The sequence below is a fragment of the Poeciliopsis prolifica genome, unplaced genomic scaffold (assembly GCF_027474105.1).
Source record: "Poeciliopsis prolifica strain line A6 unplaced genomic scaffold, Auburn_PproV2 SCAFFOLD034, whole genome shotgun sequence".
In the NCBI taxonomy this organism is placed as follows: domain Eukaryota; kingdom Metazoa; phylum Chordata; class Actinopteri; order Cyprinodontiformes; family Poeciliidae; genus Poeciliopsis; species Poeciliopsis prolifica.
The window spans coordinates 4,941,089-5,229,446 of record NW_026562409.1 but is presented as its reverse complement, the minus strand read 5'-3'; the positions used below and the strand labels follow the sequence as shown (position 1 = coordinate 5,229,446).

Sequence of the window (288,358 nt, the reverse complement as noted above, 5' to 3'; positions counted from 1 at the left end):
GAACAGCAAACAGCAACTGTCTTTATGTACACTTTTTATTATCAGCGCTTGACAGCTGGCACAGTCAGGTGGAACAAAAAGAACCAGACTATTTCTTGGTCTCCTCCTCCTTGGATAGGCTCTTAATGAACTCCTCCTTCTTGGCCTGGAGGCGCTCCTCTCTGCGCTTACGAGCCTCCTTCGTCTTGGTACGACGAGCCTCGGCCTGATCGCTACGCAAAGATCAGAACCACCATCATTTCACTGCTTTGTAAACAATTTCTTTGAATTAAGTGTTTAAAAATACCACAAACTAGTTAGATGACAATATTGCTCTATGTAAATCCTGTCTGCACAGGGATACTTACGCCAGGAGCTTCTTGCGGGCCTTGTCAGCCTTCAGCTTGTGGATGTGCTCCATTAGGATACGCTTATTCTTGAAAACGTTACCCTTTGCCCTCAGATAGAGGCTGTGGTACCTGAAGGAAATGTAAAAAGGGCAAAAAAAAAGAATCAGGATATAGAAGCTCATATCATAACATTCCAGTTAGCTTGAGACAACAAGGAAAAATGGTGGAAACCTACATGTGTCTGTCGATTTTTTTGGCCTCCCTGTAGCGACGCAGCAGACGACGCAGGATCCTCATGCGACGCATCCAGCAAAGCTTCTCCGGCATACGGGCGTTGGCTGTACCCTTTCTCTTACCTGATTATGAAAATTAATCACAAAAATTTAGTTTTTTTGTTTTGTTGCCATTTTCTTAAAAAAACAAAAGAAGCCTCAACATACCGGTTCCCATGTGCCTTCCCTTGCGGCGTGCCAGCGTGTTCTTGCGGCACCGGGCCCTGGAATGGACCGTCACAGGTTTCCTGATGATAAGACCATCTTTGACCAGTTTACGGATCTGCTGGCCTGAAAAATAAACAAACAAAACATTTAACAAAAGAAAGAAAACTGGGAAACTACAAATGCAAATTAGGATTATATCAGATTAAAAGATCACTCACGACTATCCCCCTTCGAAAACTTATAGCCAATGCTACAAAATGTCAAGTAACATTATTTTTTTAAAATGGCTTTCTCACTTTCATTTATTATTAATTAATTATTTATTTAGTATAAATGCTGCCTCATTCCTTCTGATTTTATTTGAAGGAATAGTTTTTTTGAAGCTGCTGCTGGATGCTTCAGAAAGATGAACATGGTGAAACAAGCACATAACATTTCAACACCATACTTCCAGCATTCTGAGGCTCCTTTAGCCCCCTCTAGTGGCCACCACTTTGAAAAACACTGAACAGAGGTTAAAGTTTGTGAATTACCTCAGTTTTTGTATCTCAATATCAAAGACAGTACAACATCCCCCTACATTAAATAAATGCAAGAAAACATTTGAACTCAATCAGAGCTGAATTGATTTCTTGGATAATTTGTGTTACTTCCGCTAACCCCTGTTATGTTGACATGTGTATAGTAGGTGCTATTTTTAGCTATGAAAGGAGAGAGAACCAAATCAAATCACCCAGAGAATGACAGTCAAAAGTATGGAGACAATTTAAATTAAACAGGAGAAACATTGTGAGGAAATAGCTTTCAGCAAAAGCGTGTGTTTGATATTGCAGAACCCTAACAGAAAACATCCTGCGCATACATCAAACTTGTCTGCACTGTCCGATGGAAATGATTCATGTTCGCTTTTCACAATAGATTAACCTAAATGTGTGATAATCTATCGTGTTGCAGATTTTAAAAATGGTATCTTCTGGTTGCATGTAACAACTGATTGTAGAGGCTACCTGGCAGGACATTAAGTAACAGTCTAAAGTTTTGACAAAAAAAAAATAACGATGCAGCTCTTTCTATAAGCGCAATAAAGATAAAAGCACAGCAAAAGAAGAGATTAAACTTTTATTTGTTGCTATGATTCTGTCTTAAATGAGATAAGACAGAATCTAATCTTATGAGAGAATATTTAAATTATTTATAATAGTTGGAATTAATCAGTCTGTCACATCAAAATTGAAACTGAAATGGAGGTTTGCATTTCAAGTAATAAAGGGTTATTTAAAAAGACCAGTTAAATGGGTTGTTTACTTGAATACTGTTTTGTACATTTGTAAGTAGTTTTTTTTAGAATGTGACTCTTTATGTAGGATTACTCAATCACCAGAATATTCTATCGAATATTGGATTACTACAATCATTATTGGATGCAGCTGCTTTTCACTCCAGCAGCTTAACTGAGAATCCTTATGTAATTGTTCCCTAGAGCAACTTTTTTCACAATATTGCAGTTTGAAGAATCTCCACGGCTAATGTAAAAATAAAAACTCATTTCTTTCATTCCTGTAAAGATAAACCAGGGTCTATCACTGATAATTTGGTCAAACAAAACTCAAAGATTTTTAACCAAGTTAATGATTTGTTAATGTTTAACTATCTCCATGTTAAAGACAATCTGATTTGATACATGCCCGGACAAGTTCAGGCAATAATAAAACACAGAAAGTACCATTATTTAATTTCTGGACATAACTTTCTGGTTTTATTTTACAATAATTCAAGCAGAATGATTCCTTTTCAAACTTAATGATTCAGGATTTACAGCAACAAATCAACCTTGATTGTTGATTGATTGATTGTAAGAAGAAAGAAGCACAAAACATTGATGACAATTTCATGATATTTTTGAGAAACTTTGGATTTGGACAATACTTGAATCCCAGTTTTTAGAAGCCTAACTCTTCTTATTTTTAAATCGGCATCCATAATTCTGGCATCACATTTTTTCCTGAACTAAACGACGTTTTTTAACATGAAAGCTTAACAAGTAGCTCATAGACTCCTGCTGGAAAGCTTTGCAGACAGATATATTGCCAAAGATTGTGAGTTTAAGAATGGAGCAGTACACGCATTTTGAGCCATTTGCAACCAAGAGATAAGAGGGTTAATGCAACTGCAAACGTGTTTCTTAAGAATCAAGACAGAAAGGCAAATTAAAAAAATTAATTACGGGAGTTGGCGTTAGCGATCTCATTTGTCTCGTTGGGGTCGAGCCACACTTTCTTCTTTCCGCAGCGGAGGACGCTGGAGGCCAGCCTCTTCTGGAGCCTGAGCATGCTGTAACAACAAAACACGGGTTCGGAAGATTATGACATTTATCCATGTGTATTTATCCATCTATTCAACAATACCACCAGATGCTAACCACACAGCTAACTGCTAACTACCCGGTGGCTAGCAGGCTGCCAACATGGCCTCCCTGTCGCTACATCGTGTTGCATAAAAAGGCGTAAATGTGTCAAATGTAAGCCTGGAATAATGACTGAAACAGAAATATGTGTCAAGAACAAACTTGGATTTATTATTTTTTCAAACACGATATTCTTTTGTGTATTTAAACAGTTAAATTGTGACTTTTATCATGCTATCAGCTGCGCTCCTACCTCATGGCTGCTACTTCAGTAGAAAAAGGAAGGCTTGAGAGGCAGACCGGAAGATACCATTTTTAGAGGAGCGTCCATTTGTTATCATGAAGCAACTTCGTTTTAATCAAAGTGAAACTTAGCTGTTATTACTACACAAAATTCAAAGCTTATAAATTATATATCTAAAGATCAACTACGTGTAAATATGACTAACATAAAGCTACGTTAAAAACTGTGCTTAACTGGCGACCCCCGTGCCTGTCTCTTCAAAAATATTAGTACGAGCCGATGCGTTCGCAATGCATTATGGGTCAATCTGTACCACATATCTGTATGAACACGAGAGGGCGCCATTGAAACAAGAATCAACAAGTATCTATAAGTCCTATTTTTGAGATCATAGAAAACAGAACAGACTAAATGCTAATAGTATGTGGTAAACATTACAATTCAATTTGTATTCTTACTTTTTAACCATTAAATGACTAAAAAAAGCATAAAACTCTCTAATGTTTCTGTGTGTTCAGATGTGAGTGATTATTTTAACAATGTAACTTTTGGCTTATTATTTCATATTGGCTTTAAAAATGATAATGTATTGAGCATGAGTTTGTTAAATTTACTCTTTCATTCTTATAATAAAATGAATAAATAAGCAAATTGCATTACAGTGAACAGTTAACATCCATGACCACATTTAAGTCTAAAATATGCAGAAAATATTAATTATTCAGAGCATTTCAAGAGAGCAAAAAAAAAAAAAAGAAGAAGAAGAAAAATCTTTTATTTTTTAAGTGTCATCCATTAAGAGGAGGAAGTGAGAACAGTGTGTTGGTGTAGCGGGTGGTACTTAGAAAGACTCTTGTAAAAATAGCCAACTGGTACAGTACAATTTGACTAGCGATCGTTCTGTCCTCGACCTTCTGGAGCACCATCCCGTCACCACATGGAGGCTGCAGGCTTACAGCGTGGGTGCATAAGGACCTCTCTGTGACGTCTTCACCTCATGTAACTCAGAGAGCAGCGAATAAAACTTTACAGAGGATTCATCAGCAATGTCCAATGCAGCAGAAAAATAAATCCAAGAAGCTTATTTAGATGTTTTAATATGTGATGATGACCTGCTTTCTGTTCAGAAGAAAGCTCTTTTATGAGTTGTGATATTTGGAAGCATCTGAAGATACTTCCTTGATTGAGATTGGTTGTGGTGCATCCGATTTTAAAGTCAGTTGTTGAAAAGTTACATTTCAAGGTCACATTTAGTTCCCAGTAATGATGTGGAAATCAGGTAACTGATTCACAGTTTTGCAATATTTATTTTATCAACAAGAAGGAATTTTATTTCTCTGAATTTTTATAATACAACCAAAATTAGAGCAAAAAATCAGCTTCTATTTTATTTCTACTAACAGAAACTGATCAATTTAATGCTTGATAACCAGAAATGTAATTTGATCCCACTTTAATTGTAAATGATAAAATTCAGTTCAGAAATATAATGAGATCTAAATCTAGTTTTGGGCAGAGTATCCAAAGGTTTTACTCAAGTAAGTAAAGCAGTACTTCAAGTAAAAGTAATAAGTGGCCATACAAGAATAAAAAAAGTCTCTGTTAAAAAAACTAAGTGAGTAACTACTGACCAGAACATCAATCATTTAATAGTTAAAAATACATAATTAGATGGATCAAAAATGATGGTATTTTAAGACATGCAATAATTTATATAAATAATATAATTGCAAAATAAAAGCAGGGCAAAAAAAGAAAAGTTTTCCAAATCAGTTTCTTTCAATATAAAACATATGTCTGGTGAATTTTTGGTTAAAACATGTTTGTTCTTAATTTAATGAAGTTACTCCAGAATCCAGACATTTTACTCAAGAGTAGTAATACCAAGGAGTATTTTCCTTATAGGTGACCTTTTGTGCTTCCTTGTATTTGCACATACAGCAGTAAAACCCGCTGATCAGACATGCTGGAACTCAGCTTGAGTTGGGGTTTCTGGGTAACAGCGCAATGTGACTCAACAATCAGGAGGTTTTTGAAACGCTCCAGTCACAAAAAATATTAACTTATTGCTAAAACAAACACTGTGGGTTTTTTTTTTTTCAAAGTCCTTAGGCTGCTTTTAGAAGAAGTCAAACCCAAATATCAATTTTGCATAATACATTCACTTCAAAAGAAACATGTATTGTCCACAAAGTTTTAGTAAGATATAGATAGCATGATTTAAAGATTTGCTAACTATACACTCAGTTTGTTCCAAATATATGAAAATAACCTGCAATCTGGAGCAGCTCAACAGCAAAACTCTAAATTGTGGATTATTATAATTCACAGAACCTTCCAGGAAGAATATCAACAAACTAGAAATGTCATTTTGAACTTTGTTTCTCTTTCCCCAGCAGCCAAGACAGCAAAGTCACAGGAAGATATCTACCTCCAAAGCCACTTTAAAAGGATTTGTTGATTCTTTTAAAAAGAGGAAAATTGGTTTTAAGCTTCCTCCCACCACCTCACCGGACACACAATCTGCAGAAACAGAAGATATAAGGTTGTGGGTGTTTGGTCCATCAGCTCTGATACCGACTGCATGATGGAAAAGTGTCTCTATCGCACACATTTTTATCTTAATACCGTTATGTGGGCAGAGTATTACTCTCCAGAGACAGTCTCATTTATAAGTATTCATCATTATTAGAGTATGCAGCCCATTGATTACTGTTTAACAGCTTTGTGGTTTTACTATTAAATTTCTATGAGTTTTTCCTCAATTTCAAAATGCATATACTTCACAGAGTGGCTTTTATTAATGTAATATTGAGAAAAATGAACTTTTCTTACCTTTCCACCTTGATATAACATTATTCTCTCATCAAAAACACACATGGAGTCTTGCATTGATTCTTTCATGCAAAATCCTTGAATCTCCATGGCAACCATTCAGCTGTGCAAAATTTCTGTGGTGGACCTCCACAGCATTTTCCAACTCAGCTCCTTCAGACTAGCCAGCAGCAATTAGCAAACACCAGGTAGAACTTCACATCTCATTATACGAGCTACTGAATGTTGCTAAAGGGTTAATACAAGCGCACTTTTAAACGTGACTTCCTAAAAATCAGCGGTTTTTAAAGAGACAGAGGCCCAATTTCAAGGCATTAAATTACAAAGTTAAATTCCTTTAAAATCATATTTGACATATTTAGCAATATGTCAAATATTACTGCAATATAAAGTTATAGTAACTTTATAATAATTGCTGTAATAATTGGTAATAATTGGTATTATGCGCTTGGGAAATAAATAATACTACCAATCCTTTAAATAAAGTAAAACTGAAAAAAAAGAATAAATACAGAGACATTTTGGAAATAAAAATTGTTGACAGATAGAAATCAAAAATGAATTTTATAAAATACTTCCTGGTGTTTCTTTGTCATGTGAGGTCATCAGGTCATCCGTGTCCCTGGAGAGAACAATGCGCTCAGTGTAAAACCACATGTTTGTTTCTTCAGATTGTGATGGCTTCCTGCTCTACTTCATAAACTAAAGCAGAAGACGAACATTTTCTGCATCATTACAGCCCTGTGTGGCCTGGCCTTCATTACACGGAGCTCTGCTGCTCGCTCATCACTCACTCAGTGAAGGTGGAGTCATTTCATCGGGGCGTGGACCACAGCCTCCAGCTGGATGGAGTCTGTTGATCTCTCACAAGCAGCACAAACCATGTAAAAGCGGACAAAAACACAGAAACACGCCGGTAGCTGGAGCATGCGTCCTTCAAAATAAAAGCCTAAGGGCTTACCATAATAATGTGGCCAGAAATAAAAACATTACAAGAGCAGCAGGAAATATTTCATTATCTAGCTTTATTTGTGTAGCACAGCCTGTTGCTACAGGAGGTTAGACAAGTTTTAAGTTCCCAGAAAGAAATGATTCTGAAATCTTCATGGCAACCAGTTTAGCTGTTTGATTCAATATTGAATAATTCGTCTTCCAAAAAATATTTTCAGATTGTATTATTCATCTGAAAAATCTGATAGCTATATTACAAACTTATATAGTCTGTAATATAACAAACCATATTATTCTAATGTAGTTTGTTCAACACATCCATGTCAAATGTATACAAAATATGGAAAATTACTTCTTTATTTTTCTACATATATATTATAAATGGATCTGGAATTCATTATAAATGTTATTTTAAACATAGAAACTGTGGTTTTTTTCATTGTTCTCTTTGTAAGGAGTGAATAGTGAGCAGAACAACAAACCTTACAGAATAAGAGTTTTATTTTATTTATTTATTATTATGAATAAATTAAAAAAATACTTCTCCAGATAACATTCGATTTTTTTGTTTTTTTCTAGAATTCTACCGAGATTAAACTAAAAATTTGAGGTTTTTTAAGAAAAAAAGCAAATATTCAAACATAGAAATTTTATTGTTTTTTGTAGATGTTTTATGAAATTAATTTCAAATTTTTCGATTTTTCTTTTCTAAATTCTCGACTTTTTAAACTCAGAAATGTTCACGTTTTTTTTTTCCTAAAAAAATTCTGAGAATGATCCAAAATGTCTGAGTTTTGTTTTTACCACTATTTTTTTTCAATACGTGCACCCAATTATTGTTAATCACTTAATAATAATTAGTATTATTATTACTACAAGTGGACTGATAAAAAAAAAAAAAGAAAAAAAAATGAAATTAAAAAAAAAAAAAGTTTCTCCAACCGGATGCGTCCGTGCGTCATTCCGCACACTTGACGGCCGTGTCGGCGCTCAGTGCGCCAGTGTGTAACGCTGAAGGCTGGAGGGAGGCAAGCAGCTGTTGCCATTATTTTAACCAGCCAGCTCAGATCCATCTCCGAGTTCTCCCCTCCCCTGGACAGAAAGAAAGATGACTCCGTCCACAGCATCATAAACAAACGACAACTGAAAGAGATTCTTTAAAAAGTGAAATCAAATGGTACAGAAAAGTAGTAGTATGTCCAGGACGCCTTCGACCCCAAACCAGGAGATCCCCATGGGCATGATCGACCACCATCCGCACACGCAGGTAAGACAACAGAATGAGAGGGAGGGGGGAAAAAAAGCTAATAATTATGATTTTTTTTTCCTTTTGGAGTGAGCTGCCTTTTAGATGCGCAAAGCTGTTTCACTTCTGGAGATTAACAGGTTGTTCGGCGCTCTCCGGTCGCTTGAATCGCCTCTGCGCTCATTAAGCATCAATTGAATCAAAAATTACTGAGGAACAGGAACACCCGGGTGGTTTTGTAGAGGGTGGCAGCTCTTTCGAGTTTTCTCTGTTTTGTTTTTTGAAATGATCTTGGAGATGTAAGACCGTGTTGTTGCGCTTGAGGCTGATTCTGAGGAAAACCACACCTTTGTTTAATTAATCTGTTATACCCCAAACAAACTGCTGATCCGATCAAATGGAAAAACACATGTTGGCACGGGGAGCAAAATGTTCAGCTAAACCTGTTAGATCATAATTTAGGGAGATTAAATCCAGTGTTATTAGAATAAAAACTTGATCCAGTTTCCTTTCAAGGTGTCAGTTTTTAAAGATTGTGTGTAACGTGGGCATGTTTAGTCATAAGTCTTTAAATTGATGAAAAAATGAGAATATCTAGAACAAACACACCCACGCTGAGCTCAGTCATTGTCTCTCTAGAGAAGAGAGAGAGAGTAGAAAAAAAATCACCTCATCAGAGACAACCAGCGCTTCAAACCATGCCAGATCCTGCTCTCTCCACTTTACTCCCACTCTTACCAGCTCCCTCTCATCTCTCTCATCCCCCTCAGCTCCTTCCAGTTCTTCCCTACGAGTGTCCCACTATCACCATCACATCACCATCTCACCTCATCATGTCTGTTTTTAGAAATCTGATCTCTATCTGTGGAGTGAGACTGTGGCGAGAAACAGATGGACAGCCTTCTTGTCCAGGCAGCAGGGTGTTTGGTCTTATTTTGTCCTTTTATTGTGTTTTAAGTATGCTCCTCCTATCAATCAAACGGAAAGCGCATGTTGCCGTGCAGACGAGAAGCTCTAATATCCTGAATTTTTTCAGTACTTCTGGAGAGATGGACTGTGGGCAGAGAACTCATCCGAATTCAGAGCAGAAGGGTTTCTTAGATTAAAGATTGTGCCTGCAGATCTGCAGTTGTAGATCTGAGCAGAATATTGGATTAGGAATTCTGTATAAAAGAGAACAAGCTGGAGAATGTAACTTTTATTGAACAAATTAGTTTTTTAAGTATTTGTTAAAACTCACCATGTTGTGATAGTAAAATATGAGACACATAATACTCTGAACTACTAACGCCGTCTGCAGAAACAGAGGCAGGAGGCAGGTCTAGAGCTGTCAATCAACTTCATAAACATGCTGCAAAATGTCATATTAGTGGAGAAATAACTTACCATGACACGAAACTTGTTTCATTAAATGTGCTATTGGTGAAGAAACAACTTACAGTGACAGAAAAACTGTTTATCTGCCATCATTAGAGGCTATTCTAACTTGTCTGAGCAACTGGGGTATGAGCAGTGTGCACACAGGCTTGATTGACAGCTCCAAGACCCGTCACCTGGTTCTGATTGGTTATTTCTAATTAGCACTGGAAGCTCTTGGGAAAAGGGAGATGTGCTTGATTTTTTTCTCATACCATACCGTCACAACATAGTGACAGTTTCAAGAAATATGTAAATATATATATATATCATTTTATTTATTTTTAAAAAATAAAAGTTACGTACTTCAGCTTTTAGAGGTTTTCCAGTTAATAGGGGTGCAGTTTTCTTCCTGATCGTCAATTAGAGATCTTTAAAAACCCTGACCTGCTAATTGTGATTTGGTCTTTTTTTTTTTTTTGTCTAAAAATGTTGTTAAATTTAGCAAGAATGTCGCTGATTTGACAACAGTGGGATTGTTAAATGCAAACATACAAACATGACCCGATGGCGAGTCTGTCAGTAAAACTTCTCTCCCAGCAGAGCAATAGAGGACACTAGTTGATTTTTAGACCTTTGCCGAGGTAGATAAGATTGATAAATACGATTGGTTTCACATCTGAATATCGGCTGATTTCCCAGAATTAAGAAAATCGGGTTGGGTTTGTCGCTGCACCCCAAACCACCTGCCAGCCGGTCCGTCTCTCACACCCTGCTTAATCACACTCCTAATCTGGGAGGATGTTTACCAACAGGAAGCCTCCCCTCCCTACTTCCTGTGGCATTTCTCTGCCCTTTCCTGACATGAACACAGCTACGTTCAGCTGCAGTGGCTTTTCACAGATCGTCTGCGCTCCATATTGAGCATCTAACAAAGCATGAGTTAGCTTCTCCCTTCTCTCATCTGCTGTGATATTGCTTCATCTAACATCTTAATTGCTAATATATTTGGTGGCAATGCATCATTTCTTGCTCGACAGGCGTTCAGACACTAATAGGTTGTTGCAACCAAATGTACTTGATGCAATCAAAATCTCATTTTGGGAACGCTAATGACATCTTTTTTTACTGTGGAAATTAAAAATTTTGGTGAAATGTTCAAAACTGAGGTGCATTTATTGCTCTTTCTAAGCAAGCAGTCGCGAAAACTGAACTGAAGATCAGTTATTTATTTATTCAGCGCCTGAGTCAACCAGCAGTTTCAATTAGATCTTAAAGGACAATAATAATTTGGAACAAACTGCAAGGTTTGTCATTTATTTACATCTGTTTTTACTTTAATAATCTGACCATTATAATGCACTCAATCTAAACCTCATTGAGATATTTTGACAAAACTGCGAGATACATGTACACAAATACTTTCCATCCAATTTCAAAAACATTTAGTTTTTTTCTGAACAATATGCAGAAATAAAATTTTAGAGATCTATAAAGCTGGTAGAGACACTCGCTTTTCAGCTGTGATTAGAAGAAACGGTCATTCAACTGTGATTTGAATATAAATGCAAAACATTTTAGTTTCTAAGAAAGCATTGCATGCAATATTGTATTAAATCTAAATCAAATATGTTGGAAATTTTTGATTTTTATTTTGTAAAATGTGGAAAAAGGTCATAACATGCATAAAATGTGAAGGAAAAGGTAATTTTCTGTCACTTATATTCTTTTAAGATCTATTGCATGATTAATTAAATCATAATTCATTAAGATTACAAATAAATATTGTATAGCAGCAATACACAACACTGGCTAATGAACAGATATAAATAGGAAAATCCAAGACAAACCACAAACTTTAACCTAAATATTTGATTATAAAAGGAAAACAAGAATCCTTTTGTATAAATTACTTATTTAATTTACACCTGAAGACTTGTTTTCACTTATCATTTACACTAAAAGTGCAGGAAAGGGTTTCAGTTGGAGAAAATTATTTGAAATCGGCACTTTGAAACATCTACATGCAAAAAAAATCTCTAAAAGTATGAATGAAGGGCAAAACTGAAACTGCTGGAGATACAGGCATCAGCAAAAATAAATAAAAAAATAAATAAATAATGATAATATATAAATAATAAATAAAATAAATAAATAATATTTGAGTTAATTTAGAAAAGAGTGAAGCGCAGGAAACATGAGCCTCAAAGTGCTGATATGGGGAAACATTTGGCTGTTGTCTTTTTGTGAACGCATAAAAGAAGCTTTCACTGCCCAGGATTAAATGACTCCACTGCAGTTATTTAAACAGCTCCAGTAATTGGTACTGATGGAAATGTGACATTCACCCCCCACCCCCACTTCTTTCTTTTTCCCCTAACAAGCTGAACATCTAAAATGGAGGCAACGAAGCTTATGGTCTTCTTCTGTTGCGTTTGTGTCTAATGGAGCGACACTTCATCAACGCTGAACTTGCTCTGACGTTTTAGAGACTGCAGGAGTTAAACCTTCTTAATGTTTTTAAAAAGAAATCAAAACATTCATCTAGAATCCAATATTTTCTGTCTGTGTTTTTACATGTCAAAGTTGCAAAAATGACAAAGAAGTGAAATGACCTCCATTTATAATTTCATCTAAAATAATATCTTGATTCAAATGTCTTTGATAGGCTTGTTAAAGATACCAAAAATGCTCGTTGTTTGATGTTCTGATGTAAAACAGTCATTCAGGAGAATTACAGGAGCAAACATGTCAGCCATCACAAGCTAATATTATCTGTTTAATTATTAACATCTTAAGGATAGTTAGCGGACGGCAAAAGATGGGTAACAAAACATTAAGAAAACAATTGCAGCCTTGATTTTAATGAACTTTGGGTTCAGACTGAAATTGACATAACAGTAGCTGTAAAAATGTCACTTTTATAGAGAATAGAAGCTTTTTTTAGTCTTTAAAAGAAGACCGAATTGAGTAGATTGACAATTAAGATGTTAAAAATGTAACTTCTTGAGTCAGTCCTGTTTACGTTGTATAAAATTTACTTTTTCTACACTTTAAAAATATGTTTTCCAATTAAGTCCAAAGGTGAACAAACATGCTTACATACATTTTATTTTTTATTTATGTAATGTACAGTTTAAAATCATCTTGCCACATGTTGACATAAATAACAGTTTTGAATGAAAAGAAGAAGTTGGAAGAATAAAGTCTTGTATGTTTTACCTCTTCTCTCAAAAATCAATTTGATATAAGCAATTTAGCATCAATCAACTATCTGTATACATCTTTAACAGAAAACAGGCAATAAAAATATTTTGTGTATATTAACTTTGTAAAGATACAACACTATTCTGAATCAATATCCTTCATTATACCTTGATTGAATATGTTTTATTATTTTCTTTAAAAGTAAAAATTGAGGTACTCTCTTATAAAAATGAAGGGAAAACAGGGCAGAACTTTTTCAAATGAAAAACCAGAACAGGGAAGACGATAGATCAAGTAAAACAAGAGTATATGACAATTTCCCTCATGTAAAATTGCAGCGTTTTGAAATGTGGTGATTGCATCTTGCTTTATAAATCTACACACTGTATTGATAGGTGGTTAAGACAAAGCTGAAAATCAACATTATTGACTTGTGTTTGTCTTTCTCATTTTTTGCAAAAGTTGGAGAACAGGATTTGTGAAGATTCTGTGTAGGTGGAGTCTGACATCATGCTCTATTTTTGCTCTTGAACAAAACAAAGTACAGTTGCTCATGCATTTTGATGATGTGTCTTATATTGTCTGTTTTAAATTTACCAGAAAATATTCACAACCCTTTCATCTTTTTTCATGTCTGAAAGCTGTAATTAAATCAAAAGTGTGCATACTTATGCAACCAGGTCTTTGCACAATCATTGAATTTCTCAATGTATTCCTCTATTATACTCGTTTTTCCTGTCAATAATATTCAAGAATATTCCACAAAAGCTTGGCACTTTAACAAGAGTGTCCACTTTATATATCCACTTAGAAAGAAAAAGCAAACTCCTGCTATAAACCAGCAGATTTGATTGAATTATTGATTATGTTGGTCATTTTTAACCTTTCCATACTGAAGTAAAAATAAAAACACTGACAATAAACCCACGTTAATGCAAATCATAATCCAGAAAATATTTACAGCATTTCACTGACCCATTATCAGAATGTCAAACTAGGTTATTAAGTTTTTTGCTCATTTATTGGAATTAGACAAATCACATTTTCTCAAGTATTCACAGCGTTTGCTTTGGCAGCAATTTAAAAAAATATATTTTTTATATTACTTAACAAAAATGTCCAAACTTAGCTTTTTGAGAAAAGAAAAGCAACAATCAAATTGGTTTTGGAATAAGTTTGCAATGTTATAAAATGTGGCAAAAGTGCTGGAGTTACAGAGAAACTCCTTAGAAGCAGCTTTCGATTCCTCTTTTCTACATCAAATAAACATAACTTGTAGTTCAGCAGGAGGCTTGAGATAAATTCAGTTAATGTGTTTCCCTCATATCTGCTCCCTCCTGACCGAGTGTGTTTGCTTTAAGGCGTTGTGACGGCCTCCTTTATGCACATTGGACACTGTGTGACTGTGATGACAAAAACACCGGCGCAGGTCGCTTATTACAGGTTCCTTGTTAATCTGTCTGTGTAATCTGCAAGTCAAGCACAGGGGACTTTTGAGGCAGTTGCTCATTGCGTGTAGGAGATTTGAAAGGATGACTGGGTTACTGTAAGAAAGTGTGTGCATTCAGTTGTGCATGAATATAATTGCCTCTCAGGGTGTGAGTAATGAACCAAACGAGGCTTACGTTAAGAATTTGCCTGCGGAAAAAATATGCGAGGTCCCGGTTATGAACAGTTTCTGTTAAAATGCACTATAGGCTGGTTATTTTAATGCACTGCGTTTGTGCATGACTCATTTTAGGTGCAGGAGATTTGTGTAAACAAGATAAAATGTACTCCTGTCATGCTGTGTTGTGTGTAATACACCTTATGGCTCAGAGCTGGAAAAGCAGGGGGCATCCGGATTAGAACTGGAGACCTCTTGATCTGCAGTCAAATGCTCTACCACTGAGCTATACCCCCGTGAAACATGAACACACCGGGGAGGAAACAAAGCCATACCTGAATGAAGTGCGCATGCTGTTGCTGTATTGATCCATTGTGTTTGTTCTTCACCAGCTGTCCTCTTTTCACGCTTAAATAGGCGGCCCCCTAATTGTCAACAAATATGATTAGACTGTATTGTGTAGCCATGACAATGCGAGCTGGGAAGGCTCCTAATGCAATGTGTGGCCTCAGCCTAACCCAGAAAGGCCATCTGCCAGAGGTCTACCAATCAGATTACAGCATCGAATCACATGAAAAATAGCGAGTAATAGATGGCGGTCGTGAAGGCTGTGGGCACATTTTCTTTGGTTGACTTCCTCTGTGGTCTGGGACTCTTGCCGCTTTATCTCTTGGCTCCATCTTGACTGCCTGATCGTTTTCAGAGGATTTCACAAATGGTCTTCCAAATGTTAATGGCCATCAAGCTCCCCGGAAACGAGGGTTTCTCAGAAATGTGTCGGGTTAATTATGAGACTGATGAATGACTCAACTTTTTTTTTTTTTTCCCTCAATCTTTTCAGGGAAAGTATGCCAAGAGGAAGAGCCGATTTAAGCGCTCAGATGGGAGCACATCTTCTGACACCACCTCGAACAGCTTTGTCCGACAGGTAACATTTCACTCATAATCTCCTTACTCTCTGCACTACTCCTTAATTACGAAGCCTTAAATTTAATTATTTAAAGTATAGCTTTAACTTTTTGGCATCTAATGCCAAAACGCCAGCGATTTAACTTAAATATGGGTTTTAAGAGTTCTTTAACAGATTTTTAAAGTATTTTGGTGCTGTTCTGAAAATTATAAACAAACAAAAGTATCTTAAAGTCTATTCTCTGAACGACAGAAAGCATAAGGAGTTTAAAACTGGGCTGATGTGCTGATTGTTTTGTCCCTACATGGTTAAATATAACCAAAACAAACACTGGAAATAGAAAAGACAAAAGAGAAATCCATTTTTGTGTACATTTGTAAAGAAGGAAGTTGTATTTTGTATCTTCTTCTGAGGCTTTCCTGTCATTTCCTGCAGTAATTCTTGATGCAGCGCCACCACAGGCGAGGAGGGGAACAGGATTTTTTTTTTTTTTTATGATTTGGGTAGTTTGACACAATAGAAAACTGCAGCTGCTGAAAATGTAACAAATGTTGCAGTTTTTGTTCCATATCTATGGAAGCATCAGGTTTTTAATCATAATTTGTACCTGAAACTAAACATGATGGCAGTCACATTTCTCCTGGCAAGTCATGGCAGGAGAAAAAAATGGTTGGCAGGTTAACCAGATAAACAAAACAAAAAACAGTAAACCGTATCCTAATTTTCTGAGGTTGATCATATTTTTCAACATTTTCTGTTTGTCTATGTTGGCAACAAGAACAGTATTATTTTGCATTATTTTGAATATTTTATCAGATGGGGATGCTCTGGTCTTAATCTTAGTAAGATTGGTTGTTTTAGCATGAATTAAATCAAATTAAAAGCAAACATTTTCTGTCTTTTTCAAAAGGCTGCATCCTAAAATCGTTTTAAAATCTAAAACGATGTCTAAACCATCTAAACTGGCAAACTAAATTGAATCATCTCAAGGGCCACAAATGGCCTCTGGGCTGCTCTTTGAACATATCTGACTTAGATATTAAATATTAAATCTTGGATTTAATCCAAAATGAACCCTTCTGCTTGATCCAGACCCAGCATGCAGGTGTTTTGGTTCTGCTATCAATGCATTCTGTGTGAACAGTAATATATTTCCACCACAGGAAGGCTGGAGTAAGGCATCGCACTCTCATCATGACCTGTGCAGCCTTCTGTGTCTGGACATGACATTTCTGAAAGCCATGTGGTGACATGGCTAAACGAGCCACTCTTTTTCAGTCTGACCTCTTCATTTCAGAGAGGAACTGATGTGCTCGGCGCTGTATGACATTTAACTGTTTGGTTCTGGCACTGCTTTAAAAAAAAAAAAAAAATCCCATCACTGTCGGTGCACACAGGGAGCTGAAGTCTCCTGTGGTTTCTAAAGGTTAGCAGCATTCTCGCCCGCACACGCTGCCCTTCCCACTGCCACGTCCTTCATTAACTCAGAGCAGAGAAGACGACACCCGGCAGTAAGATAGTATTTATTACTATGATTAAACATGCTGCAGATGATGTGTGTAATCAGCACATCCTCTATCTCTCATGTTGCTGCATTGCATTTTGCGCTTTGATTTTCAAAATCTATGGCACATTTTTTATTTTTTTTTAACACACATTCAGTTGGCTCAAAATTGCCAGACAAAAACAAAACAAAACAAAAAAAAATAAATAAATAAAAGCAACACCCTTTCAGGCAACATATAGGATTTTGTAAATATGGCCTCACATAACCACTGAGAGCACAGCCCCGTATAGGCTTTACAGTCTCGCACACGCCCACGCCAGCACACGCTCGCTCGGTCGCGAGCACACAAACGCATCGGAGCCACAATCAACCGATGGCAGAGCCTGTGGTACACTCGGCCTGGTTTCTATGGCAACCGGGTTGCTGAATCTTCCCCTGCGTGCGAGCAACGGTGGGATGTGGAGACGAAGCAACGGTGGGATGTGGAGACGAAGCAACGGTGGGATGTGGAGACGAAGCAACGGTGGGATGTGGAGACGAAGCAACGGTGGGATGTGGAGACGAAGCAACGGTGGGATGTGGAGACGAAGCAACGGTGGGATATGGAGACGAAGCAACGGTGGGATGTGGAGACGAAGCAGAGGATGTTTCGACAGGTTCGCGTTCGCACGCACGTGTGTGTGTGTGTGTCTCGCTCATGCCCAGCTGTCAGAGGTGCTTTGGTCCATGGTGATGCGCCTCGGCCTTTCATCTCGAAACTTTGGCGGTTTCATCCTTCTGGCCATCATCTTCATCCTTCTTCTGGCTCCTGAGTGCCAGGCGAGGGCGCGGCCCGCACGCTCACACGTCTCCTAAGTTTTGGGCGACAAGTTGAACAAAAACACAAAAACACCAGGCAAACGGCTGCCTGCAGCATGAGGTTGGACGGTTGCTTCCTGTTGCTCTGAATGAGACCGAGGAGGGTGTCAATGAAAAAATTAATGATAATTTAATGTTTCTCTTTACATCAAATCATAAAAAAACACTCAGAGATTCATTAAATGGCCATAAAATCTAAAGGTTTCAGGACAATTTATTATTAATTGAAATGCAGACGTGGAGAAAACATCTCCTAGACATTTCAAAACATTATATTCAGATCTACAGGCTTTGAATTTTTTTATTTCTTTATTTTTTTGTACAAACGAAAAGGTGGAAGAGGTTAGGCATTGAGAAACCTCCCTTGGTGGGTCAAAGGTCGCCCTCTTGTGGACAGAGTCAAACCTTGCTTTGTCCTGAGGAACACAAGTTTCAAAAATGGTAAAAAAAAATAAATAATAATTTTATGCATCATTTGATACATTTTGAATGAAATATATATAAATTAAATGAAAATATAAATGCATACTTTTTTTTTTTTTTTGCTAAAGTCCATTAGCAAATTGTTTTGGCTGACCAAAAGACACATTTAAATAATTACAAATGTTTACATTGTTTTATAATTGTTAGAGTTTTTTATTTGAATAAACATGTTTTTAGCTACTTATTTAATTGGATTGTGGTACTCGATAAAATAAATGAGAAATTAATAAAAAATGAATAAGATAAGATATGCATTCATGATCTGGATTTGGCTGAGAATTAAATTGAGTTCAGCATGCCTGATGTAGGGTGAGTCACTGTAAACTGGTAAACTGAGCTTCATGTCTGCAGTTCCCTGAATCCCCCGGATGATTTCGCTCTATCCAAAAGATACACAAAGGGACAAACTACAAAGTGAGAAGTTGGGGAGAATGACCTTGTAGCAAAAGTTCAAAGGAAGAAAAAGTGGAAGTGGGGGGATGGCGGTGCAAAATCCTTGCCACTGCCCGGTTTTCTCTCTGTTTCTCTCTCTCTCTCTCTCTGGTCAGCTGGGCCTCTGAATGGCTGACGACTGCATACCAAACTTCCTTCTGGGTCTCAGCGTGTTCACGTCCATGTTTCTGTCCTGCCAGGGCTAAATATATTTACCCAGATTGCAAATGTAGCACAAGTCCTGCAACCCGACCCCCCCTGGTGCCCCTATAGCCAGCTTCGACACTGTACGCGCTCCTCGGGGGGTTGTGGAGGTGGGCGTGTGCGCGTCCGCGTGCGGCCGGAGGTTGAGAGTGCGCTCTCTTAGTTTCAAACACTTTTCTGGCAGTCTACTTTATCACACACCACCACACACTCATGTACTTGCTAAATTGACATACAGACGTCTCTCTCACACACACACGCACACACACACACTCGAATAGAGTGGACTCTGGCGTTGTCCCCTTGGTTTGCCGGGGTGCAGCGAGCGTGGCAAACGAGGCATGGAGCGGACCGAGAGGATTCCAAGGCCCGTAATGGTAAGAAGTAAAGTTTGGCTACATCTGACTGAAATGGAAGGACAGAGTTTTAAAACTTCAGATATATTTCCGTTGACAGATTAAGTGGATCTTTCTGTGCCATCCTGGTTTGTATTTTTCTTTGCTTCCCATGTTCTGACTGTACCAGCAGTTTCCATTTTGGGCCGTGTTACAGCTGCTCAAAAGGCGCTGTGTTTTTAATTAGACCTCCTGTCCCAGTGGCTGCGTCGGTGCACCAGTCTTCCCAGCACCATCACCATTTCAGGGGGGCTTTTCCATGTTCCTCCACAGGCGCAGGCTCAGTCTATCCAGCTGTACAACCTCAATGTAAACTTGTAGCTAACTGGGTTTTCATATGTCTTGAAATTAGAAATTGCAAATATCTGCATTTATGTTTACAATCTCATAATATGTTGCATGTTCCAAGCAATATATTTAAAAAGATTGAGCTCTTAAAGTGGCGAGCTCAGACTTCCAGCTCTCTCTCTGACTGCCATAAACCCCAAAATAGTCACATCTGACAAGCTGGTTCCCAGAAAGAGTTGCCATATTTGTTTGTTTGACAAAATCACTTAAAGATTCTCTACGTTGTTTTGACTGAAGAGATCGGAGCAGAAATCGAGTAATTAAGTTGATTAGCCATAATATTATGACCAACTGCTTGATATTGACTGGGTTACTTACCAAGTTGACAGTGGCGGCTTCTACATTGACTAAGAGGTTTTCTTCAGTGGAAACACTTTTTTCACATCACACAAGGCATGTGTCCAACAACCGGATGTTACTACTGGTGGAAATGACAAAGAAGACGACAGGAAGTGGTAGGATGATGACGATGGTGCGACATCACAAAGTTACTTACTTTGTGAACAGTTTTAATTGTGTTTATTATTTAATAGAAAGACTGCAATTCCAAAATTGTGTTTTTTTCCACATTAGCAGAAAAAGTTTGTGCCGATTGGAGTGGAAACATGGTTACTGGAAGTTGTTTTTATTTTCAATAATTGTTTTTTCTTTCAAGAGTAACTTGCTTGTTTATCATATCCATTAATTGCTTCATATGGGTTGGATTTGGGGAATTTATTTGAGCGGTCCAGTTTAGGTCACGTTTGTCTTACTTCGTTCGTAATAATTTACGGAGTACAACTTAATCAGTAAATTTTAAATTGTATATTTGTTCTTTGACTAACAACACATCAAATACTTTTAGCTTTTTCAAATGCATCAAAACTGAAGTCATACTCTTTTCTTTGGTTTGTGAATACCTCAACAAACTCAATACTGTCTTTTTCTGTCTGATTCAAAGTGGATATTACTGTTAAACTTTTTTTGTCTTTTGTGTTTTAAAAATCCTAAACAAAAGCACATCTTATGACATTATTGCATCACTCGTTTATTATTTATTGTTCACTTTATCTCCCAGGCCCCAAAAAACCTTACCTTGTCCTAAGTAGCTGGAATTGTTCTCGTGTTTCATCCTGAACCAATGTGTCCTCCGCATATTCAACACGCATATTCAAAGATCCAGCTGGAATAACAGCAAAATGCCGTCTGCTTCGATCGAGTAGCCTGGGCTCCCACATGTCAGAACGCCACAAACGCTGATGCATTGTGTTTTCTGACACCTTTCTATCAAAAACAAATTTATCTGCCATTTCAGCTGTTAGGTTTTTGCATCGGTTTGTCCACAGATTGGTTGTTTTCCCTCAATTGCATTTTTCATTTTTGTTTTTTCTTTCTGATCCTCAAGTCAGTGAGCATCCCTCAAGTTAGACGTTTTTGCTTTATACAAAATGGTTCAGAGTTAGCTAATATATCAACCATTGTTATGGAACAAGATGAAATATTTGTTTTCTTTTGATTAACATCACTTGAAGTTTGAAAGTGAAAAAATTGACATCAATATTGAGATCAATTTGTAAAAAAATGTTTTTTATCTTTTGGATTTTTCCCTCTTTTTTTTACCCATTTTTGTCACACTTAAAGGTTTCATACTTTTGATAGTTTCAGACATTTTTCCAGACCTGAGTAAATGCAAAATGCAGTCTTGCTAAATTAAAACAAACTTACCAAACCAAACTGGTTTGCATTTGAAAATGTAATTTTCTCTAAAATTGTGCCACTCCTGATGGTGGCACAATGGCAACTTTAAATGAAACCTTCACTTTGTATTTCAGTCAATCTGAAGACAAGACTTTGACTAGACCATCCAAAAAATATTTTGATTAGCTATTTTTTTTAGACATTCAGAGTGGACTTTGAATTGTGAATTTAAACTTAAGACCAGATTGGTGTTTGGATTAGTTCAACCATTAACTCTGATTTCAACTGTCAATAATGAGACCTGGATTGATTTAGAGTTTGTTCTGGGTTTTTGTGACGACCTGGATCAGTTATTGATGTTGTCTTGGAGTAATTTTGGTTGGCCGCCTTTTCATATTCCCTTTATTTGTGGATCATAACTCCTGCTGAGGCTCTCTGGCATCTCAAAGATTTAAAAATGAGTGAACGACGTCAATGAATTTGTGTTTCATCAGCTCTTGAATCAGTTGTTGCTTTTGAGGTTGGTGGACAGTTGTTTTATTGAGTTAAAACAAACTTTTTCTTGTTAACCATAGAAATAAAAATCTATGAGGGGTAAATGCTTTTTCACTGCATTGCAAATGTGGTTGAAAGATGGCAAGAGTTGAATGCATATACAGCTCTGGAAAAAATTAAGAGTCCACTGCACTGAACCCCATTGAAAACCTGTTTTTTTCCACCAAATATTGATTTCTGATCTCTTTCTGAGTTAAAACATTAGTATTGTTGTTTCTAAATGAATATGAACTTGTTTTCTTTGTATTATTTGAGAAAATGAGAACATTTCTCATTTTTTGCAAATAAATACAAAATTTTAGCTTTGAATTTCAGAGAAATGTCAGTAGTTCATGGAACAAAAGAACAATGTTCATTTTATTCACACATGTACAGATAAAAAGTAAAATCAGAGAAATTGATTGTTTTAAGTGGTCTCTTAATTTTTTCCAGAGCTGTATATTTTTCGGATATAGCTGTGTAGTTTCCCTTCTTTGGCAGGAGACGTTGTCTTCCTCAGAGATAAACCAGAAAGGATATTTAATGTTCTCACTTTTCCTCTTTCTTTATTCATTCTCACATCATCCAGTGTGATCAGTGTGAAGATATTTTTATCTGTTTAATTATCAGGGTACAGGGTTTGCAGTACGTGTTAGCTCTCCGATGGTAATCACCTCTTAGTCATACTCTGTGGATTCTTGCAACACCTGCTGCGATGTTCCTGTTTCTTCGTAACAGATTAAAATCTTTAAACTCTGCGCTTTTTTCTGGCATCATAACAGAACAGTACAGTTAAGATTAGTTACTGTGTGTGTGTTTTTTTTAAGACAATAAGACAAAGGAATGAATGATTACTAAACTATCACACCATTAATGCCAAGTCAATATTTGTATAGTCTTTCAGAAACAAATCTGCTTCTTCGATTTCGCTGCTGCTTTTCAGGACTTGTCATTTTTCTTAGTCGCTCATCTTCTCCCATCGTAGCTGCTCTCCTTTTCCGAACTGGATCTATTTAGTGGTCTTATTTTCAGCAACGAAACATGTTTAGCAGCTTGATGACTCAACAAATGAGAAAAGTTTGCAGCAGATAATTGAATAGTCTCAGGAAAACACCAAAGTTACGAGAAATGTCACGGACAAATTAAGGCATGTTTTAAATCAGAAGATTTCAGACTTCTGTATGTTTGAAGCTTTGTGTCCCAACAAGCTGCTCCCACACTTATTCAAATAACTGCAAACACAAAATATGTATGTATACAAGTTGAGTTTAGTGTTTAGGATTTTCTTCTACAAGTTCCTTATAATAGTTTGTTGCAATTCTTCATTTCTCCTTTGCTAGTTTTCTTATAGGACCTTCAAAGTTTTGACATGGTCATCAATTAATTTAGTTCTATTCTTAGGATCATTGTCCATTTGAAATACTTTGGATTTAGCAAGTTTTATTCCTGATATTTTAGGATATTGCCTGAATATTTTCATATCATATTCATTCATGATTATAGCCTATTTTTTTTATAAAGTTCACCTGTCTCTCCTGCAACAAAACAAATCAACAAATAGTCCTCTGGCTTCTTTTGAGCTGAGTGGCTGTCATTACTTGTTTCACTTTAGATAAAGTAAATCTCTAACCACCTTCAGCCAGAATCTTCACAAGATGTTTTTTTTTTTTTGCATTTCATTCATACTTTTTCGACCAAAACATGTTGTGGGAGTCAGAACTTGTTTTCCTCTTGAATGCTATGATGACTAGACATTGCAATAGGCTTTAAACAACTATATACTTTCTCATCCTGATATCTTAGGGCATTTTAATGTTAGATTGCAAGATTTGTTACATTTTTAGCTGGTTCGGTTCATTTTCACAGTGCACTGTGTTAAACAAACTAAACTCTTCAAAAAACCTCTGGTGGCGCTACAACAAGAACCACTGAAGGAAACTACATAAAAATCCCTGAAGAAGACATGAGCACAACTTTCTTCTTCACAAAATGTAAACATGACTGGAATAGTATGCATTTTTTGTAGGATTTCTATTTTATCCTGAGCCATTTCTCTCGTTAGCATTAAACTCCTGTTTGTTTTGGTTATATTTATCCAGAATGCCCTGCAGTGTAGTCCGCTTCCTGCTCAAAAAGTCCACTTGCATTCACAATCTGAACAACACCAGAGTTGACTTCAACCAAAACCGACCAGAGTTTGTGTTTTTGGTCCGAATATGCATTCACAACTCCTCAAAGAAACCAAACTTTCTAGCAAGTTATTTCTACAATCTACAGTCTATTAAAAGAGTGCTGCGCAGATTTATTCAATCCCTGCTGTGGCAGGAGTGAAATCATCGTGATAACCTGCTATTGGCTGGAAAATGCAACGTCTCCCCTTTCAGAACTCGTTGAAATTTTGCAGATAGCGCAAAATGTGGCGGAATTACGATACTGCAAATTTGGCTGGATCTTCAGCGCTACGTTCAGTCTGTAGGGGTCGAAAAAGCAACTTTAAAATTTCCTAAATAATTTAGGTAATCCTAACTGACTGATTTATTATGCAAGAAGTGAAATGTTTTTCTTTCTAACTTTAACAAAAATTGTCCGCTTCTCTATTTCTACAGCACCACAGTAAAATCTATGAGAAGTATTTGTGGGCATTTAGTGATATTTTCATTTCAGTGGTATTTTCATTATGCCTCTGGTTTCACTAATTAACCAGTGTACTGCTAATGAATGTATGGTACTATAACATTGGTTCAAAGCTGAAATGTCTGGAACATCTTGGCTTTCTATTCACCTTTTTTATTTATTTACAATCGATTCCTACATGTAGGCGCTCACTTCTCATCGCTCGTGTAGCCCTGACTCGCCCTGGTTACTATGACACTACTGAGGTCCCTGCCGTGGCTCGGCCAATAGAAAGGCAGCTCTGCCATCAGGTGGCCTGTATCTATTTTGAACAGGAGCTGTCTGTGAAGTGAAGCAAGCAGCTAAATTAGAGACACAACCTAATGACATCGGAAAAGGAGGAGTGGGTGATAAGGGGGGTTGGAAATGAAGAGTGCTCTCTCTCCTTTTTGATTTTGTGTGATGTTAATAAAATAAACAGATGACTCAGACATTCATCCACATATAAAAGTCGTAGCTTATTGCACTCTCTCTCTCCTGCCTTTACTGCATCACCGACCAGGCGGGGCAGGCAGGTTAGACGATGCTCTTGCCTCTTTTTTCCTTTAAAATGTTCCAGCGGGAATCTCATCAGGTTTTTCTTAGTCACTGCTTTGTGTTTGGATGCACCTGAACGCCTCATGGGATGACTCAGACCCGCTAAGTGGGGGTACTGCTGTGACTGTCCTCATTAGATGCCGCTCGGAACTCACAGTGCCACCGCCGCACCACTTTGACCATTTCGATAAATGGAACAGGAAGTGGCGAGCAGCCGCCCAGCGCCCTGGTAACAGGGAGTGCCCACTCTCATTGTGCTGTTGCCAAGTCACAGAGCGCCTCAGTGAAACAGGTGGCAGAGTGAGAATCAACATTAGTGTTTGTCATTTCACTTCAAATCCTGCAGATACGCATGGACAGCCATCAGAAGCAAAGGCAAGGTTAATCACACATAAAAAGATGTGCAAACATTGACTCATAGCAAAGATGTTGCACCCATAACTGTTATTTTTCCAGACATTTGACCAAATATTTGTACTGTTTTCTAGCTTTTATATAGTTGGAAAAACAATTCTCTTTAAGTCTTCTCTAAAAAATAGCACTAAAACATCCTATTGTTTCTCAAATATTCAATTTGGGAAGATTAAAAGTGCAGTATTTAACTTTTATAAAAAAAACTACTATAATAATATGGCAGATAATCTGACTATTTGTAACTTGTAGGCTTGTCAGAATGACAGATTTTGCTGCACAAATAATTGTCTCAGAGGTTATTGCAATAAAAGATAATATTGTTATTTTGAGACCATTTTCAAGTAATATAATAGTAATGGCATAATAACGCAAGAACACATTCTCGAAGATCAATAAACTTTAAATTCTAGCTATTATTTAACACTGGAAGACATTTTAAATGTCCTTCAAAAAAAGGGCAAGTTGAGACAAATGCAACACACCAAAAAGTTTTGTCATCTCAGAAAGAGAGCAATAAAAGAAAAACAAGAAATTATCCAAACAACAAAGGAATGAATGATTGAAGCCATTCTAATTTATCATGCAATTAATAGATTTTTTTGCTTATTGTGACCGGCCTAATGACTTAATCTTTGTGTATCAGTTGGAGGAGACCAAGATTGAGTTTTCAGCAAAAAAAAAAGCTTAGAGTGAGTTTTGTACAATCCCAATTCTCACTGTTGAGTACGTTGGAGGACTAGTGAGGCTGCGGGCTTGTAACTTTATTGTTAAAGTGCATGAACTCCTTGAAACATCAGGAGTTTTTAAATAAAAATTATGGCTAGTTTCAGTAAACTACTGGATAATAATCCTGAACATATGATCATAGAAAACAAGTTTCTTTCTTCTGTAGCCATCATGGACTTAGTGATGTAAAAACACACTCTTTTGTCAGGGTTTCAGTCCAAACATTGCTTCAGTCTGGAAAACACATTTTTTTTAAATTCTATTATTTTTACTGTTGTTACCCAAATAATAGGTAAATATCTTCCTGCTTTTTCATTGCCAGTCTTGGAGAAATATAAGATATCAAACTTGTTTATTTGATTTTACTGTAAATTTAGTGTTTATCAGTTGATGCCACTTTCAAATAGTAGTGTGAGTGTGAATGCTTCAATGCATAACAGATTTCCATAATAAGTTCCACTATTCTAGAATTTGTTGATTTTTTTCTCCAGAGTTCAGGTTAAAGAAAAGCATTTTATTCTAATCAGGACCTGATAATTTTGTTTCTCTTGATATGAAAATATCCAAGGTGTATTTCTGCCCATATGCACCTCCTGATCAAGAAGCCTGCAAAAATCCCATTTTCACTTCAATCATGTAAGATTTTTATTTTCATGACAAATGTTGTTTTGTAATATTTTAAAATAACAAAAAACAGATTGGATTTGTTCTGAATCAAACTCCTGAAGAATTTCTAGCGGCAGCCGATTGCTGGACCTGACGGGTGTGATGTGTGACTAGACTTGATTTTTAATTTTTTTAATCAACGTTGCACATGGCGTATGTCATCCATGTGCATTCTCAGAACTATTTTAAAGGCTGGTACAGTGAGTCACTTCTTCTGCTTGGTACAGTCAGCTGTCCTGCATTTTTGTCACTACCTCCTACAAAGCGGCAAGCAGCCTGTCAGCTAAAAAAAAAAAAATACACAAAAAGAAAAAAGAAAAGTGAGACGGTTATATAAATTGAACACTCAAACTCTTCAAAAGCTGAGGAGTGTGTTGGGACCAGGCAGCGTTTTATCCTGGCATGCTTGTCTGGATCAGGGTCAGCAGGGGAGAGTCAAGTTACAGCGCATGAGTGGTAGATGTGATGGAAACTTTAGCCACTTCATGAGAATTTTATATCCTCGCTGCTATCATCGAGTCCTCAGTCCATGTATTGTCCGTACTTGAGGCACCCACACATTGAATCCCTCGTGCATTTGGAGGAAGGTCTGAGACCTTGTGTACTCTGTCACTCACTTGTTATGCATCATTTCCACCTCTGATTGTTTAGAGTCAGCTTACAAGCAATATGAAGGAGTTCTTTTTGTTGCTGTATGTTCACCTGAGGTCGACGTTACTGCTCAGGACGAGAAGGTCCTCAGAGCATCCTGCATTTAATGGCACTTCTGGTAAAAAAAAAAAAACTTTAAATCTGCAATGTTTCACTCTAAACCTGTTTGAAAAATTTAATATTTCGTTGAGGTTTAATTATTGGAGGAAAAAAATGGTTATTTTAATACCATAGCAACTGTTTTTATATGATAGTAATCATAGTAATTGTTTTGAGAAAATCACTAGTGGTACAGTTAGAAGTACCCAGGTGTGTGCGATCAAGCCCGAAACCTGGGAGTAGTGATGGACTCGGACCTGAACCTTGCGAGCCACATAAAGACGATTACAAAGTCGGCCTTCTATCACCTGAAGAACATCTCCAGGATTAGAGGACTAATGTCTCAGCCAGATCTAGAGAAACTCATTCATGCGTTTATCTTTAGTCGCATTGATTATTGTAACAGCGTCTTCACAGGCCTGTCCAATAAATCAATCAAACAGCTGCAGTTGATCCAGAACGCTGCTGCTCCTGTTCTCACTAAAACCAGGAAGATAGAGACATAACACCAGTTTTAAAGTCCCTCCACTGGCTCCCTGTAGCTCAAAGAATAGATTTCAAAATACTGTTGTTAGTTTATAAATCACTGAACGGTTTAGCACCACAATACATCAAATATCTGCTGTTGTTGTATCAACCTTCCAGACCTCTCAGGTCTTCTGGTTCTGGTCTGCTCTGCATTCCCAGAACCAGAACCAAGAGAGGAGAAGCAGCTTTCAGCATCTATGCACCAAAAATTTGCAACAAACTTCCAGAAAACTGTAAAACAGCAGAAAGCCTGACTTCTTTTAGATCCCAATTAAAAACACACCTGTTTAGAATTGTTTTTGAAATGTAATATATAACAATGTATTGTTTATTCCATGTTGCATGACTTTGTGTTCTTGTGTTTATGATGTAAAGCACTTTGAAATGCCTTGCTGAAATGTGCTATACAAATAAAATTTGATTGATTTATTCATTGATATAACTCTGCTAATCCTCTAGTCGTAAAGTTAGTTTTTTTTGTTTAGCGCGTTTGCTAATTTCGATTAGCTTTCACTGTATTCATTTTTATCATTTTAAAGTGCTAAAATTTACATGGCTGTTTTGTAAATTTTTAGTTTAACATAGTTTGACATCTGTGTTGAAGTTTTGGTTATCAACCATTAAGAATTCTTCAAGTAGCGGTTTATATTTACGCTCTTATTTTGAAGTGGTTGAAACCTGTTTATGTCACTTCCTCTCCTTGTGTTCTCTCTCTTAAATTTTCTTTAAATCATAAATAAACAGGGATAAATAAAACATAGACAATAAAGAGCAAGATATAAATTACAGAACCTATGAATGTCTTTTAAGAGCAGACATAATTTGAATTCAAATTAGCGCTTTAGCTTCTGCTAAACATAGTGTTAGTGTTGTGCTTTAACAAATTTATCTCTTGCATGTTGTTGAACAACAGGAGTATATAAGTTAGATGTTGATGTTTTTACCCCACTTAATGAATATTTTTAATTTAAAAGGTGGGTTTGTCATTTTTGGATGTGAGATTATGCTAATATAATGAAAGGATGTTAACCAGGAGCACCATTGCATGTTGAAGCAACGAGTTGAAAGCACATCACAAGAGAAAGTAGGAAGGAAAGAAATATACAAGTTATCTTAGTCTGGTTTTTCCTGCTAACAAGGTGTGATTCCCAGTTATTGTCTTCTTGCTAAATATGTTTTTCTCACCTATTTTTTAATTAACTGTGAATTTCAGGGCTCTGCAGACTCCTACACCAGCCGGCCGTCGGACTCAGACGTGTCCCTGGAGGAGGACCCTGAGGCTCTGAGGAAGGAGGCCGACAGACAGGCTCTTGCCACGCTTGAGAAAGCAAAGGTCAGTCATCAGTAAGACGATGTTTTGGCCCTGGCTGACCTACGTGCCTTGAAATCTGGACAACTCCCAGCATGCTAGTGTCTAATACCTGCTGTTGCTGTTGCTATTCCAGACCAAACCAGTGGCATTTGCTGTGCGCACCAACGTTGGTTACAACCCAGGACCCAACGATGATGTTCCTGTGCAGGGCATGGCCATTTCCTTTGAAGCCAAAGACTTCTTGCACATTAAAGAGGTTTGGACATCGCCTACAGACTCGTTTTACAAGAGAACACAAGGTTGTAACTTCTTTGCAAAGTGTCATAAAATTGTGGTCTTTGTACGTGAATCCTCAAATGCAATCTTAAGGTAAACATTGATGTCAGAGCAGCCTGGATGACACAGAGAAAGGCTTCAGGCTCCTCTGCCACAAAAGCAACTTGCAGTGATGGTGGGTGGAAAGCCAATGAGGTTTTCTGCTTTCTTCATCGCACTGCGCATCCACGCTCCATTGAAACCATGGCAGGCCATGAGTGGGTGTTGGTAGCAAGACAGCCTGCATTTCAGTAAGAAATAGGTCCAAAGCAAAAACAATAAATACAAAAAATACACAAAATTCTCATATTTCATGTTTATATGGTGCACAGCGCTGCTTATAAGTCTCAAGTTACCAATGAGTCATATTTTCTTCATATTTTTCACACAGGGAACCAAACTTTCAAACTTTAAAGTGGTCTTAATGAATAGCTCTTCATGCTTTCTGAAGGGCTTTTGAAGTTTTCTTTACACAAGTTGCTTTTTCACATTTATTAAGCCACTTAACTCAGACCTAATAATCACCTAGGCAGTAAAAAAGGACTCCTGAATGTAGCATTTCATCCATACTTAACATTTTATAAGATAATTGTTCTTTTCATTTTACTCATTTAAATAAAAAAACCTCCACAATTTTACAAAGATAATATAGTATTTGAGCACCTATATGTTCTCAATCATATAATAATTAAGATTTCTCATATTTTTATATAATCACATGCTTCACAAATGGGAAAGTAAAAAGACTGGATTTTAGATGCTCTTAGAGGCAACTGAACCACTTTGGAAGATTGTCAGAATCCTTGGAGATCATATTAAATGACAGCAAAATAAAGTGAAAACAAACTCGCCTTTGATCAGCTGTTTTTACTGCTGTATGTGCTGAAAAAGACAAGTATTTTATTGTTGACTTGCCATCCAGAATCACTTGCTGCATTCTTTTTGACTGCGCAGAAGGCTCCACTTCTGCTTTTCAAGGCATTTAGTTGTATGATTGCTTATATGTTTGCAGCTATTTTTACGTTGGCGTTTAGGCCTGTCGTGATACGCAATAAATTGCATGATGAATTAAAACAAGCACAATAATTCTCATTTGCATGATTTATCAATTTTATCTGTTTTTTTTTATTTCTTTTTACCAAAAGGCTTCAATCTGGTGCTTTTTTGAAGGACAATTTTGTTTACACAAACTTCATAATTCATTTTATTTGTTGTTTCTGTTGTTTGTTTATGTATTTTGCATATTTAAAACATTTACCATTTCCAGTGTTAAATATTCATTGGAATTTAAAGTTTATTGATCTCTGAGAATGTGTTCTTGCATTATTATTTTAGTTTGAAACAACAATATTACTGTTTATCACAACAACTTCTGGGACAATTTATTGCCTTGCAAAATTTGTTATTGTGACAGGACTACGTAGAAGTGTAAACATTGAGTGGCTAGCAGCAGTTTATTTGGATTTAAAGTGACAGAGACCCTAAAACAACTCAAAATAGGAAAAGTGAGCAGACTAGAATCTTATTATCTAGGAATGATTTTGTGCTAAAAATATAATGAAGATTTTTTTGTATGGTCCACAGATATTCTAACCTGTTCATGGAACTGTAATAGGCCATCTTTAAATTTTGATGGCTATTGTCATGCTTTATCCATCATTGTGTGCTGATATCTCACTGTTTTGCCGTATGTGCAGAAATACAATAACGACTGGTGGATCGGACGCCTGGTGAAGGAGGGCTGTGAGGTGGGCTTCATTCCCAGCCCGGTCAAGCTGGAGAACACCCGCCTGCTGCAGGAGCAGCGGATGAGACAAAATCGGCTCAGCTCCAGGTAACGGCGAAGGGTCCTCTGTGTCTACGCTACCAGCAGCGCAAACAACATCCCAGCTTTTCAAAAAAGGAGTCAAACATGAATCACTCCTGATCCACTAGGCTCAGTAAAACACACCAAAATAGACACTAAGCAAAGCTGTGAGTCACTTTATTACTCTGAACTTCCTCGGTACACACACACACCGGCTTCTTTTGTTGCCGTCTTTACAGACATTTGCTAGGAATATTTGTGCTTGTTTAGAATATGAATTTAAAGGAGACGTATCATGCAAAATTCACACAGTACACATTTCTGTACTCCCATTTGGGTTTCTGATGCTTTTATAAACAGCCAAGCGCTTACAAAAAAAAAACAAACAACAACAACACCGAGCTTGTTTTTGGCAATAAGTTAATGCCTTTTTTTTGTCTAGAAACTGAAATGTTTCAAAACCCTTCAGAATGTAACGTCATAAATCAGACGGCTCTGCCCCTCCCCCTGCCAAGCCCAGCTAAGTTTCATGCCATTAGGCTAGCTTGTTTTAAACTTGCTAAAAAAGGCAAGTGGTTTGTTGTTGATTTAACATCCAGAAACTTCATATGAATACTCTTCTTCTGCTTTCCAAAGATGCATAGCTATATAATTATGCATCTTTTTTTTTACTCATTTTCATTTGAAAGTATAAATGTTGAGGTAGGGCAGCAGTTTATTTGAATTTAAAGTTTAAAGTTGCCCTAAAACTGAAACCTTTAATTATCCAAGAATAATGTTACGCAAAAAATGTAATGAACATGTTTTGCATATAGCCCATAAATAATTTCTAACCTGATCAAGGAAACAACTTTAAGACACACCTAACTTTACTTCCTTTTACTTTCTTTTACTTTTACAGTAAATCTGGAGGCAGTTCAAGTCTGGATGTTGCTGTAGGAACCCGCAGGCCTACTCCGCCAGGAACAGGTAAGATCAAACACACAACCTGCTGCGTTTGCAATCCTGAATCAAGGAATAGTAAAATGAGAAGGATGCTTGATTCTTTGGATGAAGGTTTTCATAATCGGCCAGTTATTCAAGCATGACAATGAATCACGGCATGTCTCAGTGGGTTCCTGAGAAAAGTGTAAGAGGTCTTGGGAGGTCACTCATTAGCACTCAGGATGCGACTGAAATAGAGGAGAACAAGCTACGCTCGTTAGGGCTGTTAAGTATGTCTGGCTTGTGTGAGTCTGCGTCCCTGTGTCTCTGGAGCTGAAACAAAAATAAATCAACACAAACAATCGTTGTTGACTTTAACTGTATTTATCAAATGGAGGTTCATACCTCTATTTTTTTTAATGATCATACAACAAACAACTTCAGGCAAACATTTGATCTAATCCACAAACTTCTGTGTTCATTCTGGCTGGATATGCTAAAAATGCAGCTCCAATTCAAATAAACTTGACAAATGAATATATTCATTTGGATAAACTTAATTCAGCCACTTCTAACTAGTTGAGGTCATTTATCTTTTTGCAGTGTATTTGACTACTCCACTTTGGAGAATTGGAGTGAATTTAGACTGGCTGGCTTATAGTAAAAAAATAATTTAGGGAAGTATAATTTAAGGAACTATTGAGTTAAAACAAGCTCCTATATCTTGCTGAGAAGTTACTTGTAAGTTAGTTTTGTGTACCAAAATATTTGCACTAGAAACTAGACTAAAAATACTTGGTAAATTTTTTTTTTGCAGTGATGCACTCGATTCACTGCAGATTAATTAGATGCAACTTAAACACAACCCAAGCAGGATCGGGTCTCAGGTATTTAAAACTACTGGTGGCATGGAATATTCATCTTAAATGGAGTTACGTACAAACAAAATGTAAAAAAAATGTTTGCTTTTGGGAAGTAATTTCAGTCGTATTTTGTATAATCATTGCAAACTGGAGAAAGGATGGAAGCATATACCTACACCCTCCTGAAATGATGAAATCTTATAAAGTCTGTCATTTTTGTATGTTAGTTATAAACAGAGAGTTGTTGCATTTCATAATCTACCTCAAGCAAGTGGATTATTTCACATTTCCAGTTTCCTTTGTTTCCAGCATGTTGTAAATGCAGTACACATCAACATTCAGTTCACAGAGCTTGTCAAATTCCAGGTTGACCCTCAGAAGACCCCCACCACCATGACACCATCGCTTAGCTCGATTTCTTCTCTTCTGTAGTTTACTTTCTCTCAGTTCCTTTCACAGCTCCTCCTGTTTCCCACTTCTTTCACATCGACACTTCAAGTTTAGCTACTTTCACACTGAATTCACCTTCTCTGCTGTTCTCGCTATTACACCTGACATCTGCGGCGTGCTTTGTGGCGAGCAATTGTGTTCTTTTTTCTTTCTTTTTTGTTGAAATCATTTTTTTTATCACAGCTTATGTCTTCTGCCTCCCTCTTGACGCCTCTCAGGTTTTTTTCCTCATTTCCCTTGCTGCGTTTCCATTACAAATGTGCATGAATATTTGTCAACATTCTGCTAATGTAGAAAAGACACAACTCTGTAGTTGTGGTGTTTCCATTAAATAAGAAATGGAATGAAAGTCACATGTGAATAAAATGATGGATTATGATAAATATCCATAAATGGCTTTTTATAGGCAGCGATTTCACAGAAAAGACTCGAATTGCAACTTTTTTTTTAAAAAAGTGCAATGCTGTGAGAGAAAAAAAAAGACCATCATCCTCCTACTACATTTGTCGTCTTCTTCGTAACACCTGGCTGTTGATCATTCGGCTCATGTGATGCAAAAAAAATTGTTTTCATTCCAATTTTGCAAACTACATCAATTTTGATATAGCTGGAAAAAAACTACATCATAGCACAAAAACTTTTCCATAAAAAAAAAAAAAAAACATGCTGTTTTTTCAAAAGTCGCGTGTTCCATTAAGCTCAATTCTATGGTTAACGGAAACGCAGCCAGTGTCTCTCTATTATTTTCTCCTTTTTCTTTGCTTTTCTTCATCCTGCTTTCTCCTCCTTCTCTGTTCGAACTTTCCACTCAAACAATAGCTACCACGGACACATCCACAGCAGCCTTTGACGTTGACCCTCTCGACCTTGATGCCGAGGAGCCCTCTGAGTCCCAGGGTGACCCTCGCTCCCCCAAGGGCATCTCTGGCAGTGTAACTTCCCCCCAGGCCAACGCCCACCGCCTGCCCTTCTTTAAGAAGGTAACACTAAGGAAGACTGGAGGGACGTCTTGTTGCCTTCCTCCTCCAACATTCCTGAACTTGACCTCCGAGAGGAAACCGGAGTTAACCTCTCTACCTCCACTCCTTGTTTTTCACTAAACTGCTTGCATTTTAACCGTCCCGGCTGCTGCTCTGTCTCCCAAATCTGACCCTGTTTGGCCCTAAAAGGCTCCTTCTCAAGGCTGCAATGCTGAGAATGTGTCAACTCTCTAATAATAAAACTTCTCCTCCTCTGTTGTTTCTCTAATCTGAACCTGTTATTAACTAAACATGCTTTTGTGCTTTTTTTTTTTTGTCTCGTTTTGCTTGTGTGTGGAATGATGCTGTAGGTGGCCCGGCTAAACAGAAACAGAAGTCGGTGAGTGTTTGTTCTTGACACTAACATCTAAACTCAGTGATGTCCAAAGTGGGAATAGGGGCCATTGTGGCCCTTCAGTTGAATTTCTGAAATTGAATAGAAAATTGACCCTTTTTGCAGATCAATCAAGGTGAAATTATTACATAAAGTACAACCCAAATTATTATTAAGACTTTTGCTAAAAAGCCGACTTTGCTCAAGAAGATCATAACCACTGAAAAAAAAAGAATTCAGACTATAAACATTTCTGAGAAAAAAAAGGCATAATTTTTTTTTTCTTCTTTTTTTTCAGTGACCCTAATCATCTTCTGCAGAATCCAATTAAATTTTTGCTATTCAGTTTATTAAACTTGGCTGAATCTGGCATAGTGTTTTGATATAAACCCAAATCCTGTTCTTATTTTGAGAATAAATTTGTTCAAAAAATGTAAAAACTAGGCACCTTTCTTTTAATACAGCAAATCTCATTTAAGTTATGGATCTATATCAAATAGCAACCCTTTCCTACAAAAAAAACCAATTGAATGAATAAAATCGAGACAACTTAATTTGCTTAATCTCAGCTTTTTTTTTCTTTCTTTTTTATTGCCCTCAAAAAGTTTGGACACCCCTGATCTAACATCTAATCATGCTGTTCATTATGCTCTGCATGTAGCAGCCTTTAGCAGCTATTCAACTGTTTATGCCTCCAAATAATTATTGATGCAAAAAAAAAAGAGGAAAATAATTTACGGAGAGGCTTTTAAATCATGTTGACGCCTCTGTCATTTCCCCTGAGTCAGTATCGGGAATCAGCCTGCAGGTGCAGGGCTCGTTAATCAGAGTGCACCTGTAATGCATCCTGACATGCTTTCATTCCATTTATGATACCTGATGTGAGTGACACTCAGTCTGTGTAATTTCTTCCCATCAAAAGCTTTCATGAGGTTATTTTAGCTGTGAGAGCAATGGGCAGCATTTATGTTTGCTGTCATCGGCGCTCCCTCTGCCCCTGGTAAAGATGTGGATGCAGGAATAACAGATTATGTCATGTGTGCTAAAATTAGAGACACCTCTGCTCTTTACTTTTATTAACTAAAGGTTGATTTTGTTTCATTTGAACAATCATTTCAGACCCCTACGGCTAAAAATTTGTTGGGTTTTTTTTTCCAACTTTGGAATTATAGAAAAAAAATTAGCTTAAATAAAATCTAATTTGCCAAAATGCTTTAAAAATACAGAGCTTGAAATATTTGATACAATCCATTTTATAAATATATGTGCATAATTAGAAAACATAAAAAATTAAAAAAAATAAGATGACAAGAATATATCCTAGTATTACAAAAAAGTGATAATATCAGAATAAATCGTATGACAATAAAGGTGAATAATATAAGAATGAAGTCATTGTTCATAGTATAAAGTTATTATATTATGACTTTATTCTTAATTTTTATTTTCTTAGCATGACCCTAATATTCTGTCATAATTTTAGGTTTTTCCATTTACTATTATTTTTATTATTATTACTATTATTATTATTATTGTTATTGAAATAACAACAAAAAAATCTGAACAGTATATAGCAGTTGGGGGTAGTTTACATCAAATAAAGTTTAAATTGGGGTACAAATTATGTTCTGGATTCCTTGAGTGTCATCATAGTTTTAATTAAAATCTCCCAGCGTTCATGGATACAAACAACAGAAACAAGCCCACAGCACCACAGATCCTCCACTTTACTTAACAATGGTAATGAGATAATTTTCCAATTAATTTCTTATGCTATTTGAGTGTTTGTTCCTGTGAAAAAGCGTCATTGAGTAAAGTCCCAGACACATTTATGAATCTGGACTGTAATAAAGAAAACTCAAAGCTAATTAAGCAGAGTAATGAGAAGCTTGAATTGGTATAGGCCTTCTTCCCAAATTATATTTATTTTTTAATTCATGTATGATATAAGCTATCAATCGAGCTAAAGCTCTAAATTGTGTGCTTTCTTGCTTTAGTCATGATCAACCAGTGGAGCTGATGTTTTCAGCTTTACCCTCGTTCTTGGCAAGAACCATTTGGACATTTTTGCACCATGTATTTTGGCTGGTGAAAAGAAATGAGGTGAAACGATCTTCCGTTGTTCAGGTTTATGTAATGTTTGAACAGGTCGGTCTAGTGCTTTCTGATGCCTGAAGTGCAGCACAAAGAGGAGTGGGCATGCTTATTATAAAAATTCACAAAGGGATATATATTTCATCCGGTTTCATCATTATCAGAGAATACAGGATAGATATTCTGGTTTTACCAAAAATTAAAGATATGAAACACTTGTGAACGCTTGTATAGTTCAGGTCAGACTCTGATCTCATTGAAATGTGTGGATATATAGATATACATAAGCTATATAGATATAGATATTGTTTTATAATGCAAAATTCACATTTTGCAGGTTTCATACTTCCATTTTTGTCTCTACTTCTTCTTAAAATATTCCAACCACTTAAAAAAAAACACTCAGCTGTGGATTTGCAGCCATTTTCACATGTGAGTGTAAATGTTGAGTAGGGGGACCTAAAACAGTTCAAGAAGAATTATTTTGTGTTAAAAATGTAATACACATGTTTTGTATAGGTCAACCTTAACTTAATTTATGCAAGGAAGAATAATAAGCAACCTTAAATGTTTTTTTTTTGTTTAATAGTAATTAAATAACTTTCTTTCCAGAGATAAATAAAACATAAGGTTAGACATCAAATGTGAACAGTTCTTAATAGAGAGCTGAATATTTAATGGGGTGACCTAATTTTTTCACATGACTGTAGTAGCAATTAGTAATGTAATATGACTGCTGCAACTGTTCCATCTATAACAGAAGGAGGGAAGTGTGAAGTTTGACGTCTGTGTTTGGAGTCACGGCGCGGTCACCAGAGCTCTCCTGAAACTCACGCTGCCGTCTGGTTTAATTATGGACGCATTAATATGGAGCCGAGGAAATAGAGGGCAGCGCTCCGAGTTCAAAAATCAATCCCTCCCTCTGAACACTCAGACACTTAATAAAACAAATGGACTCCATCGTCTGAGACTCGCCATCCATCACTGTGACCTCTCTCATAAGGAGGGGAAGATTTATTTGTGCGCGTGACTCTGTGTTAGCTTTGGTTCTGTCCAATTCCTGATGTTCTCTTTCCCTGGGTAAGATGGAGCATGTTCCTCCATACGACGTGGTTCCCTCCATGAGACCCATCATCCTCGTTGGACCCTCACTAAAAGGCTATGAGGTAAAGAAGAAAACAAAGCAATAGCTGCTAATTTAAGCCTAAATTCAGTCCTTTTCTATGTTCTTCATGTCTGATTTTGCTTCCTAGGTGACAGATATGATGCAGAAAGCGCTCTTTGACTTTCTGAAACACAAGTTTGAGGGCAGGTAAGACATGCAAAACCCATTATTAACAATGAGAAACCTCCCTCTGATTTAAGGGTTGAAACGATTAATCAGATTAATAGTGATGACTGAATCATTAAATAATTGTCAACTAATTTAGTAATTGATTAATCATTAACTGAATTCACAAAGAAGCCAACAATATTCAGTAACTAAGCCTGCAAATAATCTGTTAAATGTGCTAATTCTTCATGTGATTAGTCAATTAATTGGATTAATTGTGTTGAAACTATTATTTAAATAATGATCAACTCATTCAAATAATTGATTAATTGTTAACTGGACTCAAAAAGAGGCCAACATATTCAGAGCAGTAATAAAGCCTGCAGAATAATCTGCAGAATGTAGCAGCATCTGATTAATTGATTAAACAAACTAACAAACTAATCGGAATAATCGTCAAATAATTTACAAATTGGTTCATCATTAACTGAAGTATATAGACTCAATAAAGGCTATTTGTTGGGGGGGGGAACATATTCAGAAAGGCAATTAAACCAAAACTGTACGTTATATATAACGCCTTTATATATATATATACAAAGACGTTTATTGACAAAAGTCTTTGTCTGTCAATAAAGTTTACCCAAAACAGCCCAAGTAAAGTCGAAGTTAAGTAGTTTAATTGAAAATAATCAGATTCTCTATTAAAATCTGATGATTTTAATAGAAAAATCATCAGATTTTTATCATATTCTTTTTTGTGTAAAAAGAATATGATTAAGCAATTAATCCTGAGAATAATTGATAGATTAATCGATTGCTAGCGCTACTCAGATCAAACTGGGATGAACTGTTGTTGGGGTTTTTTTCTTTAGGATATCCATTACACGTGTGACAGCAGACATCTCTCTGGCCAAACGCTCAGTCCTCAACAACCCCAGTAAACACACCATCATCGAGCGCTCCAGTACCCGCTCCAGTTTGGGTAAGACTGCTTTTTGATATCAGAGGAGGAAAAAAGTGATTAGGAAAATGTAGGATTTTTTCTCTCAAGGTGAAATGATGCAACATAAAGTAAATATCTTATTCCTATCCATTGTGTTTTGTTGCTCAGCATCTTTCACTATCTGTACTTACGTCTGTTTTTATTTATGAAGAGCATTTTTTTTAAGAAAGGATAAGGACTCCATCTATGATTGGAAATTAAACCCAAATTACTTTACATAAAAACATATTGGTGCAATTTTGTTTTACTTTTCAGACAACACAGATGGTGGGCTTGTTCAAATTTAAAATATCAACAGATTTAATTTATTATTTCTGTCCACAAATCATTTAAAATCATCCAGTTTTACTTTGATCAGGTCTGAACTTATTGGTTGAAAATTGTGAACATTGATGGGATTGTTCAGGATTTCTGAAGTGTGGGTTCTCTTAAATAAGTATAAGGAGTCAATATCTTACACCGTATCATGTCGTCTGCAGGCTGGATTCTCTTCAGCCTGTTTGAAAAATTTCAGTGTGGTTTCCAGTTTTTATTGGACATATACACTGGGATGTCACTATTAGGACTGCAGGGTAAATTTAATTCAGCAGTCAGACTTCATGGCTCCTGCCTCCATTTGCATGCCGCTGTTGCAGACTGGCTATTTGATCGGCCTACAGAAAAAAGGTGCAATGCTGTGCAAAGTTTTCTGCTGAATTTCACCAGATTTATGGTTAGTGAGAGAGATCAACATTTGTTTAAAAAATTTTAAATCTATTCACCTATAATCCTCATTTGTGTCTGAATGTAGACATGATTGGAGCTGCTGCCGTGTGATTGGCTGAATCTTAATTTGTGTTAACGAGCAATTCAATAAAATCAGAGGTATTTAATAAAGTGGGCGGTTATTGTAGTTAATCAAAATAATCTCAAACCTAAGTTATAATGATGATGGCTATAATTATGTAGTAACCAGAAAATAGCAACAGCTTAGTTTGTTGTAGTTGTCATTTATGAAAACACTATTTTATGAACCTTTAAACCATGATAACCTAATTCATTGTTAATATTTTTACACAAGAAATACAGGAAAAGAGGAGTGTATCATCGGCGAGTCATAAATAGAGATTATTGTTAAATGTGTACATTTTCAAAGCTTTAATTTTATCTTTTACACCCAGTTTTGGTTGCATTTATTTATTTTTTCAAACAAATTTGATTAAGATCTATTGTGTGTAGCTTTAATACAAGACCAGTAAAAACCTGATCAGTGCATCTGTTGTCACAATTTAACTATTTAGAATTAGATTTTTTACACAAAAAAGAATCCGATAAATAAAATTAACACTTTAGGAATACTGTGGGATGAGCGAAGCTTAAAAAATGCAAATGTCTTGAGATGCGTAGGGAAATGCTCTTTGGTACTTCTGTACAGATTTTCATCACCCAAAATCAAGGTGAGCGAAAAAAAAAAAAAAAAAAGCTAATTTTTTTCAGGGAACGTTTTCCATCCTGTTTGATGACACAGACCAGAACTTCTGTGTGTAGATGCAGTTAGACGGTAGAAATGAGCAGAGCATGGACTTCAAGCATCACTGTTTGTCATCTAAAGACCTAGAAGCTTTTATTCCAGCTCTGACTGAGTCTGATCCAGCATCCTCTCTCTTTTCATCCTGTCTTTTCTGCCCTTCGCCCATCCTCCTCTCCCACCGCCCATCATCCTCCTCCTGCTCTGTCTTTTTGATTCAGACGTACTGGGTACGTATGCTCCCCTCAACAAAACAATGAAGCCTCTCTTCCTCTGCCTTTTTTTTTCTCCTAACTATATTCATAATATGCTTATATTCATCTTCGCCTGTCTGCCTGTCTGCTTGCCTGTCAGTTTCTCTGTTCCTCATACTTTTTTGTGACAGCCTGTAGTCAGGGGAAGAATTGCAAAACCCAAGCAGGAAGAGACCAGCAGAAGCAGAAGGAAGCTATAAAAAGGCGCGCCTAACCTTAAGTTTTGACCCGTAATTCTACCACTATTTTATATGTCTGCAATCACACCACTGGATCTTCCTTTATTAACTCATGGTGGGGGAGTAGGTTTATCTCAGCAGTCAAATGTATGAAATCACAGTCTTTGTTGAAGTTAATGAAAGCTTTGCCTGCTCTTTCTATATACGAGCTAAAGTTCAGACTTCTTATCAACATGCAGAGACCTTGTTTGGCCTCCAGCTGTAGTTTTCCATCATTCAGCCACTGTAATGTGTGCACGCAGCATCGCTTTGCCTCTTTGTTATCTCCCTCTGCCACTAGGTTTGCAGCAACCTGACTTTCGACCAAGCAGGCGAGGAGTTTATTCAGGTTTTCGGTTCAACAGGCCATTTAAGAAGCAGTGCTGAGTTCTATGAGGGTGTTTTCACACCCGATAGTCCGATAGAGTCAGTTTGTTTGGGGGCCAAAATTACCACATTTGTTACATTTCTTTCAGGTGCGTTTCACTTTCTCATTGCACTGTGTCAAAAGAACCAAACCGTTTGAAAAAAACTTGCCCCTCTCGTCTGTGGTGGCACTGCACCAAAAACTACTCAAGAAAACGACACAAAAACCTCTGAAAAAACACTATCTGTCAAACTGAAGGTCCAGGGCCCAAATCTGGGTCCAATAGACTCCAAATTATATCACCAAATCCCTGCAGCCTTTCACAAATTCACAAAATTTACACAAAATCATCAGATCCCCACATTCCTTCTGATTCTGCTACAAATTCTTCTCATAATTTGTCAAAAATATTGAGTACAAATGACTGCTGTCACAGCATTACTTGATGTCAAATTAATATCAAGTTATAATCTGTGATTGACATGGCGAGTGATAAAACGTCACATTTAACATCATACATTAGCACAAATATTGTAAAAATTCCTTGCAAATATTTCTGACTGTGATTTTAATTAGAAATAAAACACAAATATTAATATTTAAACAGTTTTTTAATACATTCTGGCACACCTGTCCTTTTAAGACAAAAATAGAGAAGCGTCAGATTTTAGCAATTGTAGGATTTCTGGCAAAAGACAAACAAGACATTTCTCCTGCTAGTTCCAGACTTACACATTTGCTTTGGTTATACCCAGAATGCCCTGCAGGGTAATTCACTTCCTGCTTTTGGAGTGGTTTCTGGGCCACTTGGCATTCACATATGCATCTGAACCGCAACAAACCCAGATTTAGGTTTTTAGGTGGATCAAAGTTTGCTTTTTTTGGTACGCATCAGAATTCAAACTTTGTAGGCAAACAAACTAGACTTCAATTAAAGTGAACTAAATGCACTCTGTGGAACAAATAAAGCATTGTGGACAAGCTCTCCACAGACTTGAATGGTCCACATGGCAGAATATGTCCTAACAAAATGATGTTTCATGCTTTTATTTTTCTATTCATGTTTCTGTTTTAGTGACATAGTGACAAATTGTGGTCTTACTGCAAGCTCCTCAAAGCACCACAGGCACCTCATTTCTAAGCGCCTCCTTCTATGGCAGCCTTGACTGAGTAGTGATCAAAACAACTTCCAAAAACTCAAGATATCTGAAGGGGGCAAATGAATGAGGATGCTGCAGTGCTCCATTTAGCTTGGCATAAATGGAACTTTAACTGTGGTCCAAACCGATTTACATGCCTGGAAGCTTGTTTTTTTTTTTTCCACAAATAATTCAACATGCATGAGTAGTTACTAACATCGCAGTTATGTACTTGTGCACAAGTTATAGAAACTCTGTCTTGTTAAGGAGAAATGCTTCTCTTCAAAGAAAAAACATATCTGTCTTATTTATGATTTTTTTTCTTGTATGTTTTTTTGTTGTTTTTTTTTTTTTTTTTTTTTGCTTCCTGGGCTTTCAGCTGAAGTGCAGAGTGAGATTGAACGTATCTTTGAGTTGGCCCGAACCCTCCAGCTTGTTGCGTTGGATGCAGACACCATCAACCATCCCTCACAGCTGGCCAAGACCTCCCTGGCTCCCATTATTGTTTACATCAAAATAGCCTCACCCAAGGTAAGAGCAGACGTTATTTACAATATTTCATGTTAAGTTTTCATTAGAGCGATCATGCGGAGTGCTTATGATCAACAAGTGTCTTACTTGCACTAGTGTCATTACCGAGCAACCCTAGTCAAGCTCAACTGAAGCTCCAGCACATTTAATGAGCTGGTTTTTGCGTTTTACAATGGCTGCTAGAAAAGACAAGTGTTTTGTTGTTAACTTACCATTTAGAAACCACTGCTGCATTCTTGTTGGTTGTGCAGGTGGCTCCAGTTCTGCTTTTCAAAGCAGCTCAACATAATCAGGCCTGACCAGACTAAAATCCCATTATCTAAGATGAAATTGACATGTTTTGTTTAGGCTGTGTACCTTCCCTAATCTGTTTCAAGAATCACAATAGGTCACCTCCAAGACCATTATTACATTTGGATGAAATAGAGACGTCTGGCTGCACATTTGACTTTCCTGTTAGCTTGTCTACGTTATTATAATTTTGATGCATGATGCCTAAGTTGAGCAAGTGGCAATTGTTTTATTATTCAACTGTATTATCAAATCCCTGCAGGTTCTCCAGAGGCTCATTAAATCCAGAGGAAAATCCCAGGCCAAACATCTAAATGTGCAGATGGTGGCAGCTGACAAGCTAGCTCAATGTCCACCTGTGAGTTCCGCTTTGTGATCCTTTCTCATTTTGCTATCACATATATATTAGTTTAGTCTCTGTCTGAAAAACATATTTTGGGGGAAATAGAAAAAATACACACCGACATATACATAGTTAGCTAGCAACAACACTAAAGCGTCAAAAACTAAAATGTTAGTATAATTTGACCCTCTGCAGATTGCAGTGCATCGAAACTGTGTAAATTTGTGACGGTTGCTGTAGATTTTGACTCTTTAAAATGAACAACTTTATAGGAGCTGTTTGACATCATCTTGGATGAGAACCAGCTGGAGGACGCATGCGAACACCTTGCAGACTACCTGGAGGCCTACTGGAAGGCGACACACCCGCCAAGCAGCAACCCTCCCAACCCTCTCCTGAACCGCACCATGGCCACGGCAGCCCTAGCTGCTTCCCCTGAGCCTGTCTCCAACCTGCAGGTACAGGTGCTCACCTCTCTGCGCAGAAATATGGATCTCTGGCCTGGCATGGACGGTGCAGTGGCCAGCGAGGGTAAAGAGGAGGAGCATGCTGTCTGAAGTCCAGCAGCAAGGAGCGGGTTGTGGAGGGGCGCACTCCAGTGACTTGACCCAAATCCCGCCTGAGCTCTGTAAACGTGAAGGAAGAGTGCCATGAAACCCTGTTTATTCTGTACATAAAACACAGGACAGCAGCGAAGTACAAATGTTGGACTATGGAGCAAATTTCTCACGTATAAACAGCTATTTTAAAGAGGCAGTATTATGTATTTTCCAGGAATAAAACATCATGTTATAGCACAACTAAGGAACTCCTTTCCTGTTTGTTGTTTTAAAATAACATATATATCAAATATGACTGAAACAAAACTTGACTTTGAAATGTAATGCCTTGAAATTAGTTGTCTGCCTCTTAAAAACTCCTGCTCTTTCTGAAACTCCATCTTCAGGAAGTCATCCCAACATCGCTCTTCTATTAGCCCCATAACAAAGTTTGCATCTCAATGTACTTCGTTTCATTGAGAAGGAGCTCGAATAATGAGCTCAGCAGATGTGCAGTTCCACCAGGTGTTTGCTAATTCCTGCTTGATTTGAGTGGAGCTGTTCTGTGAAATGGAAGCTTGGAAACTCGAAAACAGAGCTGCCTTGAAGGTGGAGCTACGACCACCCAGGCATTTTGCACAGCTGAATGGTTACCATAGAGACTAAAGGATTTCTCAAACAAGCATAAATAATCAAGGCAAGGAAATAACATTATAACATGACGTAAAGTTGGAAAAACATTGATTTTACGTAACACTGCCCCTTTAAAAACACCTAGAAGTAAAATGCTGTCTCCTCAAAACTGTGAAAGAGGCCTGTCCAGATCCCTCTGCCCTCAAGGCCCCTTCCACTGCAAAACAATATCTGCTGCCCCAGTCCTGCCCCCCCCCCCCACCATGTTAGCTCAGTGGCTTCGTTTCTCTGCTCTGTGAGGAGAATCCACTTTGCTGTCCTCCTCCTCCGTGTTGCCATGGTACCAGTCCTGAAAACAGCAAGTCACATCCGCCTCTTCAAATAGAAAGGGCTCGGTTTGGTGGAGGCCGTCTCTAATGCTCTGGCCAGTCCAATTGATATGTCAGATGTGGAACTGGTTTTCTTGCTTCCTTTTAATCACTGCTGGTTAACCATTAACCGTAATTACCTGCAGCCAAAGTAAGAGCCCGGCTACTGCATGACGATGTAACACCTTGCAGATCTCTACTATAGAACCTGAAAACCATATTTACAAGAGAAAAAAGATCAAAAAATTATAAGCATGTATTTGTATTTGTGTAAATTAGATTGAACATAAAGATGGTGCAGAATTGGCCTGGATAAGATCAGGAAGGTATTGGTGGGTATTTTGCTATAACATCAATCAGCCAGCAGGTGGCACTGCTGCATTGGTATAGTCTGTTCTCGTTGAAAATGGTAAGTTTCATGTCTTAAATTAACAAAATTAACATGTGCAACTGTGTAAATGTTACTCATGTTTGCACTTCAACTGACAGTGCCTTGCAAAAGTATTCATACAGCTTCCATTTGTATTTGTCACTTTGCCACAAATCTCAATGTTGAGGTAAAGTAAAGCAAGAGTTGAAACCTTTTATATATCTAAAAATCTGAAAAATGTAGTCGAGGGTGTATTCAGCAACCTGGCATCACTATGTAATGAAAATGGGATGAGTAATATGATATTTCTTCCACTTTAAAATGATGGGCTACTTTATATTGGTCTGCCACTTTAAATTTCAATTTAATACATCAAAGTTTAGATTGTAAAGTGACAAAATGTTAATAAAAATATCAACTATCCTGTTATGCTTACATAAACTGGATAGTACAGATCTACAGGCTATATTAGACATGTTGATTATAGTTTTGGCACATTTTTTTCTTTTTTAGATTTTTAAGATTTTAATCAGTTTTGTCTGTTTTGAGATTCTTTCAGATTAAGCTGTTTTAGGGCCTCTTGCCACTTTAAATCCAAATAAGCTGCTGCAAACAAATGCTTAAGTATCAACCTTACGTCTTTGAAAAGGAGAATTAGAGCCTCCTGCATAATAAACAGGAATGTAGCAAGTGGTTTCTGGAAGGTAAGACAACAACAAAACACTTATTTTTTCCAAACACTAAGAAACATTTACATATTGCCAAAAAAATGTGTGGGTGTGTTTTAGCTCTTGAGCTGTTTAAGAAGCAGCTGAGACCCAAGTGGAAGTTCAAAATGTCAATTTTACTTAATGGGGTCCCTTTACATATTTTTGCAAGGCCATTGTAAAATTTGTGAGGACACTAAACACTAAAGGATTTTGTTTGTATGCTGATGTTGCTAACCCTGCTGGTTCTCTACTCACAGTTTGGTTTGTGCATCTGCATGTCCTCTTTTGTTTGCATGGGTGTGACTGGCTGCAGGGCCCATACCTGGTCCACGGTGAGCAGAAGCGTGAAGGGGGTCTCACAGAGTGCGGTGGGAGCAGCACCTTGCATGACTACGAGACAGACTTGGGTGGGAAGCCTCAGCAGCAGCACCAGCAGCAGGCGTACCTGCGCTCATCCCGCGCCCAGCTACGAGGGGTCAGCGGGAGAGGCCTTTCCCGGCAAGACACCTTCGACTCGGAGACCCAGGGCAGCCGAGACTCAGCCTACACTGAGGCCGGTGACTCCTGCATGGACATTGAGACCGACCCTTACGAAGAGCCCGATCCGTACCGAGGTGGTGGAGGCAGCCGCCTTCACCTGGCACAGCATCACGGTCGACAGGGCTCCTGGGAAGATGAAGGAGCCGAGCCGGATCAGGAAAACCTCAACCACCCTTCGATGCCGAGCCAGACGCAGCCGCATGGACGGGCCAAGCTGAGGGAGCGTTACTGCCAGGACCCCGTGGACACAGGGTCCAACATGAGCCGCAACAAGAACCAGGACGACTGGGGGAAGGATGTTTACATCCGCTGAGCGTTTGCTAGGAAGATGCAGACTGGGGACTGAGGGAAAGGGGAGGATTCTGGTGGTAAAAGAACTGAAGTGTGGGTTTGGGGCCACACCCGTCAGGCTTACAAAAATGTGTTTACATCCCAGTAAAATATAAAGATATATGTCACCTGCCAGATGCCATTCTCATTGACTTCTTCTTGCAAATCCACTGATTTATGTTTAGAAGTAAAAGTATAGATCTGTTTTGTTTTTCTTTTGTCAATACTGCATGAATATCATGGGTTTCTATGCTGACAGCACAAGTGATCTGTCTGACCCAATCTCTCCTTCAGTTGTAGAGTGTGAAGGCTGGTAGGACTGTGGTCTGTCATGTCTGTCCTCTGCAGTCTTAAACAGGGTCTAATGTCACTAGCCACGTTTCCATTACAAATGTGTGCAAATCTTTGTCTATATTCTGCTAATGTCAAAAAAAAAAAACAACCACAATTTCGCAATTGCAGCATTTCTATTAAATAAAAATAAATTTAAAATCATATGTGAATAAGCTAATTTAAGTGATATATCATAAAAAACCATGACAGAGGAGAAGTGGGAGTCTTATTTAGAGCAACAAGCCTCGACTACATCTGCAGAAGAGATTTAACACATTTGAATGACACACAATTTTTTTATGAAGTGTGCCGATGCACATTATCGAAAAAGAAAACAAAACCATCTTCCTCCTACCACTTCCTGTAGTCTTCTTCGGCGTTTTCTCCAGTAGTAACATCTGGCTGCAGATCACGTGACTCGTGTGACACGAAAGACGTGCTTCGATAGCCCCAAAACCTTTCATCGGAAAACGTTTGTTTTTTTTAAATTGCTGTGTTTTTTTTTTGTTGTAATTTCATTTTGCACAATTTTGTGTTTAATGGAAACGCAGCTAATGTTCCCATCTGTATATTGTCAGGGTTTCTCTACATTTTTCAGACTCACAGCTTTTCTCTTCCGGGACTTTCTCCTGTACTGGGAATCCAGAAGTTGTGAGTCTTTCACCACCTCTCTCTTATCACTCAGACCTTAAAAAGCTGATGGAGGAGTTGCCATATTTTAATCAAATTTAAATCGTCGCTACACTCATGACAGCTAGATCACAACAAAGATGTTTACTTCTTCTTCTTCTTCTTCCCTGAGCTGGTTCAGCTTTCAGTATTCACCTGTGGCGCAACAACACTTATAGTTGTGAGAATGAAGTGTCCTGCCTTAGTCGCTCCCACCCCAAAACACCTTTAGTTCAAGAAACCTACAATCACAAGTGCCGGAATGTCTTGCCAAGCCATGTCCACCAGAGGGTGGGATGTCTTAACTCTTGTTACACTCGTTTTCATACCATGTCTTTGTCTGTATGTGTCTCCTGGCTAATCTGCAGTGTAGCCCAATTATCTTGTTTTTTTCACAACAGCCTCATCGACTGCATTTCAGGGCTATTGCTCACATAATAAGTTTTTTTGTGTGTGAGGTTAATCACTCCCAGCTTCCACTTAAATTGCGACCTTTGTCTGACATTAAAGTCCACTCCCTTCTTACTCCTGATTTCTGTCTGAATTTGTGTTTGTTAGTTTTTTTTCTCCTAGTGAACATTTTTTGTTGTTTTGTTTTTAATCTTCAGCTTCTGTGAGGTAGTAGGAGGAGCATTGTGACATGAGGAGGGCGGGGATAGGATCAACTTTGGTCTTTACTGAGTTATCTATAATTGAGAATCCATGAATGTCTTCGGTGGGCTGCTTTAGCCCACCTCTGTCTTCGGTTGAATAGATAAATATTAATGATCAGTAAATAATGTTATTGTTGCGTTATCGCAATTGTTAAAATGATAAGATGACATGTATCATTGGTGCCTGATTGTAGCTACATTTTTGCTTTTTCTGCCTTTCATTTTTAATTTGTGGATAAATTCGTATTTTAATTAAAAATTTAATTTAAAAACGTCACTGTTTCTAAGTCCAGTTTTTCAAATTGAGGGCCGCAAGGGGGCGCTAACAGGGCGTCAGAAAGTTACATGGAAAATGAGATTTAATAAATATAATCTGCTTTTCAATCATTTATAAATACATTTTAAAATTACTGATATAAGATAGAAAAAGTAACCTTTATTGACCCAAAGTGGAAATATTTAGGAAAGCCTTATTTGTTACGTTCATCTTTCTAACTGACTAATCCCATTTAGCTGCAAAAACCTAAACTGTGGAGATTAAATAAAAAATACAAATAGAAATAATACATATTTTCTTATCAAAAGAAGAGATTTTGATAGAAAATTTTATTTGGTGATAATATGACAACATCAGATTTAAAAAAGTCATATCACTTGAGAAACATTTTACACACAGAACTCATTGCCAAATCAGAAAGTATGGGACAGTATTTAAGCTAAATAAATGTAATAGTGAATAAAATGAGAAATAAACGTAAAGTCAGTGTTTCTTTACATATTTTGTAGTATTGTCTCTGCATTGGATAAAGTCTAAAGCTGGAAAGGAAAACAAACTGATCTTACATCTCATACTTGTCATGGAGCTTTGCTGGGTACAGATATCATCATTTCCACTTTTGTTTTGAACCAAAAAAACTAAACTAGGCATCACACCAGGCTAGACTTAGATAAGAAGCACATTCAGAGTGAGAATATGCAAGAGGATGTGGTATTTTTATTTGTCTAGAGTGTTTTTTTCGTCTGCAGCCAGATGACATTGCATGAGCGGAAATTGCAAAGTTGTGGCTTACGTTCAAACATTACCCTTACATCAGTGAGTCGAAGCAGCAGAAATGCAAACAGGACACATCAGGATCTTTGTGGTGTTCATTTCTTTCTTTATATATTTTTGTTGAAAGTATTTCCTTGTTGTTGTTTTTTTTCATTATCACATTCCAACAACAAACTCCTTTGTGTTTTACTCAGATTGTAGGAACATTTTAGGTCTTCAAATCCAGCTTTCAAGATTCAGTGTCCTGCAACTTTTAGATCCAACTTTCCTCCACCTGTGCTAAATGTAACTTTTTTGCAAAACAATTCCTTTTCACCTGGAAAACTATAAACAAAAAAACAATTGTCTCATAAAATATAGACATATGATTTCTGTCCAATTGTTTTCTATTGTTGTTGCCTGGATTGCTTTTGTGCATATTCTTAGCAGGAAGATTGGGATATTGATTGTTCATGCTTTGAGAAATAGTTTTGCTTTATTTAGCCCAGTTTACTTATTGGGAGCACTTAATTTATCTTGATTAAAAATCAGAGGATGTTTGTGGTCCGAATTACTATGAAATGTAAATACAGTAATATAAAAAAAAAATAATAAAAAATTGGCACTTTTTGTTCCAGCTCCTACTTTTAGATTTTAAATTACCTTTTTTTTTTCAAAAAGCAAGAAATATTTATTTGTAAGATTATTTGAAATAAATTGCAAATGTGTAAGATAAAGAAGCTAATTTATTATTTGCATATTTACTAAATGTTTCCCTTTCACCTGGACAAATATAAATAAAACTCAATTTTCTAACAAAAGATAGTAATTATTATTTCTAGAGTTATTATTGTTGTTGGTTGCGTGAAGTTATACTTGAAGCAAGAATGTCCAAAGTCTGGGGGCCAATTATGACTTTGTGCGGTCCTTGATGATAAAATAATCTTACAAAGAAATTTTAAAGTAACGGTAAAGGTAACACGTTTCTGTCACTACTTAAATGTTAGAGTTGTGGTAATAAGGGAGGCGATACAATAAAATGCACACCACAACAAATAATAAGAAAAAAAGAAAGACACATGTTCTTTTAACTTTAAAATTTTAAGACAAGCCTCTAATAAAATCCCAATAAAATCACTGAAGTTGTACCGGTGACATAAAAAAAGTTAGTAAAAATCTAAAAGGTCACATGTCATCCAATAAATACAAAATTGTAAATTTGTTTGGGTTGTTGGAAAACACCAATAATCCCAAAAAATATAACAACAGATATTTGGACTGGAGTGAAATTTTACCTTGGAGTTTTAGGAAAAGACGGTAAACTACACTTATATTTAGTTGATTTAGCTTGTTGTAAATGTTGAAAACAATAAAACGTGGTAATCTGTTGGATAACTTTTTATGGAGAACTCTTAGAGGAACTGCAGGTAAACTCCAGGAAATGCCAAGACTGTTCAAAAAGTTTCAGGGGAATTCTCTTTGATATGTTTTTGCTTTCTGTTTGTCAGTTCCTCAAGAACACCATAGGAATAAACAGTATGACTTCCCCTTTCCATATATGGGATGGAATTGTCTTTACGTTGATGGGTTACGTCGGTTCGTCGCTCATTTCGTCGGCTCGACAGAGACGTGAAGGTGCCTTCAGGGACCCTCGGCCAAGCTCTGATACTTAGCTACATAACAAAGTAGTTAAATATTTGACTGCTTGGTCAGATATTTACAGTGCGAGTTTTGGGGGGTGTTTTTTGCACGTTTCTGTTTTTCTTTTTTTTTTGTTAAAAAATGTTATATTACCTTATAAAATTCAAGAAAGAAACAATCCTGTTATAAATACAAACTATCCACCTTGGTATTTCACAATAAAAAGCTAGTAATTCAAACGTTAAGATCTGTTCGAAGCTACATTTTTGAAGAAAATTATTTTAAAAAAGCGACTTAGTGATTGCTGTTGAAGTCAAAAACTTCAATCTTCGTCCCATCTGTCCACCAAAATTTCAAGGAACTGCATGTAAGCTTAAAAATGACTGTTTTTTGGGAAGTATGTCTTTGTTGGTCAGCAACCTTTTATAACAGGTTGAGGTTATAAATGCTCTGGTTGTGTTTTCTGAAAACCCTACCCCAGTGTCTTTCACGAGGCGAGGAGACATTTAAATGACAAGCACTATCATACAGTTTCTGAACTGATTATCTCGATTTAAATTAAGCTAAAGTTAATTTAAATCTACAATTCTCCTTCTTACATCTTTGTGTACATTAAATGAAATCAAAAGCTTACAGTCCTGTCATAACATTTTGACATTCTCAAACTGTAAGCACAATTTATTTTATTTAAAAAAGCACATTTTTTCAACACTAAATTAAAGTTTCATTCGGCGTTACTTACCCAATCATATCATCAAAAATGTGTATTTAAATAGCATTTGATCATATTGTAAGCTTCAGGCTGAGCTGTGTCGTTCACCTGTTTCTGTACCACTATTTCCCACTGCCATTAAACGCATCACTTCAGTGAAACACCGCGGGGGTTTTCAGAGGCGCCTCCCACTATGGCAAAAAGCGAAGCAGAAACCGGTATAAGATGCCGAGGCAAAGCTTCGTGAGTCAGTCAGGTGTTGATTGAAACTCAAGTTTCTCTTCTTCAGGATTTGTTTTGTATTCAGCGCTTCATACATTTCCTAAACATACTATTATGGGGTTCCTGTTGTCCAAGATGATGGCGGTGTTCGGAGATAAAGGTAAAAAAACATTTTTCCATTTTTGTGTTCATATAATCTATCTATTATAATATAACAGATACCATTTTCCATTGTTATTTTGTTGTGATTAAACGTTTTTGGGCGTGGTATATGTTTTTCATGTGTGATTTTGTGAGTCCAAACATTTGAAAGTACTGCTGTACTGTGATACCATCCAGTCTAGTACACATGACGCATCTCTCTACCTTATCTTATCGTATCTTGATCTGTCAAATGTTGAAATGGCAAATGTTGTGCAGCGCATTCAGTCTGAGACTGCAGAAGCTTATTTGACTGCATTTGTTTTTCTCTTGCAGAGCACAAAGTCATCATAGTGGGTTTGGATAATGCTGGTAAAACAACAATCCTCTACCAGTTGTAAGTTATCTCAGTACCTTATGCAGATCCAGTCTGCTCTTAAAGTTGTTTTGGGGCCTAATTTGAAATGTCTACAATTTCAGCTTGACAAAGGAGGCCGTTCACACGTCACCCACCATTGGCAGCAACGTTGAGGAGATCATTGTCCGCAACACTCACTTTATGGTTTGGGACATCGGAGGGCAGGAGAGTCTGAGGGCCAGCTGGTACTCGTACTACTGCAACACAGAGGTACAGCTTTGCTGCGTTTCACAGGTTGAAAATTAACCTTTTGAGTGTCATCCAGGGCAAAACCAAAAGCTGACTGATGGCCTATACTTTACAAGTTATTGCTCCTATATCTGTGATGTAACACATCATAAATGGTTGCCTTTACAGATTGTCATTCTGGTCGTGGACAGCACTGATCGTGAAAGGCTGACTGTGACCAAAGAAGAGCTTCACCGTATGCTTGCACATGAGGTATTGCTTTACTTTAAATCTATGAAATAACTGACGCCTATTTCTTTACATAGCTCCACTGCAATGCCTTAATAACAGGTGTTTGAAAATAACTTCTTTCATATAAATCTAAAATTGTCTTTGTATTTGACTCCTTGACGTAAAGCTATTGTTTACTCTTCGAGTTTATGCCACACATTTGAAACACAGCCCCGCCTTCAGTGAGTGCGTGATTGTGTTGTGAAAGCAGAACCAGTTCTGACAAACCGAACGTGACGAGGAAGTTTCCTTTTCGGCTATCTGAGTCAGCGTCTTAAAATGTTCCACTGAGACAGCTCAATGCTGGCATCTGCGTTTCCACAATTGTGTCCAAATCTTCGTCAATATTTTGCAGATGTAAAAAAACCCCCACAGAATTTCACAATTGTGGTGTTCCCATTAAATAACAAATGGAATTGAAGTCGCATGTGAATAAGCTTGGTCATGTGATATTATAAACAGTTACACGTGATATTCTTTATTCAGCCATGGTGCGAGCACTCATCATCTATCAGCCATCGGAGGAGATGTTTGCGTCTTACTCAGGTGTTTGAGTGGAAATCCCCATATATTTGGGAGTGTCTACTTGAGCCATGTTTTGGAGAAATTGTACTCTGCAATTTTACTGAAGAGCTTTGGATTTGACACGTTTGATTGACACACAACTTTTTATGAACTGTGCGATGCTGTGAGAGCAACAGACATACAAGAAAAACCAAAACAAACCATTGTCCTCCTACTACTTCCTGTCATATTCTTTGTTGTTTTCACCAGTAGTAACATCCTGCTGTTGATCATGTGACTTGTGTGATGTGAAAAAAGTGCTTCCAATGCAGTTTTGTGAAATACATCTATTTCAATGTGGCTGAAAAACCATCCTATACTAGCACAAAAATCAAATTTATTTTTGTAATTTCAATTTCAGCAGTTTCATGATTAATTGAAATGCAGCTACTGTTATTTTTGAGTTAAAATTTTATAACATTCCTCATTGGTTCTTCTCTTGTTTTTTTCCATGTAGGAGCTACAAAATGCTGCCATTCTCGTTCTGGCTAATAAACAAGACATAAAGGGCTCGATGTCAGCAACAGAGATCTCCCAGTGCCTCACGCTCGACTCCATCACAACGCACTCTTGGCATGTACAAGCCTGCTGTGCCCTGACTGGAGAAGGGTGAGTACATACCTCAGTTTAAGCCAGTAATACCAGATTAGTTTTCCACCTCTTATTGAAAGGCTCTTTCCTTTCTCCTCCTGCAGTCTTCCTGCCAGTCTAGACTGGATGAAATCGCACGTTGTGGCAAACTGATGCTCCCTCGGGTGGATCAAACTTGTCTGAAAAGAAAAACTGAGCCAACGTCCGGTGCTAGTCAGTATGTATGATCAGAGTCAGGATGATCTATTGGGCTGGTGTAATTGCATCTCAGGCAGAGCCGACTCACCACTCATGCTTTGTTTTCATATGGGAATCTGCAAAGAGCTGCTTGGATTCCTTCAGAATCACATTGAACAAACGCCTTAAAGGTTTCAGGGCTGGTTTTTGATTGTTGTTATTGAATATCTGTGTCATTGTATCTTTATATTGCAATTGGGATATATTTGATTTTTTTTTTTTTGACAAAAACTATGACTGTATCTTCTTAGAAAGATACATAATAATGTAATCCCTTTATGCATTAATGAAATTTCTCAGGTGTTGTTGTGAGACAACAGCACTCCCCTAGCAAAAATACATGAAAGCCTTTGAAATACGTTTTTAATTAATGCAGTTGCATAAAAAAATCCAATTTGATGAAATTTATTCAGTGAGTAAAATTTGCCTCACCCTAAGACAAAATGACACTTGACACCCCCAATATTTCCTGTAAAGGAAATGCAAATGAAGCTCTACAGAGGTTCATATCCTCTGCAAAGTTAGAAGAACAAGTGAAGATATCATTTCAATTAAGGCTGATGTTTGTCAGTCATTATAATCAATACACTAGGGGAGCTACAAGAAAATAGTTTCTTCCCTAAATAAAAAGCCTAAAATAGCTGAAACTGTGACCACACCCAACATTATCTTACCATTACATCCAGTCAAGATGATGGCACATGTGGCTCACTGTTTAAAAACTCCTTCATTATTAGCAGCACCACTTATTGCCTTAACTGTTAAGCTGCAAACTAATTGCCCTGAATTTATTTTGTCGAGTTTACAACTTGGTGCCAATAAGTTTTAAATCTATACTTTAACAGCAAACCGATAAATAAGATTTGTCAGATTTTGTCTGTTTATAATGTAGATAATCATGAACTCATTTTGACCTTTGACTGTTATTTATTTAATTCTTTAAGTTCTTTCCATTCTTAGAATTTAAAATCTTTTCTAGATAAAGCACTTGATTTTCCAATTTTAGAAGCAACTTTTCATGCACATTTTAGCAGATGCCTGTTATAACAGTTAGCCTCTAATGAAATTAATGTATGTTTACATGATGAGAAATTCCTGTGGCCTCTTCTTTCTCAGTAACTCTGCAACATTGATAAAAAAAAATGCTGAAATCTGAGTTATAAAGGTAAATTTTGTATTTTATCTCACATCTGAAGGTGTTTTTATATGTATCAAAGCTCTCTAGTTTATTCTGTATATTATAGAAAAAAACTATTTCCTGGTCGGGAAAAGGAGCTGGCTGCTAAAGAAAATATGTTATATTTAAAATGTAAATACTGTGTTTTGTCAATTGTTTTTTAAATAAATAACAATATTGCAACTTGCTGTGTGTGAGTTTTGGGGACTACTGTTGGGCATCCACAGTTAACTATACACTATATACTAGATTCATTAGTATATATATATATATATATATAATGTTCAGTTCAATCCCATATATAATGTTCATAAATCCCATATATATATATATATATATATATATATATATATATATATATATATATATATATATATAATATATACATATATACATATATATATATATATATATATATATATAATATATATATATATATATATATATATATATATATATGGAATCCAACTGAACATTTTTCTGAAATTTCTGCAACAAAAAATGAAATAATAATAAATACTATTATTCATTTACAGATAAATGACAGTTATAGCTCTTTTTGAAAGCAGTGCTATTCTGATTACAGCTTGATTATACAATCAATTAAAAAGACACTGTGATTTGTGAAAATACAACAAGAAAAAGCTACCGAAGGGGGCATCCGGATTTGAACCGGAGACCTCTTGATCTGCAGTCAAATGCTCTACCACTGAGCTATACCCCCGTCCGTTCAGTACGGTGGCTAGATGGCTTTTAACAGTTATGGTTACGGATAGAATTGAAACTTTATTTTGTTGTTAATACATGTAGTGTGAACAACAAAGTTCACTTGGTAAATAGATACGTATTTTTCTTTTATATTGATATGGAATTTTGAACTGAGAGCTACACAAACAGTTAAGCTAGTACCTAGCCGGCTAGCAAACTGGCTAGCTGTAAGCGCTAGCTAAAAAAATTGCTATTCCACCTTTAGAAACCAAGACTACATCTACTCAATTTTAATCAAAATATTATATTCTCAAAATAGAGTAGCTCATGTAGAACGGAGTGTAGGATTCTTGAATGTGTTTTTAAAAAACAGATTTAATGGAATACACCGAAGCCATTGTTTGAAAATAATACAATTTCAGCGTGAACTGTATTATTTAGACTGACTGTTGAATCTTTAAGACGCAAATATAATTTTGTCCATTCACCCAGCTATTGTCTTCCACTTATCAGCAGGTTTTAGCGTTAACAAGTCCAAAAGGAAAACCCATACCCAGAAAATTCAGTCAAAGTAACAGTAACAAGTGGCTTTAAAAAGCATAGTAAAACCTAAGCACCTGCGTTTCAGCAGTGTCAAAACTGTAAGAAATCAATTGACGCCTACTTATTTCGCATTGGGTTTAAATTGGGGAAACCCTCACTGCATTTTTGGTGAAAGTTGCCTGATAAAATCACATCAGTGAGTCAGGGAATGGTTGGCATTACAATAAAAGAGCCTGAAGCTGACAAGTCCCTATAATCTCTTCATTGTAGATTTTTTTGAGACTTTGAGTGATGCAGACCAGCTCTTCAATTGAGACTACAACCATCACTGACATCTTGGCTTAAACTGTAACTGCTTCTTTAACGTGTCACAAATAAACAATATCTATCTAGTTCAATTTTGACGTTACTTTTTTTTTTTGATGGAGTTATTTGGTTTTGTTATGAAAATTCACGTTTAACTTCTATATAATCATCACTGGCGCCATATCGGTTTGTGTAATGTTGTGCTCCTCATGGTGCATCTTTGCAGCAAAGCATGAATAGCGTGTGTGTTGTGGAGTCTATCCAAAAATGCTTTTAGTTTGGTTCTTTTTTTATGACCCGACAGAAAGATCAATTGCAAAATATCAGAATTGCTTATACTAATCCGTGAACCTTCTTAAATCTGATTGAGATGCTGTGCATGAATGGCCTCATTAAATAGGCCATATGTGCTCAAAACCTCTCCAATGTGACAAAGATCTGCAAGGAAGTTCTGGTCAAAATTCTTTCAAAATAAATGCAAAAGACTCCTTGTTAGTTGTCTGCGTAAGCCGCTGTGGTTTTCTGTTCTTGCACAGGAGAACAGAAAACATTTTACACATTTATGAGACAATAAAGTGAAACAAGGAGACCTTTCAGTTGGTGTTTAAAAAACATGAGCGATGTTTTCGACATAACAGGGAATATGCAATGTCATTTTTAGCACTGATTATAAACCATGGTTGGCTGGTTTTATAACGTGCATGCTCAATAGATGTCAGATTTATTACTGGATACACAGCTGGTTTGGAAAGAGTGAGGAATCACACAGCTGCTTGTCACGTTTATAATTTTTTATTCTGAAAGTCGCAGTAGTACAAGGCAGCAAAAATGATTCTGGAAAAAAAAGGGGAAGAAACACCTTTCAGGACGTTAACATTATTTTTGTTGACAGGATTTATTACAGTCTTCACTGCTACATCCCAAAAACATCACTGAGGAGGAGAGAAAGGGGTGTAGTTAGTAGAGTCAGAAGCGAGTGAGATTCAGAGGGACGGATGAGACAGCAGCGGGTGGAAGCAGGCTGAAATTTGTTTTTGTAGAGAAAAGAAAGGAGTGGAAGCAGATTTTTTGTGTTTTTGCAGCGTGTAACATGTGGTTCGGTTGGGTGATGCTGTTTTTCTGTCTCTCCCAAACAGAACCGGCCAGAGTTTGGGATCAACAGCTGACAGGTGAGTTGTGAATAGTTTTACTTTCAACTCACTCATGTCCTATTTAGTTTAATGCCCTTCGTTTATTCTAAAATATTTTCCAACGCAAATTAATTCAGTTTAGTATGTAAATACATGAGATCATAGCCAGATGGCTAATTTTCAGGTCGGTGTCAAAGACTTGAAAAAATAATAACAAAAACAATATCGGCAGATGCAATTCTTCTCATAATGCAATGTTTCATTCTAGAAATTCTAAATATTGTAAAATTTCCACAACATTTTGCTTTATCTCATCAGTTCTCAATTTAAGTGTAATTTAGTGTCACTGTTGAAAGTGTTTCCTATTTAAGCGTGCTCCAAACCACAAAACTTCAGTTGGAATCTTTATAAAGGAACAAATGGGCATACCATGACTTTTTCTGTTTTACTCACAAAAGTGAATGAACAAGTTTACAATAAAGGACAGTGTATAAAAAAACAAAAAAAAAAAACTTCCCCACAAGCATGCAACTTAGACTAAGCAACAACCCACAAGCAGTCTGTTGCAAGTTTAAAATTAGATTTGGACCTGCTTTTCTTCTTGCCACTCTGCTGCTTTCTGGCAGAAGAGAAAAATAGCTTAATGGTGCTTTTCTTGATCTTGATCAAAAGGTCTTGTTTTGTGTAAAAGTTGGGAAACAGAGTAAAGATAAATCCTTTTTTCCCCTCTTGTGCTTTAATTAAATAATGATTTCAGCTAAGAAAAAGCTGTCTGTGATGAGGGCAAAGTGTTGTAGACAGAATTAAGCTGAAATGCCGTGGCATTAAAGCTGTAGTATAAAACTTTTATGAAAAATAACTAGTATTTGCTTTATATATTTGTTAAATCTATCACCATGTTGTAACTGTATGAGACAGATAATCTTTGAACAAATTAAGCTCCTCCACTTCCTCCCTGTGCTGCTACTGTTGTGTAAAGAAATGGTCAGAAACAACCAGTCAGAACAAGCAGGAGCATTTTAGAGCTGTAAATCACCCTCATGTATACGCTAATGGTGAAGAAACAACTTACCATTACAGGAAAACTAGACTTTGCACTCGTGGCAGACTCTGTGGACAGGGAGATTTTATCATCACAGAGAACGAGTGGCACAAACACAGGCTTGATTGGCAGTCCTAAGAACTTCCTCCTGGCTCTGATTGGTTGTTTTTAGTTAGCACTGGGAGAAGGCAAAGGAGGTTGATTTTTTTCACAGTTTATCTGACTCATACCATTCTGTCATGACATACTGTCAGTTTCACAACATATCTAAAAAAAATATAGTTTATAAAAGTTACACACTGCAGCTGTAAGGTAATGAGAAATTATGACTGAGATCATGACACTTCTACTGTATCAGGAAAACTGTAGGAAGTCAACAATATTTATTTCTTTCCTGTCTCCTATGCAATTCAACTCTTTAAGAGTTATGTTTTGTAAAAACAACGTTGATCCCAAGAAAGTCGTTGACGCCGACTTATCCGGACTGTAAAAACAGGGAGAGCCAAGCTAAAAAATTAATTGTGCGCCCTGTTATGACCTCAGTTTTTTTTGGCCTCTTGTCTCTTGTTCTGCTTTTAAGTTAGCTAAACAAGAAGTTTGAAAGTGATCCAAACATTTTAGAACGAGGCTGTAATGAAAAATAGAGTGATTTTATAAGTCTAAACTCAGAATGTTGTTATTGTCTTTCATTCCAATATCTGTTCTAATTTAATTGATTTTATGCAGCTTGACCTGTGATGGGAAACACACATGCGATTTGGAGGGAAGAGATAAGTGTGAAAACAATTAAATATATCTGAGAATTTGAAACAGTGTTTGTTTGAGAAATAGTTTTGAGCTGAACATTCTGAACTCATCCGTTTCCCTAATTGGACAATGAAAAACAGAATATGTTGTCTCTTCTCCATGCTGAGCGCTGGATAAATAAAGATATGAGAGAATATCACTTGTTTCTTCCTTGAGAAGACTGGTATAAAAATAAGAGAGTGATGAATGTTATTTGGCTCTTTTCAAGATTCTTTGGTGTCATTTATCAAATGAGTCTCCTTAAAAGTCATTAAAATGTGGTCATTTTTGCTGTGGCGTGTCAGCAGATTGGAGACTGTCCAAAAATTACACAGAGGGCAACAGCAGCAGCACTGTCTTCAAGATTTAATTGGAGTAGAAAGGTTAAGTATCGCTGTACTCCAAATGCAGCCAAAGATGTCAGAAGAAAGTGACATACTTTAGGTGACAACTATTTTGGTGGAAAGCAATTTAAGAAATGTGGAAATGCAATTCTGCAGGAGTTGTTGGAAAGAACTGTAGATGTTTTATTGTGGCTGGATGTTTGGGACGTGATGCCAACTCCTCCGGCCTCCGCTCAGGAAGGGTGTGTCCTCTCTGACCATGGTCAGAAACATGCAGCTAAACGTTGAGGTTTGCTAGCTCCTAAAAGAACAGGCAAGGGTCAGTTTTCAGGCCAAAGCATATGGTTTTTTATTGCTTTAAATGAGTCCCTCTTTTTTTAAACTCACTGGATTTTCCACAAGCTTGTGATCCTACACCGCAACATTTTTAAAGAATATTGTAGTTCAAACCTCACTTATAATCTTTAACAACTGCATGTTTTTACCAAAAGATATTATTTTTGAAAACATTGAGTTCATTCAAGCTTTCTACAGTTGCTTTGTTGAGTAAATATCTAAATATTTGTCAAAGTTTTCAGGGTGGAAATTGCTTTCAAAAATTGTGAGTGCAAGTTTGAATTTATGATAGATTCATTCTAAATCAGTTCTGATTGAGATGCTGTGCATGAATGGCCTCATTAAATGCTCAAAACCTCTCCAATGTGACAAAAATCTGCAAGGAAGTTCGGGTCAAAATTCCTTCAAAATAATGCAAAAGACTCCTTTTCCAAAGAAAAATTAAATGTTGTTTTAGTTATAATATTCAATTCTCTTCAGAGTGGTTGGGTGCTGATGGCTGTCTGACTGAAGACATTCTTAGTATAAAAACAATCCGATTAAGAAGACGCTCATTGTTTTTCTGTAATGTTCCTGATTTTATGAACAATCCATCTTTGCACAGTCATCTCCATAAGTTCACCAGAACAGAACCAACCATTTTTATCCGTTCAGAGTTATGCAAGCCAATTTGTGGAAAATTATTTCACTGTAGCTTTATAGTACATCCACCCTTCAAGAATGGCTCAATTAAATCAACAAAGGCCCAGCATTTATGATGCTCTTGCCCTTGAAGAGATATCTAAACTCCCTTTAGGTACATAAATTAATTATGAATACATACAAACACAGAAATCACAAAGCCTGTTATCAGCAAAATATGCAATTGCTTCACCTACTATATTGTGCAAGGAAAAATGTTACCTGCTGATTAAAAATATACATATAATGTTTATGCCTGAAATACCAGGAACATATCTACAATCACTGATGAGTAAGTTATCACCTTTATTGACAAGGTGTTCATCAAAATCTTTAATTTCGTCTCATTCCATTAAAAAAAATGTGTTCTCTAAATTAGACCCAATTCCTGTACTTCCCCCTAAAAGAAGAACAGATGTTCAGATTGAATCTTGCCACTGACTCACCACATAGGTATTTTGTTACTTTATCCCAATGGCTGTGAATTTTCTAAGTGAACTTTTCAAAACTAAAAAACAAGCACCTAATTCACAAAAAAACTTTAAAAATTGTATATCTGCTTTGCATTAGACATTAGCAGTGAGTTTCAATTTGTTGTTAATATCAAAGTTCAAATTCTGTGTTAAAGCCAATCTGTAGCAAGAAGAAAGGTGTGTGCCACAAATAATTCATCTAGGAAAGTTAGTACAAAAAGAAAGTTTCCAGTTTCCAAAATGTATGCCTCTAAATTTCACATGAGCTGCATTGTAACTGAAACAGATGAGCCATAAGAATTTATTTGCCCCCCATTATGATGAGACGTCAGTGTTCCTTTTACCAAACAGACGCTACATCAGGGTGGGTCCGCTGCTCAACAATCACACGTCTAGATTTACTGTGATATAATTGGCAGCCACAAAGGATCTGACACACAACACAGGGTGGAGAACATACTCTAACAGAGAGCTAAGTCAATAAATATGGTCTTAAACTAATTAAGAAGTACCTCTGAGTGAGGTTGAAAGGTGTTTGCATGCACAGGGATGGGGGTCGAAAAGAGAGGAACAGGTCTGGATATGCCCCCTTCTGGAAAATTTCATTTACCAGCCAAAAAGCTACCGCTCCATGGTTAGAGAAATTCATTTAAATTACTTCCAGATAAAAGTGGATTGTAGCTAAACTGAAGTAAGAGTGAATTTCTCAGGCAATTATCTGAATAATTTAATCTAATACGTAAAAAGAGGGTGTGGGAGTAGTGCCCGCACACAATGGAGTACAAAAATAGAATAAAAGTCATGTTTTCTAACACACCTGAATCAAATACATTTCTCATTACCAGGCCTCTGTAGAGTTGCATAACAGGGTGACTTGGTAATTTAGTCATTTAATGTAGGTGTGCTGGAGTATGGATGAGTCTAAAAGTTGTGAGAAACTTTGATTTTATGTTATTCTTTCAAAAAATGCAGAAACAGTCAGCATGCATTTGTGCCGGATTTAACACAACTACAGCCACAAGAGTGATTAATACACCTAAAAATCAATTATTTGAATGAGAAAGTCAACACTTTGGCAATATTATCCTGATTAAACTAGGGACTTTTTAGCACATTTGTTTTTTTGCCTTTTTTTTTTTGTCTAGTTGTGATGGTATTTTTTAGACATGGTAAATCAGAAAGTTATAAATTATTTGGGCAAGCATTGTATGGAAGCTGGGACACAGATTTCTTCGAAATCCCTTTTTAAACTGTTAGTTTCCAATCACTTTAGCACCCAAATATTCGAGGCAATTTTCCCACCTTCGTGCTTCATGCAACGTTTAGCTAGCTTTGCGAGCTAGCCGTTGTAACGGTTAAAAAAAAATTGCAATAATGGCGGACTCTTGTTAAAGAATGTTTGAGCACAGGTTTCCTCGCCGGACCACAGCAGGTCCGGCAGGGTCACCTCACTCAGTTTTAATCTGCTCAGACACAGAGACTCCCCCACTGGGAAAAAACCCACGGAGCAGCAGAGGCTAACTCTTCGCGGCAGCCGGGCTGACCACGGCAAACATCGCCGGGGTTTCAGGGAGGAAGCTGAGCACGTCGGGGTGATTTCCTGGCTTTTTTCCCTCGGTAACGCTCCTGCTAACGTCCTCCTGTAATCTACTGAAAGCCAGGAACAAGAAAACAGCAAACACGTAGTACAGGAGGAGACCCTCATTTAGGGTTAGATCAGACACCCCGCGGAAACCAAGCGTTCGCATGGGTATATATATATATATGCTGCTTTGTGACGTCACTACGGTGTCCGGGAAAGTGAATAGAGACAAACGAAGTGATAAATTGTTATAAGCAAATACTCTTGCTTTGTTTTTTAACCCGCATTGTTGTCAAAGAAATAACTTCAGTTCTTCTCAAACCTTCTTTCTTCACTAAATATATAGTTAGGCCAATATATAAAGAAAAATAATGGGCTAAAAAACCATAATGGTCTTTGACCAATTATTGTCAAAAAATAATAATTTCTTCTCAAACCAGTTTGTCTTTACAAATATAGATAGCTAAATAAACTATGTATACATATATATAGTGTATACTACATAAATGTAGTATATACTATCTAGTATATAGTACATATGTATACAGTTTATATACAACACACTATACTTGTTTTTTAGCCCTGTTTTGTAATGGGGCTAAAAGACCAAAGAAACAGAGCAACAGTATCCAAAACAGTGTAGCAGCATCAATTGAATTTATGACAACCTCAATTTGTCTGTTCTCATAAATGATATTAATGACTGCTAAATTTTTAATCACTGACGAGCCTTCACAATTGTGACACTTATATGTCCACCATTTGCAATTTTTTTAATCTCTTTCCTACATATTTTAATACTGAGAAATGGTGTAAAAAAAAAACAGATCACTGTCTCAAATTCTTATGATTTGGACTCTTTTTGCAGCCACACCACCTTGAATCTTGTAGACATTGTCATTGTTCTTGCATAAGTAAAGTATTTTAACTACTCAAGTGGAAGATAATCGATTCAACAACTGAAGGTTAGCCCACATATGGACATCAATAGGACAACACCCCACACACAAGATGCCAATTATCCACAGAATGTTGTGGGACATTAAGAGAGCTGTAAATAAAATGAATAAAACGAATGCCTGTAAACCTCAATGAACTCTCAACAATGCAATTTTGGAAAGATGGGATTATGCAAAGCTTTTACTGCTAAAACTTTCTTCTCGTTAAATAATGTGCTTCTGGGATCTCTTATGTTTCTTTGCACATTTAAGCTTAGAATTAAATACTTTCAGCAGCAACTACATATTATTATTATTTTTTTATTTTGAATAAATAATAACCCAGAAGTAAAATCAAAATCTACTTGAATTTTTTTTTAAAAATTTTTTTTCAATTTCCTCTAATTATGTTTTTTCTCACAAAAAGCCTTCCAGAGTTTATTTTATACAATTATTGCCAAACGTGCCAATTTGCACCTCTGAAGAGGTGGTTTTTTGAAGCTAAATAAGGCTGAGGTTGGGTAAGGACAAAAATGTCTGCATGTATAAATCAAATTATGAGGATAAATATACCAGCAGAACAAGAATTTTCCACACGCCATGAAAAGCACAGCACACTGCAAAATAAACTTTTAACATAAGCCAAAAAGATGTGGTTTGAAATAGGGTCAGTTGTCAATTAAAACACCCAAAAGTTTAAACCAAAGCCTACCTACCCCAGTTTGCTTACCAGATATGGTCAGATTTGATTGCAGGGTTTGACAACTCAGTCAAAGCAGAAGAAAAACATTCTATTGTTTTGTATTGTTTCTGCAGTCATTCAACAATGGTTTGCTAACAAAGGCAAGGCAGAAAAATTCAAAGAAAAAGTTTTAATTTCTCTCAAGACTGACTGTCTGAACACAAAACCACAGCTGTAAACATCACATTTTAGAGTTGCAATAAACTGACATATGATTTTCTTTTTCCTTTTGATGGAATGCTGCTTTTATTTTAAATGCATTATATAGACCCATAAAAAATGGCTTCTTATCTCTTTCTGACAGATGTTTTACAGTTTGATCCCGCATCAGCGTGAAGAGTCAGCTGCTGGCTATAGAATTCGGAGTTCTTCTTTGGGGAGAACAAGCCGGGCAGTTCTGGGTGGAGGACTAACAATCAACACGTTGCCAAACAACATGACACATGTAGTGGTGAGAGCTTCCCAAAGTGTTTCTTCTTCAGTAAATATTTAAGGCATGTAATAGTACTTAGGTTTGTAACTTGATGTATTTGTTTTTAGCTGAGGTTAACAGTGCCCTCTTTAGGAAAGAAATATTTACTCCTCTACACAAGCTTGGAACGGCATGAAACATGAGGATATTTTGAATATGTTTTCTGAGGTCTTTGTAACCTGTGATCCACATCATTTTTGTCTTGATGAAGGATTCTGGCAAGTACTACACATGGCGCAGGTTTGGACCTGAGGACCAGCGAACCCAGGACCTGTGGTTTGACATGACAGACGTCCGACATGCCAAGTTAGAGTCCACAGCATTCTGTCAATTCATACAAACAGGCTGTGGTGAGTCTTACTTACTGATATTTGTTTTAATAATTAGAAATAAAGCCACTAACTATATAATTGTTCCACCACTGTCCCACCTGCATACATTTTTTTGCTGTTAAAACTTTTCTCTTTTATTTTGCACATTTGATGAAAAATTTATAGTGTTGATCAACAAAACTGAGAATTCAAACTTAGAATTGATCACTCTTATACAAAATAATAAGAGTGATCCAAGTGTTCTTGCTACCAAGTGTTCTTGCTACAAACACGCTAGAACACTTGGTTTGATTCTTCTCTATTTACCTTCTTTAGAAATTGATTTCTGTTTGCAATAACTTGCAAAAGTATGCATACTCTTTGAATGTTTAAATTAGGTGTCTTGTTGGGATATAAAGTGAGATAAGAATACAATTGTCATAATCACACCATGCTGTGCAGGCGATACAGCAATCATGAGAAAAAAGAATCATTTTTATAAGAGTAAAACGACAGTAAACAGAAAGAAAAATTGCACATGATTTTGAAAAAAAAGGGGTTTTCTAAAACTATCCTCAATATTTAATTTCTTCCATTGAATGCATTGTTGGAATGACGTCTTGTATGCAAAGTCAGACCTTTCCGAGTTTGACTTTTTCAAAATATTAACTGAAAATGTTGGATTTTACACAAATGTGGAAAACTGTTGGTTTTCTTCTAAATGGAGCACCAGTTGTGGTGAAATCTTCAGGTTTAGTAACATTACATCTTGAACTGGCTCTTATTCTTTTAGCAACATTCATGGAGAGCTACAATTTGGACAATGTTGAACAGTGATAAATTAAATTAGAACTGATTTGAAATCCTGGTGGATGAAGAAGCATTAAAAGTGTTATTAAAGCAGTTCAATCTATGTTTACTCTGTCTCTATAGGTCCAGGTCTGCAGAAATAAAGTTTTCACCTTGTCAGAATGTCTTTTTACAAACAGTTGCATATTAAGAATTAACAAGGAAAGTAACAGGGGGCACCCAGATTTGAACTGGGGACCTGTTGATCTGCAGTCAAATGCTCTCCCCTAAGCTATACCCCCACAATATGTATGTTTTTCATTGCCATATACAATGATGACTTCAGATATTTACTGAAAAGATTTCTAGTCTTTTATATGTAGTAGATATATTAAAGTATAAGTTATTTAACCTAATTTCAAAATATTTAGTTATACTTGATGTTAATTTTTTCCCCAAAGTAACGCTGTAGAGATTTAGCAAGCTGACATCTGAAAACCCGGTATCCAGAAAAATAACAGGAATGTTTTGATATTCTTTTGAATTTAACAAAACTGATTGGCTGACATAAAAATATTTGTTTTCATACTTGTTTTGTAGATCAGGATGTTTTAACTCATTTGAATTAATGTATGCAAATATTATTTTGCATCCAACAAGTGTTCAGACTTGAGTTTTAAATATGTTGAAATCCATTGCATCCTCCATTAGGAATTTTTCAGAAATGCCATGATTAGATAAATCTGATAGAATAGCAATTTTGTCTGTAATCCCAAAATTTCTTCCCTTTTGTCAACAAATGTATGAAATCCCGTTTTTTTATTTATTTTTTTAGTTAACATTACATCTACAATTAACTTCAGAATACGAAGTCGGAAGATCCAAGTTATATTTTTGCACTTACTGACTGCTACTTTGTCATTATATCAATTTATGTCTTTTCTGTTTGCAGAGAGTCGCCTTGTCTTTTGACTTCCCTTTTTACGGACATTTTTTGAGGCAGATTACCATTGCAACAGGAGGTACAACTTCAGTAACTTTACAGATGTTTCCAGTAACCTTTCCTCCAATCCACATATGCTCACAGAGCGATTTTTGAAACATATTGTCCCATCTGGTCTTTTTTAAAGGATTCATCTTCACTGGAGATGTTATTCACCGTATGCTGACCACCACACAGTACATCGCCCCTCTGATGGCAAACTTTGACCCAGCTACTCTAAAGACTCCACTGTTCAATACCTGGACAATGGTATGACATCATCTCACATGTTGGCACCCAGATGTCACCCAGATGTTTGAAATTAACTTTTTGTCTGTAGGAAAGGTGTTCGTGGTCCAGTGGAGAGGGTTCGACTTCCAGGCAAAGAGTCAGCTGGAGCCTTTACGTTTCAGGCTGCTCTTTATAAGACAGGAAGAATCTCTTTCAGCTACAGAGAAGTGAGTTACCTGCTCTCCGAGATATGTAATCATAATTCACCAGCTTTGATATTCTGTTTTCTGCTCAACAGATTCCTCTGACACTGGATGTGATTGGCTCTGCCGAACATCCAGTGAAGGCCGGATTGTCAGATGCCTTCATGGTCATGTCATCCACGTCACAATCACCAGGTCAATAGCTGCATTTCATCCACATAATTGCACAATTTGACATTTTGAAAATTAATTTGCTTAATGGAAACATAGCAATTTCCAAGAAAATTGCTGGAAAACTCAAATTTTTTGATGAAAGGTTTTCCTGAGAGAAGAGTCTGACATAGTGTTTTTGGACCACATAGAAATTTGTTTATTTCCCAAAACTGCAATGAAAACACTTTTATTGCATCACAGGAGTCATGTGATCAACAACTGGATGTTACTGCTTTTGAAAAATTTGCAGAAAGATGTCAACAGAAAATAGTAGGAAGATGATGGTGGATCATGTTTTTTTTATTGACTTATTTCGTGAGCAAACTCATTCACATGATTTTAATTGTATTTCTTATTTAATGGGAACACCACAATTGCGAGATTGTGTTTTATTTGACATTAGCAAAATGTCTATAAAGCTTTGCACGCATTTGTAATGGAAACAGCTACTGGCACAAAACACAAGGATCATGGCTGGCATGTTTTTTAATGACTTATCAAATGAACAAACTTATTCTTTGGTGATTTTAACTGCATTCTTATTTAATGAAAAAAAAACCAAATAAATAAAAATAAAATATATATATATATATTTTATTTTTATTTATTTGTTTTTTTTCATATATATATATATATATATATATATATATATATATATATATATATATATATATATATATAAATATATATATATATATATATATATATATATATATAATATATATATATATATATATATATATATATATATATATATATATATATATATATATATATATGAGTGAAGTACCATCTGAAAGTCTCATTGAGAATGTGAATGCAGCATTGAGAACGATCCCTACCAACACCATAACAGAAACCAATGAGCTGATCTACAACTCAGCATCAGTGATCCTTGAGATACTTGGCTATAAGAGCAACCATGAGACCCAATACCCACCATGGAAAAGACGGTTAGAGGCTAAAATCAAGGTAACAAGGAGGGAAGTGAGCCAACTGTCAGAGCTCCACAAGGGTGCAATGAAAAGACCAGTACCCAGAAAGTACAGGCAGATGCCCATACCTGAAGCACTCGAGACTGCCAAACAGAGGCTCCAAGCCTTGTCCAGCCGCCTAAAGAGATACACAAGGGAGAATGAATCCAGAAGGATTAACCGGCTCTTCTCCACTCAACCAGCTAAGGTGTACTCTCAATGGCAGGTAACAATAACAACAGAGCAGACCCACCAAGGCTGGAGACGGAACAATACTGGAAAGGCATATGGGAAAGGGAGGCGTCCCACAACAGCAATGCACAGTGGCTGATCTCTCTACGAGAGGACCACAGCAACCTCCCTGAGCAAGCCCCGGTAACCATCACTGTGACAGATGTCCAAGAAAGAGTCTCAGGTATGAAAAACTGGACAGCACCAGGGCCTGACATGATCCATGCCTACTGGCTAAAGAAACTCACTGCTCTCCATGAGCGAATGGCAGCCCAAATGAACCAGCTGCTACAAAGTGGGACTCACCCTGAATGGTTAACTGAAGGGCGGACAATCCTAATCCAGAAGGATCCATCAAAGGGTCCAGTCCCACCCAACTACCGACCAATAACCTGCCTCTCCACAACCTGGAAGCTCATGTCAGGCATCATAGCGGCCAAGATAAGCAAACACATGGATAAACACATGAGCACGGCACAGAAGGGTATCGGTGTAAATAGCAGAGGAGCCAAACACCAACTCCTCGTAGACCGCACAGTTGCCAGAGACTGCAAAACCCGACACACCGACCTGTGCATGGCTTGGATTGATTACAAGAAAGCCTATGACTCAATGCCGCATACTTGGATAATTGAATGCTTAGAGATGTATAACATCAACAGGACTCTGAGAGCCTTCATTGCAAACTCGATGAGGCTGTGGAAAACCACCCTTGAAGCCAACTGCAACCACTTGCACAAGTGTCCATCAAATGTGGCATATACCAAGGAGATGCTCTGTCCCCGCTACTGTTCTGCATAGGCCTGAACCCCCTCAGCCAAGTTATCAACAAGACTGGCTACGGATACAGACTCAAAAATGGGGCCAATATCAGTCACCTCCTCTACATGGATGACATCAAGCTGTACGCCAAGTGTGAGCGAGACATCGACTCACTGATCCACACCACCAGGATCTACAGCACTGACATTGGGATGTCATTCGGACTAGAGAATGTGGTCGGCTGGTCACAAAGAGGGGGAAGGTCATCCACACAGAAGGGGTCTCACTCCCAGAAGGAACAATAGCAGACATAGAGGACAGTTACAAGTACCTAGGTATACCACAAGCAAATGGCAACCTCGATGAGGTCACAAGGAAAGGAGCCACAGCTAAATACCTCCAACGAATAAGGCAAGTCCTGAGAAGCCAGCTCAATGGCAAGAACAAAATCCGTGCGATAAACAGCTATGCCTTGCCAGTAATCAGATACCCTGCTGGAATAATTAGCTGGCCAAAGGAGGAGATAAAAGCCACAGATATTAAGACCAGAAAGCTACTAACAATGCATGGAGGGTTCCATCCCAAATCCAGCACCCTGAGACTGTACACGAGCCGCAAGGACGGAGGCAGAGGACTAGTGAGTGTGAGAACCACTGTACAGGACGAAACAACTAAGATCCATAAATACATCAGGGACAAAGCCCAAGATCAAAGTGGGAAACACCCCCAAAGGTGGTGGAGAACGCCAGAGCTAAGATCCTGTGGGACTTCCAGATCCAGACAGACAAAATGGTAATGGCGAACCAACCAGACATTGTCGTAGTGGATAAACATCAGAGGAAAGCCGTTGTGGTAGATGTAGCAATACCAAGTGATTGCAACATCAGGAAAAAGGAGCACGAGAAACTAGAGAAATACCAGGGCCTCAGGGAAGAACTGGAGAGGGCCTGGAAGGTGAAGACCACAGTGGTGCCTGTGGTCATCGGGGCCCTCGGGGCAGTAACCCCCAAACTGGAGCAGTGGCTACAACAGATCCCAGGAACAACATCAGACATCTCAGTCCAGAAATGTGCAGTCCTTGGCACAGCCAAGATACTGCGCAGAACCCTCAAGCTCCCAGGCCTCTGGTAGAGGACCCGAGCTCAGAGGATAAGAACCACCCGAGGTGGGTGAGAAGGGAATTTTATATATATATATTTATATATATATATATATATATATATATATATATATATATATATATATATATATATATATATATATATATATCTATATAGACTGAAACCTTTTTAAATGTTTTCTTACTTTTTTAAAGCTAATCAGTGTTGAAAACTGACCAAAATAGGAAAGACAGAAAACATATCAATCAGTTATGGTGGATGTGCCGTATGTTCAGTCTACAGGTAATAGCTATTTGCCTAAACTTTCCCACATCTACTTTGGATATTTAAAATAACTTGAATTATGACAGGAGCAACAACATTTTGCATTTCAGTTTGCAAAGTTATGGGAATAATAAGGGAGGTAAAAAATTAAATTCAATAAAATCAACCTATCTTCTGGTAAGCAAGTTTCCATAATAACTGTTATCTGCTTGTCAGCTGGTGGCTTGGAGTTGTTGTCTGGGAAGTTTTTTTTTTCTATTCTTCCCTGAAAAATGTAAACATGTGGACTAACAGTGTGTTCTATGGTCAGATGACAAAGATTGAGCTTTTCAGCACAACTTTCCAAGGGTCTGTGTTGAAATAGGATAAATATATAAACATCTCCTGCCTACTGTTAAGTCAGGTGGATGCTGAGGGTCTGTTGCTTATCCACAAACTCTGTTAGATATCACTGATTTCTTTTTTGCTGTCGTTTAAATTCCAGGACATTTTGTACAACAACCTGCTGTTCTCTGCCAGGAAACTAAAAAGCAAATTGATATGTGGTTTTGCAGCTGGATATGAATTCAAAACATCAACCGAAACCCAACTTTATTTATAAGCACTTTCATAATAGCAAGCAAGACTGACCAACATCATATAAAAGCAACCAACATAAAACAACCGAGCAAGGGAGGTTATACACAACTTGACAAATAAAATGGTCTCTCTCATACAAGGATTGATGGCAATGAAAAAAGATGGGTTTTCAGAAAACAAGTAAAAAGAATATCTTTGAGAAGATAACTTGTATTTCTCTTCCCTGAGCTACGACTGCCATCGGAAGAAATTCACTGCCCCCAACCAAAAGCAACTAATCAGGCAGGAGGAGGCGTCTTAGCACTGTCAATCATCTCATGCACTAAATGTGCTAATGGCAGGCAAACTTGTCTTTTTAAATTAGCTTTTGCTTGAATTGGTTTTGTGTATTTATTTTGTTTATTGAAAGGTGATAAATAAAGTTTTAGTTACTTACTTTCAGCTTACCGTTTAAGGAAAAAATTTTATCCAGGACCATCAGTGGCCATGCTAACTAGAATGAACATTCACGATAGACTCTTCTCTCAGGAAGAAGGTACTCCTTAGAAGAAAACAAGGTTGGATGGAGGGTGATTGACAGCACTAAGACCCTCCTTCTGACTTTGATTGGTTGTTTTTAGTTAACATTGGGAAAAGTCAAAGGATCTCTGTTTTTTCACAGATTATGTCTTGTACCATATTGTTACATGGTGACAGTTTAAACAAATATGTAAAAAATATATATTTTTAAAAGTTACACACACCATCATTAAGGTTTTTTTTTTTTACCAACAGAAGTGAGCAATGCCATAATTAGTCATTAGACAATACTACGTTTACATTTTATTTCTCCTTTTCAAGATGGAGCTCAGCAAACGATCTATGAGTACCATCGAGTTGAAATCGACATGACAAAGATCACCAATTCATCTGCTATAGAGCTCACACCACTCCCCAGTTAGTGAAGTCTCTCATCTTTCACAAATATTTCATATCTTAATATAAGTTTTAAAACAATTAAATCTCATTTTACTGTTTTTTTTCTCCCCAGCTTGCCTCTTTCATGACAGCTGTGAGCGCTGCCTCTCCTCCAACCAAACGTCTGGTTGCAGTTGGTGTAACGTTCTCCAGAGGTGAGCAGCCAAACAACTCAGATAAAAATGTCCCTCTTTGTTTTATTCAAACATTGTGTTTCAGGTGTTCCGATGGAATGGACCGTCACAGGCAGGAATGGTTGGATTATTCTTGTTCGGAGGAGGTAGGACTGGGACACAGATGTTTGCTTTAATTTGCCTGCGTTTTGAAGTGAAACAGAGTTTTATTACTGTGTGTGTGGACAGAGCAAAGATGCAACTTGTGATGATTACTTCAAGGAGGATGATTTCACGGCTTCTTCTGTTTCACCAAAAACAGAGGACACAACACCTTTAATTCCAGAACAAAGAGACTGTAAAAGAGGTAATGTTTTCCATATGATTTTATTTCTTAAACATAACTACTTCAGAACTGTGGAGCAGATCTAAAAAGCTAAATACACTTATTTATTCCAGATGATGAGATTTTCATTTCGGGCAGTGGTGAGTATTAATAAAAGTTATTACTCAAAAAACATTGTTTCGGATATAAAAACACGGATGTTTATCTTGGCTTCAGATGTGAAACAGAGTCTTCACCAAAAGTAAAGAACTGTCTCACACTGGCATCATAGCCGGGATAGCAGCTGCTCTGGTCTTACTCTTGGCTTTGATATTTGTCGCCATTTGCATCCATTGCTATCCCACTGGCTTATCACCGCTCTACCTCATCCAGGTACACCACACATATAATTCAAATAAATTCTAACATCCTTCTTATGTTAATATTATATTTTCCATTAAATATTGCCAGAGACGCAAAAGCTACTGGCCATCCATGAAGTTCCAAAATCAGCAGCCTGGATACACAGAAGTGGAGGGAGAAGGTCATGAAAAATACAGCATCGTTGAAGCTGGGCCATGTTGAAATGTGCAAATCTGTGCAACCATCTACATTTTAAATTGAAGTTTTACTTTGAAGTTTTACTTTGAAGCACTTTGATTCAATAAAGAAATGGAAAAAAGGAAGTTTTAGTTTCTTGTGCCTTGAACTGAATGTTCTCACAAAATCTTGAGCATGTTGAACAGTGCAAATTTAATTTGTTTTTATTTTTTGTAGATAAAGGTGAGAGAAGTGTGGTGTGAATTTGTAATTACCCTAATTTTTTTCTGATTCCTCTTTATAAAGTCCATTTAAACCAATTTAGAAGTCATTAAAATCAATAAAGAGAGTTTTCTTGTGTGTAATTTAATCTCAGGAGATGTTTTGTGAAGGTTAGTACATTTCTCCTGAAGAACGATGACGATTCCCAACGGGTCAGAAAAATGGAAATAGTTTTCCATATGACACACTGCAAATAGCTGAATGAAATATGTTTTAATTGATAACTGTGATTGAAAAGACCAGAGAAAAATAGTTAAAAAATAGGGTTTTGCTACATGTTTTTTAACCTTCTGTTCCGTTTTACTGTTTGATACTGTCCTACTAGAACTGTTTCACAATAAGACCCCTTTATTTTTTCTCCTCATCTTATTAAGTTGACTGGAAATGTCCAAATAATAAACAGTGACTTCCTGTTTCCCTGAGGCCTAAATATTGTGTGACAGAGGCCTGCTTCAAAATGGGAAAAACACAAGAACATTCAAGTAAGGAAGAAGTGTTTCAGCCTTCATATATAAAAAAAATTGCTGCAAGAATTTGTAGTAATATTTAAATATTGTAAACACATCAAATCATTACACCTTCATCTTACAACTGTGTGAACACAATGGTAAGAAAGAGTCTAAAGCTCACTATTTTTAAAAAAATACAGCTTTGAATTACATCATGTAGTCCCAGAGTCATTTAGCTTACCTTTTAGTTTGTTGAAACAGAAAGACAGTGCTATTTTGCTGAATAAAATGTTATAAATAGGTCCAAACTCCTAATATAGAGTCCAAAGCCTAACCATGCGCGTTAAATTCATTTGTTTTTTCTACATGATTGTGTTTTTCTATGTTTTCCGTGCATGGAAACATGAATGGATGAAATTGTTTGCTATGGCGTTTGCCAGCAGGTGTCGCCCTATACAATTGTTTCACCTGGACATGAAGTAGGACATGCAGTGAACGTGGCAGATGTGTAAAATGTGATTTAGGAGCACTGAATTGGTGGAGTCCCAAAATCTGAAAGATGACTGCATTAGTTTGCTATGCAAGAACAGATGGAGCATAGATAGGACAAACAGGAGGTGCACTGGGCTCGATCAGACATCACTAAATACTGGGTTGCAGCACTGGTTTGCAGTAGTTGGTGGATGGATATTTTCAATAATACATTTCCCATTAAGTCATCTGAGGAGTAATTACTCATTCAATAAAAATTTAGGTGCGAAAAAAGCCCACATTGTATACCTCCCCCCCCCCCCCAACCCCCCCTTCTCTGCACGGACACGCGCGTTGTAAGGAAGGAGAGGAGGACGTCGGGAGCGTGCTTTCCGTGTCTGGTTAGTAGACTGACAGCCAGCTGTGCGGCTACAACAACAATCTCCTTTACTACAGACAACTAGATTCTGGTTTTGGTCAGCCGCCGATCCCGACCGACTTCTGTAGCTGGTGTTTCAAAGCGAACACTCGACAGCACGCTGCCACTTTTGTCCCTTATCATCGCCGGATTGTCTGCTAACTAGCTAGAAGAGCGTTTCCTCCAACATGAATCCGTTGTGTGGCAGATGTAATCAAGTCGTTTACCCCACGGAAAAAGTGAACTGTCTGGACAAGGTAAGAGCTCGAAATATCTTTGTTTTTTCTTCTTTTTTTTATTTAGGGGAATAAAAGAAACCCGGTTGAGTTGTTTTGGACCCTATCTGGGTTTGCTTCTGCCTTGCTAAAAGCGAAAGCGTTCGCGTGTTTCGGTGAATGAACTGAACTGAAGAGCCCAAGAGGAACAGGTACGTCGACGTTAGCAAGCTAGCAGCTAGCCAGCGTCTGGGAATGCGGTGGCACCACAACGTGGTCGAAAAGGGAAATAGTGCCCATCCTGGTTTATCAAGTGCTCCTTTTGTGTTGGTTTTGTGTATTAATTTGGATTAAGGTGTTTATTTGCCCGCAAGCGAGGTTCGATGTGCTCCCGACAACCGAGCCTCGTCTGGGCCCGAAACGACAAAACGCACCACTGCCTTCAAACAGGGCGTTTTTATTCATTATATCGTACGTTTTTACCCTCGCACACAAATCCCCTCAGGTGGAGATATTTCCATCCAGTTTCTGAACAATACAGCACTTTATCCACGACCGAACACGTTTGTTTCCGTGTCCTGAACTCCTCCCAGGTAGCGCGGATTGTCTCAGTTTCACCGGCTAATCTCAAATCGGGGATTACTTGATGAGTTTACTCGTTCGGATTCACTCAAAACACACCGCTAATCTCAGATCAGGGGGTAATCTCATCAATTTTCCCCACCATGACTCTGTCGAGGTCAGACATTGGCAGTCGTGGAACAACTAAAGGAAGTGTTAATGGTGCAAGTCTTGTTCCTGTTTTGTCTCTTAACTCGTAGAAAAACATGGCTGGGCAAAAAAAAAAAAAACCCAATTAAATTCAAGTTAAAGAGTTTTGCAACTATTTAACTGTACAAGACGCTGAAATCACTCGTGCTCAGTCCCTGCTGTACTCATCTGGGTGGGGTCTCTTTGCTTTGAATATGCATTTCAACATCTCTCTTACAGGGGTTGGTGATTGGGACTTAAACTTTTCTTTTAATCAAGATATGTTCTTGTATTGTGAAAATGTGATTTGTCATAAATTTATCCATTACATATAATTTGCTGTTTTAAAGACATATTTAACTTAAAATAAGCTGCATCGGTTACATTTAGACATGCATCAGTTAGTTCTGATTGTTGTTCCTTAAGTGATGCAAAACTAAAAATTTTAGGTTTGTCACAGGTGATGAAACAAGTGAGGTTTTAAAAAAATATATATTTTTTTAAAATCAAATTCAAAACTATTCCCAAAAGTTAAAGTATCCTTGTTTTCTCTATGTGTCACAGTCTTAAAAGCAAAAGTTGAATCGGTGGATCTGACCTCAAGGAATAGTGGTCGGTTATTCAAAGCCTCATTAGCATAACTGAAGTTACATTCTGTGGAAGTATTCTGCTAAGCAGGTCGTGATAATTACAGTGATGACGATCATTTCTTGACAGAATGATGCAGGTTTTTAAAAAGAAAAAATGTGTTCATGGAACTGATGTTGGGTTTTAATTACATCACTAGCTGGTTTCTCGGTCTCATCACTTGATTATCAATTATTTACAAAATTTCCAATATAAGCCTTACTACATTCACTGCTTGGAAAAAAAATGTTTTTTTTCATGCTTAGATGTTTCAAATTAAACAAAGTTTGATATCTTTGTATTTTGTATTTATTCAGGGTAAGCTGCATAAATACAAAAAGCAGATTTGAAATAATGACTACAGCTTTGTAAACCAATGTGGTCCAATCTGAGTACTGTGCTTTTCCCCAATGTCCTGTTAACTCAAAATTAAGTTGTGTAGTATCACCAACTGATAGCCAGACATTTTCCTTCCTGACTTTCTGGTGGAGGACAGAATCACTGGTTCCATTAATTGTGAGAGTTGTCCTGATCCTAAAGAGCCCCAGCCCATCAGACCACCACCATGTTTGACTCTGAGTATGATGATATTTTTCTGAAAGGCTTTAATATACTAGATGCACCCTTTCAAAAATAGCCACTTTAGTCTTGACACTCCATAGAATATTTTCTATAAAGTTTCAGATGATCAATATGTTTATTGGTGGACGTAAGATGGGCCTTTCCAGTGGTTTTGGCCCTGGAAAGATCCCATTTCTGCCATTTTTATAATTGAATGATGAACAGTTCTTTTAACTGAGACTTTTGGGAGTCTAGATGTTGGTTGTTCTGGATGAGTCTTCTTGTGGTTAGCTGGGATCCAAAAACATTAGAAATGGATTTGTCATTTCTAATGTTTCCATCATGACTGATGGAAGTCTTTGTTTTTTTATCTACTGATGAATTTTTTTAGTTTTAGTGTTATTTCTAATGAAAGGATTTTCTGATTGTACATGTCTCCCAGTAATCTTGTCAGGTTCTGGTTTGTGAAATGGAACTTTCTAAAAATATGTGGTGAATCATAATTATTTGATTTTAAAATAAAGGAGAATATTATTTCACAGAAGCCTAGAGTTGGTTTGTATTATTTCTCCTATTAAAGGACAATATTATGTTTTTTCCAGGCATCAAGCATCATTTTACAGCACAATTAATCAAAAATGTGTAACTTTCAGTTGTCATAAAAATGCTGTATCAAATTTGACTTCATAATTTAACCCATGGAAATTGGGCCTCTCTCCTTAAAACCCCTTCTCACAACACGGTGCTGCTATTAAGCCTTTAACAATGTTTTTACCAACGTTGCACTGAGAAATAGCTTTATGAGTTCAGCTGACTTGCAGTTTCAACAGGTGTTTGCTAATTGTTACTGGCTAGTCTGAAGGAGCTGATTCGGGAGGAGGGCTGTGTCTCGAAGGAGGAGCTTGGTCCACCAAGGTGTTTTTCACTGCTGAATGGTTGCTACAGAGATAAAAGTATTTCTCAAACATGCTTGAATTAAAACAAAACTCCAGGTGTTTTTGATGAGAAAATAACATTTATAGTTCAAAGAAAGTCTTTTACATAATACTGCCCCTTTAGATAAAATCAAATTGGATATTAATATATGTTCAGAAGCATTTAGGTGACAAATAAGTAGAAACAGGAGAAATCTGTCAGGTGGCAAGGATATTTTAGTCGACCAATTAGATATTTTGTGCAATGAATGGTTCAAAGTCTTGAGAAAATCAACCACTGTTAAAATCTGCTTATCTGTCAGGGTTGACAGATAAAAGAAGGTGATGGAAAAAGCTCACAAAGCACTTTATCTAAAGTAACATAATCCCCAGACTGGCTGCATCGCTCTTCTGCAGAACGGACATGAATGGTATTTTCTCATTGTGCTTTCAACTGGAATTGATTTACCTCAGAAGCCTTCCGTACCCGCAGCCATCCCATATTATAGGGCGGATCAGACATCTCCAGATAAGTAAAGTTGGTTTGTTACAAAGCTTAGATTGATAGAAATCAAATTGCCACAAGTGCAGTCTGAATGCGCTGTGGAATCCGGCCCAAAGCAGAATGCATTCCAGCAGACAGACACTCCCATGTAGCATGCTCTGCTCCAGGCCTGCAGTGCCATCTCTCTGCTCTGATCCCAGCAAAGCAAGCCAGCTTTCCGTATGTTGACGTTTTCTGCCATTCTGTGTCAGACTCCCCACTTTTTTTTTTCTTCTCAAAACTGCACACACTTCCATCTTTGTTTTAAACCATTCAAGGCTGATCCGAGTATTTTTCCATCGTTCCAGGTGTACATGTGGAGTAGCTCAATGTTCTTTCGCTTGTGCTCTGGTTCTGACCATTTTCACCTTCTGTAGCAGGAGGTGAACAACCAGATCTTTTGTCTGGATTCCTGTAGTTGCAGCAGGTAAAGATGGGAAGTAAACTTTAGCCAGGGCTCTTTTTTACAACTGGTTCTCTGTCTCATTTTGCTTTCATTTGGGGCTTAACATACCAGCTTGTTGCATGAAGTTAAGAACATATTTAGCTCATTTATCTGGAGCATGCCTGTCAGTTTTGTGGCTTTGAAGTCTAGCCAATGAGATGTGTAACAGAGAAATTGCTGTGTGAGCAAAGTGATGTGTCCCAGTTATCTACTTTTAAGATGAACTAATAGATTTTATTTTTAAACAAAAACATTAGTGCAAAGCTTTTCTTCCACTCTTACTGTATCTCCTGTTACTGCATATTTTTTCTAAACTGGCCTGCAGATTACACAGCTCTGTTCCAGATCTTTTGCACATTTTATTAATAGTCTAATTTGATATATAGGCCATTGGGTGGTTACTCTCTTGTTGGACGGTTAACCTGCTGCTTGTTCAAAGGTCTATAAATAGTTTGTGAAACTGGCTTGTGCTTTCCTTCCTCATGTGGATTTTCTCGCAAAAGAGGTGTGCTGCTGTTTCTTGGCTTTGGGTAGTTGTTGCAACAGTTAGATCTTTTTTTCAGCACTGCTGATTGGCTTTTATGCAACCATTAATCACATACTTTGCAAGTTCAGATGGTCAACCTATGCCTCAGGTTAGCCAAATTTGGATTTGAATGTCTTTTTCGGTACTTAAACAGAATTTATTTAATTTTTTTACTTATTTTGATTCAGAGTTATTCACTCTTGCACATAAACTACATAATAATTTTATCCCCACACATAACAAATAAGAAATATTAAAATTGCTGTTTGCTTATTTCTAAACCTTTAGGTAATTATTTTCCATTGGCTTTTACAATGCATTCTGTTACCATTTAGTTCAGGTTTCATGATTTATTGGGATAAATGGCAACAAAACGATTTTTGTACCACACCTCGTTACCATTAAATATGAATTTCACACGGATACAAATAAATATAAAATATTTGATTTCTAGTTGGGTAAGCTCACTCTTCAAAAGTATGAGATTAGATCGATCTTTATTATATATTTTTTAACAGTGAATAAATAAAATTGTTAAAGTTATTAAAGTTTATTAAAGTTATTCTACAACATCATCAGATCATTTTTGGGAAATACAAAATGATCTATTCCAGGCAGCTCCAAGTCAAGTAACATGACCAGCACCTGTTTCTGTTTTCGGTTGCATAAGACTAAATGTTGCATAAGGTTAAAGATTGCATTGCTAGAAATAAAAACGTATTTTCTCTAAGCAGCTTGCTACAATAACCATTGAGGATCTTTTTTTAAACTGTCGCCAGATCACCCAAGTTGTCTATGCTATTTTTATAGAGATATCTACAGAAATCATCTTGTAACAGTGACTTGTGTAAAAATGCATTTTTGTAGGAAGAAATAATGTGTGGACACACTAGTTTTCCTTTTTATTTATATACATTTTGTTCTTTAATATCTTGAAAGACCTCCAGAGAGCCTGGAGTGCTACTGTATCGTAAGCAATAAAATGGCTCAGGGCTTAACATAATACTCTATCTCCCATTTTATGACGAAGCCATTTTTAGGTTATTTAACAATGTGGTTGCTTTGTTTGGGTGCCACTGTAGGATTTTCCTGTAAGATTTGAGTGTCCATTGTGTTGCTTCTGCTCAATCACAGGAAACTGCAGTGAGGAAGGGTTAAAGGTCAAAGCATATTCATCTTGTACAGTCTTTACTGTTTGAAAAACAATATGTCCTACATCCCAAATTTTAAAAATATCTTAAAAAAAAAAAAATCTGACTTACGTTTTTAACTGCCAGTGCTTCTAGACCTGAATCAGGCTTTCTCGAATGTTTTGTTCCTCGTCTTAGGAATGGCAGCCTATTTAGTCAGGTTATTTTGAGAGCTGAGTCACGTTGTCTAAATGCCACAAAGGTGAGGCATCTTTAGTAACCACCAGTCACATTCCTCCGATGTCTCCAACCACATCAAAAATTTCAGTGGCATCGGCTTCACTGAGTGGCCAGGTGTGTATGATCAGGAAGAAGGAACCACTTTACATATTGGGTTTTATTTACTGCATAGTTTATACCAGTGAAACTATGGTTTCACATTGCAAAGAGACATTTGCAGCCATGACAGGGTTATTATGTGCTTGATTTACAGCAAGACAAGAAAGATCTTTAATTATGTTCCTCTTTTATGTTTTGCTGGGACATACTTTTGACATCTTTACTGTTGTGTAAGGATGCAAACATTATTGCACTTTTAAAATCTGGAAGGAAAAGTCAGAAAAGTAAATTTTCACCTCAATTCCAGCAAGTCTGTGAAAATCACTGTCTGCCTGCAGCTGAGCCACAATGCCATGGGTTGAAACAAAAATAGTGGCATTGAGTTTTAATTAACTTGCATTCAGTAATGAGTTGTTTCATTATAATTTTTAGTACTGTCCAGATGTGCAAGGCTTTAGGCATACCAGCACAACACTGCTCTCAAATTAAATTTTGCATCACACGGGGACCCAGGAAGTGGTTAACACCAGAAGATGGGCCGCACTTAACGCCTGAAACTTCACGCATCACTCCATGAGATTTTCAGTGCATGATAACTGCCTCTCAATAATGGCTTCTACAATTTTAATAATTTATTTATACAGACTTTCATGTACTTGTTTCAAATGTTTTTAAAAAACAGGATTTTATAGATTTTTGACAAATAAAATGAAGTCCACATTATCTCAAATTTCTCTTACTTTCCTTTCTGTATGCATGTTGTTCTTTCCAGGGGGAAAGCTGCTTACACTTGTTTGATATAACACTTGAACTATCTGTTCTTTTCCAAAAGAGAGCAATAGATTTTTTTTGGCATATCTCTCAAAATATGGTCCTTCTGGCTAAATTTATGACCACAGGTATATAATTCTAAGATGTTTTAAAGATGATTAAATGGCCATATTAGTTTGCACAAAACATTCTGTCCTAAACAGTATAGAATGATTTGTTTGTACAGTGAGAACAATCATAAATTTAACTCCTAATTTTTAAATTATACCGTGAAATTGATTCTTTTGAATCCATTTTTTTTATTTGATTATTTTTGCTGGTATATTTGAGATTCTGCCTCCTCCTAAACTACTTGACTTGACCAATGCTGAGTGAACATGTTCTCCTGTCTGGAGGCTAGAACCCTCATTGACACACACACATCTCTCACATCGAGACATTTAGCCCACATCCAGCCCTGCACACATGTACAATTGCGTGTTTTATGTGCATACACATTTGCCCTTGAGCTGCTGGCAGACAGAGATGTCAGTTTTTTTTGAGTATTTCATTTCTAGGGCTCCATCTCTGCAGTGTCCTCATTTTTCCAGCTGACTGTCAGATCCTGCCTTGGCACTACAGAACAAGGTTTTCCGGGAACCAGACAAGGCTAACAGCTGGACGGCCCCTCTGACACACATTTATTTCCACAGCTTTGTTTGTTCCCTCTTGTGTAACTCTCACAATGAGCACATCATTAACAGACAATGCAGAGTGTCTGGGGAGTGGTTGGAATTAGCCCATGTTCATGCATGGCGTTAAAACGTCGTGGATGTTTCAGTGGAAAGCACTTTGAATTATATTGGATCAACGTGCAGGTTTAGTATAAACCCAAACAGGCAAGCATATCTCATTTAAAAATCACTAAGGAAGATTTTTTTAATTTGTGATATTTTTCACAAATTAGCTTTAAAACAACATTTAACATATCAAATGTGCATTAGTGACAAATTATTTGTGTGGGACCTTGATCCATCCCAGCAGGTTTTTCTTGAAAAACTACAAAGTCAAGTTTATTTGTATATCATATTTCAGCAACCAGGAAGTTTAAGGTACTTTGCATCATAAAAACACAAAAAATACAGTCATAGAATACACAATTAACAGCTGAAGCATTACAAAACACCTGTAAACAGTACATCCCACCCTTGAAATGAGTGTATCACTCCACCCTTCATAAGACAGTGGGCTGTGGCTAACTTGTATAGCAGCTCAGGGGATTAATATGTTAAGTGTTTTATGAGAATTGTTCCTAAATCACCTAAGTCAACTGTCTGAACCTGGTCAGCTCTTTCAGACCGGATTGTTGTACATGGTACTTGAGAAAATGAGTTGTGATCTAGAGTCTGTGGTCATTCAGTGTGACAAGATACTCTGATCGCCATTTTAGCATTCTCACAACTAAAGAGAATGCTAAATTGCCAAAATGTGACTTCTTCCCATGTCGTCCAGTCATGACTACTTTGATATTCCCTCTACATTGTCTCTCTTTTCTATGTCTAACAGGATTTCTATGCTGTTTGGAAGAATCTGGAAATGTATGCGAAGTAAAAGTATTTTCTAGCTACTCTGTGAAGCTTGACCTCTGTAGAAATGTGGCTTATAAATTGAAATTGAAATTTGGTGTAAAAGTGAGAAACTCTCAGAAAATTTGGGTCTGGAAAAGCTTCAACACCTTCAACCTGCTGTTCAATCATTCCTGGACTAGTATCTTATATTTCTGATTTGATTCTGCTGCACCAACTATTACTGCAAAATGGCATCTTGCATCATACTGTGTGACAGAAGCTTATCTCAGGATTTTATTTTACTGAGCTCACACAGTCTGACATGTTGAAGCCTGTGCAGTTTCTGACATGTCAGCCTGATCAAAATCAGGTAATGCATAATATTTCCCCAACTGCTTTGAATTATAACCAAACTAGGAAAAACGATGTGGGCAGGCTCACTGATTAAGCCACAGCTATTAATCAGAGTCTCAAGCTTATAGGTGCATGATGTAACTTTTTTGAATGTTTTTTACACATCTGTCACTGTTGTGACAGTATAATATTACAGATAATATGTAAAAACATCCTCTCTAAGCTACTATTGCTGTCTGATACTCCTAGTCAAAAATAACCAGTCTGAGCCAGGAGAATGGTCTTAGCACTGTCAATCAACCTCGTGTACTTGCTGCTAAATGTGCTAATGTAACCTAACGTTACAGAAAACTGTGTATCCACAGTCATAGGTAGCTATTATTACTAGCCTGAGCATCCACAACATAATCTGCTAGCTGCAGCGTAGCAGCGGGGAAATGGAGGAGGATGAGACAGAGGGTGATTCACAGTGCTAACACTCACCTCCTGGCTGTGATTGGCTGTTGCTTTTTTTTTTCAGAGATTATCTGTCTCATATTATACTGTCATGATATAGTGAGGGTTTCAGCATATATGTAAAATGATATGTATTTTTACAGTTGCATACTGCAGCATTAACTGCTCAGTATATGTCTGCAACCGAACAGGTCAAAGGGTAAAGGCTGATTCTTGGATGCTGAAAAGAATCAGCTTATTTTAGTGGGGTACCACATACTTCAATTGAGAATTTGCACATTTCCACCCTCTTCCAGGCCACGTCTTGCATGACGAGACCTCCAGTTAGTAGTACAATGTTTTAGGAGTGCATTATTGGATCGTTGTGGGAACTGTTGCCATGCCACCTCTGCCAGCCCTACAATGTCTGAGTGACAAGCAAATCGCACAAGCTGTTCTACTGTTGGCTGAAAAAGCAGACGTCATTTGTACTTATTTTTCTGAAGAACGTTGTCATGAATCAGCATAGTAACAACAGGAAAGGTGGCACACATATAAGCTTTCACTCCGCAATGGATGAGTTATGGGAGAAATTTTAGATGCACATTTCTGGAGTAGTGTGAGGCAAGTTCATGTTTCACCCTTTTATGAACAAGAATGGCAATTACAATGTCATTATGATGGCACCAGCATGTACTTGAATGCGAACATGTTTGATTTTATTTCTACCAGTCATTTACTTAAGTCATTAAAATGGCCGTACATATCAGATGTAGTAGAACCAAACATAATCTAATGGGAAATTAATTAAAGCAAAATATATTGTATATATTCCAGTCACTTCTTGTGTCATTAGTTCTTGGATCACTGAGGTGGTTGAGCGGATTTGTCGCCTTCAGAAGCAAATGTTGACTACGTGGGTGGTTTTCTGAGTCTTGGGATCCAAAGTGTTTCATTCACACAAATAAATCAACCATATGTTTGTAGTTTTATTTGGTGTGTTCGCAAATTTCTTCAGGTACAAAACTGGAGGCATATACCCTGAGACATTTCATACCGACCTCTCCTTTTGGTGCCATCTGAACAGACACTAATATGTCAACTTTACATGTGTCAAAATGGAGACTTTTAAGGAAAATAAAATTATATCCGGAAAAGAAATAGCCCTTTTTTTGGGGCCATTACATTGTTTTTACAATCGTCTGTGGCCAAAAGTGAAAAGAAAAAAAAAATTCCTGTAATTGTCAACCTGACGGTGGGAGCACCTTACCTCTTCCAACTACAGCACGTGTTTTTTCAGGTATGCCCTCTAATGATTAATTCAGAAGTTATGGTTAGGTTAAAACATTGTCCTATCATCAGAGAGCAACATTATTTCCCAGTCATGCTTGGTTGGAGGGTGCCACGTCTTGTCCTGTAATGTGGATTAACAGGTTAGGGAAGGCATAGAATTAGTTTGCTTAACAATTAACTTCCTCAGATTTGTGCTTTAATTTAGGCTTAAAGTCAATGTTTAACCTGGCTGACATGAATATCAAAGTCCATGGCTGCCTCTGTGACTCTCCTGAGAACAGTAAATGCTCTGTTTCATTCAACATAGGTGTGCATTTGTCCCTCAAGTGACCCATTTGTTGTTTTGCTCATTGAAATGGCCATACAGACAAACTGTATCCAGACAGCATGTAATCGTCCTGGTGTTTTTAAAGCAATTTGTTTCAAAGAAAAAGAAACAGAGAGTAGCATGTTCATCTGTAGCTCCCTCCGGCCTGGCTGGGGTGCGGGTGGTTAAGGAGTTTGGACTTGAAGGTTTGGCTCTGTGTGTTTGGCTGTGGATCACAGCTTTCCAGATCACAGCCAAGGCCTTGTTTCCACTGTTAGCATTGTCTCTTCTATGTCCCGGTACAATATTGCTTGCTTGCAGCTACAAACATATGCACATTCTTGCCATTTGTCAGTGGAGACCATCCTGGGTGGTCCAAAGACGTTCCCATTGAGTCTTTTCTTCTTGGTTTGTGATTCGATTCATACCTCATGGCTACCTAAGTCGAAAAGTCATTCTTCTGGCTATATTTCCTTGACACATGCTACATTATAAATGAATGTCAGTGGATGTTAGGTTTGTCTCTGGCTTGATTGAGAAACATTCAGAAATGTTTGTTGCAGTCTCATGTTTCTGCTGTTTTGATTAATCTTTTTGCGCCTTTTTCTGTTCGGAGGATTCTCGTTTTGTGTGTGGGCAATAGAAAGCGATAAAGAGTGGGAGAAAGAATGGGACGGATGGCAGGGTGCCCTAAGGCCATGTTAATAAGCACTCCCTTTCTTTTCGCCCTATTCTTTCTTTCCGTGTCTTCGCTCTCCTCCCTCCTTCTCTTCGATGACAGCGGGATCAGATCATTGCTTCACTCCCCGGCGTTTCCTCTCTCGCACCCACCCTCTGGTGGCTGCAGCTTTTCCTCTTGCTTTGTCCAGCTCCTTACTTTCATGCTCTCCTCCCTCCTTTTTGGGTTTGTCCAATTCCCTCTCCTTCAATCTCCCTTTGAGACCACAGGCTACAGATTAAGCTAACGCCAGAACAGGAAATGGGGCGTGAGGGTGGGAAGAGGGGATGAGAAAAACACTCTATAGTGTATATATTGCTTAAAAGCTCCTATGAAGATGAATTGAAGATCTTTGATATAATTCACAAGACATTAACAGTAAAAATGCAGAACCTTGAGACTCTAATGTGGAAACTGTGATATGTTCTCATCAAATACAGTTTCACTGGTTCTCACACCACTGGCAGCCAACTTTTTGTTGCTAACCAAAGAGGAAGTTGGTTTCTTAAGTAGTTTTCAAAGCCAGAGTGATTGCATCACTTTCGTGTGACACAGTTCAAGCTGCTCATTTTTCTGGAATAGGGATAGAAAGTCAATCATCTGTTTAAATCCCTTAAGAAAAGTTTGTCCAAACTTTTTGTCACATGCAAAAATTGTGAAAGTCAAAAGTACTCTGACCAACAAAATAAACGTAACTAAAATATTTACTTTTACTTCTTTTTTTTCAGAAAAAACAAAAGAAAAATGTGTTTGGTTATTGCAGTTCCATAACACAATATGTTTTGCACATTTGTTGTAGAAAAAAGACATCTACTTCTGAAATAATTTGAGCAACACTGAGCAAATTTATATCTGGTTGCAAGATCAGGATTTTGGTCACTTTCTTTCAAGATGCTAGCTACATTCAGTAAAGTTTAATAAGTTGATTTGGGTGGTACAAAATGGGCTTTTCAATTAAAATCTCTGGATAAATATGGTTGTACATTTCCCATTGCAATAAAATCATGCCTGTAATAAATTTGTCCTGACTAAAATCTCCACCCGTTGTGTCTTTCTTTCTTAGTACTGGCATAAAGGATGCTTCAGCTGCGAGATCTGCAAAATGACCTAAACATGAAGAATTACAAAGGCTTCGACAAGAGACCATACTGCAACGCGTAAGTTTTGTAGCTAAATCATCTTTCTGTGGATGTAAAGGGGAATGTCACATGCTTTACATTTAAGGGGTTCAGCCTGAAGACTCCATTTAATTTGTATTTAGCTCTGAAATTGGACTAAAATGTTTGTGCGAGTGGTGCAACCCAACTACGGCCCCTCTCTTCCTCCTCTCCTATTTATCTGTGTATATTCCAGCTCCCCCTCAAAGTGAAGGCCTGTGTGGGAAAGTGCTTACCTCCCTCCCCCTTCTCAATGGGGAAGAACGGTATCAACAAAAGAAATTCCTAAAGTTCCTCTACAGTGACAGAGGTGGACTCTATAAACTAGCATGTTCCCTCATGCTTCAGTACATGCTGAAGTTCCCAACAGGAATCCATGGAATCCCCTCCCCTCTCATGTTGCAAATAATAACTTCCTCCTCCTCTTGAGCCCGGGTGTGAAAGCGGGAGAGTGTGTGCACGTTCGGAGAGGGAGCGAGGAAAAGAGGCGTTGCTTCGAGTCCTGACGAGCTCATTTGCTGAGCTGCCATTTTATTGAGTGAGAAATTGATAAGGAGCTGTCCTTTTACTGTCAGCTTGAGCCCAGTTAGACATTCGTGTTTTGGTGCTAGTTTGTGGCTGGTGGTAGAATGTGCGACTTCTCTCCTGTCATAAATAATTAAAGAGATAATCAGGTTTGAAGCTTTTTTTTCGCCTTCTTGTGCAAGGCCAAAGATTAGCTGCAAGTTCAACATCTTGATATGTGACAGCTGTTAGTACCCACAGATTTTTTTTTTTCTTTCATATTTTGTCATATCACAACATAAAAACTTATTGTATTTCCTATGGCTGTGTCTAATAATTAATTCTGGCAATTAATTAGATAAATTAATTGGCACATTCTTCTCATTTTTCATTAGAACACTTCATTTTATTTTATATATAAAAATATATAACAGTTTGGGCTTTTTTTAATATATATATAAAAAAGATTATTGATATATATATATATATATATATATATATATATATATATATATATATATATATATATATATATATATACGTAAAAAAATTCATGTATTTTTTTCATAATACATGAAAAAAAATCTTTTAATAAGAATATAAACATTATATTGCTTAAAATGCAAAAACAACATTCCTTTAGTGAACACTTGGTCATTTGTAGCAAAAGAAACATGTACAGCTAAAAAAAGTTCTAATATCAACATGTAAAACGCCCAACCCTTTCTGCTTGACTTAACATTAATTTGTTTATTTGTTTGTTAATTTGTTAATTTGTTTGAACTAATTTGTTTATTTTCTGGATGAGCAAATTGAAAAACAAAAGGTTAATAGATTTTTACAAAATTTGAAGAGTGTACTTAATGACTCAGGGGTTGAACATATTTACAGAAAAAAATGTTTTTAATCTTAATGCAGAACATATATTTTTAAACAGTTTGGGCTTAATTACTGCTTCATGTTTGGCCTTTTTTGAGTCTGTGTACTCTAGTTCATCATTAATTGATTAGTGAATTAGCTGACAATTATTTCAATAGTGAATTAATTACTATTAAAGTGATTGTTTTAACATGATTTTCTATGGTCTGTGATGACACAAAGTAGTAAATGATTATGAAATAAAAAGAAAATGAGACATTTTGATTTCAAACAATTGTCTTAATTCCACTAATCAAAGGTTGGTGTACAAAAACATGGCATCCCACCTTAACCAACAGGCAGGTCGAGGAGATCATTGTTCAATGAAGCAGCCAAGAGGCCCTTGGTATTTCTGGAGGAGCTGTAGACACTGCTCTGGAAATCTGGCTTTAATGGAAGATAATCACTGCTAAGAAGAAACCATAAAAGAAAAACCCATTTAAGATTAACACTGCATTTGAATCTTTAAGCATGGTATGGAGACATTGTGCTTTGTGGATGGCATTCCATTCTTCCTCAAGGGCATAGAAGCTGGTCAGAGCTTCTATGCTGGAAGCTTCTATGCTGGAAGCTATGACCAAATAATTGATGGCACTAAATGGAGGGAAGTCACAGATAAAAACAAGAATGCAAACGAGGTTTAATGTTTAACTTTCCAAAATAGGCCAACAACCGTAAACACGCAGTCAGAGCTGCAAATCCGATGACTACAGATTATTTCCATCCATTCTGTAAAGTTTTCAGATTCTTATGTGCAAAAGATTTTAAAATTTTTATTTTCGGCAGTTTAGTAAATCTTAGGAACCTGCTTAGAAACTAATTAAGCTTTGTAACTTAAACTCAGAAACTTCAGGTTTCTTGAGTCACTTACTTCTGTGTCTTAGTATTTCTATGAGCAAGTCATAGAAATAGACAATGTTTTCTAAGAAAATGTTAGCTTTCAGAAGAACTGCCTGTAAGTGTTAAAAGGAAAGATCCAAATGGAAGATTGTCAGGAAGTGCTAGTTTCATACCACACACATTTAGATACCAACGATACTGTTGAAGGAACAAAATAGATTTAAAAACAAACCAACAAATAAAATCTTCCATGAATTTCGAGAGTTGTTTCCAAGGTAGATGACTCTGTGGTTTTCCCAGGAGCTAATTTTGTCTTCATTTGCATGTTACTCAGTCAGAACTGGTGTACACTTGAGAATACTCTAGTTGGAAACTGTTACTGTCCCAGCATACACATATCCTGAGCTTGCATGCAATACACACATCATAAAACTGAATTGGGCAAACAAAATTCAGTCATAACTTAGGTTTTCTAAGTTGTGCTGGCATATTTTAATCAGTTAGTTGCCATAAATATGTCAATTTCAGTGCCGTAGCCATAATAGCCTAATCGGACATGTAAAATTTTAGATTTACATTAAAGTGTAAAATTCCAACAGGTGTCAACTACTCCACACTCATCCAAAAATAAAAGAAATTGTCTCATTTTACTTTTCCTCCTTCCTCCCCTGATCTCTCTCTGCAAGGCCCTTCAGAGTCTGCTTATTATGCCTCCCTCTGTTTGTTTAATATAAGCCTTGTGAGAGTAAACATCATCAGTTGAAGAGGCTGCAGCTCCAGGAAAGGAATGCAGGCTACGTTCTGTTCCCGTCCGCCTGTGGGATAACTACTTTATCATTACTCCATTATGTTTGACCTTGGTAATTGATATAGACGCTGTTTGTTTTTTCTGGATTCCCACCCTCTTCCCTGAGCGTTTCTTCCCTTGGTAGATAACGCAGTCGCCGCGGCTTGTGGGAGACGGAGAAAGGCGATAGGCTGTGTGAAAAACTCTGATGGTCTTCGGTCTCTAATGGTTGTAAATTACCTTAATGACTGAAAGTCTTAAGCTGAGGATCAATTTAGTTTAGGGCCTCAACTAATGATTATTTTTTGTAATTGATTCATCTATCAATTATTCTGATGATTAATTGGATGAAAGTTTTTTTCTTTTAAACACCTTCCTTTTTAAATAAATAAATAAAAATATTATTGCCAAAAAAGCAGTAACCTAGTAAATCTGAACCGAGTGACAACATTTGAGGAGTTCTGGGTAGAACATATTTACCGATAGTGTTTTTATCTTAAATGCAAAATGTAAGTAATTTTTTGCACATTTACTGCTCTTAATATGTTTTTTTTACTTCAATTAATCATTAGTCAATTACTAAATTCTTAGACAATTATTACAGTAATCGATTAATCACGATTGTTTGTCATACTTTGATTTAATGTGTTGATTTATTGCTTTTGGTTTTGTGTTCTCAACATTAAAGCATTTGTGGTCTATTATTAATAAACAGCTCCTCATACTTTGTTGCAACTTTCAAGTCTTTGTTGGGTACTTTTCATTTTCAATGTCCAGTCTATGAATTATGAAGTGCACTCTGAAGGGTCATAAAACAGCCAGCCCTGCCTGTAATTTGTAGCAGCTGATAAAGCCAGTTCTACATTTCCTGCCGTGTTGCTTCCCCGTCATTCTTCCACCCAGTTGAATATTATGAGATATTGCAGCTGAGTGACATGTAACAACCTTTCCAGGTCTGAGGCGAGCTGACCGCATCATCTCCTGTTTCCTCCCTGCAAACAGGCCTCTCCTCCCGCACAGTAGGCCGCTTGTGTTTGTGATTACACATGCATGAACCCGCCTCATCCCCCATCCTCACATCCCCTCTGTTTTTATCACTCCTCTTTGTATTGGCACCAGTTTCCTGTGTGCAGCTTATTAACCCAGTGTCCTGCCTGGCAGGTAAATGAGTGGTCTTATAACTTGGTTGTACCGTTAACCAGATGTGAAAACACAAAAAATTTTGGTTCACACTGAGAAATGCTACAAGATCTGACGGTATGACTCTAATATCCAAGCATGTTGCAAATGTAAGGTATTTACTGGCCCCTAAGTGCAACTGGAGGCTCCAAAGACGCATCAAATGTGGGAGAAACACTGATGTTGATTATGAGCTCAGCTTCACACCCACTACCTCTGACAAGAAGGGGATTTTTAGCGACTGTGACGCTTTATGAAAAGCAGCCTTTCATCATAAATTAGACCCACCCAGCTTCAGAGAAAATTTAACAAATATTACAATCGTCAGCTTTGATCAGAGGTTGAGATTGTTGGTGCAATTGCTGTCCTGTAGCTGTATCAGTTTCCACAACTCTGACGTTATGAAATAAAAGGTCAGAGAGTTTAACATCATCTAAAAAGCTCTTGTCATTTTCTACACCCTGCAAAAGTTCAACACACATACTTCTAAATTTGAATGTATTATTACAAGATTCAGTGCTATACCAATTCAAAGTTGGGTGTAATTGTGAAGTGGATGGGAATGTTTACTGCATTTATTTACAACTGGAACTCTGAAGTCTGGTGTTTATTGCTGAAAATCAATAACTTGGCCTCATTTACTCGCAGAATCCAATTCAAGCAGTTGTCTAAGTAAGTCACCTGATTAGCAAACAGAGTTGCAAGACTCTTATCATAAATGAATAAAATACTGATGTGATGGTGTACAAAATGTCTGTGCTTCTATGATTAGATATTTGAACAATGAAACTACTAGCTTTGCTAACCGCTGCATCTGAATGTCACAGATAGCAGCTGCTTTAGTTAAACTGGTTGCCATAAAAAGGCCAGCGTGAGCAGAGACGGGAGCAGAGATGGGTGCAGAGAAAGATCGAATGTCTAGGCGTAAAGTATTTTCATTCTTAAGTTTGGTGTAAAGCTTTTCCCCCAAATAATTTGTCAGCAATTCATCAAATATGGTTATTGCATTGAGAAAATTCTCATTGAGTTAGTTGAGTGGGCAAAGTGGGCCACCCAGAGGCATTGGTAGCGTCAAAAGATTTTTAGGGACAGCGAGTATCCTGAGGCAGTCTGGGAAATGAAGTCCAGATAAGCTGCTAGATCCACTGTTGGGGGTTTTCGTCTGCCACTAGACATGCACCATGTGGTTTTCTGCCTTTAGGACTGAATGAGCTGGCAGGCACCATTACTTGTTGACCCAGGGTTGCATTTACTTGAAAGCCTCCATTATAGAATAGCACTGTCTGACGCCTCACATATACTGCCTACTAATGGGAGTTCAGGCAGTCTATGGCCAGTGAGGAATAAAAGCTGAATGGTGACGAAATCAAAGAACATACAGAATCGTTTTTTTTACACTCACTGGAATTGTTTTTTTCTGTGAATATATACTTGATGTGCCTTAGTGGAAATAAAAAGTACTCTGGCAAATTGTATTGCGCACAAGCCACTCCCTATTTAAGAAACTTATGAGAGAAGTCCTAAAGTTTTTTCCTCTGCCCACGGCATTCAGTAGCTGCGTTTCTATTCCAAATGTGTGCAGAAATTTTTCCAAATTCTGCTAATGTCAAAAAAAATACTATTTCACAATTGTTTCAATTAAAAAAGAAACGCAATTAGATTCATACGTGAATGTTTGTTCATGCGATAAGTCATTAAAGAACAGCCGTGCCATCCTTCTCCAATTACTTCCTTTTTCTTCATGGTTTCCACCAGTAGTAACATCCTGCTGTTGATCATCTGACTCGTGCAACACAAAAAGTGTTTCCAATGTGTTTTTGTGAAATGAATTTTAAAATTTTGATGCAGACAAAAAAAATTGCCTTATCGAGAGAAGAAAACGTATTGAGACAAGAGAGATTTCTTTTTAATTGATGTTTCAATTAAGCAAATTTATTTTTGAAACATCAAATTTTGCTATTATGGGGTCAATGGAAACGCAGCTAGTCTGCACTTACTGCTTAAATCATGTGTTTCAGACAATATTTTCTCTGAATGAAAGGAAGATGTATCTAAAATCATTAAAAAGAAAAAGTCTCCTTCATGCTCTATTGAAGGGAGGGGCCCACAGCATCATTCACACTGTCTGTTTGACCTCGTTGCTGTGTCTGCTGCATGCTGTTTGTCTTCCTGTTATCCCCATAGCACCGTGCCCACAAGTGTGAGAGTGTATTCTTGTGCTTTGTGTTTCTGAAAATCTTTTTCTACACCTGCTATGGCTTGTCTCCAAACTCTGGGACCTTGAGGTTTCCACCCCCCTCCCATCTCAGCCTCTTTCTTGTATTTCTGCTTTTTCAGGCTTCTTTGGCTCTCACTGACAAACCATTGTTAAAGCTGACATGCTTTTTGTCTACAGGCGCTCCTAATTCAACGTCAGTACCACCTTGAATAACAAATGTCTCCACGTTGGGGCCACAGTCTGCACTCTGCTTGATTTATGCTGTTTTTGTCTTAGCAGACGAGGTTTGAGCCTTGCTGTGTCAGAGTGGAAGCTGGTAACTTCATTGATAGTCACTGGTGTCCTCCATGTTTTGTTTTACAGACACTACCCCAAGACAAATTTCACCTGTGTGGCTGATACTCCAGAGAACCTCCGCCTCAAACAGCAGACCAAGATGCAGAGCCAGGTAATCTGGAACTTAGCTAAGCAAAGTACTCATTATTTACCAAATTACCTCACTCACCTTTTTGGAATTTGCAAGTTGCTGGTTGGTTTGGGTTGAGTTATGCTGGTGTTTTCACACATGTCTGTCCTAAGAAGTTACGCTTTGTTGGATATTTCTCATTCCCAGTCGCAGGGTTGAGACTTAACAAACTTTGGAAGTGTTCAACTTCTAAACCAAAAGCTAAACAAACCCACAACTAGCAGTGTTTTGATAAATTGTTGCCTCTCTTTTCTGAATTTTGTTTTTGTCACAGTTAAATGTTTCAGATTATGAAGCAATTTTTTAAAATATTAAGTAAAGATTACAGGAGTAAATACAAAAATTCATTTAACAAAGGGGGAAAAATTATCCAAACTAGAGCTTCACCAGTTGTAGTTTTCTGACCTGCCAAATTTTGGTGATGGTGCTTCTTTTTTCTCGCAAAAAGAGAAAAAACTTGCCAACTTTGTAAGCGAAAAAGTTGGGGAGTTATTTACAGCGCATGATGCTCTATTCGAATAGAGCAAGAAGCAACAGTTTTGTTTTTTTTTTTTGTTTGTTTTGTTTTGTTTTGGTTTTTGTTTTTGTTTTGTTTTTCTTGCTATATATTAGAACAATCCTGCAACTTTTCGACACTATGGAGTCTAAAACTGAAAACGTTTAGGCTAATGTCATATGTCAAGTGTTTGGAAATAATAACTTGGCAGAAAGCACCGTTTTTTTTTTTTTTGGTTGTGTTAGCTTACCCCTACCCTGAATCAAGACTCATCCACAGTAGCAGTCAGGAAAATGTTTATTTTCATGGGAATTACCTGGATGAAGTAGAGGTGATTTACCCATTACTGCTTTTACTGTGTCATAGTCGTAATGTTTGACCCATCACTCTGCGTTTTTGCAATGCTGTCACCAGATAAATTTTGATTTTACTGCTGCAGTTTTCCCCCTGTGTAATTTTCTAGTCCTGTGCCCTATTTGCAAAGAATTAGCATTTCCTAAAAGCCTTGTGGGAAAATTCTCTATCAGGTCTATTTTTATACATTCCCCCAGAATAAATAAACGTGTTTTACTCAAACATATTGGAATTATCCTATCTACTCAAATTAGCCATGACGAGGGGTTGATGCAATAAACATTGCTCTTCCTGTTCAAAGGTTGTGTTCTGCTGCAAAAGCTTTCATTCTGTCATGAGTTACATTTATTATTATTTTGATACTTGAAAAATAAAAATTTTTTACAGACTCAACACACCCCCCACCTTGGCAACAGCACCCGGCTTTAGTAGTAGCACATCAGAGGGCCAAGGAGAATCTGTTTTTCCTCTGCAAAAGTGTGTTCTGACTTCAAAAGAGGTACCTAAAAATATAATAATTCAAAAGTCTATAAAATGATTCAGTCAGCAGTCAGAAGACCTGCCATCTTAGTAAATTGGAAAATGAGTAAAAAGTGGATTTATTTCCTTCCTTGTAGATTCATTACGCGCACATACATTGAGTGGAAAGAAAAACAACAAAAAAATAGCAATTGTTTTGAAAGAATTGTGAACATAATTTAGATTTAGGAATGAGTCTGAAGGTGTGTTGAGTCACTCCCGAACCAGAGACTTCAAAAGATTCTTACCTGGGCCCAGAAAAAAAAGGATGGACTGGGATCTGGCTTGAAAATCAAAGTCCCCAAATGCAGAGGAAATGTGCAGAAAAACACCAAACAAATTGCTTGAAATCCAGTGTGAAATTTCCAAAGTTTGGGATGATTTTCCATTTCATCAGCAGCTTTACTTCCACAGTTTTTCTATGTAATCTGTGGAGTATTGTCAAGAGGAGGATGAGGGCCAACAGTTTATTAAGGCTTACTAGAATGAAGTCATAGAATTACAGGAAAATAAAGTTGTAAGTTTATGAGAATTCAAACACAAGAAATGGCAAAAAAAAAAAATTAAAAACAAGAATGTTGAGCATCTTGTGAAGTTATACTTTTAATCATAGGTGTTACAGATAAGGGAATATTCCCTCTTAACACATCAGCATCAAACTATCAGTACCAGGATTCTGCTGATTGAGGAAGCAGCTGAATCTACTTTGAAGAAAACACACAGACTGAGGTGTTTTTTTTCCCACTAAAACATTTTTTTCCTTACTTTTAAAGACATTCTGAAAAAAATGCATCTTTATTTTGCTAATATTTTGACTATGTCATAGTCATAATGACATAATGAATATTCTCACAATTAAACAAAAACTATTGCAGCCTTGCCCTAATATTTCACCATAAAATTCACAAAATCAATCAAGTTTATTTGTACAGCACAGTCAGAAAACACCATACAGTCAATATTTGAACAAATATCACATTTTTATGAGGGTCATCAATGTTTCATTGAAATAAAAGCCACATTTTCTGTCATTTGTAATTTCTTTTTTCAGAAAAGAAACCAAGAAAACAATTTACTAAAATTGTTTACATACACATTCGGAGTAGAGAGGAATAAAGCAAACGTAAAGACCAAGCTATCTTTCTAATTTAAGCTAATTATCCAGATTTTATTGGAGGGCGTTGGTGTCTGTCTCCTGTCACACCTAAGTGCCTAGAGTCCAGTTAAATAAATCTGATGCAAAACTATTTTGGCACTCAAAAACCTTTGAGGCTGTCATCTGTGGTTTCACTTCTCTTATTGGTGCTGTGGTGATTGACTGTCATTCCTTGGTATTCAAGGAACTTGTTTGTGATTGTTGAAGCTTAGGTGGACAAACTGGCTACAAATGCCTAATCTAGAGACAACCCCTCACCCCCTGAACTTTAAGAGGTATTGCTATATTAATATAGACGGAGAGAAGCAGGAGAAGATGTATAAGAAGCTGTGAAGGAAGCTTGTTTTCTCAGCGTGTAGCAGAGGAGAGAGAGTGTTGTGCTGATAGGAGGGCAGGGCTTATCAAAGTGTTGGTCTAATCCAAATGTCATTGTCAGACACTACAGATGAGACGAGGGGTGTATGTGTGTGTGTGTGTGTGTGTGTGTGTGTGAGAGAGAAAGAAGGGTGTTATGTGGAGTGGGGATGATGGTCATATGGAGAGGGGGGTTAGTGAGGAAACTGTGGGACAGATGGTGTTTTTTCTATGTGGGCCATACATCTAAACATCCCCCATCATAAAGGAAGCATGTATAGTTGAAACCAGATTTTACATACACTGAATAAAAAGACTTTTTTTTTCTCACTGTCTGATGTTAAATCAGACCAAACTGTTGTTGTAGCGTAGTTAGAATTATCAAAATTATTTCTGTTTGTAAATATTAAAAAAAATTGCATACATTTGAAAAGCTTTTTTATTTAACTTCAGTGAGAAAAAGATGTGCATTTTCTTAGTCGTTCTATGTAAAATCATCTGATTTCAACTATATGAAGATTGCAAAGCTTTCTTTTTTTGTTGTTGTTTTTGAATGTTTGGTGTTCCATAAACTGATAATTAGAAATGTTTTCAGTGCCAACACTTAAAAGAAGGAACTTCATTTTCTGCTGAGGTGTCAAAATATATTTGTTCTGAAAATAAAAGTGAAGGTTGTTTTTGAAAAGCTTCCTCTTTGGTGCGGAACGTCTAAGAAAATATTGGAATAACAACTCTTAAAACCCTTTTTCTTTTATTCAAAGGGTTCGTTACATGCAATATTTTAACTTGCCTTTGTATCACTGGAAGAAAGTTGAAAGGACTTGAAGAAAACAGTAACTGTATTCAGCTTCTCATCCCCACCGTTCAGTGCTGTGTTGCTAGAGGAACCCTATTGCTATGGCAGCAGGGTAGAGGTTTGTCACACCTCATTACAAGACTTTGTGGGAGAAAACTGAAAGAAAAAGAGCACAGAAAGAGAGAAATGAAGAAAGCAGACTGAATGAATCGAAGAAGCGATGAACGAGGCAAAAGAGGAGGTGTGCAGGTTAAAGGAGGAGATAAAAGCAAAGTCCCAAGAAAAAGAATGCTGCAGGAATGCAAATGAAAGGAGGAAGGATGAAATAAATGCTTTAGATCTCTAGGAGGAGTTTTTGATGCTGGTAATGTTTTAAAATATGAATGAATGAAAGAGGAAAAGTCGTGGGTGGGGAAAGAAGGCAAAAATGCAGTTGCCTGTAGAGTGAGCAGGGTTGTTGACCCTGAAAGACAAAGGAGATGGGTTTGGGAAATTAAACGAGGCTGGGTCAAGACCGCTTTATTCCTAATGTGTCCCTTTTTCAGGGTTTGAATTTCTGCTGTTGTTATTCTCGTGGTTTTTCGTGGTTGCAGATATCACAGAATACTGACTGAAGCATGGGCGTATCGCGCTGAATCATGTACGCGGTCATATTATATGTGAATCACAGCCATGTCATCTCATCACAAGGCGTCAAAAGATTAAAGGGGGATTGATCAGCAGTCTATTAGGAAGTGTCAACAATTATTTGGACATATGAGAGGGGGGAAGGTGTTTGTTTCCTGGTTGCAAACTGCAGCCATCTCATGCAGGGAGGTTAGACCGAGACTGGGTGCTTCAAAAATGACACCTGGTAATGCCTTCCTGTTTCATCTTCAGCTGGAGCTCTCGGTTTTGAGGCAGAGAAAACTCATTGGTAACTGTTTGTCTTACTGGTGGAGTTGCATGGGCTGGACATTTCCTCCTTTGCCCTCAGGGTCAAAAACCGGTGGGTGGGGTTGGAAATGCTCACTCAAACACCGTTTCACTCACTACCTCTCGTTTTGACCATATATGGTTGCCAACGTGTCCTGTATGGAAGGCCTACACTCCCAAGCAAACAGGAAGTTGACGTCATCACAGAAAAACTGAGCGATACATGCGGGACCCACCTTGTTCTGCTTGCACTTTAAGCACACACAGCTGACTTATCTGCTTTTTATATCGAACATAAATTGGGACTGTTTTAGCAGCACGACTTCCTGGTTTAATAGAAATGTCATAACCATGTTTTAGTGTAATGTTGCACTATAATAGTAACAATGTGTGTCTTTTTGTTTGTTTTATTAAAGACCAATTAGTGCATACATCACAAAAATTAGGGACTAACAAAGGTATTGATAGACAAAATAACCATTAAGATAAGAGAATGAACAAAAAACAGGGTATACATAAAAATGGATATGCGTAGGACGAAGACAAAACACAGAACAGTGTTAGTTAAGCATATATGTAAGTTTCAATTCATCTAAAATTACTCAAATGATTGTGTTTTACTAAAGACAAAGAAGAAATCCTACAACCGCTAAAATGTGACATCTACTCCATTTTAATTTACATTTCATGAAGAAGGAAGTTGTGCTCATGTATTCCTCTTCAGTTTTTTTGTCGTTTTCCGCAGTGGTTGTGCTGCAGCGCCTCCACAGGCGAGGAGGAGAGGAGCAGGTTTTTCAAAGTGTTTGGTTCGTTTCTCACAGTGCAGTGTGAAAGCGGACCACACCAGCTGAAATATCTCCAAGGCAATGAAGGCTTTGTTTCAGAACAAGTCCTGGACTTGAAACTTTAGAAAAATCTCTGCCACTCACATAACCCCTAGACGATAGGATTTTGTGTTTTAATTTGGAGAAACACTTTGTGATATTTGTTCTGCTAAGCAATTTGAATAGTTTGCTTTGTTCATTGTAAACAGCTGCGAGTTTGTACATTTTGCCAAGTGTTCCACTTTGTAACATTTTAAATTGTTGTTGTTTTCTAATAGTGTGAAACTGTAATAAATCCAGCCGGAGAACAATTTTCCTGCATCTATAAAAGTCTTTTATTAGCACAATAAAACCCAGATCTGACCCATTACAAACACAGGAACCAAGTGGTTATGAGGTGGAAGCTAATCCCAACTATCTGCTTTCTGCTAGAAATTTCTTTTGCTGAAAGAATCTAGGTCAAAGCATCCATAAATTATAATCTGCTCTCTATTTGTTTACACACAAGCATCCATTTGGAGCAATTTTTTTCCCCCAAAACGTATGTTCCACACTTGCCGATTTTTAATTGTTTCCTCCTTTCTGACATCTTGTTGCGCAGGTTCACTACAAGGAGGACTTTGAGAAGAATAAGGGCAAAGGTTTTAGCGTGGTCGCCGACACGCCAGAGCTGCAGAGAATTAAGAAAACGCAGGACCAGATCAGCAATGTAAGTCTTGACAGCAAACTTTCTCATGCAAAATCGAAGCTAAAATTAGCTTGTTGGTTTCTTTTATTAAATATTCTAACCTCAAGCTTAGTCTTCTAAGGCTTGTTAGGTGTTATATTTCTTTGAGTCATCAGAGGAAACTGCAGAAACAGACATTTAGAATAGAATAGAATTCAACTTTATTGTCATTGCACTGTCACATCTACAAAGCAACAAAATGTAGTTTGCATCTATCCAGAAGTGCTATACAAGATATAAATATTTATAAACATTGTTATTGCTATTGTTGTTTTTCAAGATTTTATTTAATCAAGTTTCACAGAAAAATCTGCAATTATTGAACCAGAAATGGATGGGAACCCATTGCACTCTAGTACTTTTAAAACTGCTTCAAGAGATGAAAATCTAGGATTTTTCATAAGTTGTACCTTCTCTCACCTCTTTTCTTCCACTAAAATTGTTGATTTACCATTTTTGTGTGAAAACAGGACTGGAAATGCATCAAATGTTGACTTCCTTTCCTCAGTCTCTTCTCAAAATCCTCCACAAAGGCCTTTATTTTCATGTGAAACAGATTCGCACACAAAACACATCATTACACACAACTGGCTCTGCACCGGCCTCACTAATGACATAATTAGTGTTGAGGGTGATGGGTAATTGCTGCTTTCATGCAATGAAAGATCCTGCTTGTCTGAGATCAAGGAAGTGTTTACGGGTGGGAGCGATGCACATATATATTACATGTATATATGGATGTACACACACAAGCCACATCTGTTTAACAGAAACACTGATGGGGTTCTGAGTGAAGTGCTTTTAGTTAAAACTGATCAGACATCTGCTTGCAATCAGTCTGTCATTTGCAGCCGATCATTAAAGAAGAGCTACACTTTCCTGCTGTTTTGTGAGTTTTTTCTCATTTCCTCCATGAAACACATCTTCTGTTAAACAGTGAGAATGGAGAACTATATATCTGAGGAGTTTTACTTATCGCATTAAATCCACACAGAAACTATCTGTCCAACCTGCTCCCTCAAAATAAGCTAAAATAATCTCCCTCACACACTCTCTTAGCATATTGCTCTCAACAACAGTGACTGTGTTGTCTCACTCACTAGCTTCACTGTTCTTGGACAAACACTGTCCTCCCATCCAGTCTGTGAATACACTCTTTGCTAATGCCGGCAGCACAGTGAGCCTTTTGAGATGGGGGCGTTTGAATCTCAACCCAGACACTGTGAGTCAGTCTGTTACCAGCCTGGTAATAAGAGGGGTGGGTTATTCAGCCTCAGTGTCATCACTCTAGTGTGTTTTTTATCATGCAAAGCAGAGGTTGCCAATATTTATCAGTTATTGACTTGCAGAAGTATTGATGCATTCTAGAATGCTGCAAACAAACTTCAATGCATTTTTATTGGGATTTTCAGTGATAAAGCAACAAAAAGTTGCACAGCTTCCTTTTTTTAAACCGTTAAGAAAATAAAAAACTGATAAGATGCAGCAAATAAAGTAGACAGATTTGTTTTCATCATACACCCACACTTGACTAGAATATTGCACATTTTCTGTGTTATAAGAAAGTTTTCAAATTTGTTTAGGCCCAGTTTGATAAATTTATTTGGTCACTTTCTTTCAAAATGCTTGCTATAGTTAGCCAAGCTTAATAAATTAGATCAAGGCTAATTTGGGTGCAGAAAAGTCAACTTCTCAGTAAAAGTCTCAGGATAGACGTGGTTATAATTATCAAAGTTTGGTTATTAAAAGACAAATACTTCACATTTTCCACTGCACAAAAACCATATCTGTAATTATTTTACTCTGATTTTAAAATAAAAAGTTTAATAACAAAATTTGCATCGTTATTGTTGGGGTTGGGGCACAAAAGCTTAGTCCAAGGGCCCTAAATGGCCCCCAAGCTGCACTTTGAACACCCTTATTTAATTAAATAATCCAATTGATTCTTGAAATGTGATGATGGGTGACCTCAATCTACCTAAAAATCATCTTGTGTGTGCAAAGCTGCATGCCGCATTAAGTCGTATCTGTAAAGACGACATAATGAGATAAGAGATAAGTCTTCTTTCATGTATTTTACTTTTTTTAAGTGCTTTTGCTTCATAATGTGTGTGGGTTGTCGTGCAACTCTGACCTCACAATACTTCCGGCTGTGGAGATGTCATTTCCTCTAAGCATCAAGCTGCTTCCCCAGCCGTGGCAGCACGTAGCGCACCCCACCTATCAGCAGAGGGAGAAACTAAAACACAGGAAATGGGAGCCCTCTGGTGGTTGGAAAATAAACTGACAGGCTGTGCAGGGGGAAAAAACTCCATGAAAGATTGAATTTGACGGTGCATTGTCCATGGCTGATGTGAGCTGACTCACCGTTTGTGTGTTTCAGATCAAATATCATGAGGATTTTGAGAAGATGAAGACTGGAGCAGATGCTCCATATCAGCCTAGCAACCCCAACCAAGGTATTTATCCTGCAACTCCACACATAAATAATCAGACAAGCGGTCAGAAGTTTTGCTTCAGAGCAATTTCCTGCTTTTTTTTTTTTTTTGATAGATTCACTCACTTCCCCCTCTTTCAGGGGTTTTTGTTGCAACTTGTTCATCGCCCAGCTATAAATAACTGCATTGCTGCACTCGTTTCACAATCTGGATGGCAATCATAGTACCACTTTAAATTGTTTAAACCTCTACTCTTATTGCTCAAGTGTTCAGTTAGAAACTTTGGGATAATAAGCATGAAAAGAAAATACTGACACAACCTATTCATTTGTGGAGCCCCGTAGGTGATCTGGCAGAAAATAAATGTTTCTTCTGTGTTTCCTTGCAAAATTTTTGAATTTCCCATGTACTCGTTTTTTTCATGCAGCATCTTGAATACCGAAAGTCTTTCTGCTGCAATATTTTTCTGTGTACATTAAAATTTGTGAGATATCTGAAGTGTCAGATCTTTAAATGTGCACAATCTTAGGTGCAAAAAGCAAAACAGGTCAGTCATGTCTCAGACATGCACAGAATTTGTCTGTAAGAAGGAAAACAGTTTTGATTGTGTCTTTTTCATATCGGTAGTCTAAATGGTTAATGAAGGTCCGTTTTCATGCACAATCCCTTCTCCATCTTACACAAACCTTAAACACAGTTAAAAAATGGATTTTCAACCAGTTTCTGCACCAAAGACTTAAGATTGTACATACACATTTTCAGAGGCTTTTTAAAGGTGAACATCTGTGCAATTTTAAATTGGCATTTGTTATCACTATGGCTGCATTTGCTAGTTGACTGCAAAGGAACGCAAAAGAAAAAATGCAGCAGCTTAGTGGAAAAGATCCAGCATGATGAGTCAGACGGCTGGTTTATTTTACATGCTTGATTTGCAAATTCAAACAGAGATGTATTGTTTAGATGTTGAGCAACAGGAAAGTTAGCAGGTTGCCTTGACTTGCTGTCTTTCTATTTTTTTTCAATCCATCATTCTCTAAAAGAAGCAGTAAATCCAAACTGTAAGACATTTAGAAGGTATTTGTCTTTGAATGTGCACATTTACAGCCTCCTACCACAGCAGATTCCTGCACAGCTCCCAGCAGGTGCTGTGCTTCAGATTTAGCTCTCAGGAATTAGCTTGCAGCTCATTAATGTGCCCTCCTTCACCTTTCTTCTCCTTTTATCAGGATCTTACCAACAGCCTGCAGCCTCCCAGAACTACCACCACTATGAGCCCACTCCTGAACCAGTGCGCCAGGCGGCAGCTGCTGCTCCTCCTCCCAGTTCTGGGGTGAGAGCATTAGCGCATTTCATTTAAAAATGTTTTATTTCTGCTTTGGACTGTAACTCATAGATTAAACAGTTAATCTATCAGTTATTCTCACCATTAATCGGTTATCCGGACAATTAAAACTAGTTTGTTTTCTGTTTGACGCCTTCTTTTCTGGAAAAAAAAAGAAGCAAATTTTCAGTTTCCTGATGGAAAACCTGATTATAATTACTTTGTTTTATATTTTAAAATCTTTTGGCACTTTTTAAGACGATGCTGTCATAACTCTACAATTAATAAATATTTTTTTATATTAATTTCTATTTAAACAATTGCAAGTCTGTTAAACTTTAGAACCAGGAAGTGAGCATTTCATATTTGAATCTCTTGTGACAGATTGCTGCTGGCACATTTGCAGATTTTGTATTCTCTGGCAAACTGACTTTTATTCTATTTTATATTTTTTCGCCTGCAGAAGCGATACAGAGCAGTGTACGACTACAATGCTGCCGATGACGACGAGGTGTCTTTCATGGACGGCGACATAATCGTAGATGTGCAGCAGATAGACGAAGGCTGGATGTACGGCCGCGTGGAGCGCACCGGCCAGCAGGGCATGCTGCCCTCCAACTACGTGGATCAATGTTGAATGATCGAGGGGAGGAAGTAAAGTAAAAGAGAGGAGAGAAAGAAGGAAAGAAAAGGATGGAGGGAAAGAAGGAAAGGAAAAGCCCAGTGCCATCTCATCTTAACACCGCTTTATCTTAATTTTACTCTGGTCCCTTAAAAAGAAAAAAAAAAAAAAAAAAAAAAGAACCTGTCCTGCGACCTTTACCCTCCTCCGCTCTGCATCCCTGCTTTGCTCTCACTGTCCGCCAGCCTGCTTCATGTCTGTCCGTCTGTGCCGAAGTCTCTGCTTCCTCTCTGTCCGCTCACATTGAGATAAACTCGTCACAGATAAAACATCATGTCACACGGCGACATCACTTACCAAACCTGACGCGCATAAACACAGAGAAAAATACAAACTAAAGTTCCCAGCAGTCAGTCAAACTTCAAATATCCTGTAAAAACAAAAGTTTTCGACTTTATTATGGAGCTCAATCTTTGTCAGACTGGAAACAGTGTTTTATCTCAGTCTGTTAGTTATTAGCTTGAATATTTTTTCTTTTTATTTAACTTTTTGGTTTTTTTTTTACTTGTGCACATTCCTTTAACTTCAAGCTCTGTGGCACCAATCAGCCTCGCAGAACAGAGAGGTTTAAACGTAAAAGGATCTTAAACGTATCGGGTTTGCTGGGTGTTTGCTGTGAAACTGGAATATTAGTCTAACTGAAGAGCCCCTCCTGCCGCTCACACACAGGAGGGATCAGGGACAAGTTAGGGAACAAAACCTCTCAAATCCACCTCGACTTAGTGCGATTATACTGTGCATACGCCCTTATTCCTGTTTTTGGAGCTCCAAATATTTATCTGTTTATTAGAAGAAGAAGAAGAAAAAAAGTTCCCCCGATATTAGAAAAATCACTAATAAAGAAATGGTTTTATAAAAGTGAGGGCCAAGCACAACTTTGTATTGTGATTTTCTTAATTTTATTTTTGTTCTCCACTGTTTGTGTGAAACATTCCAGTCATTTATTTCTATTTAATGTGAGAAAAATCCTTTGCTGTGTTAAATGTTATCTCTTTTTGTTCTTCCTTTGCTCGTCTTATTTTTTTTTAATTGAAACGGTTGATGTGTTTAAATAAAGTAAACAATTGGTTTTGGGACCCAAAACAATAGAGTTTATCATGATACTGGATCAGGTGTTGGAGTTGGGATATTTTTGATTAAATGTTATTTTTCAGCTCTATCTTACGGGTCGATCCGAAACCTCTTTTTAAATGTTATTTTTAAATCTTCTGCCTACAAATGAAATAATTAAGGTTTTCTGTTTATGAGCTCAATTTTGAGCCTTTCACACTCAAACTTTAACAGAAAGATGCTCGCTTGCGTCTGGCTTCCCCTTTTCTCGCCCATAATGCACTGTGAGCGTCACAGATTCGAGCGAATAGAGTGGGGCAGGCGCGAAGGGGTCAGGGGTCAAACTTGTTCAGCTTTGTTGACAACAATTTCATTATGTAGCTAGCATACATTGTATAAATGTATGTGCATCATAAAGTGCTCTGGGAAGTGGCTTGCCTGCAGGAGAAGATGGTTTATAAATATATTTTTTTTGCAAATACGGGGCAGTAATTTAATTTTAAAAGTCAACTCATGGAAAAGTTAGTGACGAACATCCTCGAGATCTCAAATCTGCGACATGACGTTTCAGATGAAAAACGAGCACTGGATCAGATAAAAACATCTTCACCGTGTTCATAGATCATGTGATTGAACTCAAATTTTCCTCAACTGAAGAAGAAATGGAGGACATGATTTCAGGCCTAATAGTTTCTCAGTTATTTCTCCATTTCTCTGCTGATTACGTCGAGTCCAGCTTGTTTTGTCCCCAGGGTGCGACCGTCGGTTTGGATGACGGGGTTGTTTGAATGTGGCTCAGGCCGGATTTGCAAAGTGTTATGATGGAAGCGTTTGGGGTTTTGACAGGGGACAGACGCGCTCTTCCTCCCAGCTTGTGGCGCAGGGCAAGTTGAGCTAAATGCCTCTCCTGCACCCTGACTTCACTACTGATCCGTACGCCGCTCCTCCCAGTTTGTATCTTTTTCCTCCTTTCCTGCTGCAGAGCCTCTTTCCTTCAGCCTTCGTCTATCATACTGGTTATATACTGTAGACTTCTCAGAGTGAAATTATGTTTATCCACAGTTGCAGGTTCAGCACCCTGGACAAGTTTTGTGCATTCCATATTAAACTGTTTTTGTTTTTGGTATGATTTTGTTATTAAATGGGGGGGAAAAAAGAGGATGTCTCATGCATATTGTCATACACGTGTGTATTGAAAAGTCAAAATACTCAGATTAAGGACCTGATCTCATCTCCTGTTGCCCTGTTACAGCACTTCAAATTGTACTTATGATTCTGCAGATTCAATAAAATGTCATTTTTTTTCTCAGACTCCTGTTTGTGCTTTGTCACCACTTTCAATCTCCTACAAACAAATCTTTTTGCAATTTGCATGTCGGCCAAAGGACAAAATTTTGTCTGATTTGATCAGAGCAACTCCTTCCATGTTCTAATAGATTTCTTTCAGTTATAATTGGTTTCCCCCATAAAATATAAATCTGAAGCTTTTTGTGTGTTATGAATTAAATTTTGCAAAGCATAAAACATTCTATATGAAGGCCTTGCAAACTTTATAACCGAAAGAGACATTTTGCTCCCAGAACAGCCAAATAAAATTTCCATGCAGCTGCAAATGTTACAGATGTGGCTACAGCGAATAATTATTTTAGTAATTGATTACTTAATTTATTATTCTGATGGTCAAGCAGATAAAATCCACATTAGAAGTTTTTTTTTCTAAGGTTCTCTTAGGTTTTTTTCGTGCACCTAATGTCTCTGGAATATTTTTGCCTGCTTGCAACGTCTGTATTTTACTCAATATGTTTTTGTTTTTATGTAATTATAGGCCAATCTTTTAATTAAATACTGAAAAAAAAATTAATGACCAATTTATCTTTTTGTCCAAGATGAGGCAGGTAAAAATAGCCACACCAAAACAAAAAAAAAAAACTCATGCATTCAAAATAAACTGAATTAAAAACCCAGATGCAAGTCAGTTAATTTTGTTTTCCATTAGCCTTAAATATAACAATAATAATGACTTATTGTTAAAGGTTATTGCTTATTTAGTCATTATTGTGGTAAAGTATTTCAAATTTGCTGCTAAAATATATTAGAATTATTTTTAATATGTGACATTAAATATGAGTAAAACATTTTAATCAAGTTTTTTTTCTATGTATTCTGAGCAACTGGTGCTGTAAATATTCACATATTTATTCATTTTATTAATGTTTTATCAACCGTTTGTTCATACGTTTAATAAATATTAAAAACAAGGAGCCGGACTTTGATCCACGGAAGAAAAATTAAAGCTTCTTTGTCTCGGAAGTGGGCGTGGTCTTTTCCCCGAGCTCCGCCCGAAGTGTTCCGATCTTCTCCGATTCCTTCTCAGGCGTTGCAGCTGCGCGTTCTCGCATCTTCACTCTCCATCCCGCGGCTCTGCCACAATGGTGGACATTCTGGTGTTGATGTTTTTCGCCGTCATGGGTCTCGTCTTCCTCTCCTACATCATCTACATGCTCTGATGAGGCGATGAGTTTTGTCCCTCCTGCTTACCGTCATGCACAAAGGCAAGTTGCTGCTGCGCTTGTTTAAAAAAAGGCGTAACAAATGGCATGCATGATGTAGAAGGCCTACATCGCTTAAATACTAACAGAGAGATTTAAAAATAAAGTTATTCCACTATAAATTTCTCAAAAAGCTGAAGCAGCTGCCCAGAAATGTCTCCTGTATTGAATGGTTAATATTATTTGACTGTTTTAATGTTATTGATACATAATATTTATCAGAGCTACCTGAAAAATCAAAAGAATTGGCCAATATTTATTAATATTAATTACTGATTACAGCTCAAATCACTGATTTTACCAGATACTAGTAGTTTATGCCTTTAGAGTTGATCCCAAATCCATTCATGTCAGATTTAGGTTTACAGTATAATGCTGTATTAGGGCTGCAGTAAATAAAAAAATGAGTCAATTTCCTCCAAAAAAATAAAGAAAAAAAAAACTCTAATATTTTCCAAAAAATTTCAAGTAAATATTTGAGTTTGATCAGTCCCAAATTTTCTAGGATTACTGAAGTTTTAAATTTCTCTGTTTCTAAATTAGAAAAATGTTGACTTTTCAAATTTAGAGATTTTTTCTAAAAGTTTAATTTCTTTGACTTTGAAATCTTAAATTTCCAAGTTTTCTTTATTGAAAATATCTTAGATTGATTTTAAAAGCTCTGAAATTTTTCTAGATTTCTGACTTTAATCTGGAAATTATTGAATTTTTTCAAAGCTAATTTTTGCATCTTTTTTTAATGTCTGCAACTCAGATTAGGTTTATTTGTCAGATTGATAGTGCCTTTTGAAAATAACTTTAGAGAGGTATTAACCACACTTTAAGCCCACATTAATATATCACATGTGTTTTTTAATGTAGTGATATAACCTAATTTTAAAGGTCGTGTTTTCTTAAGAAAAAAAGGCTTTATGGAAATAAAAATAAAAAGAGTTTTTTTAAGATTTCAAACATGAAGAAAGATAACTCTTTTTAAATTTCTTCTACATTTTTAGCTACAGGAGACCAAAAAAACTGGCATTAATTCATGTTTGTTATTTAAACAAAATACTATATTTACATTTTTGTTTTGTTTTTAACTCAGTGCTATGTATCATATGACAAACCTCGATGCTTTGTTTTCTCACATAAAGCCTGACCTTGTTCGTAATTTTCAGACTGAAGAACCTTCATGCCGGTCATGATGTTTCCCCTCTCAGATGGAACATGGGGAACCCAGAGGGAGACGAATGGACAACACCTTTCTGTCTAATATTATTATTTTTCCAACATCTGTGGCCTCACCTCATCTCCTACAATCCAGTTAATCCATCAGTATGAATTTAGGATGATTTCTTTATTAATATTAGCAACAAATTATGCTGTGTCAAAAATAGCTAATGTATTGGTTTTGTTCCATCTGGCAGAAAAATCCTTGTTTATTGGTATTCATGATGTGTTTACAGATGCACTGATAATCAGCTAAGCTATGTTTCACATAGTGTTAATTAAAGATGATTTAAATACAATAAATTGCCTCTTTATTGATTAATTTTAAGGTAAAGTTGAGTTGAGCTAATGCTAGACATTAGCTAGTGCTAATGCTAAGTTGACAGCTGTCCACTTAGCTGGACCAGGGACGCATCCAGTTCTACAATACAACATTCAACCAAGTCCAAAAGGACTCTAAAGAAGACTGGAACTTTTTTATCCTGTTCAATTTTGAAATTTAAAAATCAATTCCTTGGTCTTTCATTTGTATTTCTTTCTTTGTGTGTGTGTGTGTGTGTGTGTGTGTGTGTGTGTGTGTGTGTGTGTGTGTGTGTGTGTGTGTGTGTGTTTGCCTGGTGCCAAACTCATCGATCAGTGAAAACCATGTGAAAGAGCATGGTTGAGTGCTATACCGTGAGTCTTCACCAGGGGGCGATAAAGTCCGCCGTTAATTCTAAATAATCCTTTGGCAAAAATGGTTTCGACAGGTTTGAGTAATTGACTACGCCTTCTGTGTCTGTTGATTTTGGGGTAGAAAATGAACAGAAATAGAAAGGCATTCATCTGAAAAATGACATTTTGTACATTTTTGGTTAAATTATTAGTCTGCTAGTTTGCTCTTTGAGCTAATGGCTTTTTATTGAATCTGTGTACTCTGGTTAATGTTTATCTGATAACTAGATTAGTTTATAATTATTTCAGTAATCGACTAATCATCAATAATCTGATTAACTGTCTCACTCTTGCTAATCAGCTAAAAGTTTTATTGATATAAACCTTATACTACAAATTTAAGAAGACAATTTTACCAGCATATTTTTCAAGTTAAAACTTTATTTCTATTCCACAACGACTCTTCTAAAGCTTTCCCACATGTATGGAGACAGGAACGCATTGGTAAATAATCCAAATTCCTTTGCTGATAACATAATCTCTACTCTTCTAGTTAAGAGCAAACACACAGATATCCAGTCATCAAACTTCAAGCACTATTAGTTTGGTCAAATGAAGGAAGCTGACTGTCTGCTAGCAGGATGTTGATTTGAGAGGAAAAGAAGGAAACAGAAAGATCTTTGATTGGTTGCATTAGATTATATTACAGCAAACCTCAGTTTTCTCAAGTAGCCATACTTTGACTATACTCTGTGACAAGTAGCACATGTTTCATTTGTTTATCATAACTTGAAAGGGGAAATTTTCCCAGCTATTTTAAAACAACTGGCAACATTCCTCATGGCTCTGAGAACATGTACTTAGCTCTAATAGTTACATTCATTTTCTGGATTGTTGGGAAATGTGAAAAATAATCACCATTAATCAACCGAATGACCTAAATTTGATTTCTGATGATACAACAAACTATGTCGTTGTTGAACTTTTGATAAAAAGAAAAAATTGTAAGCATTTTAAGAACTAGGAATCGGACGGGGTGATGCATATTTGCAATCCAGCCTAAGATGGCAGGCAGTGGAATAAGCTTCAAATTTCTGAGCTTGAAGAGTCAAAAATTAACAGGAAAAAAACCCTCAAGTTTTGAGATTAATCTAAGAAATCTTCTAGAAAAAAATAAGAAAAATTCTGTGTGAAAAGTCAAAAAAAATTGCTGGGAAAGAACTGAAATTTTGAGAACAACAAACAAGGACATCTCAGCTTAAAAAAAGAAAATTTGAGATTAATTTTGAGAGTAAAAAAAAACAAGGACATTTCTGGGTTTGAAAAGTAAAAATTTCACTGGAAGAAACTCAGAAGTTTCTAGAAAAAAAATCTGAGCTTGAAAAGTCAAAAATTGAAATTTTTAAATTAATCTCAGAAATTTTATAGAAAAAAAATTCAGTTTGAAAAGTCAGATATTCTCTAGAAAAAATTTGCAACTTTTGAAAATTGTTTGAGTTTCAAAAGTAAAACATTTAGAGCTCAGAAATTTCTACGAGATCAATTTAAAAGTTTTTTTTCTTGCACATTTTTGACTTTTGAAACTCAGAAATGTCCCAAGTTTTCCTCCCAGAACATTTCATGGACAAATCTCAACATTTTTGAGATTCTCTGGCGGAAACCTACCCCTCCTTTTTAACAATGACCCTCTCATAGGTCAGAGAAAATGCAAATGAGGAAAAAGTTGACAATGAAATACTAAAAATGCAGGGCGGGGTCGCCGCTGCAGCCATGGCCTTCAGTTGTGGGAGTCTCCCCAGATGGGCTGAGAGGGAAACAGAAGAATGTCTTCTTCCTGTCTGTCGGCCTCCACGTCTCCTGCTCCCTCTGCTGTGGCAACCATCTCACCTTTTTCTCGGATCTTGACCGGTTTTACCTCATTTTCAGATTCATGCAGTGAGGGAGAAACAAATGTTCCTTCCTGCACAGCAGAAATTGAACTACACGTCCCAACAAGCGCTCCGCACAATAGGAGGCGGCGCCGCACGTCCTGCCAGCCAATGGCTTCGTGCGGGGATCTGCGGTTGGTGAGCTGCGCACGGCAGCTGTTGTCAATAACAACAGAGGTTTGCTGAGAAGCATGAGCTGGACAGCTGGTCGAGGGTCCCTTGCTCCCCTTGCCAAGGGGTCATGTGATCTCATGGCGGCCAATCCCAATCCTCCACCCGCTTCCTTCGCTCCCATTCAGTGTTGCCAGGTTGGGCGAGTTTCCGCCCATTTGGGCTACTTTTGGACATGTTTGGCTGAAAGAAAAAAAGAAAAGCTTTGGGTGTGTTGTTTTTACAACCTAAATGTTTCACATGGGCTATAAATAGTTGTCATTGTGTGGCTGAAAAGCACAAAACATGTAATAAAATGTCTTGTCCTTGCAGTTATATTAGTATTTTATTTCAAAATCTCCATAATCTGCTTAAAGTGACATCATCAATGATTAGTCATTGGTTAATCAAGTATGTAGAATATTGTAAAACAGAAATCTGAGTGCAACATCAAGATTTAAAATGACATATTCTCACAAAAAAAAAACACAAGTCTCACTCGCTGCTTGACCATAACATTGGGCTAACTGGAATTACAACAATAAACTAGCTTAATGGAAACTTACCAGTTTTGAAAAAAAAAAAAAAGAAACGTTTTTGTGATAGGATGAATTGTTTTTTCGGTTGCTTCAAAATAAGTGTTTTTCACAAAACTATGAAGGAAATATTTTTCCCCACATCAGACGTCACATGATTAACAACCAGATGTTACTACTGGTGGAAAAGAGGAAGAAGACGACAGGAAGTGAAAGGTTTTCTTGTGGATTTTAATTCCATTTCTTATTTAAGGGAAACAGTTCAACTATAAAACTGTATTTTTCTACTTTATCAGAATAGCAACAAAGATTTTTGCACATTTGTAATGGAAACGTAGCTGGTGGTTTTGGTCAGAATATAATAAATGCCAAACAAAAATGTCACAAGTTAAGTTTGAACCCAGGAGTCAGATGATATCAATATGATCTTCATCAGAGGTTGAGATTTGGCCTGTATTTTTGTTTTGTTTGTTTTTGTTTGCTTGTTTTTTTTTTTTTTTTTTTTTTTTTTTTGTTGTTTTGTTTTTGGGTTTTTTTTTTAGGTAGGTTTTATGTCGTTTCGGATGAAAACTGTCAGTCAGATCTGGCAACCCTGCACCCATTCGCTCGCTCTGGCTCCCTTTCAGCAGCAGGAGGGGGAGGGGAGATGGAAAGAGAGGAGGGAAGTGGCGTTGAGCAGGAGGGAGGGAGGGAAGGAAGGCGAGGGCCGAGCTCACAGAGGGAAGGAGTGAAAGAGCTTGAGAAGGAAAAGCGGGAGTCTCTGCTGCTTGTGTTGTCCAGGAGAGACGTTTCCCTGTTTCCCCCTGCAGCCGCCGCTCCGGAACAGCAAAGAGGGCAGAGGATGGATGTGTAGCCGGAGGTGTCACCCTGTCAAGGAGACTCGGAGTCATGCCTCTGCGGGGAGGCGCAGCGGCGGCTTCTGGCTGTCAGGCTGCCTCGCCTGTTTGAGGACAACCAGGCTGGATTTCTGCTGGGAATACTGAACAAGGACAGACAGGAGAGCAGAGAAGCAGCTGGAGATGACCGGGAGCAGGAGGAGGGAGGAGGCTCAGTGAAATCATGGACCAGGTGAGGATGGGGAAAGTAAACGTGAGCACCTTTTATCCGCGTTAAAGCCACACCTTGGCTTCATAAGGTGAGCAGCATCTCATCCTGCAGGGATGTTTTCTGATCTGAGGTGATGCCAGCAGGCCGCTGGTGACACAGCATCCTCCAGTTTGCTCCTCCACAGTCAGGAGAGATGAAGTCTGCGTGGGGTGTGGCTGTCATCAAGTCGTGGGTTCATTAAGTCACAAAAAGTGACTTTGGCAAAGTGTCTCCTGCAGCTGCGCTTGTTTACAGTGACAGAGAGGATGCATTCATTTCCACTTGGCTCATTTATCCGTCCACTGGTGTTTGGGAGTTTTCTAAAGTCACTTAGTTTAGTCATTTTGCTCATGACCTTTTTTACTGTAATAGCGGAAAGAAGGTCATATTTTCATACTGCTACATGTCAGAGTTCCAAACTAAACATCTAATTAAACTAAATATTTAGCTTTCAATTTAAATATTTAATTAGGAAGCTAAAAGTTTAAGCGTGAGGTAAATATTTACTTTTCTAACTATTTTTTGCCACAAATTTAATATTTATTTGTTTGAATCTAATTATTTACTTTCCAAACTGAACTTTTAATTTGAAAAAATATTCATTCTCCAAGGCACACATTTAGCATTTAAATATTTACCAAATTAAATACCTGTTTGTAAACTAACTCTTTGTCTTCCTCACTAAATATTTCATTTGAAAGTTGAATGTGTAGCTTGTCAACTAAATAAATGTTTTAAGCATTTATAATAACACAGTGAAATTATGACTTTAAAAACTGAACACCCACATTTTTGCTTTGACAGGTTAAATAAACCAAATTATTATTTTTTCATTTTTTACAGTGTAATTTTACAAACAGCTCCCCATCACTGGGAAAAGCAGGAGGTTGAACTCATGAATGTTTTGGAGGAGATTACCTCATCTCCCCCTTCACTCCCTCCCTCCGTCTCCTCCGAAGCTTCTCCTCCTCCCCTGATGCTCTCAGCAGTGTTTGTGACGTAGAAGCGAACAGAACAAGGGGATGAAGCAACCCGTCCCAAACATTTGATTTACATGAATAATTCATGTCTTCCACTCTGTCCCACCTGATGAGGTCTGAGTAAGCGTCTCAGAATGGACATGATGTCATCCCATTGACTGGTTGAGTGCAGTTAAACGAGGACAAGTGTCATTTTAATTACGTTTTATGCTTCTTTCAGTGCCGAAAAGCGTTCAATTTGAAACATTTTGCACATCAAAACATGACAAGTGTTGCCTGCATTTGTATCCAGCCCCTTTTACTTTGATATTGCTAAATAATATCCAATTAAAACAGTTGGTCAAGTCACGTTATTGATGAATAGACTCCACACTGCAGTGAATCAAATTTTGCTGGAGGATAAATTGTCCCAATAATTATTGTGATAAACAATAATGTTATTGTTTTGATCATGGCATAATTTGCTCTCTCAAAGACCAATAAACTTTAATTTTGTAAAGAGAACGTCACCCTGGAACTGAAATACATTTTAGACATCCAAAATAAGACATGTGTTATAATGTCTCTGTAAATAAAATTACCCTTTAAAAAATGGAGAATGGATTTAATCAATCTCATTTTAATTTGAGATGCGATTAATTGATCAGTTGCTTAGGTGGCAGTATGATGATTTGGGGATGCTTTTCTTTCTATTCGGTTGAGGTTTATGGGAATACTGGTGGACAGCACTCCTAGATATCCAGATGAAGCTACAGTGGTTTACATCAACTCACGTCCACATGATGGAAAGGTCTAGTCAAAGTCCACAGGTCAGAATCTGAGTTTAAGGTATTTTTGCAAGGAGAACGAATAAAAAGTTTTTTCTCTTTAAGTCTGAATCTACAGACTATTGGCTTGTTAATGTTAAAAAACTATAATTTACCTTTCACGTAATAACTATAAAGTTTGTGGTCATAATTTGACAGAATATGAAAGAGGTCTAGCGCTTCGAACGCTTCTAGCCTAAATGGCAGTGATGACAATCCAGTTTCTGTGAGTCATAAGGTGTTGTTACCTTAAAAACATCAGAAATGAAAGGAGGGAGCAGATACTGTCCCAGCGTAACCCACAGGAAAAAGGAGCCATTTTTAATGCTGCAAAATGCTGACACGGCACGGCCTTGGTGCAGTGCTGACGGCGGGTCGGTGTCATTTTAACGGATGGAGCACGTTGTTGTGATATGATATGGTTATAGAGCTTCCTGTTCGTCACGTGGCGTTGTGTTACTGTCGTCCGTGCGCGGTGGCTGCGAGGGTTTATCTCTTTTTTTTGTGCGTTTCCTGCTTCAGGGCCCATTACAGCACAGTGTCCGAGAAACAGTCAAGGATCAGCTGTCAGATGTGAAGCCCAAACATGCGTCAGTGTAAACACAGGCATGGGGTGTTTACTGCAGCTACAGAAAGTTTAAAGCCAACTGTTATGCAGCATCAAAGCTCCTCTCCTCTAGTTGTACAGATATAAACTCCCAGTGAGAGGCAATTATCTATGAAGTTCAGATTCAGATGTTGGAAAACACAGGCTGAAGGACCCATAAAAAGCATAAAAATGTTTGCTGTTTGCAAAGTTCTATGATAATTGCAGAGATCGAACAGAACTCGCAAAAATACTGACAACTCGTCAATATTATTGTGTTTCTTTCAAGACATGAAGTCTTATTTTCAGTTTAGTTTCTTGTGCAAATATCTTATCACACTTGAAATAAGACAAAACTAACATACAAGTAACTTTCATCAAGATACAGGACATTGTTTTAAATAAATAAATTGAATATTAATACTATAAAAAGACATTCTTCCCATGTTAAAAGTGAAATAATCTGTAAGTAGGACTAATACTTTTTCATCAATATCAAGGAATTATGGCCTTAAAACAAGCTCTAATGTCCTGTGGACAAGTTAATTTTAATTTCATTTTGTCTAATTTCCAGTGTACTAACATATTTGCACTAGAAACTAGACTAAAAATACTGAGATTATCAGCTTTTGCAATGTATAATCCCAGTCTCATCTATTCTTTTTATAAATGCATCAATATATTGCAAAAACACAAAACTTTAATTCAAATATGTTATTACACCTAAAATAAGACAAAACTAACTTACAAATAACTTCTCAGCAAAATATAGCAGCTTGTTTTAAGTCAACAGTTTCTTCATTTTTATTTTTAAAAAAAGTTCTAGTTTTAGTGGCAAATTATTTCATTTATAACAAGACAAACGAGATTAAAAATGAAATCATTTGCCAGTGCAACTAGTACTTTTTCATCAATATTAAGGAATTATCTACTTTAAAATAGCCTGTAGATCTTTCTGAAAAGCTACTTGTGAGTTAGTTTTGCACTAGAAGTGTTTGGTAAGATTTTTTGTGTACAGCTTACTTCCACTTTACGCCTGTTTTCACAGGATTGTAACAGTTTCTACAGCAGAAGCTTTTCCCGAGAACGATTGAAACGTCAATCCGGGGTCATTAACGCTCAGTGATCAATAGTCATTAGTGATAAATCAGGATGTGGCAACTCTAAGCGTTTGGCTTCATGACCGCATCCATCAGAGAAAAACAACAAACATTCTCTGCTGTAAAACTCTAAATATATAAATAAAATATTTAAACAAGTGTGTCCCAGCATCATCTTTTATTTGAGCCGCTTTAAAGGGAGCAAGCAGGATTTTTTTGTTGTGTTTGTGCTGTCGTCTGGACAAAACTCCCTTGAGGCTCATATATTTGTGTATTTTTGAATTTGCGTGTGTGTGTGTGTGTGTTGCTTTGACTCTCGCCCAGACTTATCTTAGACTTTGTTTTGTCTTTTTCTCATAGATGTGACTGAAAAGGAATGCAGTCAGAATTAGCTCAGAGCGAAACAGCCATGCAGGGAGATGTTTTATGGGAGTAAAAGTGTGTGTGTGTGTGTGGGTGTGTGCTGGAGAAGAAAGGGTCTTACTGAGCTACAAACGAGATAGTGAGAGGGAATGTGAAAGACGGCGAGTGTGTGAGAGGGACGGACAAAAGGAGGGAACGGGTGTGCAACAGGTGGCCTAATCTGACAACAAATGTTAGAATTTTAGGAATTTCTTCCTTCATTTTCCAGAGCAGGACGCAAAGTAGGAGACATCTAAAATAAAACCTACAGCGACTTCGCTGACTCACAAGGAAAAGAACAAGAAGAAAACATTAGAAACCACTGAAAAGAGTTTCAATCATTGCAAATGGTTTCTATGGGGAGAGGAAAACACTCAGAGGTCTCGGCGGGACACATGTGGGACTTTGCGTCTGACCTTAGCCACCATTAAAATGTTTCTGCAGGAGATGAAGCATGCAGGAAAAGCATCATTCAACACTTTTACATCAGGATGAGGGGAGGAGCAACTGCATGTTGGAAAATTAGTCACCTATTATTAATGAGCTTCTTACTTGTACAATATAATGTAGCAATTGATATATCTAATTAAAAATCTGTGTTATTTTTCTTTAAACAAGTTGAAGGGTTGAAGAAGATTTGGCTTGAGGTTCCTTTAGTTTTCCTTCCTACAGATTTCTTTGCTTTTTAGTTGAATTGTGCCGCATATATCCAACATATGCCGGAATGTTGGTCAGATAGTAAAACATGTTCTGCAAGTTTACTGTAAACGCATCTAGAAGTGCATGCAAAAAAAATGTACCAAAGGATTTATTTTAGAGCCTTCAGTGTGTTGCAGCCAAATTAATATGCAGATGCCTGCAAGTGAACAGTGAGCAGGCTGTCCCATGGGAGAAACTAGGACACCCAAACCCTGGAGGTCAACATCTTCTACTAGCTGTTTAGAAGGCTTAACCTCAGCACAAACCAGCCAAAAGCGCAGATGGCAGAGGATAAGGAGGGAGTGAGGGGCCATGGTCTTCCTTAGGGTTAAAGGTCAGTCCATTTGGTTAAAGCACCTCTTCTTAGGAGCAGTTCTAGCCATGTCAGGGAAATGCAGGAGGACAACAGAAGGATGAGCGTCATGAGATTAATCTCATTAGGAGCCCATTTTATCCAAATGGGCCTTTTTAAATGTACAGCTCATGACCCAAATTGTTTATCTTGTAGGAGTTTTCCAGTCTGTTTGAGTTTGAGAGCAGCAGAAATCAGCATCCAGGTATTTCGTGCAAACAGATGAGGTCTGGGGTTTCATTGCTTTGATCATTAGAGCGACTTTTGTCATGCGTTTCTGCATCCTAGTGCGAACTCTGCTTCTCTGACTGCCTTATTTCAGCATCATATTGACCCAGTTTGTACATCAAATGATGCAGGGATGCACAAATGTCCATTTTGCTTCCAATGAGCATAATTATTTTTGGACTTGAAGACCTCTAATTACTCCAAAAGCTCACAGAGACATAAAGGGTGGATGATTGAAAACGTCCTGCCTTTTTCTGATACATGTATTTCTTTATTTTACCATTATTCACTCATAAACTCTGTAAAATCTCACAGTTTTGAGATAATGTTCCAATAACCTCATGTGTCCAGCCACAGAGCCCTCTTGTGGTAACTTGATGCAACTGCAGTTCTGTGTTTTCAGGAGGGTTGAGGATTATTTGTTTACATAAATCTGTGCTGGACAGGAGCAGATGGTCATCCTTTCAGCAGGATTCATCCCTTAATAAGAAGAAAATGTTCTACATCACTGAAAAACAATGCAGATTTATTAATAAATTAACATGCGTGATCCTACATGATTTTCAGTCAGAAACTGTTAATAAATAGTTTAAAGAAGCATTTTGAATCGTTCTGAGACTGACAGCTCTGAGTGAGAGTTTATTTTCTGCACTGAAGGAAATTCTGCACATTTCTGAATGGAATATTTTAAGCCAACAGCTCCTGTCCGTCAAAAAGAAAACTCTGTGCTATAAGGCCATGTCTAGACGAATTTATCTCTGAGCTTAAGGAGCGTAGAAATGCTCAGATTAGGGTATGATCTCCTCAGGGGAACAAGATTATTGAGTTAGCTTCATATATTGTCAGCGATGTGGCTCAAAGCATATGTCGTTGTTATAGATAATCTGTTGCATTTAAATCTTTTCAAAGGTTGTAGTCATTTTGAGAGGAAAAATGGTTGAGAAAGCTGGTTTAGGAGCTCAATTATGGGATAAATGACCTTATAAATTTCATATTTAGTCTTACTAAATGCTGCAGGAGGTTCTCAAATGTCATTTAACTCAACAATGCCAACATCTAGTTAGATCTCATTAGGAATGAAGATTTGTTGGCATGAAAATTATTTTTGCCTCGAGAAGTTTTGACTTTATATTCTAAAATTGTTTTGCTTTTATAGTTCAGAAAGTTCTTTCGAGAAAATTTCTGGTATTAATCTCAACATTTCTGAGTTTATTTATCACATTTGGAGCTCAGAAATTTCCACATTTTTTGTAGACATTTTCAGAGATTAATCTCAATTTTTTTTCCTCTCAAATTTTAGAAATTTTTATTTTTTTTCTAGCAAATGAATCTCAATACTTCTGAGTGTTTTGGCTGGTATTTACTACTCTTTCCCAGCAAATTTTTAATTTGCCATCAAAAATTAAAGTCTGTCCAGAAGGTGCAAGAAAAGAAAACACTCTCTCAGATTTTAAGTGGGTATATTTAGTCAGAAAGTCAGAAAGGTCTGACTTTAATATTTCCTCTTGTATCATCTGGTTTCCCAAAAGTGCCTTAAGGATACAACTGATTCATCAGTTATTTCCATCAAACTGCTCCACGAGGAAGCAGAGCTGTGAAAGGTAAAGAAGGCCGCCTTGTGAAGTGGCGGCCAGCAGGAAGGAAACCCACTGAGCTGCTACTGGAAGCTCCAGACTCGGTTTACTTTATCACTCTGTGTCTCTTCATGAAGATTTAGGAGAAGAGAAAAGGTGGAGCTGGGCACCGCCTGCAGGAAAGTCCTTTGAGAAACGTGTGCCAAGCGTTTATAGTAACAATGGACATTTATAGCAACAGTGGAATTCCTTGGAGTCACTTGGATGTGATTCACTTGTTCTCTGTGTTTGTCTGGAGTTTCTAATAATGAACACATTTGTCGCTCAGGACAGTCTGGCGTTTTACCGTGGTTGAATCAGCGGCCGTGTTGCAATTGGCAACACCTGAATGTCCATTGCTGTCCTTCTTAGTCTCTGGGTATTTCCTTGTCTTTGTTTGTTTGTCTAAATCTTTCCCACATGTACGTTTCTAAGTTGTTCTCTCTGTGTTGAGTCATGCCAGAAAAACACGCCTGCACAGATTGGAGGTTCAGGAGTTCATGTTTTTGGATGAGATATGGTTCTGTGAATAAGTGTTTGCACCCGTTTCTCTGATTTTGCTTCCTTTGTCCTACCTAAATGTGGCCAAACAAGTCGAAGGTAAACACAAAATGTCCTTTTTGAAGCAATTATTTTATATATTAAGAGAAGAAACCCAGTCAACCTGGTCCTTTGTGAAAATTAAATGTTTAAAATTGTTTAGGAAATTAATTTAAATAAGGGATTTTCTCTTACCTCCTTCCTTCTATAGTTAGAATAGTTGCTCAGATGAGGCCCGTTTATCAACCATTTCTTTCTGGGTTTCAGGTCCAGAATATCCCCAATGACTCCTCTTGGGTAACCATGACGGTAGACTTTGACTAGGCTGTTCTGAAAAAATTCTGTAATGTGACAGAATGTTAAAAAAAATAAAAAACCCTGCAAAGGTTTGAATGTAGAAAAATAAAACGCAGAGTTGGATAGTAAGTAATAGGTTGAGTATCTTTGTTATGGTGAATCATCTCTACTTTTTACTTTTACTTGAGTAAAAATATGCTGAATTAATGCTACTCCTACTTGAGTACAGTTTTTTTACTTTAATGTCTGATCCTGGGAGTTCAGTTCAAAGTTTTTCTTCCTGTCTGGGCCGAGCTGGTCAGCTGTTTCCCTCCTCTCGTGCCAGTTGTCCAACAAGACAAAGAAGGCTCCTCTTTCACACAGGGACACAGAGAGGGGGGCTGCAGCGCCGCTTAATCCACACAACGACTGCAGGTTTCTGCAACATGACCTCCTGTGAACCTCCAGGAACCTCCAAGCCACCAACCTCTGACATATCGCTGCAAAAACACTAAATTCTTCCAAGTAGTTTTGGTCTATTTTCTAATACAAAACTAACATATAAGTAACTTTTCAGTAAGAAGATGAGCTTGTTTTGAGTCAATAATTCTGTAGTAGGTCCACTGGCAGATTTTTCTCTTATATCTAGTACTTTTTCATCAAAATTAAGACATTTTTGACTTAAAACAACACATATAACAAGATATTGTCATTCCAATGATACACTGCAAAAACCGTGTCATTGTGTTTGCAGTTATGCTCTGAACGTCTCATAAATGCTTCATTACACTGCAAAAACACAAACTCACACGAAATATCTTTGCACACGTAAAATAAGACTAAACTAACTTACTAAAAACTTTTCGGCAAGAAATGCGAACTTGTTTTAAGACAATAATTTCTTGATATTGATGAAAAATTGCTTGTTCAACTGGTAGAATATTTTACTTGTGACATGGAAACATATCTTGTTATAAACTAAATAATCTGCCAGTGAAACTAGAACATTTTCAAACAATATTTAGAGTTTATTGACTTGAAACAACTCATATATTGCTGAAAAGTTACTCGTAATTGAGTTTTGCTTTATTTCAAACGTAAAACTACTTGGTAAGGTTTCATGTTTTTGCAGTGTGCATGTTAATGACCAAGTTTCCTCTTCTTCTAACATTTTATCTTCATCTTATATCTACCCAGCTTCTTATTACATCTGCAGCTCCTCCAGGAACAGAACTGCTTTCTACATCAGATCAGAGAGAGGGGAAAACGATACCATGGCTTGGCAGAGGTTTCACATTGTGTCCTTTTCCCTCTCATTGCTCCAGGAAAATCTTCATGAAATGCCACTGTATCAAGTAGAGGGATAGTGTGGCCTGCTTGAACAGAGAGCTAAGTGTTGGTACAGACATTAAAAAAGATGTGCCAGCTACACTGCGCCTCAGACATTTTATGGAAAGGACAGACTTAATAACATGAGGGGAAGTGGAGTGAAACAGGAGATCTGAAGGAGGAAATGGAGTGATCACAATTAGTATCTAGCTCACAAGATCTGTGAAGTGGCCTAGAAAAATACGAGGGATGCCCAGAAAACTGGGAGCCTGGTCTTAACCAGGTCAGAAGTGGGAGGCGGGATGAAAGAAATGTTGTGTGTGTGTATGTGTGTGTGTGTCTGTGTGATTACGTAATAAGTTGTAGTCTCTGGATGCTTCCTGCTCATCCCCAGCCGGCTGTGGCCCTGGAGGGGGAAAAGGATCGGGTTGTGTCGCCTCACATCAGCATTATTAAACCGACTCTGTAAACCACGGGGGACATAGCCAACACCCCCAGGGTGTGTGTCAGAGAAGAAGCCTGACCCAGAGATGCAGCGAGAGGCGCAAAATGAGCAGGCTAGTGGCAGTCAAGTCCAAAACAAAAAAATCTACAGAAAATAAGTGAGTTTGAAAGAATACAAGGAGATTTAGAAAGAAAATGACAAAGAAACAAGAAATGATAGAAGAATTTAGAGCTATAATATTAGTCATGTGAGCCAAAGTGACATACAGTCAAGTCTGGATAAAAATAATCTTCAGAAAATGTGATTTTAAAAAGTTAGAAGATTTGGAAGCAAATGTATAAAGAAATAAGGAACAGTTTAAGACTTGTAAATTTAGTGATGGGAGCAACATAGTTAGCAGTCTAGTGACACACAGTAATGTCTTAACAAAAGAAACGTTCAGAAAACGTGAGTTTGAGAGATTTCAAGAAGTTTTAGAATCAAAAATATAAAGAAACAAAGTGGTCTAAGACTTTTACACTATGAAATTAGTTGATCCATTACTTAACCATCTTTCCTCCTCAGCTGAAGTATCAATAACAAAAATCCTGCTTTGCTTCCGTTTTGTGTGGGGAAGATGTTGTATCTGCGTCTAATTGAGCAAATAATGTGAACAATCCACCAAAAACAAAAGGTTTGAGTAAATCACAAAAAGAAGAATAAAAGCTGATTTATGTCCAGCAATATAAAACCCTCTGGCTGTAAAAAAAAAAAAGCCTGAAGACTTAGACTCCGACCAGAGAGGATATAAAATGTCTGTCTGTGGCGTCCACTCACACTGTTTGACCCCTCAAAGAAAAGGCAGCTTTGTGATCTCTCTGTATCGCAATTCAACCCTTCTTAAACCCAGGATGTGTTTTCAAATCTAGACCACATGAGATCTCTGGCTGAACTGCGAAATGTCTGGCAAAAGTAAATCTGTTGAACTTTTCCACACCGTGTCAAAGTGTGGAAAACCTGCACACTGTAACACAAAAAGACTTCATTCACTAATTTTGTACCTTTTTGAAGACAGTAGGTTGAACTGGGTTTTATTTAGTGGCATCAGAGTAAAGGAGGTTTTATACCTTTTAGTGTGACAGAAACTGACTTTAGGTTCTGCAAGAAAAGAGATGAAAGCTGAGTCAGCAGCTGCTCCTCTGGGCGTGGGAAGACCCGGAGCTCTACAGAGCTAAATTGAGGCCAAAAAGTTTGTTAAAGAAAGAAAAAAAGTTAAAAATGAAACTGAAGAAAAAGCTTTTCTGTTTTATCCATTTTTCACCCCACGCTGTTGGTTTTTATTTGTAAGCAGCTCTGAGACGTTACTCAACATGCAACAGTTGGGGGAAAAATTGAATCTGAAAAATAGTTTTGAACACTATTATTAGTTACACACATTTTTTTCCAGTTTCAAAAATTTCTAATATTGTTTTCAAACTTATTTTTTCTGTTTCAAAATATTTTTTTGGTTTCAAATCTTTTTCAGTTTTTTTTAATTTCAAATTTGTTTCATTCTAAAAAAAAAAATTAAAACTAATTTTTAAATTAATCTTTTTATTCTATCTTCAGTTTTAAAAATATATTTTGAAACTGAAAAAATATTTGAAATTGAAAAAAGGTTCAAAATTACATTACAGACTCGACCCTTTTTTCCAGTTTTTTTTATTTTAAACCCTTTTTAATTAAAACTTTTTTCTAACTTTCAGAATATTTTTTAAAACTTTTTCATAACTGACAAAATGTTTCGAAACTGAAAAATATTTGAAAATGGAAAATACGTTTAAATAGAAAATGTTCAAAATTACATTTCAGATTAAATTTTTTTATTCTAAACCCTTTTCACTTAAAATGTTTTTTTCTAACTTTCTAAATAATTTTTACAACTTTTTTGAAACTGAAAAACAAACTTGAAACTCAACAAATATTTGAAATTATGAAAAAATATGAAAATTATGTTTCATATTCAAAGTTTTCTTTTCAGTTCCAGATTTGATTTTTTTTGTAGTTTAATTTCTTTTTGCGTCAGATCTTGTTTTTCAGCTTAATGTTTTTTGTATTATTATTGGACAAACTTCATGGCCCCAATGTAGCTCCATAGATTTCTGTTACCTTATGCAGTAATGGCAACCAGATGGGCCTCCATCTATGAGCCCATAAAGCAACTCCTTGTTTGTTTTTTTTTAAATCTTTTCTTTCTGTTCGTCTTTTCACCCACTTCACATAATAGCTGGGCAGCAATGAATATTATTTATAGTATGTCATGTAATGTAAATTCTTGGCAGCAGACTCAAGTTCCTGTTCTGGTGGTGAGTTAACTTCCCCTCCTGCCTGTGTGTTGATTCATGGACAGAATTTATTCTCAGCACGTCTCTCATCACTTTTCCGAGAACATATGAATTTTTTTTTTTTCTTTGGTGTCTTTTTAAAGCTCTTCTGGCTTCTTTCATTGTTTGGCCCATTTTCTGCTACATCCATCTGTTTATGATGAGTTACAGTTCATGGGTTGGTGGTGGGAGTCATTGTAAACCTAAAATTATGTCTGATACGCCCAATTTCATAACCATGCGGTTTCCTCTGTAATATATCTCAAGCTTTGAGGCTGATCAGTGTGAGAAGATTAGTCTCTCTGGTTTATTTGAAAATTACAGTTTAACTGAAATATTGGTTCTTTCATGGAGTTAATTTAAACAGAATTTGGGGGATTTTAGAGCAGCTGCAGAAAAAGCTTTATGGGATTATGAGGATGTTTTCTAATCCTTTAAAGATAATCACGTTTTATTAAAGGGCAATGAAATTGCTTGTTCAACCACCTTTAGTTGGAGATTTCAAATTAATTTTTACACGCAACATGTTTCTTAATAAAGCAGGGTCTTTAAACAGAGCTGGCCCAAAACAAAGCAAATTAAGCAGCTGCTTAGTGCAAGAAGACGCATAACATCTCATTTCAAGTCTGACGTTAATTGAGAGAGAAAAAAAACTGTAGTTAAGTTTACTAAAGTTATTTGTATTAGTTAAATGGTAGAATAATTTGTTCTTATAGAACATTGTGAAAAGAAAGTTCAGCCTTCTACATTTTTCTTTGTTTTGTAAGGTTTTATGAAAATGTAATTGCAAATATAGTATTAACTATTCTGTATTTTGTACAAGAGTTGCACATAGTTACATATGAACACCTATTATAGACTCCCATAAAATTTGGAAATACATTTTACTTACTTAATTTCTTTTTGCATCAGGATTGTTTTCAGCCAAGGTTTCTCAAGTTCATTTGTGACTGTGAATTTTCAAACTGAAAGGGTTCAATCTCTAAAACAGAAGAAAATTCAACATTTATAAGAAAACGTTTAAAATAGAGATGTTGCTATATTACAACAGTGGGATTTTACCTTCCAACAATTTAGAAAAGTCTCTAATTAATAGTTAATTTTGCAACAATTAAGTTAACTGGATGCATTGCTGTCAAAACGTTGATCATAGATTAAATAGCATTTCTGTGTGAATGCTGAGTTGTTCAGTCATCAACTGAAATTCTTGTTGAAATTGCATTTCAAATAACTATTTATTAATAATAGAATATATTCTTTAAATTTGGGGAAGTTTAAATAGAAGATTTTTATTTTTTTAAGCAGAACTGACCACACCCAATCAGTTTTGAACTCTTTTCAAGATTTTACAAGATTTTCACATAGTAGAAAAATACACCTTTTCAAACCTAATCATCAGGATAAACAACACAGAAATAAATCTATTATAAAATAATATACTCAAGATTTTGTGGAATTATTAAAACAATATATTTTAAATGACAAAGTAATGAAAAGAAATTACTACCATTTCCCTCTACTATTTTTACTACCACCAACAATATTTATTTTAATTTTGCACATAGAAAGTTGCTCATTTGCCTTGAGGAGTTTTGCTTTGATCTGATGCTCTAAATAATAACAATAGAGCATTTTTATTGATTTATTCATTGCACGAACAGAAACACTGCATCAGTAATGTGATCACATGCAGCAGCTCCTCTCTGCAGCCTCCTCTCGGGTTTTGCGGGTTTTGGTGCAGCCAGAGGGAGCCAGCACGCTGCAGCTCTGCAGGGCGGACCCTCATGCCGTTTGGTTTCTGTCCTCGGGCGTCAAGGTAACGGTTGCAAGAAAATGACATTTCCGGGGAATAATTTGCTATAAGAGCATTTCAAAATGCAGTTCTTAGAGATGCTGCTTCTCCCGTGTGAATCCCGTTTTCTCAAAACAATCCATACGATTCAGGTCTATAAATACTACAAATGAAGCAAGGTTACCAGAAGTGACTTCATTGGGTTTTTTTACACTTTTCATTATAGTATAAACATTTATTTCCGCCCGTTTTCTTGCGCTTTAGACAGATTCCTTTCCATGACTTTACTTTGAAGGCCGCCTCTCGTCGCTTCCTGCGTCCCGAGGCCGCCGCCGTTTTCCAGGCAGGGATTTAGAAATGCACAACTGATGCGGTTTGGCGGAAGGAGAAGAAGAAGAGGAGGAGGAGGAGGGGGAGGCAGGGCAACGCAGTGGACGTCGCGAAAACAACGGGAACAGAGTTGGGAATTTTTTTTCTCCCCCCACTCCCCCCTTTTAGGAGGAAGGAAGCTGGAAAAGTGTTGAACATATAAGTTTGCGTCTGAGCGGCGCATTGTTCAGTTCCACCGCTCCCCGAGCTGCCGCTCCTGCCGCTTGCGCTGCAACAAAACTGCGTCTCCTCGCTGCAGCAACAACACTTTCTGCCGTCCAATGAATGGAGTTGCTTTCTGCCTTGTTGGAATACCACCCTTCTCAGAGAACAGCGTGAGTACCCGCTTCTGGTTCCCGTCCTGCTGCTGGTTTTAGGTGGGACGCGGCGGCGCGCGGCGCCGTGGTTTGGTCAAGAGAGCGTGATTTCCTAAGAGGCTTAAGTAACTCCAGTTTACTCTGCCGCTGTGTACACACACTCATCGACAGGCTGCACAGAAACCATGTGTTTGAACAGAGTTTTTCTGCAGTTTTCGATCCGCTGTTGTGTTGAGAACTGGTCCAGAGGTTTTCCACCCGGGCTGGGTCAGCCTTTTGTCTCTGCTTTCGGAGGCAGGCGGGACGTCCCGAACCGGGATGTCCCGAACCGGGATGCTGCAGGCGTCGATCTCCGGTTCTCGGTTTTTAACATTACATAACATTGGGGATGGGCGATATCTCTAAATTTACCTCGATAACGATATCGACGACGAACGATATTTCACATTTTCAGTCTTTTTCTTAAAAGTTGCGTTATAATTCAAAACGATATTGTCAAAAATATCAAAATAAAAACATCACAGGTGGTATTTCTGTTTTAATTTTCTGTTTTAATTGAATGTGGCTACATAAATATGCAACTTCAAAAGCTTTTTGTTTTTAACATTACATCATATTTGGTATTGCCAAAAATGCCTCCACATTTTCTGCTTTTTTAAACGGAATTTGGCAAAACAAATATGTAATTTCATAACAGAGTCTTTTGTTTTTAACTTTACCAAATATTAAGAGAGAGTGATATTGACATAAATACATAGAAAAGCATAAAATGTTAGCAATTGGAATTGGGTTAAATTTGGTGTTGAGTCCCAAATTTAACACCAAATAGAACAGCGATAACCTTCAATGTTTATTTTACTGGATCAACACTGATAACTACCTGTTTTATAAGTTAAAACACCAAATATACAGCAATGTGCATTAATCGGCATATTGCAAACCATTTTAACAGTCAGAAGTTAACATCTACAGTAGTTATTTCCGCTTTTAGGGCTACAACCAATAGCATTGCGCCGGGATATTTCAGTCCCTTTTAAAATATTTAAATATACTGTATGAAAAATCAGCAACTAGTTAGAGTTTGCGCAAATAATTTGGTGTTATGTTCCACAGAAAAATCCAGGATTAGCTCAATCAGTTAATACTGAACTATCTTCCTTATTAGCTCGATTATCTACATTTTGTTGCATCATAATTTGTACCTGGCATCTCTAAACTGTCTTTTGCATGTTTTGTATTGTGAAATGTGCAGAAAGCACCACCTACTGTAACAGAACTGCAAATATACATTTATCTAATGAAACTTTTTAAGTCACATTCCCAAATGTTACATGTTCCTGACCGGATTAAAATGACATCTTCATTAAATATTTACCAAAAGTATTTATTTCTCAAAGTAAAAAAACAAACAAACTTGTACTAGAGAGAGTTTCAGGGTTTGAGGAATGCTTAGCGAACAGTTTATGTGTCATAGTGAAGCTATGTGCCAACATGTCAGTCTGGGCTTTGATGTGCTTTTGAAGGAGCCATGTGGTTTGCTATCCTGGCCTGCTGGTGCTTATATATTCTCTTTAGAATAAAGTGAATGTGCAAGGCAGATGCAGAGATTATTTCCTTTGTGTCGTCTGCTGTCTGAGTCCGTTCAGCTGTTTGTTTGTGCGTTTGACTGGGTAAAGGAGGTTATGTTTACCACTCCTTGCCTGTGTGTTTGCACAGTTTTGCTGTAATTAGGATTCTGTCTGTTTTGCTTTCTGTGTTCGCAAGTCACCTCCTTTTTATCTGTTGTTGCAAAGTTTGTCCCCTGCAGCAAAGACCAACACTTCCTCCTCTGTGGTCACGCTTTAATTGAACCCACTGTGGGCGCTTTGATTGAGCTGTTCGTTCAAAGATTCACTTTCATCTGCTCAACTTTGCCTGTTGGGTAAAAGATGAAATGTTTTGTAGGAAACAGAAGCTGTCGTTGTCAATTAGGAAGAAGTTTTAAAGCTTTCTTTCAAAGTGGGGGTGCATTCTGGCCCATTTTTTGAAAGCCTGATTCTTGTTTTGGCCAATGCCAATTTTAAGATCTGAAATGTTGCTAAATATAGCATGAAAGTTGCTGAGTTGATAACAATGGGGTGAAATTGGGCCAATCACCAATTTCTAAAAATTAAGGAAATCTGTGGTTATAAATTGGTGCACCCCTGTTTTCTAATTCCCCATATTGTTGTCTTATCCGTCTTATCAGCACTTTATTTAATTTACTGTATTCATTTGTGGTATTTTAACAAATAATAATAGTTGGTTTGCCTAGAAAGTCTGGTTTGTTTGTGGAAATGTGAATGCGCAATTGAACAACCAAAAACCAAACTCTGGTCTGCATAAAAACCGAAAACTCGGTTTGGTTGAAGTGAACTCTGAATCAGTTTGAATTCATATTTGATTGTGCAAAAACTGGAATCACAAAAATAACTACTGTAATGGAAACACACCAATTTTGATTTTGGTTTTATGCAAGTGTATTTTGCCAAACTGCTATGGAAATGTTTCTTTTGCTGTTACTGCTGGTGGAAAAGATGAAGAAGAGGATGATGGCCTAGCATGTTTTTTTTTTTAATGACTTGCAAACTTTTTCACGTGTGATATTAATTGCGTTTCTTATTAGATGGAAACACCGTAATTGTGAAATTGTTTCTTCAACAACAGTGAAATATCAACAAAGTTTTGCACAAGTTGTAATGGAAACTGAGATTTTAAGCTGAAGTTCACTTAAGTCTTGCATGCAGAGGGACAATGACTCACCTCTAAATTGCTAAAAAACACAACAAAAAGGAAGATTTTCAAATGTCTGGATTTAAAAACAATTGTCATGTGACTTTAAGCTGCAAAAAAAGGAGGATACCTCTTGGAAGACGCGTACTTTTTCAATAATACTGTGGATAAAGTGGAACAAATCAGGTTAGACGCAGAACAGCACAAGAATCTCCCCATGTTTGTTACAAAGTGAGTCGGGCTTTAGGGTGTTGGCTCTTCCTCCAAACCTGTGGAGGAAGGGAGACAACTAGAACAGTTCTGATGGCGTCCAGTGGGACCTGTGTAACGTTGTTACTGGTCCGGCTCTAATGTAGCAGTGCTGTGGTTTATGAGGGAATCAATAGAGGCAGAGGGCAGGGTGAGCTGTGCATCTGATGTCCAGTGCTGCTTTGTGTCACGTGCCGCCTCAGCGCTTCGATGATGGGAAACACGAGGCTGTTTTTATGAACGTTCTGCTTCGAGCTGATCCAGCAGATGTTTAAATCATTCAATCAGGTTCTGATTCTGTGCTACGCTCTTTTTTGTTGATGTGTGAACAGTTTCAGTCTCTAATCTTCCAAAGATTTATGGGGTCTGCTGAGCACTGAGCGTCTTGCATCTCCTCTGTCAGATCATTGCACTGCAGACTTCATACTGCAGATACATCAGCTGGCCTGGGATCGTTTCTTTCTGTCTTCGGCGATTCCCGCACAGCCTGGAAAAAGAATGGAAAAATGTGGAATTTTATTGGAGTAGTTTTCAGATCTTGACAAAGAAAATACAGTAAAAATGAATCTAACTTCTAAGCAAAAGTAGTGATTATTTATTTTCCAATTCAGTTTTGATTTGACCATGATCACTATATGAACTCTGTCGCATTTAAAACACTTGGATGTGAAACTTTGTCTTCTTCGTTAATTGGCAGTTGCACATTAAACTGTGGGCTCACATAGTTGATTAACAGCGCTAAGACCCGCCTCCTGGCTCTGATTGGTAGTTTCTGACTGGTTGCGGTGCATTTCTTCAGATAACAGCAATAGCTCTCATATTGTACTGTTACAACATGGCAATAGTTTTAACAAATACAAAAAAAATACATATTTTTTAAAATAAAAGTTCAACACTGCAGCTTTAAATCCCACGTTTCAGTTTCACTTTTCCACTGTGGGGACAGCAGCTGCAGCACTCTGACACAAATTCTAACTTGCACTATGTGGGGGGCTTAAAACACAAACTCCGGGAGTCCAGCAAGTTCACTCGGGGTTGGAGTTGCGTGTAGACCTTGTGACCTTGATGCAGGTGCAGGGAAACATACACACTTTAACACACACGAATGAAAATCTGAGTGAAAATCATCTCTGTGGAGAGTTTTACTGTTTGGCCTTCTCGCCGTGTGTTTACATGAGGAAGTCCTTGATGCTGTACAAACACGGGGCTGCCAGTATATAGGTGGGCGAAGGACATCAGTCGTCACTGACCTTGTTTACTGTGGGAAGAGGAGAGCAGCTGCTGCAGCGCGGCTCGGAGCAGGCGCTGTTTGTCTAGCTAATGGCTCTTTATTGATTCTCTTTAGTCGTTCCGTTTACTCAGAAAGAAACCTGAAATACAAAAAGAAATTATCTCAAATTAATCTGTAAGTGGTGCTCAGTAGATGCATCCAGAAAAGTGTGGAGTTTGAAGTATTTTCCAGATCTCATCTCTAAAACATTCCTTGTTCTGTTTTCCACACAGTGAACCAGAATTCCTGAAAATGTGTTTAGGATAAAACAGTAGTACCATCCATCCATCCATCCATCCATCCATCCATCCATCCATCCATCCATCCATCCATCCATCCATCCATCCATCCATCCATCCATCCATCCATCCATCCATCCATCCATCCATTCCATCCATCCATCCATCCATCCATCCATCCATCCATCCATCCATCCATCCATCCATCCATCCATCCATCCATCCATCCGGACAGCATATGGACAGAAATATCTGCCATGGCTCCACGGTGATTTTCTGTATTTCCATTTTAAAAAGTGTCCAGGAATGAACAGGTTGTCATTTTGAAGTGATACCTTTTTATTTATTTCTGATCATTGTTTCCTTTTGCTCCTTGATATTCTGGTGATTTTCATGTGCCGTTTCACTGGGAGGCGCTGTGAAGGTTACATTGTGAAACAAAAGCCTCTCTCAGAAGCATATTAGAGCTGATCAGATTGCGCCTGTTGATGGTCCTAGCAGTGCCTCCTTTGTTCCTGCAGAACCCTGGGAGTGTCTCCGTTTGTGGATTCTACTGAGGAAAATATGACGTACAATTCATGGATTCCCTGCATATAGAAATCTCAGAGTGCAAGTTTGGACTTGCTAAAAAATGCAGACTGTTCGATGTATTGGCTTTAAGGCAAAATCAGAGTCAAAGTTCAAAGGTTAGGACGCCCCCACTTCCCCCACTTGTCGCACACTTGGCCTCCAGTGAAGCAGCAAAGGAGGCAGGAGGGGATTCTTGTCACCGTGGGCGGCGGGGGCCACAGAGGTTAAACGGGGCTGTTATTTGCCTCATTTGCATTCAGACGATCTGATTCTGCTTGTTGTTTTTACTGACATTGATTTGTCTTAAAATCAGTGCGATAAATGCACAGTTTTAACTGGATTCTGCAGCAGCGCATGCATACACTCTTGTAAATAAAAAGTGGGGATTATTCAGGAATGCAAAAGAGAAAGAGAGAGGTGGAGTGAAGAGGAAAACAGAAAAATTAAATAAAGAGAATCACGATGAGTCATCAAAAGACAATGAGGCCACAGTGAAGAAATAAAAGGTGAGCACAAACAAGTAGGAAGCATGTTGTCCTTTCAGTCTTTGCTCATTGACTCAGTTAAAGATTTTAGAATGAGAATGAAAAGTTTTCAAAGTAGTAATAGGAAAACATAATGAAAAAAGTGATCAGTTTTAGATGTCACAACACAGAGACTCAACATGTTGCTTCACTGTGTAACTTGATATCTTGAGTTGCGATTTTTACACGTGAACATGATCTCTGGGAAACGTTTAGCAGTCCGTGTCTAAACAGATACAAGTTATGCACAAAACTGGCCTCCATGACTCCCGTCTTACTGCGCCTTGTAAAAGTATTCACATTTAGCTGAACTAAACCCAAAATTCTTGATATAAACACAAAATTACAAAACATAAAGGCTGAATCTGAGCTAATTCTGTTATTATTATATATCTGTTGTTATAATGTTTTTGTTATAATGTTGTTTTAAGACATTTGCTGTGTTTATTTACACATTGAGTGTTTACAGTCCAGTTAATATTTAAAGAAGCTGTTTCTTAATGAATTATAAATACAATTTTCAGCTAAAAATTTTTAGAAAAATCAAGAGGTAAAGTGTATTTCAGACACACGTATTGAAATGAATTGAAAGTTCCTGTTAGTTAGAACAATGTGTTATTTAAAATGACATTTGCACATGGTGCTGGAAATCTAAAGCAAATATTATTAAAGTTCTTTACATACTCCACAAGAACAGAGAAATGTGTTTTCTTTCAGGGTCGCAGGAGCAAAATTACATCATTCTGTTTTTGCAACCCTCGTTTGGGAGTTCCTGTAGTTCCTGTTCTTGATGTGTATTTAACTATTTTATTTCTGGAAAATATGGATGTGAGACCATAAATAACCTCCCAGGAGTTTTGCATTTTAACTCTTATGATGTATAAAAACGTTCTTTTTTGAACTGTTCATTGCTATTCTTGCAGCCTAAAAAAATAAAAAGGAGATTCTCTGTTCTTGTGGAGCTTTCACAAACCTCCAGTTGTTTTAATTTCCCAAACAGCAGAAAAAATGCATTGTTTTCAGTAAAAGCTTGTTGTTGAACTTGTAGCTGGATAAAACACCATCTGGGTTCTACACTCTTGAAGAAAGTGTTATTTTTATTGTTTTTTGGAAGTTATTTTGTTATCGGAGCATTCACCAACTTAATTTTTCTAACATTGTGCAGCATTGTTGGTTAGCTAGCCTGCAGTCTGCTGCTTAACACTTCTGGTGCTGTAGCCTATTAACATCTCACCTGTACTGTCAGAATAGCATTACATAAACTACAGTGGTGGGTGGGGCTCCTTTACTTTCCAAACAGACAAGTTTTGTCTTGTAAAATAAGATTCACAGCGATGAGGAACTGGTAGTGCGCTGCTGCAGAACGGTTCATACTGCTGGAGAAAACTGTGGTGACTCATAAATAACGTACATAATATTAAATTCATTGTCATAAAAAGTGAAAATACAGACCTGATTGTCCGTGGGTGTCCCCTAGTGTTTACTGCATGTAAACAACAGTTCATTTGCCGTGACGTGAGCTCAAAGAATTCCAACACAAGTCTATTTTCCTTCTAAATTACAAATAACCCTAAACGTTACTAGTGCACACAGGACTTGTACAAAAACTTTTCTGTTTTCCATCATTGGAAAGCTTTGAATCCATACTTTCAGAATCTGTAAGTAACTCAAAAAGGCCCAAGTAGATGTGTTCATGATTTTATTGTAGCCAGTCACGTTTACAAAACAGCACCACCCTTTACATTCGGAGGAAAAAGATAATGAGACCAATATCTTAATTTCTGGTTGTACGTATTAAGATGTTGTGTTATTTTGGAAGTCACAACATCTTAGGTGGTCCGTAAGATGTAAGGGGCCCTCAGCTCGAATAAGGTTGAGAAACATTGTCCTATAAGGAGGTGAGTTCCTTCAGAATAGCCGACAACAATTAGCAAACACCTGGTGAGTTTGATAGATGAGCGAAACGTTAGGAGGATAAATAGAGAACGATGTTGTGATGACTTTCAGAAAAAGTGAGAGTTTTTAAAGTGACAGAGGCCCAATTTTAAGGCATTTTATTGCAAAGTAACATTTCTTTAAGTCAAATTTGATATATATAGTTTTTAAAATACTTTCATGATTGCGCTATAAAATGGCACCATCTGCCTGGAAAATTTATAATTCTTCCCCTTTAAATGCTATCATGGGAATGTTTCTCTCTGTGTGTTTCAAAAGTATAGATTTCTATATATTGTATTCAGTTTAGTAGAAATTCGTGCAAATCAAAGACGAGTTAAGCTAAATTAACAAACTAAATTGATTAAAAAGTGTTAAAAGATTGTTTTAGTTTGAATGTTTGTCCCTGAAAGAACCTCCCTCAGTGCTTACATTTGAAAACTCCAACAAAGAGAAGAATTTTTGCCTTATTAACCATAGGATGTTGTTTGCTTTCTCTGCTAAACTGCCACATCACAAAGGATGCTCTGGGCTTGTTTGTACTGTAAATGGCAGCCGGCCAGCCTCCATCCATCTCTGCTCCGCTCGAGATGTGATGAACTACAAACAGGAGGTTACACGCAGCAAAGTCTCGTCAGGGTCACGGACCCGACGCTCTGACCTCCATCCCCGCTTTCACAATAGCAGATCTGCAAGAGTTCGCCGTCCACTTCAGGGGCAGTCCGTCCTTCTGTTTGCAAGCAGCCGCAGAGGGATGGAGGAGGTTGTTTTGACAGGGAGGCGAAACCACGGGACAGAGATTATCGGGGAGGCTAATGAGGAGCCGAGGATGCTGGGAGGAGATGGAGAGCTGCGGTTTTTCCTGATGCCTGCTGCTCCAGAACAACGCGGCCTCTGTTTACATGCTTGCTCAGATTTTCTCAAAGGATAACGCTGGTCATGTGTTTAACGTGGTATGACCTGATGTTCAAAAATGTTGCTCCTATTTTTTTTCTTTTTTTTACTTTGCAGACCTTTTAGGGTTAGCTGTTCATGCCTTTAAAGCTCTAGTTGAATGAAAGAAGTTCAAATGATTTCATCCTTAACTTGGCACTCTTCATGTTCAAAGCAATAATTCTAGAGTTGGACCAGCAGTTTCTGCAGCAATTCAAAGAAAAACCGAAGGATCCTTGATTTTTTTTCTTTTCTATTTGTGATTTCCCATCGTGGAAAAAATATCATACTCTGTTTTAGTTCTGGTGTTTTAGTAAAGGTGATCCAAGATCTTAAAGTATTTGAATCTAACTTGAAATTTATGGTGAACTATTGCGCAAAGTTTCTGAGCTAGAAAATAAAGCCTAATCATCATCAGTCCACCCCTTTATTTAGTTTTTGGTATGACGTGTTTGTGCTCATGCAGTGCAAAAACACAAAACCTTTCCACGTGCTTTTGGTCAAGTTTCAAGTGCAAATATCTTAGCTTGTTTTATGTCAATAATCCCTTAATATTGATGAAAAATGACATATTGCATATTATTTCACTCATAATATGAGAAAACTGTCTCTTTATGAGTGAAATTATCTGCCATTGGAGCTAGTATTTATTTTAATATCAATATTAAGGAGTTGTTTAATTAAAACAAGCTTCTATATCTTGCTGAAAAGTGACTTGTATGAAAGTTTTGTCTTATTCCAAGTATACTAAGATATTTGAACTAAAATTTCGATCAAAAAAAAATGTTACTTTTTTAAAATTTCTTTGGCCTTATCTCTCCAGCAGTCGTCACTCACATGTAACTGCATCTTTTTTAAGCTGTCATGATGAACTTTATGATCTGTCTTTGATATGGAGCTGCTTCTAGCTGTGAGGTTATACAGCAATTGCTGTTGTCTTTCTTTTTTTACACACCAGGATGTTTCCAGAAAAGAAAACTGTTAATCACTCAATAATCAGCTTCGATTAGCAGCATCTGTGATTCTTTCCAACCAAATTTTGCAGGAAGCCGGACTTAAGTTTCTTTCCACACACATCCTTACCATTTTGGGTTTGTTTCTGTTTAATAAATAGTGACAGTCTGGAATGAAAGTGTGTTTTCATACACTTGACTTTAGATTTAAACATTGCTAGAACCTGGTAGAAACCAGATCATTTTTATCATGTTGTGTCTCTGGGATAAGAGAGCTTGGACACGACAGTGAATTAAATGAACAGTCTTTACTGCAAAAGCACAGAATCTTATTTATGGTCTAGTTTCTTTCGCATATATCTTAGTATAGTTGAAAACTATAAACTATAGATAAAACTAACTTACAAGTAACTTTTAGGGAAGATGCAGAAGCTTGTTTTAGGTCAATAAATATTTAATATTGATGAAAAAGTACTTATTGGAAAACAATCTACCAATGGAACAAGCACTTTTTCATCAATATCTAGAAATTATTGACTTAAATCATGCTCTGATATCTTGCTGAAAAGTCAAAACTTGGTAACATTTTGTGTCGTTTCTATAAATTCATGTCAGTTAGAAACTTGCAGCATCACGTTTCAGTTTGTGTCAGAATAAATCTTTGAACCTGTCTCAACTAAGTGGTTCTGCAGTAGCTAATGAGTCTTAATTGCTCAGTAGGCAGATTCTGTGGGTTTCTTGGATCTACTTGGATTGAAAACAAACCCTCACAAATAGCAGCAGAGCGAGGCTCGCCGCACACGTTCAAATGCGGTAACTACACACACTGACAGAGTCGTGTTCTCGCTCATATTTGTGGCTGCTTCTTCCTCCTTATTACAGCTTTATCTGCATCGCTGCGCTGTTTATGAGGGAAGTTTTTCTTTTTTTATGGCAGCTGACTTCTTCAAAGCTTCAGATTTTCCCTTCATCCCCCCCTCCTGTCTTTGAGTGATTGCTTTCTGCTCAGACCCCCTCTTTGTTACCTTCTTTGGTCATCTGCTTAAGGATACTCTACTGTTGTTGCTTTCATTTTTCCAGTTTCGCCGGAACGATATGTCCGAGCGCGCTGTTTCCCCCTGAGCTGTCACCCTGGTCTTATTTGTGCCATAAAAGGTTTTTCTCTGTGTGATTCCTCTACCTCACTTCCTCCATTGATAGGCTGCAAAATCCTAAAAGTACAGTATGTTTCTGCTGCTTGTGCACTCCCTCTGAGCAATGCCAGCTTGGCTTTCATCTCCAAAACAGAGTGGAACCATATGTGAGGGTGGGCCTCTTGTGTCGCAGCCCTTTATCTGTCATTAAAACAGAGAGACCCCTCTCCGTTTGAGAATGAGGGTCTGATCTTGTGAAAGGTCGGCTTGTATCCAGTGTTGCCCAATTGCGCTGATTTTGAACACGTTTGGCTTGAAAGAAACAACTTTGGGTGTGTTAAAACATTTGGCGGAAAATGCAAAACGTGACAACTATTTGGAAAATTATGTCCAAATAGTTGTCACATTCAACAGATTCCAATGATTTTGAAATAAATCAATAACATAAGTTCAAGAACAGGGAGTTTTTTTTAAAGTTTTGTGCTTTTCTGCCACATTATTAATCCAATTATTAATCATTGGTTAATGAAGTACCCCAACCTGTGACATCATTATTTAAAAAGACATGCTGCCACAAAAAATCAAGTTTCAGTAGTTGCTTTTCCATTGACTAAATAATTTTGTATATTGTATTAAATTTGCTTAATGGAAATCTTCAATTTCAGAAAAAAACTCGATGGAAACACTTTGTCTTCATCACATGAGTCTTGTCATCAACAACCGTACAAAAACGAAAACATGCCAGGAAGTAGTAGGACATCTGTGTCAGACCAAAGTCACTCCAGTTTTTCACAAATCCACAAAATTCTCAGAAAATCAAAAAATATTTCAGATTTTTACAGCAGATTTTTCTCAAAATTGGCCAAAAACATTGGATTTTAGTATCTGCTGCCTGATGTCACATTATACTTCACGACTGCTATGGCAATTAATAAAAAGTCACTTCTAACATACATTAGCACAAATATCATAAAAATTCCTCACAAATATTTCTAAAACAAATCTGTCATTTTGATTTATAAAAAACTGCAAAAACATTCATAGGATCCTGGAGGGACTGATGAGTGTGAAAAGATGTTTAATAGTATTTAATTTTAAGAAACACTTACTGAAAGCTGAGACAAACAACTATTTATAGTAATTTTAACAGCTTAATGGGATTTATCAAAACATTCTGGTCCAACCGGCCCTTTAAGAACATTCAGATTTTTGATAAGATCCAAAATGAAAACGGGTTTGACGCCTGTGTCGTAGGAGAATGATGGCATGGCACATTCTTTAATGACTTATTGCTTTATTTTAATTGCATTTTTTGTTTAACGGAAACACTGCTACTTTAGAATTGTTTTTTTGTTGTTGTTGTTGTTTTTTTTACTTTATTGGAACAGCAAGAAAGATTTTAAAGCTGGTGTGTTCAAAGAGTTAAGTCCTTGGCAGTCTTGAGTGCCAAGAAAAAATTGTGTCCTTTATTGTAGTCATCTTTATATATGACTATATATAATCCTGTCCATATGAATTTTATTAGAGGTTGAGATTTGGGCTGCGTTCTTTTATTTTTTGGAGTTGGATGAGCTTTACATCGTTTCAGGTCTTGCAACCCTGCTTGTATCTGCAGGGTGAAGGTACTGAAACGCTTATATAAATCATATATAAATCATATATAAAGCATACCCATTTTCATCACATTTGAATCTTACACAGAGAAGAGGGAGAGATCAGGCAGAAAAACCAAGGACACCAGCATCCACTGTCCTCTGCAGACCAGTCTGAGCTGGGTGTCGCCTCTGTAGTGTGTCAACAGGAAGGAGCAGATAATAAGATCCTCCTGTATTCAAAATATGCCGTGATATCAGCCTCGCTTTGAGCTGGAGAGAAATTAGATTACAGTAAGAAAAAACTGGAAAGTTCATCCTGAACAGAAGGAAAAGCTGAGACAGATGTGTCTCAATAAATGGGAATATCACCAGAAATGTGATTTATTTTAGTAAATTAAAAGATTCAACTTGCATATTTTTGTATATATTTGTTTGTTAAATAACTCTTCAACAATTGTTTATCATTTATCATGATAACTTTCTTATCATAAGAATTTTGATTTATTGTTATCCATGAAGTCCAAAACTATCTGTATCGTCGGGTTTGTTAGTTTTTCTATTTTCTCCAGCTGTTTGTTCAATGAGATTATCAATAAATTGGAATATCAAATACTTTTCAGCATAGGGATACAAATAACATTTCTTTATGTGTTGTAATAAGCATATTACAAATAGGAATAATTTTCAAGAGCAATATTTGTATTTATGAGGCTTTGAATACAATTTACTTAAAAATAAGTAAATGGTCCTTTTGTCACATTTTATTGTAATAACTCTATAAGTCAGTGTCGCCCTGACCGACCAAATAAGAGCATTACATTTTTATTATTCTTATGAAACATAGATAAATTAATATAAATAACTAAACGTAAAGCATAGAAGTAAAGTCTAAATGTATCTTAAAATAAGCTTCCAGAGAATGGAGAAAAATTAGAAGGGTGCTAACACCAACCAGTGTAAAACTATTGCTATTATCATTAAATTAATATTTTTTCAATTTCTTGCCTTTTTTTCAACAATTATTGTGTGTCTTTTAAAATTCTGGTAATTTTTGGATTTTTTTTTAGCATCATAGGATACATTTGCTTCATTTTGCATCCGCGATATTTAAAAATCTCTTTTGGTCTTCCTAATTGCGTAAGATTTACTAGAAGACTCTTAACCCAACATAATCCACTGAAGTCATCCCATGAGGCTTGGATGTAGCAGCCGCCAACAGCTCCCTAAATGGTTCCTCTGCACACATCTTCCACTTTGAGGATTTGTGGACTGTACGATCCTGCAACAACAGAGCAAAGGGGGACTTTCTCGGTGTTGGGAGAGCAGTGGTGCATGGCAGGAATGTAAAAACCAGATGACCTCAAATGGAAACTCCAGGACAGATGAAGGCGGTGAGCAGACCATCTCTCCAGTTTGGCTGTAACAAACACTCAAGCTCTGGCGATTTTTTTCTTCTTTTCTTTTTGTTCTTTCTATATTTTTAAACCTCTAGGCTCTCTTGAGTTTCCCTATCTGGCTTGGCTTCGGCTCCGCCGTGCCCCAGATGCTGCACCGCCGCCTGCTTTTGGGGCCGAGATGTAAGCTCGATGTGGCCCAGAATGAAGGATGACGTCACCACTAAGTCCCCAAAGTTATAATTTTCATGCTAATTACACAGAAGCAGAGCTGAGCTAAATATAAACACGTGGGCCTGAGAAGAGGGGGGCAAGGTGGCGTTTTTCCCCAGGCAAAGGGGGTGGAGAGAGGGGAAGAGGGTCTAACGGCTGTGTTGCCAGATTGGGCGAGTTTCTGCCCGATTGGACTGCTTTTGAAAATATTTAGCTAAAAAAAGCAGGATGTTAAAATGCAGGCTGCTTTTCAAAAATGATTCAGAAGAATATGATTTCAAATGGTGTGGCAGAAAAGCACAAAATGTTTACTAAAGTGCCCTGTTCTTGCACTCATCTTACTAGTTAAATGAATTTTAAAATCTCTAGAATCTGTGATTAGTCATTGGTTAATCAGGTGTCCCTGTGTAGCAGCATGCATAGTTCTGGAAATCACCACTGATCCGCCATCTTGGTAGGCAAGCGCAGGATATTGACACCTTTGACCAATGTGCAGGAGAAAGCTATCCCAGCAACATCGCTGCTGTTGGGATCAAGCCGTAAGAGACAGAGAATATGTGATTATTGTTGTCATAGCATCTCTGTAGCAACTCTTGTGACAGTTACGGATATCGACCACGACGGCTGTAAACTATGAGGTTTCCAGAAGTGTGACGTCACATGAAAACCATGATTTAAAAGGACATATGTCCACAAAAAAGTCAAGACTCACTATCTGCACTTTCATTTGTCACATAATTGTGCAAATTTGAATTACAAAAATAGTTTCCTTAAATGGAAGTATTGCAATTTCTAAAAAAAAAGAAAAAAATCAAGTTTTTAGATAAAAGGTTTTTGCGTTATAAAACAATTTGTATATTTTACAAAAGTGTAACTGTATTATTTTGAGATTAGGAAAATAGCAACAAAGCTTTGCTCACATTTGTAATAGAAATGTGGCTCATGTGTTCAAAGAGTCAAATCCTTTGCAGTCCCAATGCTACCTGGTTCTGGTCAGAATATAATAAAGGACATCCAAAAATATTTGGCGCCATCAGCATGAATTTCATTAGAGGTAGGGATTTGGCCTGGTTTTTGTTTTACGTTGTTCTCGGGCTGGAAACTGTAAGTCAGATCTGGCAACCCTGTGAAACGGCCTGCTGGAGCCCGGCGGTTCTCTAAAGAAAGAGAAGGAAATGAGAAAAAGAAGAGGGGTGGGGTCTCCTAATGCAGCGGAGCTCAGACGTGACGCTCTGATTGCTCCCAGCGGTTGTGGTCAGCACAGAGCAGGAGGAGGAGGTACAGTGCAGAGAGGGCAGCGCTGTACCTCCTCCTCCTCCAGATGTTGTCATCCCTCCTGATGTTGTTCAGATGGCATGCACGCATCCCGACCCAGATGTATCTGCTCTGCAGAGCCTTCCAGCTGGCTCTTCCTCTCAGGACTCTGCCGCGGCCTCCCAGTGCAGGCAGCATCAGCAGCTTTTTATTTTGCAGTTTTGGCTAGAATTTGGGATGAAAGTTATTGATTTAATGAGTTAACCTAAAGTTGGTTGATCTCATCCATCCACTAGTGATTAGTTGGTAATTGTCCATTTTCTTAAAAAATTTGAGTTTTGTCAGGGTTGACCATCTGTCCATTACAGAACATGTTAAATTGTTCAAAATATGCTGAATTTCAAAAGAGAAGCAAACCAATATATTAAGCAATTCCTAGAATTAGCTGTGCTAAGGGGAAACTTAAGGAGCTTTTCAAGTGTTGATATTTCAGAACAGAAGTTCGTCTTGCATCCTGTTTCTCTTTCCTGCATGGCCGCCATCTTTGTTTCTGTATCAAATGATTCTGCTCAAGGATTACCAGTAGCGCCCTCTGCTGGATAATCAGCCATTTATGGATAATTCATCATAAGTTGATTGATTGTTTGCCTCCCGAGCTGTAATGGATTTGTTTTGATTCGTTCTTGAGCATAAAAAGAAAAAGAAAATGTTCTGAATTCAGATTTCCAGATTAAAGCTGTGATAATCAGACTCCCTAAACGCAACTTCCAACTTTCCTCTTGATTTTTACAGTTGTGGAAAATCAGCTGTGAAATGGGAGACAGACTTGTAATTTCTTTCAAACATGCAAACATTCAAGCAGTCTGGATTCCCATGAAAGCTGTGTTGCTTTTTGGAGTGAAATTGCTTCTTTTGTTGCCTTTTTCTGTAATTATCTTGAATAAGTTGGAGAGCAGATGCAGCTTTGCAAAAGGTTTTTATTGACTTGATCTCTGGCTGCCTCTGTGCAGACCTGAACATAAAGAATGTGCTGGAGGAAAGGAGCCACTCCCTGCTAATCATGTTAAAGTGGAACACCATCTCTCCACTTAGTGGACTGGACAACATGATGTGAGCTCTCTGTGCCAGTAGATGAATGTCTTGCAGACCGAAACTCACTGTGAAATGTTATATTTTCTCCTTTGATTTGATAGAAAAGTACTTCACATTATTTTTTTCTATGTCTCTATTTCTATTAATTGCACCAAAGTTACTGGAAAAATCAATAGAGAAGGTGTACCATATTTTCCAGACTATAGAGCGCATCTCACTATAATTTTATTTTTTAAAACTGGAAATGTACATATATCTCTGCCGCCCTCAACTTTTCTAATAAATCTGCTGGTTCTATTAACGCCGAAGCATGGATTTTTTTTAAAGTGCAGATCGATAGCTTTCAGCTTAAAAGCTGCATCATATAAATTTCTTTGTGTTGTTTCCATAATGAGGGGATATGAGTTTGAAAACATTTCTCCATTGTGCCTGCTGTTAGCAGTGCTTGTTCTAAATCAGCGCTTTCTTCTTTGATTTCCAATTTTGGCTTCCAATAATTCACTTCCTGCTAAAGAGCCCCCTGGTGGTTAAAAAAGAAAAAGCCGCACCGGGCGACGAGCCGCTTGGTTCAAAACATGGGGAAAAAAGTAGCAGCGAAAAATCCGGTAATTAAAGTATAACGCTTTTATAAAGTGCGGACCAATTTGTCAACTTCAAGCTTCGATGTATGTTATTAGGAGTTGCAGCCAAAGCTAGAGTGGAATGGTTTACATTAAAGCATACTTGTTTGTTAGATTGGCCTAGTCAAAGTTCAGACCTAAATCCAAATAAAATATGTGGGAAGCACTGGAAGCTACCTATTGTAGCTGAACTTGAGCTATCATGCAAACTAGAATTGACAAACAAAAACACTGTTACCTGTTTCACTTTATGATAATAAAGCATTTTGTGTTAGTTTGTTATGAGTTTTGAAGAAAAGTTTATAGTTTACATTTATGATGACTATTTTCTATCTTTGGTCAGAAGTCTGTCCATATGTACCCTCTTTATCGTCTTCTATCTGTTTAGGCCCACTCTGTCCAGTAAATATTCCCATTCTTGTGATCCAAACTTCAGCCAACATTCCCGCCTCCTTGTTTTCTCCTTCCCACTTTCTTTCTGGCATTTTCTGGTTTTTCACACACTGACTTGTGTATCCAATGTTCCCTTGTGTCATGAGTTCATTTTTATTTGCTACGCATGTAACAAAAAGCTTATTTGTTCATTGTTTTCTGGAGTGGAATGACAAAGGGCTTCCCTCTTATCAGACACAGCGCAGATTATATTTTTGAGAATTTTAAGATTGTCAAACGGCTCAGCTTATTCCTGGTTTGCATGTACCACCTTTCTCCCCTCCTCCTTGCATGGCCGTTAAAGCCCCCAGCAGGTGTGACATCTCTGACCCCCAGCTGCTGCTTTCCATTCAATTTTAGTTCTGACTTTTTTTTTTTTTAATGGTCATGGATGAGAGCTGTTATGACACCATGTTGCACTATTTCATCCTACACTTTCACTTTTCCGTTTACTGTTGCTGTGAAAGTACATGTTTCCTGGGTCAGGCTCGGTGGCACATTGGGTTGTGGCTGCCCTCTACTGGTCCAGCCCGGTAACTACAACCTATGCCTGTAGGAACTGAGGCAATGAGATTTACAGGAGATTAAAGTTAAAATTAACTCGCTTCAAACAACCACGCCCCGTTTTTAACTGGTAAATTGCATTTGTAGAATCCACTTCAAAATGACCGTCAAGACAAAGACATCGACTCTTATCGCCATGCAGAGATTGACTCAAGTTTTTGAGCTTAGGTCAACTATCCGGCTGCAGCTCATTATTTTACTTACTGATTATTCTATTGATTATTCTAACAATTAATCAGTTTTAATCACATTCTGCTGATTTTTCTAATATTAGAAATACATTAAAATAATTCATACTTTTTAAAATAAGCAAATAGACATTTTGTCTAAAATGCAGTGGCGTCATTTCTGATCATTTGAGGGAAAGGATGCATCTGCAACTATAAAAGTACTTCTAATACCAAAATGTGAAAAGTCAAACCGTTTCAGCTTGACTTAACTTCAATGCAGTCTGATCTTTTGATTGATTTTTAGATTACCAATTAATAATTAATTAAGTTGCTTAATAGTAAACGTTTTACAGAGTTTGAAGCTAAAACTGCCACTTGAGGATTTTTGTATGGTACATATTTACAGTCAAAGGGTTTTGTTTTATCTTAAATGCAAACTAAATATTTTTTGTACAGTTTTTACCTAATAGCTGCTCTGACAGCTTTGTTATTTCAGAAAATGCCATTTTTTCAGTTGTTGATTAATCAGTCACTAAATTAGTTGACAATTTATCTGATTAATCGTTTCAGCCATGTGTTGCAGTGCTTGAATTTTGGCTATCTCTTATTTGGGAGCATTTCTTTCAGGATCTAACAGGATCATGAAACTTTATTTGAGGTTTTAAAAGATTTAAAGACATTTGAAAGGGATATGTTGAACCTCCCTGAGAGATTTCTCCACAAGAACAATCCTTTATTTTTGTCTGTGCCGTTTGGTTTTCCATTGTAAGCAGAAAACCCAGACTGTCCCCTGGTGACCCTTTCTTGAAGTTTTGCAGCCTGTGTTTAGAGAAAACACCCCATCGTTGTGTCTGCACTTTAGTTTGGTCATGACTACAGACTGAAACGCTCCACTCTTCTCTTTCCTGTGTATTTTCCCGTGAAAGCTCATTTTTTACAGCTGTGTGGGCGATTTAGGAAAAATACTTTTTTTGTCTGGCAAGGAAGTGACTCAGAAAGGTTTCTGTGTGTTAATCTTTAGGCCAATGATCTAAAGAGGACCAAACATATCAGCATCCCAATCTATCTGCTTCACCTGCAGCAATGCTCGACTTTATCCTGCTTCAACTATATATGCTTGTTGACAAATCCGGTCTGGAGCCACGGGATATTATTTCCAGGGGATTGACTTAAAGATCTTTGTCAAAACCAAGTTGCAGTGTGTCAGAAAGGTTGAAGACAGATAAGAAAAACTTATCTGAGGGTAGAGGGTCATGCAGTAGTCGACATGCTTTAGCATGTTTCAGACGAATAATAAGTCCATTCATTGGTCTCTGTCTATCCATCCATCTCAATTTACTACTTTTATGCCTGTTTAGTTTTTGCTACACGCTAGCTAGAACTATGTTTTGTTTCATACCTTTTGAGGGCAGATAAGAAAAGCTTGCTAAAATGGTTAGCTGTTGCAAATGGCTAGCTAGCATAATTTTTTTGGTACTTACCTTTTGAGGACAGATAAAAAAAAGCTTGCTAAGATATTTAGTTGTAGCTAACAAGAAGCTAACACCATTTTTTGGTGCTTGCTTTTCAAGGACAGATAATAAAAGCTTACTAACATGTTTAGTTGATGCTAGTAGCATTATTTTAGTAATTTTATGAGAACTCCAACACAAAAATAATTCCTTTTTTTCTCATTAAAATTAGTTTTTTATATATATAATTTTAAGATATTGTTTTTGTCTGCTAATATTGTGACTATATTTTTGTGATTAAAGCAACATTTTCATAGTCTTGGCCTAACTTTCTGTCGTACAACTCACAGAAGGAACAATTTAAATAAAATCCACTTTTAGAAAAATATTTTAAAAATATTTTTAGGGAAAAAATCTGAGATTTTATGTTTCAGCCATATTGCCCTGTCCTGCCCATCATGATCCCACTTCTGCTCTTGGTTCCTATCCTTGTTTCTCACATTTGTCTCCTTGAAAGAAAAGAGTCCTGCCTGGATGGCGACCCAGCAGGGCGGTTCCTCTGGTCTGAACCGCAGAGAGAGAAGAGAACCCCCCCGGCTTCTGAATTTAAGAGGAGCCGTAATTACACAGCTCTGGGTATTTATACCCAGCTGTGACTTAGTGAGACGTGTGGGCTGTTTGTGTGAATATGACTACACTGGGGTTTTTTGCATATTAGTTTGTATAGGTGGGTGTTAGAGAAAAAGTACTCTATGAAGTACTTCAATAACACAAAAAAATTGTATGCATGATTTCTCTCAGGGTACTCCAATATCTTGGAGTCCAAAAACATGACTGTGAGGTAACTGGTCTCTCCAAATTGACCTAAAATATTTGTGAACGTGTGCATGGATAAATTATTATTGTTATTATTGAATTAGAAAAAGAAGCTACTACTCATGCCTGCTTAGCCACTGCTAACGACTAGCTATCATTGTTTTTTAGTGCATGTCATTGGATATTGATGCTTTAACCAGATTTTTGGAAAGAAATTACACACAACTTAATCTTATTAAAAGTACAAGTGGAGAAAACTAGGGGGACTTGCTAATTTTTGTGGTAAGAAGCCAGATTAGCTCATACAAGCGTTACAAGCCAAGAGCAAAATGTGACTCAACATTTCAAGCTGTTAAGCTACATGTCCTCTGATATTAAGTCAGTAACTGTTGCAGTGTGTAGCACTTTGCACTAAAGAAAACGCAAAATGCGTCAAAATTAAAACATGATCAAATAGAAAAGTAATTTCTAAAGAAAATTATGTTTTAATAAGAAAGCTTCAAGACTCTAAAGACAGTACCACAACTAAAGTAGGAGTCTTGGAAGGAGTTTTCCATCTGGATTGTGATTTTGGGACTTCAAGTCAATTTTGGCTTCTGTAATGTAACATTTCAGTTATACAGTGAAAAGCTTGAACATCCTGGAAATTTAACATCTGAATTTTAAAATGACCATCTTAACAGAGCAAAGACAGTGAAACAGGAGTTACGTCAAGTTTCACTGGAGAGTTTCGGACCAGCTGAAGGTGTTCAAGTCTTTTTGGATACGTGTGAAAAAATGCATTACAAAAGTCTAGATGACAGGAAAACCATGAATAGGGATCTCAAGTTCCTGTTTTTCTGTTTCTCACATGACCAGAGTTATTTCGAGTGACGCTGATCAGATACTTATTGGTTAATTTGTTGAAAACAACACCCAAATTCTTTAAGTTTGACTTAAGAGCAGAACTCAAATGATTAATATATAATCATATTTGAGGAACTATTATCAACAGGTCACTGATCACTCTGTCTTCTTAGAGTTTATTTCAGTTTTTAAACATTTTTAAACTGGTTTATATACCCCAATAATTAAAAGAGTTAAAAGAAACACCAAATTCTTGAAAAAAATCTTATGCAGCTGTATTACATTTGCATATTAGTAGAAGAAGGTATAATGAAATGATTGAATGATCCAGTGGGCCCAACTAGGAACCTTGGGGTACCCCATAGTTTGACTTGTTTTGATTTATGCAGACACGTTAGCTTCCGTTTCAAATAGTTTCAGAAATCCCCATCAAACTTCTGCTTTTCCTGTACACAGGTATGTTCTACTGTTAAAAAACATTTTTATTAGCCTCATATAATATTGTATGAAAGCAAAATAAATGTCAGTCTGCTGTTGGAAACATATGTAGCAATGTAATATTTTACATGTCAATCTCATGAGCATCAGTATAGAAAAAAACATTTCCCCATGTTTAAACAAGGTTTTATTGGGATTTCATGTGAAACTGCTCTGGAAATAAAATCTTTTGTGACAAATTATTCAGAAGTCATCCAAGAGTCCATCTTGGTATAAAATTAGTCTTAATATTGTCCAGTGTCAGGGATGGCCATCTCTGTTTGGCAGGCTTTAACACTGAGTTTAAATAACAACAAACTCCTAACAGTAAGCTGTAAACCAATGTTTGGATTCCTGTTATCCCTCAGCGATCAGATTAACGCTCTTTAACTTTTCACCCCATCACGGAGCGCAAGCCGTTTGAACCTGCTGTGTTTTCCCTTTTTGACGCCGTGCAGCATACCTATAGGGTACAGTCAGTGTGGATGATGGACCTCAGTAGGCAAGTCGGTGCTTGTGCCGCTGTGTGGCAGGTGAAACCTGTCTAACCCCACTGCTAGCCCACTGCTAGCGGAGGTGACAAGCGCCAGGAGGCGGGGGTGTCTGCAGCAACCTGGGCACCTGTGGGGCGCTCTCGCACCTGGTGAGAAATCCTGGCAGTTTGCTGAGAACTCCATGTTTGTGTTTTTCCTGACGGATTTAGTGCAGCAATGACCAGTATAGAAAAGTACATATCAATGTTTTTCTCACGTTTTTCTTTTCATTCAGTCCCATAGAATTGCTAAAATTGTACAAGAATTTGTTCTACAATTTGTTAAATTGTTGAGCATTTTCAGTGGTTTCAGTTTTCATTCCAAATGTCACATATGACCAGACTTTTTTTCATGTTTCAAGTGAAATAATTTAATAATGGAAGTATGACTTTTTCACCAATATTTTAGGAATTATTGACTTAAAACAAATTCCTATATCTTGCTGAAAAGTTACTTTTAAGTTATTTTTTGTCACATTTCAAGTGTGATATGATATTTTCACTAGAAACTAGTCCAAAATTACTTGGCAAGATTTAGTTTTTTGCCATGCAAACTGTTTTACAACATATTCTTATGCAAACATTTGACTTTGAAGAAAGTAATTAGCAATATTTTTCTCATTGTGGCAGTTGGATAATCGAAATAATTTGAGTAAACTTGCTATATTCTCTGCGTTTTTATTGGTGGACGTAAACATCTGGTTTCAGGTTGAGGTGCCAGTATTTTTAAAACAGGAATGTGAGCGAGTGGGTCACGTTGACATGCAGTTGCTTTATTCTCAGCAGCTTTTGTTGCTCCCTCTTTATCCATGTTCGGTTCTATCCTCCCTGCTCTTTATTTTCCGCTCTTAACCTAAAGAAGACAAACGCAGGGGCAAATGTTTTCTTTTCTCTTTGTGCTGGAAATTGGTTTCTTTCTCTTTTTTCCCCCTGTCTGCCTCTCCTCTGAGGGGAGAGGAGGCGGAGGAGGCAGTGCCGGCTTTTGTGAAATTTAGCGTCGGGATCACAGTTTTGTCACTGCGCACACAACGCAGCACCAGCATGGATCCACCACGGAGTTATAATCTTTTTTCCATTTCAGTCTTCATTCCAAATGTCTGATGCTTTTTTGGAAAGTTTGCCCGTTGTTTGTCAGACCGGTTTGGATACTTTCAAGGAAAGAAGTAACAGAAAGCAAAAGAGGAGCGAAAAAGGGTTGGATGGCTGATTCTTGTTACAGCAAGTAAACAGGAGATTGGGATTGACATGAGGGTAAGATGAAGTGATTTATTTGGAAGGGGAGATTCAGAGGGAGGTTGGCAGAGAGAGAGCGAGAAGGCAGTGGGAGGGAGGACAGATGCAGGGTCCAGCCCTCTGAGACAGCAGTTTGCAGAACATCACCGGACACTGACGTGAGCGGGACGCCGCCAGTTATTCTCTGAAACTAGACCTACCTCTGATGCCACACACACACACACACACACACACATTCATTCCTCCATCTGCTGCCCAGAACCTCTGCCTTCTGATGATCCAACAGATCTGGTGTGGAAAATGTGGGATTAAACTTCCTGAGGCAATGCATTGGAGTCCAGACTGTTTGACTGAATGACTGGAAGAGGAAACTTTCACCCGATATCCGTTTCTGCGTCTGGACTCTGTCCTCGACTCGGTGCTGATAGCCCAGCGGTCCATGGTGGTGGTGAGCGATGTGGGTCTGACTGAACTCGGTACACAGATGCCTGCCGCTATGCTCCCGTGCTCCGCGCCAGCCGGGTCGGACTGGAGCTTCCAGAACCCGGTGGGGGTGGACTGCAGCTCGCCGGAGCCGCGCTGCATTTGGGTGGCCGTTCTCCACGGAGCGACGAGTCCAACGCCGCGCGCTGAACCGGCTTCGCCCGGCCAAAGCTCACATCAGCCCAGGGTGAGGAGAGGTCAGCCAGAGACTGAGGCTGGTGTTTGGGTTTCTGTTCCATATTTATTTATTTACTAATAAATAAAATCATAGCTCCAATAGATCTACAACTGTTCTTACTGGGTTACAAGAATAGTTGTAGATAAATGTATAGCTTTCACATAAAAGCTTTCAATTTACCTTCAGCAATACAAAAGCAGAGAGATATTTACACAACCTATTGCAGCTTTTTTTACTACTTTCTATAAACACATTTTTACTAATTCAGCTACTTTTACTGTCATTCTCATTGTATACTGAAAAGGATGCAAAAACCGCAGAAGAACATTAGGCCCACAAATCTGACTTCAATGTTAAAATTCTGACTTTAATTTTAAAATTTTGTCTTTAATCTGCTGAGAAAACTCAGACTTATTTTCTGGATGAATGCTGTTCCATAAAAACAAACAGATCATTTTCTCTCCTGGACTTAACATGGGGTGAAAAATCATTATGTAGATTGTTGCAAAAACACCAACTCTTAACAAGTATTTTTGTCTAATTTCTGTTTACAAGAGAAATTATACAAAAGTAACTTACAAGTAACTTTTCAGTAAGATGAAAGAGCTTGTTTTAAGCTGGTAATACCTTGATATTTATAAAAAATAAGTACTGGGTTCACTGGGAGATTATTTTTCGCAAGTTATCAGTGAAAGCGGAACCAGTCTCTCTTTCATCAATATTGAGGAATCATGTTGTCAAGCTCTTTCATCTTTTAAGTTGGTTTTGTCTTATTTCAAGTGTGCTGAGGTATGTTAACTTGAAACTAGATAGAAAATATTTGGTAATATTTGATGTTTTTGTCTCTATGTTTGATGGTAAAGACAGAGGCTCTCCATCTCCCTCGCTAACTTTTCCAAGGTCCTAAAGTCCTGAAGCGTCACCAGACCTTTTTTTTCAAATCCACCGGATAACTAACATAAAATTTTCCTTCATATTAGCCCTCAAGTTGTTTGTTTTAGCGTTAAAATAAGCATCCGGTTGCTTATAACCAGAACCAATAAAGATCCTGGTTGTTGTTTTTTTATCCTCAGAATAAGCTTTGCAAACTCTGAGTATTCTTTGGAAACCGCTGCATGCGGTTTGTCAGTTGTGCATGTCAGCAGCGTTGCTGTAACTTCATTGTTTGGAGTCATTTAAGCGCTCAGCTGTTGACAGGTTGCTTAACCTCTCAGCGTTACCTGGCAGAGCGACGTCATACCTCGCTGCTTCCAGGCTTAAAACTCTTCACCGCTTAAATATTTGCAGCAAAAGACGTGCACATTTCTCCTTCTTTTAATGTTTTTTATTCTTGATTTTTTTGAATTATGTTTGAGGGTGGATTTCCAAGATGTAAATCAGTTTTGAAGATAGGTAGTAATCAGTCTTCCTATCATCTAGAGTTTATGTGTGTGATTCTTGTTGACCTTCTTCTAATTAGCATCTAGAGAATGATGAAGGGAGAGCTTAAGTGCCACTTTTGGTTACCTTTTGTCATAAAAGGAGCAAGCTGTGCCAATATATTCCAAAAATTTAGGGTGTTTAAATCACTATTTTAACTCATTGTCATTTTATTTTTTATGTGGAATATTACTTCCTCTTCTCCACCTATTTTTTTTTTTCTGCTACCATCCCCCTCATTCTTGACTGTAAAGCAATGCCACAATCAGGAATGCGAGCGTGGGGGCAGGAGACAAACACTCACTGTATACGATGTTTGTTCTCCCGGATAAACAAGAAATGTGTTTCATTTTCTCTTAAGGTCAAAAAGAAACACAATTTCTGGCTCCGTCTGCTGCAGATGCCGTTAAAGTTAACAGATTCTGCGTAAGTCTGGAATTTCGTGTTGATAATATCGCTAAGATGCCTATGATGTGTGAGCGGCAGAAAAATACTCGAACTGCTTGGTTTGAGGTTAGTGTAATAAAAACAGAAGTAAAATTGTGGAAAGAAAACAACCCACAAGTTTAATTATAATAAACCTGATCTGGAATTAAGTTTTATAGAATGGAGTCAGGTCATTTCATGCAAGGCTAAAAAAAGCCTTAGGCTCATGTTGGAGATGGATTGTGGTCTTTTTTTTTTCTTTTTTTTTTACAATGGGCTGGAAAAAGTCTCAACTAATCTTTCATTTCTTTATATTTTCAGTGAGCGGCGGTTTTGTCAGGAATAGTTTCAGTTCTTCTTTAAGGTCAAACGGAGAGAATATCAGCATGATTGCTTGAAAAGATGAAAAAATTGCCCTTTAATTTAACGATCTAATAGCCGAGTCATTTGCCATTTAAGACACATTTTGTGCTTACACTGAAGTGTTTGTGGCGCCCATTATGGTGTGCAGCTCTGGGCAGAAAGCCATACAGTTTTAATACCAATCAAATAAATTTTGTAGGTTTTCTTGAGATTTTCCGTCAAACTTTCTGTGCTTTTCTTGTACTTATATCAGAGTTTTTTGCTTTTGCTTGGAGAATCAGAACTCACTTCATTATTTTGACCCAAATTGCACTGAAAATGTTAGCCGGTAGATTAGTATTGGTCTTCCTTATTCATCTTGACAAAACTTCCTCTATTTTCCCTCCTTTTCCAAAAAATTTATCTTTTTTTTTTTATGCAGAAATTAAGCAAAAAAACTTGTCTGATTTCTGGATTTTATTCCAAACATTTATTTATTTATTTTTTGAATGAAGATGTTTGACTTAAAACAAAACCAAACCAAGTTTTTGCAGTTGTTTTTTTTTTTGTTTTTCTTTCCTCTTGACCAGAGGAAAAAGTCCCCAGGCTGCATTTAAACCTGCGTCATGCACCCTGTGTGCCTCTGCCCACTGTCCAACCAAACTATTGTAAATCTGCAACTCTTCTTGGAAACACTTATACTTTAAGGTTTGAATCAAAATAGCCAAGGCTGGCATGTAGCAATTGAACAACAGCAAAGCTGCATGTTTACCCACAGAGTAGAAAACCCTGTTTAACTGATGTTGCGTCATCACCTGCCAGCCTGGTTGGACAGTGAGCTGCGTTAAACTAGTTTTTGAACACACATATTGACACACAGGTGCGTTGGGAAGGATATTTTGAATCCTCCGCTGCTTCTGGTCCGGTCATGGATCACCTTGTCGGGATGTAGGATGCGTTTGGATGTGCCGAGATGGAGGAGTTCTCCCTCTGTGTGGCCGGTAAGTCGTGACGCTGCCATCTGCGTTTTTCTCCTCTGCTCTGCCCGCGCCGTCCGGATTAACGGCTCATCAGCAGATACAGCGGCCTGTTAAAGCTCTACTTTTCAAACAGGTTGCAGCTCTCAGCTGTTTAAAAGAGCATTATTGTTCTGTTCTGTTCGGGTTTTCAGGAGGATGGCTGCTGCCTGCAGCTCCTGATGACTGTAAATTCAGCTTTTTGATACGATCATGTACCAGTAAAGCCTCTTACGCATATAAAATCCCTTTGTCTCTGGAGTTTAGGAAGATTATAGATCATTCTTATCACTTTCAGCAATTTTAAAGTTTAGAATCTGTCCCAATTTGGTGGAAATGAAACAATTTCTGCTTTCTTTATTGTATTTTTAGGTCATAATCTATAATTTCAGGCTTTGTAATTGACGTCAGGAGCAGAAACAACTGCAGGGCATTTTCTGGCCGCTGTTGTGTGTACCAACAAAACTACACTCGTGTGGCAATTCAGGTTACTCTGCATGTTCGGTTGTTTTCCATTGTAGTGTGTTTTTGTGACAAAATCATCACGTGTAAATGGAATTCCACAGAGATGTGTACCAGGAAACATTCCAATGTAGTAATTGGTATGAATGGGAAACTTTTTTTATGTAGCACTCATAAAAAAAAAAAACATACCAATGTGGTTTTTGACAAAAAGTTCATGTTTTAGGTGTCTGGAAAATTAGGTGCTTCCGGATTAATAGAAGCACTTAAAAAAAAAAAAAAAAAAAACTCATCAGCAGGCACTGCCCCTCAGCTAGCAACCCCAGCAAAGCTTAGCCTGTTATCTAGCAACCCAAGCTAATCTCTAGCACCTTTGGTAAGCTGGTGTTACTGCAGGAAAAAGGCTGGTATTTTGTTGTTGACTTACCATCCAGAAACCTTTTGCTGCATTCTTATTGGTTACGCAGGAGGCTCCATTTCTGCTTTTCAAAGACATACAGTTGCGTAATTGCACATCTGTTTGCAGCCATTTTCACCTGCAAGCATAAACGTTGAGTTGGGGAGGCGTAGCCAGCAGCAGCTAATTTAGGTTTAAGAGGCCCAAATGTCAACGTGTAAGAATAATTTTGTGCAAAATATTTAATGAACGAGTTTTGTATAACCCAAAACCTATGCTAACTTGTTCAAGGAAGACTAATATAGCATCTTTAGGTAAGATGCCTGGTAATCCTCAGGTAAAGATGCCAGGTAATCTTAGAGATGTCAAATTCTTAGAGTTTCATCTCTGAGAAGAAACTACAAGATTTTCTTCTCTCTGAGTTATATTTAAGCTCAGAGAGAAGAAAATGTTACATTTCTTTCTCAGCTTTTCCCTTAAGCCTGTTTGGGAAGCCAAGATAAAAGATTGAAAAAACTTAAAAAAAAAAAAAAACCTCCATGAACATTCTTCGTTAAACACAATGTCCTTTCCTGGAGTAGCCGGACCGCGTCGGCACGTCTGAGTGAGTTTTCTTAAACCAGAAGGTGAGAGGTGACAGGAGAGGTGTTTATCCGGCCTGAGGGAGGAGGGCGGGCGGAAAGGTCAGCTGCAGACTCGATTATCCGAAAAGGAACACGCAGCCCACACGGTCCAGAGCATCCGAGTGGGATTCGGTCCAGACCCGCTCAGACCCCGTGTGTTTTGGGTAATCACAGGGTTATGGTATTCCCAGCGCCGGGAGGGGCCATGTGGTCGAAACTGGCGTGCTGGAGCCTGTCCCTCTGCTGCAGCACGATACTCCTCCTCTTCCTCTTCCTCATCTGTCTCATTCACTCTCCCCCTGTGACATGTTGGCGTGTGTTTTGACTCGTCCAAACCAGAAACCGCTCCTTCTGAGGAATTCAGTTCGATTCTTCCTCTTTTCTTCCTCTTCTGCTCTTTCATTTTCTCTTTTATCGCTTTGATTCAATCACTCTTTCCACTCACACTTGTCCACGTCTCTCTGCATTCCTCTAAGAGAAAATGGCAGGCCTCACGTTCCATTGTTTAGACTGCCAGGCTTGCTTGAAATATTCCAGATTTATGGAAGTCGAATTCGGAAATATGCAGACATTTATGTGTTCCCCAACACAAATCTGCAAACAAATCTTTTCCTGTATTTATCTCTTTCCTCAGTGGAACGTAAAAGTAGAAGGAAAAGAAATTGTGCGGTGAAAGATTTCCACTGCATGAACTCACATGTTGAGCGGGAGGAAGAGGAGGTTGGGCGAGAAGGAGAGGAAGGAAAGAGGAAGAAAGAGGAGTGAAGGAATGGGAAGTACCTCGACGATGAGGAATATATTTATAGGAGCTCTTGGTTGTTCCATTTCCTGTCTCAAGCCAGGCACTTCCTGTTGTTGTGTGGCCACACACAAACCTGCCACATGTGTGTGTTTTAGCTAATGGTTTTAGCATTTATAGGAAGTAGAAAGTGGCTGCAAGGGTCTTTGTCTTTCTAATAATAAAAAATGAGAAAAAATTCTCACATTCCAAACAAAATAGAGGCATTAATGTTTAGCTTCTGAAAATTGGTTATTTGAATAAATTAGATAAATTAGATGAATGTGTCAACATCAGAGTTTATTTAACATTCGCTTATTTTAAACATAAATACTTAATAGTTAAGTATTTATGCATTATTCATTAGTTGCATGAATAAAGTATCTTATTGATTTTAATGTCAATTTTGTAAAAATAAAAAAAAAGTCTTTTCAGACAAGCATTTTAAAAAAGGGAGAAAACGCAAATTCTGGAGATAATAAAAATGTAATCATAACACTAAGAATCCATCCTTGAAAATAGTTACATTTTCTTATCAAAAAACAAATTGTTATAACATGAGTAAACACAAAAATATGTTTTCAAGTAATTATTTTATTTAAGACCTGTATCGCTGGGAAAATGCAGTTTTCTCTTATTAATTTATAAATTACCGGTGATAAACCAGAAGCCAGAAATTAATCCAAAACTGTAAAAAACATTACACACAATTTGCATTTAACATGTCTGTAAATATGTTCTACCCAGAACTCCTCAACTGGCAAAGTTTTAGCTTCACCTGGTTCATTTTGCAACATTTCTCTTATGAGAATCCAATTATTACTGTCCAATTATTGATCGATTAATCCAGAAATAATCAACAGGCCAGCCTTGCATCGTATTTATGTTAAGTCAAGTCGATAATTTTAAATGCTTAATCAAGTGTACAATAAACGAATGCTATGTTATTGCATTTCAGGCTATAATTTTTTTTTATTATAGCCTGAATATAGAATTTATTTAAATAAAATGAATTATTTGCTCATTTGCATCTTTCAATGTATACTGTATAAAAAGTTTTACGTGATTAAATGAAAAATCAGCAGAATGTGCCATTTCTTATACGATTGTCACAATAACCAATTGAATAATCCATTAGTAAAAAAAATTGAGCGTTCAAACTGATAATCAGATAAAAAAAAACACCCTGATAGAACCCAAGATTTTTGATAAAATGTTTTCTGAACTGACGAGACAAACACAGAACTTTGTGGAGGGTTTCAGAAAAAGAAAACCTGATGGTGGAGGACTTTCTGTATCTGATATAACCACAAATTCTTCTCTCTGGTAGAAAATCCTGAATGTCTGGCTATATTTATGCTCAAACACAATTGGATTATGCAGCCGGACAATGAGCCAAAGCTCACGAGCAAGTAACTGTGAAGTGGAGGAGGAGGAGCTGCAGATCCCTCGTATAAGCACCGAATGTGTCTTAAATTGGCTCCATGGAGCAAAGAACATACCTTTCCATATCAAGGCACATCAGTAATCACAGATGTCTGTGAAACCAGGTGCTACTTACTCGCTGCTGATTTGTAGCTTAGTGGGATTAAAAAAGCTTCAAATATCCGTCTTGTTCTTTTGATCTTATGATTTCAGATGTTTGAAGTTGTTGAGAGCCGGTGTCTTTAAATTACTTGGATGAAAGAAAATAAACTGTTCGCAGAGAGATGATATACGTTAACTGTAATAGTAGCAGGTATTTTAGAGGAACATAGATGAGTTACAGTTTTGTTATTAAAATGGAGAAATGACTAAGAAAAAGTGCTTAATTTGTACTATATGAAGAACAGAAAGGTCACAGCTGCAAAACTGAATAACGGATAAAGTTTTGATGTTCTCCTTGTATGCGGTGTTATTTCTGTCCAGGTATTTTCTCACCTGCAATTTCTCATTTTGCATCGGCTTTCGGTGTGATTGTATCCACACGTATTGGTCTGTCATGACCCTATGATGAACTGGAGACTGTCAGACTGTTAGCCACTTCTTTAGGCTTCATGAACATTCTCAGAGCTGTTAGTATTGAAAGAATGAACTAACATTAGTCAGTTTTCCTAAGAATCTCCAGTTAGGCTGAAATTATTAATCAACTAATGTAGTAATCAATTAATGGTTAACTAGAGTGTGCAGAGTCCAAAAATTTCCATTTGCTGACAAAAGCATATTCAGACCCTTAATTAGGCCAAATCTGTACAAAATATATACACATTTTACACTTATGGTATAAAACCCCCAACTTTGTCCATAAATATGTTCAGCTAAAACTTTAAGTATCATCGTTTTAGTAATACCTGGTTCAAATTCACTATTTCATTGCATTTTAAGCAACTAAATGTTTTTCTGATTTAAAAAAGGAATTTAATTATTTGTTGGGTTTTTTTTTTTTGCATCTTTTAATGAATTTCTAATGTTCTATAAGAATGGTGAAGTGGTCAGATTAAAAATCTGTAGAATGTGGTGTATTTTTTTAAAAATCCAATTAGTTGATTAATGGATGAAATAATCAATTAGGATTGCTACTAACTAGTCTTCTGTTGCAGCCGTAGTCTCTAGTGTGACTAGTCTTTGCATTGTGTCCATTATTGAAAACTTTTTGTTGTTTTGAGGTTTGCAATCTTTTAAAGAACCAGAAAGAAAGAAAAAATAAAATTGAAGTTAGACTCTTGTCGTTGGGAGTCGACACATTTATTGCTCCAGTGTAGTATTATGTAGTAATACACTGGAAATTTAAGTGATAGCAGTCAGATAACACCTTTCTGGTATTTCACACAGCATATCTGACCTTTGACCTCGGGTATACACATCCCCTCCTTGTGTTTGACTGACAGATGTGGGTCTTCAGGGCAGCATGAGGGTGAGACTTCTCACATGTGGCTGTGAGCTGAGCTCACTCTGCTTATTTACTCAGCAGGAGGAATGAAATATTTGGAAAGTGGGTGGAAATCTTCCAGCAAACCTGAAAAAGTTTGGACCTGTTGTCCTCAGTCCAATGTCAGAACGATCTAAAAAGAAATCCCGGATTCCTGACCTGGTTCTGTGCAGCCTGGAGGGCTTCCTGATTGCAGCGCTCTTTCTAAATTATGTTTATGGCCTATTGTTCTCAGGTTGGTTGGCATGCAGGATTGAGCGGAACATGAAATGCATTCAGGAGCTCATGAGGAAGTTGCTAATGTAAAATCCAGCAGCTGAGGATTAATGTCACAGGGTGCAGAGTCACCTTGTTCTTCCTAGAGAAACCAGAACATGTGTTGCATCTGGAAAACTGGAATGCTTGTGCTAATAATGGAAACAAATGTATGGAGGATTTCTGTGCTCTTTCCTGTGCTTGATTTGACATTCGTGCTTTAATTATTGTAGTTTTTTCTTTGGACAAATCAAGGACTATGGCAACGTTTCTGTTAAAAATTTGCACAAAACCTTAATATTTCACTGATTTTGAAAATTTAACACATTAAAATCACACCTCATTAAGTTTATTCACGTGATAAGACATAGGACAATTCTTGCTGATCAATAGTAAAAAAAAAAAAAGTAAAAGATAGATTAGAAATATGATAGAAAAAATCTATTTCATACTTCAAATTTCACTGAAAGTGAAGTGTTATCTAAAATGCAATGTTTACTATTGCCTCAAATTAAGTTTGCTTTTTAAATTTTAAAAGTTCGTGTCTATTTTTGCACTTTTAAAAAAAATCATACTTCAAACTTTAGACTGAAAATGATGTTCTAAACCTAACAATTAATGTAATTAGGCAAATTCTAACGTCTTACTAATTTTGTAAGTTCTCAATAAGCTTCAGATTAATTAATAAAGTTAAACAAAAGGCATTTTGCTCTATGTATTATGCTATCTATGCTAATAAATAGCACCATATAGTTTTTTTTTTTCTTGTTTTGATTGACTTGTTACTGTTTTTGTGTTTACAGGCTAAGGGGCGGAGGGATGGTCACTCCTCAGCAGGTGACAACCCTCGGCCGCCGATGGCGTCCCGGCCGGAAAGGGAGGGGGTCGGCGTGGGCTGGAAGGGCCCCCGGACGCTGGTCCTCCATAAGAACTCCCAGGGTTTTGGTTTCACGTTACGCCACTTCATCGTTTACCCTCCAGAGTCTGCTCTGCACACCAACCTCAGGGTGAGACCTGTTGCTCAATTGGTCTCATTATTTAAGACCGTAGCGTTTGAGATTTAAAGCTGATCCAGTTGTAGTCGAATAAAACAAACACTGGAAGAACTAATTTGGCAAATTCCAGCAGCTGATGGGCTTTAAAGGGCAATAAAGCTACTCAGATTTTCATCCTTCTTACAATATGGAAGATCCCTGCAGATTTTACTCCTGTTTATTTCTGTTTTTTCATTCTCTGTGAAGCTTTTCCTGATTTTTTTCTGGGCTGGGGGTGAGCCTTTGTGTGAGCAAAGTGGTTATTTGGCTCTTTGAGGTGCTGGCACAAATGTCTCCAGATGTGAAATTGAGGGATGTGGAGGCTGGGGTGGGGTGAGCCAGCTGAAACAAGACGTCTATTATTTTTCCTCCACCCCACCATCCACCAGCTGCAGAAAACAGGAGCCCTGACTCAATGGGTTCTGTTGTTGGAGCATGGTACCAATCGCTGTCTGTCAGGACGTACCAGGTTGGCCCGAGACAATAGGCCCACTGCTGGCCTTTGGCCCTGGTTCTGTCCTCATGTCCCCTGCTTCAATGGACACCAAGGTCACATGTTGTTTTGGGGCAATCAGACTCACAGAGACCCCCTTATTCTTATCTGGAAAACCTGTTTGGCCCTATCCCAAATTACCCACATAAAGTTCAATTAGGTTCAGGGTGAGTGTTACTCAGTTGGGGTTAAATGTCTTTCTAGTCCTGTAAGTTCTCAAGGCTCAAGATGCATTGGAAAAGTGAAACTTCTGGTATTTTAAGCTACAATTTTGATCTACATCAAAATAAAGGCACAAAAAATACAGCTTTAGAACATATTTATACTCTTCACATAAAAAATAATCTCCTATACATGTGAATGCAGCAGTCTAGATACCTTCACGCTAATATCTTATCAAAAATGTAATCAATAGAAGCAAGTTTGTTCTTATAAATGAGAATCTTTTGAGTATATTTTACACCAAATGCAGAACAGGCCTTGAAGATATATAAGAGCTCAAGTTTTTGTTGTTTAAATTGTGATAAAACTAGCATTCTTGTTTGCAATTAAAGCACAAACACATATTTAATTCACCATTAATTAAAAATGCTTGAAATGTTTTTTTTAGATCAGAATATATCCCTATAACCTGAAACTACTCTGAGCATTTCTTACATCCATTCATTCTCTTCAGTTTGTCCAAGATCGGGCTGCAAATCCAGACTTCCCTCTTCACCTGTCGAGATCTTACACATAAAACTTGTCAAACAAAATCCAGAGAACAATGTCCCTTTGTCTTTTAATGACGAGCCTTTGTGTAAAACCTGCAATAAATGATTTAATTGGAACAGTTCCCTCATTTGTAGGCTACCGGTATGTAAAGGTTTCAGCCCAGCAGCAGCTCTTTAGGTGCACCATATGCACTCCAAGCCACCTCTTGCTGTCTCCATTTTGGTTTTGGATGAGGTCAAATTGGGACTGGTCCATCGGTGCATGTCCCCGACTCCCAGTTCTATTCTGGGTTCGACTGCTGTCCTTTCTCTGTCTCTAAATCCCCCTGCATTGTCTCCCGAGCCTGGAATGAGCCCAGTCAGCGTAGCGTAAAGCCAGGCAGCAGTCAGCCCACCATGTTTCGAACTCCAAACTGCCCACTCAGCTCAGTAAAGTGTGTGTATGTAGGTGATCTGATCTACCTATCTGATCTCCACTCTGTCTGTTTGTTTGCTGCAGGGCATAATGTCACGTTTGCCTCCAGTCTGTCAGACCTGAAAGTCGATTTCTGCATATGATCGGGCTTTAAGAGCTCATTAAAAGTAAACATGTTCTTCCCAGGAGGTTTAATTTCTACTGTCAGGAAACTCATGTTAATTAATACCAATGTTGACGATATGACTTGTAGAATGTGTTAGGAACTGTTTCAGTTGCATAGGGGTGCGTAGTTTTCCTGCACGATGTAAGCCCTGAATCACCACTTGGTAAAATTCCTTCTCATGACGACTGCAACAGCATCAGCTCTTCACAGGATCTTACTAATGTTAGCCAACATTAGTAAAATATAATTTAGCTGTCGGTAGGATCAAGTTTCCAGTTTTCTTTCTTGACGTTTGTTTTCTCTTTCTGTCATCTGTAGGATGAGGAGAACGGCAACGGGAAGGGTGAGTTGTTTCCCCGTCATTCAGACATCAGTTAAACGCAATACAGTCAAACAGAGATGATGCAATGAGGTGGGACTCCTTCAGTCTCCTTACAGACCTCTGGTTTGTTGTTTCTCTGCGCCACCTGCAGGATTTTATGCAACACTGCACCTGCACTTGCTGGTTCTAGACTGCAGATATAAGTTACAAAAACTACTGTTTTTTTTGTATAATTATAAATTTATTTACATAATTTAAAATAATTTTTTGTCAAAAATCCTAAGTGTATTTATTTGTTTAAAAATGTACCAGTGTCATTGTGTGTTTTGTTATTTTTTAATATACATATTGTCTGTTTTGTGCTTAAATATATATGGTTGATTAATGCTTAGTTGTAACAAATATCCTTTTACTTTTGACTTTAAGATTTTTTCCAATGACTCCTTTTCATTTGAAACGTTTTTCATATCAGAATGTGACATGTTCATTTTAAACTCTAAACAAATTAAATAAGAAATTTATAATTTTTATTAATGTTATTTAGATAAATATATATTTTGAAACTATATCAATTTATTTTAGAAATGAAGTGGTTTTGCCTTATCATGGTGCCTCTTCAATTTCATCTTCATGTCAGGATTTAAAAGTAAAGCAGCCAGTTCTTTGGGTTTCCAACAGAATTATTAATATTTTTATAGCACACCCCAGCTGTTAAGTCATTTTGTGAAAAACAAACAAGGAAATGTACTAAATTACACCAACTGAAATGAAAACTGTTCAGTCTGTACTAACATGCTGGAGTCAGCTGACTTGTGCTGGATTTATCTTGTGTGCTATATTTGCATAGATGGATGGAAACGGATACTTCATGAGAACACAGAAACTTTCCATATGGAGTTTTTTTTTCTAATTGTAAGCTCCCCACATCTGTTGAAAACATTATGTTTTCAACTGATTCCCTAAATGAATATAATTCCCAGGAAAACATTTCAGCATTTACTGTTTAACAAGTGCAGCCCCTAATCTTGAGTTTTGTTTGTGATGCAGGGTTTCAGAAAGAGCGACTGGAGCCGATGGACACCATATTTGTGAAGAATGTGAGAGAAAAGGGTCCGGCCCACAAGGCGGGTTTGTGCACAGGTAAAAGGAACAAGCCTCCAGATTTACTCTTGAAATTTGTTGACATTTGCACAGTTTACTGTGACGTTGCATCCGAAATGTGAAGAAGTGAGACGAAAGCTTGTCACAAGATGAAAACGAGATTTATTTGAACTTATGCAATGAAAATGACAGAGCTGTTAAAGTTTTTCTCATTGCCTCAGCAGAGTAGCAGTCCCATCTGTGCACGTATCCAGTCACATGCTACTTACTCAAACTTATGCAAACACACACAACACAACACACACAATAAAAACACTGTATGCATTTCAGTTTGCACAAACTCCTTGCCAATTTTTCCCAGTTGCTGAACTGTTTTCTAGCTTCTGCTCATGAAACTGCAGATGAATTTAGTTTTATTGATTTGCTTTTTTAATGGCATTTAAATAGAGGAACATGTTAATGTTAGATATGTGTTTACACCTCTCTGTCCTCTAAGGCTCAATAAAGATAATCAGATGAATGTTTTGCCTGCATGATTCTGTTTCTGTTGAAGATAAACACAAAAATACAACTTTTTTTTTCACCTTCACATTTCCTGTTTTGATCCGTCCCTCGACCTCACAGGAAAATTAGTTCCTGCGCAGCGTCGCCTGTTTATCCTGTCTTTCCCACCTGCTCTGAAGTTTTGCAGACTAGGACCTTGTTGCCTAACCTGTTGGCTGTGACAAGACGACATGTCTTCTTTTTCTGCAGGGGATCGTTTGGTGAAGGTAAACGGCGAGAGCGTTCTTGGAAAGACTTACTCACAGGTGATCGCTCTCATCCAGAACAGGTAAGATCACCTGAGATCACAAAAATGTCTCACTTCTTGTCACTTCTGCATTTTATATGATGTTCCACCGCTGCAAAAATGCGACGCATTACTAATCTAAGAAATTGTTTTGTTAGAGACTATATTTTGTTTAACTTAAGACTAAATTTTGAAATCGGAGTTTATTATTCACACTAAAATCTACCCAAAGCAACTTGAGGAAGGCAGCTGAGACACTAAATAAGCAAAATTTTAACTTGTGAATCCCCGTGAAATAAAGTAGATGTGGGATCAGGCACTGATTTTGCCTGTGAAGACCTTGTGTCTTAACTATATAAAGTATATTTCATCCTTGGATGTTGATTTTTCCTCTTTTTGTCGTTTACAGCGAGAGTGTGTTGGAGCTTTCCATCATGCCAAAAGATGAAGATGTGCTTCAGCTGGTCAGTATGATTTTGGACCACCACTCCTGGTTAAAATTTGTGAAAGTTTTTTTTGCTGTACCATACTCCAAGTTACTTTATATGGATTTTTAGTGTGGGAAGAGATCCAGTGTTTAAAATGATTGTTCTCATTGTGATTGGCATCCTGAGCAGTTCCTACATAATGGATACAATTAATCAAAGGAACATTCTAGTTATTTCCTGTTTCCAAGGCATGCAGGGTTTACTGAATGCGACTAGGATTTCTCTATTCATATGAGACTAATGGTGCATTTTCACCAGTCTTGTTTAGTCCAGTTTAATCCAACTCAAATTCGTTTGCCTATAAAGTTTGCTTGGAGAGGTGTGAGCCAAAAACTCTGGTCCGCTGTCTTAGTTCAGTTGAAGTGAACTCTGGCGTGGTTCGAATGCATATTTGAATGCCAAATGGACCAGAGATCGCTCCAAAAGCAATAAGTGGTCTATAGTGCAGTGCATTCTGGGTAAATACAACCAAAACAAACATGAGAGTTTTCCTGGTCTTATACCAAAGACAACCACTAAAATCTGACACTGCTGTATTTTTGTTTATGTTTTGCTAAAAAAAAGAAGTTGCGCTTTTCTCTTTTTTTGGAGGTTTTTGTGTCGTTTCCTTCGATGGTTCTTACTGCAGCTCCACCACAGGCGAGGGGGTGAAAAGGTTTTTCAATTAGTTTGACCCAATGTAGTGTGAAAATGTAACAAGTGTTGCAATTTTGTGCCTCAATCAAACCAAGTCTGCTGGACTATCAGGAGTGGTGACACCCTTAGACTCTGAAGTGAAAGCAGAGGAGAATCTGTGATGCTGTGCTACTGATATTTGGTTTCTCTACCAAATATCTACCTTAATACTTCAACTTGTTGAAGTACCGTGACATTTTATGGCTAAATGGCGCTTATATTGTTCAGAGTGCTAACAGAGAATGGCCATAACAATACTGTCCTAATGCCTTTCTTTATATAAATTTTCTTCTTCCTTTATAGATAAAATAATTTGAAGACCTTTTATGCTTCTTTTCCAGAGTTGCCACTAACTGAGAAAGGTGTTGTAAGATTTTCTAACCACAAAGCCAGAAAGAAGCTTAATATACTTCCATGCTTCCTATTTTAGGTCGGTGTTGTAAAGTTGTTTGTGCGCTCATCTTCGAAGTCGGTTCATCAGATCACTGCTGAAGAATGCGGCGAGTGACTCACAAGGCTCTGCTCTGTTTTCCAATTACATTGTCCATTAAAATCTTCATGTATCCCAACTGTCGAAGTCTAGAACAAAACCGCTCCTTGCGCTCATTTACACACGCCCATGAAATGCAGCAACGCATTTTTGTCGCTCCACAGGTTGTTCCGTTCTCGTTTGCATGATCCGACATGCATCGGCTGTTGCCCCTCCCACCGACCTGGAGCAACATTTCGACACACCGAGCCACATTTGAGCAATGTCTCTCAGAAACGCTTTCGTATGCTTCCCCAGAGAATATTGCCAACGGTGTGATCTTTACTTAAAAAAAAAATTGCCTCTCTTTTACATTTTAAACCCACTCCTCTGACCTCACACTCCTCCTCTCGCTGGTGTATCTCCTGCATTCCTGTCATGACATCACCGGAGCTGCGCCTCCTTCCGCGCTCCCACAGGGTGGAGTAAGTCCGAGAACCAGAGGGTGAAAAGTGGGAATCTAGACGGATTTCTGTGAGGAGAAAACAAGCCGATCATCAGACAGGAAGTCGTCAAGGAAAAGAGGCTAAAAGGATTTTATTAATAAGGACTTGGTGAATTACGACGGACACCTTTTAAGCAGCAGGAGTGTCTTGTAAGGAGTGTCGGTGTGTTTTTTTCCACCATCTGCGGTTTGTGTTTTGATTTCTGCTAAACTGTTGTATCATTTTTAGGATGATAGGATGATGTTGTAGAGAACAATGTGATTAAGTTTTTGGGGAGTGGAAAAATGTAACATTTCTGCTTAGATTAGTAAACAATTTCCTTTTAGGCTTGTTTTCTCACGTTGGAACTCAGAGAAAACTCTGTATGTACGAGTCAGTGCAGCAGACTGCTGTGTGGTGTGTTTTCTTCCTTTTCCTCTGGGGATTGGGTACATTTCTTTAGTGGATATGAATTTGTGTTGAGAGATGACAAAACCTCTACACAAAATAAAGAATATGTTGAAGCAAGCCACTGTCTTCAAGCATAAAGTGTTTAAATTTAAAATTTGGAGCATTCTTTTGCAAAAATGAATCTTATTTTTGCTTGATGACTCAGTCTAATGGTTATAGTCATCAAGCTGAAATACTTCATCATTCACTCATGGTTTTTTTTCTCCTCCAGGCATACTCACAAGATGCTTACTTGACCGGGAACGAACCCTTCGCCGGGGGAGCTGAGAACCTCCCGCCACCGCCTCCCCTCTGTTACCCACGCACCAGGACTGCCCCCCATCCTGGAGCCCCGCTTTCCTCCCCCATGGGCCAGAACCAGCTGGATAACTGGAGTTGCTGGCCGGGGTCTTCAAGCCCTTCGTCGCCCTTAGATAACAGATCTGGTGTGGCCAGCCCAGCCAGCTGGCAGGAGGGCCGGGCAGGTGAGCCAGGTGGAGTGGGTCACAGCAGTCCAGCGCACCGCACAGAGGAGATCCAGTACGGTATGACCAGCCAGCAACCTCAGGGTCAGACCAGGAGGCGCTCTTACTCTTCGTCTTCCTCTTCTGGAGGTCTTCTATCCAGCCCCCTGCAAGTCCACTACCCCAACCACCAGAGTGCCGGGTCTCAAGCACAGCCTCGCAAGTCCAGCACAACCTGGACCAGTCCACCTATGGCTCCTGTCCGCCACAGCCGCAGCGATCGCTGCCAGCAGGCTCTCTCCGACTGGTACTACAGCCAGCAACCCGAGCGGACAGGACGCAGCATGCAAACCCGCCCCCGCAGCTACTCTCAAGACCGGCTCAGCGAGCACAGGAGGCAGCAGCAGAGGGCAGGTGGCTGGCCACACAGCGCCTCGCAGGACACCCTCTTCCTACTGCAGCAGTCAGGGCAAGGACCTCATGGTGAGCCCTATTGGTCCACCGGAGATTGGGAGGCAGGACACGATAGGGGCCGCCCTGACTACACCCGAACACGCTCTGAAAATCTGCTGGCCCAGTACGATCGCCATGGCCGCTCATTGGAGATGTTGGACCGAGCATCAGCTGGACTGGTTTCGCCTCGGTCTGAGAGGCACCCGTGGCCCCAACAAGCCTCACAGCCACCCCACAGGACTGATGCCTACCCAAGACCAAGGTGCCACACAGTTGTGGCGCAAGCTCCTTCAGTGCCTCGACCGTCGCAGTCTAAACATCACCCAAAGCCACAACCAGACCCACTCCCAGCCTCAGCAGCCCGTCCTCCAGAGCAGGCGGCTTCCTATGGGGCAGGCCATGGACGAGCAGCAGGTGGGATATCGCAGCTACAGCCCGTCTTTTTACCGCAAGACAGGCCGCATCCTGCAGCAAGCTCAGTCTTTCAGGGACCCGTCTTACTCTGGCCCCCATTTGAACTGGAACCCAGTCCCCAAAAGCGGTCCCACAGAGGGATCGTCAGCACCTCTCATTGCCTCTGCCTCTATACCCCTCGTTTCGGTCTCTCCAGAATCCCAGGACAGGCCACACAGGCCGACAAACCACGAGAGGGAACGAGGGACAGTGGAGGGACAGGCGGAGATAGCGGCGCAAACACAGGAAGTGGTGTTGAGGCAAAAACCCCCTACTGGGCGGAGAAACGCCAACAGACACCCTCACTACGGCATAACTATGGACGAACTAGAACCCTCATTGTTTTCTCCAGATCCCAAAGACACAAATGTTCACTCTGGCTCTACTGAAGATGTAGCCCCTCGGAAAGCAAATGGCAACCTTGCTCCCCTTTCTTTAGATGACGATTCCCTGGCCTCTATCCCATTCATAGGTGAGTTCATTTCTGCTCCTTTATCTTTTTAGAAACATAAGCCAGTGTTTGTTCAGAAGCTACCATGCTGTAGGTGTTAGTAAGTTTTTGTTTGGTGACGGATGTCAACAATTAAATTGTTGATCAAAATTAGTTCCATCCGTTTAACGAGTAACGTCTGCTTAGACCTTCTTTAGAGTTATAGTTTGGCCTCCATCCAGCAGAGGGCACTGCTGGTGATCCACTTGATACAGAATTAAACATGGGGGAGTTTCCTAAAAGGGGAAAGAAACCGGGCCCAAACAGATTCTGGTTTTGGATGCAAAATGCACTTTTTGCCGTTCTGTTTTGAAATATAAAAACTTATTAAGTTTTACCTTAAACCACAATTTTCTGTCCGTCCCGTCAGTATATAACACACCTGATAAAAAAAATGTTTTAATTCAGCAGATTATAAAAAATTGAGCCCTCTTGAGATAGGATAAAAACTCAGGTTTTTAAGAAAATTGCTGCTTATGAATTAATCATTACTTAGTTGATTAAATCAATTGACTTTAGATTAACTCATTAATTGATAGCTTGCATTATTAGTTTTTTGTATCTTGTAAATTCCTGCTATTTGCCAAATTGGATCGGCCTGGATTTCCTTGATCTTGTGTGGTTGTAGCTGGATGCACGTTGGAGGTTAGGCTGCTGTCATGCCCAAGCTTGTGTTTTCTGTGGTAAAGAGTGAGAGTAAAGCCGCCCTGCAGCCTTCAGGTTGGTTTCTATTGCTTTGCACAAACAAAAGCCATTAACTCTTAACGCAAATTAATTTGTGGTAGCAGAAACGAGCCTTGCATCAGGCCATGAGTCAAACAGGTGCAGAACAGATTCAGATCGACTGACTAAATGTTGTGATCTTAGATATTTGTGCCAGGCTGCGCTCTGCCTCAGAGAGTCGGTATCTTGAAGGAATCCATTGAACATGTGACTACATTCTTGCCTTGCAGCTTCACCTGATTTAAATGAAACCGAGCAGCAAGAGCGGCAAGCCGGGACTTGTTTAATAGCCATAAACTGAAACTAGGCTAGTTTCTCCCCAAAGATGAGACATTTTCTCTTCTCTCCTTCAGCCTTCATTTTCCGATCTGGACGCTGATATGATCTGGGTCTGTTGGGGATCTTGCTTCTTTTTCAGACAGTGACAGATTTCTTGTTGTTTAAAAGACAGTGAGCACAAAAACAGGGCTGTGCTTGAGGGAAAATATGCTTTTGTGAGATTTTTTTAATCAAGATTCTGAAACTTAGAGTAAATGTTCTAAATATCTTTTGTGACAAACTGCCCATCTTGAATCTTCACTGAATGGTGTTTGTGACTCTTTCACTTCCACTTATATCCTGCCTTCAATGCTGCCTTTGTGATGCTCTGGTATACGAAGGGTCGGCTGTATGGGGCGCCTTATTCTTCTATATGACCGTAGACTGGATTTTTTTTCCTAAAATATTTAGTTGTGATTATGTCGCTGCAATAAATAACTTAAGTTTAAAAGTTTTCACTTGTCCTTACCTGAAGTAAATCAGTTTGGTGGGAAACTGTATCTTAGACTTTTTTAAAATGTATTGTTCATTTTTGGGGCTTAGCAAAATATGACATCTTCAACTTTTTCCAGATTTTATTTTATACACGTGAATAAGAAGGATCTCACTCTCTTGTCTGTTTCTTTACACAAATGGATTCCGTATATTATGGTGAAAGTTGTGAATGCACACATCTAACCTATTAAATCGCATTGCATCTCCTGGTGTTTCCTTTCCTTTCGCCCCTGATTGCCTGTTGTTGTTCCCCACACATATTGTGGGATGTAGTGTGGAGATAAAACATGCTGTGGGACAGGATTTTGCTTCCCTCTGCCGGGCTGCCGCTGTCTTTCTGTGGTCGGCCTTCTAATGACCGGCTTTGTTAAACCCACAGACTGACTATTTCTGGATTGGCAGATTCCTCGTCCCAGACCGGGAATGTTTTCCGTCTCAAACTCTTAATCTGCTCAGGGAGAAATGCGCTATAGACAAAGGAAATTAATTATAATTACTGCTACAACTATTTTATTACAAGTTATGAAATTAAATAGTTGGAATGATACTAAAGGAATCCAAGTGAGATGTCTGCATAGTTTGCTTGTGGTGGTGCTGCCCTCTGCTGTTTCCACTCTGCACAGCTTTAAAACGCTGCTGACGTTATGCAAATATCAGTGTAGGATCCTGTCCTTTCTACCTCTAAGGAAGTGTAAATGTGTGTGTGTGGGCATGTGTGTGTTAAGGTTTCATATCCCTCTAAGTGAGTGTTGACTCTGAAACATTTTGAACCTATTTGACGTGATTTATACCTTATTTTGCTGAGCAAAGCGTCTTTCTTCATATAGTGAAAAAAAGTAAATATTTAGATACATACACCCACAAAAGCTGCATTTTCTTTGTGACCTTTAACCTTGTTTGCCTGTATGTGATAATATCCCACAATGCTGTAGACTTTTATAAAGAACTGAAACCTGCAGCCATTAGGTCCCTGTCACCTACCTGCCTCTGCTAGCTCCTGAGTAGCTTTTCCTATGGCAGCAGACGACACAGGTACTGTTTTATCTCCTAGATATTTGCATATTTTACTCCATCTGTGTGGGAGTTTTTCCTCTATGTTCAGGTTAAAGGTATGTTTAAACACTCTGGAGAGGCTGAGGCAGGTTTTACTTTGTGAAAGTCTTTCTATGGCTTTTTAAAACGGCTTCAATCACTGGTTTCATGTCTGTGTCTGATGTAGAGTGTTGTGGCTGAAAAATACATTACCTCCATATCAGTAATTATTCATTAGTCTTTTGTTTTAAACATCTGAAGTATATTCACTACAGTTTCCTCTGGAGATGTTCTCGTTTTCTCCTTTCAGTCCTCGCTGTTCTTGATTATTTTCAAGCCGTTATGAGGCACGGCGGCAAAATCTTAAACTGCTGCAACCAAACAGTGAGTGAGTTGCTAGATAACCAAAGAGAGAGTAAGTGAGTTAATTAGATGCCACCAACCTTTCTTAGCTAGCTAGCTGTGAGAGCTTGAGTGGCAAAAAAAGTCTTTCCTCTGCCTACATCCCCCATAATGCCGTGCGGTTCTGGATTGGAGTTCAGCAAAATGATTGACTATTTTATCAGACATATTTTCTGTTGTTGATGTATTGCCCAGTCCTAGTCTGATGTAAAGAAATCCAGAACGGTTTTGTCTTCACGCTTACTGCTGTTGAAATTTGAGACTGCAAAATGATTTTTGTGTTCAGCATCTTGACTTACTGGGCTTCTCGTGGTCCTCTTAAAACCTATCCTCACCTTTCCCAATCTAACCCCTGCATTTTCGTTTCTGTTTCTTCTTTGACTCTTTTCTCTAACCCCTAATCCTGTCCCTTTATCCTTTTCCAACCTCTCTTTCAAACCTCCACCTTTGCCTCCCTCCCTACCTCCCACAGACGAGCCAACCAGCCCGGGCGCTGATTTGCGTGCCCGCCACGTGCCGGCCTCCTCCGTCGTGTCCAGCGGCATGAGTTCAGCGCCCCCCGTGGGCACCAGCCCCGCCTCCCCCACCTTCACCTTCCCCCTCAATAGGCTCTTCTCACACGACTGCAGTGAGTGGGACTCCCCCTCGTCCCCCTTATTGCTCTAGTCTTCGCCAAAGCATGAAGCAGGAAATTAGATTTTTAGTTGTGGCTTCTGATTTCAGCGATGGATTTTCACAGCATGTGTGAGATTTTACGTTCAGATATAGTTTTTTTTTTTTTTCCTATTGCTTTCTACGCTGCTTTAATTTCTCTTTTCAAGCTTTTTTGAGGATTATTTACTTTATTATTTAAGAATACTTGGCAGTTAATTACCTCATAATTAGCAGAGGGCCTAAATTGTATTGTTTATCGTGATAAATTTCTTGTCATGTTAAAAATTTCTATTTATTGTTATCACGATACATTCTGATTGATTAAAACCTCCCAAAAATATCCTTATTGTCAGGATTGTTAGTTTTACTATTTTCTCCAGTTTGTTCACAGATTATCAACACATAATAAATTCATAATAAATAAATTTGTAGCAACACAAAATATTATGATAAACCTTTGTCCATATCGCCCACCTTTAATTATTAGTCAATCAGCTTTAATTAACAATTTTAGCAATTGTTTTAATTAATAGCCTAATTTAACAAGTTCAAGGTTTTATTAGAAATAATTTTGGGAGCTTAAGAAGAGATAAATAGTCTTTGACAACATGAAGTTTTTAGCGGTGCAAAAATTATTTGCATGTGTAATTTATGTTTTGACGGTAATATTCCTGCTCTGCATGCTGCCAGACAAATTTACGTGTTCGATGTAGAATCTAGATCAACCCAGGTTGCATGGTTGAATTTCACAAATGCATGCCAGTTTGTATTGACAGTGCATGCTTGTGGTGTAGAAGAAGTCCAGGGAAGCCTTAAATCTAACCCACTGTTTCAGTTCACGACCCCAACCGTCGACCTCCTCCACGTCACTCCCAGTCTTTAAACCCTCAACCTCCCACATCACCGTCCCCGCCTCCTAATCCAGCACTGTCTTTTTATTTCTTCGGGTGATCGGCATTACATCAACATCCTGTCTCTCTTTCTCTCTGTCTTTTTATTTCTCCTTTCTTCATCTCCATCTCTCCACTGATCACCCTTGCGCCAAGCAGCCAGTATTAAATCCAGTCGCCGTTCCTCCTATGTTCTAGCCATCACCACGGAGCGATCCAAGTCATGCGATGAAGGACTCAACACGTTCAGGGAGGAACGGGCCTCGTAAGTACAGGGAGGTGGGAAAACAACTAATTCAAATGCAATTTTTTTTAATTTAACGTTATCTTTGTTGTTTTTTTTTTATTGGCTTTATAGAAGGGTTCCAAAAAGAGTGAAGAGTTTCTTTGGAGATGGGGTGAGTCCTTTATCTTTACATTTATTATTTTGTAATTTCAAGAGATCTATGTGATTGATATCTGCTCATTTTTATTTTTCCAGTTGTGTTAAAATCACTCTTTTTTTAAAAAAAACAACAACAAATGCTATTAACAATTATTCTAATAATTGTTTAATCTATCCATTGTTCTTCTAATTAATCAGATTTTTAAAAGATAATTTGTGTTCAGAAATGATCAACATTTTTCTCATTATTTTCTTTTCTGTTATCAATGTAATGGTCAGGGGATTTTCTTCTATTATTATAGCAAAATACTTACATTACTTTCATATTATTAATGTCAACCTTCTAGATTTTGATATTTTAAAAATCAAATAACCTGCTTAGGATTCCACTTATTCTTAAAAATATGTTTTTTTTTAAAAAAAACCATTGAAAATTTCCCAAATCAAATTTAAACAAACAACATAAAATTTAAATTGATAAAAATAAATACATGCAATAAAGTGCTTCAGGATAAAAGTTTTTGAATTGCAAAAACCTGCTTTATCAAGTTGCTAGATGCATTTCAACACATCATAAAATGAGAATAAAATCTTGATTGTTCTGTCTGCGTTTCAGTCTCTGGACATCCTTGCCACGGCGGAGGAGGTTCGGTCCAAACGCCACTCCACCTCCGAACTGGGAAACATCACGTACAGCAACATACGGCGGGAAGGATGGCTGCAATTCAAGCAAATCCTCACAGAGAAGGGAAAGGTGGGCAGCAGAGTTTGGATTATTTTGGGAAGGCCATCGCATTAATTACTCATGTCATCCTCTCTGAATCGCAGAAAGTTGGCAGCGGGATACGGCCGTGGAAGAGGGTGTATTCTGTCCTTCAAGCCCATTCGCTGTTCCTCTACAAAGACAAGCGGGAGGCGGTGTTTCGCGGCGCCTCGATTGAGGGCGGGGCCGAGGATGAGCAGCCAATCAACATCCGGGGTTGCCTGGTGGACATCGCATACAGTGAAACCAAACGCAAGCACGCCCTGCGGCTGACCACCCAGGACTTCTGCGAGTACCTGCTGCAGGCGGAGGACAGGGAGGACATGCTGGATTGGATAAAGGTCATCAGAGAGAGCAACAAGATGGACAGCGAGGTCAGAGGGCACACCGATGTCAGATTTATGTCTTTTCTGTGCTTTATTTGTTCTGACTTATGGGACAGAACATGTTCATGTTTGTTTTCTGCAGGAGCTCGGATCCTCCAGACAGGCTCTCATCAACAAGAAGCTCAATGATTACAGAAAACAAAGGTGAGTCATCTTGAGAACAGTTTCTGCTCTGGAGTCAAAACTGAAAGACAGACAGTGTTGCCAAATTGGAGAACTTGTGAAAATGCTTGGCTGGAATAAACAGCTTTGGGTGTGTTGTTAAAATTTGCATTGCTTATCACAGTATTTGGCAGCTTTTTAGAAAGGTTTCAAAGGAAAGATCTTTCTAAATAGTAGTCACTGCATGGCAGAAAAGCACAAGATTTTAAATAAATTGTCATGTTGCTGCATTTATCTCTTTTGTTTATTTATTTTGAAATCTCTAGAGTCGTGGCTTAACCAATGATTAGTCATTGGATAGTCAAGTTTCACTATGAAGTAAAATAGAAACTTTAGTGTAACATCAGGAAATACCGTCACAAAAAACTCAAGCCACATTGTGTTCAAACACGTCACATCCTTTTGGTTCTGTTCAGAATAAAATAAATGTGGATAGTCACAGGTCTATGAATCCAGTTGACGATCTTCATAAGTTTACGTTTTGTGTCTCTGTCTCCCTCTTAAGTCCAACATCAAGTAAGCCAGATTCGTCTCCCCGGATGCACCGCATGATGCCTCCGTTCCTCCTCAATAAGACGGAAAACACAGCTGGAGCGCCGCGTTCCCCAAAACCAGATGGCAAAGGTCAGTCTGGCAGAAACAGTCTGCAGCTACATCCAACAGATTCAAGAAGATTTTACTCTTTGATGCTGAATTTTCCTCAGCTCACTTCCTTTCATTATAGTTACTGGCCAATTTTCTGTCAATAATTCCTTAATATTAATGAAAAATTATTAGCTCCACTGGCAGATCATTTTACTTACAACATGGAAATATGTCCGATTTTAAGTGAAATGATCGTACTAGTACTTTTTAAGGAATTATTTATTTAAAACAAGTTCCTATTTCTTCTTAAAAGGTTGTAAGTTAATTTTGTCTTTTTCGAAGTTTACTAAGATATTTGCACAAGAAACTAGCCTGAAAAAATACTTGCAGTGCAACCTTTTATTGTTGAATTACACATTATATCTTTCATAAACATAGATGGGCACACATTCCAAAAATAAAAATAAACATTTTCAGCTTAAATGCAGGAATTAAGTACCTGCATTCCACACTATTACATTAAATTTCTGCTGAATGCATCAAATTCAAGCAATTTTTTGTCTGTAAATGTTCAGTAATATACAGTATTATCTTAGTTTCTTTCCACTCTAGCAGTCTCTCTGCTAATTTGGCGCTAATCTTAATAAACAGTTTGGATTGTTTGTTTATATGAGACCAAACACAAGATTATTTTACTCCAGGGCATGTTTTACGCCTTATAAGTCAAAGTTAAGAGTAAATGGTTAAGTACTTGAAGTGATTGTACTTAAATTTGACTGAAATCAATGAAAAAACGTCAAAACGTCCAAAAAAACTATTGATCAAGTCTTTTAAAAGATAGCAAGAAAGTCTGGCTTCTTAGATGAAAAATGTTAAGAAGTTTGATTTGTTTCAAAAACTTAGCACAATACTTTATGAGCTTCTTATCAGTTCATCTTAAAAAAATGTGTCCAGATGAGAGCAGCCCTCCGAAGTCTCCCTGGGGAATTAACATCATGAAGAAGTCAAAGAAAGCCGGACCCAAAGCGTTTGGTGTGAGACTGGAGGAATGTCAGCCTGGTATCAACAACAAGGTGAGCCACTCTTGACTCCATCTGAGTTTTAATGCAGTTTATTTTTTCCCTTTTCCTGTCTTAGACTGCATTCTGTTTGTTTTGCGCCTTCCTTCTCAGTTTGTCCCATTGATCATTGAGTTCTGCTGCGGTTTGGTGGAGGAAATGGGCCTGGAATACACCGGGATCTACCGAGTTCCCGGGAACAATGCCATAGTTTCGCTGCTTCAGGAACAGCTCAATAAGGGCGTGGACATCAACCCTGCAGAAGAGGTGAGGAAAAGAAGCAGGCAGAGCATGAAGCTTCAACCTGGAACTATATGGAGAAGCTAGAAAATTTATTATATTTCCAATGTCTGCAGAAGTATGTAAAAAATTTGGGGAGTGGAAGATATTTTGTGAATTCCTTCCTCCATTTCTTCATTGTGTCCTCCCTCCAGTTTCTGATTTGTCCAGGTTCCATATTTAATGTCTTTCAGCTATAGAAATATCTGCAATAAATATCAAGTAAACTTAAGTATTTTTTGTTTGAAAAAAATGTGGAAAAACTGGAGTCTGTTCAGTATAGGAAAGTTTTAAACTATCTATGTAAAACGTGTAGAAATTCTGAATGAATAAGAAACTTAAATTTCAGGGTCAGAAGGTGAAATACTTTGATGTTTGTTGTTTTTAGAAGTGGCAGGACCTCAACGTTGTCAGTAGTTTACTCAAATCCTTCTTCAGGAAGCTTCCAGAGCCTCTCTTTACCAACGGTGAGTCCACATATGTTCCAACAAGCCTGCATGGACGCCATTCTTGCAAATGTTATCAGATCATCCAACTCACTTGCTTTAATCTGTCCAACAGACAAGTACAACGACTTCATCGATGCCAATCGGATGGAAAATCCATCGGAGCGACTGAAGACCATGAAGAAACTGGTTCGTCTTTGCTTTTAATCCTCCAGGAATTTCAGGGAAGTTAACCGACCTGGCTGGTTGAACGGGTTCCCATGTTTATCGTTTTGTTGCAGATCCGAGATCTTCCAGATCATTATTATCACACTCTGAAATTCCTGATCAGCCACTTGAAGACGGTTGCAGACCACTCCGACAAAAACAAGGTGTGTCGAACGCCGTTTTGAAATCATCACACGCACCACTTCAGAGTCCTTTGTGCTCAACTGTTGTTGTGTTTTTTTCCCGTCTCCTGGTGCGTTCAGATGGAGCCTCGTAACTTGGCTCTGGTGTTTGGGCCTACGTTGGTTCGAACCTCTGAGGACAACATGAAAGACATGGTCACACACATGCCCGACCGCTACAAGATCGTTGAGACGCTTGTACAACATGTGAGAGAAGCGCACACAAACAAAAACTGCACTATGTAACTTTTACAAAATGTATTTTCCATGTCATCATGTTGTGACAGTGTAATAAGAGAGGAAATCTGTGAAAAAATTGAGCTCCTCCACCTTCCTCCATTGCTCTTGTTGTGGTTTGCACAATGCATCGGTTCCAGCGACCAATCAGATCCAGGAGGCGGGTCTTAGAGATGTCAGTCATCTTCCTGTATGTGATGCTTAATGAATTGATGGTGGAAAAACAACTCACCATTACAGAAAATCAATTTATGTGCCGTCATTTGTGGCCATGCTAACTACCCTTAGCATTGCTGAAAAGCTGTGCTGTAGTGAACCAGCTGTAGCTTTTAGCAACGAGAAAGGAGGCGGGTAATTGACAGCATTGAGACCCACATCCTGACTCTGATTATTTCTTTTTCAGATTATCTGTCTTACTTTATACTGTTACAACATAATGATAATTGTAACAAATATGTAAAAAGCATATATTTTTATAAAAGTACCTAACCTTTAAGATTTGTATGTGTCATAATGTCTTTGTAATACTGAACATTTTTTTCTCTGTCACTGTTGTAGTGCATCTGGTTTTTCACAGACGAGCTCGACAAGGATGAGAAGGTAGGTTTTCCAGTTGTGGCATTCAGATCTACACAGAGTACTGTGTGAAAAAGGCTACAATGTTTATTAAATGTAAAATGCCTTCCCTAAATGTTCAGTTTTCCTATACTAAATGCAATTTCCATGTTTAGGACTTGTTTCATTTATGAATTTCAGAGCTTTTGTTGATCTGCAAAGGGTGACATTTTTTTAAGTGGTAGCAAAACAAAACTGGTTAATTACCAATAAAAATACAAATGGAAAACAATAGATGTACTTATATTATAAGAAAACGTAAAACAAAGACCGCAGTGCCTTGCAAATGTACTGAAACCTTGTAACATTTCCACATTGTCATGTTAGAACAAAACACTTTAATAGATTTCATCTGAATTTTATGTAATAGAGCAACACAAAATAGTACATGGCTGTAAAGTGGAAAAATTTGTTTGTTTTTTTAAACTAAATGTTTATGTTTTTCTTTCTCTAGAATCTCCTCTTTTTTCCATTACAGCTGCAGCTCATGTCTCTTTCACCTTTTTACTTCTACTAATTGTTGTTCATTCTTCTTAGAAATCTGCAACAATTTTCAAGTTTTGCCAACATTTTGCAACTAGATTTAGGTCTGAACTTGTTTCCTCTGAACCATTCTTGGTTCAGAGGAAACAAGTTCAGACACTGCTCTTGCTGAGTCTTTACAATCGTTGCTCTGCTAGAAGGTGAATCTGCATCTGTCTTAGTCTTTTACCGCCTTTTTTGATTTACTTTTTTTTTTTTTTTCCTCCAGCAAAAATCCAGTTTTCCGTTATCTTTGCATTCAACAGATTCTCCCACAGGAGTAGTGGTCAATGCTCTCATTGTTAGTTTAGGCCAACATTTTGCTACACTTCAGTTTTACTTCATCAAAAATTTCCAGGTTAGAAACACTTGACTCCAACTTTTAGTACAGTCATAAGCACAAAAGTTCATGTAGATTTTACCACCTCTGCAGTAAATAATTACACAGGAAGGACAAGTTCAGTGGTATGTGTTATATCAATTTAGTCTGATTGTTTTTATCTGTAATTTCTAAATTAACTTGAGATTAGATGAGGTTGTGTTGATTATCAGAGCAGCGACACCTTTTCTGTAACTGATTAAAAGGAGAATTGCATCATCTAAATATAAACAATAAGAGAAACTAAAATGTTAAGCACTACTTTTTATTTTAAGCTCGGACTGTGGATAAGTCCCACTATGTGATATTCATTTAGGCATATTAAATCTGTGAATAGACAATAAAACTGGGCTTTTGTTAAAGCTTAACCCGCTGCATGAGCCCAATCTTTACAAGCTAAAGGAAAATAAAAACCAGAGATTACACAGTCAGCAGTACAGGTAAAAAACTGTATTTGAATCAGAAATTTAAAAAGTTAAATGTAGGGTATTCTGGGGAAAATCTGCAAGATTTTATGATATAAACAAAAGTCTCCATGACTCCATGCAATTCTGGGTAAATTCTAAGTCCACCCTCACTGTTCCAATAGGGTGAGCATCAACCAGATGCTAATGTTCAGATGTTCTTCAAGGAACATACAAAATTCATATACCAGACTAAAAAAGGAAATGAATCCAGGCGGCGTCATTATTAAAAAATTTTTGCTCATCTAATAAAACATTCAGCAATAAACAGCCACTGAAGCTTCTCCTTGTAGTTTCTTTTTATCTTCACAGAAACATTTATTTTATTTCCAAATGTAGCATATTCATAGTGCAGCAGTTGCTATAAATAATGACTAAAAGTCTCTAGTAAATTATTCACAAGGACACTTCACCCCCTGGCTTTGGAGTCTCAGATTCTGAGTTTTATTGACTTAAGAAAATTGTGATTTTACTCTAGATTTCAACCTTCCACAGTTAAAAGTCTTTCTGCATGTCTCCCCAGACACCAGTGGACACAGAAGACGTCCAACCCGCCCCCAACATCGACCACCTTCTGTCCAACATCGGCAGGACCGCTCTGCTCGGAGAGGCTTCAGGTGAGAATCATTTGAATCTATTGCTGCTTTTCGTTCCCCTTTTTGTTACATTACGAAAAGAGAATATAAAAAGTCATTGAAACTGGAATGTCCAACTTTCCAACCAGAACTGGAACGCAGCATGAGAACCGAATCCTTAGATCAAAGTGTCTCTGTGTTTGACAGCATGCCTATACTTCTCTCCTTTCTGCTGATTTTTTTTTCCTTCCATGTTGCTCATCTATCACTTTCTCTCTGTGCGTTTCTGCATTTCTTCTCTTAGCTGAGCCTGTGGAGCAGCCACTGCGGTAGGACGGGAACTCCCCTGGCAGTGTGTGTGCGTGTGTGTGTGTGTGCGTGTGCGTGTGTGTGTGTGTGTATGTGCTGAGCGAGTGTGTTATTGGTGGTGACGGCTTGTGTCTCCATGGTCTCCATTTCCCCTGGAAGTTGGCGTCCTCCCTGTCACTGTCAGATTGAGGTCTCTTTAAAATAAAAACCCTGCCACTTCAGTGTCGTCCCAGTTTGACTAATAAGTTAATGGGTGACTTAATGCCTGCTAAAGCTGCTGCTGTTTCTGACTCAGAGTGTTCACTTGTCACCAGCTGCGTTTCCATTGGCCATTTTGAAAATAAATTTGCGCAAAGCTCTAGTATGTAACTTAAATAAAAAAGATTTTTTGACGTATTTGTGGGAATTGTCACCATGTGATGACAGTATGGTATGAGTCAGTGCTAAGAACCTCCTCCTGGTTCTGATTGGTTGACTTCTTTTCACAAATTATGACTCGTATTACTCTGTCACAACATGGTGACAGTTTTGACAAATATATATTAAACAAAGATTATAGAAGTGATATACTGCAGCTTTAAAAGAAACCTGATAATTCAAAAAAACTTGGTTTTCGATCAATTTTGATCCTAGGATGAGGATTTGGACATATCGAAATTGGTTTATTTTGCAAAACTGCAATAGATTCACTTTTTTTCACATCACACAAGTAACATAATCAACAACTAAGTGTTACCAGTAGCTCAACCAATGAAGAAAAAGTGGGAGAATGACATTGTAGCATGTTTTTAAATGACTTATTTACATGTGATCTTAATTGTGCTTCTTATTTAATTAGAAAATTGTGTTTTTCTGACATTAGCAAAATATTACATACATTTATAATGGAAACAGTTTCTGAGAGACAACTAACTCCGACTACAGAGCACAGCGCTCCACTCATCCTCCACGCTTTTTTTTTTTTTTTTCCAAATCAATGTGGGCTCAATCATCGGGTTCCTCTAACCTCACTAGTGACTCTTATGGCACTCTTGGTTTTGCCATTTCCCATGTGCCATTTCAAAGCTTGAGAGATAATTCACTTCCTGGAAATTGTGTGAAGCTCCCAACTGTGAGCCAAACCTTCTTGCTTGCACCTGAAAAAGAGCCGCAGGGCGAACAACAATTGTTTATTTTGACAAAGAAATGGCTCCTTTTTGGTAGTGCGAACAAGCGGTGAACACAATATTTTGTGGCACTATTGATAACAATAAAAGCGACCGTAACAACTATTCATATCTTCTTTTTGAACTGTATGTATATGACATACAAATATTGCTTTTGAAGGACAAAATCAATTTTTAATATGTTTCTTTAGGACATTAATCACATAAAGTGTGATTTGCATCACTAAACCGCAACAGTAAGTGCATTTAATCATATTTTCAATATTTACTTACTCTAATTGAACAAACAAGTGGAAAAACTAACAATTTGAACAATGTCAACATCTTTGGGGTTTTCAAGCATCATCAACTGGAATTTATCATGACAATGAGAAATCAAATTTCTTATTATGATAAAATAATTATAAATTTTGATAATGGCTTTTAAAACTGGTGTATGACAGTAGTTGTATAATATATTGTGAGTCTTGCTTAATAAATGTAATAAATTTTGAATTTATAAACAATATTAACTCTTTTACACTAATTTCTATTCAGTTTGATATTTGTGAATTTATGTATTCACAACTACCAAATACTTAACTTCGAATTACTAACCATAAAAGTCACCAAGAGCAAAGGTCCAAGAGCCGAGATAAGAGAAACCAAGAATATTAAATTTTGCAGTAGTTCTTAGATTGTTTCTCTTATGTAAATCAAGATACACGTGGAGCTTGAACTATTAAAATAAGCAGATATTAGTATTCTAGAGGGGGTTTCAAGTATTGGTAGACCACATCTATTCTGTGGTTCTGATCCCTCAATCCTAGAAATACCAGGGGCTCCACTGTACATTGCAAATTAAAAAAAAGAAAAAGAAAATGGGAGTTGTCTTGATTCTGGATTTATTTTAAAATCCTGAGTTTCATTTTTGTCTCACAAACATACAAGCTAAAAGTAATCTGCTATTTTTCTTCCCGTTGGAACTTAAAAGGTTATATTTAGCCATATAAACTGTTTATGTTTTCTGTAGTGTTTTTTTTTTAATTCTGACAGAAGTAGACACAATAGTGCATTTAGAAACTGGTGATAAAACAAAACATTTCAGACAGCAGGTGGTCAAATTGTAACATGCAGACCCTCCACAATCCAAAGATTAGAAACTTAATCTGAAGTAGTTACATCCTAATTGTCATTCTGATTAGATTTGGTGGCATTAAGTTTCTTATCCTTTTGTAGCCAAACTATACTAAGGATATATTTGCATTTTTATGTGCTGCTATAATTTCCCATGTCTTTACATATATGCCAGGCTAGACCAATAATTTCATTTTTTGAGATCAGAAGATTAACGTCAGAATTCTGAGGAAAAATGTCAAAATTCTTATCTTTAGTGGCCCTAATTCTCTTCCATCCTGTCATAATATTCTTCATTCAACAAAAAACATTTGGTTGTACTTTTTACCACCTGTTAAATGTTTACAAATCTGAGCATTCCTTCTGAAGCCTTGTGTGTCTGTGTTTGTGAGGAAATGTGTTTCCCACTTCCTTCCCTGTTGATGATTGGTGCCATCAGTGTTTGCTGTGGTTCCTGCTGCACTCGCTCCTCCCACCTCCAGCCGCTGCTTCCCCTCAAATCATTGTCTTTCCCTCCAAATGCTGGAGTCTGTAAACCGGTGTGTTTGTTCTGGGTTCTAACATGATGAGAGGACACAGTGGAAGTTTACAACTTCAAATGAACGCACATTTATTTTGTTGTGAGTCTTTCCTTATTTTTTTTTTAGATTTTGCTTCCAATGAGTCAGATTTTAATGTTGCTTTTTAAAGCTTTCTTGAGGAAATTTCTGCTGGAAATGGAAATGGAAACTTGTATGAAATCATCCCAAAAGTCCCTCAGACTGGATGGGAAACTGCTTACCAAGATTTCGAAATACTATAATAAAATCTGACTCATTTGAAGAGCAGTACATAAAAATAAAGAATGACTCATTTTTTGTGTTGCAGCTTTGTGCTGCTGAAACGGCCTCTGTGTCCTCCACCATGACTGCTTTGACTTGTTAACTTTTTAACTTCTGACATCTTTATTTCTTCTTCTACAGACTCAACCAACAGTGACTCAGCTAAATCAAAGGTAACATCTCTCAAACACATGCATGACGGTTTATCAAGCACAACGTTCTGGCCCAAAGTTTACACAAACTGGTATTTTTGGGATTTAATTATTTAAAATTGTTTTCTTTAAACTTATGGCCTGGACTTCGATGTAAAACAGAAAGTTTGTCATGCTAACAGCAGCATTTCCTCCTGTTTCAGGGATCATGGGGGTCAAAGAAAGACCTCACCGCCAAGGACTTCCTGGCTCTGTCCATCATGTCTGCCGTCACAGGCCGCAAGCGAAGGAAGCGCCACCTCGCCCGCCGCTTTGGAAGCAGCACTGATGACGACTCAGAGCACGAACCGGTGAAAGCGGGACACCTTGGGATGGAGGGGGAAGAGGAGGCAGAGTCGCCAGGGGGAGACACTGCTCCTTGTGCTGAGGGAGAAGAGGACGAGGAGGAGGAAGACGACGACGATGAGGAGGAGGAAGAGGAGGAAGTTGTAGCAGGTGGAGAGAAAGAGGAGGCAGAAGAGGAGGTGGTAGCGGTCGTTCCCAGTCGGCCGTGCTGTAAAGAGGAAGAGGAGGAGGAGGCAGGAGCAAGGCAGACAGCTATTTTGTTGCAGGACGAGGCGGTGCAAGCGGAGGAGGTGAAGGGCCCGTCGTGGAGAGCGCCAGAGGACGCTCGCTCCATTGTCTCCGGCTACTCCACCCTTTCCACATTAGGGCGAAGCTTGGGGTCGGAGGGCAGAGGCGACGACGCCGACGATGAGCACAGTGAGCTGGTGAGCGAGACAGACAACGAGAGCGGCTTCGTCTCGCGCTCCCTAACCCAGGAGAGACCCAGCAAACAACCGACGATGCCCACGAACCAGCCGCCATCGGCACCTCGCAGCTTCCTCTACTCCCAGTGCAAACCGCCGGTCCTCTCGTCCATGAACCTCCTCGCCCCAGGAACGCTTGCCGTTGACTCAGCCGACTCTGTCGAGAGGAGCGAAGGAGGCGCGCGCTCCAACACGCCTTCCTCTTCCTCCTCCTCCAACGCTCACAGGCTCCACTCGCGGCCTTCCTTCAACTCCCACAAGCTGATCCAATGCGACACTCTTGCCAGAAAGAAACTGAAGTCAGAGAAGACCAAGGTCCGCTCCCTGGACCTACCGGAGTTTCAGGTTGAGGGGATCGGCTCTGTGTCCGACAGCGCACCAAAACCGAAGCGAGACCCCTCCAGAACGAACGCTTCCTCCGGCAGCAGCCAGGAAAGCCTGCGCCTGTCCCGGCCGAGACCCGCCCTGCCGCCCAGCGAAGCTGCCTCCTTCACCCCAACCGGCCCAGGCAGCAGGTCTCTAGCCGAGCACGTCCGGGCTCGCCTGCTGGGCTCTGCCGACGACCTGCGCAGTGTGGGGCTGCGGAAACCTCCATCACCCGAGACACGGAGGAAGAAACGAGCGTGGCGGAGACACACCGTGGTGGCCTCCCCCACCGAGACATCCGACAAGAGACCCCCACTGAGCGTCAATGAGTTCCCGCTCTCCCGTGTCAACCAAAACCAGGTGAAAACTCAAGGAGCAGACAGCCTGGACCACGAACCAGTTACACGCCAAGCCCCCACCTCCAGATTCCACCAGTACCTGTGAAAACCTCCAGGTGCGATTCATTTTGGCACGGCAAGGGGTACCCCAGTGTTGCCAAAGTTTTAGGGGGTTTTTTTCTTTGTTTTTTCTTATTAAAAAAAAACTTTCCTGTGCATAGACGATACAATATGGCTGTGATCCACATGTTAACCCGTGCGCATCATTTGCTATATGGAGCGCACAAGATAACATGTGATGCACACCACACTGTATCTTGTGCACTTATTAGTCTACTTTTATTTTTTTCAACGTCCCTTTACCGGCTTCGTATAAGACATAAACAAAACTCTTCATTAATGGCAAAAATCCACAATTTAGTAAAAACGGGCATCCCTTCCTTCCCGACTCACAGGAGAGATGCTCTCAATTGGTCACAGGAGGGCGCTGTTGTGCAGCTTTGCTCTGGTTGAGAAAAAAAATGGTGCTTCTAGCTAATTCAGCTTAATGGTAAATGTTACAAAAACTATCATGCAACAGGAGTAAATTCAGCAGATTTCCTTTTATCCTGCGACCAGTCTTCCTGACCTCACTCACTGTAAAACTCCCGTTTTTAGTCCAACACATGGACCAGATGTCTCTCTCTACTTGTTAATAACATCTATGAGTGTTTGTGCAGAAATGATCACGTTTTGTAGCATTTTGTACAAAGCCTTGTTAAGTTAACCTATGTAAATATAAATGTTTGTTTTCACCTGTGATCTTTTTTTTTTTTTAGTTATTTTTATATGGTTTACAAAACGTGCACAGAGTGCAGTCATTTCTTTCAAGACGTTACTTGAAATGTTTCCCTTAATATATTATTTTTTTGTTTATATTCAATATATATTATATATTTTGTATTAAAGTAAAAAAAAAACAGTACTTTTATTGTTCATTGAACCTCTTGAGCGTACCTGTTGGAGGGAGATAAACACAACTAAAGCTGTTCCTTATTTCTCCATAGATGGCCTTTCTGATTCACAGCACTGTGCAGACTACCTTTATCTCCTGAGATACTGACTTTTTAATGAAAGCTATCTACTTTAAACAAACATCCATCAAATAAACTATCTGGGGATTGCATGTAGCAAGTCTAGCAGATCCCTTTGGGAGAGTTTGCAGCCACATCGGCATGCTGACGGCTGAGCTCATCGTTGTTTTCGCGTTACCTCAGATATCATATATTTACCTTTTTAGTTTGGGATCTTTTTTCAGCCCATCCCCACTGAGCATTCATCTGTCGGCAGAGTTTTTACCTTGGGGGATGTGTCTGGCTGGGAGTTTTCCATAAGGTCAGGTTCTTAATGAATCCTAACTGGTTGAAATGGTACAATGGAGAAACTGAAAACAGGTCTGTGGAAAGTGTCCCCCGCCTCACACATTTATTCTGTTTCTCCTTTTTGTTGCAGCTGAAATTTGATAATAGAAAATGTGTACCATCATAAATAACCTGAGAAAACACAAGAAGCAATTTTTCTATAATGGTTTAATTTATTAAAGGGAAAAAGTATTAAATCCTACACCTTAGTTGCATCATAAAACGGTGTAATTAATCCTGTTTTGGTCCAGTTTCTGTAACCCTGAAGAAATCATTTAAAACAAAACATAGAAACAAATATTTAAAAGAGCAACTTGCTCTGACCCAACTAAGTCTTTGACATCTGTCAGTCTGGAAATCCATTTCTGAGCCTGTGGGACTGCAGTGAATCACATTAAGAGCTGTGAACCACAAATGACAACTTGGCAAGAACCTTTCCCAGGAGTGACTGATCTACCAAAAATTAGTCCAATTCATGACTCATCCAGGAGGTCAGACAGGATCCAAGAATAACATTTATAGCACTGCAATTGTCTGTTAAATTCAATGTTTGTGATTTAATAACAAAGAGGTTAATTTAATGGGCATCATTGGGAGAGTTCCAAGACAGACACTGCTGTCCAGAAACGACACAAAGGTTCAAATAATAACGCGATGATTCCCAAAACATTCCAGAAAATGAGTGGAACTGTTCGGACTTTATTAGAATAGCAGAAATGTATGCGACAGTCGAATACAGGGGTGGTAGTGAGACGTCTTGCGCCTGCTTTGCTGAACCACAAATTTTGCTCTCTGGGGATTACATTTTCTAAAATATTGCCAAACAGGTTTGGGTTGCTCTTTTCTGTTAATAAATTAAATCCTCATTCAGGGGGATGAAACGGTTGAGATGGTAAGAAAGCCACCTTTAAAACTGCTTTTTGTAATTAATTTGTACCTTAATATAAAACATCCAAATGTGACCAAAAACAAAGAAATGTCTAAGATGGGAAACTTTTTCACAAAACTATAATAAAGTCTTATGTTTTAAAGAACCACAAACAACGTCTCTGACCAAATATTCCAGTGAAGAATGACGATAAAGTTCTAGTTTTTTCTTACCTCGAGATTCTTCTACAAGTGCCTGATTTTCTGGAATGTGTTTTTCTGCGGTGCCATGCGCAGGTCTCGTCTTTTTTTATTATTATTATTTCATTTTGTTGTATCTGGATCCCCTCCTTTCTCCCGACGTGGCTGACCGACCCAAAGACGTGTACATTAAACTCCGAGTGGAAAACTAAAAAGCACACTTCAAGCCAAGGACGCATCTATGCACTCCCTTCACCTTCAACAAGAGGCGCTTATAGCAGCTGTTACTAATGCTGCTAAGAGAAGGAAATAATAAAAGGCATAGAAATCCCTCAGCTGCTTTTGCTCCCCCTCCTGAAACAAACTGAGGTCATGTGAATATGGTACACCTAACAAGTCCTACCCTGAAACCACTTTAGGTCACGCCAGATATCAAATTTCCTAAAGATGAACAAACCTCATCTGTTGTTGTGTGATGTACTGAAATGTGATTTTATCTAATGTTTATTGTATTTTAAAACTAAATTGTTTTGTACATACCTTAATATGTAACATATTGTATTGTGTACATTTGGAATTGATTTTGACTATAATTGATAACTAAAAAAAATGAAAGAAGAAAAAAAAAAGCTTGTCCGCCTGAAACTATTTCCCTTGTGGCTGTTTGCTTCAAAGCAAAAGGTATATGATGTAAATAAACAGAAATATGTTTAAAAGACTTGTGAGTTGGGTTTTTGTTGAATGTCGCCCCCTGGGGGCAAATGAATAGTTTTTTTTTTTTCAGTCTTAATGTTTGCTTCTGCACAAAAAGGAAACTGCATCCAAGTCTTTGAGGCCACTTCCTGTTAAATGCTGCGGTTTCAAATGTATGCAATCAGAAGTGCAAATGCACTTTAATAATAAGAAACATGCACAAATTAACTTTAGATTTACTTCCTTTGGGAGAATGAATCTATTTCTTCCTGCACTGTCCCAATGTGAAATAATTACAAAGGGAAAAACAAACCCTTGTGATCAAAAGCATCAAACAGCTTCTTGTATCTTCCAGGATCAAACTGTACAACAAGACACCTTTAATCAAAACTTTATTATCATTTGAACTGATTATAACACACAACTGTCAAAATGGTAAGTCTGGAGTTTGCTTTTGCAGAAAGAAACAAAAAAGGTGTTGCAAGCTGCTCTACTTTGCTGTCATTTCTTATTTGATTTCTGGAGAGAAAATGAGATGGGTTTTTTTTAGTTGAAACATGGAAGAGTTTGTCAGCAGATATTTCTATAAAGTTGTACTGGAAAAATCTGGTATTGTTAAACATGTTTTTTTCATATTTATATATATATAAAAATGGAGAATATTCATATTGAAATATTTACATCTCCTGAAGAAAAATTAACAGGACAGCTTACAGCCCAAATGAAAAAGAAACGTCATGTTGGTTATTGCATCGCCGTGCATCGACTTCTTTGTCCAGACAACAGACTGATTACAGAAACTGATAACATTTTAAAGAAAAAGAACAGTAGTCCGTTTTTTTTAACCTTCTTGAATTGTTTTTGAGTTTTGTGTTTTTCAATTCGTAGCGACCTGCCTGCTCTCCTTGCTGGGTTGAGTCTGGAGGAGCAGCTCGGTGTTCTCGGCTCTCAGTCTCTCCAGCTCCAGCTCCATCTCCCGGAGTCGGACCTGGGAGTTCTCCGCGGCAGCCACTGGCTCCACGGCGCGCCGCAGCCGGTTGTTCTCCTCCTCCAGTCGGGACATGCACTTCTCCAGCTCCAGGTACTCCTGCACCAGCTCTTGTTTTGTCATGTTCTGCAGACTCTCGACGTGGTACATCTCGTAGGTTTCGGAAAAGTCCCGCTGGAGGTACTCTCCACCTGCGTTCCCGGGCCTCCCGATGCCGTCGCTGCCGCCTCCTCCGCTGCCGTCGTCGTCGTCTTCCTCCTCGTTGTCGAAGAGCTCCTCCTCGCTGCCAGTGTCCTCCACGCGACCGCCGACCCCGGAGAGCCGCCGGACCCCGGCTTCTGTGTTGAGGTCGGGCTCCTCTCGGTCGTGCTCGTCCATCAGGAACTGGGTGGTGTTATAGGGCGCGACGGGGAGCCCCTTGGCGAACATCTCCTCCCTCATCCGCGAAGCCCTCACGGTCTCCCGCTCCTCCAGGGCTTTCTTCTCCTCCCATGAAAGTTTGTTGTAAGGCTTCCAGTGGCGTTTCTTCTTCGAGGTCCTGCGCCTGTGCCTCTTTTTGCCCAGACGTGCTTCCAAGCCAGTGTCGGAGTCGATGAGTAAATTCTCCACTCCCGATCGGTTCAAAGTCTCCTGCAGCGGGCCGTGTTCGCCTTTTTTCCCGCGTCGCTTGTCATCACAATCGGGCGAAGCGTCGGAATCGGTTGTTTTGTCAGGCTCGGTAGCATTCGGGTACTTGGAGAGCTCGTTTCCGGCTGCTGAAGCGGGACACACCTCCCTCCGTCCGCCTTTCATTTGCCATAACTTGTCTGTGTTGATATCCTCGCAGTTCTCCGCCCGACGCTGATGCTTCTCTGCTCTCTGGCGCCCCCTCTCGCCGTTCTGCGGTCCTCCACGGTTGTTGACTGGGAGATGCTCCAAAGGGTCCCCGCTACTCTCACCTGATGGACTGCCTGAAGTTACCATGCTATGGGTCTGCTCCGCTGGCTCCGTCATCCTGATGATATCCTTCTTATTGGTTCCGTTTTAGCACATCTTAGAGCATGTTCATGCTCAAAAGGCAGAAATTCAAAGTTCGTTAAAAGATGAAAAAAAGTAAATTTTTAAAGAAAAAAATGGGATTTCCAGAATGGCTTAAAATGTTTAAAGAAAGTTAACTTTCACGTATGGAAACAAACTTCCGAATAAGTAAACACTTGTTACTCCTCCAAGGATTTGTCAGAGCAACTGTCGCTAACTACCATTAACTGTTTCAGTGCTGTCAAAGGCGGCCGTCACTCAGAGACTGCGTTTCACCGTCACAACTGTGTCCAGTGTGCTACAGAAGAAGAGGGAGTCCGTGTTTATATAGCAGCTCCGCCTCTCTCTGTGCGCATGCCTCTCCTTGCTACGACTACTGAATTCTGGGATTTGCTGTTCTCCTTACAGTAGAGCTAATAAGTGAGACGTCCTCTTTAAACTACAAAGTCCACAAGTCTGACGTAACTGATGAGATTTTTAACCAATGAGAGAGTACAATCATTCGCCCAAAAAAGACCACCCTCCTTTTTGTTGATTGGGCTGCGGGAAAACTTTGCTGTTGCTAAGCTCAACTAATTTTCTGATTGGACAGCATATATTGTCAATCAAAAGAGCGCGAGCTACATTAAAAAAGCAGTCCCGGGCATTTTTTTATGGGCACTACTATTAACAAAGAAAGGGGTAATAACTAGATGTTTTGATTTAGAAACTGGTTTTATATTCTAAAATAATTTAAATATTTACCAGAACTGACTAATTGTGTATTCTTTACCTAAACGTGCGACGCAGAATTATTTGGAGCCGAAAACGGCGAGAAGTAATTGAGTAATAAAATGTAAGGCCCCTGTATTGCAAGGAATATGAAGCGGTCCTTACACAGAATGTAGTCCGCTTTCAGTGTTAATGTAAAATAATAAAAATAAAGCAATCTACTCTCTAAATCAAATAATTTTAAACGGATATATAAATAAAGATATATTGCTTTTGTGTGCTACTAGCATGATTTGTGAGTTCGTTTTAGCATTACGTGTTGTGCGGAGTGATATGTCGTAAGGCTGGAGCTTTGGGGGTGAACACTTAAACCAGCGTAAACAAACGACATTCATTGTGAAGTCTACGGTCACACTCTCGAACCCCTCGTTGTCGAAGGGTCAGGCGATCTCACACCTGCTTAATAATGCCGCTATCATCGACGAAATGGTGTAGATCCGTTTTTCGACAGCCCCAAATGTACAGTGTTTTTACACCGTTGCTTTAAAAGCTAAGGATAAGTTGGCTAACGTTAGCTGTTAACGTTAGTTAGCAAACGGAGCGCTGCGTGATATTGCTCGAAAATTAAAACACTGCATCCTTTCCATGATATTGTGAAATCACTCGAACCAAAAATAACTAATCCGAAGCTTAGACATGACAGTCCCGAACGGGAAATAATTCCTGACGGGCATAGTTGAAGAAAACGTGACGTTCTGCATAAAGCTAGACTAGCTGTAGCTAACTAGCTCGCTCCACGGTTCTATGTTGTCATAATCCAAGTAAATAAAACAAAAATACTAAAGCTATGTAACATTTTATTAGACGTGTGCTCTAATTCTGTCCATGGCAGTCTATTAAAATACAACTAGCAACAGAAATGATTGTATTTACTCCACAGCTGACTAGGCCAACGTGCTTTCGTTGGCACCGTTTAATTCCTGGACTAACACAGTTCCCGTGCAAGTTTTCCTTTACATCGTTATCTTTAGTTTAATAAATTTAAGGGTTGCTGCGTCTTTTCAGAACAATACAAATCACAATCTGTCCTATATTATAAGCAAACTGGGAATAATTGCTGTTTGTATTAAACGGCCGCACAACAACTTCGATTAACTGCTATTGCTTCAGGAAGTAGTCAGCACCAGATCTTTGCTTTAGTTCTCGGATAGTTAACAAGCCTGTAAATTGCACTTTCCTAATATTTTACAGTTTAAACTGCCACACAGCCCCTTTATGTGCTTTTGCAAAATATATAATTAAACAACGTAGGATAGGTGCAAATAGATAAACCATGCATTGCAGTGTTATTTTGATTTTTTCTGTTTTTTCAGATAAACATCAATCAATGTGTTTGAATTTATTATTGAGTTCACAACACTGTTCATCTTCAACTCTACATGCTAAGCTAACACATCCACATATTTTTTATAATACCCTCACTGCTTCCTTAAACTATTTAGCTTTCATTAAAAAGGAGAAATGGGTTATTTGCTGTGTGACCTTTAACATGGAGTCACTGGGAGTTATTGGTTTCCTCCAAACTGTGCCTGTAAACATCAGGAATTCAATGGCTCCCAAACAACACTAATAGAAACAGGCCCAGTTTCACCCCTGGCGAATAAGCAAGCTGAACTGTGAATTCTTTGAGGAAGAGGAGGTACACTGCTGTTAATGTGAAACCCTGACGACTGGTAAGACTGGGAAACCACTCCAGAGCTGCCCCCATATTCCTCAAATCAAGGAGCAGGGGCTGCAGCTACACTGCCCAAGCTGCTCCTGCACAGATCACAGCCTCTGAGGATTAGCAGACATGACTTAATCTCACACTCAGTCTAACCTGGTTATTGCTGCTATTGAGCAGAGATAAAATATATTAAATCATGTCATTTGAGGCAAAATACCTGGGGGTTCATAAAGACAGGAAGTGAAATTCAAAAACTGATCCATCAAGTTAAAGAAAAACATTACCTCAAATATTGTACCTCCCAACTCCCCAAACCTGCTTTTTGTATTTGAGTCATTATGTTTGTTCTCCTGGATAGATCATATTCTTTCTCCAAGTATCCCAGCTGCTCTGTGTTATGACACACACAAAAATATTAAACATCTAATCAATACTCATGTAATATGAAGAAGAACATTCACTTTCAGTATAATGGATCACAATAAACGCATGCACAATGTATTGCATGCAGTAAATAAGGCAGTTTAAGCTTTGGGAATTTTTTTTTTTTTTTGAAGTTGTGCAAATTATAGAAATCCCCAACAGATGGCGCTTCTGTCCCATTTACTGATAAATTAAAGCGGCGTAATCTTTTTTTACTGAGGCTTTCAAAATAAAAGCTCAATTAGTGGATTGCTGTAAAAGGTAAATTCACATTACAATCTCAGATGAGTCCTGAATAGGGGATTATATTAAATTTAAATAAAGATCGCAGATTAATTTTAGAATACCACATAATGTTTGATTTTTGTATGCTAAATCATGATCACTTCCTTGTTCCACAATTTGTATGCTTAATAATCTTTTTTTTATACATATTGAATTATTTCCTGTCATTATAAAGGTTCACTTGAGATAATTTTTTAAATTTTTCTATGGTGCAGAGGCATTTTGGAGCATTTCAATGTTCAACATGTCAATATAATACTTCTATCGTTATTTTTCAAAATGTGTATGCTATTAATCCACAAGTAAACAAAATGCAATAAGTACAAAAAAATCAAAAAACAATACAAATCAAATCAAATTTTATTTGTATAGCACATTTCAGCAAGGCATTTTAAAGTGCTTTACATCATAAACACAAAAACACAAAGTCATGCAACATGGAATAAACAATACATTGTTATATATTACATTTCAAAAGCAATTCTAAACAGGTGTGTTTTTAATTGCGATTTAAAAGAAGTCAGGGTTTCTGCTGTTTTACAGTTTTCTGGAAGTTTGTTCCAAATTTGTGGTGCATAGATGCTGAAAGCTGCTTCTCCTCTCTTGGTTCTGGTTCTGGGATGCAAAGCAGACCAGAACCAGAAGACCTGAGAGGTCGGGAAGGTTGATACAACAACAGCAGATCTTTGATGTATTGTGGTGCTAAACCATTCAGTGATTTGTAAACTAACAGCAGTATTTTAAAATCTTCTTTGAGCTACAGGGAGCCAGTGGAGAGACTTTAAAACTGGTGTTATGTGCTCTATCTTCCTGGTTTTAGTGAGAACACGAGCAGCAGCGTTCTGGATCAACTGCAGCTGTTTGATTGATTTATTGGACAGACCTGTGAAGACGCTGTTGCAATAATCAATGCGACTAAAGATAAACGCATGGATGAGTTTCTCTAGATCTGGCTGAGACATTAGTCCTCTAATCCTGGAGATGTTCTTCAGGTGATGGAAGGCTGACTTTGTAATTGTCTTTATGTGGCTCTGGAGGTTCAAGTCCGAGTCCATCACTACTCCCAGGTTTCGGGCCTGATCGCTAGTTTTTAGTTGTAATAACTGAAGCTGTGCATTGACTTTAGATTGTTCCTCTTTAGGTCCAAAAATAATGACTTCAGTTTTGTTTTTGTTCAGCTGGAGAAAGTTTTGGCACATCCACACATTTATCTGTTCTAAACATTTATTCAGTGATTGGATGGGTTCAGAGTCACCTGGTGACATCGTAATGTAGAGCTGTGTGTCATCCGCATAGTTGTGGTAGCTAATATTATTTCCTGTTATAACCTATAAAATAAAACCTATATAATCATAATACATTTGTATTATGATTTTTAACATATTTTTGTAAATTTAAAAATGTCTTAATTTTATCCCTCAAAATTGCCAATTTAACTAAACTCAATTTTTAACTAAAGACAATTTTATATGCATCAACAAATAAATAAATAAATAGACATGTTTTATTTATTTCAAACAGTTCTTAAAAACAATAGTACAAACAATCAGTGGGACAGAGAAAAACATGTGCATACATAACCAAGAACAAAATAATTTGTTTATTTGTTGTTTTCTGAAAATTTTAATATTCTTAATTGCATTTGTTGAACTTTCTAAATAAAAAAAATTATAAAAATTTGTTGTGGCACTTTTAGCTCCAGAGAGGTTCATTTTTTGCTCTTTTATCCGGGTTCCTGTTTGTTGATGCCACATAAAGAGACGCAGGAGGAGGAGGAGTCACGTAGGTGGAGAGGGCGCCCGAACTGAGCTGTGCGCCTTCGCTTGGTTTGGGAATCGCGTTACGCCCAGACATGGAGATCACCGTCTGGGGGAGGGACTTTTTTCACATGTGGAAAGGGGAATAAATGTCTCTCTCAGCTGTCTCCTCCAGAGCTCCGGGACTGTCTGAGGCAGCTTTAAGACACCTGCGTCCTCAAACCTTAAAGTTAAGGGCGCGCGTAAAATACCCTGGTAGCCAAAAGCTGAAGTCGCCTAAACTTTACAGTTTCGTCAAGTTTGAATAATGTTGGGCAGCGGCAGCAAGTCAGCGACCACCGGTCCTAAGGAGGAGAAGGGGACCGCGGCTGAGAGGACCAGGGACCCCATTAGGAGGCTCGGTAAGTAAATCTGAAATCTCAGTGTTGTCATAAAGCCGTGTGCGTGAGACGAAGCGAAAGTGCACCTCGGTTGGCATTGTCTTAATGCAAACATTGTGTTGACTCCAAAATAGCTTCCTGTTGATCAGCCACTGAGCGCCTGTCAGAATCTCTGACAAAACACCAGATGACTGGAAACGTTGACCAGACTTTAGGCTCACTGCACCTTTTGACCCAATTATCTTGGCTGAATCACCCTGAAGTTCTCTGTACATTTATTTTACAATTCCAAAAGTAAAGCTGATATATTATTTTATATTTTCATTACTCAAATGTATGTCAGTTTCTTATTTTTGGTCCTTTTTATGATTATGTAAATTTCATTTCTTGGAAAATGACCATCACCTAACATGGAGATTTTTTAAATTGAGAAATATTGTGGCTTACACTATGGGGACAATCCTGACTTGACATTTTGTCCAGCAGACTGTTGATGAAACTGGCCACAAGGAGGATGAGTCACACAAAGATTCTTGAGTAGGTTGGCTGCTTGTGGAATGCTATTTCAAAGAGTATGAATGGAAAGTGTAGTGGAAGGAGGAAATGTGACACACAGCAACAGTGATATTCTTTAGAGAATTGAGAATCAAAACCTTTTCAAGTGTTTGAGAAAGATTTCTAAGCCATGGACTCCGGCTCAAGCTGCGTTTCTGTTACAAATGTGCACAAAACTTTATCTATATTCCCCTAATGTTGAGAAAAAACAAAATTTTATAATTCCAGCTAAATTTCTGTTGCAATAAAACCAAACATTTGTTAAATCCAGCAATTAAAGCTTCTGACTTGAGACTCTTACTCTTCCCAGACACTTGCTGAAGCACGACTGATGTCTCAGCCGTGTAACTTTATCCCTCTGCTGAAAAATCTAATATGCAACTGCCAACGCTATATTTGAATCTCCTGCTAATATAATTTATTCTGAAGGAGGTGAGATCACTCGCCTCTTGCCCACCAGACTCCTTCTGAGCCACCACATGTCACTCTAAATCACTCCAATGGCCTTCAGTCCACAATTCATTTGATTTATTTTTAATTCCTATTCTCATCAGAGCTAATGAAACCAAAAACGCTTTGTCATCCTCTAATGAACTGAGGTCAAAGGTTTTCAGGAAGTGTCATAAGACCGCTCCAACTTTCCTCTGCACTGCAGGAAAAACACAAAGTCTTGCCAAGTATTTTTGAACTAGTTTCTAGTGAAAGTTAACTTAAAATAAGACAAAGCTAGTACATTGTCAGCAAGAAATAGGAGCTTGTTTTAAATAAATAACTCCTTAATATTGATGAAAAAGTAGCAGTTGCACTTGCAGATTATTTCCTTATAACGAGTCAATTTTCATCAATATTAAGGAATTATTGATTCTAAACAAGCTACTATATCTTGCTGAAAAGTTGCTTTTAATTTACTTTTGTTTTACTTCAACTATAATAAGATATTTGCACTATGCCAGGTCAAAAGTGCTAAGTAAGATTTTGTGCTTTTACAGATCTCGTAGTTCAGAATGATCACACACAGACAAATATGTTTCTGGACTTTTGAGGATTCATTTTCAGAGTCTCAAATGAAAAACAAGGTGTCTGGGCCTTAAACCTGGATCCAAATTTAACCCAGTTTTGATTTGTGAATTGTTAAATGCTGAACTATGGTTTTTGTAAACAAACAGATAACAGGGCTTGGAGGTTTTATATCTTGTCATAAATACGTATTTTTGACATTAACTACGACTTGATTTCAATACAGAAAAAACTTTTCACTCAGTCAAGCTTGAAGACAGTAAAAATGTTCTGTTTTCTAATCTAAGAGTCATTACGATATCTCAGTGAAAGTAATTCGTAATGAGTCACTTATTAATGTATAGATAAATAATCAAATCCAGGCTTCACAGCTCCAGATGCTGCAATGCTTCACAATTCTTCTGAGAAAACGTTCTTCTTTTTTTTTTTTTTTTTTGTGGAAGAGCATAAATATAATTGTGTGTCACAAAGTAGAGTTTACTGTTTAATAAAGGTGGAACCACTATATCTCTCTGATTCTTGACACGTGTGCTGAACTTCGGAAGAGGACCAGGGCCACTGAAAAAAAATAATTCTAACTTTAATCTTTTTAAATCTTTAATTTCAGAATTCCGAGATTAACATCAGGATTCTAACATTAAAGTCAGAATTTTGACTTTTTTTCCTCAGAATTCTGGGACTGAAGTCAGAAATTTGTTTTTCTGTAAAACAATTTTGGTGTTGAGCTATGATGGAGGCTCTTTCATAGCTCAACACCAACTGCTGGACATTTTTGTAAATCCTTTCATAATTGTAAAAAAAATTTATGAGAATTTTAAGCAATTGGTATCACTTCTGTAAAAAAAAAAAAAAAAAAAAACATCTTACCAGAAAGTGCTGTCATAATATTTTAGAATGCTTTATGACAGAAACCACAGACTTAATTGACACCAGAATTTGTAATTTTCTCCATGCCAAGGCCAACTTTTTGCTACTGATTTATTAGTTTTTATTAGTGAATTATTATTTAAAAGCACATGCTCTGATTCCTTAAACTAAACAAAGTGGAATGATTTAACTCAAAATTGCTTGTATTCATCCAGGTCTGCAGGGATTTCCTGATCAGTTGTCCAGCAAACATTGGCTGCTTCCGTCTGCTCCTTATAAGACAAAACTGAGAAACATGTAATTGGGACAGCAGCAGCTGCAGAAACTGTTTGTGCCGTATGTAGTGCAGAATCTGTGCTAGCTGGCTCTCATGACAGTTGTTATGCTGAGAGAAACATGAAACCTTTTTCACAAGGAGCTGCTGGGAAGCAATCATGGGAGAGAACTTTTGCAGATGTCATCTCACCAGTTAATATACAGTTTGTTTTGTTTTTCAAGGCTTCTGAATCGCCAGATATTCTTATGATTTTTTTTTTCAAACAGGGTTTAAAAAAAGGGTTTAGTTTTTCAGAACCAGATGTATGTGTCCTCAAACAAGGAATCCTACTCATAATATATAATAGTTACAGTGAAAAATGTATAAAGATTCCCATTAACTGCAGCAGTGTATTTTTGGCAGGTCATTATGAGTTAGAAACACTGCATAACGTCTGGAAAAAGCCTACATACAAGACACCTCCACAAGTACCATCACCGCTGGTAAAGGTCTTAAAAGAAATGCTTGTTATGGAGACGTGGCGACTCCAAGATGCCGCATATTGCTGCGGTTTTTCTTTAGTAACTTTGAGTCATAAACATTACTCATATTTTATTTCTTATGATGTCAGATGAACTTGGATCATTTTGTTGTTCACATTCCAGCCGTTTTGATTTATTTTAAATTTTTTTGTCGCAGTTGTTCTCTGACTGTCGATGTGGACAGATTTAGGGGGATTTGATGTGTTTCAGCCATTTCCTGACTTTTAAAGATCAGACCGGATCTGTGAATAGAAACTCAGGGATTGTCGGGTTAACACGTGAAATGATGTTCGACTCATACTGAAGAAGAATGAATGCTGAAACGGAAACAAAAGGTGTTGCAACACTGTGCAAAAAGGTAATTCCACCTGTTTTTATTTGCTTATATGTTGCATTATGTTGTTGGTGGAAGAAGTTTGAAATATTTTAAGTATGATATATTTAAAAGTTTTTTTTTAAGTAATAATTTGACTTGATGCTGTTCAGTCAGCTTGGTGTGGTTGCTGGCCTGATTGTGGGAATGCATCACATGGTAGCAACAGCTTGAAAAAACAGGCTTGTTATGGATGGAGCTCTGGTAGGGGGGTTTCTTTGTCTCCAAGCTCAATGGGGTGAATAGTGTGCAGGGAGGGGACGCTCTGTGTGCTTTAGCTTGCAGGGCCCCAACCCTGTTATCCTACTGGCACTGACAGCATGAAGGCTGGGATTTAAAAGCAGAGGAGAAAAGAGCCATGTAGCTTCTGAGTGGAGAAATCTTTAGTGGTAGCCTAGAAGGAACAAAACCCAGAAGAACAATTTGTGTGGAAGTTGTTTGGACTGAGAAAGCTCTGTCTCTGCTCAACCCTGTAGAATCACTGAGGCAGGGATCTATTAACATTTTTTTAAGCAGGGTTCTGTGAAACGGTTTTGTGTAGTTAACATCTTACCTTTGAGGAACCACGACTAAAACATGTCCTTCTCAATTACTTATGATTAGCAGTTATGATGACAGGGTTCAATTGCCATTAAAACAGCATACAAATTGAGTAAAAATTACTCTGTTTTGTAATTTTACACACATTGCTTTGTTGAGGAATAAAGTTAACTAAACCAACCTGTTCCACCAACCGACCTTCTCATGTGTTGTAATCGGGATTCAGTGAGAAATTAGTGGAAGATTAATGACTTCAGAAAAATGAATAACCTTTGACTTGCTCCCAAATTTAATTTAATTTATTTTAAAATGGCTTTAAGACTCATTAATGCTGTAAAAATCTTGGAACGTCCTGTAGAATCCATAAAACCATCCACACAACAATCTACACATCTCACTTACAAAGGCCAACATTATGGCAAGGCCAAAGTACAGAACAAGATGGGCCTGGCAGGAACTAAATCAGTTCAAAAGTACTTTATTTATCCCAACGGAAAGTTAGATTGCATAATTCATTCCACTGAAAGGAGATGATTCAAATGTGAGCAGAAATGATCTCTGGTAGCAGTCAGTTTTGCAGCAAATCTGAAGAGGCCTCTGACTGAAGACTGTTGCTGTAGGACAGTCTCTTGACTGCCATGACATGTAACAGCTCAGTAACAGCAACACGGCTAATCCACCTCATTTGCTTTTGCTGCAAATGAGGTGGCTATATTAGCTACGGCTCAGTTCAGATGAAAAGAAAAAAGATCTTCTGAAGAATCTTTTTAATAAAAACATCTGATAGTCTGCCAGAACATATCTTAACCTGACCTTTGAACACATTTGTGCAAAATATCCTTCTGTTAGCAACAAAATCTGGTAGTTTGCTGAAGAAAAAGAAGCGTTATGGCATGATAATGCTAACCAACTTAAATGTTACTGTAACAAAGTTTGGATCTGATGGGTAAAAATAAATATGAACTTCTCCTTTAAGTTCTTTCAGAAAATACATTTTTTTAAAGTATTGAAGATCATAGTTATATTTTATTTTTATTTTTTGCAGCAGTGGATCTCAGAAACTTTCCTGATTCGGTTTTAGTCAGAGGTTCATGTTCAGTAAACAGAGCGCACCTGTTGTGTGTAATTTAATCTCAGCTTTTCTATGAATGCCTCAAAGGTTTCTTAGAGAAAATTAGAGACCAATAGAACACAGCGAGGATGAAGAATAGATTTTATTTATAAAACAGCTCACAATGTCAAAGTGCTTCATAAGTGAATAAAAGCAATCTGGAGGCACAATGGATAAAATCACTCAATCAAATTTTATTTGTATAGCACATTTCAGCAGCAAGGCATTTCAAAGTGCTTTACATCATAAACACAAAGTCATGCATCATGGAATAAGCAATACATTGTTGCATATTACGTTTCAAATACAATTCTAAACAGGTGTGTTTTTAGTTGAAATTTAAAGGAAGTCAATGTTTCCGCTGTTTTACAGTTTTCTGGAAGTTCGTTCCAAATGTTTGGTGCATAGATGCTGAAAGCTGCTTCTCCTCTCTTGGTTCTGGTTCTGCGTATGCAAAGCAGACCAGAACCAGAAGACCTGACAGTCTGGAAGGTTTATACAACAGCAGCAGATTTTTGATGTATTGTGGTGCTAAACCGTTCAGTGATTTGTAAACTAACAACAGTAATTTAAAATCTATTCTTTGAGCTACAGGGAGCCAGTGGAGGGACTTTAAAACTGGTGTTATGTCTCTATCTTCCTGGTTCTAGTGAGAACGTGAGCTTGAGTAATAAAAGCATAAAAGCACAGAGGACCTAAAGGTTAAAATGTCTCTTAAAAAGCAAGGTTTTTATTTCCTTTTCCAGTGACTTTGGGCTGTTTGTAAAGCAGGATGTTCCACAGGTGAGGAGCAGTAGAGCAGAAAAGCATGCAGGTCAGAGTGCTTGGGGGAGGAGACCATGGATGTTTGAATAGGGGATTGAATGTGCTGTGGTGTGGGACGCGCTCAGACAAACACGGATAAGGCACGAAGTTTAAAGAAAAGCCAGGTTCTTCGTAATATTCACATGAGACATCTAATCCTTTGCAGTTGTAATGTTTCAACTCTGTAAAACACTTGAAAGTGGTTTATCTTGAAAATGAAAGTCCACCTGCTGCGTAGAAAATGCAATTTAAGTCAAGAAAATCATTTTCTTTTAACTCAGAAATTTATGAAGTTGAACACGAGACAAGTTGTCGAAGCATTGTTTGAGTTTTAACTAGTTGGTGCAATTTAAAACAAAAAATTATTTCACACTGAGCAAGAAGAAACTCCAGTTAAAATTACTACTTATTTTACATTAAACCTTTTGTTTCAATTTGCAGGAATTAAATTTCTGATCGGATAATGAATTTTATTAAACATCACAATAAATTCTGCTCATAAACATTTGGTGTGAATAGGACAAGTTGGACTAAAATGAACATTTGCCTTAATAAAACACAAGAGTCAGATCAACGCTTTTCCAACTCAGGATACAAAAACACGCCACAAAGAATTCTGGGAAATAGTTCCCTGTCTTTTTCCTCTTTCAGTTTTTTTTAAAGTGCTAACCTAAAAAAAAGAAAAAAAAGATTAAACTCTTGGAGATTTGACAAAATTAACAAAAAGTTAACACCACTTACTACTGTAAGTTTGTCTTTCACAAACTCACACATTTAGGTTCAAAATCTAAAACTCATAAAATTTATTTGACTAGAAGACACAATTAAATGTGGCTCAATTGTTTTACAGTGAAGATGTGAAATGGTTCAATACTATGCATGTATTCATTCATATTAAGACTAGAGGTGTATTATGATGGCGGAAACATCTTTCTTAAGGATTATTTTTGAGACATTTTCAACATCTTATTGATATTTAGTAAAAAAATTCCAGCAGTCTTATGTCAAAAGAGGTATTTAAATTTGGACTATTATGGAAATGGATGACATTTCTGTAGCAAATGTTGGTGAAAAATGTTTATTTCAGGGATTTTTAACTCGGATTTCTATTCAGCGTAAACTGTAGCCAGGAAACTTAGCTGTTGTTTTGGAAACTGTGACTTAGTAAATGATACAATAAATCAAAATTTGTTCTTTTCATTTCATCTGGCTCTTGCCGTTGTCAAACTACAACAGGTACTTTATGGAGTTCGCAGCTCTGTAATAAAGCACAGTAATTAGCTGGTGTTTCCTGTTTCCAGGTTTTGCTCCGGAATGTCAGAAACGTTACCTGTTTACATTCTTTGCACAGCTCAGCTAGAAATCTGCAGAAGGTTTGAAAAAGTGCATTGAAGCAATTCACTGTCAAAATGTGTCAAAACAAAAAAACAATCAGCTTCTATATTGCAACGTGGAGTTTGTATTCAACTTCAAATCCACTGTATTGATCTAAACTCTGAAATTTGTGTGTGTCTTCGAACCTTCGGAATGAGGTTTGGGAAACATTTGTATAAATTTTGTTTTGACCACAGCTTGACTTTTGAAAATCACAAACTTTGGACCAGACCTGCTGCTAAGTTTTAATAGATTTACACATTATCAGGAGAAATGTTTATCAAAATGAGGGAAATGTTTGATGGAAATTTACTTTCAGAAAGCATAATGTTCACCTTTCAGAACGTCCCCAGTAAACATCCCCAGTAAACACTGATCTACAGGCTTCACACAGGGTTTGTGTATAAAACACGAGCTGAGGTTTGCAGTGTAAGCAGGAAAGTGGTGATTATAGCTGTATTATTCTTCTGTATCTGTTGAAAAAGAGCCTGAGTAAATAGAGCAAATGTTGTGCTCATAACCTTACAGAAATTCTTTATTTATTTTAATTTTAAAAAAATATATTTTTGAACACCACTCCTCATTTTTCCACTGTTTGCAGGGATTTTGGACAATGAGGACATCCGTGTGATGATGCAGGGCTGCAGCATGGTAAAGGTTCGCTCTCTGAGGTGGCAGAAGAACCGCAGCCTGCAGCTGCTGGAGGACGGACTCACAGTATGGTGTGAAACGAAAAGCTCCCGCAAAGGCAAATCCCAGCAGACATGTGAGTCTCACTGTAAAAGTGCTAATCAAGTTAGAAATTGGATCGATGACCTAACAGGAAGTGGAGAACAGAGGAGGAAAATAGCCGCTTAAGATTTAGCATATCCAGGGACAAATATAGTCCCTGGAAATGAGAAGAAAGAAAACTGAAATATTAGTTTTCAGTTGTGTTGTTATTACAAATGTCTCTATCTGTATTCTGCTATTGTCAAAAAATAGAGAAGTCTATAAAAGTCATGGCAGTGACGGATGTAAACAGTTAAATGAGATATTCTAAATTGGCATGTTTGCTTTAAGGAAATTTATTTCAATTTGTATAATTTTATGGTTGATGGAAATACAGCTAGGGGCTGCACAGTGGAGCAGTTGGTAGCGCTGTTGCCTTGCAGCAAGAAGGTCCTGGGTTCGATTCCTGGCCAAGGGTCTTTCTGCACGGAGTTTGCATGTTCTCCCTGTGCATGCATGGGTTCTCTCCGAGTACTCTGGTTTCCTCCCACAGTCCAAAAGCATGACTGTTAGGTTAATTTGTCTCTCTCTAAATTCTCCCGAGGTATCAGTGTGTGTGTGCATGGTTGTTTGTCCTATCTGTCTCCATGTTGTCCTGTGAAAGACTGGCGACCTGTGCAGGGTGTACCCCACCTCTCGCCTGGAAAGATTGCTGGAGATAAGACACCAGCAAATTATTCACTAGCAAACAAGAAAGAAGCGAAAGAATTTCGACACAGCAGAAACTGAAAGATAACTGGAAATCTATGCAGAAACTTCATCCGTCTGTCAAATCTCAGCCACACATCTGTATTTTCAGCTCACAAACTCAAGAGGTTAGACTTGATTCATAACCTGTTTTAGTGTATTCTTAGTATTCTCCTTACTTGAATAGGAGTTCATAGACAAATGTAATTTCTTAGTCATCTTCTTTTTGAAGTTGGTCAATAAACTGATACAGTGAGTTGTGTTGTGGCATGCTCAAAGTTTGACCTGGAATTAAATTTAGGATTCCAGAGTAGTGACACGTCAAAAGCTCATTCAGGTTAATCAGTTTTTCTCTCACTTCTCTGAACTCACAATTCTCTGAACTCCCTCTACAGTAGACACACCAATTTAGTTGCTGTTTTTTTTTTTAAAAAAACCAAACATTGCCTGTCGATTGGTAAAAGAAAAATATCACCTGAGCAGAAACTGAGTGCCTTAAAATATGTTGTAGTATTGAAACTGTGAAGAATATTTACTTTAATTTATTGTTTATTTGATAGAAGAAACACAGATAATCAGGAGTGACTATTAGGGCCGTTAATTATTTTAAATGAAAATTTATGATTATTTTGACGATAAAATGATCAAAAAGAGAACAAAAGAAATTAAAGACATAGAAAACAAATAATACATGCTCAAAGAATACAAAAATGAAATAAATGTTAGAAAAAAAACATTAAAATTTCTAATCGTTTTTTCATATATCACTTTTCTAATTTATGAAAACCTGGTAATGCTTGGTAAGTACATTTGTTTTTACATTTTTTATATAGAAATCACATGCTTTTTCTTTGATTTGCCGCATTGCATCTTGATTTTCAACCTCCCGACTGAATATAAAGATTGACATATTTAATTTCTTTGAGTCTAAACTACTTAAATACAATTTTGTCTTTTATTTTCACAAATACCACAAACTTTGCAATAAAGAACCGACATAATTTAAACTTCCTGTTTGTCCAACCGTAGTAAATTGTTGATTTACTTCAATCCAGCTGCATTGACTCATTTATTTGTCACCATTGCATCACATGAGTAAAATATGAATGGAGCAATTTATATGACTTTATAAATCTGAAGTGTTTGCTAATCTCTGAGCTGCTTAATGAATAAAACACATTTTCCTAAAGGCCTGTACAACAAATGTATGTATACTGTGTGGCTGGTGTGTGAGCATTACATAAATTGAACTTATATTAAACTTTTTTTTTACATTTGATGCACCCAAAGTAGCATATTCTCCATTTCATGAAGATTTACTGCTCAGTTCAGTGCTGACGTAAATAGAAACAATATCTCTCACTTTTTTTTATTGCCCAACCTTTGTTTCTTTTGCTCCTGCTGTGTTTATGTGGATGCTGGACCTGTGAGAGGCCTGCAGGGTGGAGGAGAAGTGGGCAGACTCAGGTTGAACTCGTGCTGAAGGCCTTCTTGATTGTGTTGCAGCTAAAAATAGAAGCATTCAGATTGCTACACTCCCTCCAGCGATGACAACAACACAACATGAGACCAGACTAACAACTTCAGCTGATTGACGCTGTTAATGACTCCCTTTACCGACTGCTGACGATCTAATCTGGCTTTGCTTTGCTTCTGGATTTTTTTGTAATTTTTAACTGATACCTGCAGGTATGGACTGTTGTGTTTAATGATAGAGCTTCTGTATCACTTCCTGAATGTTGTGCTGCTGGTCTCCAAACACAGAAACATGCAGGTCACTTCTGCCTAGTATCTGGGATAACCACAAAGAATGTGCAGTAATTTTGAAGAGGTGGAGAGAGGGAGAGAGACTTTCATGGCTTTTAGTGAGAGAATGAGGCAATTGTGAGCACAGACTCTGTTTGTTGCACAACAGACTGTGGGCTTCTTGGTGCAGAAACGCAGCAGCCTCTGAACTAATGACATGTTTGTATTTAACTGAGCAAAACTCAGTTGTGTGAACTGGTGTGTCTCTGTCAGTTTAAAATCCTCCACATTCTTCTGTGCAACGTAGCTCAAATTGCTTTCATTTTTCAATTCTCAGTAGGATATGGATCTAAACTTTGACTAGGCCGTTTAATTGTTTAATGCCTTCAATTCAAACACACTATTAGTAAATGTGTTTGCTGGTCTGCTCTATTAAAATGTACTTTGTATGTTCAGAGGGCTTCAGCTTTTGGGGAGCTACCTTCTAGAAGTAGCTGAATTATTAAGCTTTGAACATGACAAAAGCTTTAAAATAACATTTGAAAATTGGGATCAGTGTTTGAAGAGTCCACCAGGTACTAGTTTACCTACATTTTCTAATTCAAAGGGTCCATGCATGCACACGAAACATCCATAAGAGTGTTGTCGGATTGCTAGAGGCTCTTAAAGGCCTCAAAGATGACCGACTAATGAACCGGCCCCTTCCCCTCCTGACTGAAATCTCATTAAGAGCTTGTGGACTCTTCTTAAACGTGAGATTTGCAGATTTACACCTCTTAGAAAATCCCCTGCTGCTTCAGCAAAAGTTAATTGTGATCAAGAAACTAATATAGTCTTGCGATGAAAAGCTTTGTGGTGGTAACAAGTTTTGCTGGACGTTATATTGTCCCAGAGGTTATTGTGATAAACAAAGATATTGTTGTTTTGAAACCATTTTCAAGTAATGGAATACTTTTAATTTAAATGGACATTTAACACTGGAAGACTTTTTACATATCCAAGGTAAGCAAAACAGAAATAAATAAAATGAATCATGAAGTCTAACTGTCCTGCAAAAAAAAGGGATAGTTGAGAAAAAGGAACAAAAGTGAAGACTTATTATCCAGTTTTTGGTGGAAAGAGAAAGAAAAGACAAAAATTATAAGTAATGCAAATAATTTAAAGTTGATTAATTGATTTATTGCGACAAGCCTGGAGATAAACGGTTCTGTCGTTCAGGTTTTAAATAAAAACCAGCTCAAAATGGCTACCGAGGAATTTAACAGGACATCCTGTTGGCTGAACAGCTGCATTGTGGTTTCAATGTTCTCAATTTTTTACATTTAAAGCACAAACACCACAAACTAAAGGCTTAGCATTTGACTTAGATTTCACAACCTGCAACTTTACAATCTGTTTGCTTTACTGGGATTTACAGCCCGACCTTTAGCTGCTCTGTGTGTGCTGTTGCAATCTTCTGCATGAAAACATGAAAACAAAAACTCTGCCTCTGCTTCCCCTGCAGTTGCAGTGACAGAGGTGGACTGCGTGCGCGAAGGCTGCCAGTCAGACGCCCTGAGGCGGTTGTCCGAGTCGGTGCCGGAGGACCAGTGCTTCACGGTGATCTTCAAGGGATCCAGGAAGAGCCTGGACCTGAAGTGCCCCACCGCCGAGGAGGCCCAGCGCTGGGTGCGAGGCCTCCGCTTCCTGAAGGATCGCGTCACCAGAATGACGCAGAAGGAAAAGCTGGACCAATATCCTCCCGACCCTTTGTAACCAAAGCAATGTTGCTATGGTATCTAACTGTGGTGTCACATGCACTGAGTACAGCTGAGGTGAGAAGTAATGATTATGTTTCAAAAGCCCCTTCTAAATATAGTCCAACTATTGATGTTAATTACAATCATCCAGGTTAGACTGAGTCTCAGTATCAGATGGTGTGATACTCCGGTTATTTAAAAAAGCCTTTAAATAACCTCATCTTTAATTTCAGTAACATAAATCCAGTTTTTAATTGAGGGCGGTTATTATGTGGAGCAAACAAAAAGATTACTGCTCAAGACTGATTATCCTGGAACTTTCAAATATAAATATGGACCTGATCCAGTGCGTCTTAATCTTAAAATGGCTGCATCCTCAAGTTTACAGAGTTCTGATCAGGTCCTTATTACTTGACTTATGTGATTTGAAGCAAGGTCTGATTATTGGTCTAAATGAGTATTGAAATAATCGTCAACAAATTTAGTAATTGATTAATTGGTTAACTGGAGTATAAAGTATATAAAAAATGGTAATTTACTGAAAAAAACAACATATTGAGAGCATTAATTAAGCTAAAACTGCACAAAATGCAGCTCTGGAAAAAATGAAGAGACCACTGCAGTGAACCCCATTGAAAAACTCCTGATTATTCCACCAAATATTGATTTATGATCTCTTCTTGAGTAAAAACATTAGTATTGTTGTTTCTAAATGAATATGAACTTGTTTTCTTTGCATAATTTGCATTGTTTTTGTTATTTTCAAAATTTCTAAATTTTTAGTTTATTTTTTAAGTTAGAATTTTGTTGTGCTTTTCACTGCAAGACTATGCAGTACAGACTTTATGTTTCAGCGTCTTTTGGTTCCCTTAACTCTCTACAATTGGATTCAAGGCTACCTGAAGCATGCAGATGAAAACCAGGACGGTAAGATGACCTACGACGAGGTTAAACGGTTGCTGCAGATGATCAACATCGACCTGAACGAGCAACACGCGCGCTGTTTGTTCAAGGTGAGAGACATGATCTGTGTTTTCTCTGTTTGGTCTCAGCAATGTCAGCACAAACTCTGAGAATTCATCTGTCTGATTTGCATATTTTCATTTTCCTACGGTGAGTCAATTTCAGTCTGTGTACAATTTCTAGTCAAGTCAAGTTTGTTTGTGTAGCGAATTTCAATAACAAGGCAGTTCAAAGTGCTTTTGACTATAAAAACTTAATATAGTCACCAATTACAGAGCAGCAATAACCATTACATTTTGTCAAATACCATTATGAAAGTTATCAACAAAATACACATTAACTATATTGATTAATGTTCCAGTTAGTATGAATCAAAAGCAGCTATAAACAGGTGAAGTTTAGCTGTGTTTTGGCTGTTTTAGTTTCATCAAAGTTTGTTCCAGACTTGTTGAGCATAAAACCTGAATGCTTCTTCTTCATGTTTGGTTCTGGGGATGCAGAGTAAACTTAACTTACCTGACCAGAGTGGTCTGGAAAGTTGATACAACACCAAAAATATTTAACTTATTTTGATACATCCAGTGATTTATGAACTCACTCAAGTATTTTAAAGTTAGTTTTTTGAGCTGCAAGCAGCCAATGTAAGAACTGTAGAACTGGGGCGACGTGCTTGCTCTATTTTCTTAATTTTAATAAGCAGCATTCTGAATCTGATTTATTTTATTTTGTTTATTATTTTTTAGACAGACTTGTGAAGTAATCAATGTTACTAAAAGCGAACATGGATGAGTTTCTCTACAGCTTGCTGGAAGTTTAGTCCTTCAATCCTGGAAATGTTCTTCAAATAATAGAAGGCCGACTTTGGAGCTGTCTTCATGTGACTCTGAAGGTTGAGGTCTGAGTCCATCACTACACCCAGATTTCGGACCTGATCACTAGTTTCTAGCAGTAATAGCATACTGGCTCTAGATCATTCCTCTTTAGGTCCAAAGATAATACCTTCAGGCAGTGAAGTTATTGCTGTTGCATAAGAAGAGTTTGTTTTATGGTCGACCTTCATAGTAACCAGGCAGTGTATCAACTAAGCTCCCCTTTGCGTGTTTATCTGCTCTGTGAGTTGTGCTTTCTTTATTTAGGTGGAATTACCTCCTGCTGTGTCAGCGTTTTGTTGCAACAATCTCTCGTTTTCATGCTCTCTTTTCACTCAACAGAGATTTTGAAGTACTTTAATAACAAAAAAACATACTGTCTCTGGGGTATTTTCTTTGTTGCGTGCCCCAGGGCTGTGACAAATCCCACGACGGCCGCCTGGATCACAATGAGATCGAAGAGTTCTGCAAGCGGCTCATGCGACGACCCGAGCTGGAGAAAGTGTTCAGGCACTACTCCAGCAACGGCTCTGTGCTCTCCATCGCGGAGCTGCGTGACTTCCTGGGAGACCAGCAAGAGGACGCCTCGCTGAATCACGCTCAAAATCTCATACTCACCTACGAGTTCAACGACTTGGGTAGGCCTCTAAAACCAGCTATTAGCTAAATGACAGGAGGAGCTCAATTTATTTTTGTGTCAATATTTCAGTTCTGTCAAGAAGTCATGATAGTGATTGTCTGGAAACATAAACTGCACAGAAGTTGCAATTTAGTCCTGCTGTTGCACAGAAGTGGTTCGTTTTATGATTAATTTATGTAGCCAAAATGAGTATAGTAAAGGAGCCTATCATGTAACATTTTAAGTGTTTTTAGGCAATATATTTTCAGTATTTCAGTTTTGTTTTTCACTTTTTTTGTGCTTGTTTTCAGTCCAGATCCTGATCATTTTGAAGTAAATGTATAAATGATGTTTAAATCTAAGGATGTGTTACGTTCTTACATAAATGACAACTTATTTTGTTCATTTTTTAATTAAGAAACTGTTAAATATTCCTCTGGACTGGACTTCATTCTGTTTTATATATATTCTTATATATATATTTTTTTGTGTGAGTCTATTTGCTGCTGCTGCACAGAAATTTCCCAGAGGATATTTCTATTTTATTCTATTTATGTGCTTATAGTTTAGCAATAGCCCAAGAACACATTGCAACAATCATATAAACATAACGATTACTATTTATTGCAGCTCAGAAGAAGATGGTGATGACACAGGACGGTTTCACCACGTACATGCTGTCTATGGAAAATGACGTCTTTAACCCAGACCACGCCCAGATATACCAGGACATGACCCGCCCCCTGACCCACTACTTCATCTCCTCATCCCACAACACCTACCTCACCAAGGATCAGGTCACCAGCGACAGCAGCACTGAGCCTTACATCCGGTGTGTTGACATGAAATAAAACCTAATTGGGGAGTTCAGGTTGATAGTTTGTGGTTTAACACGTCGTCTTTCTCTTCTTCAGGGCTCTGAATCAGGGATGCCGATGTGTGGAGCTGGACTGCTGGGATGGAGATAAAGGGGAGCCTGCCATTTACCACGGCCACACTTTTACCTCCAAGATTCCCTTCAAGGAGGTCATTGAGGCCATCAACCAGTACGCCTTTAAGGTATGACTCACCACCTATACCTGTTCTTCCTTACTGTTAGTAAACATTCTTCCTGTCACTGCCTGTGACATTTACTGTAATCATCAATTTAATTCAATACAAAAATACTTTCTTGATCCCAAAAGGAAAGTAAATGTTGTGACTAGTATTGTGTGTTTGATGTGTTTAATTACGAATAATCACAACAATTAAAGGGAACAAATTATTCAAAATTCACATTTAAAGTGACACGAGGGCCTAAAATAATTTGTTCTGAAAGGAGCTCAAAATAGGCAGAAGTTAGCAGACTAAAATGTCATTATCGAAGAATGATTTTGTACAAAGAAAAATGAAATGAATATGTTTTGTATATCCCATAGGCCAATTCTAAATTGTTCAGGAAAGTATAATAGGTCACTTTTAACTTTGTAAGCTTGAAATGTAAATATGCACATTTTCAAGAAAATATTGAAGTAAAGGGTTTCTAGGTGAGGTTTAACACTTCTTAATCAAAGAAGTATTAAATTTCTTAGATTAATAACGTTGATATCCCTATTTTAATGCCGAAATGTTTATGTTTTGTCCCTGCAGGCTTCTCCGTACCCCCTGATTCTGTCCTTGGAGAACCACTGTTCAGTGGAGCAGCAGGCTGTCATGGCCAAACACCTTCGCACCATTCTGGGCAAGAAACTGCTCACTGAGCCATTCAGTGACCTGCCGCTCAATGAGCTGCCTTCCCCTGAAGTACACACTCCCACACACACACACGCACGCACGCGCACAGCTGGGTTTTCACTTATAGTTTCACAGGCTGTCTGGTTTTCTAATGAAATCATTTTTATCATTTGCTTTTCCTGCAGAAGCTCAGGGGCCGTATACTTGTGAAGGGAAAGAGACACACTCCTCACCTTGGTCAGCTGGGAAAGAATGGGAGCTTCGCTAGCTTCTCCTCAAGCTGTGAAGATGATCAAGGAAGCATTAACAAGAACACACCCAAGAGTGACTCTGCAAAGGTCAGTTTGGATTGTTCTGACTTTTCACCATTAAAAGCAAATGTTTTAACCTAATGTACCGGTTTACCTTTCCGTTTCCAGGTTTGTTCCAAGCTTAGCCCTGAGCTGTCAGAGCTGGTGGTCTACTGCAAGAGCGTCTCCTTCCGTGGGTTTGAAAGTGCATCGAAACTACCAGCAGATGAAATGTCATCTTTTTCTGAAAATGAGGCACTCAAGCTCATCAAAGACTCTGGTATAAGCAGAGGAAATGGCACAAAGGATTTATGGTTTCAAGCATTTTGTGCAGCTTGGGCAGCTGAATGTGCAATCATCTTCTTGTGCTTCACTATGTGCTGCTTTCTGTCTTTTCACGTTTAGGGAAGCTTTTTGTACAACACAACGTCAGGCAGCTGAGCCGGATCTACCCCTCTGGCCAGCGCCTCCAATCATCCAACTTTGATCCTCAGGAAATGTGGAACTGCGGCTGCCACATGGGTGGGTGATCAATACTAAAAGCAGGGTTGCTAATGAGAGCAGAAGTTTTTGACTTTATGAAAATATTATTTTATATTTGCTCATTTCTGATTGATTGTTTCACTTCCATCAGTGGCTCTAAACTTCCAGACGCCCGGGGAGCAGATGGACCTCAACCAGGGACGCTTCCTCCCCAATGGTCGCTGTGGATATATTCTGAAGCCCAGCTTTATGTGCAGCCCGACATCCAACTTTAACCCTGAGAATACGGGCGGAGGCCCCGGCCACACCCCCACCCAGCTGACCATAAAAGTGAGCTGTGGACGCTACTAAAGCCATTAAAAGCAGAACTTTTTCTTATTTTTCATTCATTTCCCGTCTAACTTTCTATACTGCTTTGTTTGTTTCCTTAGATCATATCCGCTCAACAACTACCCAAAATAAACACAGAGAAAGCCACCTCCATTGTGGACCCACAGGTAGCGGTAGAAATCCATGGAGTGGCCATAGATAGGGCGAAGAATAAAACTCCCCGCATTGACAACAACGGTAATATGTTCTCCAAATATCCTATTATTGGTATTATTAAATAACGCTTAACAAAAACCAACTATGACAACCAAAGCACTTCAATGAAAAAACACGAAATCTTACCAAGTATTTTTTTTTTTTACTAGTTTCTTGTCAAATATATTAGTACACTTGAAAAAAGACTAAACTAACTTATAAGTAACTTTTCAGAAAGACATAAGAGCTTGTTTTTAAGTCAATAATTTCTCTGCTGCATAAAATAAAATAAAAACACACAAAAAGGTCTGTTTCATTTTGCATAAAAGTATTTTGATCTCAGTAATTTTCAAGACTTCTGAGAAAATGTTCTGCAAACTGACAAGACAGAAATTATGTGGAAGGTCAAATGTTATAGGAAAACTGGTTATGCAAGTCCAAAGTAAAGACTTTATACTTGTCTAGTTCAAGTGTGATATTAATCAAATTGGGACATATTTGTGGCTTAAAAATGTTTCAGTGTAATTACAATATAACAATTCTGCAAAAAACATTGAATCAAAATTTATCCACAGTGAAGCAAGAGACTTCTGGACTTCTGGCAGACTTTTCCGCTAAGAGTGATGCAACATGTTATATGCAGTTTTATGCATAAAGACCTTGTAAAAGTTTTTGTCTCAATTAATGAATCACAATTTGCAAACTGCTTTTGTATTTACTGTGTCTGATCAGTAAAGTGTGATAAAGCAGCAAAAATGGAGAATACTTTGTCTTTGCACTTTAGGTGTTTTTGTCCATTGGAATGGCTTGAAAGACACACAGGAGGATGCATTTAAAGCTCTCTTGCGCCCTCTATAGGTTTCAACCCAAGATGGGACTGCACTCTGAGCTTCCAGCTGCAGGTCCCTGAGCTGGCCTTGGTGCGATTTGTTGTGGAAGATCATGACCATGCAGCCAAAAATGACTTTGTGGGGCAGTTCACGTTGCCCTTCACAAGCCTCCGTACAGGTATGTCTTATTTCAGTTGTGTCACTTTTTTTTTATTATTTGTTTGTTTTATAACATGTTTGAAACACTTTTTCCACTCAGGATATCGACATGTTCACCTACTGAAGGCAGATGGCTCCAGCTTGTCCCCAGCCTCACTCTTCATCCATGTAAAAGTGAGCAACATAGGAGTTCCTGTCAGGAGTGTGGCAGAGCGTATGGCCATGGCGAAAGGAAAAAAGTGAAATGTGCCTGAACCAGATGAAAATATACATTTTTAGATATGAAAAGCTCTTCAGAGGAAGAAGCATTTTAATCCAAGGGGACTGCTGCTGTTACTGCTAAGCCCCTCTTGTCAACAAGACCTCAAGTGGTCCATTTCTGCTCTTCTGCTGCAAAATACCGGAAAGAGTAGCTGAAGAGGCGAGATGGCTCTCAGATGCACTGTGAAAACAAGAAGACTGAGGCTCATAAAACACCCTTAACAGGCTTAATGTTTTAATGCCAACTCTTAAGAGACATCTCCATAGATGAAATTTGTTTTTACTGGTTTTTGTAAAGTTGGTTTGAGAAAAAGTTTTAGCATTTTTTAATGTTCTACTTTCAAAGGATGAGATAAGATGAACAAAAACAGAGCACTTTATCATCAGATGCTTTTTTGCTACAAAAAAAGCTAACCATACCTACATATGCCTTAAACTATGCATTGTTTTTTTTTAACTGAAACACTGTTAATTAAGATGTACTAAGCTTTTAAATGATTGTATTTTTCACAATGTCTTAGAGTTTGTGCTATCAGTCTTACTTAAAAAAATAATGTTAGTATGTAGATAATATTTATTTGAACTTAATTTGTAGCTATGGGGTATTAGCCTGAGTGTCATTTCAAGCTTATTGAAAAAAGTGTTAACTAAATCAGTGTTGAATCAGTTAATCAGTTAATGAATTGATTTTTGCCAGTTTTTATTCTTATTTAAAGATAGCAAAAACAAATATTTGCACCTTGTAACTACAAGGTTTTTTTGTAAATTTTGACATGTATGACGAGTGAAGGTATAGTGCACTGTTTTAATCCAATATACTAAAACAGTATATTGCACTAGTTTTACTGTGCAATATACTGCACAGTATAAACCAGTATACTGGTTCTTTAAAAAAATAAAAAGAACCAGATCACCTTTTAAATATAGATATAACATCATTGTCTGAGACTTGTCTTATTTACTATATTTTGTTTCTCTTTTTGTTTTTTAAATGCTTGCAGGAGTGTGGATGTTTCAATAACTTAACGCTCATATCAGCTCACGTTTGACCTGAATACCATATTAATTTAAGGCTTTTGTTAATTTATTTAGACCACTCTTTTCCAGGGTGAATGACCGTACAACACAACTGAAATCATCATTTAAATAGCTATCTAGGTGCACCATCGTGAGGCTGTGTGAAAATTATACATTCATCCTCAAATACTGACTTTCCTTTACTTGAATATTCAAAATTGGCAACAGAGTTTTTCAAGTCTGCTCTACATTTTCACAGGATCTCAAAGTAGTGTACAGAAATTCTGCAAACTTACGTGTCGAGGAGGCAAGAACTGCTCCAAGCTACGGCAGGACAGAGCTCATCAACTTGTGTCTGACTGAATCTGGCAGCCATATGGAAGAAGTTAATTTGTTCTGTCTTACGTCATGATAGGTGAGAGCCACAAGATGGCCCTTGGCAAACTGAAAAGGGCTTTAGTTTAGATAATGCCTCAATAATTTTATCCATCTCTTAGTCCGTCTATCATTCTTTAAAACACTTCATCTGAGTATCTCTTTCTCTCTCTCTCTCTCTCTCTCTCTCTCTCTCTCTCCCTCCCTCTCTCTCTCTCTCTCTCTCTCTCTCTCTCTCTCTCTCTATATATATATATATATATATATATGAATCAATGATTCAATGGTTATATGAATCATTGATTAGATGCATTATCTGTGTAATATATAGAACGTTCACACAATTATTAGATTGTGTGAACATTTTTAAAATAAATATGGGGAAAAAATACCAAAATGTCTGTACAAGATATTGTTTACTTGCTTACCACATATATCCCTAAAACAGAAAAGTTTCCTGAAAGGCACAATTTCCTTTAACTTTTACTAAACATTTCCCAGATGTCCTCATGGTTATTTTTGCGCAGTGTAACCTTTAGGGAACGTTCCCAAAAGGTTCCAAATATGATTTATATTGTGTAAAGTGTATAGAAAATTTAAGGATTTAAACTTTAGCAATATCTTAAGGAACGTCCCTTCTTAAAATGATTTGAACTGAGTGGGCTGCAAAATTCCCTGTCTCCTGGTTGCCGTTATCATATATATTGGTGAAATTTATATTGAAGAAAAACAAATCAATAAACGTATTAATGTACTGTTGTTTACGGCAAACATTTTGACATGAGCACAAAGGACGACATTAAAGGCGACCCTATGGCAGAGCCAATAGCGTGAAGGCTTGTTTAAAGGCGACCAGCGCACGCCGTGGACCCTCACTTCCTGGTCGAAGATGGCGGATGAGAATGAGACAGCAGCGATCCCGGAGAAAGAAGATGTAGAGGACCACGGGCACTGTAGCGACTGTGAAAATGAAGAGCATCACTTGGAGGACGGGTAACAATGCAGCTTTATTCACAGAACGGCGATTTACGAGTTATACTGCCTTACTTTTACACCGAAGCGAATGCTAACTGAAGCTTTAGCAAGAAGCCAAGGCAACTGCCGTTCGTTAAAGTTCAGCCTCCTTGCGTTCTTATTGGCTACAGCCGGTGTCTGCGCGTTAACTCTGTAATGTGATTGGGTGAGGTTGGATTTCTTGTTGCAAAGTAGGAGGGATTTAGCGTCGAATACCTACAGCAAGGCGTTGTTGTAGGGGGTTAAAAATGATCAAAATTGGGTTGAAAAATGACCTCGCAATAAACCACATATTCCCGTGTCCCCTGCGAAGATTAAATAAACGAAATTGTTTAAGTTTGTTATATTTCAAGATGTTAGCATGTCGCTTTTTGCAGGTAGTTACTGATCATGCCCAGTTGACAGATGCGAGTTAGCTGGTCATGCTAACAAAGCTGTCAAACCCCTTTTGTCCGATTGCTAATTCAGAGTTAAAAGTGAAACAAGCAGATGCGGATGCATAGTGATGATGATGATAATGCACTTTCTGCTCTACCTTTGTAACCGGCAGTGTGTGGCGAGCTTTCGTTTCATACTGCTTTGACAGAAATCTGCAACGTCTAGAAACAGCTGAAGTCAGAAGAGTTCATAGCAAAATAGGCTTTGATGGAAATCCTACTTGGCTTGGCCTTTCCCCCAGAGCGTTTACCAAGCTGCAAGCCACAGTACAGGGTACTTTTCTACTTATAAAAGCAACTTAAGAGAGAGTTATCTTGCGGCCCCTCCTATGTCATTATTCTTTAAGGTCATGTGTTGCAAAATGTCAAAAAAAAAGAAGAGAAAATCAACATATTAAAAAAAAACACTTTTAGATCCACAATAATGAAAACATGCTATCACTTGAGTGTGGTGTTAGGTTGTTGATGACCCTGTTAATTCCAAAAGTAAGTACATGAGGTGCTTCTCCATGCAAACAAAAAATAGGTCTGGTTGTTCGATGCTCCTACTCGACAGAAATGGAACCGTAGAGAACAATCTATTGAATGTTTAGTTGTCCATTGTCCCAGTCACTCACTGACCTCCTGTACACGAGTATGTAGGCATGCTATATACTATGTACTTCTCAACTAGAGGTCATGTGATTCGCCATCTGCACCGGTGGGGGTGCAGAGGGTTGAAATGCAGGCCCATAGCCTGGCCTCTGTCCTCTCTTGGACTCTAATGAGATAATCCCCTGTAAGTACATTGTCAGGATGGATGTGAGTAAGTGTGTTGTTTTATCAAGTTTGAACTCAATATTATTCCTTCCTTTTGTGTCGGTTTAAATGATAAAGTAAGACTGTTTTATCACCTGGTTTAGAGCTGCAATATGTGGCTCTTTGGCCCATCCACAATGGCCAGCTCATGTTTTAAATACAGATATAATATCAAGTGCAGGTTTTTAACAGTTTTTCTCTTTTTTTCCTCCCACAATATTGTATTAAATTTCCATGCAGAACAACACTAAAAGAACCAGTAAAGAACTTTTAGATCTATTTTTGTTTCCATTAGGTTAGAATCAAACTTTTTTTTAAATTTTACATAATTTTACATCTGATAGGGAGAAAAACTACCCATGCTCTCATTGAAAATTTTATATTTATTTTAAATCCTAAAAATAGAGATACAAATAATTGTTCTTTAAAAATGTAGCATATCTCCTATAGTAGATACTAAACTGAATATCTAAAATGTTTTTTTTTATTTTTCAAAAAGTTTTTTTGGCTAGATTGTCAAGGTTGCAGACCTCTGGCCCATACTATAGAAAAAATTAACACAGATGGAGATAAAATGCAAACAATGATATAGTGTTAATAATACTAGTAGTAGTGATTATAAAAGCATTTTGTTAAATAATAAACATTTAAGTGCATTTTACCTTTCCACATTTAAAATTACAAACAAGTATTTAGTGAACTTTGAACTTTACACAAAGCAATAATATTAAATTTTTTTTTATCAAGATCAGGTTTTCTCTGTTTTTCAGTGAACGTGCGGATGACACTGGTGCCAAGAAGAAGAAAAAGAGACAGAAAAAGAAGAAGAAAACCGGTACCACCGAAGCAGCTCAGGATCCCCTTGCTAAGGCATGAATCATTTTTTAGCTTTGAAAAATTATCTAAGGTACAGGAACAAATTACAACTTGTAGAGGTCTTCTAAGCGTGGAGCAGCACACCAGAATGGCTAACAATCAGGTTGAAGTAATTAATAATGTTGACCTTTTATTCCTAATAGTTGTTTTGGTTTTTTCACTTTTATTCCAAATGAGCTTTTTAAACTTCCTGAACAGGTGAATTCACTGCCAGCTGATAAGCTACAGGAGATCCAAAAGGCCATTGAACTGTTTTCTGTTGGCCAAGGCCCAGCTAAAACCATGGAGGAGGCGACTCGGAGGAGTTACCAGTTCTGGGACACGCAACCTGTGCCCAAGCTTGGTATGACGATTGTTATGGCTGTCATTAAAACAAAAATTGACTCCACTTATGTGCTGTATTGTATTTTTCTGCTTCATGTCAAATTTTTTTTTTCCTTTAGGGGAGACCGTAACATCACATGGCTCAATCGAACCTGATAAAGACCACATTAGAGAAGAGCCGTACAGCCTCCCTCAGGGCTTCACCTGGGACACGCTTGACCTGGGGAACCCCGCTGTGGTAAGACCGAGTTAAATCACACTTCAAATAAAGAAATCTTTATTTCTCTTTCTTCCACTTTGAAAAGTTTTTAACTTATTGTAATCTTGTGCAGCATTTCCATGTAGTTTACTTTCAGGTCAGGCTTACCAGATTATTTTAAGTGACACTGTATTTGGTTTTAAAGAAGACGAAGTTGCATCATATTTGCAATCTGATTACTAAGATTATTTCCTCACAAAACTATTCATACACTATAATCTTTTTGAAGAAGGCAGTTCAAAGTGCTTTACATCATAAAAACATCATCCAGTCATCAATTATCAAACTATCAATAAACATCACATTTTGTCAAATGCTGTCATCAAAATCATCCAGCAAATGCCCATCAAATATATTGATCAATATTCTAGTTATTGTTAATCCGAGGCAACTTTCTAGATTTAAAAGAACTCTGTATTTCATCTGTCTCTGTATTTTTCTGAAAGTTTCTTCAGGTTTGTGGAGCATAAGAGCTGAATTCTACTTCTCCATGTTGGGTTGTTAGTAATTAAAACAAAAGTAAAGGGAACTTATTGCAGATTCTTATAAATAATATCTAAAATGATCTGGATTGTATTATTAAATGATAGTCATCGACCTATTTCACTGAGACCAAAATTAGAATGTACCATGGGGGGTTAAACTCTCTTTGCACACATGAACAGATAGAATTAGTGTCAAATTTACACTGGCAATGGAAGACGGAGAAATTATCTTACAAAACTTTTTTTTTTTTTTTTTTACTAAAACTTGCTGTAGTTTAGATTTTTTTAATGGGATTAAAATGTGTCTTTTGTCTTCCAGCTGAAGGAACTCTACACTCTCCTCAATGAAAATTATGTGGAGGATGACGACAACATGTTCAGATTTGACTACTCCCCTGAGTTCTTGCTCTGGTAGCTTCATAAATTCAGTTTGTCATTTTAAAGTTCCATTTAATTTCCATTTATAAATACTTTGGCATCGAAATAATTAACCCATCTCTTGTTCAGGGCTCTGCGGCCTCCAGGTTGGCTGCCCCAGTGGCACTGCGGAGTCCGGGTGAACTCCAATCAGAAGCTGGTCGGTTTCATCAGTGCCATTCCAGCCACCATCCGCATCTATGAGATGTAAATTAATCCATTGGATTGTTTTTAATTTGTATTTTTGAGCATATCATTAATCTCCAGCCTACTTCCACATCTCATCACTTGTACTTCTTGTGCTTTTAGAGAAAAGAAAATGGTAGAGATCAATTTCTTGTGCGTCCACAAGAAGCTGCGAGCCAAACGGGTTGCTCCAGTTCTGATCCGAGAAATCACCAGACGGGTCAACCTTCAGGGTATCTTCCAGGCGGTGTACACTGCCGGTGTGGTACTGCCCAAGCCTGTGGGAACCTGCAGGTCTGCATGGCAGAATGCCATATCTGTTTTGTTTTTTTTTAATTTATTGTAAAGCCTTGAATGCTGTCTACTTGAAAGCTGCTGTATGTAACTTTCATTAAAATACTTTTAGCATATTTGTTAAAACTATCACTGTGTTGTGACAGTATAATGGAGGATATAATCAGTGAAAAGATGAACCTCTTCCACCTTGGATTTCAAAGAAATGCACAGCTCCAGACCAAAAGCAACCTATCAGAACCAGGAGGAGGGTCTAAGCGATGTCAATCGACATCATGAACGTGATGCTAAATGTTAATGGCAAAGAACCAACTTACTGTTATAAGAAAACAGCTTTTCTGCTGTCATTGGTGGTCTTGCCTGTTGGCTTTGTTGACATAGCAGAGAGCAAAGAAGGGAGGCATGCACATGAGTTGATTGACAGCACTAAGACCCTCCTACTGGCTCTGATTCCTTATTTCTAGTTAGCACTATGAGAAGGCAGGAGATCTTCTTTTTTTATTTTTCCACCGATTCTGTCTCATGACATACGGTCTTGACTATAGTGACAGTTTCAACAAATATGTAAAAAAACACTTTTTATTAAAGTTGCATACTGCACCTTTAACATACTCGTCTTCTGGACAGGTACTGGCATCGCTCTTTGAACCCACGAAAACTAATCGAAGTGAAGTTCTCCCACCTGAGCAGAAACATGACTATGCAGCGCACCATGAAGTTGTACCGTTTGCCTGAGGTCAGTGGCAAATAGAAACAGATTTTGATGCATATCATCAGCTGAGCTTTTCTTTCATCATATTCTTTTCGCCCTTCAGTCCCCAAAGACTTCTGGTCTGCGACCGATGACCAAGAAGGATGTACCAGTGGTGAGCCGCCTCCTCCGCAAGTACCTTAACCAGTTCAACCTGGTTCCTGCCATGAACGAGGAAGAGGTAGAGCACTGGTTGCTCCCACAGGAGAACATTATTGATACATATGTGGTGGAGGTAATGAATACTTTTGTTGGTTAATGTCTCAGAAATGGTTTGCACCTTTTTATTGTAATAATGATGATATTATCCAACAGAACGAAGGAAAAGTGACAGATTTCCTGAGTTTCTACACACTGCCCTCCACCATAATGAATCACCCTGTTCATCGCAGTCTTAAAGCAGCGTACTCCTTCTACAACGTGCACACCACCACACCCCTGCTGGACCTGATGTCCGACGCTCTAATTCTGGCCAAATCGGTTCGTCTAACACATTTTTATGAAAACGTACATAAGCGATCTTTTCTTCACACACTGAACTCCTTCTGCTTTGTGCTTATACAGAAAGGCTTCGATGTCTTTAATGCACTGGATCTAATGGAAAACAAGACTTTCTTGGAGAAGCTGAAGTTCGGCATTGGGGATGGGAATCTACAGTATTATCTGTACAATTGGAAGTGTCCCAGCATGGGAGCAGAAAAGGTATATTTTTCCTGGACAAATTTTTTTTTTTTTTAAGTTACCTGAATGATTCTAAAAGTATTAGTTTGTATCCTAACACCAGCTTAATATGACAGCGTTTTCACTTTTCGGTGTCAGAAATGTCTACATTTTCATCAGCATAGACAATGTCACTGTTTTGTTGGAACAAATTGTGTTGAGTTTTATTTTTAATGGTAAACACAAAAGATTATTTTGCCACATTCATTGTTGTGATGAACATTTACCCATTAAGATGATGCGTAAATGATCCTAATTGAGATATTGTCTCAAATCAATGTTTTTGTTTTGGGTCATTTCTGTCTATCATGGAGTCGGTGTCCTGAATAAGGCTATGTGTTGGATCGCTACGATGACTTTACCTCCCATTAATTTTCCTCATGCTTAATTAGACCCTAAAACAACATTTCTGCATTATAAATCCTATTTTTTTTTTAAAGAAATCCAAATTTTCTGATGAATTCAATATTGGTTTTCATTAGCTTAATTGAAATAAATGCCTACTTTTCTCCCTTTGTTTGTAATATTTACTTTTTCCGGTTTTTAATTTGAACCGCTATAAGAAATTGACTTTTTGATTATCTTATTTGAGATGCAGCATTGTTTTTATTGGAGTATAGGTGTGTCTGTCCTTAAGGCTTTAACAAACATCTTGACAAAACTTTTAGTACTTGTTTGAAAAAGAAAAAAAGTTTAATTTTAAAATTAAATTATGCAATGTCCTATCAGTTTCTCCAAATGTTAGTTTGAAACAATGATAATAATTTTAAAAATACATGTTTCGCTGTTTGAGAGTTTTGGAACTTGATACCCACCGATTCTTTATTGATTATTTTTTGACATACCAAAGAATATAACTGAATATCTTTTTGTTTTTGAGTCATTTCTCCAGAAGGTTTTCCTCTTGCCCAGTTCAAGATGTGGTCATGTAGAGTAAATTGTGATTTTAAAATCTCCTTTGTGTATTTTACTTAACAGCTGCTCTGATTGTTTTCCAGGTTGGTTTGGTTCTGCAGTGACATCCCTTTACGCCACAAGCACGCGTCACCAACAGGCCTGAAAACCGCACCATGGACTGATGGCTTCATGCTTTCAGAAAAGAAAACCCACTCCCTCCCCCTCATTTTTACTTTCTGACCTTTTGAACTTTGACCTGCACTACTGCTGCCAGGTGTACAAAGGCTGGGAGAGCCCTCAGGTTTTCCCCCTTCCTCAACCACATGGACCTTAAGCCATTTGTAGTTTATCATTGCAAACAACTGTATTTCCTCTGAAAGCTGTCTTAATATGTACCAAAACACGACCGAATGCACGGGTTACTGGCCACTGCTATCTTTGAGACCCACAGTACATGTACATAATAAGTCAGACATAACTGCGGTTAATACCCTAACAAATGCAGAGTAGAACCTACTGTTTGATTTTATCTTCAAATATTGGAAGTGCTTTTTGCAACTAAAATGAAATTGAGTTTTAGAAATAATAAAAAAATAAAATAAAAAAAAATGGGTGACAGAAATTTTAACGAGGAGGCTGAAAAAGATGCGGTAAATACCAAAAATGGATTTAAGATAAGGGCTTCTGGTTCGATCCTTCTTGTCATGCTTGACCCTTTTTTTATTCTTCTTCTTTGTTTAAATCTGTTTCAGCAGCCGTGAAGTTTGCTCTGCACTGCTTGAATTAAACCCAGAGTTGGTGTTTAATTTCTGAAGCTCCACTCATTTATATCAACTTTTTGAGGCCATTCTTCAGCTTACTGTACTAACAAAAGAATCACAGACTGATCCTGAATCTGCTTAGTTGGACACAAATCAATCCACATTGGTCAGGCTGGACTGCTGAAATGAGGCCAATAGTATTCTGATGGGCGGGGGTCTTGTGCTGCGCATCTGTTAGCAGGGATGAAATTTATGAAAAATTTTAATATAAATGTCCCCCCCGTTGAAAAAGTGTTCACCCTGAAATAATGTTTCCCAAACACTTGAAAAGTTTCAGGGCGAGATCAGAAATCTTTATTAGCTTTGAATGTGGGAAAGTCCAAGAATGAGTTGAAATGTTTTACTTCAATAAAGATTTAAATTATTGAAATGTAAACGAACATGGAGTTGTCATCAAGTATTAGAGTGCTGGACAGATAATTGTCAGTTCATCTGAATTAAAAGACAAGACTGATATTATTATACAGCATGGCATATTTTAAGGTATCCTTCATATTGACTGTCGGGCTGCTTTTAAATTGGGTGAGATTTTATAGTGAATGAGAGGTACAAGTTGGGTGTCATTGACTCTATTAAAGTGTTTCTTAAGTAAAACTTGGATTTGTTCACAAAGCATGTCCAAAAAATGTATCTTCTTGTGATTATAATGCAGGAATATAATGTGAAGGTTCAAGTAATGTCGTTTTATAATTTGGAGCAGGAAATGCTTTCAAGAAGTTACCACATTATTGCAAACCTTATCAAACAGGAGTTCAATCTTTAGCAATCAGTATTAAACAAGTATGTTTATTTGAAAGTATGCATTTTATTATACACAGATGTAGTTTTTCTTTACATTACTAGCTGTAGATTACAACCACCTAAAGTTTTGTGGAAGGAAAAAGTATGGTAGAACGAGAATATTTAGGAAGGGCAGAGACACAGATTTTTAAGTATCTTAAATTCAGTGTGAAGGTTTTTTTTTTTTTTAATAACTGGTGATAATTCGAGGAGCCATGCCATATGGTGGTATTGGTCCACTGTTTTTTTTTTAAAGTCAACAATCAGAGCACCTCACGCTTTCCTCTGCAAATAATCTTTACGGAAATGACAGGTGATGTTTTTTCCAGCAGCATTGGAATCTTACTGCTAAAAGTATCAATAGTTAACTGACCACTGAATCACTGAACTTGCAAACGGACCTGACCTAAATCCTAAGAGAATCTGGAATATTGTGAAAAGGCAGATGTGAAACATAAAGCATGTAGTTGAACAGAAAACGTGAGCTCTCTTACACCCAAAGTAAAAACCACAGACTGATCCAAGTTGATGCAGTAATCATACAAAAGAAGCTATGACCAAGTGCCTGCAGTACAGTAAACATATTAAACTTTAGGTCGGTATAACAAACTGACTCATCTTTTAAGTGGTGAAACTAAACTAATTCCTTTTAGAATGCAGCATAAGACTAAACTGCTTTAAATGTCTGATTTGCTTCGCGTTTTTACTGTTACAAAGGTCAGTTTAAAACCTCAGCCATGCAGTACGACACGGACAGTACGTTCATGCTTTCAGAAAAGAAAGCATGTGAAACATAAAGCTTATTGGACGGGACAATATTACGTATAGAAAATCTAATTATCTGATTGGCTACTGTCATCTGTCAGTAAAATGGGCGGGACTACGCTGTTCCGAACAAGGAAGTGAACTCAAGAGTAGTTTGACCAGTTGACAGGACGTAGAAAAGAAAAGTTGGCGTGATGTTGATGATTGTAGCCGTTGCCTGTGTGTCTTTGGTCGTATTTATACTTAAATATGTCTTCGGCAACTCAGGTCCGAACCCCTTTGAGAAGGACAGTCGTGAGCCGCTAAAAGAGAAGGTTTACGACAAGAAAGAGAAAAACAAAGTCCTTAAGCAAGGTGAGTTTATTTGTATTTTACTCATGCAAGTTTATTAACTTAGTTCATAACACTGATGTAAACTTCGTTGCTGAAAAGCAAGATGTGCAGACGTGCTTAAGAGAATATTTTCATATCCAAACACCTATTTTGATTTAATAGATCATTTAGATATTATTTATCCCACCTCTTGGAGTAATTTAAATACAGGTATATTAAGAAAAACATCAAAAATGTGAAATGTGCGACGGATTGATAGGGATATGGAAGCTAGAAAAGACGTACATTCCTGCCAAAAAACTCAGAAAGTTACAAGATATAGAATATTTCTATAATCTAAAAAAAATCAGACTTTTTTTCTTGCAAAGTTTTGACTTTTGACACTTAGAAAATTACAATTTTTATACAGAAATAAATTGTCCTTTTTTAAAATATTTGCAACAGCCCTAATGTGTTGTAGTGATAGGAGTTAATGATTCTAAAATATGATTGGTAAAAACTTGTGAATATTAATAAAAAAGATTGTTTTTGCTGTAGATGCACTGATTGTCCAGTTTTCTTAGAGGCTTGCTATCCTCATTTTGACCATTTCATTTTATTTCAAAGTACTTTAGTGCATAAAACGATACAGTTCAAGATTATATTTTTAATTAAATCTATAGTTAAATATTCTCTAAACATGAGTTTGTTTGCTCAGGGAATATTTGGTCTATTGCTCTTTTCACCCACAGCTGTGAATCATAATTCTTACTGTTTTTGTGACAGGTTTTGTGGCCAGTAAAGTGCCAGAGAACCTGGATGCAGTCATCATCGGCAGTGGTGTCGGTGGACTCGGGCTGGCTGTGCTGCTGGCTAAAGTTGGAAAGAAGGTTCTGGTTCTGGAGCAGCATAGTCGGGCTGGGGGATGCTGCCACACGTTCACAGAGAAGGGGTTTGAGTTTGATGTTGGTGAGATGATTCTTACATGTCCCTCGCATACGCAGGAAGATCAATTAAAAAAAATGTTCTTTTATTTGTAAAAGCTATTTCTGTTATAACGCATTTTCATATGGTAGGTATCCACTACATCGGTGACCTGTTGGACCACAAGCCCTTTCGCTGCATGCTGGACCAGATGACCAATGGTCAGCTGCAGTGGGAGAAGCTGGAGAACCCGTTTGATCACGTCGTGCTGGGACCCGCAGAAAACCGACGCTCCTATCCCATCTACAGCGGCAGCGCTCGCTACTCTGAAGAGCTGAAGAAGCGATTCCCTGGAGAGGAGAAGGCCATCGATGAGTACCTGAAGCTGGTGAAGGTAGGGTTCTGTGATAAAACAATAAATGGATTACCGTAATCATTTTCAAATGATTCAGACTTTAGTCTTGCATGTAAATGCTTTGGACTTCAAAAGTCCTTTTAAGGTCAGAGGTGAAGTAAAAAAGATCCATGTTACCATCTGTGTGTGCTGTGTTTTTTTTTTTGCAGAAAACCGGGCGAGGCATTTGGGTCATGGCTTTGCTGAAGCTCTGCCCCTTACCTTTGGCCAAGTTCCTGATCCACACCGGCCTTATCAAACATCTATCTTACTTCTACAAAATGGCGTCACGCAGCCTGACAGACGTGGTCAACGAGCTGACGGAGAACAAGGACCTCAGAGCTGTCTTCACCTACATCTTTGGCACTTACGGTACGCCTGGCAATTTTGTTTTCTGGTCAAAAGATGATTATCAGATGAGATGTTGCTAACTCGGCCTCCAAAAATGTCTATATATGAGACATTTGTCTCTTTTTTTCCCTTTTTGTTGCTGTCCTTCTGACTATAACTTGTCCGTTTCTTCCATTTTATTTATTTTGAGTATTATTCAGTGTATCTGCAATTGTATAAACTCACTGATCCTGACTTGTGGGGTCTGCCTGGTTTCACTTCTTGTCATTGATTTCTTTCAAGCCACTATTTATCTGAAAAAAAAGTGCAAAAATAATCAGATGCATTTTTATTGTTTCAGGAAAATTTAATCATACTCATTGAACTTTAGTGTAATTTATTGGACAAATTAGGCCCTAATTGTGACATAGAAGGAAAAAAAATAGATGCATCCTTTTCATGTTTTTATTTCTTCTTACAAATGACACTGTGATACCCATAAAGAAAATGCAGGGAAGCCTATTTCCTCCAGAAGTTATTAAATTAGTAAATTGAGTCCACCCGTATGTAATTTAATCTCAGCATAAATGCAGCTGGAGGAGGTTTGTTAGAGGACATTAGTGAACAAACGGCAAACACAGCAGACTGGTTAGTTTTCTGTCGAGAGCTTTAAAGCAGAGTTGGGTTCTAAAACAATAGCCACACTTTGCTCAAAATAGAGACCTGAAAACTCATTATCTCCAAATCCTATTTAAAATCTGCGCTAAGTCTCAAAACTTGCTCTTGAGATGCTCATCATCCAATCTGACTGAATCTGAGCTATTTAGAAACAAAGTGAAATGTCAGGCTTGTATAGCGCTTTTCAGGATACATAGAGACGTTTTACAATCAAATCAGTCATTCCTATTCACACACTGATTTTGCAACAAACGGGTAAGGAAACATGTCAATCTTTAGAAAAGAAAAGCCGTCTAAATAACAGAAAGATTTTTACTTTTGGGTATATCCAAAACACAATGGCTGAACTTGATACTGAACATTTTCTCGAACGCAGTAAGTTTTGGTTGAAGCTCATAATTCTGTGTGGGAAGATTAAAAATAAAAAGATCTACTTTTCCATGATACCCACTTTAATAATTTTCCTTCATATTATTTTTTTGGATATTACTCTTCACCTCCAGTCAAATTGGATTTGTGAGCTGACTGCTCAGTTGTTGCTTTTTGTATTTAATTTCATTCACAGGCAACATACCAAAAGATTCCAGCTTTTCCATGCACAGTCTGCTGACCACCCACTACCTGAGTGGCGCCTGGTATCCTAAAGCTGGCAGCAGTGAGATTGCTTACCACATGATTCCCATCATCGAGAAAGCAGGGGGCGCTGTTCTGGTGCGAGCCCCAGTCAACCGCATCTTATTTAATGATGCAAAGGAAGCTTGCGGTGAGCTTGACTTCATTCGTTTACTAACCTGATCCTCTATATTAGATGAATCTATTGTTCTTTCTTTTTTGTTTGTTTGTTTTCAGGTGTGAGTGTGTTGAAAGGTCAGGAGGAGGTGCATATAAAAGCCCCTATGGTCATTTCGGATGCCGGTATTTTTAATACCTACGAGAAGCTGCTGCCCAAGGAGCTCCAGGCCATGCCAGGTCAGTCAGCGTCAAAGGATGATCTCAATAATTTATAATGTTTTCTAAAAATATTCACATCACTTTAACTTTTTCTGATTTTGTAAAGTTTCCACCACAAAACTGTTACACAGTAATTATTATTTGCTATAAAAATGATCCGAGAAACTGTCAGTGCTCTTAATTACCCACAACACACAGTCTCTCTGTGTGTGTAAAACAGAATACTTCTCTGAAGACCTAAAGGCGTCTGTGGTGTGCCTGATTACAAACATTCCTTTGCAGCTAGAAAACAGAGTTTTTGTTTCACAACATATTGTTTTGTAGCTTGAGAACAAACTGGCTGAGAAATATATTTAACTGAATATATTTAATAATATGTTTGACCTATATATTTGTAAAATAAATGTAAAAATATCAAGTTAAAAATCTTGCACATTTGAGGGTAGAACATTCTATTACACTTGATTTTATTTAGAAATAGGAAAGTAAAGGGGGGCTTAAATGTGACACTAATTTCTTAATTTTAAATATAACAAGAAAATCATTGATATTTTTCTTGCTATTTCAGTTTTATGCTGATTTGTGCTTGTTTATTATATGATGTTTCAACAGTTTGTTGTTGTCTGTGCTGCTTTGCAGAGATCCAGAAGCAGCTCAGTTTGGTGAAACATGGTGAAGGAGGTCTGAGCATCTTTATTGGTTTAAATGGAACCAAGGAGGAGCTGGGCCTGAAAGCAAACAACTACTGGATTTTTGCTGAGAACAATTTTGATGAGCTGTATGTTTTCTCTTTTAATTCCTTTATTTTTTCTCTTGGTTTAGTGTCAGTATTACAGCAGCTAATAGTCCAGTCTTACTTTGAACCACCAGAGGGAGCCATTTTGTGCTAATTTCAAAAATACCTGAGTCACAAAAAATTACATTTAAACAATTAACCTAACTGAATATCAACAATTCTATACACTGTAGATAAATTATAGTTGACCAGCATAATATAATCTGTGTTAAGATAATTCAACCATAAAATCGCCTTTTCAGGATTTTATTTGCAGCTACATACAAAAATACATTTTTCTTTTTTTTTTTAAATATTTTATTACTTTTTCAAAGAGTAATATTTTTTTCTGGTGAGACAGAAAAAACTATAAACAGATAAAACAGATGAATTGTGACTTGTGTTTTTGAAAAAATATATATTTTTTATTCTTTAACTTACAAAATATTTAGTACAAATACTTCACCAACATGAAGTTCAGAGCTATCCATACAAAGCATTAGCAGGTCTTTTGTTTTACTTCAGAGTCCTTACTCTTTTACTTCCTTGTGGCCTTCATTAGTCTGTTTTATGCGGGTCTGAGAGCGAATTCAGTGTGAGATTATCTGCAGGGCTTACAAATGACATTTACTGGGTGTTTTATTCATATTTTTAAGTTTTGTTTGGTCTTGTTTTTCTATAGTATTGGTCAATGAACTTTGGATTTGAGTTCCTCCTTATAAAACAACATAATTCTTTAAAGTCATGTTCTAAAGCAAGGCCAGAAATGATTTTGCTATTACATATGCACAAACGATTTCTGCATTATTTTATAGTTGGTAACTGTTGGTAACCAACTATATATGATGCTAGAACTCCTTGGCTGTTCTAGCATCAATTAAGATACAAGTGACATCAAGTCTCATGTTCTTATTGCTAATGGTAGGCTGCTCTAAGCTAACAGCTTTCACTAGCTTTACCTCTGTTTATTTAAAGGGTGGAGAAATATATGAATGAGGAGAGAGAAGAGGCCTCTAAGAAAATACCTCTGCTGTTTGTCGCCTCGCCGTCTGCCAAAGATCCATCGTGGGAGGAGAGATCACCAGGTACTGATGGATGATGGCATCATTCCCTCAACTGGAATGCTTTCTTCATCATAGTGTGTTTTGTTTTAATAGGAAAGTCTACTTTAAGTCTGGTTAGTTTTGCCAAATACTCGTGGTTTGAGGAGTGGAAGGACAATAAAGTGACGAACAGAGGGTCCGACTACAAAGAGCTGAAGCAAGGGTTCATTGACGCCGCTCTGGATGTGGTGATGGACGTTTTCCCAAAAATCACAAGGGACAAGGTAAAGGATTCTGGATTTCCCCCTATTTCCTCCTTAGTCTTTGTCTGTGTAAGCTCACCAGAAACTTATTTATCACTATAAGGAATCTCTATAAGTTGATAGTGCTTCAGAATGATTTCCATGAGTTAGGAAATTTTGCTAAATTTTCATTTAAATCAGTGCTGAAAAGCCATGTTGATATCGTTCCACATCTATAGAAATGTAATCTGGGTTTGATGTTAGAACATTTTTAATGAATTATTGTACAAACTATAAATATATATATAGGTAGGTGTTTGTTGCTTTGGACAAAGTCATATTTACAATCTTCACATTGTGTCAAATTGATTGACAGAATCAATTTTGATCCAGCAATGTAAAGTAATATCGCAAATTTGGGCTTCGAAATGTAATCAAACATCATTTACACTGCAAAAAGTAATAAAATCCTTGATCGCATTTTGTTACTTTCTTCCGCATTATTTTATTGTCTGCTGGTTATTATTACAAAAGGAGCAGTTTGCTCTTGTTAACTTGTGTACTGTAAATTTAGTGTTTATTAGTTAAAATAGTTAAAATAATATGGGACACTTAAATACCATTCTGCATTTGAAAATTCCACCTTTTTATGAGGTTAAAATCAACAGCCAATTCAAGGATTTTATTCCATTTTGCATTGATTATTAGATAATACAGTTTTAATAATCTTTTATTACATTTCAAATCCAAATTTTATTACATTATCAAATGTTGCGGTGTTGCACATGCCTTTAAAAAAATCAAGCTAGCTATCCTTGTTACTCAGAAACGTGTTGTGTTTTTGCAGATTGAGTATATTGATGCTGGAACCCCCATCACAAACACACATTACATTGCTGCCCCCAAAGGTGAGATCTATGGAGTGGACCACGGCATCGCTCGGTTCAGCCCTGAACTCAACGCTACAATAAGACCTCAGACTCCCCTGAAGAACCTCTACCTGACAGGTGAGTCCTTCTGTGCCTCATTGTACCAACCAGAGAATAAAAATCGATGCCATTGTTCTGCATAAATCAAACCTTCTCTGGTTTTTACATGTTCTGTTTACAGGCCAGGATGTGTTTTTGTGCGGTTTCGCTGGCGCCCTTGCTGGAGCTCTCACATGTGGCTCAGTTATTCTGAACCGCAACCTCCATCTGGACGCCATCGCCTTGGCAAAGAGAACAAAATATATGAACAACAAGCTGAAAGATGAATAGCCGCTCTTCTTTATCCCTAATTTTGATAAGGATGAATTTTCAATCCTAATAATCTTCACTCATGTGCCTCTGTTACTAAACCAGTAGAAAGCAGTTCAAACTCCCACAGGTTGTTTCTGCTTTCCTTTAACATTTGCTGCTCATATGGGAATCCTTAATTGTAACATTTTTAATAAAAACTGCTAATATAAACAGCTCTTCCACATTGTTGTATAATTTCATTTTAACTCTGTTACATATTTATATTTCTTCACACTGTCTGTGCCATTATGTTTTTTTTTCATGAAGAGTGATGGGATTAATTGGTGTGCAGATGGTAGCACACAGCAAGAAAGTTGTGGGTTTGATTCTTTTTCTTCATGGGGTTTGTTTGTTCTCCCTGTGCATGCACAGGGAGAACTCCTGGTACCCCAGGTTCCTCCTAGTTCCTAAAAGTAATAGGTTGATTGCATGTGGACAAGTTAATTTAGATGTAGCATTTTCTCTTAATGAATACAATTCTAATTTCAAGCTTGTATTTTATTTTCACTCTTCTTATCTTTGTCTAAAAATACATTTATTTGGTAATTCCACACACGTACCTGTGAAATTGTTTCAGTTGAATTGAGGTTCCCAAAAAGTCTGAATGCACCTTTTTAATCTTCAAGATCTAAAAATGCATGTACTGTTCATGACTCGATCTTTAATTTAATTTTTTTGATTTGTTAAAAAATAATAGAGCAAATTTGTCATTTTGTGTCATTAGTTATTTTTGGGCTTTTAATTGGTGTATAGAGCAGGGATTTTATATGTTTTGGGTTTTTTTAATAGCAAAGTTTTCTTAACTATATTTCATTAGAAATTTTAAACATTTTTGTTAAAAAAAACCTTTAAAACTCACGTTAGAGCGCTTATGAACGAGACTGGTTTCCATTTTAGCCTCTATTTACAAAAACCATATCATGGGGGTCGTAACATCTTGCATGCCCCTCATTGGATAGAATCTCATGACGTATGACGAATCTAATTCTCTGATTGGCTACTGCTTTTGCAACAAGGTGAGATTGACGAGGAAGACGACTCAGTGCAGTTTTAGAAGTTAACAGGACTCAGAGGAGACGGGTTATTCTGCAATGTTGACCATTTTCTTGATTGTTTTGGTAATTCTGGTAATATTCACACTGAAATATGTCTTCGGCAGCCCAGAGTCGAACCCGTTTGCAAAGGACTGTCGAGAACCGCTGAAAAAGAAAGTTTACGACGAAAAAACGAAAAATAAAGTCCTGAAGCAAGGTGAGTTTATCAAGGGACATTTTTAAAAAATAAATTGGCAACTTTTTCTATGAAAGTCATTCTTGAAAATCAGTGTTCAGTTGAGCACACCTGCTATAAGAGGAGATTTTCTAAACTGAAAATGATTTTCAATGTTATTTGGGGGTATCTTAATGATTTGTAATGGCACTGATCAATATTTGTCTTTTATTTTACTGATTTGGAATTAAAATACAACAGAACATTATAACTTTTTCAAGTGTTAAAATTACTCAATTTCTTGTTGAAGTAACTCTGGAAAGAATTAAATTAACATTAATTCTGATAAGGACCAAATAGACATAGAGTCTAGAGAAATGGTTGTGTAGTTTTATACAAAATATCCAATTTCACATACAGTACTCATGCATTTGTTCCCTCTTTGAATAATACTACTGATTCTTAAGTATTTTTTTTCCAGATATGTTTTCATACTTTGCCTTTTTGTAGGTTTCGTGGCCAGTAAAGTACCAGACAACCTTGATGCAATCATCATTGGTAGTGGCATCGGTGGACTTGGCCTGGGTGTCCTTCTGGCTAAAGTTGGAAAGAAGGTTCTGGTTCTGGAGCAGCATGATCGGGCTGGGGGATGCTGCCACACGTTCACAGAGAAGGGCTTTGAGTTTGATGTTGGTGAGATACTTGTCATGCATCCTTAAATAATACTTCAAAAATAGGGACTCATTATTATTTATCATTTTATGAACTCCGACTCAACCTTAGGAATCCATTACATTGGTGATCTGTTGGGCAACTCGCCTTTTTGCTGCATGCTGGACCAGATGACCAATGGTCAGCTGCAGTGGGAGCCTCTGGAGAAGGCGTTTGATCACGTTGTGCTGGGATCTCTGGAAAACCGACGCTCCTATCCCATCTTCAGCGGCAGCGCCCGCTACCTTGAGGAGCTGAAGAAGCGATTCCCTGGAGAGGAAAAGGCCATCGATGAGTATTTGAGGCTGGTGAAGGTAGAATCTTGTCATGTGTGTATTTAGCCTGAAATGAACTTGCTAATCACCTTAACTGCAGATGCATTTTCTCCCATTGCACTTTGACACAGAAACATTTTACTATTCAAATTTCAGCTGTTGGTTCATCATAATCAAAGGTCAAAAAGTTACAAGCAACAGCAGTTTTAATCTGGTTGCAGATAAAGAAACGCACTTCAAAGTTTTATCGTTTTTTTAAATTTTTTTTTATGAAGATAACAAATAATAAATAAGATTAAGAGCCATTTTGCCCTTCAAATTTCTGGTCTGACATTCCTCGAAGATGGTAAACTTAATCAGAATTGCAAATATTTATTCTGTTTTTGGCAATAAAATATTATCTTTGTTTTTATGTTTATGGTGTTTAAAGATACCGAAACTGGAAAAGTTGAAGGGCGTAATAACAAGATAATAGTCACATGAAACATTCCCTGAGGGAACAACAGGAACTGTTTAAGCCAAAACATCAGTGTTTAGTTTTCCGAAGTAAAGTGTGGAAAACTTTACTTTAAAAAATGTGACCAAAGTGAATAAACGTGCTTGTTTTACGTTCTTCCTGCAGAAAACCGAGTTTGGCGCCTGGCTCCTTATTGTGCTGAAGCTCTGCCCCTTACCTTTGGCCAAGTTCCTGATCCACACCGGCCTAGTCAAACATCTGTCTTTCTTCTTTAAAATGGCGCCACGCAGCCTGAGAGACGTGGTCAACGAGCTGACAGAGAACAAAGACCTCAGAGCTGTCTTCACCTACATCTTTGGCACCTATGGTACGCTCTGCTGCATTTAGGAGTTTTGTTTATTCACAAACTTCTTACATTGTTCTTTTTTCATTCTCTTTTGATTTGCAGGTCAAAAGCCAAAAGATGCCAGCTTTGCCATGCACAGTTTGCTGATCACTCATTACCTAAACGGCGCCTGGTATCCTAAAGCTGGCAGCAGTGAGATTGCTTACCACATGATTCCCATCATCGAGAAAGCAGGGGGCGCTGTTCTGGTGCGAGCCCCAGTCAACCGCATCTTATTTAATGATGCAAAGGAAGCTTGCGGTGAGCTTGACTTCATTCGTTTACTAACCTGATCCTCTATATTAGATGAATCTATTGTTCTTTCTTTTTTGTTTGTTTGTTTTCAGGTGTGAGTGTGTTGAAAGGTCAGGAGGAGGTGCATATAAAAGCCCCTATGGTCATTTCGGATGCCGGTATTTTTAATACCTACGAGAAGCTGCTGCCCAAGGAGCTCCAGGACATGCCAGGTCAGTCAGCGTCAAAGGATGATCTCAATAATTTACAATGTTTCCCAAAAATATTCACATCACTTTAACTTTTTCTGATTTTGTAAAGTTTCCACCACAAAACTGTTACACAGTAATTATTATTTGCTATAAAAATGATTCGAGAAACTGTCAGTGCTCTGACAATCATTATTTATCATTAAATAATCCTAGATTTACTTCAACTGTCAAGCTTTCTTATTAATTCCCACAATTTTAAAAAAAATATTTGATATGTATTTTACTTGTCTTTGTTTGCATTTAACTTTTGAAGTGCTTTGTGCAGTTTGAGCTGTTGGAAATATGCTATGTAAATACATTTGACACTGAAAAGTGACACAGCACACAGTTTCTTTGTGAGGAAGACAGAAAATTGCTCTGAAGACCCAAAGGCCTTTTTTAAGTGCCTGATTAAAAAATGTCCTTTCAAGCCAGATAACCTGGAATGATGTTAGGATAAATCTTGGGTTAAACATTTCTAATTTTTGTCAGTAGCTTAAACCTATATTGCATTTGATTTGAATTAGAAATATTATTTAGAAGTAAATTGGTGCAAACACAAATTTATTTTATTTTCAAATATGAATCTTTTTTTCTGCTACTTCATTTTCATGCTTATTTGTGTTGGGTCTTTATATAGCATCTAAATTAAATACTTTAGAGATTATGCTTTGTAACATGACAACAAACATTTTAAAAACATGCCTTTGCATATATTTCATATATTTCCTAGAGAAGTTTGTTGTTATTTTGCTGCTTTGCAGAGATCCAGAAGCAGCTCAGTTTGGTGAAACATGGTGAAGGAGGTCTGAGCATCTTTATTGGTTTAAATGGAACCAAGGAGGAGCTGGGACTGAAAGCAAACAACTACTGGATCTTTGCTGACAACAATTTTGATGAACTGTATGCCTGTTTTGTTAAAAGTTTTTTTTTTTATTATTCAAACTGTTTGATCCCAGTTGTCTTTTGCTCTTTCCTGTTGCACAGGAAGTGCTAGTTGTTCCTGGCTGTTATTTGTGTACATTCACCAGATTTCTGTCTGTTCGTTAAAGGCTGGAGAGATATTTAAATGACGGGAGAGAACAGGCTTCTAAGAAAATACCTCTGCTGTTTGTCGCTTCGCCGTCTGCCAAAGATCCATCGTGGGAGGAGAGATCACCAGGTACTGATGAATGATGGGAATATACCCTCATCTTTAAATGTTTTCTTAATCAGAGTCTCTCTCTATTTTATTTTTGTAGGAAAGTCTACTTTAAGTCTGGTCAGTTTTGCCAAACATTCGTGGTTTGAGGAGTGGAAGGACGATAAAGTGACGAACAGAGGGCCTGATTACAAAGAGCTGAAACAAGCGTTCATTGACTCCGCTCTGGATGTGGTGATGGACGTTTTCCCAAAAATCACAAGGGACAAGGTAAAGGATTCTGGAGCTTCTCACATTTACATTTTCTGTCTTTCTCTGGGTAAATCTGGTTCGATCTGATATCTGTATCAGTCCAGATGTTGAAGTAAATTCTAGGTTGATATTGGTTACAATACCGCTCTAGAATAGATCTATAAGAGCAGGTCTATTCAATGTAATTCTATGATCTTTGCTCTCTCCTTCATAATTTGCTTTGCGTTACATTTAGAATTCCTAATTGCATTTAATGAACTATTTGAAAGGTCTGTTGCAGTTTTTACATGCTTAACCAAAGTAGTCAATTTCCATTTCTTTAGTATTTGTTTTATACTCGAAATTAGAATGAGCAAATTTAAATTCAGTCTGACCCAGCCTGTGAAGATATTGGTGTGAAAACACATAAAAGGTTACCTAATAATGTGCCACACTTCTTAGCTAGGTAATCCTTGTTACTCAGAAACGTGTTGTGTTTTTGCAGATTGAGTACATTGAAGCTGGAACCCCCATCACAAACACACACTACATTGGCGCCCCAAAAGGTGAGATCTATGGAGTGGACCACGACATCGCTCGGTTCAGCCCTGAATTCAACGCTACAATAAGACCTCAGACTCCCCTGAAGAACCTCTACCTGACAGGTGTGTCCTTCCGTGCTTCTGTACACCAATCAGAGAATAAAGATTGGTGTGTCCCAATCTCAAATCTAGCCCCTATAATGGTTTTTAAATGTCCTGTTTACAGGCCAGGATGTGTTTTTGTGCGGTTTCGCCGGTGCCCTTGCCGGTGCGCTAACCTGCGGCTCGGTCATTCTCAACCGCAACCTCCATCTGGATTCCTTCCTGTTGGCAATGAAAACCAAATATTTCGACAAAAAGTCAAAAGACGAGTAGCTGCTTCTGTTTACTGAAATTAAATGACGTTTGACAACAACACAGCTCAATAACACTAACAAGAGATGAACTGAAACTCTTATGAAAAAGTCATAATATGCTGTGTCTTTGCATCAGCATGCTCATTACTGGCTTTAATAGTCAGACAATATAATTGTCAGTAATCTCTGATGCATGAGGCAGAGTGATTTCAGCACTAAAAATAATGTTTTTGTCTTAAATGTATGTATTATATGTTTTGAATAGTACTCTTTTTTTTGAACAATTTCATTTGTTTGTTTTTTGTGTAGTTGCTACAAATAATAAACATGTTATAACACGTGCCTGACAAGTTTTCTTGCTTTTTCTTTCACTCAAAACACATTCCATCCTCATTATATTTAATGTTAGCCTTTTATGCATTTACACACAGACTCCATTTTTTATTGTTTGGCTGCAGATGAAAGCATCAGCAGGAACAGGGACACGTGTACCACGACTGGACGTCTTAAAATGGGGACTTTAAGCTTTCTGATTAGCTGGCGATTAAAAAGGGGTGTGATTATTTTTTTCCTCATAATCTTTTATGCTGGTCAGAGTTATGCAAATACATTTTTCCACCGCTGGCGGGCGATGGTGATTTTGCTAAGAGGAGACGAGCTACGGTAAAATAATCATTTGTCGAAATAACAGAAGATTTAGTATTGTGGTGCTGCGATGTAGCAACTTTATGAAATGTGGGTTTGTTGTGGATAGTTTAATTTCGTCGCGTTTCTTTTCAAAATATTTATTTTGATAGCCACGCTGGCTAGCTTATTCCGAGTGCAGCTAAAGCAAGAAAACGCGACATATTCATTTGCTGTTGCTCTAAGCTTAACTTATTTCTTTATATTTCAGATTAAACTCGCTGAATTTAGGGGGAAAATGGACTTTTGCCCTGAATCGCTGCATTATGAGCTTTTAGCGGAGGTCGGTGAAGGATCCTTCGGGAAAGTTTACAAAGCCAGAGAGGTTGGGGAGAAACAGCGCCTCCTGGCGGTGAAGAAGTTCAACTTTCGCTGGGAGTCTGAGGAGGCCGGAATCCCTCCCTTCATGATCCGAGAGGTGGCGCTGCTGCGCAAAGTGGGCTACTTCAACCATCCAAACATTGTCAAGTAGGTTATTCCCTAAGATTATGCATTACTAGTCCATAGTTGAAATCTGATTCTTGAGTTTTTCATTTGCGTGCTTCATCAAAACAAGGTTATTTATTTTTCAGTTTTTCTCACAAAAAGAGTTTCAGCCATCTTGAATACCGAGCTTATAGAAAAGGAGAACTAAATTTAAGGGTTAGAGAATATCACTTTAAGTTCACCTGTAAATATTGTGGCTTTCACCTGAAGCCAGAATATTCCCAACTTTTGGTGAAGAATGGCACAGGCAGCAGATACTAAATATAAGATTTGTGATTTGTCTCTTGTGTTAAGCCTATAATAATAAAAAAAAGAGCAGGTTTTTTTCCAGTTTATATTTTTCTGTACTTTCTCATGTCCTATGACTTGTCAAATTTTTATGTCCTACAGGCTCTTAGATGCATCTGCTGTTCCTATTGGCTCTGCCCTGGACCTCACTCTGGTGCTGGAATACATCGATCAGGACCTGTCCACTTTTCTGTCGAAGGCTCCTGCTTGTGGTCTGGGCCGTGACTTGATAAAGGTGAGACCGCCTAATCTGATTTCACTTCAGCGTTGCAGCTTGTTCAACTGCTGCCATGTTGGTCCCAGGATGTGATGCAGCAGCTGCTGCGAGGACTGGACTTCCTGCACACAAACCTCGTCCTGCATCGAGACTTAAAGCCGGAGAACATCCTGGTCAGCAGTCGAGGAGAGATCAAGATCGCAGACTTCGGCCTCGCACGAATTCACACCTATAATATCGCTCTTACACCCGGTGTAAGTGTTATTTCAGTCAGACGTTTTACTGATTTTCTCCACTGCAGCAGTCTGTTTTTATGCCTGAGGTGTGAAATGTTGGTTTTCATCTTTTTCTCCACCTCTGCTCAAATATGTTTCTGTTTCGTATTCTTTTCCCACTTCTGCTCAGGTCGTGACCTTGTGGTATCGAGCTCCAGAGGTGCTGCTGAACTCTGTTTACATGTCCTCAGTGGACATGTGGAGCGCTGGCTGCATCTTTGCTGAGCTTTTCATCTTGAGGTGAGTAAAAAGGAACACAAACATCCGACTCTGGAGTTTCATCTTATATTTAAGGCTGCAATTTTTCACACAAACGCAAGTAAAGCACAGAATAAAGCAGCCTTGCCCTTTTATTCTGCAGGCCGTTGTTTAAGGGCTACACAGAGTTGCAACAGCTGCAAAAAATCTTTGAGTGAGTATAAAAGGCAAAATAATTTAAAAATGATAATTTCCATTCTGATATTCATATATTTTGAAGGGCAATTTTGTTTACAGAAACTTCATAATCTATTTTACTCATAGTTTCGGTTGTGTGGTTTTCATTTGTGTTTTTATTGTTTTTGGTTGTTTTGGATATTTATTCTAGTTCCAGATTTACGTGTTTACAGAATTATAGTTCATTGTATTTTTCAGAGGACAAATTTATATCATTATGCCATTGTCTTCATATTATCTGAACATAATCTCAAAATGATATTTATTGTTTATCTCACTAATTTCAGGGACATTTATCGACCAGAATAAATTATCATCATGACGAATAACAAAAACTGAAATTGAACACATTTTTTATTTATTGAATTAAATCAAAACGGTAATCAATAGAGGAAAAACTCTGGTCGTCCTCCTGGCAACGCTTAGTTATTGATCTGTCCTCTGTTTGACAGGGTGATCGGTTTGCCCAGTGAGGACGACTGGCCTCAGGAAAGCCCTATCTTGTACTCTGAGAGCCTGGGGCCGAGGGGCTCCTGCACCAACCTGCTGCCCAACCTGGACCAAGATGAGAACGACCTGCTGTCTGTAAGCACATCCATGCTTCTACTTCCCTGTTTAACCCAGAAATGTCCTGATATTCTCTCCCAGCCACACAAACCGAGTCAAACAGTGCTAAAAGGAAGAACAGTGGCTGCTATTAGGAACGTTTTCCTTCATATTCTATGCAAAATAAATCAAGAGACATGAATCAATCACCACTAAAATACCATCTTTTTGGAATAATAATTCATATGCCATTTAACCCTTTCATGCATAGCAGTCGCTGCAGTGGACGGCTATTTAAAAGCCGTTTTCTGTGTTTCTTGTGGATTTTTATGTTACAAAAGCACACAGACGACTGAAGTGGACACTAGTGTGTCATACAATTCACTGCCAACTACTGGCCATCCACTGCAAGTGCAATAATTTTTTGTTAAATCCAATAAGGCAGACAGAAAAGCAATTCAGGAATGTCCAATTCCTCCTTTCCACCTCTTTTTATACCTAAAAAAAATCAAAAACACTTAGAAAAAAAATTGTGACTTAAAGGATCATAAGTCATGCATGAAAAGGTGAAGAAGCTAATGCACAAAAAATCTAAAATCTACCATCACAAATATAATACAAGTCAGACTTTTAACTGGTCAGATAAAGTCAAAATGTAATGTTTTCTCAGCTGGTGAGTGTATGATGTTTTCATTTTATTTTTGTGTTTTTATGATGTAAAGCACTTTTAACTAACTTGTTGGCGAAATGTGATATACAATAAAAAAAACTTGTAAAGAAAGCTGAAAAAAAATAGACTAAAGTGCTGTCTTGTTTTTTTGTTGTTTGTTTTCTTTTTCTAAACTTTCTGAATGATTTCAGAAATTGATTGCGTTTGAGCAACAGGTGTTTGCGGTCATGAGGCACTAAGTATTGATGAAAAACTGTCACATAAGGAAAAAGAAGGAGAAGAAGACAAATAAGTTTATTTACTTAGCACATTTTTAACAACAAGGCAGGTCAAAGAGCTTTACAGCAAAAGGAGAAACTGCACTATAAAATGTTCTAGTTGATATTAATCAAAAGTTTAGTAAAGTGCCATTGTTAATTTTTTCATTGGTTGTTTCAAAAGCAACTTTGAACAGGTGGGTTTTTAGTCTGTGTTTAAAGTTGCTCAGAGTTTTGAATGTTTTGCAATTTTCTGGAAGTTTGTTCCAGATATGACTCAAAGGAGGACAGCAACCTATGCCCTTTGATCAGTAATCATGTTCAAAGCATTAAAACGGTGTGAAATCTTCTTACCTGCAGCACTGTTTGTTGTTCAATCCGAGCCGTCGGATCTCCGCCGCCAAGGCCCTGACTCACCCTTTCTTTGTGAAGCACTGAAGATTCCCGCCGAACGACGAGCCAAAACTGCTGCGATTCTGTGATCAGAAATATCCAACGGAGAAATCAGCATTGTGCCATAAAATCCACCGTCCTGTTCGCTTAAAGCTTTTAAATCTGTAATCAGCAGCATCATGAGAAACTCTGGTTGCATTGGAGGCGGGAAACTGCCTGAACAAATGAGCTTGACTCACAGATTGTGGAACTTATGTCACAAAACATTTAGGAAAGCGAGATTTATTTTTGATACTTTTCTCAAACTCGGTACCCCTTTTTTCTAAACCTTATAGATGTTCGTGTAAACGAAATTAACAGAAGTTTTTCAGTTAGGTTGTGCCGTGTTCTGATTAAATGTCGAGTTTCTGTGTTAAGTGTTAGCGTTCGACATATGGAGTCTGTTTGGTTGTATGCTGCTAAAGAAACAATATGAGCACCTTTAAGTTTACGAGTATCTCCTTACTGGAGTTTTTTATTTTTTGCAATGCAGCACTTTATAGATGTTATTCATTTTATTTTTGAGAAGACATATATGGTGTAATGAATGCAGATTGCACCTGTTTTTACGTTTGTATTAACATATTGTGAAAAGTATATTTTTCCCCTCTTTCTCAGTTATGTTGTTCATTTGTGGAACATTTCGATAAATATTTGTTCTGCCTGTTCTTTTAGAAGCAACAAAAGTTATTTTCTGTTACCTGCTCATTTTTTTTTTATCAAGATGTAATTTCATTTAAAAATGAGAAGAGGGCGCTCTTGTAGCATTTTTGGTTTGTTTACAAAAGATGATTTGCTTCAACTTGGCCCCTGTCTCTTCTTTCACAATTTTTTCACACCTAATTTTTTCAGAAAGTATTTTTATATGCATTAATAATTAACCAATGAGATAGCAAAAGAAACAGATCAGTATGAATAACTTCAATAAACAAAAATAAATTAGGTAAATAAAATTATGAACATAAAAATATATAAATACATATTTTTTAAGCAGCTTAAAATTAATGTCTGTGCCATAAACTACACTTATTAATATTTTTCAGCTTTCTTTTGCATTTTGAGAGAATAATTTGTTTTTGTCACTTTTCTATATTGTTTTTATTCTGTGGCATTTCTCTACAATGCCCTCAAAAAATCTCATTTTATGAAGTTTTTGCAACTAAGTTGTAAAAGTTTTTTGCTTTTAGATTGGTTTAATAAAAAATAATGTATTTGTTTTGGAACCAACTGTGAAGAAGTAACATAAACTCAACCACAACTAAAATTCGACATATTTGGTAAAGGAAGGAAAAGGACAAATAAATGACGTGATTAGCTAACTATTATAGCAATACTCTCAATAAACACCAAATAATTTTTGATGGATGTGCTTTTAATGGGTCTGTTGGAAGTTTTGTCTAAAGTTGTGATTGATCAAGATAAAATATTGTGAAGTATATGCCTTAGAAAAATAAGAAAAGTGGATAGATAGAGAGAAAAAGAAACAAATCTAAAAGATGCTTCTAAGTTGCATACTCATTAAACACAGAATAATCTATTACTGCAATGATGGATGCTGCAAACCTGAAGCAAAGAGTGAGGAAGACCACAATCATCTCAAGGACTTTAAATGGTATGGATCAGTTTTTATTCCTTTTTAAATTTGATTGATGTTCATGTTCACCTCCTTTCTTGGTTTACTGGTACAGTAGCTCTGCATGTGTCTGTACTACTTTAGTAAACTTCCTTTGTTTTCTTACATCTTTCTGTTTTTTACAGAGATGATGGGAAAATGCATTCAGGTGAGGGTGACTGGTATGATTTTACTCTGCTAGCAAAGCAATCAAATGTATTTCCATATTGCAACTGATTGTACAACAATTTGGCTCAAAATTGTTATTTAATCCAAACTAATTGGTCTGCTGCGTTCCTATGTTTTCACATACAGTACGCAAGTAAAAACTCAAGTTGTGATAAATGCATAAATATAAGAAAAAAATAACTTTCATTATACCTCCTATGACGTCACTGCATTGAAGCTCATTTTGCAGAGTAGATTTTATCCTAACAAAATAATGCAAAAAAAAAAAACTTCAGACAAACTGACCACGGCATGTCATCATATGTATTTATATGTAGATAGATAAGAAAAATATATTTAAAGCGACTTAAAATGATGTGGCGGTAAACTTTGAATGGCAGCTTTAAGAGTTGATGTAAATATCAGAGCGGCTGCAAGGGAAGAGCCCGTCCCAGGGTTCGCCCGTCTATTTATACCTTCTCCCCTTAATGCGGAGAGCCACCCCCAGCTGCGACTGTGACTACATTTGGAGAGACTCACCGCGGGGAAGGATCAGTGGGGAGGGACCGCCGGCCGGCTGGAGCGAGGCTGACGGCGCGCATGCAATGTAAGTAAGTACACGCTTCTTTTCAATAAGCACCTAGTAAAGTTGTATGTCTAACTTTTTTGAGTCCAGAACCAGCAAGCAGCAGTTCGGAATGAACTTTGTAATTTTAGCCTCAAGACAGACGAGAGAGATGACCCACCTGTTGGTTTCATAATTTTTATCTCGAGTGGGAAACACTATGAAGTTGATGTTTAATAGCCAATAACACAAATTTCAAGTTTACGCACCAATTAAGGGTAAGAGTTTTCCAAAAATATTAGTACAAATTGCATACTTCACTCCTGTTTTCTCCAAATTTATGAGGATAAATTGAATATTTTGTAGTATCCATAAATTACTCTAAGCTAGTACAAGCAATAATTAGAAAGATATTGTAAATAAACTCACCATGTTAGAGGCTTAAAACTAAATATTTGTTTGTACTTGATGCAGGAGGTTTTAAACATCATGCATAATACAAAACCATTAATGCACTTTGAGTGGAAGCATAAGGTGGGGAGACAGCTCTTCCTGTGTTTATAACAGTAAAGGGCCTATCTGTTAAGTGTTAATCTTACCTATGGACCATGTAATGAATGCAAGGCTGTCTTTGTGGATTGAAGGAATTTGTCCTTGAGTCACAGAGATCATTGGGAGCTTTGGTGCAGGTAACCCAGCTGGGTAGGTGTAATTGGTCAGAGGCTTATTCTTGGCCAACCTTTTAATCTGGTCTGCTGCAGAAACCTTTTGATTCCCCTCCAACTTCAAATGATTTTAGGTTAATTTAGAATGTCCATATTGAATTATTCTAACTGTTTTGTAATAAAAGACAGAGTTTTTTTTTTTTTTAACTTTTGATAATTAGTTAAATATTTTCCTACTGCCAATGTTCAGAACTGATTCTGTCAACCACAACCGATTCTGGTTGTGGTTAATTTTATGTTATTTCTTCACATTTGGTTAAACAAATACATTAAAGACATTTTTTTTATTATACTAATCTAAGAGCATTCTCTGCTGCTGGGTGTATTTCCAGCTTCTGTTGGAAGTTCTCCAGGATTAGAAGTGTGTGATCCCTGTTGAGCCTGGGTTGCATTCTCTTCTCTGCAGCTCACATGACTATTGATCCCTGCAATCTCAATTCTTTCTTGTGTTTATCCAAAGATGACCAAAGAGCATACAACGATTTAAGGGGGAGGGGATCTTTAAAAGGATTGAACTCTTGTTTTAAGCACGTATGCATGTGTTGATGCAGAATCTCTGCATCCACTCCTAAGCTTATGTTCCCAGTATCATGAAGCCATCTTGATATCTTAACAAGCTTATTCTGCTTTTACATTCAAATAGAAAACAGTTTATTGCAGTCGATGCATGCACATTTGAAACCAGACATTTTCATAGAATATTTGGAATTGCGTACAAATAAATGAGTTTTAAGCATATCTAAAACCAAAAGCATAATATTTGGATCAAATTGAAAATTAAAAACTGAGCTAAAATTAGACCTGTCTATAAATGGGACAGTGGAACAGGTGGAAGAAATTAGACTTCTGGGAGTCCCAATGGACAACTGACTGGAGTGATCTCCTGATTGAACGCACTGTTACAGTTATGGGAAGACAACTATGGTACTTATTTTGAAAAGATGTTTACATTAGATATCCTTAAACTTTAACATTTTAAGATTGCCTTTTGTCACTTGCAATATTTCCTCATGATGTGGTCCAGTGCTTCAGAAAAACATTTAATCGAACTACAATTAGTCCAAAACAGGGCAGCTCATCTTCCTCTGAATGGTTCCAAATACGCAAATATTATGAGGATGCACAAATTACTTCCATGTGCTTTATTATTCAAGCACATAAAGATAACAGGACTCGTATATTCCTATGTAGAAAGCCGTAGCAGTAGTAAGCTTCCTTATTCCAGCTAATTTTTAACACCTTCGAATGCCTGCCAGTTGACTTTTTTTCCCCTTGAATTTAGTAGAAGTGCATTCTCTCATTTCCACTTAAGTCATAAAACCATCCTCAAACTATATTAAAGCTTAAAGATTTTTCTTGCTGGGAAAGATTAAAACTTTAGATTATAACGTTGGGGCTCCTTTGAAGTAGGAGATCAAATTTTTTTTTGTTCAGATGAGTCAGTTCTGACCGGCTATTACAGAACGCTTGTTTCGATAATCTGTATTCTTTTGCTTTTTGCTGTATTTCCATCTACCAGCCAGTGGGTAGCAGTTCAATCGATAAACTTAGTATCTTTTAGAGTCTGATTTTTGCTGCCAGAACATCCATTCAGCTTCACAGCAGATTCATCTGGTGCAGAGCGTCTGTGACTCCTACCTCTTTGTTCGTCCTCCATTGTGCTTCCTGCTGTAGGAATGCTGACATCTACAGTTTAGTAAAGCACACAGACACACACATATACACACATGGAAACACACATTTATTTTTCTGCATACAGTGCTGTGCTAAAGTCTTGATCCACATCTCATTTGTTTACGTTATGAAAGACTTTAATGCTATCCCAACTGGTAATGATCTATAGATCTCCACACTTTTTGGGGATTTTGCAAAGTTTTTTTCCTAAGTGTTATCACACTGGGGTCATGGTTCATAGTTTTAGATATATTACATCAATGACATTTAAAAATAGATTTCAGGTTCAGGTTTCCCTTGTAGACTAAAGGGACTTTCCTTGATTGTTTGTGTCCATGTTGCTTGGGAACATACTATTTCATACAAGATGTTGCATGTGTGCTTATACACATTTGAAAACATATTTAATCAGACAAAGCATAACATCATCTGTTTAGTGGTGATGCAGGTTGCTTAAGTTACTAGAAGTTTTGCAGAAAAGATCAGCAAACTTTGCAGAGACTCGCACCTTGAGTGGAGATGAGGTGTTGAATTTCAGTGCAAGAGGAGATTTTTGACTCGGCAGGCTGGTGCCTATCATCTTACGTGGAGGAGAGAAGGATGAAAAGAGGTGGAACTAGATCAAGGATATTATGCAAGAACAAGTCCAACTCTTATATGTTGCCATTTAATCATTTTGCACACAAACTTTTAATTGCCTCTTGCAGAGTAGAAAAACAAACTCATACTGTTCTTCACATTTTCTGTGCACTAACTCCTCCTATAGATTTGTTGTAGAACCGTTCTTCAACTGAACATACACTGAGCCAATAAATGTCAGAATTGAGAAAATTTTGTAATGAAATATGTATTTATTTTCTATTTGCATTGGCCTAAATTATTGTAAGTGAAATGTATTTAAAATGGCTTCAACAAAATGATTAAAATATTCAAAACAAGACAACATGGAGACAGCTGTAAAACTGAAAAGTTGCATTTGTATTCATTCAACTTTACTCTGACACCCATAAATAAAATCCAATATGTTTCTTGATCTTTTATTATACCACCTTTATTTTTAATCTTTCAGGAGAAACATCTCTCTTCCAAAGGTACTGATGGTCTCCAACACCTGATAACCGATGAGCAAAGCAAAAAAAGTCCTCAGTTCGAATGGAATCTGAATACTGCAAAAATTCGAGCTCAAGCTGAAAAGCAGAGGACAAATTTCCCATTTACTTTTTCTTCCCCCATGCTCTGCAGTTAATTGAGGAACAGATAAACACCAGAATCAATCAGAGGGACATGGATGCATCAGAGAAGCTGGTTCTGGAGCCCAGAGCAGAGCGGATTGCCCGCTACAAGGCCGAGAGGAGGCGAGAGCTGGCCGAACGCTACGGAGACTTAGAGGAGCTTCCCTCCAAGTGGGTGAGGCGAGATGGAAAGGAGCTGAACGACCCACCGACCTCAGCACGTGGCGGGGAGTTAAACTCAGACAGCCTTGGTGAAAGAGTGAACACCAGAACGCGAGATGTTACAAATGGAGTCAAGGCCGACGCTCCTGAGGAGCCAAACTACCTGAGGTGAGGTGGAAGACAGATGATTATTTCTAAAATGAATGGTTCTTATTCATATATAAAGAGTTTGCCCCAACGCTTTTACTCCAACTTTCCTCTCGGTCCAATTTTTGTCATTCAGGCGGTTTACAAATTTTCTTTATGCTCCAAAGACCTTGTCTTCTAGTTGGGCTAGAAATCCCTGTGTGTCCAAGGTGCTTTGTAATTGTTAACCATAGCTATAACAGGATTTGTCATGGAAATTAAGATTTGTTACATTACTGAAATTGTCATAGGTATATTTTGTCTAAAAGGGAATGTATTGTGCAAAACTCACATTCTACACGGTTTTGTATTTCCATTTGGGATTTCTACTGCAAGTGTAAGCACTTAAAAAAAACAACAACAAAAAAAACACCCAGACAGTTTTTGGCTGTTAGTTTAGGTTTTTGGCCGTCTGGAGAATAGTTGTTTCAAAAACCTCCAAAATGTAACGTCACAAATCAGCAGGAACTGCCCCTCATTTAGCAAGCAACCGGAAGCTCAGTTCATTACCGAGCAACCCACACCCGGCTCCAGCACTTTTGGTCAACTGGCCTTACCACTGGATAGGCTGTACAATGGCTGCTGGAAAAGACAAGTGCTTTGTTGTTGACTTACCATCCAGAAAAACTGGAGAGAATTTAATTTGTAATAATGGTTCAATTTTTAAAAAAATGTGAAGACAGGACTTACAGTGAGGTAAAAAAAAAGGGTATTTTTCCCGTTTGTCTGTTTCCCTTCATAAGTTTGTTGTGTAGTTACTTGAAATGCTGTCCACTGAATTTATTTGCTGAATTTGGAGCTTCATGAATGCAGTACCAATCTGTATGAAATGTGAAATGTAGAAGCAGATTTATAAACTAGCTTCAGAAATGTTTTTGTCAACACTTTGATTGAAGGGATGTGCATCAGACTGACACCATCATAAACATGATGTAACACCTGAACATCAATGTTTGACATTAAGTGTCATTTGGTAAACAAATACATTCTTAAGATTGCATTAAAAGTGTCATTATTTACGGACTAACACGTTCATGACAGCACTAAAACATTTATGTTCATGTTCATGACAGGTTTGTGTTTTTTATGATGTTCATGATGTAATAACTGCCATGTCAGTCGTATGCACACTCTTTCAAGTAGGAGTGTGCCATTGCAATTTTCTGGTCGATCTCTGATTACCGATCTTCAAAAATCCTGATCTGCCGATACCGATGTTTTTGATTAAATGTTGCTAAATGTAGCAAGAAAGTTGTTGAATTGGCAAAAGTGAGTGACTATTAGTAAATGCAAACGTGCAGACATGACTTGGTGGGCCTGTCTGTCAGTCAAACGTCTCTCACAAGAGAACAGAAGAGGACAGTGGCTGATTGTTAGACCTTTGCTGAGGTAGATAATATGGGTGGAAAAGATCGTCTTCACATGTAAGTATCGACGGATCACCAATCCCCCAAATTGAAGGAAAGAGGCACAATAAACCCACAGGCCGATAAATAAATCGACGTTGCCTTTTTTCTGCACTTATTAAGGCCTCCAAAATATACAGCAGGTTGAAGTTACTTAATGAATATTAATCCCAGCAGCCATTTGGAATTTCTAAGTCATTCAAACCGCTCACTCTCTTCTTTGCTTGACTTCCTCAGTTGCTTTTGTTGCCATTTAAAACTGACTGCTACAAATCCATCAGGGTTTTTACAACCACTCTGATTTTTTCTCTTGCTGCCCCTGTTCTGTCTTGAATCTTCATGTGATTTGAGAGGCTCTTCGTTTATCCTTGAAGTTGCATCTTTCTCTGCAACACTTCAACCCTTGATGGAAAACTGCGCCTGTGAATTTTCTTTACGTTTGCTGCATTTTCACTCACTTTAGCCAGAATTGCCAAGACTCTGCCAACGTCCCGAGTGAGGACGGGCTCCTTGTCCATCCAGGACCCGATGCCCTGCAGCTCCACACTCGGGTGTCGGTGGGCCAGTTGAGGAGCTCCCTCCTCCAGCAGACAGAGGGCGGAGCAGGCCAGGAGAAACTGTAGGGTTGCCTTCATGTGCGTGATCCAAACCGCGTGACCTTCGTACGAGTGTTTACCACCAGCTTTCCTTTTCTTTTTCTGTTTTTTCTCTGTGTTTATGGAAACCAGTGGTCCTGATCCTGGCCAAACCACATCCTCTCTGGACCTGGCAGCTGGTTTTGAGGGAGGCCGGCGGCGGAGCAGGCGCTACCTTCAAGGGTCAGGAGGGGGTCGCAAAACCAGCGAGCGCTTCAGGACACAGCCAATCACAGCCAACGAGATGGAGGAGAGCACCGGGTAGGAGCTGTTTCTCATGTTTAGTAGCAACTCTTACAAAGTAAACCTCAAGATAAATGAATCTTTTCTTATAGCTCAATTTCATATTTCGGAATTTCAATCATGCAAATGGGAAAAATGGGAATCCTGTTAATACTCAAAATTCTTCTTTAATATTTTATAAAGTTGAAGGAAAATGGGAATCTTAAACTTTCATCTTTTTCCAGTCAAAATGTTCTTGTATTTTTTAAAAATGCATGCATTCTAGTGACGTTATCCTCAACTGTGTTGGCATATTGCATATTGCCATTCATTGGTTTTCCAGAGTGTTTTGTTTCAGATCATAGCTCCAGTTAAACTAGGCCTGGACAATATGACTGACAAACAAATCACAGTTTAAGGGTTTTATATCGGTCAATATTGAACAATTATTGATCAGTTTCTCCCTTTAAATTTCTGAAATATTGCCAAACTGGTGATACGATCTTTCTGATTGTATCAAACTGTTCATCTCGTTTTCTCCCTCCTCACCTCATCGTTGTGTTTTATCCAATCAGCATGAAGCTGCTGCTCTGTAAGTTACTCAACAGGTTGTTGCGAGTTGTGAGAGTTTGAGCAGCCAAAGCCTCTCCTTTGCCTACATCTCCCAGAATTCTGAGCGGTCCCACATTGAAGTTCAGTGAAATTATTGAAAATTCTATTTGACGTATGTTATATGGTTATTTATTGCAGTATGTATTGCTGTTGATTAAGTTAAAGCTCTACTAGCTGACATCAAGCTGATGAGACAGAAAAGGTATTTTCCCATCATGCCTCTAAAACTGTCAGTTGTTATTGACGGAACGGTTGCTATGGAGACGTGGCTACTTTCCTGCTGTTAGCTTTGGAGATTTTTTTTTTCTTCTTTTTATTAATTAATTATCGAACTGTAAAGATGTGTGATTTCAGGTGAGAAATTATTTATTTGTTGCCAGCTGTACATGCTGTCTTTCCCATTTTGAAGAGCTGCTTAACTTGGATGTTTTCCCAGATGACGTATTCAAATGTACTGAAATTAAATTCAGTTTTAATTTATTTAGTTGCTTTTAATTTCAGATGGGTGCTAACAAATGGTTGCTGACTTACTATTTGTGTTTTAATAATATGATTGACGGCTTAATTTTAAGCTATAAATCAACTGTTACTTTTGAGATGTCATCCAATACTCAACTGTAATTGTTCTTGAGAAAACTGAGACGTTTTTCTTAGCTGGAAACATTTTTATTTGGTATTTCAATTTAAAAAGTAACGTTTCATCTGAGGCTTTAGACAGAAACCTTTGGGTGGTTTGCATGAGTCTGTTCTTCATTCTGAGATCAACGGCGGCATTTTATCAAGAATGCAAATTTTTTGCGTTATCTTGATTCTCTGAATCCTCCAACAGAAGGACATTCACAGCACATTTGTGTGAGAACACTCTGAGCTCTTCATATTTATATTTAACAAAATGGTCTCCTCTTCTAGGCTCTTGGATGCAGATGAAAATGACAAGAAAGGTAAAACTTTTGATTTAGTACAAAGGAGGTTTAGTTACAGCAAGAATGTTCTTTTCTTTGCATGCTCTGGAGGAAATATGTTTTGTATTTGTTTATCCATCTTGACCAGTTGTCGCTGTAAATTCTTGTAACTGCCCGGGAAATAAACCAGGTTATATTTGGGAGGCCCACTTTGTTTAATATGGTGAGAGATGATAGGTTTACGAGTGAGGCTTGATGCAAAGTCACCTCTCTTCTTATTTGACCTCAGCAGAAAAAGATTATAAGTTAACGCAAAGTGGTTTTAATGGTTTGTACAGTGCTAAACAAACAGTAGGTGCCTCATATTGCACTTTCGGTTTACAGAAGGGACTATTTCTCACTGTATTTTGTCAAAACATGTATAAAAATAATGTATATGTAAATATACACTTATTTTTAAAGAAGTAAGAGATAAATTATTAATTGTTTGCTAAAGCTTTGAACAAATAAAAGCCTAAAAATAAGGTAGGCATACATTTCTATTCAGTCCCAACCACATACAATTTTTTTTGGTGCATGTCCTAAATTTGACATCTTGAAACTAAAATCTTTACAAAATAACTCAAGTTCAATCTGATTGGATGGAGATCATTTGCAAAATTCAGTTCTTGCCATTCTTTGCTAGATAATCTAAAACATAGATAAGGTTTTATCTAAATCGTTGTAAAAGTTCAGGGTTGTTTATTTTTTAAGAAATTGTTGAAATATTATAATTTGAAGTAACTATTTTTATTAAGTCTTTCAACCATTTGAGAAACGAGAACTTATCTCTTAAAAAAATAAAAAAAGTTGTTAATACTCAAGAAAGTGAAGTTGAAATACCTTCAGATGAAACATAAAAAACCATAAAGTGGTAAAATGTTAGTAATTATACTCCATTTATTTTAAGAAGAATATTCATTAGTGGCTCCATCTTAATATTTAGTAATGATTATTTAAGTGTGTTGCCTTGCAACATTTACATCTTTTCTTATTTCTTCTTCTAGCGGATGTGAAAACAGACGATAGAGCCAAAATGAGCGTGGCTGCCAAGATGTCTCTGTTTAAAGTAAGCCTGTGCTCTGAAACAAGAACCTTGTTGCAAATCTTGACCTGTTTATTTCATCAGTTAAGGAAATTAAATGTATCAAATACAGCAGAAATGCAGTTCTTGTTCTGAACAAGTTGAGACACATGCAGGTTGTGTGGTGGAAACGCGGACCAGGCTTGACGTTCCTGTTGCACTCAGAAGCTGAAATGTTTCAGTTTTATTCCCAGTGACTCAGGTGAAAATGTGCCAGACACTGTAGTGCCATTAACAGCCGGCAGCTGTGGTAAAATTAGCCTGCTGTGCTGCAGAGATGGGCAGCGATGAAACCGAAACCTGCAGGTATCCAGTTACACCGTGACCTGTTGAAAGTAAGCTGAAAGTAAACTGCCAATATGCTTTATCCACGAGTTACAATGCCGCTTCGCCTGCCTTCTTGCATCAATACAGGACAGTGCAATGCGCTGAGTCATCTCTCTGTAATTTAAATGTATAAAATAGCCTCAAACCTCTGACTAATACCCCTCAAAATGATTATAAAAAAGTTTTTTATGTTTAAAATCACATATTAAGAAATGAAGGAAAATTAGTTTATAGTCTTTCTGCTAAATCCTTACATTAGGATCCACCTTTGCGGAAAGTTTCGGATCATTTGATGCCTTGATGAGTTGATATTAATAAATATTTTGCTTCTTTAGGAACTGGAAAAGTCATCTGCCTCCGATTCCTCAGCTCCGTTGAAGTCTCGCTCCGCCAGCAGCTTACATGAGCGAAGGACGCGGCGTAACAACGACCTCCGCTTTCTCACTCAGCCAATCACCTGTGAGGAAATGGTTTCAATGAGGTGGGTAGAGATGTGCAAGATATAGGAGCTTGTTTTAAGTCAATAATTCCTTAATATTGATGAAAAAGGAATGGTTTCATTGGCAGATTATTTCCCTTTTAACAAGACATTTTCCCCGTGTTGTCAGGGAAATAATCTGCCAGTGTTGCTTGTTCGTTTTAAAATCAATATTAAGAAATTATTAACTTAAAACAAGCTGCTATAGCTTGCTGAAAAGTTACATGTTAGTTAGTTTTGCCTTATTTCAAGTGTTTAAGCTATTTGCACAAACATAACACCCAAAAATACTGGGTGAAATGTTGTAATTTTGCAGTCTCGAGCATTATGTCTAAAAAGTGTCAGATTTTCTTCTAAGAGGTAAAAGGCCTTATTTTTCCAGCGCCACTGCTACGTGAAAAAACTACAGATGCAATTCTAGCTCATGCAATCAATCAAAGGTTACTTGGATAAAATTTAGCTGCAGATTTTTTTAGCTCTACAGCTGCTGAATGGAGTGTGGTGGACTCACTAAAAATAAACAACACTGTATGTGATAAAGGCAGTGGAGGAACATGATGTGCTCACTAATGTGTTCTCAGTATTTTATAGGTCATGAAAAAAGAATAAGTATTCTGATGGCACAGTTCTGCATGGTTGCAGCTTATTTTGTCACGTTATGCAGTGCTCCTCCTGCAGCAGAGGTCCAGTCTGGAGAGTCTGAGTCAGTGGAGGACGGAGATGAGAGCTGCAGGATGAGCATGAGGGAGAAGCTGGCCCTCTTCAACAGGCTGTCCGTACCTGGAAAGAACGGCTCCGGTCCCGCTGACGGGCCACCAGAGAGGCGAAAACAGAAAGGGGCCCGGTACCGCACCCAGCCTATCACCGTGGACGAAGTTAGTCTGGTGAGGAGAAAACGAGTCAGAGTTTAGTTTTAATCCTGAATTAATGGGTTTAATTTTCCTTTGCGATCAGTCAAATAGTTTTGAATTTGAATTTTGTATTTGGAAGTTTAACTCAGAAAAACCTCAATGATCTCTGTGGAGCATTACGACTTTTGCTTGATATACATATGAAACCTTTTGGGCTTATTTCAAATGTAGCAGACACAGACCAAAAACAAAGGGAGAAAAGTGTGGAAAATGTTTAAAAGGAAAGAATAAGCTGCCTCTAAACATGCAAAAAGAGAAAAAACAAAACAGCAAAACCACAGTAACAAACAACATATGCATATATTATAACAACATGCATAACATCATTGGAAAGTATAACAGTATATAGCAATTTGTATTTTGTGGCAACCTATTGAGTGTGAACCTAAAACACCTGCGTGTACTTGTGTGTGTATTTATATCTGTTTTCTGTCCTGTTTCAGCTTCAGAAAGGCCCCATTCAGCTTCCCGCCTTCAGTTTGTCCCCAAATCTGTACGACAGACAGCAGGCCTCGTCTGTTAACCTGAAACCCAGCGAGGTGCGCCTCACACGACCGAAATCCGAACTTTCAGAACCAGAATCAACACAACGGGACTTACAGGATCACAACTCTGAGCCGTGCTTGAAGGGAATCCTGAAGAAGAGCCGCCCTGATGAGTCGGAGCGGAGCGGGACCGATGGGCAGAAACTCAACCAGCAGAATGGTGAAGACTGCGCAGATCCAGAGATGCTCGGGAGGTCAGAAGGACCCGAGAGGCTGGAACCACACAGAGACACATCAGTCAAAGTAGCTCCATGGAGACAGAGAGCTCGAAACAGGAGGGAGACCCCGACACAACTGTCATCCGACCTGGATCCACAGATCATTTCCTCTGTGGGAAACGTCTCTGATGCTGGGTATGTAGCATGAGCTCTCACCCTTTAATGGTTCTAAGAACAAGTTTTTAAAACGCATACTTGTTTTTTATTCCGCATGATTTGTCCAGAACACAAGGTGAAGAGCAGAGTGTTGGGACGCTTGAGAAAGGAGACAAACCCAAACAAAAAGCTTTGGTTTCTGTCGGAGTTTGTTCACCGAAACTACAAGAAACAGCAGAGTCACTGAGAGAAAAAGTAAGGAATAGACATGCATCTATGTCCCTGCAAACAATTAAAATGAATAAGTAACACAAATAAATGAGAGTTTATTTATATCTCTAAACGTTTAGTGAACGCACCATAGCATAAAATGTTTGTTTCTTAAAAAACATGTAGATGGAGACACTTTATAAATACAGCATTCTACAAAATTATTATTTTTCTCTCTCTCTTATTAGAGCCACTAACTTTGGTGTGTTTTATAAGGATTTTTATTTCTCTGAGAAGCTTCCCTGCCTGGTATACTTTTCTGATTTTATTTCTCTTTAATTGAAAGTTGTTAATTGCTTTCCGATTTACAACTTTTTTTGTTGGTCATTCACAAAAAAATCATAAGAAATTACACTGTTGTTTTTGGCTGTGATGCAAAAAAAGTATGAGAAAAATAATCTATTGTTATGGATATTTCATTATTTACCACATATAAAGCATTTAAACTTAATGTACATTATACAGCTCTGGAAAAAAATTAAGAGACCACTTACAATGATCAGTTTCTCTGATTTTATTCTTTATGGATAAGTTTGAGTAAAATGAACATTGTTCTTTCATTCTATGAAATACCGACATGTCTTCCAAGGAGAAATTTAGTATTTAGGTCTGAAAATATTTTCAGACCTCAGTGCAAATAAAACAGGTTCGTATTCATTTAGAAACAACAATACTAATGTTTTTACTCAGGAAGAGTTCAGAGATCAGTGTTTGGTGGAAAAACCATGAGATATTTACTTCTTAATTTTTTCCAGAGCTGTACGTTACAATTTTTTGCTCTCATTTCATTTGCGTAATGTACTTGCTGTGTTAGAGGTAAGTGGGTTCACTCGTCCAGCTGGCTTTAGATTTTGAGACTGGACCTGCGGTTTGATTGGACCTTTGGCCGTGTCACTGAAACACGATATAGCATCTCTCAGCACAAGCACTCTGCATTTGGTATGTGCTTAATGTTTTGAGATCAGACTCATGTTACTGGGAAACATATTCAGACCAGTTATGTGGTTTATAACAGTTGGTGGGAATGTGGAATGCAAACAAACATTTAATTATTTGGTAGTTAAATTTTACACCCTTTATGACTTATAGATCTTCTCTGCAGCAACACACCCATGTTTCATGTATGTCTTCTATTTATTGTGTTTGATTTCATCCATCTTTTATTTTTATAATCATTTTTTACATAATTTTCCTCTCCTTTGTTTCTCTTTTGTAGGAGGAATCAGAAATTCTTGTTCTTGAGACACCTCAGTGCTGGGTAAAGCTTTCCAAAATGAATCAAAGTTCTGTATCGTTATGCAATATAGTTTGAACTTTAGCCTTTAGCCTTTTACTGTTTCTTCTCTCCCAGGAACCTGTCTTTGCATCTGTCTTTGCTCTCAATACACCCCAATATATCATGTGTTTTAATCAGGTAACTGTGTGACCTGCTGTATGGGACTTGACCTGCTGCTTGTCATGATTTCGAGTGTTCAGCATGCAGTCATAAGTTTTTGAAAGCACATTCAAAGAAAGTCACTCCCTCTAATAACCATTTTACTCCATGTTTTGCACATTTTGCGTGGTCCTTCTGCAGCATGTCCAACAAAACAAGCAACTTTTTCGTGCTTTTCAGATTTCTTTGACTCAATAAGAAACAATAGATAATCAAAAAAAGAGAGAAGAACTTCAAATTAAATTTTATACAGAAGAAAAATTAAAAGGAAGAGAGAGAAAAAGAACAATAATTTTTCCCACCTCTTTAAAACACTCCCTGGTTTTAGGAGAAGATGTTTCTTTGTGTGAAATTTGAGAATTAGTGGTTTGCTCGCTTTTATTGCATGAGTTTGCCTCTTTGTCACCTAAGGTGCTATTTATTCATCCAGAGTTGTGCCTCTTCAAGGGATTTGTTTAAGATCTTATTTCATCCTCATCATTTCAGCTTTGCAGCTTGTTTGTAATCCTACGGCAGGACTGCAAATATACTTTTGTATACAGACTTACTGCTGTTGCAACATTGAAACCGAAAGCTTCCCTCTCTATATATACTACATCCTTCTTTTACTTTAAATGTTCATTGAGTAACTTTAAGACGATTGATCATGAATGTCTCTGAATGTCCATGTAATCATCTGTTCATTGTGTTTTCTTTTCTCTTCATCCTCAGACTGACATGTGCTTTGAGGCCCAGGAAGTCTCCTCTCCCACAAAGAGCCCGATCCAACCGCAATGGAGACAGAAGGTGATATATGCTGTCACTTTTTCTATTATCTGTATTTCTGAGAAGGTGATCTATTTGTTTGTGTTTCTACACAGAGTAAAGAAGCCGAGCCTGAGCTTCAGATGGAAGAAGCTGAAGAGAGGAAAACAGGGCAGCAAAGCAACAAGCAGGAAACTGAGATGAACATCGAGAGAAGTGAGTTTTATTCATCTGGATTTGATCTGGGTTTGTCTCCTTCATTTAACATTCCTGTGTTTGAAAACTTTGCATCCAGGATCTCCTGCTGAAACAGACAGTTGTGATATTTCCAATAAGAACATGGAGTCCAGCGATGCTTCAGCAGGTCAGAGCTGCATCATCTCTTCAAACTCAAAGTTTTTATTAGATGCTAAATTCTGTCCTTCACTTGTCTCTCTTTGTCTGCTGCTTCTCCAGAGACTGTCCTGCACATCGACCTGCCTCATGAAGAGACACCTGCTGATAGTTTGAAGATATCAGACCGAAGTTTCTGTGGCAGCCCGCCGCCTCCTCCTCCAGCTGGCGGCCTCACACCATGCGGCGATGTTGCTGCTGCAGAGACGGATCAGGACCTCGCTATCCTCTGCCAAAGCAGCATGCCCATGTGAGTATTACTCAACATTATGGCTTAAGTAGAAAAAGGGGGGATTTATTTTTACCTGCTTCATTTTATTTTAAATTCTGAAACGTATAAAGAAGTTTGGACATATTTTGAATATACTGACAAGTAATTGAATACTTTTCGTGCACTTTAATGTAATTTATTCACATTAAATACCTTTGAAATCATGTTAAAGGTGATATAAAAAGAAAATCTTGCCAATTTGTGGCAGTAAGATCCCTACTTTGTTTTAGATTTCTGTATCAAACCTCTAATTTACTTCAAAATTAGTCAGCAAAGAAAAACTTCTTCAGCATTTGTCATCTAGTTTCTAAATGTCTTAACTAACTTAGAAGAAACTTTCCAGCAAGATACATAAGTTTATTTTAGTCCTTAATATTGATAAAAATTTCACTGGGACATTATTTCACTTGTCTCATGGGGAAAATGTCAAGTTATAAGTGAAATGATCTGTCAGTAGTTTTTAAATTATTTTTATCTGTATTAAAAAATAACTTACTTAAAACCAGCTTCTATGTCTTGTGTTTAGCAGCATTTGCTGCTGAACACATTTCCCTCTGAAAAGTGAAGAATTGGATACAAACATGAAACACAAAGGAGTAAAGTTAATAAAATTATATTAACAATTTCCCTTTAATGTAGTCAGTGTTGAAGAGTTTGCTCATCTGTTTTTGCTGTGAGAGCGACATCTGCTGGTTACCTCTAGATTTGTTCAGACATCTCAACATAGTTGAACAACCAAAACGAGCATTGGTTATTTGGTTGAAAACTCAGAGGCTCTATTGTTGGTTGTGTTTGATCATTATGTATTTGTGTGCAGACTCAGCTCAGCGGTCGCAGAGCACAGACGGGCAGTCCGTCCGTCCCGTCGGACTCAGGGCTCCAGAAACCCTCTGAGGGCTCTGGCGGCCAGAGAGGACATCAGGCAGGACTACATGGGGGAAAGGGACAACAATGCTGCAGAGGAGAGGGGCCAAACTGAAAAAAGTGAGATAATTTTCTTTTGTATTGTCATTTATTTCACTCAGCTGCTTCATGTCATTTAATCCTGTCTGTCCGCAGATTGTAAAAACTCTTCCTCACCAGATTCACATCCTGTCACATCCTCAGAGAAGGAGATAATCAAATCTTTTCCTCCGTTCAGAAACCTGATGCTTATTCACATCAAAGGTAAGTAAATATTTTAGTGATTTGTTTGCTTATCTTGCCGTCTATTTAATAGTCCTTGCTCGACTTTGGCAGGGAGGCGGCAGGTCCAGGTACGTGTGGTCGAACCGTCGGTCCGATCTCTGAACAGCGGAGACTGCTTCCTGCTCGTGGATCCCGATCATTGCATCCTGTGGAGCGGAGAGTTTGCCAACAAGGAGGAGAGAGCCAAGGTACCCAAAGGACAAACTTGGGGCTGAAACAATTCATCAGATTAATTGTGATGAGTGGATTATTGAATCAACTAATTTAATAATTGATTCATCATTAAGTGGACTCTAAACTGATCCATTTGCTGAGAGAACAACATAATCAGAGCAGTAAATAAACTAAAACTGTAAAAAATATATACATTTTACAAGTACCATAGCTTTTGATTCATTCAGTCTAAAGTCTGTGAAAAAATAAAATAAAATCTTCTATCAAGCACCTTTTGCGACCAATTATTAATCAATTAGTGGTCGATGACAAATCAACAGATCAGTTTTATATTTTACTGATGTTATCCCAGCAGAAAGGGCAGAGGTTTTCACATGTTGATGTGAGAACATGTGAAAAAGATGCAGAAGCATCTTTTACTACTTTTACTAAATGCGTTTTAGGCAACATTTTTTTAAAAATAATCAACTTATTTGTTTATTTGCACCTTTTAATGTCTTTTATGGCAGTTTGACCTTCAGAAATAACATTTAAGTCAATTATTTTAGGTAATATTTTATTTAAAAATGTGATTCCATAACAGAAAACAACAATCATGATGAAACAGTTACGATTTAAAGGTTTTGGGGATTTTTTGTTTTCTTTCTCATCTTCCCTCCAACTGTCTGAGACCCCCACAGCGCCCCCTGGCAGCCTCCACTGTGAAAACTACTGGGTTAAACTATCATACTTTAAATTGGCCTCTAATTTTTATAGGGACATTAAACAGAAATATAACCCATCAAAATTCTGAGACTATCTGCTATTACCTACTGGTATGTTTGTTCCTTCAAACTGTTTATGGCGTTTGATGCATTCAGTTTGTCATCTGTGATGTAGGACTGTCAGGAAGTCCAGTTAGTGTTTTCTTCTTATTTTTGCAAGACCTTCTCTATTTGTTGACATAACTGTGAACTGTTTTTGTTTTCAGGCTCTTGAACTGGCCGCCTTCATCCAGAGCCGAAGGGAGTTCGGCTGTCGCGCCTCCCAGGTTGTCCACCTGGAGGAAGGGCTGAACTCTGACGGCCCAGAAGCTGCAGACTTCTGGAGTCTTCTTGGAGGAAGAAAACATTACAGAGGTTAGATTAGAAACTTACATGCAATTTTCAGCAGTCATGTAGAAAAACAAAAGCTACATATATGCTCGTTTGGTTGTATTATGCAGGTATTTGCTTGTGTCCTCTCATAGGTGCTGGTGCTCCAGATGAGGATGAGCTGTTTGAACAAGGCATAATTGAGTCCAACTGTGTGTACAGCCTTATGGAGGACAGATTGGTGCCTCATGAACAGGCCTGGGCCTCCATCCCCAGCACCGCCCTGCTGGACTCCTCTGAGGTCAGCGCCTCAGTAAACATCCATTTTCTAGATACGTTCATTTGCATTTACTTGAGTTACTTCTTGGGGGAGAAAAAAAAACTTTTAGTAGTATTTTTTACTGCACTGTATGTTACCGTTTTACTTGAGTCATATTATTATGAACTGTTGCGACTGGATACGCTATTAAATACAGAAAGAACAAACATATTTTAATCAAAAATATGTGAAACAGTCACAAACATAAAGTTTATGTCAAAGTGAGACTACTTGTTATTACACCAGTTTGATTATTGAGTTATTTTCTATCTATCTGCTGAGCCTATTGGGTCATTTTGAGATACAGTGAACAATATTTATTGTCACTGGAAGTACAAACCCCTCTCCTAACATACACATTACCTACCATAAGTATAATTTTTTTAGATGGTAAAATTTTTTGTGTAAAAGTGTTTCTTCTACATATTTCTAGTGTTTTTGAAATTTATTTTAATCTTTAAAATATCAGAATTTGCACATAGCTTCATGTTTTGTCTGTTTCATATGATTTAAAAATATTAAACCAGATTTTATGATCGGCTACTCAGCAATAGAGTAGCCTTTTTTACCTAATACTTTTTTGCTACTTTTTAAAAAATCTACTTTGTCTTTTACAAGAGTACAAATATTACGTATGGGCAATATGTAATATGGGTAGTAGACAATTTTTGTCTACTCTGCCCACGTCCGGTCGTGACACGGTGCTCTGATGCTTCCAGGTCCTGGTGTTCGATTTTGGCAGCGAGGTGTATCTGTGGCATGGACGCGATGTTTCACCCAGCAGGAAGAATGTTGCTCTCCAGCTGACTCACCAGGTGTGGGTTGGAGAGTACGACTACAGCAACTGTCGAGTCAACCCACTGGATCCCACACAGTGTAACCCCAGCGTTCAGCCGTACGTCCAAACATGACATATTTTGAACCTCTGGCAGACATGCAGTCCTTCAAACTGCAAGATGCAATAATCTGTTCAATGATACTGAGAGGCAGACAGCAAATTCATGTATATGTATTTTTTTCTGTTGCAAATATGTCATTACACTTGAAATAAGAAAAAACTAACTGACAAGTAACTTCTCATCAAGAAACTGAAGCTTGTTTTAATTCAGTAATTCCTTAGTGTTGATGAAAAAGATCAGTTTCTCTGATTTTAGTCTTTATAGGTAAATGTCTGAATAAAATGAACATTGTTCTTTCAATATATGAACTACTGAGAACATGTCTCTGAAATTCCAAGCAAAATTCTTTTGTATATTTGCAGAAAACGAGAACTGGTCAAAATAACAAAAAGATGCAGTGCTTTCAGACCACAAATAATGCAAAGAAAAGAAGTTAATTTTATTTAGAAACAACAGCACTCATGTTTTGATTCAGGAAGAGTTCAGAAATCAATATTTGGTGGAAAAGCCATGATGTTTTCAATGGGGTTCAGTGCAGTCAGACTATAAAAAATGAAGCACTTGTGTATGTATTTTATATTGTGAATGAAACGTGGCAGGTAAAATATGATTCGATCTTAAAAACAAAGAAATATGTTCATAAAAATATGAGGAGTAATAATAATTTGGTTACACACCCACCCTTTAATTCTGATTTAAATTCAGTCCTATTGGGGAACAATTCGTGCATGAAAACAATCATGCAGTTTTAATATAAAAAAACTAGGAGAAAAAACATACTGGCTCCAACTTTGTTTTCAAACTGCTGACTTCAGTTTCTCCAGCCTTGCTGGGAGCTGTGTTATATATTTTGGGAATGGATTTTCTGTACGTCAAGCGTGTTGGACTCAGCTTCAGATTTAGCTTCTGTAACAACTGCATTAGTATTCATGGTGGTCTTATGATGATGCGGCTTTGTGCTCAGGAGGGGAGAGGGTCGTCCCAACTGGGCCCTGCTCGCCGTGGTTAGCGAGGACAACCAGACGGCGCTGTTCAGGGAGAAGTTCCTGAGCCCGATGTGTGGAAGCGACGACACGGTGGAGGTCGCTTCAGAGGGGAATGCAATGCAGGTTAATCTCACGGTTCAGTGGTTTACACTCTGATCTCATTTGTCCTCTCGAGCAAAACCAATACAGCTAAAATAGTGTTTTTTTTTTGTAATATAATGTAATGCAGTATAATGTAAAATGTACTTTTTTTGAGCTTTACATCCCCATTCAGCTCCTTCAGACTATCCAGCAACAATTAGCAAACACCTGGTTGAACTGCTGAGCTTGTTGTTGGAGCTACTTCTCAGTGTTACAGTGGTAAAAATGTTGTTAAAGGGTTCATAAAGGAGCGGTGCTGTGATAATTTTCTGAAGGTGGATTTTCACAGAGAGCAGGTGTTTCTTAAAGAGAGAAGGTTTTAAAATACAAAGTCAAATTTCTTTTAAGCCATATTTGATACATACAGCATTTTTATAACAACTGAAGTTAACAATGTTCTTCATTGTGGTATACAGAGGCTATAAACTAGCCTGTAATACACATAACACTACCCACTTAAAATGAAACAATATTACATATCCATGATTTATAATATTAATTTTTCAGTCCCTCCCCGTTGAACCACCATCAATAGACGTCCTGACTCCCTGCGACATTAAAGCTCTGGCATCTGGTGGCCTGCTGGAAGGAGACGCTTCAGTCCGGACTGTTCTCTCCGGGGTTGATGTTCATCGAGGCCAGGGTGTCATCACCCCGGAGGAAGGCCATCAGATGGAGCTGAGGACCGTTTCCGTGGACACCTGGCACGTCCAGGAGTTTGACGACAGTGAAATTCAAGTGGAGAGCACAGGGCAGCTTCACGAAGGAGATTCCTACGTGATCCGCTGGACATACAGCATCACTGGGTTTGGTCAGTGGTTACTGATGATGGAAAGTTATGATAACAAACAAACTTGATTTTTTTTCACCTTAATGTTTCTTTTTGTTCATTGTAGATAACAGGAACAGCCAGGATGATGGTGGGAATGCTTCCAAACCAAAGGAGAACACAGCGTTCTTCCTGTGGCGAGGACGCCATTCCAGTGTCAGCGGACAGGACACGGCAGCTTTTCTATCCATTGGGATGAACAGCCATGAAGACTCACAAGTATGGATGACTTCTTCACTTTAAATGTCAAAGAAGCTGTAGAAATCTAGTTCTGTCACTCAAAAGTAGAAACCAGGGTAAACTCTTGGATACATTTAAAGATCCTAGACCCAGTACAGTCAAAATATTACACGCCAATTAATGTTTAGGGAATTTTATAGAAGTTTTATAGCAGTTCTAGAACTGCTAAGGAAGAATGTGTATGGTGTTGTAAATATGTACGAATAGGTAGCTTTTCAAAATAGTGTCAGTGTTTGCAGTCTTCTTAATTAACATACAAAATATTTACTCAAAAATCTTCACACCATTGATTCTGCTCATTTTCAGCCATAAATGTGTGAAATTATGTTTTGTACTGTTTAATAAAGCATTGGGTCTTATAGTCTGTGGGTTGTTTCTGTAGCTGGTTGTTCCTCAGGGTAAGGAACCCCCCTGCTTCCTGCAGCTTTTCCAGGGAGGTCTGGTTATTCACAAAGGAAAGCGAGAAGAACCCACCTCCACTACAGGTGGAGTAAAATCTGCTTCTACTTTTTCCCGGGTTTCGTATTTGACTGTAATAACATTTGTTTTTCTCACAGCAGACTGGCGTCTGTTTTGCGTGCGAGGGGAGCTCCCAGAGGAGGCTTTGCTGCTAGAGGGGGATTGCTGCTGTTCCAGCCTGAGGTCGAGGGGCTCAGTCGTCCTGCTGAACAGCCAGCAGGGGGTGCTGTATCTCTGGACCGGCTGTAAAGCCCACAGCAGCACCCGAGAAGTTAGTAAGAGGGCAGTGGAGCATCTCACTGAAATGTAAAGCATGAATCTAGTTTTCTGTCTGAGTGCTGTATTTGTTTCCAGCTTTCTGTTTTTGAGTTTGGTGTTTTTCAGGAGTCCGACAGAACTGGGCCTCTGCAGCAGCAACCCTGTGACGGTGCATTTTGTAGAGGAGGGTTCAGAACCCTCAGACTTCTGGACCGCTTTGGGCCAGATGGACAGAAAGGCTTATGACTGCATGCTGCAAGGTGCAACATGACACACATTTTAGGTTTTATCATTGAAACTACAGTAAGAGACAACATTTCTGTTCTCTTCTTGCAGATCCTGGCAAGTACAACTTTACTCCCCGCCTTTTCCATCTGAGTGCCTCTTCTGGTACATTTGAAGCAGAGGAGCTTCGGAGTCCGATTCGGCTGCCAGGGGTCGTGATGGCGATGCCCTTTGTCCAGGAAAGCCTGTACTCGGTTCCTCAACCAGGTGAAAAATATGGAAAAATTTTAAGCACATTAAGCTGTAAATAATTTAAAATATATAGAAATAACTCAAACTCTACATTTTTGTACGCCCGTGAAGGGCTCCTTTTTACTATAAGGCCTGGCAATGGTGGCTCATGAAGTCCAGTTAGACGTTTATTTCCTGTAGTTGTTTTGCATTGAGGCCGGTCTGTATTTACAGCTGAAGTGAACGGTACCAAAGTTAGTTTGGTAGCGGAGCCAGACCACCTCAAAAAGGCATTTTTTATGAGTGTATTCACACCTGCACAAAAAGTCTGGATCAACCAAGGAAACAGACTGATCCATTTAAGCGGACCAAATGTGTCAGGCGCGAATAATCCCTGAAGTCAGACATAACTGAATTTTACTCCATGTTATCCTTTAATTTTCTCTGCTTTCTGTCATCAGCCTTATTCCTGCTTGACAACCGGTTAGAGGTCTACCTGTGGCAGAGAGGCCAGCCTGAGCAAACAGAGAGCTCTGCTGCAGCCTGGAGCCTCTGGCACAGTGAGAGAAAGTGTGCCATGCAGACGGCTCTGCAGTACTGCAAAGGTCAGGGGAATTACTTTCATGGCTAATTGCCTTAGAAATGAAGGCATTTGTGTAATGTTTTTTCTGTGTTTGATATCCTCTCATGCATCCACTCTGAACCAGAGATAAACCCAAGAAGGCCCCCACAGGCTTACCTCATCTTTGAGGGATCAGAGCCTCTCACCTTCACTAATGTCTTCCCCCGCTGGGAGAGGAACCATGGACCTCTCACACAGGTATGCATGATTAGTGTTTCCTTCCAGAAAATAGGCTAGATGTTGTGTTGCATATTTATTTGAGCTTCTACACGCTATGACCCCTGGGAGAAGTGACTCAACTGTTTTACATGTTTAGGGAAACAAATTCTGCAGCTTTCTGGAGGGAAGCTCCTCACCAATAACTGCTGTGAACAAAATCTCAGACGAAATTCTCCTTTTTCGTTCTTATGTAAAGGAATCAGTCGTCAACTTCTTTTTGAAATATTTCCAATTCTAAAACAAAACTTTAGAACTAGTATCATTTTTTAAACTTTAAATTAAGCATTTTCTTTTTTTCGTTTAATAATTGCTCTGGTACAGACTCCATTTTGCTATTGCTTAGTGTCACTGTTTTATGTTGATGTGAATTAGAGGGACTCTGGGGAAGTGAAGCTGACCTTGGTGCAGGACGCCCTGGCCCAGCTCATGAAGACCCAGTACCCTGTGGAAGAGCTGCTGCGGAGCCCCTTACCTGCAGGCGTGGACCCGCAGCACCTGGAGGTCTACCTGTCTGATCAGGACTTCCAGGTAACCTGAAAGCTACTGCAGTGGCATCTTTCAAGCAGCAGAGTGCAGTGTTCACCTGAAATAAATGCCTATTTTCTCATAGGAGAGTCATAATTCAGAGATAAAGGCAGAACTTTATTAATATTTGTTGTTGATTTTGTAAACTAACTTCTACATTGCTTCTATTTCAGGCTATTTTGGAAATGAAGCGGGATGAATATGCCTCTCTTCCCAGCTGGAAGCAAACAGATCTGAAGAAAAGCAAAGGGTTGTTTTATCAGACATCCGGATCGAGTTAAAGGCAAGCAGCGGTTCTGCACCTGGGATTTCTGCCTTTAATAAGAACGGAAGGTGAAGCTGGGATAGCGCCATTTTTATCGCACCAAAGACTGTTCCGAGCGTAATAAACAGAGGAAGACAAATCACTTTATTTATGTCAAAATAATGAGTGTGTGAACTTTTAACTGGAAAACGATTTTTGTAAAGTAACCACATGGTTCCTATAGGACATTTTGTTTCTGTGCAAGTTAATGAAAAATAAAAATCAATGGCAATAAGCAAGAAACATCAAATGAAAATGGGAAAAACAAAGCATATATTTTAAAATGAATCAGTGCATGTCAATGCTTATAAACATGGAAACAAAAAAAGAAAATAAGAAATTTCTAAGTCTTCTTTCATTACAAAAAAACATCTGTGTGTTTTGAGTTCTCGCTTTTCTTTTATAAATCTAGCAGAAAACACCTCCTCTATTCCCACAATTTCTGATTGTCATTCAACTGTTATTTTCATGCCAGGACTTTGCGTACAAAGCGACATGGACTGTAACCGAGGCCAGTGTGTTCACATAGTCCGTGGGTAATGCCTTATTACAGCTCCTTGGGGATTCACTATTATCTATGCATGAAGGAGCAGGTAGACATGCTCCAATAACATCCCGCCGGCCCAAAGAGACAAAAGCTAATTCTGTTTCAATCAACAAAAAATGGCACACCAACACATCGCTGTAAAAACATGCCCTTAAAATCTTTTGTATCTTAATACCAGTTAACAAGTAAATAGAAAAAGCAAGTTTTCAAATGATGGTTTCATTCATTTGAGTAGCTTTCAGAAAGCTGCACATCATGTTTAAATTGAAATAAACTCAGGAACAGATGGGGGGAAAAGGTATTCAGTCTAGATTACAAAGACGTTTCTAAGGCTTTTGGGGCTTCAGGAAAATGCAAATGGAGAAAACACAAAACAAAGGTGAACCTTCCCAGGAGTGACCGGCCAACCAAAATCACTCCATCAACCAAAATCACTCCTCCCCTGATGAAAAATGATACAAAGCCTTCTCTCCAATTTTCCTTCAAATTTTTCAAAGGTTTTTGTCTTTTACAGGCTTGATAAGACTTTAGGAAAAATCTGTTGACTGATGAGATGAAAGTGTAACTTTTTTGGGAGCTGTGCATCCAATACAGCTCAAAACACATCGGATTGGTTTTGGCATCAAGACCAAGATGGCAGCAATTTGTCATAAATGAAACTGGAAGTGAAATATGCTTGAAAATACAAACTTTCACATGCAGAAACTATGGTGTGTATCCAACGCAGGACCTTAGAGGTTGAGCTTTTTTGTTACGCTGGCAGGATTTCCAATATTGAGCTGAATTGGTCCTCCATTGAAAAGAGCTGCAACATGTCAAGTGTGTCACAAGTGAAGGGGAAAAACTAATAAAAAATTCCAGAGAAAGAACTGTATTTTACTTACTCCATTTATATCAGAGTATTCGAAGAATGCATTCCTTTTTTTTCTCACCAAATCCCAAAGTTAACTTGACCCCACACATACTGATCAAGCCAAGGTTCTCTAACTTTTTTTACACTGAATTGGAGCGCCTTCAGGTTCACTGGCTAATGGATGTTATTTTCGTCCGGATGGATTAGCTGACTAAGCCTCCTTGTGACTGCAGTGCTGGTTAGACTGGATTTAGACCCACTACTGGATGGTGGGTTTCAGAAAATGTTTCTAAAAACATTCTGTTCACTGGAGAGCCATGGATGTGAAACTGAAATGTCTATTTTAGTACGTATCACCAGGTCAGTGTTGGAATGCAACTGTTTTTTCACGGTTTGTATTTTTAACGGTAGATTTTATGCTGCTCCAGGTTTTTTCCTCAAATGGCCTGTTCTCTCTGAGCATCAGCTCCAGGCAGGATTCGCTCTGGTTCAGACGCCAGCGCCGCTTCACGCAGAACCACCATGTGATCCTCCGCCGCGTGAAGCGACTGGTCGATCCAGTCCAGGCTGCCGGACATGTGACAGGCGTTGCGGGTGACCAGCACCAGGTGGCTGACTGAAAGCAGCAGAGCAGTGGCTCTGAGGAGGAACAAGATGCATAAATTTGAAAAAACAAGCAGCTCAAACTCTTCTCTTTCAGCAATCAAACTCGGGTGTGACTACCTGGCATCCAGGAGGATTGGATCCAGAGGAGGATACATAGACCTGACCACATCGTCCACCCTTCAGGACACAAAACGAGAACACGAGTCAGCTGGTGTCAGAGCTGTAATAACATCAAGTTCTAGTGAGACAGGTTACCTTGGACTGATTCGTTTGGCCACTGTGATGATGTCACTCAAACTGGCGGGTGCTTTGACCTTTGCCCCTGATCCCATTGTCATGGCCACCAGTTTTTCAGTCAAAGTATGGCAGATCTGTGTGAGGAATAGATATATTGGTTAAATCAATAATATTATACTGTAACAAAAAAAAAGGAGTAACTTTACCTTCAGAATAGAGATGCAGTGTGACACCAGGCCGCTGTTAAACACAAATTAAAAATTTAGCAACTAAAAACAACAGAGACGATGTCTGAACTTTATTGTGGTTCGACATACGATGCGTCCTCTATCCAGTCCTCATTCTCCAGGATGGCTTCGATGTGAGGGTTGGTGATAACCACGTCGTCCAGCTCCAGCTCCGAAGGCTCGCTCTGCGTTTCCATGGCCCCGATCAGATCCACTGTGGGTCTGTCCGACAACAGGGAAAGAAGAATTTGGTGAAAATGTATTTAAGAAGAATTTAATGAAAATGTACTGCTGGTATTTAAGGTGAGAATGGCTAAAGATGTGTTTGCAACCAAAGTGAAACCAGTTCATGTCCACTACATTAGGGGTTCCCAACTTCGTTCATGCCATGACCTTTGTGACCCCTTGTGCAAAACCACAGATAATGCTACAAAATATGTGAAGAAATATCAACTTTTAGAATGTTTTTTTTTTACACACGATTCAATATGTATTATATTCTTTTAACATAAATATTGTCTGATACCATCTGATTTTATTCCTGTGGCTGACTTTATTACCAAACAATCCAATTTTCCATCACAATTTTCTCTTTTGATTTTAAGAAAATATGCAATATTTAATATTTTTGCTGAAGTGTCCTCCACAGCTGGGCTGCTGGATGGCTTCTTTGGTCTTTTTCTTCTTTTTTTTTTTTTTTTAGGAAAAGATGCACACAACTTTTAGTTTTTCTATTTATCATGTTGATGTGTTCGTCAGTGTGTCCAAATTCTCTCCTTGGTTTGAACAAAATAAGGAAAACCCACAAACACACAGTTTACTTTTCATTAACTTAATATACAGCTCTGCAAAAAATTAAGAGACCACTTAAAATGATCAATTTTTCTGATTTTACTTTTTACAGGTATATGTTTAAATAAATTGTTCTTTTATTCTGTGACCTACTGACAACATGTCTCTGGTATTCCAAGCAAAAACACTTTATTTATTTGCAGAAAATGAGAAAAGGTCAAATTAATGAAAAAGATGTTGTGCTTTCAGAGCTCAAATAACGCAAATAAAAAAGATTAGATTCATTTAGAAACAACAACGCTAATGTTTTAACCCAGGAAGAGTTCAGAAATTAATATTTGGAGGGAAAACGTTGAACCCCGTTGAGGTTTTCAACGGGGTTCAGTGCAGTGGTCTCTTCAATTTTTCCAAACCCAATGCAAAAGCTTCTTTTTATGAGCCAACACTAACAACCCTTTTGCTTTTCAGGCCCAAGCCGTGCTAAAAGTTGATATATTCATATTAATGTTTCATATTCTGTAGAGGCTTTGTGCAGATTGACTGACTTGGAGTCGAAGTGGTGCAGCAGGTCATGAGGGTGGCAGTAACGATGTCGGCACACCACCACCAGAGCAACAAAGGAGGCCAGGAAGATGGTGGCCAACACCCCTATGGCCACGATCACCACCGTCTCCATGGCCAACCCTAAGCGTCCGACTCGTCAAGAAGAAAGGAGTCCAATCAAGGTTTGGCTGATTGTCCGAGCTTGACTTACAGATAGATGCTCATCTGTGGAGGAGAGGATACTTGTTAACTTCAGCCTGATTGGCGACATTTCCACCCTACTTCAGAATATTTCTAGCAGAAATGTCAGAGCTGCTAAGATGAAATATAACTGAACCCATGGAGAGGATGAGATAATCAACAGCCTTTAGTCTGGCTTTAAATATGACGCACATGAAGCACTTGAAGAGCACTTGCTTTTTTAAAATAGTTTAATTGGAACAAAAACAAAATAATCAACATGAAAATAATTAATGGCTCATAAAGTCAAGAGCTTTAAATACACTTTGGGTAAACAACTCTCACTCTCAGCTTTAATAACACCTTAATTAAACCTGCAATATCAGACCAAAACAAAACCCTGACTTGTTTGCCGTCTCATTTCAAAAGTGGTTATTTTTCTTCTTGTTCAAACTGTATTTATTGGCAGATTTCAAAAGTGTTCTGTCCTGTTAGAAATTAGACCATAATAACAATAATTATTTTTTCTTTTCTTTGGAAACAAAAGTAAATTTTTCAGTCTAATTAAAATATATATGTATTTCAGAATTTGACTGAATAATTTTTGACTTGAAACACTGAACATTTCTGATTTTTTTCCAGAAGATTTCTGAAAATCTCAAAATTTGAGTTTTTCTCTGAATTTTTTATTTTTATTTTTTTTTTTACTGTTGGAGTTCTGAAATTTCTGAAATTCTGAGTTGTTGTTTTTTTTTTTTTTGGCAAAAATGTACTCTTCCAAATTTTCTCTCTATGATGACCTTACTGCGCCATCGTACAAATTTGTCTGAAAGGTGAAAACGCAAAAATTTTGGAACAGAAGTAGATTGCTAACTTTAGGTAATTTTGCTAACAACCCTGACTTCTTTAAGAATTAGCAGTGTTATTTGTCCGCATTCAAAAATCTGGATATCAACAAAACCTCAGAGTGAAACACGGTGATGGCAGCATCATGACCTGGGGTTAACTTTTCTTCTTCCAGTTGGAATTTTGATTTTTGTCAGTGCTGAGTAAATGAACAGCTCCAACTATGACACGAGCATTTAGAAACACATTTAAAGTAAAGGTAAAATGAATCATCATGGTCTCATTTACACAGCAGTTACAGAATCTGCTCCAGGTGCACTGGGTACATGGCTAAACTTCAAATGTTATAACATGGCAAACCTGCATTTTTGCCTGGATGATTGTGTGAGATTACAGTATGGAATGTTGTAACGACTTAATCTGATTAATTTGTGTTAAACTCGCAGCATCATGAAGGGCTTCTTTATCCAGCCTGAGAACTTTCTCATTTCTCACCAACAGTTTGATCAAATCTGCTCGGAACTCAGCTAAACAACAACAACAACATAAATGTAAACATGAAACATAACCTATACCTCGGCAAAAACTGAAACCGATGACATCAAAAAGAAGCAAATCTTAATTTTCCATCAAATTGTTTTGCTTTCCCCCTGTCTGCAGCGGTACAGAAAAACAATTACATTTTCATTGATCAGAGGATCTGCTCCAGACAAAAGATAGTAGAAAGGAAAAAAATCATTCTTTGCAACATTCAACCTCAAAAAACGAAAAGAATCTGGTGCAATTTAAAACGTATCATCTAATTATTATAACTCCTAAAGAATAAACAACAATCTAAATGAAAACTACTGAAAAGCATATACGAAAAGCTTCTTTTTCTGAGCCATGAAACAATGAACCGAAAGACACACACCCACATATTGAGTTTTCCCAAGAACAATTTCCTCAAGTTAACTCTTCAAAAACTTTTGAAACACTTTATAAAAGTCGCTATTGACGTGAAACAGACAAATATTTATTGTTTGGCCACTTACCTGTACATTTCGCTTTTTTTTTTGTCGATTCTCTTTAAGAGACAAAATAGTTTTCAGTCCGGCGGCGGGAGCGCGGAGACGGCACCAACATCCCCCAGACCTGAGACGTGAACGCGCACGCAGCCTGCAGCCTGCAGCAGATGTTATGTGGAGCTGTTAGGCTGACTGATGGGGAAACTTCATTTATGGCAAGAGGTTATAGCACACAGTCTAAACACACCTCTTTCTTACTTTTCTTTAGGTTAAACTCAAGTTTCTACGGAAGAGGATTAGGGCCACTGGGAGAAAAAAAATCTGACTTTTTTTTTTTTTCCAGTGGCCCTAATCCTCTTCCGTAGGTTTCTTATTTTTCTTAGTCAAAATTTTAAGGCGTACAATGTTAAGATTAAAACATGTTAGCTCAGACGTTGGAGCTTTTAATTGGAGATTACTAAATACTAAACAACTTACTAAATAAATAAATAGCTAAACGACTGTGTTTATTTGGCTTTTAATGTTTATTTCCGGTAAGTTTGAGTTCTGTGCTGACGTAGGTGATGAGCGCAGGTGTTGGGTTGCCAGGCGACGAGCTCGTTGGGGTTGCTAGGTGAGGAGAACTTCCTGCGGATTTGACGTCACATTCCGAAGGTTTTTGAAATTGATCATTTTCTAAATACCAAAAAAACAAAGAAAGAAAGAAATTAAATGCTTTGACTGTTTTACCCTGTTACCCAAATGGAAGCAAAAAAAACATGCAAATGTTAATTTTGCATAATAGGGTTATGTTCAATACATGAGGTCCACAAATGGTTAGGCTGTATTCAAGTGGACTCTTTATAAGAAGCCCTTGATAATCCCAGGCTTACACTGTATTTATCTATCTTGAACAAAATCCTTATGGTCCACACATACAGGGTGGATTGTGTCTGTGCAGAAATGTTTTTCATCTTGTTTTGTTGTTTCATCTTCTGTGCAGCCAACTTTGATGACGTTTCTTTTCTGTTCCTGTTTTCGCTGTTCGATTCCGACTGAATGCGTCTCAACAGCGGTGTTCTTGAGCTCAGAGACCAATAGACTTAATAGAATACTGTCAGTCACAGCAGTGAATCATTAGGTGTGTCTGTGCTGAACTGAGGAAAAAGTGCATGTCTTTGAAATTTCTTTCTGCTCCAGAATGGATCTCTGACCTACAGGAACATTCTGTCCTAGCGCTCAGATGAAATGCGTTTGTTTTGGTCTGAAAATGTGTGTTGGTTTGGGCTTTTCTGAAAAACATTCTCTAGTTAAAGGTCATAAACATTACCTCACATGATGCTCTTTTCTTTGGTAGTTAATAATATATATGCCAAATCCAGAAGTGAATTCACATGATTGAAAAATAAGAAATGTTTAATAAGAGCTCTTAAATTCTTCTAAGCAGTTTTTAATGATTTAATTAATAATGGGATGGTGTTTGCCATTTGTTGTCTTGTGTAGTTATAGTGTGTACATATATGATTGCTTCCCACTTTTCTTTTTTGTTTAGAATTAACAACTCATTAAGTTTCTTTTATTTGATTTATTTATTTCAAACAGGTTTGAAAAACAAAATAAAAACAAAAAACGCAAACAGTAGGACAGAGAAAACATGTCTGTATAAACAAGAACAATAATATTTGTTTTCCACAACTGTTCTGTTTAAAAATGAGTAGAAAGAAGTGAACACTTATTTAATTCTGCCCCTTACCTCAATTACATACATTAAATTACTTACTTACTCAATAATGAAAAATAAATTGTGACTAGATCCATGTGCCTATTCAATAAATATACTGTGCAAAGAGCCAACAAATAAATTATACGACAGACAAAATGGTTACAAATTAACTCATAGCAAAACAAGAAAATCTACGTATAATAAGAGTAATAATGACAACAACCAGACATACAGCATCAGAATAATTAGCATCTCCTTGCCAAGAGATTAAATTCTTCTTAATCTGTGTTACATAACAATAGTAAAATGTAAAAAACATAGAGAGAGAGAGAGAGAAAACTAATAAGAATTTTATGTTGCTATAATAACTGAGAGAAGATTTATATTATTTCAAATTTTGGCACCAAAATGTCCCAAAATAGGAAAACCTTGGGTAAGACCTAAGATCTAAGATAAAAAAAAATCTTAACTGGATTTGTTCACTGAGAAATGCATCACTGTGGAAGAGGTCCAGGCTTTTCTTTTCTGTGCAAAGCCTCATCGACTTGGTCTTATGGCTTTCAACCTTTTTAGAAGGTAAGTTTTGAGTGAAGAGCTGCTTTAAAACTTTAAACTGTTGGAACTGAACTAAAAAGGAAAAATAACAAAAGTGAAGCCATAGAGCTTTTCAGAATGTCCCAGGCTTTACCCCAGGGATCTTCAATCCCTGCTGCTCCAGCAGCTTACATGCTTTTCTCTTTGACAAGCAGATGGGATTGTGGGTTGCTCTCTGCAGCTCAGTGCACCACAACGGGCCGGGTGGACTTTAGATAAAGAGAGCAGGGCTGGATGCCAGATAGGACACAGAAATGTCCTTGAAAATGAAACAATGCAGAAAGTTTTTAGTCAAACAGATCAGCTTCTTTATTCTGCTCCTCTCGGCCTCCTTGGTGCTGTTGAAATCTCTTCCTTGGCAGGCAAACACAGCAAATGTTTCCACTGTGGTTCTGTGTCTGTGGATTATTGGAGGCTGTTTGCTGCTACAACATCCTAACATGTGAAGATTATGTGCGTGGTTTAAGTAGCAGGATAGATGCCAGAATGAATGTGATGCTCCTCTAAAAGCAGCCGCTGCCTCAGTCTGCCGTTTGGAGTTGATCATGTTGGCTTTCTTATTACCAGCAGCTGAAGGATGCTGTAAGAGAAGCAAAACTGAACTGAGACTGTTCAAGAGTGCACAGGCATCATTTATTCCACTATAAATGTGCTGTATTTCTTGAGCATTTTGAAAAAACAATTCAAATGTGGGAATTTCAATAGAAATTCCTACATTTAGGATGTTTTCTCCTTTACAGGTTTTCCCTCCAGAAAACTTCGTAAGCCTGGTGGTGGGTGCCACCAGTGAACCATGGTGTTTTTATGTTAAAGGAAGTTTGGCAATGATGTCTTAGGTTTAGGGACGCAAACTATAGAGACATAAAAAATCCTATCAAAATGAACTTACATTTTTTGTCCTTAAAAGTAAGATAAATGAAAAGAAATCTTACTTAAAATGGACAATGATGTGTACACATATTTCCATGCTTAACTAAATATTTGTTTTGAGGGGGGGAATAAAGCCTGGCAGCCCACCAGGCTTATATTGCATTGGAGGAAATACTGCATCAATGTAAAATGGTAGTTTGCCTATGCAGGCTAGTTGTCAAAGATCTTATCTTGTATTACATTTCTTTAGATTAAGGCATGATTTGTTTTATTAGCAGTTTTAGCTTGCGTCACATATTGTTGGGTGGATGATATTTAAATAATTTATTCAGATCTGACAATAATCAGGTGTGGATGTGGCTTAATTCATTCATGATTTAGCAAGTTCACAGAGAACTGAGCTGGTTTACGGGGGATCTTTACTAAGGCATCTTTATCTTAGCAATAAAAAAATTATGTTTCACATTAAATAGAAAAGAAGATTTTTTTTCTTGTATTGTTCACTTGTTAGAAGGTACTTTAGTAAATGAATGAAGTTAATAGCATTATTACATGTCCTTTTTTTTAAATAATAAAAATTATCAATAGGAACGGTTTCACTAAGCCAGAAGAAAGCTTACCTGGAGTTTTTTGGTTGCATTCTGTAGGACATTGTTCTGTTTATTTTTACTCTTTTTAAAGAAAAGGCAGAGAAATTATAATGAACTCGCAGTGGAAATGAAGCATTGCTCAGCAACATGAAGAGCCTCTGGCTCTTGATCTGTACATATGGTCCCCCTGTGTTTTGTTCCTTTTGACTTAACATGAAAGAATTGTCTCGCAGGCAGAAGTGTTTTGTTATATCAGCAACCAGATAAGTCATCTGTCTTCTGCTTTTACCAATTAATGAGTTATTTCTGTAATTTCTTGGCTCAACCTCTGAAGGTGGTCTTCACTTTTTTGTTACACAATGTACCTTCTTCCCCCATTTACCTTTGCTATGTCCTTTTTTCTCTTTTTATTCTGGCGTTTATGATCTAATTTGTCAAAATTAGATCAAAGAGATTAGCTCTGTTTCCTATCACTGCAGCTTGCATTTGAGAAAATTGCTTCCTTATATTTAAATCCTTCTGGTTTTGTGTGAGATAAATTGATAGATATGCGTCATTGAAACTTTAGGAAGATTAATCTGAACCGCAGATGGTTGTATCAGATTGAAATAAAGCATTAATATTCGCTGAAATCCCCAGACTTTGGGTCTGTATTAACATCAGACAGGAGCATCTTTAAATATCTTTCTATAGTCTTTAGAGAAATGTTAAAATGTTTATAAAATTTCAAACTGTCTTTTTACTTCCCATGCCATTTAAGGTCCTGCTTTACATGATCTGATTTAGAATTTTTATTCAGGCAATGTGGTTACAGATTTCCAAGACATAACAGTTTATATATCATAAAAGAATATTTTCTCAACTTCATTGTTAGTTTGAGCTTGTAACTATTACTGTCCTGTTATAAGTGCATCCATCTTATTGTGGAGTTTAGTTCTCAGAAACTCCTTCCATTTGAGTTGATATTCGCAGAACTGAGTAGACTAAAAAAATTTTGTGCAAAAATTGTAATGAACATGTTCTGTTTGGCCCATAAACCTATCCTAAAATTGTTCAAGGAAGGATAATAAGTTACTGTTTATAACAAAATTGATTGTTTTGTTACATATCAAGTGTCAAAAGTGTTTTACAAATGTTATGCTTGTCTGTAGTGAAAGAACGCTTGACAAGATGACTACATGGAAGCAATGTTTGAGTGAAAATCTGCTCCTGAGACGTGGACTATTGATCTGACCTGCGCTTTGATTGATGCCCTCTTTAAAAATTCATTAGTTTAAGGCACCGGGGAGCTGCAGGGCAGCCACTCCTGTGGGGTTCATTTGTCTATGTTTACAGAACAAGGAGCAGTTAGTCAACAGCTGGAAAAGAGGCCTGACACAGCCACCCAGGGCCAAATGAGTCACACACTCATCTGCCATCATAGCACAACCCCAATGAGTGAAATTACTTTTTTATTTTAATCATTTCACATATTCACACACTTATACATCTATTTAAGGTTAATAATTTTTTGGTGCAAGATGTGCAACAGCAACTATATTCTATTTTCTTGTGCGTGTAGTTTTTGCTTTTAAAGCAAATCCGTTTCACCTTCATATACATAAATAACAAGCAGCTGAGTTGAAGGCTTGCATTTTTAATTACCTTCCAGTTCTGTCTCATAAATCACTGATGTGCTATTTGTCCAGCTTTTTCAGATGTGTGTTTAGACACAAACATTTGTAAATGATTTCATGTTGCTTGAAGATTTTTTATGCAGTCAACAGTTACTGCTTGATCTCTTAGCTCAGGTCAGTGGTTCCCAAAGATTTTCTGGGCTACCTTATGGATTACAATATGGATTGCAGTATCTATCCTATTCTTTCTAACTTTTTTGTAAATTTTTTCCCTTCATGGAAGAATTTGTTTTGTGAAATATTAATTTTGCAAGCCAGAGAATACTGAAACTTCCTTGTTTTATTTCCTAAATGTTGTATATTTCTCCCCCACTATATTTATGCGCCATTTGATTAATTAATAGGAGCTTCATGTACTGATGACAAATCTGCTAACTTAATTATCAGCAACGGTAGGACATGCCAATTAGAGGTCGCTGGTTAATTATCCTTGTGTCCTTCAATTACTGCTGATTGGAGGCAGGTCCGGGTAATAATTAATGCTGAACAATGGGGTCAGCGGGATCGAGCTCTCTGATTGCATGATGAATAGAAAGTGTCAATGATGGAGAGAACAATCAACTGTTTGATGGAGCGAAATGAAACAATCTAAAGTGAGACTAAAAGGCTGTACATTGTTTCTGCTCCATCCTCATATTCCACTACTTTTAATGAGAATTGTGACACAAAGCACCAGATTTAAGGTCAGATTTTCTTCAACCTTGGACCAAATGGAAAACTTCGGCTGCCGGGGCATGAAACACCACTGAGCGGTGAGCTTTTTGAAGCAGAAAAATAAGAATTTGCAACTGCCTGAGCTTGCATCACCCCTGCTCCTCGCCCACTCCCGCCGTAGATTGGTGAAGAGTTCAGACAAACCATTTCATCTGGGCTTTGTTCTGCTCAGACCACCACCCACACTTTGTTCTGCTGCTTCAGAGAACAAAGCTGTGTCATTCAGAGACAAACCATGAAGGATGTGTAGCCATGTCTCTGTTATCCTGCTGACATTCCCAATTGCAGCAGGAGTGCTTATTTAGTTCACGAACATGCCAGCATGGGTATGCATAATGCTCCAGAAGCTGTCACTTGTCTTATATCATCACATATGAGTTTTTATCTGTGAGTCACTTGAATGAAGCAGCACCTCCAGACTAGTTACACAATGGGCCTGTGTTGAAACGATTAACGGTAATGGGGTCTTGTTTATTTGCAAATATTAGGGAATTAAAAAAATTATTTAAGAATTAGGGAATATTATACACTCAAAGGTAAACTAACTGTCCTTTCTGGAAACGCATGTATAGATTGTAAGGAGTTAAGTGTGTGTTTGGAAAAGAAACATTTGGTAAGTATATTTAGACTGTATTCACACCAGTTTATTTGCCTAGAAACTCGAATTTGTCTGTGCAAATAAACTCTGATGCAGACCAAACTCGAACTCTGACCCATCAAAAAACTAGCTCTTGGTCTGTTGAAGTGAACTCTGCCGGCATGGTTCAAATACGTATTTGAACCATGCATAATTTAGAAATGTGATGCTAGGTTCATATTTGCATTTGGACCTAGCAGACCAGAGACCTCTCCAAAAGCAGGATGCAGACTGTATCGTTCTTGCAAAATAAGCGCAAGAGTCTAGCACTAGAAATGGCTTTTGGTCTTTTACCAAAGATAAAAGATTAATCTTAGAACTGATAACCCTCCATTTCTGTTTACATGGAACAAGTATTTCAAATGGTTTTGTTAGTTTGACACAACTGATTCTAATTGTGAGTCTGACTCTCTCTTCTGATGTTGCACAACTGACACTGTTTGCAAAGTGGGACTATCTGTGAGTTTGCAAACATTTAATTTTACCTCATTTTTGTGTGCTTTTGTCTGGGGATGTGAGATAAAAAGTAGTAAATAATGTATTGTGAAAGAGTTGATCTAAATTTAGCTGTTCAATGCAGTTCTCTTAACCTGAACCTGCGCTCTGCGTCGAGACATAAGGAGATGACGCAAATGCATTTTCCTCTTTGATCTCTCTTGTCAGACATTGCCACTCGGCTGTATTAACTCAGACACTTTCACTATTTCAAGTAGTTTTATGAGTCACATAAATACTGTGAACTACATGCAGAGAGGAGAAGTTGCATCGCTTGAAATGCTGCTTATTGATCCACAGAGCTACTAATGACAGCTGGTTCACAAAGGTGATTAGCTCATTGCCTCTCTGTGCCTTCAGCTCTTTATTCTAAGTAACTGGACGACTGACTTATAATTCTCTCTGCAGCCTGTTTCAGCTTTCACAATCAATTTTTAATCACTCTGAAATCCAAATTGCAAACATTTGCTGCTGTTTTTTTAGTTGCCTGCTGAACAGTTTTGAACTTCTAAGGTGTACACTGTTTTGCACCAACAGCTTAATCCCCAAATTGTTTTTTTTTTGTTTTTTAAACAATAACAACCTTTGTTTAAAGAGATTATATGACACTGACAGCATGCTTTCGTGTAATGTATTTATTTCTGATTTTAACAAATCAACTTGATTTACATTTCAAAATTATTTCCCACTTAATTTACGTAGGACTCAATGTTTACACCCGACTCACGTCTTTCATATTAAAGTTTAAATAATTTAGAAATGTGATGCAAATTATGCAATTGGTGATCTTATTGTGTATTTGTCATCTATAAGTATGTGCTGCAAGTTTTCTTCAATTTATTTAATTGAAACAGGAGAGGATTTGGGTTGATGGGAAGGAAAAGAAAACGTCTGTTTTCTGCTCTTTATTATTATGTTTTTGTTTTTTTAAGATGCAAAATCTACAATTTATAACCCCCAATGTTTGCAATAATATATCAGCGATGAACAGATGTGGCACAACAGAATGGTGCTGTTAGCCTATTGATCATCCTGCAGAATGAGTGTAATAAAAGTGAAACATCAGCGGTACACAGATGCCAAAAGCTGTGGAAGCTTTTTATCATTCCTGTTTACAGTTTTTAAAGTCTGATATTCCAACACTTCTCTCTTAAGGTGCCAAAACAGCAGCACTTTGACACCTTAAGCTGTCTTACCCAAGCTTTAGCTGCTGGCCAGATGGCCTCATTATGCATATAATTTGGTAAGCGGAGGGAATCATGGTCAACTTAATGACTGCAAGCCACCCTAGAGTTTACCTTGGCATTGTATCACTTACCTGTTTGCTCCAGACCCACAGAGATCTCTGTTTTTTAGAATAACTTCAATTTTCCATTCATTATTTGCTGCAGTAGAAATGAGTAACACAAATTTAAAATTGTAAATTTTAAAGTCAGTCTTTGTCATGACTAACCCTCCTGAGCTGCTTTTGGTTCATTTCAGAGTGATTTAAGCTCCAGCTCAATTAATCAAACAGTTTATTTCATTTCAGAGATTAATACATTTTTGGAATTTTATTTTATTTTTTTTTTACAACAACCCTGAAGTAAAAATATTAAAGATGCATAAAAAAATCCAAAATAAGGAAAACGATTTAAGGCAAGTGTGGATTCTGAATTACTTCAATCCACACATCAAGTATAAAATCCATTTAATATGAGATTCTTAACAGCTTCTAATGGGTAATATTTAAAATTCTGGAATACTTATAGATGTAACTCATAGCTACATTATTGACATTATTAAAAACACTAAGATATTGTGTTAATTCCATGTTTTCCACCAAATCATTCTTTCCATCTTCTCAGATGTTTTGAACTTATGAACAGACCTCACAAGAAGCTACTAGGTTCACTTGCTTTCTTTCTTTTGCATTGTTTGTATTCAGTGCTGTATTTTCTCTCATCACTTTTATAAAATATTACTGTGTTACACTAGTGTACATATTCCTTGGCAGGTTCTGTTAAAAGAGTGAAAAAGACCCAGCGGCGATTAGAGAAGTTTAAACCAGGGAAGCTTTTTCCACTTGCGAATGGATTTGTTATGCAACATGCTTAACAGAACCTCTGCAGCGCAACTGTGACAAGAAAGTCGGGACTAAAAGAAGCTGCAAACAGCAAAGACAAATGTGCAGAGACTGGTGGGGTTGGCTGTTTCTTTTAATCTAGTTGTAACAATTAACAGAAAGAAACTTGTACAGTACCTTGAATCCATCACTGTGAATAAAGGTTTCCTTTGGTTTGTGCTGCAGACTCAGCAGTGAGAAAAGAAAAACAGTCCCAGTTTTCTAAAAATATAAAACCTATCTTCAGTTTTATATCACTTTGTGAAATACTTCTTTGGTTTACTGAGATCCACTTTAATTATGAATTAATACTATCATTAAACCACCGCAGCAGGCCTGTCTCTGTGGCCAACCAGTTTTTGCAAGATTTCCCTCAGAACAGTTTATTATTAATTTCATGTTTCTGTAGTTATGAGCTGGAGTCTCAAGACTGAAAAGAATACTGAAGAGGCATCTCTACAAATTTAATAATGTAATATTGAATTGTGATATTATTAATATTATTAATTGTCTTTTTAAACTTAAAAG

General features: G+C 37.8%; 13 protein-coding genes, 2 non-coding genes and 1 pseudogene across 25 annotated transcripts; 11 read left to right on the top strand and 5 right to left on the bottom strand.

Moving 5' to 3' along the window:
• Nucleotides 1-17: 17 nt before the first annotated feature.
• Nucleotides 18-3,493, bottom strand: rpl19 (ribosomal protein L19). The gene is made up of 6 exons (XM_055052129.1): nucleotides 3,427-3,493; nucleotides 2,994-3,100; nucleotides 770-892; nucleotides 565-685; nucleotides 348-458; nucleotides 18-212 (listed from the first exon to the last, which is right to left on the bottom strand). The coding sequence occupies exons 1-6, from the start codon at nucleotides 3,429-3,431 to the stop codon at nucleotides 89-91; spliced, it is 591 nt and encodes a 196-aa protein (XP_054908104.1). The 5' UTR covers nucleotides 3,432-3,493; the 3' UTR covers nucleotides 18-88.
• Nucleotides 3,494-8,227: 4,734 nt separating this feature from the next.
• Nucleotides 8,228-49,729, top strand: cacnb1 (calcium channel, voltage-dependent, beta 1 subunit). 3 transcript variants are annotated; one of them, XM_055052070.1, is made up of 14 exons: nucleotides 8,228-8,470; nucleotides 15,460-15,546; nucleotides 29,474-29,593; nucleotides 29,706-29,828; nucleotides 31,585-31,721; nucleotides 32,596-32,663; nucleotides 35,262-35,290; nucleotides 38,464-38,544; nucleotides 38,632-38,690; nucleotides 39,527-39,636; nucleotides 43,522-43,673; nucleotides 44,227-44,322; nucleotides 44,580-44,765; nucleotides 47,241-49,729. In XM_055052070.1, exons 1-14 carry the CDS (start codon nucleotides 8,378-8,380, stop codon nucleotides 47,778-47,780), a joined length of 1,881 nt encoding a protein of 626 aa, XP_054908045.1. In that variant the 5' UTR covers nucleotides 8,228-8,377; the 3' UTR covers nucleotides 47,781-49,729. The 3 variants fall into 3 exon arrangements, with proteins under 3 accessions (XP_054908045.1, XP_054908043.1, XP_054908044.1); XM_055052068.1 differs by lacking the exon at nucleotides 35,262-35,290 and adding an exon at nucleotides 34,751-34,911; XM_055052069.1 differs by lacking the exons at nucleotides 8,228-8,470; nucleotides 15,460-15,546; nucleotides 35,262-35,290 and adding exons at nucleotides 19,127-19,389; nucleotides 34,751-34,911.
• trnac-gca (transfer RNA cysteine (anticodon GCA)) lies at nucleotides 14,843-14,914 on the bottom strand. Its single transcript has one exon. It is a non-coding gene; the product is annotated as a tRNA-Cys (tRNA).
• A 3,334-nt stretch (nucleotides 49,730-53,063) lies between the features above and the next one.
• Nucleotides 53,064-56,827, top strand: arl5c (ADP-ribosylation factor-like 5C). Its single transcript, XM_055051720.1, has 6 exons — nucleotides 53,064-53,217; nucleotides 53,535-53,595; nucleotides 53,679-53,826; nucleotides 53,974-54,057; nucleotides 55,097-55,248; nucleotides 55,335-56,827. The coding sequence occupies exons 1-6, from the start codon at nucleotides 53,172-53,174 to the stop codon at nucleotides 55,381-55,383; spliced, it is 540 nt and encodes a 179-aa protein (XP_054907695.1). The 5' UTR covers nucleotides 53,064-53,171; the 3' UTR covers nucleotides 55,384-56,827.
• A 469-nt stretch (nucleotides 56,828-57,296) lies between these two features.
• On the bottom strand, nucleotides 57,297-57,368 carry trnac-gca (transfer RNA cysteine (anticodon GCA)). Its single transcript has one exon. It is a non-coding gene; the product is annotated as a tRNA-Cys (tRNA).
• Nucleotides 57,369-63,279: 5,911 nt separating this feature from the next.
• Nucleotides 63,280-75,009, top strand: LOC129373815 (plexin domain-containing protein 1-like; annotated as a pseudogene).
• A 1,874-nt stretch (nucleotides 75,010-76,883) lies between these two features.
• On the top strand, nucleotides 76,884-109,430 carry LOC129374031 (LIM and SH3 domain protein 1-like). The gene is given in 8 exon segments (XM_055052221.1): nucleotides 76,884-77,199; nucleotides 89,482-89,521; nucleotides 89,524-89,575; nucleotides 96,385-96,469; nucleotides 102,503-102,610; nucleotides 105,012-105,087; nucleotides 106,293-106,396; nucleotides 106,851-109,430. Coding segments are annotated over 8 exon segments (708 nt in total). The 5' UTR covers nucleotides 76,884-77,130; the 3' UTR covers nucleotides 107,025-109,430.
• Nucleotides 109,431-153,423: 43,993 nt separating this feature from the next.
• arhgap23a (Rho GTPase activating protein 23a) lies at nucleotides 153,424-192,423 on the top strand. Its single transcript, XM_055052220.1, is given in 25 exon segments — nucleotides 153,424-154,323; nucleotides 163,744-163,947; nucleotides 166,080-166,104; nucleotides 167,131-167,223; nucleotides 167,938-168,016; nucleotides 168,384-168,438; nucleotides 170,774-171,801; nucleotides 171,803-172,383; nucleotides 175,844-175,999; nucleotides 177,114-177,180; nucleotides 177,274-177,313; nucleotides 177,917-178,054; nucleotides 178,129-178,437; nucleotides 178,532-178,593; nucleotides 179,117-179,235; nucleotides 180,151-180,269; nucleotides 180,369-180,521; nucleotides 180,922-181,000; nucleotides 181,095-181,168; nucleotides 181,261-181,350; nucleotides 181,450-181,575; nucleotides 182,164-182,205; nucleotides 184,109-184,202; nucleotides 187,714-187,745; nucleotides 187,928-192,423. Coding segments are annotated over 25 exon segments (5,412 nt in total). The 5' UTR covers nucleotides 153,424-154,092; the 3' UTR covers nucleotides 189,344-192,423.
• Nucleotides 192,424-192,773: 350 nt separating this feature from the next.
• Nucleotides 192,774-194,727, bottom strand: hexim1 (HEXIM P-TEFb complex subunit 1). Its single transcript, XM_055051713.1, has one exon. The coding sequence runs from the start codon at nucleotides 194,377-194,379 to the stop codon at nucleotides 193,276-193,278; it is 1,104 nt and encodes a 367-aa protein (XP_054907688.1). The 5' UTR covers nucleotides 194,380-194,727; the 3' UTR covers nucleotides 192,774-193,275.
• Nucleotides 194,728-199,332: 4,605 nt separating this feature from the next.
• On the top strand, nucleotides 199,333-219,705 carry plcd3a (phospholipase C, delta 3a). Its single transcript, XM_055052181.1, has 15 exons — nucleotides 199,333-199,706; nucleotides 207,726-207,890; nucleotides 211,833-212,061; nucleotides 212,951-213,080; nucleotides 214,312-214,537; nucleotides 215,149-215,350; nucleotides 215,433-215,577; nucleotides 216,148-216,300; nucleotides 216,417-216,569; nucleotides 216,651-216,801; nucleotides 216,927-217,043; nucleotides 217,156-217,334; nucleotides 217,436-217,571; nucleotides 218,388-218,537; nucleotides 218,619-219,705. The coding sequence occupies exons 1-15, from the start codon at nucleotides 199,613-199,615 to the stop codon at nucleotides 218,759-218,761; spliced, it is 2,373 nt and encodes a 790-aa protein (XP_054908156.1). The 5' UTR covers nucleotides 199,333-199,612; the 3' UTR covers nucleotides 218,762-219,705.
• Nucleotides 219,706-221,021: 1,316 nt separating this feature from the next.
• On the top strand, nucleotides 221,022-228,909 carry nmt1a (N-myristoyltransferase 1a). The gene is made up of 12 exons (XM_055052222.1): nucleotides 221,022-221,164; nucleotides 223,191-223,290; nucleotides 223,495-223,639; nucleotides 223,740-223,858; nucleotides 224,684-224,775; nucleotides 224,872-224,988; nucleotides 225,091-225,261; nucleotides 225,889-225,997; nucleotides 226,077-226,247; nucleotides 226,328-226,492; nucleotides 226,577-226,714; nucleotides 227,731-228,909. The coding sequence occupies exons 1-12, from the start codon at nucleotides 221,061-221,063 to the stop codon at nucleotides 227,749-227,751; spliced, it is 1,452 nt and encodes a 483-aa protein (XP_054908197.1). The 5' UTR covers nucleotides 221,022-221,060; the 3' UTR covers nucleotides 227,752-228,909.
• Nucleotides 228,910-229,842: 933 nt separating this feature from the next.
• LOC129373944 (all-trans-retinol 13,14-reductase-like) lies at nucleotides 229,843-237,619 on the top strand. Its single transcript, XM_055052101.1, has 11 exons — nucleotides 229,843-230,349; nucleotides 231,094-231,276; nucleotides 231,384-231,625; nucleotides 231,796-231,997; nucleotides 233,199-233,396; nucleotides 233,483-233,602; nucleotides 234,224-234,362; nucleotides 235,335-235,444; nucleotides 235,517-235,686; nucleotides 236,492-236,651; nucleotides 236,755-237,619. The coding sequence occupies exons 1-11, from the start codon at nucleotides 230,190-230,192 to the stop codon at nucleotides 236,901-236,903; spliced, it is 1,833 nt and encodes a 610-aa protein (XP_054908076.1). The 5' UTR covers nucleotides 229,843-230,189; the 3' UTR covers nucleotides 236,904-237,619.
• Nucleotides 237,620-237,736: 117 nt separating this feature from the next.
• Nucleotides 237,737-243,058, top strand: LOC129373943 (all-trans-retinol 13,14-reductase-like). Its single transcript, XM_055052100.1, has 11 exons — nucleotides 237,737-238,175; nucleotides 238,644-238,826; nucleotides 238,917-239,158; nucleotides 239,742-239,943; nucleotides 240,025-240,222; nucleotides 240,309-240,428; nucleotides 241,211-241,349; nucleotides 241,499-241,608; nucleotides 241,688-241,857; nucleotides 242,324-242,483; nucleotides 242,587-243,058. Exons 1-11 carry the CDS (start codon nucleotides 238,016-238,018, stop codon nucleotides 242,733-242,735), a joined length of 1,833 nt encoding a protein of 610 aa, XP_054908075.1. The 5' UTR covers nucleotides 237,737-238,015; the 3' UTR covers nucleotides 242,736-243,058.
• Nucleotides 243,059-243,150: 92 nt separating this feature from the next.
• On the top strand, nucleotides 243,151-247,802 carry cdk21 (cyclin-dependent kinase 21). Of its 2 annotated transcripts, XM_055052103.1 has the most exons (8): nucleotides 243,151-243,379; nucleotides 243,612-243,868; nucleotides 244,277-244,409; nucleotides 244,478-244,645; nucleotides 244,797-244,906; nucleotides 245,028-245,078; nucleotides 245,554-245,686; nucleotides 246,935-247,802. In XM_055052103.1, the coding sequence occupies exons 2-8, from the start codon at nucleotides 243,639-243,641 to the stop codon at nucleotides 247,010-247,012; spliced, it is 903 nt and encodes a 300-aa protein (XP_054908078.1). In that variant the 5' UTR covers nucleotides 243,151-243,379; nucleotides 243,612-243,638; the 3' UTR covers nucleotides 247,013-247,802. The 2 variants fall into 2 exon arrangements, with proteins under 2 accessions (XP_054908078.1, XP_054908077.1); XM_055052102.1 differs by lacking the exon at nucleotides 246,935-247,802 and having other exon boundaries at nucleotides 245,554-246,361.
• Nucleotides 247,803-249,296: 1,494 nt separating this feature from the next.
• On the top strand, nucleotides 249,297-272,713 carry svilc (supervillin c). Of its 8 annotated transcripts, none has more exons than XM_055052050.1 (33): nucleotides 249,297-249,393; nucleotides 252,820-252,841; nucleotides 252,993-253,312; nucleotides 255,465-255,632; nucleotides 257,115-257,146; nucleotides 258,154-258,215; nucleotides 258,893-259,038; nucleotides 259,700-259,919; nucleotides 260,390-260,844; nucleotides 260,934-261,060; nucleotides 262,292-262,333; nucleotides 262,427-262,489; nucleotides 263,222-263,296; nucleotides 263,371-263,470; nucleotides 263,550-263,618; nucleotides 263,711-263,897; nucleotides 264,736-264,902; nucleotides 264,978-265,085; nucleotides 265,158-265,294; nucleotides 266,251-266,398; nucleotides 266,509-266,654; nucleotides 267,392-267,567; nucleotides 268,536-268,680; nucleotides 269,206-269,509; nucleotides 269,595-269,746; nucleotides 270,150-270,252; nucleotides 270,325-270,532; nucleotides 270,611-270,744; nucleotides 270,821-270,976; nucleotides 271,402-271,545; nucleotides 271,648-271,760; nucleotides 272,154-272,309; nucleotides 272,480-272,713. In XM_055052050.1, coding segments are annotated over exons 1-33 (4,695 nt in total). In that variant the 5' UTR covers nucleotides 249,297-249,391; the 3' UTR covers nucleotides 272,588-272,713. The 8 variants fall into 8 exon arrangements, with proteins under 8 accessions (XP_054908025.1, XP_054908028.1, XP_054908031.1 ...); XM_055052049.1 differs by having other exon boundaries at nucleotides 249,317-249,397; nucleotides 270,328-270,532; XM_055052048.1 differs by having other exon boundaries at nucleotides 249,317-249,397.
• On the bottom strand, nucleotides 272,693-278,599 carry tmem98 (transmembrane protein 98). Its single transcript, XM_055052057.1, has 7 exons — nucleotides 278,476-278,599; nucleotides 276,418-276,640; nucleotides 275,171-275,302; nucleotides 275,060-275,093; nucleotides 274,872-274,987; nucleotides 274,734-274,793; nucleotides 272,693-274,649 (listed from the first exon to the last, which is right to left on the bottom strand). The coding sequence occupies exons 2-7, from the start codon at nucleotides 276,546-276,548 to the stop codon at nucleotides 274,448-274,450; spliced, it is 675 nt and encodes a 224-aa protein (XP_054908032.1). The 5' UTR covers nucleotides 276,549-276,640; nucleotides 278,476-278,599; the 3' UTR covers nucleotides 272,693-274,447.
• Between the last annotated feature and the right edge of the window lie 9,759 nt (nucleotides 278,600-288,358).

Coding starts and splice junctions, on each gene's coding strand:
- arl5c (XM_055051720.1), top strand. CDS start 53,172: ATGGGGTTCCTGTTGTCCAAGATGATGGCGGTGTTCGGAGATAAAG. Junction 53,218..53,534: donor GGCGGTGTTCGGAGATAAAG/GTAAAAAAACAT, acceptor TTTCTCTTGCAG/AGCACAAAGTCATCATAGTG. Junction 54,058..55,096: donor ACCGTATGCTTGCACATGAG/GTATTGCTTTAC, acceptor TTTTCCATGTAG/GAGCTACAAAATGCTGCCAT.
- nmt1a (XM_055052222.1), top strand. CDS start 221,061: ATGGCGGATGAGAATGAGACAGCAGCGATCCCGGAGAAAGAAGATGTA. Junction 224,776..224,871: donor TCCCCTGAGTTCTTGCTCTG/GTAGCTTCATAA, acceptor TCTCTTGTTCAG/GGCTCTGCGGCCTCCAGGTT. Junction 226,493..226,576: donor CTCTAATTCTGGCCAAATCG/GTTCGTCTAACA, acceptor GTGCTTATACAG/AAAGGCTTCGATGTCTTTAA.
- svilc (XM_055052048.1), top strand. Junction 263,898..264,735: donor TGCCAAAGCAGCATGCCCAT/GTGAGTATTACT, acceptor ATTTGTGTGCAG/ACTCAGCTCAGCGGTCGCAG. Junction 266,399..266,508: donor AGGAAGAAAACATTACAGAG/GTTAGATTAGAA, acceptor GTCCTCTCATAG/GTGCTGGTGCTCCAGATGAG.
- plcd3a (XM_055052181.1), top strand. CDS start 199,613: ATGTTGGGCAGCGGCAGCAAGTCAGCGACCACCGGTCCTAAGGAGGAG. Junction 216,570..216,650: donor CCAAGAGTGACTCTGCAAAG/GTCAGTTTGGAT, acceptor TTCCGTTTCCAG/GTTTGTTCCAAGCTTAGCCC. Junction 218,538..218,618: donor CTTCACAAGCCTCCGTACAG/GTATGTCTTATT, acceptor TTTTCCACTCAG/GATATCGACATGTTCACCTA.
- LOC129373944 (XM_055052101.1), top strand. CDS start 230,190: ATGTTGATGATTGTAGCCGTTGCCTGTGTGTCTTTGGTCGTATTTATA. Junction 235,687..236,491: donor CAAAAATCACAAGGGACAAG/GTAAAGGATTCT, acceptor GTGTTTTTGCAG/ATTGAGTATATTGATGCTGG. Junction 236,652..236,754: donor GAAGAACCTCTACCTGACAG/GTGAGTCCTTCT, acceptor TTCTGTTTACAG/GCCAGGATGTGTTTTTGTGC.
- hexim1 (XM_055051713.1), bottom strand. CDS start 194,379: ATGACGGAGCCAGCGGAGCAGACCCATAGCATGGTAACTTCAGGCAGT.
- LOC129373943 (XM_055052100.1), top strand. CDS start 238,016: ATGTTGACCATTTTCTTGATTGTTTTGGTAATTCTGGTAATATTCACA. Junction 239,944..240,024: donor CTACATCTTTGGCACCTATG/GTACGCTCTGCT, acceptor TTTGATTTGCAG/GTCAAAAGCCAAAAGATGCC. Junction 242,484..242,586: donor GAAGAACCTCTACCTGACAG/GTGTGTCCTTCC, acceptor TCCTGTTTACAG/GCCAGGATGTGTTTTTGTGC.
- rpl19 (XM_055052129.1), bottom strand. Junction 459..564: donor AAAAAAATCGACAGACACAT/GTAGGTTTCCAC, acceptor CATTTCCTTCAG/GTACCACAGCCTCTATCTGA. Junction 213..347: donor GCCCGCAAGAAGCTCCTGGC/GTAAGTATCCCT, acceptor ATCTTTGCGTAG/CGATCAGGCCGAGGCTCGTC.
- cdk21 (XM_055052102.1), top strand. CDS start 243,639: ATGGACTTTTGCCCTGAATCGCTGCATTATGAGCTTTTAGCGGAGGTC. Junction 244,410..244,477: donor TGGGCCGTGACTTGATAAAG/GTGAGACCGCCT, acceptor TGTTGGTCCCAG/GATGTGATGCAGCAGCTGCT. Junction 244,646..244,796: donor ATATCGCTCTTACACCCGGT/GTAAGTGTTATT, acceptor ACTTCTGCTCAG/GTCGTGACCTTGTGGTATCG.
- cacnb1 (XM_055052068.1), top strand. CDS start 8,378: ATGGTACAGAAAAGTAGTAGTATGTCCAGGACGCCTTCGACCCCAAAC. Junction 29,829..31,584: donor ACTTCTTGCACATTAAAGAG/GTTTGGACATCG, acceptor CCGTATGTGCAG/AAATACAATAACGACTGGTG. Junction 34,912..38,463: donor GCCTGCCCTTCTTTAAGAAG/GTAACACTAAGG, acceptor TCCCTGGGTAAG/ATGGAGCATGTTCCTCCATA.
- tmem98 (XM_055052057.1), bottom strand. CDS start 276,548: ATGGAGACGGTGGTGATCGTGGCCATAGGGGTGTTGGCCACCATCTTC. Junction 274,794..274,871: donor GCCAAACGAATCAGTCCAAG/GTAACCTGTCTC, acceptor TGTGTCCTGAAG/GGTGGACGATGTGGTCAGGT. Junction 274,650..274,733: donor CCAATCCTCCTGGATGCCAG/GTAGTCACACCC, acceptor GTTCCTCCTCAG/AGCCACTGCTCTGCTGCTTT.